The sequence below is a fragment of the Delphinus delphis genome, chromosome 5 (genome assembly GCF_949987515.2).
Source record: "Delphinus delphis chromosome 5, mDelDel1.2, whole genome shotgun sequence".
NCBI lineage: Eukaryota > Metazoa > Chordata > Mammalia > Artiodactyla > Delphinidae > Delphinus > Delphinus delphis.
The window spans coordinates 86,294,772-86,554,865 of NC_082687.1; the positions used below are offsets into that span (position 1 = coordinate 86,294,772).

Genomic DNA, 260,094 nt, shown 5'->3' on the forward strand with positions numbered 1-260,094 from the left:
GCCCGTATGCCACAACTATTGAGCCTGCGCTCTAGAGCCCGCGAGTCACAACTACTGAATCCCGTGCGCCTAAAGCCCGTGCTCCACAACAAGATAATCCACCGCTTGCTGCAACTAGAGAGAGCCCACGCACAGCAACGAAGACCCAAGGCAGCCAAAAATAAATAAATAAATTTATTTTAAAAAAAAAGAGGCAGTTTTTCAAGGGATCAATAAGTTTTGTTTGTTTGTTTAAGCAGGATATCGTTAGAAAAATCAATTGTGTAACCAAAGCTACGCATGAAGTATCAAATGAGAATAAATCTCATTTAATCAGGTATGATATGCCTCCCATTGAGGAACAGGAGTTGTACTTCATATGCGGAACAAAGGCTCACAAAGCCCTCCCAGGAGACCTGTCTAACACCTGTTTTGTGGATTTCTGGATCCTGGAATTTTAGATCATTTCCTGGCAGACCAGGTCCCTTAGTAGATTTGGAGAATTTCACAGTGAGAGAGAAATTCATTCACATTTACAGGTCCTCCAGGAAAAACTGATAGAAATGAATATCTTAGGTTTGGTTTTCTAGCTTCACATCATGAGTGCAAATAAAAGCAACAAAAACTCTTCTGGCCTATTGAAAAGACACTAGTAGATTCCATGTAATTTCTCCAGACAGAGGTTAATATTTTGGCCTTAGTCATTGCTTAAGTCCACATGGTGCTGGATTTGCTGACCATACTTCAAAGAAATTTATATTTAACTAACACTTTTTGCTGCACCAGTGTTAATGGATCAGAACAAGATAAAATAAAACTAGCTTTTGTGATCAAAAATAATCTTTAGGAATTATGATCACAAGGATGGCTTTTAGAAAAAGTGTCCAAAATCTGGAAAAAGACAAAGGGGTTTCTGCCTGTGTTTCAGTGTTGTGTTGGGTGTAGTCTAACAACCCGCCCAGAGTTATTCTGATTCTCTAGGAGTGTGTGCCTCTGCATGACTTGCTATTTACTATTCAGGATATTTTTCAACTCTGTAAGGGTAGATGTTAACTCACAGAAAACAGAGATGTAAATTATTCTTGTCCAATAGGAATGAAAATGAAATTTATCTCTGGAGAGATGCAAATGGAAATATTATAACCCAAAAGTTATGGCTTATTTTATATATAACTTAGCAATCTGATTCCAGCATCCTTTCAATGACTTTATATACCTAAGTCTCTCAAATTATCTTTGAACCAGCTTCACTATTCTGCTGAGTCTTCATTAATGAGTTTAATAAATTCTTGACACAGACTCACTTTTTAAAATTTTCGATATATAATCATTGACTACCTTCCTAGATGCCTGGGTAAAATATGAAAGCTAGAGAGAGTTAAGGATGTTTTTAAGATAATAAATATTTAAGTCTGTTTCTCAATGTAAAAAAAGGAAGCCATGAAAAGAGGACTATTAAAGATTCAGTCAAGAGGAGACAATTAATGAGTCAAATCCCAGAAAAGGAGCACAAAATTCAAAATGTGAATGGCTGGATGACTCTTGATTAGAAAAATGACCAACTTTTCCTCTGATGGTGAAGAAAGGAAGTATAGTTGTATACATAGATAACTTTGTAAGTTAAGAAGCAAGAAGTTGAAGATGTTCATACCACATAAGCTGTCTGTTGCTGAGACTGAGGGTTTGGTGGTGTGGTAGGTAATGGGAAGGCATGGTAAGGGTTTGAATGGTCACTGGTAGAAATGAGAAAGGGGGCCAATTTGAAACAACCTTGCTGAGGTGAAAAGGGAATGTGTTGGCTGTACTAATCTCAACGTGGGATTTTTGGTGAGAATCAGGGATGTGTTGGAGGAAGTTCCAGACGATTGCAGTGATGTATTGTGGAATTCAGGGAGGAGAACACAAGAGAGAAAGCCAAGATGTGGCTGATGGATGTGGAGGAGGTGGACGGTATGCAGAGACTGGGCCCCATGACAAGGTTGGCGAGGCACAATAGAGCAAAGGAGTCAGCAGCAAAGAGGCACAGGGTGAGGTTGGGGATGGAGGCTGCAGGTGGATGGTTCCAGATGGTGATGAGGTTTCATCTACCTCGTGGCGGTTGATATTCACGTTAAGTATGGGTCTCGGTCAACCTTTCAGAAGACATTAGGGTAGGGTGTAGGGACAGGCTGGTACATATGACTTCACTGAAAAATATATAGGTGACACTAGGCTCTCGCACACTGGTAAAAGAGTAAGAAGTTCTTTTTTCATAGGGCAACGCTTGACCTCTTCCAGATATTCTGTGTGATCCAGAGCCCGAAGACCACAAGGAAGGGGAGAAGAGTAGAGTAGAGATACCCATTGGGTACCCAGCACTGCGGCGGGCCCTTCACACACACCATCTCATTCAATACAGTAATAGTGAAGAAGGCATATTAGCATCCCAACTTCTTAGATGAGCTAATAGGCTCTGGGAGGATAAGCTATTTGCCCAGTATCGCAGGTAGGAAATGTCAGGGCTCATACCCAGAGCTATCAAGAGGCCAAAGTCCATTTTCATAATTACTACAGCACAGTCTCCAGGAAAATAAGGAAATAAGGGAACAGGATTCAGGAAGGGGAGAGAAGTGGGAAAAGCTACTTAATAATTTCTCAAGATGTACATTCAGGCACCTTGTTTTTTCCAAAGGGGGAGGAAGCACTAGGTACCCCTAGAATTGCCCTACACAGCACAACTGTACCTATCACTGTCCATATGAAGCAATTAAGATAAAAAATATTGAGAATCCATAAAGCAAACATATACTGGAAGTACAGAGAAGAACCCAGGGACTTTGTAGCTTTGTTCCTGGTTGCTCTGCCTCAGAGGCTCCTTTCAAGGTATTTACATACCAAGGTGTTTACGTACCTCGCTTCCTTCATGTCATTACTCATAACCAGCTTCGTAACACTGGTCTTCCTAAGGATCCAGCTGAAAATTACAACCCACACCTCAACCCTCACTACTTGGACACTCTGTTCATCTAAGATATCACATATTTCATTTGTTTATTGTATCCTCCACTAGAACGTAAACACCATGAGAGGGGGACTTTGTCTTTTTGCTTTTTGCTTTTTTTTTTTTTTTTTTTTTTTAACTATTGCATTCCCAGCATCTAGAATGGTTCCTGGCACATGGTAGAAGCTCAAATACTTTAAAATTTATCTCAAGGTCAGGCAAGTGCCCGATGACCTGTGGCAGACCTTCCTAATTCTTTACTTAAAATCCCCCTTCTTTCTTATCAGTAGAATTGTGTTTGAGGGCAGCAGCAGCATACCAAAAATAAATAAATAAATGCTAAACCATTCTATTTCCCAGCTTCTCTAGTTGACGATGGCTGTGAGCCATCGTCCTGGCTAATGAGCTGGAAAAGGAGGTTCCTGGGCGAGGCTTCCGGAAAAGCTCTTTACAAGGCAGTGGCATCAGCCTGCACACACCATTTTGCTTTTGCCCTTCTTGTCTGGCATGTGATGCCAGAGGCAGCACAGTTATCCTGGGCCATCAGGCAGCTCAGGATAGATAAAGTGGAAAGAGGGGAGGAGCCACTACCCTACCCTGGACCACCTTCCTCTGGACATCCAGTCCTATGAGAGAAAATAAAGCCCTAATTTTTTGAGTCATTGCTTGGCTGTGTTTTCTGTGACTTGCAGCTGAATGCAATCCTGTGTAAACCCCAGGGTCAGAATTGTGCTTCCCACTTTCCCCTCCTTCAAATCTAGTCCTTGCCATCCATGTGTGGGAAAGCTAGGTGTGATTGGCACCCGCTCAGCCAGCTATATGGAGATTATGGCTTGTTTAACAGTCCAGTCCATCGTGGCAGGACAAATAACACTGAGCACAAGAGAGTGAAAGGCTGGCTGCTTTTCCTGTGCAGACCTAGCAAATGTTGGGTTCTCTCAAATTTCTCTAATCAGGAAAAAAAATCTAGAGAAAGTAGAAGAGAGGATGAAATGCTTCCTAAACATGGAGAAGTCCCTTCGTTTACAGGCTAAGAATAAAATGCAGAGATATAGTCAATATTCCCTGATACAATCAGGATCATCCCCGGCAGATATTTTTAAAATGTAGATTGAGTCCCTAGCCTAGAATTAAATGAAATAGAAACACCCAAGACAGGTCTCCTAAACATCAATTTTGAGAGAGCTCCCCTAGTGCTACTGATTTACATGCTGGTTGAGAACCACTGCTTCAGCGGTTTCACACTATCAAACCTGTTATGGATTGAACTGTGTCCCCTTGAAATTCATATGTTGAAGGTCTAACCCCCAATGTGACTGCATTTGGAGACAGAGCCTACAAGGAGGTAATTAAGGTTCAATGAAATCACACAGTGGGTTCCTCATCCGATAGGACCTGAGCGTTCCCCGTCTTCCCCTCCGTCTCTCTGCCATGTGACGACACAGCAAGAAGACGGCTAGCTGTCTGCAAGCCAGGAAGAGGGCTCTCACTAGAATCTGACCATGCTGCCACCTTGATCTTGAACTTCCAGCTTCCAGAACTGTGAGAAAATAAGCTTCTGAGTTGAAGCCCCCCAGTCTACGGTATTCTGCCACAGCAGCCACAGCTAATACAAGCCTGTAACCGAAGGAGGTGACCACCCTACTTCCCCATGTTCTCTCTAGGGTCCTTACTAGTCTCCCAAAGTACCCTACTCATTCTCACCCTTATACTTGTCTCCCTCCATTTGGAAAACAAGTTGCTAAATATTTACTGAGTCTCTGATTTAGTGGCAGGTGCTAAGAGGGAACGTAAGGATATATAAACAAACGTGTTTACCCCTCGAGCCACCTGGAAGCAACAGAACTGTAAAATAAATTTAAGAAGAATCATTTTCCCATCTACAAAACAGAAACAGACTCACAGACATAGAGATCAGACTTGTGGTTGCCATGGGGTTGGGGAGCGGAGGGAGAAGGATGGACTGGGAGTTTGGGGTTGGTAGATGCAAACTATTACATTTAGACTGGATGAACAACGAGGTCCTACTGCACAGCACAGGGAACTATGTCCATTCTCCTGGGAAAAACCACAATGGAAAAGAATATAAAAAAAAAAGAATATCTATATGTGTAACTGAGTAACTTGGCTGTACAGCAGAGATTCACACACATTGTAAATCAACTATACTTCAATAAATTAAAAAAAAGAATAATTTTCCTCACACTTAACCCTTTCAGTTGTTTCCCACTGATCTCAGGACCGAGATGGCCTGCAAGGCCCTACACCACTGGGCCCCCTTTTCTCACTCCCTCCCTACAATCCAGCCTTCTTTCAGTTTCCTGAACCCACCGGATCCTTTTCCTCCTGGACTCTTTCTACACATGCTGTTACCACTGCCTGGGCCACTCAGAAACCTGCTCTCCTCCTCGTCTGTTTCCTACCAACTCTGCAGGGTTAAGCACAGATGTCACTTCCTCGGCAAGGCCCTTCCTGCCCTTCGAGTTAGATCTCCATTAAGCACTCGCAGAGCCGCCCCGTGACCTTTTTCTTCATAGCACTAATAACAGGCATGGTGATTTAAACAATTATTTACGGACTTGTTCAACAAGTGAGGTAAGGACAATGTTTATCTTAGTTATGGTTCTGTGCCCAGCACTCAGCATATTATAGCATATCCTTATTAAAAGAATAAGATCTAATAAGACAAGAAATCTCATTAATTATCAGATATGTAGAATAGTCATTAAAAGCTCAGGTCAGGATAGGGTGTAGAGCAGCAGAGTGGATAGGCTAAGCCACTGCACAGAGCAAACACCTCAACAGAGTCTGAAAGGAAAGAATCCAATCAATCTGACACCATTTCTGTTAGGCCTATTCAGACAGCACTCACCATTCAGAGTCCAGCTCTAAAAATACGTTTCACAAAGAAAACGGACTAGTTACTCCATGCCATCTTGATCTCTTCCTTCCTTGGAATCTATATTATAAGACAACAGAAACACAGCCATACAATGCTCATTTGTATTGGGTAATAGTCTTGAACTGTCTTCTAATCATTAAACTTGTGAATGCCCTTAACAGTCTGAAACTTGAAGGCAGCAATAACATGTTATTCATTTATTCATTCATCAGGCATGTAATGTATTCAGTGCCTGAAGTTCCAGTCCTCGGGACCTCAAAGCGAGATAAGGCAGAGTCCCTGCTCTTAAGCAGTTCAGTTTATTGGGCCAACAAGTAAACAGGTCCTTGTAATATGATGTGACAAGTGCTGTAATAAACACCAAGTTCTGGACATTCACAGAAGTGGTTTCTCACTCAGATCAGGGGCCTATATGGAAGGCTTCCTGGAGATACCTGAGCTGAGTTAAAGGTTTAGAGTTTGTGGCCCAAGACTTGAGAAGATATTCCAGGCAAAAGGAGCAGCCTGGCTTCTTCAGAAACCTGTATGAAGTTCTGTGCAACTGGTTAGGTTATGACCATAATGTGAAGCCATGAGGCTAGAGAAGTAAGCAGGCCCAGAACACCAACGTCTTTTGCTAGTTTATGTTTATATTTTATCCTACAGGCAATGGAAAGGCATAGAAAGATTTTAATCAGAGAAAATCCATCCTATGGCTTAGAAAGCTCACCTACAAGTAGACGAAAGATGGTAAGGCTGGGTTCAGTTAGCTCTTTAAAGTTAATGAGAAATGGAGAAGGCAAGGCCCAAAGGCAGTAGAGGCATTAGCTGAGATGTTCAGGGATTAAATGGATAAGATTTGGTGATGTGACAACAAATGCGCCTTTTCCCTCCCCTCCCCTTTTCCCTCCATTACACATCAAAGGCAACCTCTGGTTCACTGTTACACCCAGGCTTCATCACCCCCACCACCATCCAGCCCCCCTTTCTTTTAATTTCTTGTCATTGTACTTTTTGACTGCAGATGCACACCTCAAGTGTTAATAGAAAGCTTTTTAAAGGAGAAGCACTGAACTTGAACAGCCGGAATTTCAAAAACAAAAGAAAAAAGCCACATTCTTCTCCTAGAAACCTTTTCCAGTTCCTAAGTGGTGTTGCCCTTCAATCTCCCTCTGATCTGATGCCATCATATCCCAGGGACCAGAGGTCTGTGAGAGTATCTCAGAAGTTAACATTCTCACATGTGGGAAATCAGCCCACGCGGATATTTTAGAACTAAGATGCTGCAATTAAAGAGGCAGTACTTAAGGAAGGCACAAGGTATTCTTAACAGAACCACAATACTGGGATGGCTGCTATATTACACAACTATTTGAAACTAAAATGTGGCAGAGTCTGAAGCAAGAGATGAAGAACAAGTCTGACCCAGGTAAGACTTCTTAGAGGTCTGCCTTACAGGGAACTAGAACCTGCCAGGGCCAACTAGGCAAGATGTGGGAAGGGGAAGCAGCAGCTCTGCCTCTGCTTTAAGGACTGGGGATTTGGAGTGGCTGAGCCACTAGGACCCCCACTCCCCCCATTGCCCCCACTCCACACACTGCAGAACCGCTCTCACCCAGTGGAGGCCAACTGCCAGCCTTACCTGGAGCTCCCGCTTGCTCTCTCACTTCTGGAGGCTGATGAAGACACTGCAACATAAGCAGTAAACACTAGATCATCAGGATAATGGAGACCCTGGCAGTCATAACTCTAGCTCATGAAGGGATCCTGGGCACTGCCTCAATCCTTTCTTGCTGATAGGAAATCAAGATCTGGACTGAGGCCTCCCTACAATGTCCTATCTGGGCCTACAACAAACATCGCCATGGAGAGGACCCTTTGAGGCCACTCCAGAGACCTGTAGATAAACCTCAGAAAAGCCCAATCACGGGACTGAGGCAATATCTGAAAATTGGCCTGAAGCCCACTTGACACCAATTGAGAAATGCAAATCAAGACTACAATCACACCAGCCAGAATGGCCATCATCAAAAAGTCTACAAATAACAAATGCTGGAGAGGGTGTGGAGAAAAGGGAACCCTCGTATACTGTTGGTGGGAAGGTAAATTGGTGCAGCTGCTACAGAGAACAGTATGGAGGTTCCTCAAAAACCTAAAAATAGAGTTGCCACAAGATCAGATCAGGCTTACCTGAGTAAATCTGAAGGAGAGTGTCTTTCATCCTTTCATCCTGAAACAGACCATCCTGTTTCAGGGCTGGAGACGTGGGGAGGGAGTCTTTTATCAGTACTATCAGGGCTTATGTGGGGTTGCTCAAACACTGTTTCTCTCTGGTAAACAATTTACCCCCGAATGAGCACCCTCACAGCTGTTACAAAGTGTTTTGCTGGAACTCAGTAACTGCAAGCTCACCTGCTGGAACTAGACTACTAGTTAGGTGCAACTTGCCCTTGGACCTGTATGTTTCAGCCACACCAAGTGCTCTGCACATCCTCAGGAAATTAGCATCATTAAATTATCCTTGATTTAATAGATACCTTTGAGTTACATAATCTCTGTCTCCAACATTTGGTTTACATTTCTATTACTGCACTTATTTGAAGGGTTTATGACCTGTCTGCCCTATTAGATACCAAGTTCCTTTAGGGCAGGTACCTGTCACATTAGTCTCTATACCTCCAGAACTTATCGTGATGCTTGGTACGTGGTAAGCTATTTAATATTTGTTGAATGAATTAAGCAGATTCTGATTGTCTCTAACCTGTAATTGGGGGGCGGGAGGGGGAATCTACTCTCTCACTGAAGACCTAAAAACAGGAGAGGAGTAAGACTAAAATTTAAATGTAGGTTTTCTTCGGCTTACTTTTAAAAATAAACATGAAAAATACTATTTGATAAAAAATCAGTTTTAGTTAGTAAATGAAGAATACAAGAATAGCTACATTTGAAAGACTGTATGAAAGATTGAAAAATAACACTACGACCTTAAGAACTTAACAGGCAAAGGACATGGAGAGACAATTCACAGAAATGAAAAATACATGGCATAAAAAAGAAACTTTCCAACCATACCAGACATTATTTACCAATTAAAAAATACTTACTAAAATAGCAAAGTTTTAACCAAATGGTAATTCAGAAATGATGGTCTGAGGCAGAAAGTCACTTGTACCCTCAGGTATTGAGGGGAATACAAACATAGCTACGTGGAGAAAGAACTTTAAAAACAAGGTATATATGTGAGACTTTTTGTGTATACATACAAACATATGTGCATATACATAAAAATCTTGATGCTTTTCTAAAAATATATATTCTAAGGAATGAGAATGTTCACTAGAATTTATGCAGTATGACTTAAAAGTTAGCACGGTCTACCACTTATTAGCTATGTGATCTTCAGCAAATTATTAATTTTCTGGGCTCAGTTTCCTCATCAGTAAAATGGTGATTTTAAAAAAAGAAAAAAATACACCTACCTTACAAGGTTCAATGACAATATATAAAAAGTTTAGAACAGTGCCTGGTATATAGGGTGCTCAATAAATGCTAAATGCTATTATTCCTCATATTAGAAATTTGTAAACAGCCTAATGTTTAATAATAAAAGAATGATTAAAAAGATTATGGTTAATCAATACAATGGTATATCATAGAAACATTAAAATGTTGTTCGTGAAGAGTTTTTAATAATGGAGAAATGCTTATACTATATTAAGTGAAAAAGCATAATATAAAGCTATATAGTATGGTTTCAATTATGTAAAATATATATCAGTATATAGAAAATGATCTAGCAGAAAACATACCAAAATATTAAAAGTGATTACTGTGGGCAGTAGAATTTGATTGCTGTTGTTTCTCTTCTTCATACTTTTCTATCATGAATCGTTGTTTACAATAAGGAAGGTATTACTTTTAAAATCAGGAAAATACCATAGTTTTATAAGGTTAAAATAAGGTAAGAAATGGGTAATTTTAAAAATTTATATTAACGTCCAACTCTTCGTGTGTAAACGATGTGATACAGAAATTATTGTGGCTTTCCAAAACTCAATTATTTTCTGTTGAATTTACAAACACAGAGCATTATACTAATGCATGTAAATATTACAAGCAACATAAGGCAGCAAGTATCCCTTGGTTGAATTTGTTTATAACCGTGTGAAATTTAGAACAAACAATGCATCCCCTGACTTAAGATGGCCCACATTTTACTCAGGCCAGCCTCTCCCACTCCCAGGCACAAGTTCTAGCATCTAGGTGGTTCTGATCCAGGATCCCTTCTTACCCTGAACAAGTGGAAGCCTTGCTGGGCACTCCTAGAGATCCTCCTTCTCCCAGTCCCACTTCATGCTCTGTGGCTTTTACCTTCTCTATTCATCAAACTAAAAGGTTCTCATCCCTTTTGCAATTTTCAAAGGGAAGAACTCCTGCCTGGTTGTAAGAAGGAGAAAGAAGATTAGGTATTCCCTTCACTCTGAAGAAACTTTCCAGGGCGCTTTTCAATTCTTCATGCACAATTTTTCCCCTTCCTAAACAGCTTTAGGGTCTGTGTTCCTCAACTCTTGACCTTTCAGGTTAACTTACCTTATAATTAGTCCAAAACACTATGTTCATTTCAGTCAAACAATTTTTGCCCTCAAAGCACTGTCTATTAAATATATAAATATCTGCGTATATAAATATCATTCAAGACCTTAACAGTTTTTAACGACGGCACTGAAGTACATAAAATTTACAGGAAACTTCGGGAAACTGTTCATATTCTTAGTAAAGTATTTCTTTGGAGCAAATCTTGAATGATGATTGTTTATCAATCAGCATTTTCATCTAAACAGGACTGAGTTGGACATTATATATTTCAGCCACAAAGCTGAAAAACCATTCTAGCTAATATGCATCAGTTGTTCACCTAAATGTCCATCCACATTGCATTAACTAGATCATTCTGACTGAATTTTTAAAAGAAGCAGTTTAAGCAGAAACTCCCCAGATGTTAATGTACTTTGTTACTCATGTGACAATCTTCACAGTAAAAGTTACCTTTATAATAAGCTATCAGTTTAACAAACCCCAAACTTTATAAATACAATACAATCTAAATGCACCATAAATTTATATTTGTTAATCTTGATATTAGAACATTTAAACATTTCAAACTACATAAAAATATGACAAACAATATAAAATAGAAAGAAATTTGTTGACAACTTACTTCCAAAACATCACTATTTCTTATATTGCAGTTAAGCAAGAAGACAGCTTACACAGCTCTCCAAAAAACATATAGTGTTCTTAGTGGAGTGTTATCAACAAAAATCAGCACAGTCCCACAAAATAATGTCTTCGATTTATTATCTTTTCCACAGTACAAGTTTTTCACAAACCATAAATCTTTGCAGTTATTGAGTCTGTAAACAAGTGCCTGAATCCCCACATCCCCCTAGTTTAGTATATGCTTGTGAATGTTTTAAGTCCTTCAATCAAGTTTTAACTCTTCCACTTTGTGTAAGGAATCAAGAGCCTCTCTCTTTAAATTATTTATATTTTATCATACAGCCTGCAATGCAGAAAATCACAGTGAAAGCCCTGGGAAAAACAAAACAACATGGTCTTTACAGCAGGACTTGAAACTTTATAATGTTAAATGCATTTAAAGAAGCTTCCCATAATAAAAGCGTGGGTTTTCATTTCCAGAAATCAAGTTAATTAGAAACCCTATGTTCTACTTAAAAACCCATTTTGATCTAAAAGTGAAAACAGTCCCCTATCCATAGTCATTTTATAAACTCTATACAGTTTCACTTGCAGAGATATTTTTCCAGTCTGAGAAACAGTAGTGCAATTAGTTTTACTCCTTTTAAGTTATTTTAGTCCAGGATGTAAATAGCTCTGTGGAAAGATAAGAAGATGCTCTGGTAAACAAGAAATTTCTGCAAGCCCATGCTGGCTTACTAGTCCATTAAAGCTTGTTAAGTCCATAGTGGCTCTCAACAAAATGTTGTATATATATCACTAATAACAAAGCAGAAATAAATAGGCAAAAATGACTGTAAACTGTCTCATCTCTTAATGATTTTTCAGTAATAACTGGCTTGACAAATTGATTATATAGTCATTTAAATAAGCAGACAGTAGACAGTTGCTCTTAAGGACATTCCACTATGGCATCCACTCTGGAAAGCCCCAATGGAGTTACATTCCTAAAATTAAAACAAAAAAAGAGGAGTGAAGGATGGGAGATAAAAGTTTAAAGATGCCACTTGAATGGAATTCCACCAAGTCAGCCAGTTCACTTAGATTTCTTCTTAAAAAGGCTTTTAATTTTTGATGGCTTTTTGCTTTTCTCTCCATTATGGCAAAGGTCATGTGGGATGCTGCTTATCCTGGCAACACCTGGGGCTTCCTGAACTGGTTTGCTGTCGTTGCCAGCTGAGGAACATGATGTGTGGCGAGGTTTAGGTACCGGGATGCCACTGGAAAGCTGGTTCATGCTACAGGATTTCTCCAAGATGCCATTGTACACTTTGCTTGCAGGACTGAAGATCATGCTCTTAGTTTCTGTCAGACCTACACAATCAGGAGAACCCCGGGAGATATCTGCAGCTATGGGCGAATCTCCTCTGGATGAATCCTCTAGAGAGAGCTCATCTCTTGATATTTTTCGTGGAGACAATGTTTGGTATATCTCAAGGCTTGAAGGAGGAGACTGTTTCCTTCCAATGGAAGAATTTAAGGAGTCACATTCTGAAGCTGTGTCTGGTACTTCCCTGGATGAGATAGAGGCAAAGGTAAAATTTTAAATCAATATGTTTCTTAAGGGTACTGGCAGACATTCTAACTAATTCTAACCAAAACATCTTCCACTGTTTAAGCTATCAAAATATTAAAGGGAGAGATGTTAAAATTCTATACACATTTCAACAAAATTTAGAAAATTACTACTTTAAATAATATAACTTATCAAAATGTTTAATTTTTAACATGAACTATGATAATGATACCTTCCAATCTAGAAAATATTATAACTTAAAGTTACACCTTCTTCAATTGTCAGAGAAATGAAAATGTTTAAATTTTACAGGTTTTTATCATTTCAGCTACTTCTGTGTTTTGTTTCAACACTGAAAATTTTTCTTTCTAAATCACATAGTTGACATATAGTTGAAAAGATGAATTTTAGTCACCACCTTCTCCCTTTACTGTTTAGTCATTAAATTGATTAAATATAGCTTCCTAAGGAAGGAAGAAAAGAATATACTAAGCTAAAATATAAGCTCTCCCAAGTTTAAAACAGAAGGGAAGGGCTTCCCTGGTGGCGCAGTGGTTGAGAGTCCGCCTGCCAATGCAGGGGACACGGGTTCGTACCCCGGTCTGGGAAGATCCCACATGCCACGCAGTGGCTAGGCCTGTGAGCCATGGCCACTGAGCCTGCGCGTCCGGAGCCTGTGCTCTGCAACGGGAGAGGCCACAACAGTGAGAGGCCCGCGAACCCAAAAAAAAAAAAAAAAAAAAAAAAAAAAAAAAAAAAACAGAAGGGAAGGGAGGTGAGATACACTGGGGTGGGGAGTGGATGGCAGGTGAAAGGTAATGATATTGAGCTATTTTTTTTAAAGTAGACATTCAATAAATTATCACAAGTTTAGTCCTTTGTGATTTTTCCCTCTTTTCCACAGTGGCAAGAGAAATACAGAGGACTGGAAAAAATAAAGTTTACAACCCCAAAGCCAACGTACAGTAAATGCTATCAGCTATTCCTTCAAAATATACCTCAAACCCACCCTTTTCTTCCTGTCCCACTGCTACCATCCTTCTTCCTGCCCTACCAGTTACCTCAATGATAGCAATAGCTTCCTAATTCGTCTCCCTGCTTCCATTCTTGTTCTTCCCTCTGAGTTACTTCTCTGCACAGCCCTTAAAGTGGTTTTTAAAAACTCAATCAGAGCACAATAATCTCTTGCTCAAAACTTTCCAATGCTTCCTCACACACTTAGGCTAAACTCCAAAGTCCTTGCCAAAGGCCGCAAAGCCCTGCATGGTCAGGTCCATGGCTATCCCTCCAGCTGCACAGTGTACCATCTTCTGCCTCTTCCTTGTTCCTGCCACATGCCAATCTTGCGACTCCCTCAGGGCTGTTGCACTTGCTGTTCCCGCCGCCTCATCTTTTTTCCCCTCCATCTCCACATGACTCAAATGCTCTCTCTCCAGAGATGCTTCTCCTAACTACCCTATCCAAAGCAGCATTCTCTTTCCTTTTACCTGTCTTTGTTTAGCATCCCAGAACTTATCACTACCTAAAATATTTTATATTAACTTATTTATAGTCAGTTTCCCCAGAAGAAAGGAGACAATGAGGGCAGGAAGTCTTATTAACTTTTGTAGTCTCTGGAATAGTGACAAGCTCATAGTGGATATTTAGTAAGTATGGAAGGGAGGGAGGGAGGGAAGAAGGAAGGGAAAGAGGGAGGGAAGGAGGAAAGGAAGGAGGGAGGGAGTGAGGGAGGGAAAAGAAAGGAAGGGAGGGAGGAAGGAAAAAGAGAAGAAAAGATAAGAAGAGAAGAAAGAGGGGAAGGAAGGGAGGGAGGGAGGAAAATTCTGAAGAATAGGGATAACAATTTATTCATTTTTGAATGTACCATACCTGAGATGAATAGCGTTCACTCTATGAACAGAATGATTACGAAATGAAAAGTAGAGTCAAGGTAAAAAGTAACTGGCAAAAGAAATAAGGTGAGAGAAGGAAGAGAGCTGAAGACAGAAAGGCAGGAACACATATGATCATCATCTACCAGCTGGAACTAGGCCAGGACCTTGTCTCACCTGTCTTGGCAGCTCAAGTTATTAGCAAGTACACGGCACACAGCAAGGACTAAATTCATATTTATAGAGTAAATGAATTGAATGCTCTCTCACCTTGGATGACCTATGATTACTATCATTATTCATGTTATGATATGCATGTTTATTGATTTTTGACATGTATTTTGTTAATACCACACTTCAGTTACATATTAGACTGCTAAATGTATTTAGTCTTTTCTATGAACTTTACTCACACATGTATGTGAAGACTGTCTTTATTACACTACAAGCTTTCAGAAGGTATAAAATCTCCTGGGCAAATAAAGACTTAAATAATGCTTTCATTTTATACAGTTACATGTACTGTATAATTTTTCAAATGCTCTTACAATTGATAATGGATAGTGCTAACAGAGGGCAAGGGGCAGTTCAGATAGGAAGAAATGACTCAGAAATCAATCACTGGTAGGGAGTTTTCTGCAAGGCTTCTTTTTGGAGTAGATGTCCATTAATCAAACAGCATATATCACTGTTCCCTGGAGCTGTTCACTGTTCCTTCAGCTTCCAGAGCCAGAAGCTGATCTAGTCAAAATTTTATGAATTTACTTTCTATTCTGTTATGTGGTTTGGCTGCTTTGTGTGTGAAATTCTAAACTAGGTTAAAAATATTTTAAAAACTAGCTTCTAAAATCTAAATAATGTGTGAAAAGAATACAGACCTAGATTCCTGTCCTGGTCCTGCCATTAATTAGCTGTACAATCTTGGGCAAATCAATTAATTTAACCAGATCTCAATTTTCTTGTCTAGGTAAGAGTATTTGATCAATCTCTAATACTACTTTTAGTTCTAATATCCTAATTCCAAAACAAATAATAATCTGAAGTGTTGCTTCTTCTGCATAACTAGTCAGACTTGGAATACAGGTCTAGTACACCTTAAAATCTCCCATTTTTCCCAGAGCATATATTCTTCAGAATATTGAATTTAATTGTATGTACCATTTATGTCATTTTTCTACTTTTATTTTTTTCCCACAGTGACGTGTGGTTGAATTTATGTAAGTTTAATGCACGTATAACAAGACTTAACTCAAGGTAAGGTTTAAATGAGCGTATACGTGCAATAATGCATAGAACATAAAAGATTGGTAAATAGTAAATGTTTGTATTATTATTATTTTGTAAGGATTCTGGTGGTTCAACACTTAAAAGACTAAAATGGAGAGGAGGAAGTTGTCTGAATCCAAATTCTTCTCAAATTAATGAGCTAGCTGTGAATTTCTGACAGTGCTCTTTGAAATGAGGGCTGAACATTTCCATCAGTGCAAAAAATTCTACTGGACAGCAGAGCTCTAGAGTTTTCCTACTAATTTCCATAAGCCACACAAAATTAGTTTTGTCAGTAAAGCCATCTTACTGGTGACTACAGTTATACTGCAAAGGTTAGACAAAAAAGCTGGTCATAAAGTACTAACCAAGCAAAGGTGCCTCAGATTCTCCAGTTGCAATGACAACACAAAACTTGTACTATCTCCTTAGGAATATGCTATAATAATCACTTTCTAATCATAAAATTTACTTTCACTAGCAGATGAAACAATTATGTGTGAAGAATCACATGACAGAGAGCCACCAGGGCTTATGGCGAGTGTCCAGCCCATTCCTTCTGGTTTTGTTTTTCTAACAAGAACAGTAAAGACTTCATGGCCACATGGCTACTAAGTGGCAAACTCAGAAACCAATACCAGTTTTTCTGTCACTTAATACCGTACTGCTCCAAAAGAGGAATACGGTTTAGAGAGATCCCCAACAGCAACCGGTCTCATTGGACTAGAATACACTGCTGCTATATCTACTTTATAGAAAAAAAAAAAAAAAGTGTTATGAATATAATTTCCTCCTTTAAATTCCTGACATTTTCTTAAATCTTTTGCATCTGATACTGCTTGCTCACCAGCAAGTACTAGCACATAACAGAACAAATCATTAATTGGCAACAAATATTTTTAAACCTCAGTCAGTCATATTTAATGTTTCCTTGTGCTCAAGTATACTTAAGCTCATGCCTTTATATTTTACATATGAAACTGTTCGTTAGACAAGTTTATATTCTGAGACTTGAGTCAATTGTGTGCAATAGCCTCTAAGCAGTTATATCTCAAAATATCCTATGTGTGTGGTGGTCAGAATTCTAAGATGGTCCCCCAATTCCCAGCTCTGGTGTGCACACATCTTCTCCCAGTTAGTTATTTAATCAAACACTAACATAGGTGCTGCTATGAAGGGATTTTGCAGGTGTAATTAAGGCCCAAACTAGTAGATCTTAATATATAGAGAGATTATTATCCAGGTAAGCCTTTTAAATTTGGGTATAGAGATCAGAGATAAAGGAAAGCAGAGATTCAAAGCAAAGGAGGGATTTGAAAGAAGGGAAATTCTCTGTTGCTGGCTTTGAAGATAGAGGCCACACATGGCAAGGAAGAGCAGGCAGCCTCTAGAATCTGAGAGCAGCCCCCAGCTGAGAGCAAGCACGGAAACCAGGACCATGGTACTGTAACCATGAGGAACTGAATTCTGCCACAACCAAGTGAGCTTTGATGAGGCCCCCTAGCCCCAGATAAGAATAAAGCCCAGCCAACACTTTGATTTTAGATTTGTGAGACCCTGAGCAGAAAACCTAGCCACACCAAGCTTGGACTTTGGCATACAGAACTGAGAGCTAATAAATGGGTGTTGTTAGAAGCCACTAAAGTTTGTTGTAACCTGTTACGCAGCAGTAGAAAATTAACACAACATACCACTTCTACCCACCCAGCCCAACACATACTGTATTTCATTCATTGCCAATACCATTGCTTTTCAGCAGAGAAGTAAATGGCCTCCTCCTCCTCTTCATTTCGATAAAGAGCAGGGCAACTTGACACTGAGAGGATATCTGGATCAGGGGAAGGCAAGGAGTGCTGTGTGTGCTGGGGGTGGTGGGGATGCCGGGGGTGTGCCGGGTGAGCATGTGCAGGAAGCTGAGCTCGCTGAGACTGCGGCGAGGACGGAACGATGCTGCGGCGGGAGCGACACAAGCTGCTGCTTCTGGCCAGTGATCCGGCAGGTTTAGCCATGGTCCCTGAAAGCCAAGCGGAAATAAATGAAAACATTCATAAAATCCAATGCTCCTTTCATGCACACTACAGAGACACACCAAAGAGAACTGATGTGATTAATCTACCTTTGTCACCATTGAATCTACCTTTGTTGAAGTAACTGTACAATTATTACCATCCTCTACCACCTGTAAAGCTGCTTCTCAGGAAAGTTAATAAGTAAAAAAAAAGGTAACAAAAATAAAAACAGGTCTAAAAAATAAACAGAAGTGAACATATAAACACATGTGGTTTTAAATACAAAATCTGACATTACTAACCATAAAGGCTTAAACATTTACCCAAGATAACAAATTCTTATATTTAAAAATCAATAAAGCATATTTAAAAGGAATCTGTACTTTATTGCAAATATTTTAATGAATTTTAACATTGAAAGACGAGAAAACTATTCAGTAAAACAGGTTGGATTTTTCAACAAATATCTCTTGAGATAGCACAACTTGTTTGAACTTTGAGAAATTTTAAATCAAGGATCATTTAAATACTGTATATATAGTCTCACTATTTTTTAGGCAAAGGTCAGATAAAAACTTGTTTTTTGAACACTGACTATTGTGGAACTAACCAGAAGTCTTAGATTACCTTGTTTCTGCTCCCAGTCTCAGTCTAGACCCACACAGACAGTAGACAAACTTCCCCTATGTGCTTAAATCTTCATTGAATGGGCACTTCATATCTTTGCCTTAATGGAAACATAGCTCTCCTAAGAATACTGATCTCAAGCTGAAGCCGTTCATTCTTCATACCTCACATGCTGCAGCATCAGAACAACAGATTGATGGCCTTCTCACTCCCCAATATTGTTGTAAACCCTCACTCCCTTTACAAAAACATGTTCCTTTGACACTCACACTATTAAGCCACGTGAATCTCTCATCTCCACTTCACTAGTCACTTCCTGCTTAGTCTCTCTCTTACCAGTCCATCCAACCTCTCACCAGCTTGAGCCATCTCATCTGTAAGATGAACACCTTAACCAATCATGTTTTTCATCTCTTCTCACAAGACATTCACCTCTACTCTACTCCACCACCCACTCTCATGCCTTGGTCTTGTCATCATTCAGAATTACTTCATTTTTGAAATAATAAGCTTAAGACATCAGATAATTTAGATTCTAACATTCCTACCTTTCTAGTTCACACATTCTGTTCCTTCCACTATCTGTCCCATTCTCTACCCTAAACTCAAGGACCTTATCTACTGTTTATCCCTTTTGCTGCCTTTATTTTCATCTTCTCCTCTTCTATTTCCCATTGGCACTTAAAAATAAAAGTTAAAAAAACAGGGGGCTTCCCTGGTGGCGCAGTGGTTAAGAATCCGCCTGCCAATGCAGGGGACATGGGTTTGAGCCCTGGTCCGGGAAGATCCCACATGCTGCGGAGCAACTAAGCCTGAGCGCCACAACTACTGAGGCTGCGTGCCGCAACTACTGAAGCCCGTACACCTAGAGCCTGTGCTCTGCAACAAGAGAAGCCACCGCAATGAGAAGCCCACGCACCGCAAGGAAGAGTAGCCCCCGCTCGCCGCAACTAGAGAAAGTCCGCGTGCAGCAACGAAGACCCAACACAGCCAAAAATAAAAATAAAATAAAATAAAATAAAATAAATTTATTTTTTAAAAAAAGTTGAAAAAACAAACCTGAGAAACAAACAGATAAACAACAACAGCAACAAGAAAACCTCCTCTACCCTCAGACTGTTTTCAGCTGACATCTCTCTTCCCTTTTATGTAAATGATCTATGTTGCTTTCTACACTACTTTATCTTCACTCATTCATCAAAGAAATGGTAAAGTGCTTCCATACAATTTCCCTGCAACTATCATTAACAAAGTTATGATAAACTTCCTCATTGCTAAATTCAGTGAGTATCTCCATCCTTCCTTGACATTGGACCAGCACGTGACATTATTAGTTTATCCTTTCCTTGACCTCTCCAACCACATTCTCACCTCTTCCTTTACTGTTCCTTAATTGTTTGTCACCGAAGTTCTGTTCTCAGCCTTGTTATTCTTGTTCCACTTATTCTTCTCAAGAAATTTCATCCACTCCCATTACTCCAATTACCCTTTGCAGTCTATAGAAGTCCAAATCTGTGACTCCAGCTTTTAATCTTTTTCCTAAACTTTAGGACTTCACAATCAACTGCCTACTGGACATTTGGGTGTTCCACAGATACCCACACTGAATTCAACATTTTCCTCCCAAACCCACTCCTTCTTCTATGTTCCTTACACCTTGGTGTAAAAAAAAAAAAAAAAAAAACCCAAAAAAAACACCACCACTCACTTAGTTATCTGAATTGGAAACGCAGACATTCTTGACTCTTCTTCCTCCATCGTAAACCACATCTAGTTAATCATAAAGTGCTTCCAGTTCTACCTCCTGGGTATCTCTCACATCTCTCCACTTCCCCCTCAACAAATCACTGCTGTATTATGCTGGACTACTGCACCAGAATAACTACTGATCTTTCTCCTCCAACTTATTCTCCATACTGCAACCTGCATGATCATTTTAAAATGGAAAAGGAATATGACATTTTATTCGTTAAAACCCTTAAGTTGCTCCCATTACTTCTAGGATTAGGATGAAGTCAAACTCCTTAACATGGCTTAGAATGCCCTATTTATCTAGCCTCTAATTTGGAACTAGTGTCCCTCTTCTCTGTTATAGGAATACTAGGAACAATATACCTCACTCAGCTCCCAGAAGTATCAGAGTATCTCCATACCTTCTTTCCTCATCTCATCTCTCCCTTGACCTCCCATTTCACTTAAAGAGCAGTTCCTCCAGGAAGTTTCCCAACCCCTCCAAATTTAAGGTCAGTGTTTGCCCTCTTGTGCTCACATGGCAACACCAAAGTCTATTTCCCCATGACATAACTTAGTGCATTGCTCTTGTCTGTCCTCCATTAGACTGCATGTTTCATGAAGGAAATAACTGTGTACCATGTTCAACACTGAATCACAACTAGCACAATGCCAGACAAAAAGTAGATGTACAGGGACTTCCCTGGTGGCGCAGTGGTTAAGAATCCACCTGCCAATGCAGGGGATACAGGTTCAAGCCCTGGCCCAGGAAGATCCCACAAGCTGCAGAACAACTAAGCCCGTGCGCCACAACTACTGAGCCTGCGCTCTAGAGCCCGCAAGCCACAACTACTGAAGCCTGCGCACCTAGAGCCCGTGCTCCGCAATAAGAGAAGCCACTGCAATGAGAAGCCTATGCACCGCAACAAAGAGTAGCCCCCGCTCACCACAACGAGAGAAATCCCACACGCAGCAACTAAGACCCAATGCAGCCAAAAATAAAATACATAAATTTATTTTTTTTAAAAAGTAGATGTACAGTAAGTATTTACTGAGTGAATTAACAAACAATTCAAACAGAAACAGCCACTGAAATAACTTGACAGACTGGAAAAAAAGAAAATGGGTAAAATTAAAGGGAGTATTTTCAGAATATTTGACTACCTCCATAAATATCATACAAGGCTTTTTCCAAACACAAATTATATAATATGAAACTATTTATAATTTAGTAGACAAACATTAGAATTTTCCCTTACTTATTTATAATGATTCATAGATTACAGAACTGGAGGAAACCCTGGAAATCTTTAGTCCAATGTTCTCACTTTGTCAAAGAAGAAACAATATCCTACAAATACTAAAAGAATGTGTCCAGACTGACACAGATGATTAAGTTCTACAACTCTTAGCATATAATGCAGCCATTCTCATCAGTCACTGGTTACTTGGTATACACAGTAAAACATAGCCACATTCAGCCATGACTAGGTGTGATGCGAAGGGCTGAGAAGAATCAGGATTCCCTGCTTGGAAAAATTTTTTTTGTATTACTCACAAAGATGGAAAGATACCACATGAAGAAGGTTTAAAAACAAAGCAAATAGTTTATATGAGGAAAATTCTAAGTAATCCAATAAAGAATATAACATAAAGATGAGACTCATAAATGGGTCACATCTAGAAAATGTTTACAACTCTACAATCCTTTCAAAAAATTTTCTTCTTACATATTGCCAACACCACAAAACTCACGTAGGATTAAAAAGCAGTTCACTTTGACCTTGTAACAAGCTCTCCTATACAAAAGGTGAACATGTTTAATAGTACCTCCAGGCTATTATTAATTCTCAATGAAAGCCGACAGCCATCCCTACCTGTGATTTATAAGAGTAGCTAAATGAAACACTGAAGTTCACTGCACAGAAATTTATTTGAGGTGATTTTTCATTCTAATATCAATAATTATATACAGGAGCATAACAATTAAATAAGACACTATTTTGCAAACTGTATTTTCTTATGGCAAAGAAGATAAAATTTGGTTTTGAATAAGGGGGTCCTCCCCCACCACCAACAACCAAAAATAATAAGTAATATGGGAACTTCTGGTTCTAGCAATATGGCAGTCAAAGATAACCTGACCACCATTTCCAACCCCCAACCACACACTTTAAATAGCCTCAAGTACTTCAATATGCTGAATAAAATATAACAACAGTTTTAAATGCATAGCTGAGTTTGCAAGGAAGAAGAGAAAATTCTTGGATGCCAAAACACAAAGACTAAAAGTCAGAGCTAGTAGGCCTGTGAGTGATGTTGGAACTGCTGTGGGAGGTTCTCGGTCTCAGTAATTTAAGGGTTTGCGCTTTAATTTGGGGATATAAATGACATCTTAAGCCCACAGAAGGTGAGGAATAGGAATTGTGAGTGTTCTGGATAAAAGCCTGGGCCTAGATGGCTGCATTCCTCAGTGGGAGGGTGTACTGAAAAGAAATCTGACCAATGAACAAGGGAACTTCCTTCAATGAATGTTCTCTGGATACTGGAATTTAAAAAGGTTCTTATGAAAAACTCAATATGCTGGGTGTTCAATACTCAAACTCAATACAAACTAACTCATATTACCCTGGAGTTCAAGTTTATACTACCAGAAGGGTCTGTGAAACCCAAATCCGAAAGGTTAACAACAACAAAAAAAAAGATGGTCCTGAGTAGGTGAAGCCCTTGAAACTACTGCCAGAAGCAAGAGAAATCATATTGAGGAGCACTCCTACTCCTCACAAAGTGTTTCCCTGGAGGGAAGAAAAAAAGGAAGTTCCTTTAAGATAGTTCAGTAAAACACTATAAAACAGGAGAAGGCAATCTGCTCTGCAAACTCAAGAAACAGCTGCAATAATCAATCAAGAACATCAAATAATACAATTATCAAATAAAACTAAAATATAAGATGTTTAAGGGCATTAAATTATAAAATAAAAATGAAAAAAGGACAAGGCATTAAAAAACAAGTAGATTTTATGAAGAATCAAGGAGAACTAATAGAAATGAAAACAGTCACTGAAATTAAAAATTCAAAGAATGGGTTAAACAAAATTGGAGCTGAAGAAAGAGTAAGTAATCTCAAAGATGGATCTAAGGAAATTTTTCTGAATGCAGCACAATTAGATAAAAAGAAAGGTTAAGAGATGTGGAAGATAAAATAAGATCAAACATATAATTATAGGCTAATATTACTCTTATATTTCTATACAACTAATATTCCAGTAGGAGTGAAGAGAGAAAAGAAAAACAATATTAAAAGAGAAAACAACTAATAATTTTTCTGTAATTGAAAAAAGATAATCATCTTCAGATTCAAAAGCACACCAAGTATCAGGGAAAAAATTGTACACCTAATTATATTATAGTAAAAACGTGTAACAAAAGAAAATGATAACATTTTCTAAGTGATGAGAGAAATGAGAAATTACCTAAAAGGAAACTGGAACAATCTGCCTTACTAAAACTTCTCAACAGTAACAATAAGAGGCCTGAAAATAACAACAAATGTTTTCAAAATACTATGGGAAAAGTAATTGTTCATCTAGAATCTGATATCCAGTTAAACTATTATTCTCAAGTGAGAGTGAAAATAAAGACATTTTCAGGCAAAGACAGAGAATTTACTACTCCCAGTTGCTAACTGAAAGAATTTTTACCAAAGAACATATTTTCAAGGAAGCAAAAAAAAAGGAAAGAGTAAAAAACAAAATACAATGAAGAGCGAAACACATAAGTCTTTCTGAACAACGACTGAATAAAACAATAAAAAATGACTTTTGCAGGGTATTCAAAACAAAATACTAGACAACATTAATATATAAGATGCGGAGGGTAGTGTCTAAAATTAAAGCATCTGAAGATCCTTTAGGAGAATGACAGAGAAGCTGAAAAGAGGTATAGAAAAGAGAAACCACAAAATAATATGCCAGAGAGAAATCCAAACGGATCAGCAAGCATATTAAATGTAATTGGATTAAATTGGACTTCGCTGGCAACAGAGATCCTCAAATAGAAAGCAAAATAGTAAGTTATTACTATTTCTTATACAGACATATCTACAGCCTGATGATGGAAAAAATTTTAAGTAAAGAAAAAGTTACGCTGGCAAATATTAATCAAAAGAAAGCTCCTATAGCTATTTTAATATCAGATAATACAAACTTAAAGGCAGAAAGTACGGCTAGCTGTAAAGCAGTCTCCGCATAATCATAGAAGAATAGTTAATCTTTTAAAAAGATACATCTGGACTTATATTCACCGAATAACTTGGTTTAAACTATATAAAATAGAAATAAGCAGAATTACAAGAAGAAATTCAGAGAGATCTGAACAAACTTTTCTGCAACTGACAGAAAAGTAGACCAAAATGTAGGTATATAGAGATTTTTCATAACTAATACATGATTTAACCAACAATATAGTATCCTATAACTAACAATTAAGAAAATGTACTTTTCAGATATGTGTGGAAATTTTTAAATATTCGATCAAATAAATACTAGGTCATGAAGCAAGTCTCAGAAGATACCAAAGAATAAATGTTATATAGATGCTATTCTCTAAGCATAATACAACTAGAAATTGATAAGTAAAGATATTCTTTAAAAACTAATGACCAAATAAACAACAAAACAAACATACTACATTTGGAAACTTAAACATATACTTCCAGATAATTCATATTTCAAGGAAGAGACATATTAAAAGTTGGAAACATTTTAAAACTAGATGATAATCAAACTATATGTATCCAAACTTCAGGTAGATTCAGTTAAAGTCGTTCTTAGAGGGAAATTCGCAGCCATAAAAATCATACATTAAGGAAACAGGAGGACTGAAAATTCATGAGCTAGCTGTCTAAATATTAAAAACAAACAAATGAAGCAAATTCCAATAAAGAAAATAAAAGATAAGAGCAGAACTAAATGGAGAATATCAACAAAACCAACAGTTAGCTCTCTGAAGAATGACGGAGTGAAATAAAATAGACAAATCATGCCAGATTAATCAAGGAGGAGAAATGAAAAGAAAATTTAAAGATGTGAGATTTTTAAAATCATATAAAATACTATGGACAACTTTAAGCCACAAATTTTGTAACTCAGATAAAACAAACAATATTTTAGAAACATATAATTTAACAAATCTAGACTTATGACCATTATAAGAAACTGAATCAATAATTTAAAAATCTGTCTCCTTCCCTTCTGCCAACATACACACACACCAAACTCAAACTGCCTATAGGCAATTTCTTCAAAACCTTCATAGAATCATCTGTATCTTATATTTCAGAATACAGAATAAAATTCAAAACATTTACTGAGGATTATTATGGGCCAGGGTATGTTCTAATTGTTTTACAAATATTATTTAGTTTAAATTACAAAATAATCTCATAGGGTAGGTTACATTTTACAGACAAGGAAGCTTAGAGTCAGAGAGAGTACCTCCCACAAAGTTACACAAATAAAAAATAATGTCTTGGGCTTCTCTGGTGGCGCAGCGGTTGAGAGTCCGCCTGCCGATGCAGGGGACACGGGTTCGTGCCCTGGTCCAGGAAGATCCCACATGCCGCGGAGCGGCTGGGCCCGTGAGCCATGGCCACTAAGCCTGTGCCTGTGCTCCGCAACGGGAGAGGCCACAACAGTGAGAGGCCTGCGTACCGCAAAAAAAAAAAAATAAATAATAATAATAATGTTTTGCGGGACATTCAAAACAAAACAAAATACTAGACAACATTACATACATATAAGTTAAATGGAGGAGTAAGGATTCAAACTCTAGCAATCTTGTTCTAGAGACCAAATTCTTAACTACTACTATAAGAGTAAAAAAAAAAATGAAATGAAAGAAAAAGGGGATATTCTTTGCCTTATTTTATGATGCTAATATAACCTTGATACCAAAATCAGAGTGTCGAGAAGGAAAATTATTGACTAATCTATGATTAAAAACGTAAAAACCCTAAATAAAATAATATAGCAAACCAAATCTAATTATTATCAAAACAGAACATTGTGACTAAAAGTTTCACTGACATTTAAAGGAATTTATTTAAACAGATTAAAATTCAACGGAATAAAGAAAAATAAAACAAGCAATTACCTCAAATTATGCAGAAAAATAATTTGGTAAAATTTAACATCCATTGATTTAAAAGAAAAATCATTCTTAGCAAAACAGAAATAGAGATTAATTTCCTTAATTTAAAAATAATCCATCAGGGACTTCCCTGGCGGCCCAGCGGTTAAGACTCCGTGCTCCCAATGCAGGGGGGCATGGGTTCAATGCCTGGTCAGAGAACTAAGATCCTACGTGTCTTGTGGCTCAGCCAAAAAAAAATGTAACCCATCGAACACAGAGCAAAAAACAAAACAAATAAACCAAAAAACACACTTCATGATGAAATAAGCATTCTCTTTAAAGTTAGAAATGGAGATCACTATTTGTCTGCAATCACTTTCGCACTTTTATTCAACATTTTACTGGAGGTCTTAGACTGCCTTGGGAAAAAAGCACAAGGAATGGAAAGGGGGGAGAAGTCATTATTATTGTCCACAAAACAAAATCCAAAACACTCTTAGAGAAAAATTCAGTGTTTCTATATACAAAATCAGCATACCAAAATCAACAGCTTTTCCCTACATATCAGCAACAAGCAATATGAAGTATAACTTTTTAAAGAAAGGTAACACATGTAACTATTAAAAAAATCAAGCTAAAAATTAATCTTTAAATTCAAAGAAATTCCAATAAAAGCCCCATGGAAGTTTTCATGGCGTTTTGTAAGCTGATCCTAAAATTCATAAGAATAACTTGCCAAGAGTAGCAATTCTGAATTTAATAGAGGAAGATTAAACCCATCAAACATTAATACTTACTATAAAGCTACATATAGCAACTAAAGCAAAATGGGATCAATGGAACAAAAATAAAGAGCCTGGAAGCATTTATGTATCTATGGAGAGAAGTTGTATTACAAACCAGCAAGGATAGAGCAGGAATGAGACTAGGACAACTGTTTATCCATACATCAAGAGATATCTTTAGATTCCACTCACAATAGGAACAAAAATAACTTCCAGGTAGATGAAAAGACTAAATGATTAAAGTGAAAGTTAAAAACTTTTAGTAGAGCAAACAACAATCTATCGCCTTATGAAAAAGACATAAAAACACAAACCAGATTTGTAAATTTGTCATTAAAAATGTTTTTTGAAAAAAAACCATTTGATTAAAAAAAGAAAATAAGTTAACAAAGCACAGTAAAAAAGAAAAGCCAAGACCTAGGAAAAGACATCTGCAACCCTCAAATAACCAGAAAATAATAATAAAAATTCTTCCAGATAAGTATGGAATCTCGGAGGGACATTCCACAGCAGGAACAAGCAACTCAGAGAGGAAAAAATCTGAATGACAAACACCAATAAATATGAAATGGTAGTAGTAGTCTTTTTAGTCTTTAAAGACAACCTCAGTAGTCTTTAAAGAAATTACAATTTTAATAACACTAAGGTATCATATCACACGCATTCAAGTTACAAAACAAACCAGATCATTCCTAGTATGGTGAGGATACAGGCAGACAGGCATTCTTATAAACAGTGGGTATGTAAACAGATAGAACCACTTTGAAAGCAACTTGGCAACGACTAGTAAGAGGTGCCTTCCCAATGACTTAGCAATCCATTTCTAGGTGTCCACCCAGAGAAACTCTCAAAGTTAGAAATAAGGAGATAGAGATAAGGATGCTCATTTTTGCAAGGGCAAAAAAGTAGAAAGAACCTATCTCAGTAGAAAATTGGATAAACTGTGGTTTATTATTACAAAAGATAAATAGATATACTGTGGTTGACTCATATTAAACAGTTTTAGTGAATTTATCTGTATATAAACATGGAAATTTTCTAAAACATACTTTTGACCAAAAAGAGCTGCAAAATGATACCCACAGTTTGATACCATTTATGTACATTTTTAAACAAACAACAATTGTATCTATTGTTTATAGATATAGCTGCATGTAATACAAGTAAAACAGGCTTTAGAAGATATAAAACTTTAGTAGGAAGGGGAGGAGATGTGTTTTCTTTTTCAGAGAAAAAGAAAGATGAATAAAGCAAAATGTTAAAATCTGTTTATCTTTGTAGTAAATGAGCAATTTATTTTCAGTATTTTTAAGCATATCTGAAGAGCTTTATGATAAGAAATTTTAAATAAATTGCTACCACAATCCCACTATGAATATTTAGTAGATACTATAAAGGTACTGGGAAAACCCATACAGAGCTAACCTTTGATAATATCTTCTCTTTTTTATTTACACATAATTAAACATAGACAATATTATTCTGTATATGGTTTTATAATCTTTTACTTCGCTCTTAACATACCACAGGCAGGCTTCCTTGTCATTCCTTCACTCTTAGACAATTTACACATATCCATGGTGCAGATTTAAAACTGCTTAAAAGAGTATATAATGAAGAGCCTTCATCCTACCCTAGACCCTAGTACTACTGCCAAGAGTTTATTTGTCAGGTCCAGAAATTACGCTTTTATAACTAAACAGAGTGGAGTATTACTTTTGTGCCACTGGGTGGAGACAGAGCTCTCAAAGTGTAATCTTTGGCATAAGTTATTTTTCAGAGATAATAAACTTAAGCATTTCTAAAGCATCATACTGAATTTTAAAAAGTTCAAATTTCTCTGTGTATCACAATCACTAAAAAATTATTCACATTTAGTTATAAGTGTTTTAATGCACATGTGGATATCTTGCCCCATCAAAAAGTACTTTAAAAAAAAAGTAAAGAAAAAACTAGTTAATTTTAGGGAATACATATATGCACACTTCTGATATCGAATAATTATGGTTTCTAAGGAGGAACTGCAACTTTAAAAAGCTATCATTTTCAAACAAAATCATACACTTATGAATCAGTGCTGCATATATGGTAAGCTTAAGGGCACATAATTCAAATAAACTCAAGTTGACAGTATCCAAACAGCAGAGCTAGCCCATATCTAGATAAAACTTTTCAACCATCACTATCTTGCAGCATGGGGCAAGTGAAATGATTGAGGTCACATACTTCCCAGTATTCACTGCATTTACAATCTGTCCTCTCCCCCTTCCTCTTGTAAGAGTTTAGTGTCTCCCCAATCTGCTTGCATTATCTGTCTGCCGTTAAACCAGATAATTAAAATCACAGAAATGAACACAAGCACACAGTCACTGATTAATTATTTGCAAACTTAGGGCTTTATTTCATAAAATTGTTTTAACATTAGAACCTTTTCTAAATCATAACTTTAGGAAAGTTGTAACAATTGGACAGAAAATTTCAAACTGCAAAATGCTCATATATGATGATTTGTGTCTCAAAGACTCAAATTTCTGTGTGAGTTTTCAACTGATTAATGATTAAATTTTGCTCTCTATTCTTTGGAATCTTGTTCTAGCTATACTGTTTCAAAAAGGTTACAAAAATTGGGAAAATGAATCAGGCAAGCAGTAATAAGGATAAACAGTTTTTCAAATGATTTCTAATACAAGAAATACACCGCTTTAAATTTACACTCTCTATAACTTTGCAAAAATTCCAAATATTTATTAATAAATTCTACAATTTATTAATAAAATCTAAAATAGTAAAATTTCACCTTCCTACCAAAATGTATTCTTTACACTGTAAACATCTTCAAAGAATACAGCATAACAAAGCAATTATAATGAAAACTGTACATGTTAAAACCAACTTTGGGGGCTTCCCTGGTGGCGCAGTGGTTGAGAGTCCGCCTGCCGATGCAGGGGACACGGGTTCGTGCCCCGGTCCAAGAAGATCCCACATGCCGCGGAGCGGCTGGGCCCGTGAGCCATGGCCGCTGAGCCTGCAGGTCCGGAGCCTGTGCTCCGGGAGCACAGTGGGAGAGGCTACAACGGTGAGAGGCCCGGGTACCGCAAAAACAACAACAACAACAACAACAACAACAAAAAAACCACCTTTGGGAGAAGCTCCACTTTTTAGCAACAAAAAAATGTATGTTTTCTAAATATAAACGCAATTTAATTTTGTGTAAAGGTGAGTGGATTTAATGCTTTATGAGTTAAATATTAATTAATACTCTTTCAATAAAAGGATAGAATTGGAAAAGCAAAACAAAATACTATGAAACATGCCTACTGGGAAGGCAACTCAATTTAAAATAAATCGACTGGCTCAAAGTCACACAGTTGGTTAGTTAGTGGCAGAGCTAGGATTGCAACTCAGGTTTCCAAGGTCTTCCTCTAATTTTTAATTTCTACTATAGATTAAGCTTCCATATGAAAGGATGTTTTCCCTCAAAGCTCAGCACTTCATTCATACAGTGACTTAGCATGTATGTGTTATTATATATGTGTACATATATATATGTGTGTAACACACATAGCTCATATAGTATGTCAAACAGTAAACACAATGATCAAGAAAAAGAAAAAAGAGAAAATGAAGAATTAACACAAATTTTATCATAGATTTCAAAGCAAATGATTCATAAAAGGCATGGCAGAAAGTTACCTTTAAAACTGTACCAACTCTCTTTTTTGAACTCACCACTTACCGGGAAACTGTGACACTATTGGGGGTGTATCTTCATCTAAATCATCAACTCCTCCAGCAATGGGATAGGGTGGAATGGAAACTCTGGGCATCACCACCCAGCTGTGATCAGAATAAAGGGAAGAGGTGAGGCTGGGGAGTCCCGAGTTATGGGCTATCTGAAAGCCACAGATCTTCTCTATCTGTTGCCAGCGAAAAAGTCGTTCTCGTAAACAAGTTGTCAACTCAGAGAGAGCTTTCCTGGAAAAGCCAATATAGGAATTACTTGTTGCATCAAAGAGTCTTTAATACAGCACTGAAAAAAGTCAACTACATGAACAGACCAAGGCAATTAACCAATTTCAAGAAGAAATTACCCCTTTTTAGAATTAGTATAAATGATATAATAGTACATAATTAAATGACAAGTTAAAACATAAATTGCCTATAAATTACACATTTCAACACAATAAAAACAGACAGATAGTGACAGTAACATTCTTACTTTGCTTCCAGAATTTTGTGGTCTACCTCATCTAGGGAGGAGCTATGTGCAACATGCAGAGTCCCAAAGACTGTGCTTCTCTTCTTTTTAATTTTCTCTGCCTAGAAACCCAAAGAGAGAAAAATAAGGCTAGGTTTGGGATAAAATACACATATACGAATAAGGTTTATTTTATTTTGAATATATTAATAATTATAAAGTCAATGGGGAGTTATTAGCCAAGATATAGCCCTATTTTCCAAAAAAGAAAACAAATGAGGGAGAAAGCATGCTTTCCTAAGCCAAACTTTGTTCTGGAGAATTTTTTCCCTTATTTCTACGGATCAGAAAGACCTGAATCTTCTATTTAAAACTAGGAGAATAACATAAACTATATATCCTACTGCAATGGAGGTGTTAGTGAGTGCACCGAGTTTTTTGTTGTTGTTGTTTCACTAGAAATCAGATTAAGACTCAGTAATTTCACACAATTATTAAGAGTCAGACATTAATTTCTAGTAACTACTAACCTGAATCAGATATGAAGCAGCAACCCAGAGGAGAAAAGCTCCATATAAAACATTTATGATAATGATAGTAGGGATGATTTTTAAATGATACTAAGGTCATTCTGAAAGGTATGTACTTCTCTTAAATAAAGTGATTTCACTTTTATGAGAGTCAATCTATGCAATAAATTCCAATTCATAAAAATAATCTGCAATACTAAAAATTTTATTCAGATCTTTGTATACCAACTGGTTAATCCCTTTAGAAGCGTAGTACGTTTTGCAATATAATAGAGTACCTCATCCTTAGCAATAGCTAACTGCATTTCAGCATTCTGTCTTTTAATATTGTAGTACTGTACTTCTACTTCATGCGTCAGCTGAAGCCATTTTTGAAGTGCATCTGGAACAGACCAGCTGCTTCTGAGTTCAAATTCTTTTTCAGCCTTTTTTAGAGCCATTCGAACCTGGGAGGGAGGTAGGAAGGAAAAGGAGGAGTGGGAGAGAAGGAGAGAGAGGGAGGGAGAGAGGGAGGGAGGGAGAAAGAGGGGTAGAGGAAGGTGGTAGAGGTTAGAGAGAGAAAGAGAAATTTCTCTTTTTAAAAGATATTTAAACTAAGATTTTTTAGTACCAAAATTAAAAGAAAAGGCAATTTGAATTATGCTCTTTGTAAACATCTTTTTAAATCACAGTCTAAAACAATATTTCTAACATTAAAAACTAAAGCTGAAGTTTTTAAGTACCTCTTAAACTCACTAAGCAAGTTTGTAAAGCCAGAGGGTGAAAGGGAGCTTGCATATATCTTAGGTTGCAATACTGCATTTTTATATTTTATAATAGCCAGACTCACTGACAGACAAAAACCCAGGGCATGTACAAACTGAAATGGATTACATTTTTTGTATTTCTTTGTTTATGGACAGGATATGAAGAAGTATCCAAAATAGGGTGAATACCTGTTCTACTACCCCTTCTAGTGTTCCCCAAAGACCTTGCTGTAGCTACCTAACTATACACCCATTTTTTTAAAGTAATTATACCATTTTTAAAAAGTTTTTCAGACATCTTTATGGCTAGTTATTTCTCATTGTTATGAGCATATCTGCCTATTATAGTCTGTTTTATCACCTCTATTTAATTTTTTCCTGCTTCTCACATACCAAAAAGTTGATAAATTAGCATATGCAGACCAAGTGTAAATTTCGAGAAAACAGATTCTGAGTGAGAGTCTTCTTGATTTTTCCATGGGAAACTATGAATAGCTTCAGTGTCAGAATGTGGAAGTTTTTCTTCTAGCCTCCCTTTAGGGGAGCCAGACAATAAACAGAAAACTAAAATGCTTAGTGTATGAGGTGGTATTACGTGCTAAGGAAAAAACTCTTAAGGAAAGTCTCACTAAGAAAATGACACAGAATAAAGAGACAATCCATTGTAGGAATGATTCACTTAAAAACTAGCAAGAGCTCAAGCTAAGGATGTATAAAGATACATGACGGGGCTTCCCTGGTGGCGCAGTGGTTGAGAATCTGCCTGCTAATGCAGGGGACACGGGTTCGAGCCCTGGTCTGGGAGGATCCCACATGCCGCGGAGCAACTAGGCCCGTGAGCCACAACTACTGAGCCTGCGTGTCTGGAGCCTGTGCTCCGCAATAAGAGAGGCCGTGATAGTGAGAGGCCTGCGCACCGCAATGAAGAGTGGCCCCCGCTTGCCACAACTGGAGAAAGCCCTCGCACAGAAACGAAGACGCAACACAGCAAAAATAAATTAATTAATTAATAAACTCCTACCCCCAACATCTTCTTAAAAAAAAAAAGATACATGATGGAAAAAAAAAAAAGATACATGATGGAATTTATGAAATTACATACACACTCAAGACCTTCAGACAAAGTGACAAATGAACCATGGGGCATCCTGCTTCTGGAGCACCATAACCACAAATTAATTTTCCCCACAGTTAAGTAAAGTAACTAAAACTTCATTCCTAAACTAATGTGCAGAAGAACGTTGGATCTGATCAAACCCCATTTATTTAAATAAACTTTATCATGTGCCAGAATAAACTAAATTAGAGTACTAGACACAAATTTCTGATAAAGAGAACAGCTGCCAGATACTACAGGAAAAAAATGTAGAAAGGTATTTTTTAAAACTCTAAAACTTCTAAAAAGTTTTCTAAAAACTTTTTTTAAAACTCTAAAACCGTCAGACAGGAAGTAAACAATTCAAAATATTAACAGGAAGGGTAAAACAGGACTTACTCACTTGAGACAAATCGTAAGCAACACTTGCCTGACGCGACTCCCTGTGCAATGTGCTTGGGACAATACTGCACTTAATAAGACAGTTGGCAGAGCTGTGTGGCGTCCCTGCTAATCTCTCAAGAGAGAATTTGAACTCAGGCCCTGTGACATGGAGTTGTATATAACACTACAAAGTGTAGGTCACAGGCCCTTCTTCTCACAAGATTTTTTTTTTTTTTTTTTTTGCGGTACGCGGGCGTCTCACTGTTGTGGCCTCTCCCATTGCGGAGCACAGGCTCCGGACGCGCAGGCTCAGCGGCCATGGCTCACGGGGCCAGCCACTCCACGGCACGTGGGATCTTCCAGGACCGGGGCACGAACCCATGTCCCCTGCATCAGCAGGCGGACTCTCAACCACTGCGCCACCAGGGAAGCCCTCACAAGATTTTAAAGCTAAAATTTCTATACAGTTTTCATTGACAAAGATGTATACAGAGAATCTGAACAAATTCACTCGTGTTTTTCTCTTTAACCATAAAGATTTTCCTTAATGTTATATCCATAAATTTGTTTCCCCAAAACAAGCGCAATAAACACATTTAACACAGAATTGATATAGTTCTAGTATAAACTGAGGCTGACCAATGTTTTGATTGACTGTCAAATAATGTCTCAAAATTTTGGGAATTCTGACCTTCCAATAACAGCAACTATTTTCTCTGCCATTATTCTTATCACTTGATCTGAATTCCAACCCTCAGTCTAAATTAACATTGTTATTTACAGGGAAATAGATGCAGTGAAAATTGAGTAATTAATAGGTTTTACAAATGATGAATTATTAAGTTGTTTAAAAATACAATAATTATTTATATAAGTTTTGTGTCTTGGGAATAAAACAGCAACAAGTAAAAACATGACATCACAGAAGAAAGTCTAAATATCTGAAAACCTGGTTTCTGGACCAACTTTACAATTTATTACCTCTGTTTCCTTCAGCAAGTTCTTTACTTTCGGAGACTTACTGTTGCATGTACAACAGAGGTACTATGACTTGCCCTAACTTTAGGCTTCTTGAGACTTTAAGAACAAAATAATTTATGTGAAAAGTATTTAAACCACACAAAATATAAAGCAGTACTATTATTCACCCAAAAGCTTTTGTTTAACAGAAAATAACATTATACAAAATATGCACCAGATCTTCCTGCCTTCTAACTTTGAGAAGTTGATTACCCACTCGACAAGATACAATAATACTTCAAACTATGTGGAACTGTGGATTATGTGACATATGTAAATTAATTTCCCAGTTAAACTTACTTTTATAAACAAAGCTTTTAATAGCAGTATGGGAAAACGTGGACTTTGGAATAAAACACACATAATCTTGCCTTTGCCACATAATAGCTATGTGACCTAAGGCAAGTTATTTAACCTGTACACATCTCATCTACAAATGAGAATACTGTCTATGTATAGTGAGGATTAAAATTTTGCAATGATGTGCACAGCATAAAGTTCTGGCACAGAGTAAGCACTCATAAAATTGTGTTTCTTATTACTGTAATCATGTTGGACAGAGTTTTTTTAAATACCCAGTTCTCTCCTTTAAACCACCTCTTACTCAGGATCTCATTAGGATTATTATGTTTGTGCTGGGATGTAGTATCATAGTAATCTTAGGGTCTATTAAGGGATGCAAGGTCTCTATGTCCCAAACCCCAGACTAGAATATTTCTGATTTAGGGGTCCTTCTTTATATTGTGTCTTTTTCCCACACTGTGAGGCAGTTTCCTGTAAAATACTGCTACCAGTTTATGTCTCTATAGAAGAATCCCCACTATTGCTTTCTGATTTGTTCTTTCTCATCTGCAAAGTTCAGGAAAACAGCTAACAAGCTTTTTAGTTTATTTAGTACTGGGAACAACCAAGAGTTGAAGTCTGGGTGGGAACAGGCACAGAGTTCTCACAGGAGAAAAGGACATAGTATCTAATTCTTGGACACAGTATAATTTGGCTATGCCTTTTTTGGTAATTGGGTACGCCTTTTTGTTAACTCCCTGGTTCTTTACTACATTCTACATAGACAAGGTCTGTCAGGTAAATAGGACCAGACTGCAAAATAGGTCTAGGAGTCAACTTAAGAGAACAAACCCCTTACAGGGAAAAGACCCAAAAGACAGGTATCTGGGGTATGAGAGAAAGAACAGTTAACTGTTAACAAAAGAGATAGCTGCATTCAGTCAGACAAAATGACAATCTTGAAGGAATTAGTAATGTACCCTGAACATTTCCTCATGAGTTGAAACTGAAACTCATCCATTACATAATTCTTACTTAGCACTTGATTGAGAAGACAACAGTGCATAAAGCAAAGTGGGAGGCAGAATACCTAGGTTCCTGGCCCTGCTTTACAACCGAGTCACTCTCTAAACTTGAACAAGTTTTCTCGTCCTCATTTTGTTCCTCAACTTCTTTATCAGTAAAGAAAGGGTAAGAGTCAGAAGAAGGAGATGAGACCATGGAAGCAGAGGCTGGAGTGACATGCTTTGACGATGAAGGAAGGGGCCATGAGCCAAGAAATGTAGGCAGCCTCTAGAAGTTGGACAAGGCAAGGAAACAGATCCTCCCCTAGAGCCTCCAGAAGGAATGCAGCCCTGCAGACCTATTTTAGACTCTGACTTCAGTAACTCTAAGGTAATAAATGTGTGTTGTTTTAAGCCCCTAAGTTTGTGGTAATTTTTAACAGCAGAATTATAAAACTAATACATCTGCCTACAATTAAATTCTCCCAGGACCTCCCCACCTTTTCTGAAGGACTGTGCAATGCCTGAACTCCATCCTGAGTAAATGCATAGTAGAAGCAGATATTGAAAAGGACACCTTTTGAACAACTTCAGAATTTGTAGCAGATTATGTTCTAAAACCATTTAACAGGATTCAAATGGATGTTTAATAGAGATTCTTAACATTTGCAGAGAACTTTAACAGTAGATATACTTTACTAGGTTACAGTCAGAAACTGAAATATACTACAGTTGTTAAATAAACATCTTAGATTCACTCAAGACAATTAACATGGCATGGGATAGGACTTCATGAATGAGTGAACATGAGGGTAAATTTTTCTTTTAGTTGGTACTTTGTTTTTTGCTAATGAACTTTGACCAATGCTAACAATATAGACAGATGACTCTTTTATTAACTAAGGAAGAGTATATAATGGAACTAAATGTAGGAGATTGAATGAAACCCAAAAAACTCCTCAGGGTAGCAATACAAATATCCTCACAAATACTTTTTTAAAACATAAATACCTGTTCCAATTCCTGCTCTGCATACTGACGTCTACTCAATTCACATTCAGCTCCCTCCCTTAGCTCTCTCAGCCGACAAGCCTCTTCCTTTGCGTAATTGATTTCATCCATCATTTTGCGCTCTAGATTTTGCTTTTCTACAGCAACATTTCTGTTTTCTTCCTGTGCCTTTTCAAGCCTTACAGAACAATAAAAATGAAAATTCCTCACAAAAGTTTCCAAAATTTCATTATCTTAATGAACAATAAATACGTATCAAGCAATAAGATACATGTTTCAATCAGAATTCGCAGCATTTTCTATTAATCTTAAATTTGGACAACAAAAACATCAGGTAACCTACTATATAGCTATTTTGATTTATATTGAGCTAAAAATACAAGATATAGAAGGGAAATACTCTTCAGGAAGAAGCTTTTAAGAAATTCATAATTATTTAAATCATGTTAAAAATAAAATTTAACTTCACTTATAATTCTACCTATATTTGATTTATTTCCACTGGTCTTCTGCCCATTTATTCCCTAGTGCATACCTTTATAATAAATTTGTAATTATGACAATATGATACTTTTCTAAAAACATGAAATGAACTCCTGATGTATGTACCAACCTAAATATAAATGGTAAGCACATGCCCATATTACATATTCACAAACTGTATCTTCCCACAGTTTTATAGTCTTTTTTACCTACTCACCTCTCTTGTAAGTCCATGAGACTTTGCTCTGCGGTTTGTAAACTCTCTAAGTCTTTCATCATTTTTGCAACATGTTCTTTTGATGTCCTATTCTGCGTGTAAGCAAACCAGCACCCGCCAACACCAATTACTATAGAAACTGTGAGGATAAAATCCTTCATCCAGTTATGAGGAGGGCCTACGAAGACAATTACAGATGGTTAAGTTAATCTTTGAGTATCATAGAATCTCAGTACACAGAGCCACTTATTTTAAAAAATAGTAGGTATCTAAAAACAAAACAAAATATGAAGATGTCCCTCCCATATACAAGTTCTCCTCAAATAATCAATGTGCTTATTATAACTACCTGATATACTAGACCTACAGGAGGGCAGTGATAAACCCACATGGATACACCATGCCCCCTGCTGCTACAGGAGCTAGTGACAGAATTCCTGGGGAGCTCTGAAGAAGCAACAGTATCTCCAATCACATAGAGAGGATGGTCCTCTGTGGGGTGAAAGGAGTCATGGAGAGTAACACCATTACCAGCTCTCCTCCTTCAGACAAGTTAGGCAGCGGTCATGCTTTGATACACAAACTGAAATCTTAATCATTCACCAAAAAGCAATTTCCCAAGCACACAGCCATGTAACGAGATTAATTAGTGATTCTCAACCAAGAGTGATATTCCCTCCAGCAGACATCTGACAATTTTTGCTTGTCATAATTTGGAAGGTGGAAGTAAGGGTGTCTGTTATGGGTATCTAGTAGGTGGAGGCCAGGGATGTTCCCAAACATCCAATAATGCATAACACAGTCTCTTTTCCTGTCCCCAGTCTGGCGGTAACAAAGAAACATCTAGGAATTATCCAGCCCGGAATGTCAAAAGTGGCAAGGTTGAGAAACCATGGGTTAAATGATCATAACTAGTAACGTTTTAGGTGGTTATCTGCCAGAGAGATCTGGGTTACTAGAGGGAAACATCGGGATCGCCTTCCCCTGTGGCACAACAAGCGTGACAGTAACCCCTGACATTTTTTCTAAAGTCAGAAGCCAGGAGCCAGGCCTACTGTCCTCAGTAATACAAACCACAGCAACCGCTAGGCAAATAATTTCCTAGTTGATCTGAGTGTGGAGGCTCAGTGGGGGAAGACATGATAACTAATACAATATAATGTGTTATTTGTTGCAAAGAGATACAGTTTTTCAGTGAAAAACTGCCTAACTGCCCACACCTCCAGAAGTAAGGAGATATTCTGCATGTTTGATGAGATGAAGAGCTCTATAGAAATGAAAAGTTTTCATGCTTACAAGTCTAGCGTTCGTATACATTTACATTGTGTGATAAACAGCATGTTCTACGCCAGAGACTCTCAGTGTTTCATATTTCAAGAGTGCACGCCCTCACCTATAGTGAAAGAGATTCACTATTCACTCTTTGGCAGAAGGCTAAAGTCTCAAAAGGATTTATTTTTATTCTGCCTCAAACTGAGAGGTTCAGCTCAGGCTCTAGTCCAAATATAAGCCTTGTTTAGGCTGAACTATAATCACCAGGAATAACAATAAACAGATGGACAAGTCTCAAACTGTACAGTAAGTACCACAAACTGGAAAAGATTTCAGTGAAAACTCCTTTAAAATGTATTTCTGTTCACTTGACACTGCTAATTTTTTATAAATCTAATGTGGGTGTTCCAACTGTAGGGCTCATTCACTCAAATAATAATTCTAAGACAAACACATTAAAAAGGTAACGCATCATTAACTTCTAAACTGGTTTGTTATTAAAACATTTGTTTTCAACATTCTTTGAGACTAGTTTGGTTTCTTTTCAAATGATAATACTGTTTGGCTTAGAGAGTAGTTTGTTCTTGGATTAATAAAATATAAATATTCCTGACCAGTTTGTATATAGAGACAAATTCTATAGTCTAATTCCTATTTTCACCAATCATTCACATGAAAAAACTAGATCGAATCTCACAGAAGACAACCCCCAATAGATTCAGTTGAAAACTTAGGATAAGGAAAAGGTTAGAAAGGGTATCATCTTTATGGAATGCTTGGCATTTCAACAGTGTTCTATTTCATAGGGTTTGTAATTTCCACCAACTATCACAAAGGAGAGTTCCAGCTGTTTCACCAGCTGCCCTTTTAGCCTGAGCCAAAAAAGAACCACCCGTAAAGTCATGGAATACATCCAACCACTCCAGTAACCCTTTACTAGCAGGGGCACCCCCAACATGGTATTATAGAAACCTGCAAGTCTCTTAACTTCAAGAATTGAGGTAAAATTCGTTTCTTAATTTATAATTTGTGAAAGCCATTTTTCTTGGATTAATTTTGTTATCCCTTTTTAGCTTCTGAAAAATAAAATATAATTCCTCTAAAATGTGTACTCTTCAAACATTTTTCCCCCAAAGCTTTCTGAAATTTGAAATTAAATGAAGTAAACATATTAAACTTCCCTTCTGGGAAGAAAGTATTCCTCTCAAGGTAAAGAACAACAAGGCTCACTTTCCTTACAAATATGACAAAGCGATTTCTTAAATGTTCTTCTTTAGAACAATCAAATAACATTCTCCACCTTGTACTTCTGCCAGAATAGTCTGTTACTTTGTACAGTTTCAAGCAGGCCTCTAGGGCCTCTGTTTTTGATCTGTATCTTAAAAATCCTTTTCCTGGTAATTAATAAAGTCAGGTTAGGATTTATTACTTCTTGCTATCAAGATGGTTAGATTGCAACTTTTTTTTAAGGACTCTTCAGTGAATATCCAGCTATAATAACATCAACATTAAAACTGCTGTAAAGAGCTTTAAATCTAGAAATTTAATTCTAAATCATCAACTAACATATAGTTTTTACAACTTTCTACATCAGCAACCAGCTTTGAAAATTCCACACTCCGTATTTCCATGACAGAAAATCTCACCCTATAAATCTTTTAAGATAGTATTACATTTCTTTCATTGCTAACAGAGGATTCTTCTTGGCCTACCACATTTCTTACTTTTTCCTTCTTTAAACAACAATGGATGATCTGATTATTCTTTCACACCATATTTTGTGAGAGAGAATACTAACGCGTTAGAGGTCCGAACAAAACCACATCCAGCGCCTTGAGCTGAAGTTTCTGTCTGTGACTCCGATCACTGATTTTCAACTGAGAGATCATAAATGAAGGTTCATGCACTGCTATCCTGTTCATTTAAAAAATACATATATATTAAAAATATTACTCGTATGTAAATTTAAATATTTCAGCAACATACTTAACACTTTACATATTAGTGATGATTACTTTAAGAGCTCATCCTGTGCAATTTAACACTTTATTACATGTATCGAAAACCTTTTCAGTGAAAACTCAGCAGTGCAAACACTCCTGTATGTTAATAATTTAGTTGCTATATTGATGTTTTTGTTTTCTATGGTTACTTTATGCTATAACAATATGATTTAGAAATTTATCAAATTCAAAATATTTTATAAGCATTAATTACCTCTGGCATTTTACTATCATTTCATAAACAACACGAAAATTGTAAGTAATTTACTGAACATAGCAGACTTTCAAAAATCATCCTGAATTTAGATCATATTGCTTTTCTTTATAAATATCTTTTAAAACACCTATACCTTTACATTCTAATATTTAAACTATTTAAATGTTAAAGTCCACTGAAGTCATAAATGGAAAGTAAAAAGTCATCGCTGGCTGGGGGAGTAAACTGAGGGACTGATGCAGTAAGAAGTATTGAACCATTTCATTAGCAATGAAGAAAGTATGCAGGGTGCCGAAAGGCACAGGTGAAATAAGGAAATAAAATCACTCTGTTTTGGACTTCAAATCCAAGTATCCCAGTAGTTAAGATTTCTTATCAACCAACTATGATGCCAAGAAGAATCTTAGGTTACAAAGCGTAATAATAATAATAAAATTGTTAATAACAATGACGATTAAAACAAGCATGTACGGGCTTCCCTGGTGGCGCAGTGGTTAAGAGTCCGCCTGCAGATGCAGGGGACATGGGTTCGTGCCTGGTCCGGGAAGATCCCACATGCCGCGGAGCGGCTGGGCCCGTGAGCCATGGCCGCTGAGCCTGCGCGTCTGGAGCTTGTGTTCCGCAATGGGAGAGGCCACAACAGTGAGAGGCCCGATTACAGCAAAAAAAAAAAAAAAAAAAAAAAAAAAAAACAAGCATGTACTACGCGCTGGGTACTGTGCCAAGGGTTTTTAGAATTCAAAGAACATATAATATGTGTAAAATTGCCATTTTATAGATGAGGAAACTAAGGTACTGCGAGGCTGAGTAACTTGCCCAAGGTTACTAATTAGTTAGAAGTAAGGCAGGGATTCAAACCCAAATGTGTATGATCCCAATGACTGTACTCTGAACCACTACATTTTATTTAGGAAGATTTCAGGTTACAGAAATCCTATGAGGTTTCTACAAAACTTTAGAGAGTAAAGAACTCTAACTTGCCCTATAGAAAATGCCTTCCCTCATCATCTCTGCAGGTAAACTTTTGTGTATGCTCCTGTTACATCTTCAATATGACACTTATCAAAGTGCTTGAAGGCAAACTATGCCTCATCTCTTTATCCCCAAACCTAGCATAGTGCTTGGCAAAAGTAGATGCTTGATAAATGTTTATATAACAGATGAATGAATGCATGGATGGATGCATGAATGAATAGCAATACTATCGGTAGACTAAATTTAAAACAGACAATGAGATGTAGTAAAAAGGAAACTATAAAACAGAATTTTATGCAAAGTTCTATATCAGCCCAGAGGTGGAAGCAATTCTACCTGAGTGGGTGAGGATGTCAGGAAAGTTCACACAGGTCTGAAAGGAATGAGGAGGCATGTGTCAGGTGAAGAGAGCCTTAATATAAGCTCTGGTAACAAGAATTACAGAATATAGAAAATACAATAAAAGGCTTAAAGATAACCATGACATAAAACTAACATAATTTTACCTACCTACTGCAGATGTAACAATATATTTTAATGCCACAGAAAGGAAACAAAATAATGAATTATTGTAGGTATGTGTACATCTGGAATATGTAATACATTTTCTTAAACATTCTTATAAATAGCTCTTATATCTACAGTTACCCTACAAAAAAGTTTAAGTTTAAAAGTTGTGAAGTTAATTTCTATTACCATATAAAAGTTTTAAGCTTTTAAATGGACTCATCTAATTTCTATTACCATATGAAAGGGGCTTGATGAAGGCTATTCCAGTTTTCCTTTCCCCTCCATTCAAACAGCCTCCAGTGGGCTGACCTGAAAGCTGAACTTCCAAATTTATAAGCTTTTCTTCTGTAGTAATGTGTTCACTATTTTTAAAAAACTGATCTTTTGATTAAGTGTGTGATGTTATCTCAACAATTCTACCAGAATTTGAGGTAATCTCTGATAACCTTTACTTAAACAAAAGAAAAAAGTGGCTATAACATTTATGGTCAAAACATCAAGCAGCCTGGGACTTCCCTGGTGGCGCAGTGGTTAAGAATCTGCCTGCTAATGCAGGGGGCATGGGTTCTATCCCTGGTCCAGGAAGATCCCACATGCCACGGAGCAACTAAGCCTGTGCACCACAACTACTGAGCCTGCACTCTAGAGCTCACGAGCCACAACTGCTAAAGCCCGTGCACCTAGAGCCTGTGCTCCGTAACAAGAGAAGCCACCACAATGAGAAGCCCGCACACCTCAACAAAAAGTAGCCCCCGCTTGTCACAACTAGAGAAAGCCCGTGTGCAGCAACGAAGACCCAATGCAGCTCAAAAAAACAAAATCAAGCAGCCTATTTTATTTCATGTTGTTGTTATATAAAGAAACTTCCCAAAAGACAGGATAAGCAAAATTCTATACGTTCCAGGGTAACACAAACAACTTGAAAAACCCTAATCCCATCAATGCTCTACTATCCTGTTTTGTTTTAACTTAGAAACTTGTCTTATTTAAAAGCAAGAACTTTATTTTTTTTCCTTCTTTTCAGCATCTAGTTGCACCATGAACATAAAAGACACTCAATATGCACTTGCTGATTTGACTCTTAACTCCATAATTTCATCATTATAGTCATGTGCACAGTAAAATCAGAAATACTGATGTTGATTTTCAGAATACATTTAAGAAGATATGAAAACTTTAAACTTGATCCAAAATACAAACTTCAAAGCAACAAACGCCTCTTATTTAAATAGGATGTATAAGTAAATTGATTAGAAATATGATATGCATATAATAATTAGATAGCACTATGAGAGACTTTTTTGATACAAGAAACAATCTAGGTTGGAATGGAACATAAGAATCTCGTAAGGGTCAAGTTCCAGTGGAATTATGCAAATTTTAACATTTAAATCTTTAACGATTATTAGGTTAGCTAATGGAATTTTTAAAACATAATTTAGAAAAGTAGTGACAATTAATTCCAGACATCTAAGGAATAAATTGGCATCCTATACTTTGGTATCAGATCTATCTGTGTTCAAATGCTACCTTGGGCAAAATATTTAACTTCTCTCTGACTTGGTTTTTTCAATCTGTAAAATGGGGTAATAATACACTGTACTTCATTTTAACCATGAAGCTTATATGAGATAATATACAGTACCTCTATGTAATATACATTCAAAAATCGTTGTTATTACTTACAATTTATTTATTAAACTTCATTTTTTTGAGGTTTAACATATGGTCACTAAAATTAAGAGTTGTTATTAAAAGAATACCAATTAAGACTAAGGATCTGTACATTAATCCATTCAAATAGGTCTTTTCATAAAGGTGGATCCATATCAAATGAATAAGCTTTTGTTACATTTACAATGGGGTCAGAGGTTGGCCCTTTGTTTTTGGGGTTTTTTTTGGTTTTTTTGGCTGCATTGGGTCTTCGTTGCTGTGCACAGGCTTTCTCTAGTTGCAGTGACTGGGGGCTACTCTTCGTTGCAGTGCACGGGCTTCTCATCGCGGTGGCTTCTCTTGTTGTAGAACACGGGCTCTAGGTGTGTTGGCTTCAGTAGTTGCAGCACGCTGGCTCAGTAGTTGCAGATCGCAGGCTTAGCTGCTCCACAGAGGTTGGCCCTTTGATGTTATCTAAAAAAGATGTAGTTGACCTACCTTCTAATTTTCAAAATTACTTTCCTTAGGAATAATTTTTTTAAAAGGCCAGATTATTTAGGCAAGAAAAATTGGTTAAAGCTCGCAAATTCACACTGTACAGATATCAAAGAATGGATATATTTATAATATTTTCTTTGAGCACTTAGCCACAGAAGTAACTTGTAGATTTTGCTTTGAAAAGTAACATTATTCTCCAGAAGTACAAAAAATATATTTGAGTAATAAAGACCCACCTGGGAAGCGTTGTTCCTTTGACGTTATTGTCTCTAAAATTCTTCTCATATTGGGGTAGTTCAACAAATTCTATCAACCACTGAAGCGTGTCCTCAAGGGTCCAATTATGAACTGCAAAAGATGAAAAGAGAAGGAATATTTTAAACACATCTGCTTTCAGAATTTATATAAATTATATATATAAATTTATATACATACACATATGTATAACAATACTATAACTTCAGAGGAAATAAAGATGTTAAGACTGAATTTTCAATTCAATTCAATCAATAGTAAGTACTACAATAATATGTAGCATTCTATGGAAAGCTAAAAACAATGGAGACATACCTCCTACCCTTAAGGGCTTATAATCTACAACAGAGAAGACACATAAAGGAAAAGATAAAATATTAGCATGGTTAATTCTAAAACAAGCATCTATGCAAAGTTTGAACAGGACAAAATAATCCACTATTTCCCTGGTTGTAAACTTACCAGATATATATTTATTCTTTCATTTAGCCATCCATCCATATAATACTGTAAACCTGAGTATGAGGTTCCATTCTAAGCACTGGGAATACGGCAATAAAGAAGATGGATAAAGTCCTTGCTCTCATAAAACAAATTCTTTTGGGAGTGGGGAGGGGCACTTAACAAAAGGAGGAAGAAAAGAGGAGGAAATTTCAGATAGTGATCAGCTATTAAGAAAGAAAAGATGTCAGGGTAAAGTCTCTCTGAGGAGCTGTTACCTGAATTAAGACCTAAAAATAGCAAGGAGTCAACATTGTGATGATCTAGGAGAAAAAATAATCCAAACACAGGAGAAAGCTGGTGTAAAAACCTTAAGATAAGGAATGAACTAGCTGTGTTTGAGAGAAAGAAAGTAGTCAGAGGGGACAGGTCAAAAAATACTTTCAAAAATTCTGGATATTTTTCTAATTTCAAGAAGAAGGAGACGTAAATAATCTTATGTTTTTAAAATATCACTATCCAATGTGGAGAATGAATTGTGAGAGACAAGACTGAAAACAGAGAGGAATAAGGAGACCATTCCTTCCATAACTGTCCAAGCAAAAGGGGTTATATTCCCTTGGACTAAGGTGCTAGTAGAGGATATGGTGACAAGTCAGATTCAGGACATATTCTGGGGAAAATGCTTTCAGATGTTCTGATGAAATGGATGGGGTCTGATAGCTAGAGGAAAGTCAAAAAAAGTATGGAGAGTGCTGCCACTAACTGAGATAGGAAAGAATGAGGAGGAACAAACTGGGGAGGCAAGTAGGGGCAGGTGATAGAGGTCGAAAGTTCTATGTTTAGACATGTTATGTTTGAAGTATGTATTAGATATTTAAGTGCAGATATACGTAGCAGTCAGATATACAAATCTCAAGCTTGGGGAAGAGTGAGGTAAGGAACAGAGATATAAATTAGAAGTCATGAGCATACAGATGGTCTTTAGACTAAATGAAATCACCCAGAAGAGTTGAAGATAGCTGTTAATGGATTCTAGGAGATTGGTTCTAAATCATGAAGAAAAGAATAGCTAATGTCTCTTCTCCTAGACACTTTTTTTTTTTTTAAAGAAGATGTTGGGGGTAGGAGTTTATTAATTGATTTATTTATTTTTGCTGTGTTGGGTCTTCGTTTCTGTGCGAGGGCTTTCTCTAGTTGTGGCAAGCGGGGGCCACTCTTGGTCGCGGTGCACGGGCCTCTCACTATTGCGGCCTCTCTTGTTGCGGACCACAGGCTCCAGACGCGCCGGCTCAGTAGTTGTGGCTCACGGGCCTAGTTGCTCCATGGCATGTGGGATCCTCCCAGACCAGGGCTCGAACCTGTGTCCCCTGCATTAGCAGGCAGATTCTCAACCACTGTGCCACCAGGGAAGCCCTAGACACTTATTTTGAGTTAAGCCCTTTATATGCATTTTTCCCTTTAAACCTTAAAAAAAAAAAAAACTTATGAGGCACTAACATGATTATCTCCATTTTAGAGATAAGAAATTGAGAAGTTAAGGGGACCAAGATAGCAGTAGCTGAACTGGATCTGAACCGAGGCCAACTGACCTCAGGACCTGATTCTACACTACTCTAAGAGCAATAATATTAAATAATAGTAGAGATATAAGCAAGCAGTTAAACACTGGAAGCAACTCAGACATTTCCGTTGATACTTGAAGAGTAGGAAGAACAATGATAAGTTTATCCAAAGGAAAGGATGCAAATGTGCTTAAAAAAAGAGCTCCATATTCGCGTGCATTTCATCTGAGGGTGTGGAGAAACAAAATGCTTATAGATCACAGAATAGGCCAAAGGAGAGTGAAGAAAACAAATGAGCAATAAAAGCAGAGATGGGAATCCATCTGTAATAAATCTGAGATAAGATCTTTCTGATTATGAATTAACTTTTGCAAGCAAAGCTTGGGTGTTAGCAATCTGCCTTTTTCATTAAGTGTTCTTTAGAGGAAAAGCTTAATTAACTAAATCATAAACAAAAAATTAACAGAAATTAATTTTTAAATTACATATGGTATTTGATAATTTTATACTGAGACAAAGCTTTGACTATTTTTTTAATGATCTCTCTTTCATGTGTTCCTGCCATAAGCTTGGGCATGTGCCTGAGGCTGCTGTATCCATTTAGCCAAATAACTTAGAATAAATATCAGCCAAAGGTTCAGGCCCTGGGTGCTTTCCACTGAATTTAATACATGCAAAGTAGCCTTTTTATCTTAAGTTTCTTCCCATCCAAGATGAACTGCAGTGAGAATTGCCTTGCCTTGACTGCCAAGAAACCGACGGTGCAGCTGCACCTCACACACCCACACAAAAACCTCAGCCAAGAAAACAGGATAAGATTCTCTCTGTCACTTCTATGGCTGTTCAGCTGATCAAAAGCAAAAGTCCCTGATCTAAACACTCCAGTACATCAATTCCCAATGAACCAAGATAGAAAATAAGAAAAATCAAATGAAAAATAATACATGTTTAAAGTACACAAATCCTAGTATTACTCCATCTAATAAATAGAATATTACAGTGGTTCTAAAGTAATTTTCTTTTCAATGAATCTGTAAAATTCCAAAATTCTAACACAGAGCACACATTTTATTTTGGTGGGGGGGAGGTTTATTTCTTCTTCTTGTGCTATTTGGTTTCTTCGGTGATGCCTAGGAAATACCTTCACTTCTCATGAGCAGGAGCTGTATTTTATATTAGCTTTCTATGCTCCAATTACAGTAAATTGTCTTTCAATTCTTAGGACAGATAATACTATGTCCTTCCTCAGAGCCTTTGCTGTTTCTTCTTTCCTTTTCTCTATCCTTCTGACTCATCTTTGCCTACTTACTTTATGAAGCCTTCATATCTCAGTTAAAACTTTAATTCCTCAGGGGAGCCTCCTCAAACATTACTATATGATCATATATCACTCTGTACTTTTAGGCACAGCATTTAACTAATTATAATTATTTATTTGTATGATTATTGTTTCAACATCTGTTTATACCACTAAAGCATAAGTTTCTTGCTCACCATTCTAGCCCTAGCACTTGGTACACAAAAGGCACTAAACAAATTATCTATTGGATCCTCTTGAGTAAACAAAGTAGAGCGTGTTTAATTGAGAAGTATTATGAAAATCTATTTTCATATTTTAGAAAGGAGATTCAAACAGAAATAAGAATCTGTATGATAAATTTTTGATGGCAAAGGAATTATTCATTTAAGAATCATCCATAAATCAACTATACTTCAATTAAAAAAAGTAAATTTAAAAAACAGAATCATCCAGCTCCTTATTATCTGCCTCCCACTGCTCTTTCACGTGTGCTGTTGCTAAATACCATTCCCACCAGAGGGCAGGCAGAGAAGGATATGATACTCCTTTAAAAATACAGACTTTTTAAATCTATCTAAAGCTACAGAAATGTCAGTTTCTACATTGTTAACTTATATTGTTTCTGCTAGGAATTGTGGCCAGTGCCATAGGTTGGTGTCTTTGAGTGATTTTTGGCAACTTATTCCAAGACCAATAGAAAGAACTCTGGAATTCAAACAGACCTGACCCTAGTCCCAGCTGTGTCACTAACTCATTGTGATATCATAGCCAGATTATTTAACTGTGACTCAGTTTCTCAACACACACACAAAATAATGAAATTGAGCTAGACCATCTTTAAAATTCATTCAAATTCTGTTTTTATGATTTCGTTATAATGAACAAGAGATAACGTTTAAAATATTGCTAAACTGTTAACCTAGAACAGTAGATTATAGAATACTGAGAGGGAAAAAGTAACTTTAAGAACTTTTAGGACAGCAACAAAACCGTTCCTAACATTTACTACATGTTTATTAAACACCAGGAGATTTGCAAAACTTATTTCAAACCAGCAAAACTTATTTCAAACCACCATTGCAACAACCGTTTTGAAGTAGGTATTTTCATCATCATACTGAACCTATAAGTTCATGAAGGTGAAGTTTCTAATTAGATAAAACAGATTACTAAATGGTCAAACCAGGTTTCAGACCAAGTCCATTTCTAGAATTGTCTACCACTGTACAATAACATTACCTCTTTAGAGTTAGGTAAGTGGTCCTCATAATCAAATTAGGCACTACAAGTAGACGGTTTATGCTCCATACTTGAAACCATATATGAAGCTTTCTAAATCTGCCATGTTCCCCCATGCCACTCCTTCAACCTGGAATGGCTTTCCCTTCTTCCTTCTTTGCCAGGCTTGCTCTTCCTTAGCCTTCAGATCAGGAAGTCACTCCCCCACGAAGCTTTCCCCATCTATCCATTTCCAGATTATAGTTGCTCTTCCTTGCGCCCCTGATCACATGTACCTATATCTGCCAAAGGATTTATCACATACTCTAATGTAATTGTCCGTGCTTGTGTGGGCAGGAACTTGTTCTTTTACCTTAACACAGTGATTATTAACACCATAATGCCACATTCCTTTGATACAGGATTTTACATTTTACTACACACTTTCACATACATTCTAACACCTCCAAACCACATCTGAGAGACAGCTGTTACCTCTACAGTCTATAGAGATAACCTTAGCCAAGAGAGGCCATGTAATTACAATGTAGTTACACAGCTAGCATCTGAACTCAAATCTTCTGACTCCAAGTTCACTGCCAATATAGGTGGCTCCTGATTTAAAAGAAGAGCTCACTATTTAACATTAAAATTCAAAACACATTTTCTCATAGAAAAAAAGCTTCCAGACGTATAGTACTAATAGTAATTCAAGAGTTAAACATTACATATGAGCAATCTGCTGTGGGTAATTGCGTTAATGGATTCAGGATTCCACTAAAGGCATTAAGTAAGCATCATGGCCTACTGAAGGCCTGGAGTAGTAACACAATAGCCCAATGGAGCTACACCAGTTCTTCATCATGGGACTGACTCCTAGAACTTGAAAAGGGGGCTCTAATAGCCTGAAGGGTAAGATTTCAAAGAGTCAGGGGATTGAGAGCTGGAGCAGGGCTCTGGAGCCAAAGAAGTAGTGTGGGACAGGGGAGAGTGGGGACAGGATGGTGACTAGAACCAAATCTCCAGGAGATGAGGGGGTGTGGGATAATACATTTATGGATTTTTCACAGGAACAGAGGCACTATGAGGACTCTCCTTTCCATGCTCCCTTTGCTGCTATCTAAAGGGCTCTTTCTGTAATAGGGAATGAGAATCCTGATTCTACACCAAAACAGTTCCTCTTTCTTGCCCTTCCTACTTGCTATTGTCAATGCCACCTCCATATAATTAGTTTGGACCAACACTTTGAAAAGATGAAAAACAGTAACTGGGCCTCAGAGGAGACAGCAGTAGAAGCTATAGTAATGGGGAGAATGAAGAGTTAGTAAGGGGGCTTCCCTGATGGCGCAGTGGTTGAGAGTCCGCCTGCCGATGCATGGGACACAGGTTCGTGCCCCGGTCGGGGAAGATCCCACATGCCGTGGAGCGGCTGGGCCCGTGAGCCATGGCCGCTGAGCCTGCGCATCTGGAGCCTGTGTTCCGCAACGGGAGAGGCCACAACACTGAGAGGCCCACGTACCGCAAAAAAAAAAAAAAAAAAAAGAGAGATAGTAAGGGCTAGAAATACCCAGCAACAGAGAGGTAAAGAATCAAGCTTTCCTGTGGCCACCCAGCAAAAGCAGCCTTCTAAAAGAGACTCATGAGTCATGCATAGGTACATGCTCAGTTGTACAAACTAGGTTATAAGTAGAAGAAACACTCCAACTGAAAGTGATCTCTCCCTCCCCTGTATTTCTATAGTACTTACTATTTCTACCAAATGGCATATCATATGTGCTGCCTTATTTTGTAACAGTTTGCTTAATTACATCTTATGTTCCTACCATACTGTAAGCTTCCAGCAGCCCAGCATAAAGTTGCCATTTAAGTATTAGCTGAATATAACTTTTTTCTTCCTTAAAGAACCTGTTTTGTTTTTTGTGTCTACTTGCTATCCCATAGTGGAATGAAAGACAAACAATACTGTTTTCATGATATCCCATTTCAAAGAGAGAACCCTGACTCCAAAAGAGGATCACAGAGACTTACAATGGAGGTTAAGGTGCTAGTTTTATTGCCATGTGTTTGACAGCTGGATGAGATGAGAATTTGTGTGTTTCCAGTCCATCTCTGCCTTAAACAAATGTGACAGACATGAACAGTGTAAAAGAGAAACTTCAGAAGATTTAAATATATGTATTTACTTGCTCATTTCATCTGCAGAAGGCAATCTTATAAAACCAATGCACCCAGTGCACTTAGTCATATACTTGTATTAAGTTACAGGCCTAAAAATACAAAACAGCTTAGTGAAGTACCACGATGTGAGTTTTCATCTGTTGTATTTAATATTAAGTACATGCTGTCCTAAAAGCCTTCAAAGATGATTTGTGAAATCACCTAAATACTGTGAGGGAGAAAACGAATTTCTAATTATAAAGCATTAGTGTGCATGTACAGACATGTTAATAAAACAGTACCTAACATTTTGTGAGCACTTGGCAAGTTCCAGGAACTGTGCTAAATGCTTTACATGAATTATCTCATGAAATCCTTTCAACAACCCTATGAACTAGGTTTTAGGAGTAATATTATAATCTTGGTTTACAGATCAGGAAGCTGAGTCTCAGAGAGTATGAGTAACTTGTCTAAATTCACACACCAAGTAAGCAGTGGAGATAGGATTCAAAGCTACATCGACTTCAAAGCCCCAACTCTTAACCATTATGCACTTCCTCCTCCCCTCCTCTGCATACTGAGAAAATTTCAAAGCCACCATCAGCTGTGTCACACCTTGCATATAACAGACACACCATTTACATTTACTCTGCATTTCATTTCTTAATATCTCCTACTACTTTTTAAAAACTGCTATCTTCTAAATTTATGATAAAAACATTTGTCATGTTCTTTTTTTTTTTTGCGGTACGCGGGCGTCTCCCTGCTGTGCCCCCAGCCCCCACCACGGAGCACAGGCCCAGCGGCCATGGCTCACAGGCCCAGCCGCTCCACGGCATGTGGGATCCCCCCGGACTGGGGCACGAACCCGCGTCCCCTGCATCGGCAGGCGGACTCCCAACCACTGTGCCACCAGGGAAGCCCTGTAATGTTCTTAATGTTAGGAAAGCAACTAACATTGCTTTAACAGTTTCTTTTGGGAAACTAATGTATTTCAAAGAAATCAACTTGTGATATTCTAATACAGTACCATATAGCTACATACAGTACAGTTACTACACACTTACTACTTTCTATTGAAGTATGAAAACTTCTTTATAAGTAACAAAAGGTGTGGTAAGGGGGTCAGGAAGGAGAAAGAAGAAACATTGTTAACAAAAGTAACTATACTTAAAGTTGGCCATATGAAATGGTTAGTAAAACAAGTTCTATATTTTGAAGCTACTCTGATACACAAGCTAAAAATTATTTGCTGTTTGAAAAATATTTGAATTACTGGCATGTTTATGTGACGTTATAATTTCTAAAATATAGGTGCAGACCAGTATTCACAGCTTCTCTAAATTCAATTTCAACTAAGAATTTTAAGTTACAAAAGCCTCAGAAGTTCTTACAGCGACAGACAATTTATCTGGGGAAACTGCAACTAACCAAAGGTTCAACATAGCAGGACTTTGATGAAAAGCAATTTTAACTAAATGTAATATAAACATTAAAAAAAATAACTTCTTAAAATATAAAAAATGAAAATGTTTAAAGCTTTCCACACTTAATCTCAACTCAGGCGGTTTATAGACTTTTGGTATCCGTTCTGAGTGAGACTTCAGATGATCAGCTGCTCAGCATAGTCAAGAGAGGCTTATCTTTAGAACAGAACCAGCACGTGAGCGCCTCATCTGCACAGTGGTCAGTGGGGCATGTCTCTGTTAACAGGACTAAATTCCTGCACCATGCTATATTTGGACACCTAAAAGTCACACCCTGAACTTGGGAAGTCTAGATATTAGCAGATATTAGTAGGTGTATCAAAGAGAAATAAGTACACACTTTCTCTCATGAGCTCCTTACCTTTTACCATGCAAGAATTACATGTAATTTTTAGACACTCTATATAAATATTGGTAAATGTCTGAATGTTTAGAACTCAAAAATTACCAGGTGTTCTCTCTCCAACAGTGGTATAATGGACACTAAGGGAAGGCTTTAATATTTTTCCTGTTGTAAATTGCACTCTTATCATTTAAATGGAGTATACCATCAACACCTAGTTTCGTGAAGATGATGAAAGATAACAAAGACATATCTAAAAAATAGAAACTGGAGAAACATTGAGTCTCAAAGTTGTATGACTGTTCTGAAGATTAACGAACAAAATGTATGTGGAAATAACTCTTAGGAATGGTAAAACTGTTCCATAAATGTCAATTATTATAATATAATAAATATTGTTACTTATAATAAATAAGTAAATTCAAGGCATTTGCTTTCTTTAAAAGTACGTCCACAAAATCAGTGGACTCAACAGCTATAAGGGAATTAAATGTTTAATTAAGTTTTCCTAAACATCTCATTACAATGTCATCGAAGACATTAGGGACTGAGTGGCTGAATCTCTGGTTATGCATCTTCCACTTTACACTCAGCCCTCAACCTTCTTTTTTTTTAAAACACTGAACTGAGACTACAAAGAGTAGTTCACATCAAATGAAAATAAGTTAAGGGCAGACAATATCTCTTATTCATCTGTATATTCCCAACATGTTATATACAATGCCAAAAATACAGCAGGCACTAAACAAATGTGGAATGGCAGATGTTTCTTAGGAACTCAATTAATACTTGCTAGATGAGTGAATGAATTACAAAATGATTTATTAACCAAGCTGCCAGGAAAATGTCACCTTTGCATCCACTTTTAAAAAGAGTGGCATTTCTAGATAAAGCAACCAACTTTTTCAAAAGTCCGGCTAAGCTTCATAAAAAAGAAAGGATGCTACTTTTCAAAGAATATGTTGAACAACAATTCTATAATTATAATTATTATATTTACAAATGTCTGCATTAATTTTCTATTAAAATTTCAAAAATGCTCATTTTTTTTTCTCTTGGAATTTGGGAGTTTCTTCAAAAGACTATCTGCACAGGTGACCTGGGATTCTTATATTCAACAAATATTTACTGAGTGCACAGTAATTACTCCTGGGCACTAAATAAAATAAACGTAAAACATCAGAGTCAAGAAATTATTACCAAGACTAACGTAAAGCTCAATGTAAGAAAATGTATTGACTTTAAGAGGAAGTTCAACAAAAATGAACACAAAGCCCAGTTAATAAATACCTTATTTCTAAAGGGTATTAAATCAAAGGCCAGCTAAAAGTGGAGCTTTCACAGCTTCTTGTCACACATCTCCAGGTAAGAAGAGACATCACATGCTAAATGTGTTAATCCTTATTTCTCCTAGAATAGAAAAATTCACCAATTCCAACGGTAAAAGCATTTTCAAGATAATATTACCTAGGAACTTTGATATGACTTTTTCTAGTACATGTAGCATTTAAAATTCTAACAGTTCACAAATGCTATTAGCTGCATTTACTCGGTATATAGCATTTTCCAACTTAGGTTTCAACTACTATATAGAGTAGTGGTTTAACTCATTACTATTAATGCCAAAACAATTTAGGAAAAGTTCACTTGTTTTCTGAGTACTACTGACACAATGATTGAAACATTAAAATACTAAATAGCCTTCCCATTCACAGGGGACCTTTGTCAATAGCTAGAGTTATGTGATGAAGGAAAAATGTGAATAATGTGCTTCAGTGATAAAAATAAATTCATAAAGAAGAATTCCTTAATACAATGTCACTGTATAGTGCTCACTCGACTTCTCTCCAAAGTCTTTTTTAATTCTCAAATTGCCTAGCAGTAGCTGGGTTCCATGTGAGGATGGGAAGATAGGTAGTGGTGGGCAGAGTCTGCATAATGAGGACAATGGGAACACTAGGTCCCTACAAGGCAGGCTTCTGAGTGAGGGAGCAGCCCAAAGGTGTCAAGAGACTGAATATGTACAGGGGGACTCAGCAAATTAGAAAATATATTGAAGATAACAGAGCTAGGTGTTTCATAGTCGGTGAAATGAGATACAAATAGGGAAAGAAGTTAACTACAATTAACCAGCTAGAATTAATCCAGTAGTGTTAGACTGGTATCAATGTGAACTGGTATCAGGTATCAGTGAGAACTCGTGACTTTTAATATAGAGAGAGAAGTAAATAGAGATGTGTGTGTGTGTGTTTCTTAACTCTGTCCACTGAGAAGGCCTGGGAATAATACCTCAGTAGCAATGAGAACACCTAGTGTGCAAATCTTGGTTTCTAAATACCACCTCAACTAAAAGTAACCAGAACTCCTTGGAGAAATGGTTGTTTCCAGGGGCAGGGCTCAGAAATAACAAAATAAGCCTGGAACATCTTTTTGTGCCAGAATACAAGGAAAGCTCAAAAAATGATAGAGAAATACATGTGAAAGAATAGAAAAGCCAGCCTGAAAGGCTTCCCACTAGCCATAGTTGGGACAATTTAAGCATTAAAATAATGAGAGCAACAAATCCAGGAGTCCATGCTGATATAAATGAATAAATGCAGAAGATCAATCTTCAGAACAGTCATAAGATTTTGAGATTCACTATTTCCCCAATTTCTATTTTCAAGACATGTCTGTTATCTCCCACCATTTTCACAGGCCAAGATGTTGACAATACGCTGTTTAAATTTCTTCCTTAGAGTAAAATGCAACTAATAAATAGAAGGAATGATGGAATTTGAAAAATTACAATTTGGCAACCATCAGAGTAATAAATAATTCAGGCAAGAAGCATTCACAGATGCTGAAACTAGTGGGTGAAAGTGCTATGAGGAATGTGATGTTACAAAGTCTCCACACACACACACACACACACACACAAAAGGTATTAATTACAAAGGGGGAAAAAGTAACTTTACAGTTACAGAAACGGAGTAGACACTATCTTAATCAAGTGATCAAAGGTAACACTACATAAGACAAACTGACACCATGTGCCACTCAAAAGGATTTAATGAAAAGAATCATTTCTGTGACAGCCCAGCCCAAAATGCCTAACAGGGATCTAATCACATGAAAACATCAAACAAATCCTAATTTAGATACAATCTACAAAATGACACTTTTGACAATTACTGGCCAAAGACATGCAAGGCAAGGAAATACTATGGAATTGTTCCAGATTAAAAAAGACTACAAATTCAGGACAACTGGGTATAATGAACACTCTTGGATCCTTTGGCTATAAAGGTCATTATGAGGATAAAAGGCAAAATTGGAATGAGGGTCTCTGGACAAAGTGTATATGAGTTCTTTGTTCTGGTCCTGCAACTTTTCACTAAATTTGAAATTGCTTTCAATTAAAAAAACTGTATTAATAATCTTTCTTTTTCAATTATGCAGGCAGAAAGTTCTAATAATTGCTAACTTCTTCATTACTTTTGTATTTTATGGTTTTCTTCAAGAAAGTATGGTAATCTTTTAACACTAACAATGATAATAGCAAATATCAGGCCCTTATTAGCTGTCAAGTAATGTTCTAAGCTCTATATATTGATTAACTCATTTAATCCTCAACACAATCCTCTAAGGTGGGTACTATTACTACCTACATTTTACAGATGGGGAAAGTTAAAGACAAAGATTAAGGTACTTGCGCAAGGAGAAAAAAAATATACTAAGTGTTACACAAATAATTGAATCTAAGAAGTCAAGCTCCACACTTTCTATGGAATACTGTCTCTCTAGGAAAGGACAGCTGTACCTTGGAGTTTCTCAAGATACCAGTAACTAAAAGATGAGAGACCTCAGTGATTATAAAGCCTCAGAATCCATAAAACGTTTACTTGTTGTTCAACATTCATTTAGTAGCAGGTTGAAAAGATGTAAGATCCTAAGTTCATAATATTGGAAATTTCTAGTACAGATTTATGATGTTTATTTAGCAAAAAAACTAATAATAAACTACTACAAAAATATTTATGATACTTATGGGCTTCCCTGGTGGCGCAGTAGTTGAGAGTCCGCCTGCCGATGCAGGGGACACAGGTTCGTGCCCCGGTCCGGGAAGATCCCACATGCTGTGGAGCGGCTGGGCCCGTGAGCCATGGCTGCTGGGCCTGCGCGTCTGGAGCCTGTGCTCCGCAACGAGAGAGGCCACAACAGTGAGAGGCCCGCGTATAGCAAAAAAAATTAAAAATTTTTAAAAATTAAAAAAAAATATATTTATGATACTTTTGAAAACTAGACTTTAAAGAAGACCAATTCTTCTCTTAACTTTGGTTGCATTCAGGAATAACCTGAAATTTAAGTAGTTTTTTTTTTTTTAGGAACATTGTGACTACATTGGTTTAAAACACTAAAACATTTAAACTTTACTATTTCGCTACTGTAAAAGTAGAGCTGGAGTTGAAATAACCTTTTTTTTTTTTTTTGCCTTTTCTAATTGTCTATTCAATAATTCCCAGTTATATTTCTTTGTTCTCTTGAATTGACTTATTTCCCAGATCCAGAAGCGCTTTCCTGCTTTAACTTTTTTCTTTTTTCTTCAGGCCCCAGCTGTGTCAATGGGGAAGAAAGTAATTCTGCTTACTTTGGTGAAACAGTGCTGGAGACAAAACAATAAGTTATTTCCAAATAATTAAATTCAGAGTTCTTCTTAAATTATAAATTGCCCTCTTATTTCTAGTGAGTAATGATTATCTATTTTATTGTTTTTTTGTTTTTGGGGTTTTTTTTGCAGTATGCAGGCCTCTCACTGTTGTGGCCTCTCCTGTTGCGGAGCACAGGCTCCGAACGCGCAGGCTCAGCGGCCATGGCTCACGGGCCCAGCCGCTCCACGGCATATGGGATCTTCCCAGACCAGGGCACGAACCCGTGTCCTCTGCATCAGCAGGCGGACTCTCAACCACTGCGCCACCAGGGAAGCCCTGATTATCTCTTTTAATGGAAGTGTTGACAAACCAAAAACCATAGAAGTGACCTCTAAGTCCTGCCCAGCCAATTTACTTGCAAAATAAACAAATTCTTACATTCCAGAAGACAAATACCATATCTATTCGTAATTTATCCATGTCTTCAGTCTACACAAATGCTACTAATAAAAATATTACATCAATTTGGTATTTCAGAGAATTCTGCTCCTTGCTTCCTATTAAGAAAAATGAAAGACAATCACAATACCAAATTAATTTCTGAAAAAATATTATCCAAATTTTTCATTAAAAAATATAGAAGGTACTTCCCTGGTGGTCCAGTGGTTAAGACTCCGCGCTCCCAGTGCGGGGGGCCCCGGGTTCGATCCCTGGTCAGGGAATTGGATCCCGCATGCATTCTGCAACTAAAAGGTCCTATGAGCCACAACTAAGACCCAGGGTAGCCAAATAAATAAATAAATATTTTAAAAAGTATATATATATATATATATATATATATAGAAAATGAAGACAGCACCGTAAACTAAATAAAACTTCCATTTCTTATAGTAGCCTAAATCTCATAAAAGTATTGCTTTTCCTAGAACTGATAACAGCAAAGTACTGCCTATAGCTACTTATAATTTAATAACTCTTTTTATAATTTCATAAAAGCATATCTTCCTAGACAATTCTCTGGACGCCTTTAGAAACTTTATATTCATTGACTCTCTAATGTTATATTTGTTCTTTTCCCTACTGAGAAGACCTCACTTGGCAAAAATTCATGAGTAACTCAAAAGATAAGAACTCTAGGACATCATGAACACACAGTACTGCAAAAACCTTCTACATTCTTAGGCTCTTTATAGTAAAGTTACCAGTAGTTGCGAACAGTAGTTGGTATTCTTAGATATTACTTAAGTGTGATGAATACTATTTGCCTTTTGGGGGTGTTTAGGTCATGTGCCAAGAATCATATATTCCCTAAACTTAACATGTATCTGGAGGGCATCACTTTCTCAAGATTTCCAAACTAACTCAGAATGACAGCACCTAGTTTTTGCCTCCTCGAATTCACTTCTTTGATCCTCCAATGATGCTTTTAAAAACACCTATGTTTCCTCTTGCACAGTACAGACATGTCTGGTGATCTAGGTGAACAAAGTCAGGGTTTCACCCTGTCAAAGTGAAAAGGGCTGTGCAGAGGTGAAAATTTGTAACAGCGAGGAAGATTTTTTTTTTTTTTTTTCGGTACGCGGGCCTCTCAGTGTTGTGGTCTCTCCCGTTGCAGAGCACAGGCTCCAGATGCGCAGGCCCAGAGGCCATGGCTCACGGGCCCAGCCGCTCCGCGGCATGTGGGACCCTCCCGGACCGGGGCACGAACCCGTGCCCCCTGCATCGGCAGGTGGACTCCCAACCACTATGCCACCAGGGAAGCCAGCCCACGAGGAAGATTTTGGAAAGGGTAGAAGTAGAGCAAAATTTACTGATATAGTGTCCAGTGATGAGAGTTATATTAGCTCATTTAATTAAAATACCAAAATGGGATTTAATAAAGCATGTATATTTGGGAAATAATATACTCATCATAAAATTCAGAGTGGGGAAAAAAAGAGGTATATGAGAAAATCCATTTATAATCCAAAAATTTTGGCCTGAAAATGTCAAGAACATATCAGATTTTCTGAAGGAGTGGCTATATTTTACATCTTGGGACCCGTGCTGCCAGACCCCACACACCTACTTCTGGATCCAGAATAACCTTTTAAGCTTTTCTTCTACCTACTCTTGTCAAAGTCTAGTTTCTCTTGCTCATCAATCTGTTATAGCTGTTTGTCAACTAGGTACCCCTTTTCTCTCTGTCGTCTTCTGAGACAAGACTCATGATCACTAGGGAAAGGGGGTCAGAAAAGGAAGTAATCAGAGAATATTGCCACATGACCTAAGCCAGTTACTTCCTTAACTTTTTCGAACTAGAGCAGGCAGGAAAGACTCCTTTCTCTTTGGTCAAGATCCTGGGAAAAGGTAAGTTTACAACTGCCCACAGCCACAGAGTTTAGCCCCTAGGAAATGCAGTAGGAGAAAATAAAAGCAAAATCCAGAAAGAAACAGAGAAATGCAGATAACCAGGGTAGATTAAGCCCCTGACTACATAACTACACTTTCCTTAAGTTAAATATAGTTTTTAATTAATATAGATTGATTTTCTCCTACATCAATTTTTTCTCAACTGGGTCATTCCATTAAAAAACACACTTTTATATATTTCCACCTTTTAAAAAATAAAAAAAAAACTGCCTTCATATCATATTTATCTTCAGGTTATCACAGTCCCACTTCTCTTCTCCTTTTGAAAAGTCAACAATATTTACTGTCTGCACTTCCTCTTTTATCCACTCCGATCCGACGTTCACTTCCACCACTACAGTGCAACTGCTTTGTCCAGATCACCAGCAACCTCAGCCTCTACTTTGCCGATCCAATGGTGGGTCTCTGTCGTGAGCTTACTCAAACTTCTGGAGCATCTGACACTGACTATGCCTTCTTTCTTAAAATATTTCCTTCATATACTTCAGCACTCTAGATTCTCCCGGTTCCCCTCATACCTCACTGGTCACGTCTTCTCTTTCTTCTTTCCAGGATCCTTCTCCTCTCAGCATTCAGTCCTTCACTTCTTTGCATCGTGATCTCCATGTTTGTCAACGTTTTTTTTTTTTTTTTTCCCATTATTGATCAGGCCCAACTGAGCCTGTTTCAACTTCTTTTTCCCCTACTTGCCTCCATCTCCAAGAAATTTTAGTACCACAGATAATACATAAAACCTAGGCACCGTCCTTAATTCCCGTCCCCACCCCGATCAACTTCCTAAATCTAATCCAACAGCAAATCCTGCCAGCTATTCGTTCAAACTATATCTCAAATCAGACCTCTCTGCTACCTCCCTCTACCAGCTCACTGCAAGACCCTCAACAGGCCTTTTACTTCTACTCCTGCCTCTTTTCTGCAGAGTCTAATATCCACGCAGTAGCTACATAATCTTTTCAAAAGATAGACCACACATCCTTACTTAGCTCGAAACTCCTAAATGGAGCTAGACTTTCAGTAAGTATACTGACATTATACTTAAAATAAATCCCACATTCTTCATTAGGCCCTTCAAGGCTTATGAGATCTGACCCCTGTTTATCCCAGTGACCTTGCTTGTCTCCTACCACTCTCCCCATTCCTAATGACCATCTAGCTACACTAGCCTTCCATAGTCCCCTAAATACTTTGAAGTCATTTCAGCCTCAGAGCCTTAGCCTGGTTGATCTCTAAACCTGGAATATACTTCATCCAGACCTTCCCGTGACTCACTCTCTCTCATCACTCAGGTCTATAATCAAATATCACTTCTTTGGGAAGTTCCTCATTGACTACGTTACTTAAATAGCCCCCACCCTACCTAGTCACCGACCATGTATTACCCTGCTTTACTTGTATCATATCACTAATCTGTTCCAGCAGTCCTGTGAGTGTGTATATATCTACACACACACACACACGCAGACTTGTTCATTATCTGTCTTCCTAAAAGAGTTCTAACTTCATGAAGGTAGGATATCTATTTTGCTCAAGGCTCTAACCCCAAAACCCAGAATAATGCCAGTGAGTCACTTGCAATTAATAAAATCATTGATGACAGAGTATCCTTGCAACAAATTTCCCATTACTTGAAGTAATTTGAGTCTCTCTCTTTATCTTCTGCCACTAAAAAAAGACTTATTAAGACATACAAACTGCTCAAACTTTAAAATAAAGCTCTGTAGTAAAAAAAAAAAAAGAAGACATAGTATACTGTAATTTCAAGCCAATCAACAAAGCATGTTGAACAATCAGTTATGCACAGTAACTTATTAAGTGTTTAGTTTTGTGATAAATTCAGCCTCCAGTACTTAATATAGTGCAGGTTCCATTAGAAACTAGAGTGATTACTTTTGGGGCATTACTGAAAAACACTCAAAGAATCTAGACACAGTCCTAAAACATATATCCACTAACTTAAAACTTAAGCTTCCCTTTTTTTTCAAAAGCTTCCAATAACACATCTAAAAGAGAATGCAGTGTAAAGTCATGGTCAGATTCATGCAATTGAGCATGCTCATTAAAAACAGATGAGAGAAATTTAAACAACTACCAAAGCAGATCAATCTTCAACTATCTCACACTGCAATCTGGGATATGCTTACCTTTGCTAAGGTCACAGGCTCTGGATCAGTGGGTATGCAGCTAGCACACAGAAACCTATTATTATTCATTGTAGTAGAGCTGTAGCACTATCGTTAAAATTCTGCCACAAAATATTTGGTACTGGTCAAAACATGGAAAATAAGGATGTTAGAATTCTATATTCTTACAAGATATAATTCAGAAACCAAATAAGCATATGTAAAGGGTAAAGAATTTCTTGGGCCTCCCCTTTCTCATTACTCACCCTCCCATTTCCCCTTTTCCTAGGCCACCTCTATCCCCTTCCAAAAAGTTCAAGGCAAAGAACTGTCACTCAAGTTCTTCACGAGAAGTGAATTCTGCAAAGGATTTGAAAATGGCTAGTGATAGTGCCATCTAGCAATGAAGAATTATTCTGTCAACTAGTTTCTTGCCTGTCTTAAATTCATTTTTTATTAACCTAACAATATCTTTTCAATCCATAACCAACATAATTATCCATAAAGAAAATAAATACTGACATTTATTACATTAAGATGTAATAAGATGTAATCCCAACTTCCAACTCTTATACATAGTGGTAGTACTTTTTGAACAAAATCCTTGCTGAAATGAAAATTTTTTTAAATGTTCAACTTTTTAAAATGTCAGTAGAGTACTTCCCTTTTTCTTTAAGCATAATCAGATCTACCAGTTCTTAAGAAAACCCTTTACTTGATCATACTACCTATTTGTAACTACCATTCAATTTCCTCCATTTTCTTGCCTACTCCTTAAATGGGGGTTACCCATATATCTACTTCCTATCTACTCATTCTCTTAAATCATTTTTAATTGTGGCAAAATACGCATAACATAAAATTTACCATCTTAACCATTTTTAAGTGTATAGTTCAATGGTATTAAGTATTCATATTGTTGTGTAACCATCACCACCATCCAACTCTACAACTCTCTTCATCTTGCAAAATGGACACTCTGTACCAATTAACCAATAACTCCCCATTCCCCTCCCCCTAGCCCCCAGCAACCACTACTCTACTGTCTCTATGATTTTGACTATTCTAGGTATCTCATATAAGCAGAATCATACTGTATTTGCCTTTTTGTGACTGACTTATTTCACTTAGCATAATGTCTTCAAGGTTCATCCATGTCGTAACATATGGAAGAATTTCCTTACTTTTTAAGACTGAATAATACTCCATTGTATACCACGTTTTGTTTATCCATTTATCTGTTGATGGACATGTGGGTTGCTTCCACTTAAATCTTTTTAAAGATATATTCCGTGTGTATATGTGAGTCAATTCCCCATACCAATGTTTAAAGTGATATCCTGTAGGTCAATGATTTTCTTCTTGTCATATCTAATGGCTTTTTTCCAATACACTGTATTTCTCTATTTAGCACTACTGGCCACTTTTCATCTCTCCTCTCTCTATCCCCCAGTGAGAGAGACACAGAGAGAGAAGAAATGACTTACAAAGATTCATATAATATAAAGAGAATTAAACATGAAGGATGTCAATGAACCAGAGAAATAAAATCAAACTAAAAGCATGCACAAAATATAAATGAGGTCCTTAATAAAAGCTACAAAAAGTAGACAAAGAAGGAAATAAAATCAGTCACAAATCATCCCCTCAGGAATACAACTATTCTTATTACAGAGAACTAAAAAAAGATTCTTCATGAGGGCTCTCAGCAGATACTTTGCAATATGGTGGACTACGCCCTCAACTATACAACCATCCGTCACTTCCTGAAAACTCTCCTCTACAGACTTTCAAGAAAGTGCACCTCCCTGATTCACCTCCCATGTCTCTGATGGCCATTATTTATTTCATTAGCTAATCCTTCGCTTTTGTCTTATTAGCAGTATTCCCAAGGGGTTATTCTCTTTCCTTTTCCTTCTCTTAGTGAACTCTTAATTCATATAACTCTAACTATGTTACCTTTATATGAGGGAATCACAACTCTATATTGTTATTTCTGTTTTAGAACATAGCCTTTAAGCAGCCATAAGTTCCTAGTGATAAACACCTGTTTTATACTTTTTTTTTTTAGCTATTACCTGGTAAGGAAAGAAAATTGATGATGGAAATAGAAACTTAATTTCCTTCAATGCAACTGACATTTGCTGTTTCATTTTGTTAGACTGATCTAGACTCTTAGTTTTAAACTAATAACTTAAGTAAGCAGCTGATTTTAAACATTTTGAATCAAAACTATCTAAATGTCTACCACTTTCAACACCTCGGAAGAACTCACACTGATGCAAAGCGAAAGAGAAACAGAAGACTGGCCAAATGTTAGAGGAATGCTTATTAAGGACCTCTTATTTAAGAGCACCTTAACCAGATGAGAAAGTTAGACAATAAACATTATTTGTACTTTGTACCCTACCTGAATACATAATCATCCACAGAGTGAAAAGATTTTTAAGACATAATATAAACGCTATGTGATTTATCCTATGTTTTAATCATACATTCCCTCTGAGACATATTTATATATGTAATATAACAGATTATGTGTATACATATGTTTCAGAATTATAGAAATGAATTTTTAGAAATATGTCATATTCAAATCAAAATGGTTATCTAGTATCTGTGAAATCTTTATTTTCATTGTAATTTGCATTATTTCTATTACAGTTGCTTCTAAATTGCTAAGTAATATTCAGTGGAACTGAAAAAAAGACCCAAGTAAGCATAAAATTTGTTTGAGAAAAGATTTTTGTAAAACTGACCATCTTTGAAGAGGAAAATATTATTACCAACGAACAAGTTCTTCATCCAAAAGAGCAGGAACAAAGTATTTGTTCCACCTAAAGCAGAATTTGATATAGTGAATCTCCCACAATAACATATATTTTAACAACCAGAACTTGAACCAGAGTTCTCCTACCCACCCCCTTGCCAAACCAAGGATTGTAAAGCAAAATTTAACACACATCCATGTGGAACTGGTTCCCAGTTGGTGGGGTAAGGGAGGAAAGAACAATAAGATGTTCAAGAAAGCCTATTGTTTTCTAGATAGTCCATCACAGTGAAAAGTGGACAGCCCTCATTTTTACCTTCTGCAGAAGGTTCTGTTACTGTACTCCAAACTTGAGGTATCCCTTGAGTCTGTGAACACAGCAGAGGAGAAATGTAGAATAATTCAGGTATACAGAAAACCATAAGGCAAATTCACAATTTTAGAATAGTACTTCCTTAAATTATAAGAAAAGTGTCATCATATGATGAATATATAAAAGTTGGGTTTTTGTTATTTGAGAAAAAATGAAGTCTCACAATGTGTCTAATTCATGTGTCCACACAGAATAGAAATTGTCAAGTTTTCTAAAGCCCAAAGTACAGAGAGATGTAATAGGCAGTCGGTCGCTGCATCCTATTCTGAGAGGTGGTCTCTATTTCAGAACAAAAACAAGAAAGAACTATAAAGGAAGACAGAGCTATCTCAAAGTCAAGTATCTTCTAGAGATTAAAAAGTCATAATTAATCCCAGAAAATCAGTACATGCAATGACCCTAAGTCTCCAAAAGTCAAGTATCCTGAAGTAAAACAGGAAGAGTGCCAACAATAAAAGAGAAGGAGAAAGAGAGAGAAAAGAAAACTAAAAAACCCATATTAATACACTTAAATGTTGGTTGATAGAATAAATGAACAATACGTTCATGTCGACTACTCTCTACATAAAAGAAACTTTGACAACAAAAGACTTTTGTTAGTGGTGCAAATAATGACATCTGTCATTCTGAAACCAGACTCTACCTCAAGGACAGGCCTTCCCTTGTATAAACCACTTTCTGTGGACAATGAAAACCCAGCACCTCTATAGATGGCTAACAACTGCTTCTACTAGAACTAAAAGTATTGTATAAAAGTTGAAAAGTGTTAAACATCTGGGCTAATAAAACAGCATAAGCATTTGAAGCATATTAAGTGCCTTGTGTTTTTAAAATGTGCTATATTAATTACAAATATCCTGAAAGCTATTAATCCAGTAGAGTCCTTCCCAGGGAAGGGTGACAAAAGGTGAAAAAAGTAAATGTCCCTTTATACACAACTAACTCCTCTGGCCTTACCTGACTTCTGCAGGCAGACTAATATACTTCTTTTTCTATTAACCCACAGTGCCTACTACCTATCTTGATTACAGATAGTATCACATCCTTTAATTACTTGTCAACAGAACTTTCTCCAATGATAGACTACAGTCAGGTGGAGGACCGAAAACATATTCTTCAGCTGTGTATCTTCAGTATCTGTGTATTTTCATTCTTCCCACTCAAATCCACATTACATTAAACTCACAGCTGATTTTCCTGCCTATAGTGAATTCATCATCCTATAACTCTTCCATATTATATGACTTTCTAAAACAAGAAGCTGTAATAGCTCCTAATATTTAGTGCGATGATAAAAATGTTAAAATACACTACACCACCTCCCACATACGTAGTAAATATTGCCAACCAGTAATTTCTACGGTAATATCCTTCTTTGCTATTGAGACCAGGCACAGATCAAGCATCCTTAATACAGTCCTCCAGGCAATCACTATCATTTGGTAAGCACTGGTGTATCAGTGGAATCTTACTTGTCATTCTTAAAGCAGTTCATCAGACTTAAACATCAAGGATCACTAGTCTGGTCTCCCTGTCTAACTAACCCTATTTTCTACTATTCCCCAACTCAGAAATATTAGTCTCCAACATCCCCACCATGTGCCACCTTCACACCTGCCTTACAAAAATAGTAACAACGGACAGTCATTGAGCACTTGCTATGTAGTAGGCACTAGTCTAAGCACTTTACATGTACAAATTCATGTCATCCTCAACACTTTGATGCAATAGATAACCTTTACCCCTAACAGATGACAAAACCAAGACACAGAAAGGTTAAGCACTACATGTTAATAGCAAAAGACAAATATTAAAACAATGATTTATTCTTGTGTCGTACACTAAAAAATTACATTTCTGGGCTTCCCTGGTGGCGCAGTGGTTGAGAGTCCGCCTGCCGATGCAGGGGACACGGGTTCGTGCCCCGGTTCGGGAAGATCCCACATGCCGCGGAGCGGCTGGGCCCGTGAGCCATGGCCGCTGAGCCTGCACGTCCGGAGCCTGTGCTCCGCAACGGGAGAGGCCACAACAGTGAGAGGCCCGCGTACGGCCAAAAAGAAAACAAAAAAAATTACATTTCTGACTTATAAACTGTGCTTATTTGAGGGATTTAGGACTAAAGTCTGGAATTACACCTATTCATTTACTCATTTTAATGTGCTAACCTGTATGTATATCCCTCTCTCTTTCTCACTTCTAAGAAAATTTTCTCTTTCAAAATCTTGCTGAAAATTCACCTCCCTAATGAAGACTTCCTCATAATAAATCTATTCATTCTCTTAAACTCCCACAATAGAACCACTGACCCAGTATTTAATCAAACCTTCCTGTACTGTTATTTAACATTTCATCTGTGCACATGTAACAATATCGTAAACTCCTGGAAAAACAAGGCCTTATCTTATACTTACTTGTATAAGTGAATATCAGTCACCATAGTGACTGCTATGTCTACTACTGTAAACATACAATATTGTGTTGATGGACGCCACAAAGATAATGGCTACCTTATTATCTATAATGGTCTACATTTTGAGTTACTCTGCTGATAATGTCAAGCAATGTGCACTGATCCTTTTACATTTTTTTTCATTCCAGTCTCATTGTAACCAACAACATACACATGAAAAAGCAGATAGATTTTATCAACATTTAGAGATCCATTTATACTTTCACACCCAGAAGAAAATCCTTATGAATATCAAGGATCTATACAAAGGAGATAGTTATAATCTTCCTTACTTTTAGAAATTTAACACCCATAGTCAGGAATTCTTTTCGTTTATATATCCTTTATGTAACATTTACATTTTTGCTTTCCTATACAGAAAGAAAACACTCTTAGTCATTTATCTCTAGCTAGGCTTTATATACACTTCAAAACATCCATCATTAAAGGCCGACATCTTTCATTCTCTCAGACAATTTCAGTTCCTTTAAATTTCTAATCAATAAACAATAATAATAATAATAAACCTTCAGCAAATTTTCCAGATGTCTATTCAATCTGTAAAGCCCAAAATTACACAATGACCTTAGGTAAGATAAGACCTGTGCTGAACAGTATGGAAAGATTACCTCATGAGTGTCACATGTTAAAATAACTATTTAACCTAATGAGTTATCATTTTTAAAAACAGTACATTACTTAATCAGTTTTTTAATCTACTATGGTCCCTAGATCTTATACATAACCAATAATTTTCTATCTATATTTTCCTTCATGAGGTAGCTGGCTACTATTTAACTGCTCATTCATTAATTTTAACAACTGATCCAGTTTATCAAAATCTGTCTGAAATCTAATACTAGTTTTTTAAATAGCTTTCATTTGTATTGGACTGTTGCCATATGCAAATTAACCAAGCATTCTCTACACACACACACAAAAAGTACATTCAGGTCATGCTGAAATTTTTCTATATGAGATCAGTATCAATTTTTGAGGAACACAACTTTACTTTTTCCCCACTGACAATATTCCATAAAGATCTCAGGTACATTTTACCAACCAGAGAATTGCACACTACAATGGTGAGTATGTAGTCTAATATATCTATTCATTTTATTGATGAATATTAAGAGACTGAATCAAAAACCTTACAAAACTTTAAATAGAGCTGAACATTTTAGTTCGTTCAGCATTATTACAAAGGTAAGTAAGTCAACACTTACTTAGTGCCTATCGAGTGTTGCCAGGAATTATGCCAGGCACTTTTACTACACTACTCATTTAAATCACACAAGAATTGCATTTTACAAGTGAATTTTTAAATGTGCCAAATGTCTTAATGTTCATAAACAGAAGGGCCAGGATTTAAATTTGTACAGCTTGAAAGTCCACATGTCTCCTTTAGTATGCTACCTACACTTCCATTTCTAGCAAATTTTCAGGTAACTGAAGGAGGAGCTATATGGGGGCTACCATTTATGGTCTACCTCATTATCCCCTTCCAGAACTCCTGGTCAACACTCACAGCCTACCACAAACACCACCTTCTGTGTATGATCCTATCAGAGAGTTCATTAGTCCTTCCATACCAGAACAACAAAGCTATGAACATGATGTCTGCTCACCATTCCTTCTTCCTTTTAGCTCAATCTGGCCACAGGCTCTTAGAAATGCTTGTTGCTCAGTTCTCATCTTTGTGCACATTGCCCTTGTCTCCATAATTTAGCAACTTCAACCCTACCTAATACCTCCTTTTAATAAGTTATCTTTAATTATTTTTTAAGGTAAAGTCCTATATCTACTACAGTATTTACTGATTAGGGATTTAACATGCCTTTTTTACCTGTAGTTTTATTAGTACTGTTAGTGCTCTGATTACAACATTGCACAGGTTTTCAGTAGTCTGCTCCAACCCCGATTTTTCCCATAAATTCTAATTTTTAAGTTCATAATTTTGCAACGCATAAGTTTTCCAGGAGTGCATATATTTCATTATGGCAGAAATGCCTGTACTCAAAGTATGAACTGAATTACTGAGAATGCAATGCTCATGGGGCACTATACACTCATTCATTCAATTCATTAGACAAATCTTTACTGAAAATCAAAGTAAATAAGGCACTGTTCCAGGCACTGAAGACACAACAATGACGGGCAAAGTATGACTGTATGTTTGTGTGTGTATGCATGTGTGTGCATAAGTATGTATGTACCTATATTCATATTCAACTAAACAACCTTAAATTACATATTATTGCATTCTAATCTCTTTATCAACAATTTCCAAACCTTTTCAGAAGAATTACTTTTTGTTTCTCAAGAGAAATCTTAAACAGAAACAGAATATACCAGATAAAAGCAGAACTCTACCCATTTATCCCTGTCCCTGAGATACCTCCAGGAAACCCAGGGCTTGTCAGGCTATGATTTAAAAACCACTGATCTAACAACAATGCTCTGCCTTTTTACATGAAGCCTGTAATAAATTAAAAGACTATGTATGACATGGTAAAATCAATTGAGAAAAATGACACTGAGAAAATCAATCAGGTCACCATAAAGCTTCTAGTAGAGGTTTATTTCACTCAACTCCTCTCTCTTCCCTCCCATGCAGCTGTTTTAGTAGGAGCCCTAAGATACTTCCTCCCAAGCCCTAATCCCCTAAGAAGGTTATGTGCGAGACTGGGGTTTGGAGAAAAGGAAGCATAAAGCAGATAATTTAGGCCAACTCTTTGAAGGCTTAGGGGGAAATCGTCTCATCACCATAATGGTAAAATCTTAGGGGGTGGAAATTAAGGTGAAAGCCTAGGAAAAAAGAGACTTAAGAAGCTATTTAACTTGAAAAGACCTTAAGCTGATAACAAACATACATTTTCATAAATCACAAAAGATCCCACAAAACTTACCAGGGTGGGAAATCAAAATGGGGTTTAAGTACAGAAACCCCTTGAATTTGGGACACAGTAATAAACAAAATAGACAAAGACCTCCCCCCACCCCGCTTTCTGAGGCTAACATTTTCAGGGGTAAGGGACAGAAGGGAGACAAACATAACAAATAAGTCAATTATATTATAACTTAGAAGCTGATTCCTGACATGGGGTAAAGAAAGTGTGAAGCTAAGTAAGAGGGATCAACAAGGGTGCCAAATGACCAAGAGGGGGGCAGGGGGACATGGTTTGCAATTTGCAATTTTAAATAGAGTGGTCAGGGTAGGCCTCAAGGAGAGAAGAGCCCGAAAAAGAGATAACGAATTAGCCAGGAGGACATCTGCATTCCTGCAGCAAGGATTCCATCTGGGCAGAGCACACTGAGTGAGAGAAATGGAAAAGACAGAAAACGGAAGAGAGGAGGGTGCAGGAGAGGACAGATCATGTAGAGCCTTACAGATCTTTGTAAAGATTTTAACTTTTACTCTGAGCCATTACAGGGTATTGAGCAAATTTGATTTATATCTTAAATAGATTACTCTGCTAAGTGAAGAACAAATTTCAAAAGAGCACAAGTATACAGAAGGAGACCCTCAGGCAGCTACCACAATTATCCAGGAAAGGGATGAGGGCTGAACCAGGGTGGTAGCACAACAGGTGGTGAGAAGTGGTCAAATCTTTTTTTTTCCTTCATTCAAACGTAGTTAGTTTTGTGGGCTCCATTCAGCTTACCACAAACTCCAAATCTAGAATATACTAGTGGCAACAGACTCCATTGGATCTCCAAGTCCTTTACTAATATCTACATATTGCTGAGATATCTCATATAAATAGTCTTACTGAGTTTTTGACCATTCTAGCACTTTCCCCCATGAAACTTATACTCATTTATTTATTAAATAAATAAGTATATTATACTTATTAAATAAATAAGTATACTCATTATTTATTTCTATTCCTACCCAAGTTCATATTACTTCAAAATAATATGGGGAAAGGAAATGGAGAGGTTTTTTTTAAGTCTATGTATCTTTCATTAAAGTCAGTGGTATTTTTTTCCTTCTTTCTTTTTCTTCTTCCCGGAGTATTTCATCAGATGCCTCTTTTAGAAAGTGAAAACAAAACCATAAGAACACCTTTTTTAAAAAAAATGTTTATTGAAGTATAGTTGATTTACAATGTTGTGTTAGTTTCACGTGTAGAGCAAAGTGAATCAGTTTTCATATACATATATCCACTCTTTTTTTGGATTCTTCTCCCATATAGGTCATTACAGAGTACTGAGTAGAGTTCCCTGTGCTATACAGTAGGTCCTTATTAGTTATCTATTTTATACACAGTAGTGTGTATATGTCAATCCCAATTTCCCAATTTATCCCTCCCCTCCCAAGCAAACCTTCTTCTATATTAATAATAATACTGAGTTGATGGAATAGTTTCCTGTATTTTCTCATTTCCAAATGTTACCACTGACAGTCTAGTAAACTTTGTTATTTTTTCATAACTCCTACTTGGTAATCTGTCCCACATTCTTTTTAATTTCATTTCGCTCTTCAAACTGGCAGAGAAAAACATATGCTACAATATAATTGCTTGACTTTGACAAAAGAATAGAAACATTAGGAAAAAGACATTTTGTTTGACACTGTCACTAAAAAAAGAAAAAGAAAAAAAACTTAACAGACTTTTTTTTTATGTAGCTTTCTACAATTGGGGATCAAGTTGAGGTTTTAGGCCATACACTTTTCCTGCCCTAAAAAATTACTATCCGTAAGACAGCTTGAGGACTTAAGGGTAGAAAAAGGAATAAAATATAAATTACACAACTGTATCATGCAGTCTTTATCATCAGCAGACTTTGCCTTCTAAAGACTTTAGGAACTGTTCTCCGTAATTAAAAAAAAACTTCGGTGGGGCCTCCTTGGTGGCACAATGGTTAAGAATCCGCCTGCCAATGCAGAGGACACGGGTTTGAGCCCTGGTCTGGGAAGATCCCACATGCCACAGAGCAACTAAGCCGTGCACCACAACTACTGAGCCCACGTGCCACAACTACTGAAGCCCGTGCGCCTAGAGCCCGTGCTCCACAACAAGATAAACCACCGCAGTGAGAAGCCCGCACACCACAACGAAGAGTAGCCCCTGCTTGCCGCAACTAGAAAAAGCCCACACACAGCAACGAAGACCCAACACAGCCAAAAATTAATTAATTAAATAAATTTTTAAAAAAATTAAACTTTGGGATCCACATTAAATAAATTTTTAAAAAAATTAAACTTTGGGATCCACTTTTTATCCACAAATAAGTTTTTAAAAAAATTAAACTTTGGGATCCACATGTTTATTTGACAAACCTTTTATAATAATGCCATTTAACAGATGAAACAATGCTCTACAACTTTAAGCTCTCAGACATGCGTTACCTTATTTATTCTAGTATAAGGTATCAAATTATCTGAAAACAGGCTGACCTTTAATAAATCCTAAGAAAAATTAAAATCATATTTCAAAATAAAAAATGGAACAATTATTTACTAAAATATAAATATCCTCACAGAAATGTTATTTTGATTTGTTTGTAAATCATATGCAATTAGTGACCTGAGAAAAGCAGCTCAGGGATTCAGATCACTAAAACAGTCTTACCTTCTGATGTTTTCCATCGTTTCCATAAATCCTCAACAGTTATATGCTTGTCTTCTCTGTGCAGATGGCTGTGTTTATTAGTAGCATCTTTATATTTCATATCTTCTCTGATAAACTATAAAAGAGAAAACACTAAGTTAAGTATACTTAAATTCATTATTTTATTCTCTACAAACAGAAGAAAGTAAAATGTGAAAAACAGCAGCTGGTAATTTTCTGATCATAACTGGTGCATGTTTGGTATTTTATACTCACATTCTTAAATGTTTATAAAATTTATTTAATGAGATGTCTTCTAATCATAACAGCAGCAGTAAAAGTACTTATTTAACTCATTATTTATCAGGCCCTATTGCACATTATATAATAAATACGTCATATCTACACACACACACAGTCATTTAACTTCATGACAGTTCTATAAGGAAAGTATTATGTATTGCCATTTTATAGATAAGAAAACCAAGGCCCAAAGAGGTTAAGTAATTTGCCTAAGGTTGAAAAAATAATGAATGTCAGAGCTGAGATTCCAACCCAAGCAGTTTGGTTACACTCAACAGCATAATGTACTGCCTCAATTATTATACATTTTTACCAAATACTTAATGACAGGGGTATTTCAGAACATACTAAATACTAACCTCAATTACTGCATCGTATTTCTGTTCTTCTACCTTTTAAGTCATTACTTATAGTTGAAAGACATGATTACAGTGTTTAGAACTAAAGTATTTTACAAAACTGAAGTAGATCCTCTATTAATCTTACTTTAAAGTATATACAGAGAGAAAACACTAAAAATTTTCTTTGCTAAAAACCAATCTACTCCGTATTGCTTCATTATATAAAATTCTCCAACTGCCCTTCACTGTCTAGCAAATAAAAAGCTAACTTTTTAAGAATTACATACCATTTCCCAATCTTGTCCCTGACAATCTTTTAGGCTTTAACTATTGACACTTTCCCCAAATCAACCCAATACTCTAATTATATAAAACTAATAGTTTTTATAAATTATTATGCTTTTTCTACCTCAATATTTCTGATCTTTCTTGCTTTGGTATTGTTTTATTTGGTATCTTTATTAATTTTTTTTTCAGATTCCAAAATTATAAGATCATACAAAAGCTTATTTCAGAAATCCATAATGCAGAAAGTAGAAATCTCTTAGAGCTCCAAACCCTAGAGGCATATTTTTCTGACTTTTATATACTGACAATGAACATCACCCTCAAACAAAAGACCAAATTTTACTTTTGAGTAGAGCTGTTCTCTACTGAAACTGAAAAAGAAAACTTTAATAGCTGTAGAGAAATATAGAGAAAATCATTTCACTTTTCTAAGCTAAATAACCTTGGGTACAAATGAAGAAACAAAGTTTTAGGAAAAACCACTACTCTGCATGTGGTCAGCAGACTAGTGTCAATCAGCAAACTGACACTGGTGTAGAATATACACAGAAATGAAGAAATTTCAGAATTTAGAAACCTTTATAGCAATTAGACAATGCTTTCAAGGAATCTGACCCCAAGCATGAGGTAAATTTACTTGCCATGTAGGTCCTATCCATAATGAACTGGTAACAAAATATCTGGTTCTTCACCATAGAGGTAATCTGGAAAGCACTAATCTAGAAGGCCCACTTTAGCACTTGTATATTATATTGTTCTAAACAATGCCTTACTCTTTTTTTTCCTAAATGGCCCCCTTTTTTTTAAAATTTATTTATTTTTGGCTGTGTTGGGTCTTCGCTGCTGTGCGCTGGCTTTCTCTAGTTGCGGCGAGCGGGGGTTACTCTTCGCTGTGGTGCACAGGCTTCTCATTTCGGTGGCTTCTCTTGTTGTGAAGCACTGGCTCTAGGCGTGCGGGCTTCAGTAGTTGTTGCTCGTGGGCTCTAGAGCACAGGCTCAGCAGTTGTGGCGCACGGGTTTCGTTGCTCCGCAGCATGTGGGATCTTCCTGGACCAGCGCTCGAACCCGTGTCCCCTGCACTGGCAGGCAGATTCTCAACCACTGCGCCACCAGGGAAGCCCCTAAATGTCCTTTTTTAAAGTTATTTTTAAAGGGACCTGCCTCACTGCCTCCACTCCTCCTGTCTATTTCTATTTCCCAGTTTCTATTTCCCTATTTCTGCCCATCCCTCTTCCTCTTCTGACTGACAATTTTTGAAATCTGTAGATAATACCTGGAAAATATCTGCCACTGAGATGCTCAGAAACTGCCCCTATCTTGGAAGAGATCCAAGAGTTAGAGAGAAATTCTAGAATGAAAAACATGATGATTGACAGAGCAGAGAGGAAGCCTGTCTTGGAAATGGTCCAGTCAGTTGGAACAAATGGCAACTGTTTCATTTATGTGACACATTAAAAAAACAATGTCCTAGGAAATTCTTTTTACCACGTGAACACAAAGAGCCCAGAAGTAGAGTTCTGTGGCTTTAGGATCAACATATTTCAGAAAATAAAGCTAATTACCATATATAAACTAGGTGTGGCTTTCTAGCTACTGAATTACTCTAGAAAGCCTAGAATGAGTGTATAGATATCTATCAAAATATGTGCTTAACAAAATAATTAAGATATAAAAAAGACAATTTAAAAAGCTTATAAAGATATCTATAGTACATCTGCTATAAAAGAACTGACTCCTAAGAAAGTTGAGCATAAACTGAATAAATACACTGAATTATGTTTTCTCTGGAATTATCATTCAAAAATTAATACATACTTCTGTTTTAAAATATGACCCTCGAGGGCTTCCCTGGTGGCGCAGTGGTTGAGAGTCCGCCTGCCGATGCAGGGGACACGGGTTCGTGCCCCAGTCTGGGAAGATCCCACATGCCGCGGAGTGGCTAGGCCCGTGAGCCATGGCCGCTGAGCCTGCGCGTCCGGAGCCTGTGCTCCGCAACGGGAGAGGCCCCAACAGTGAGAGGCCCGCATAGCACAAAAAAAATAAATAAATAAAATAAAATAAAATATGACCCTCAAAATAAAACAAAAGTATATTCATATAACAAAAGTATACTCTATATCTAATATATCTTCAACATTTTGATCATAAAATATGACTAGAAAGCACCATAATTAGAATTACTTTATGTTGACACTGAGTTGGAAAATACTTAAACCAAATACAATACAAACCATTAGCTTCCATTAAACCATTTTCCAAATATCCTACAAAGGAGCAGACAATTCTGACTGCTCACACTTTATAACTTCACAGGAAACTGCAGATTTTAGAATGGGGGAAGCTAGTAGAGAAATTTTAAAAAGAGTCACCAATAACTGAAAATGCATGAGCAAATTATAAATATTTCTTATTCATTAAAATCTGTGAATTAAGAAATCTGAAAATAGAATCTGAAATCCCATGAAGTAAATCTTCAAATAACGTACAGCAAACAATGTAGAGTTCCTTAGTAAACATATCCAATTATGCAAACCTACTGCAGGAAAGTCTGCACTGACAATACAAATAAAGGAATGCTCAATAAATAAATGACTGTTGAATATTCTTTTCAAAAACATTTACCCAGAGGATTCTTTTATATAAATTCTTCTGGTACCATTAAAGAAATTACATATCCAGTTTAAAGAAGTTACAGGTTTTTTTTCTTTTTTACTTTTTATTTTGAAATATTTTCAAAGGTTGCAGAATAAACAAAAAGCTTTTTCCCCCCAGCTGAATCACTTGGGAATAAGTTGCAGGCATGTTGTCCCATTATCAATGAATAATTCAGCATGTTTTCCTATAAACATGATGTCATCCTATATAGTGATGGTATGACCACAAAAATTAGGAAATTAACACTGATACTCTATATTCCCTACTATTTAATCCACAGAACACATTCCATATGTGCAGTTGCCCCAATGATATTCTTTGTAGCAAAAGGATTCAATCTAGGACCATGTGTTAAATTTAGTCCGCATGTCCCTTTAGTCTCCTTCAATTGAGAACAGTTCATCAGTCTTTCCTTGACTGTCACAACCTTACAGGAAGTCACCTTTTGAAAGATTGATTTCAGTTCCTTGTACCTGTAACATATATATTATTTTGTATTTTATATTTGTATTTATATTTTGTATTTGTGCATTATTTTGTTGTATTTACTTTTATTGTTTTATTTTTATGCTATTTATTGCATTTGTATTGATATTTGTATTGTGTATTTTTATGATACTGCTTAATAAAATCTGATACATATTAATATAGACATATTTTGGGACTCTATTCAGCCTCTACCTCTTTCCCTGAGAACTACCTACCAACATTAGTGTAGATCCCTGAATGTGTCCCCTCCCTCAACCTATCACCCCCGCCACAGCTATGTGACCAAAGGACAGACACTCGACCCAGAAGAAAATAATCCAGAGCCTGACCAGGATGACAAAATTCTATCTCACAGGAAACTACAAATCAGATCATGAAAAGCTGCATCACTTGGCCAAGGTTCTGGATTTTTAAGGTAGTAAAGACACTTGTGTTGAAGGTACCATTTTATGAGCAGTCAAGGTGGGCCAGGTGGTGAGGAGAACGGAGGAAGCCAATATGCAGAAAGAGAAAATAATAAAAGAGATAGGAGTGAGCACACAGAAAGATACAGCAACAGAACTGCCTCGGTTCCCAATAACTTTCCAGTCTCAGTTACTCTGGAGGCCTGGGCTATACAATTCTTGTCCTGATTGCCATGATGTAACAATGATAAATCTGTCTTTCCTCTTTTATTTTTAAATACACAATTTTAAGACTTCAAAACCCAGGAGAGGTGATTTATCATCACAGTTAAGCACTCAGACTCTGGAAGCGACAGACTGTATTCAAAATCTGACTTCACTACTTACGTTCTCTCTAGCCTCCTATTTCTCCTCTGTACAGTGAGGGAAATAAAATTGCCCATTACATATGGTTATGAAAAAGTTTAAATTAAAAATGCGTTCATAGTGCACAGAAGTATTAGACAATAAAAATGTTTGGAACCAAAATAATTGGTTTTTATATATCAATGTTATTACTGTTGAAGTTTAAAGCCTAAATAAATGAGTTTCACCCCAACTATATTGGTAGGTTTAATACACATTTTGGGGAACTTAGACATTTATGAAGAAAAGATTGCCCAATACTCTTAAAGTACCATTTCACATATTCTGAAACAAAATACGTAACACAGAGATGGAGAGGAAAACCACAGTCTTTTCACTGACAATGTAAGCAGAGATTTTCCCAAAGGACACCTGTCATCAAAACAACACCTATCATCCAAGGTCTAATATGTGAGTCAGTCAAAGCAGATGCATTCCTTGAAAACAATTCCAGGGTCTTCCTGTCTTGAAAATAATACTAAAATAGCTTAGCATAATGCTTCAGAGGGGAAAGAATGCATAACAAGAAAGGTAACTACTGTTAATCTCAACTTTTAAAAATGAAAAAGCTAAGGCAATGAGAGGGTTAACAATTTATTCTATTTTGTATATAGCTATTTAGAAGACCTAATAGTGAAAGTAAATTCTAAATAATTCTAAAACGTAAGTTCTTCATCATCATCCTAACCTGGATATTCTGTAAAAGTTGATTCCCAAACTCTCAGAAATGATAACATTAACAATTAAGCATGAGCTGCCTATGTTTCTCTCTTCATCCCAAAATTGTTAAAACAAACAGCACAGTGACTGAGAGCACAGACTCAGTCTCCAGACCACACAGATATCCCAAATCTATTTGTCAAATGACCTTAAGTAAATTACTTTATGCTCTGTGCTCCTGTTGTCTCATCAGCAAAATGGTAATAAAAGTCATACATCAAAGGGTTGTGAAAATTAATTTATTTCATATGATGTGTAAAGAACAGTGCCCGGTATATAGTAAACACTCAAAAGTGTGAGCTACTTCTAGTATACTAACACATTCCTTGTTTTAATAACTTTGATCTTATCATCTAAGATGGATGATGACAAAAACACAAGAGAACACAGGCAAACTGGTATATGTTTTCATGAAAGTTAAGAATGAAAAAAAACAGTATAATTATTTAACATCTGAAAAAATTTTCTTCAGATCCTAAATTCAAACATCTAAATTATACGCTAATGAAAAATTCAGGCTGATTTGGATAGTTTCTCCATTTTAATACAAGCATAACTTTACATTTCTGCTCCACCTCCCACCAGGGTAACTCCTTGCAGCGTTGCCATAGTACCATTTCAGCCCTTAATCCCATTCCCTGAGCTTCCAACATCAAAAAACCACCAGTCAATCCCCAGTTTACCTGCAATAATAAATCCAATGATGACCTCCTTAGGATCCTGTTCTCTGAACAGCTCAGGGTTCAACCGGTTCCACAATTACTGTCAACACCATTTAAGCTAGACCATAGCCTTTTTTAAGCTAATTGTAGAACTTAACCATTATTTATGACACTGGTGAAATTGATGGATCAGTTAATAGACAGAGAGATGACCCATGGTCAGAGTCAAACAACTAATTTACAAAGAAACTTGTAAAACACAATGTTTTTATCAACTGAAGTCGGCCTGCCATTTGTTTTACAGAAACCAATGCATGACCTATATCATGGTTATTCTTCAAAATTATTATTGATCATAATCCAAAAATCTCTAACAAAATTACCCATGATTCCATCAGTCTGCCCACTAGTTTAAAAAAGAAAAATAGCACTGTACTGTCATTAAAAAGAACACAAAAGAGTCAAAATGACTTACCTTCTGTGTTCTCATTTGGAAAATAAAAGGTAAAAGATATCTCACAAAGTTATAATGATAAAAAAGAGAGCATAGCTTTACAAATATATGGTGAAAATATATACTAGAGTTAAAACAGGTAGGTACTGTGCCAACTAGAGATAGACCAAAGTCAAGTTTTGGCCTTAGTTTCCTCTGCCAAAACCTACCATTAGGATTTGGTCTCAGATTCCAGAACTCTGAACACCCAAATACCTACATACATGTCTTTCTGCTATCCATGAATTTGTGTGTGATCAATACTCGTAAGATCACATAAATTAAACTTATATCCAATCAGCATAACATCAGTAATATATATAAAGTAAGTCACTCAAATTTAACACAAATATGTGAATTTCACTTTAAGTAGTGATAAGCATTCAAGACATAACAAACAAAAAATCTCCTTCTGTTTTTTTTGGCGAAAATTTAGTAAGTCAGAACTTACATTTCCAGCCACAGATGAAATTATAGAGACCAGATGTACCATCCTCCCCCAAAACAACTGAAAACCCATACAAAATATAAGGAACACCAGCTTTCAAGACATTGAACACTAGGCAACAAATTACAGTGATCTCTGAGAGACAAGAAAAAAACAAAGTATGCCCTATGGCTGCCCTAAATTAGTTCCTGGAGAGAACTTCCAGAACAAGGTGCAGGAAGAGAGAACCCAGGCAGAGACTGGCAGTCCTGAGTTGAAGAGATGGAACTGAAAGGCTGAGGAGACTAAGGGAGGGTAGAGAATACAGGACTAAGTACCAGAGAACAGTAAGCTGCACAGAGGGAGAAGCCTGGATATCTAGAAAGAATGCCTTGAGTCTTTGGCTGACTACCGATCAGCTCATGCACGCAAGGAAGCTACAGCAAGCCAAAGAAAAAAGACATGCAAAAGAATTAGTGAAAACAATCCCTGAAGATTTCACAGGGCAGGGAATGGTGCTTATTCCTACAAGACAGAGTAGAAAACCATAATTTGTGTGTCACCCGGTAGAACACTAAAAAGGGTTTTGCCTCAGTACTAGGGAATATTAACCTTAGACTAAGCTCCACATTGGTCTTGCCTAAAAAGCTTATAAGTACCAGCCAAAGGGATTAAACTGTTCCCAAGTAACTTAAACCTGTCCTAGAACAAAGCTTAAGAACATTTATAGGAATAACTAGAAATACCCACACCCAACAAGGTAAAATCTACGATGTCTGGCACCCACTGAAAAATTACCAGACATGCAAAGATACAGAGAAATACAACCTCAAATTAGGATAAAAATCAATTAAAACCAGTCCAAAAATGGCACAGATGAGAGAATTAGTAAATAAACATATTAAAATAACTACTGCAATTATATTCTAGATATTTAAGTTAGGGTAAATATTAAGCATGTTAATTGAGACATGTTTAAAGTTCTTTTCTAAAGACCCAAATCAAAATTCTAAACATGAAAACTACAATGAATGAGATGAAAAATACACTAAATGAGATTAATGACAGATTAAACATGGCAGACTAATATTAGCAAACTTAAATACAATAAGCATTAGAAACTATCCAGGGACTTTCCTGGTGGCACAGTGGTTAAGAATCAGCCTGCCAATGCAGGGGACACGGGTTCAAGCCCTGGTCCAGGAAGATCCCACACACCACAGAGCAACAAAGCCCGTGCGCCACAACTACTGAGCCTGCGCTCTAGAGCCAGTGAGACACAACTACTGAGCCCACATGCCACAACTACTGAAGCCCGCATGTCTAGAGCCTGTCCTCTGCAACAAGAGAAGCCACCACGATGAGAAGCCCGCACACCATAACAAAGAGTAGCCCCTGCTCGCCACAATGAGAGAAAGCCTGCGCACAGCAACGAAGACCCAACGCAGCCAAAAAACTCTATTTAAAAAAAAAAAAAAACTATCCAAATTGGATAATGAGCCGTGGGTCTACTTCAAGCAGCCTAACACAGTTGTAATTGGAGTCCCTGAGGAACCAAGAAAAAGTGACAAAAAATCTTATTGGAAGAAATGATGGCTATAATTTTTCCAAATTTTATTAAAACTATGAACCCTATAGATTCCATAAGATCAATAAACCTCAAGACAAGAGACACAAACTACACCAATCCACATGACAGTCAAACAGCTTTAAATGAGGGATAAACAGAGTATCTTAAAAGCATCCAGAAGAGGGGAAAAAAGGCACATTAAGTATAGGGGAAAGAAAAGGAGGACAGCAGACTTTTCATCATATACAATACAACCCAAGGAATACTTCAGCAGCATATTTAAAGTATGGGAAAAAAACAAACAACTTGTTAACCTACAATTCTTACCTAGCAAAAGCACCTTTCAAAAATGAAGGCAAAATAAAAACTTTTTCATATATACAAACACCAGAAGAGTTTGTTCAGACAAGAAGTCCTGTACCACTAGAAATGTTTTTAAAGCCCTATAAGCAGGGCTTCCCTGGTGGCGCAGTGGTTGAGAGTCCGCCTGCCGACGCAGGGGACGCGGGTTCGTGCCCTGGTCCAGGAGGATCCCACATGCCGCGGAGCGGCTGGGCCCGTGGGCCATGGCCGCTGGGCCTGCGTGTCCAGAGCCTGTGCTCCGCGACGGGAGAGGCCACAACAGTGAGAGGCCCGTGTACCGCAAAAAAAAAAAACAAGCCCTATAAGCAGAAGAAAGATTGCTGGAAATGTAACTACATGGGAAAAATATATGCAATTTATTGTAAGTCAATTATACCTCAAGCTGGTGGAAAAAAACACAAAGCCTGTACAGGATGTGTAGGAAATGGCACATTCATACCTCTGTGGGAGTACAAACTAGCACAACACTTTTGGAGGATAATTTTAGCAAATCAATTAAAATGTTAAATGCTCATTGCTTTTACCTCAGAATTTCCACTTTTCAGAATTTATCCTACAGCAACACTCCCAAAACTATAAAAAAGGTCAAGAACTTTCACTGCAATATCGTTTAACCAACAATAAAAATTTGAGAACACCCAAACTGCCAATAATTAGGAGAATTATTAAACAAATTATGGGACTACCATGGTAAAATTTAAAATAAGGTCTATTTATCCTTAAAAAAAGAGCTTACATTTAATAAATCTGATACTTAATAAAATTATGTTCACTGAGTATGATTACCTTGTATATTTTTTCATGCTGACTAGAAGCTCTGTTACATGCCTAATACATTAAAAAACAAAATTATAACAAATCAATCAGAGCTTCTGATGTACATTTTCATACTATCTGTTAACTCCTATCCTAATGCAGGAAGGTGTTAGCTAGATTCATCAAGGCACTGTCTGATAATTTCCAAGAACAACACAGAATTAAATCAGGCATTCCCAGAGCCTTAGTGAGATTAAAATTCTCATATATGTTTACTAACCATCTGTATTTCTTTTATGAAATATTACATACTTAATTTACATCTGGGAATATGTGTTGGACTCCTCTCTGATAAAGAAAGAGAGACTGAGATAAAGGCAAAACAACAGCCCTCCAATCTCCTCACTCTTGATGTTATCATGCGAGGATATACAAAACTTGGAGCTTTGTAGCATGAGCAGAAAGCCAAGAAAATGAAAAAAAGCTAACACAGAGTCTACACATCACTGAGCTTCTGAACTAACCTTGAAACCATTTGGTCACAGACTTATGGTAATTTCTTTTCAAATGCTAAACTCCTACTTGTAAAGCTACTTTAATTCAGATATTATATAACTTGCAGCCAAAATCATCCTAAAATATACAATCCTCAAGTAACAAAACTTCTGTAGCTTGCCAGTCCCCATCCGGCACTCATTACCCAAAGTCTACACTCATTTAATGACCAGTAATAAGCAAAGATGACTTTTGACATAGGGAAATAAAGCAAGAGAAAAATAGGGAATTAGAAATATAAGGAACCACAAAATCAAACTGTAAATTGACTTTATAAACTAATTATCCAACTGCATATTATTGTCTATATATTCTTTTAATCAAAACTAAAGGATATGAAGCCATCCAAAATTTGTTTCAGCTTTGGGGGAACTCAAGGAAAGGCATACTTCCATATTAGAGTTAGATAAAGGAAAAAGAAGAGTGCAGAGAAGTGCAAATACACAGAAGTGTGCATACACACACACACACACACACACACACACACACACACACACACAAGTCTGCCAGGCAATCACAGCAGTAAACAGTGAGAGACCTTCCTAAGGAGAGAAAAAATATCTAGAGATAAAAGCCAGAGCTATAATTGAACAGTTCCTTCCATCTGATATTCTTTTTGCCTTGCCAATATTAAGAACCAAGTTTTAATCAGACTAATTAAGGGAACTGACAGGTTCTTAGTCATAAGTTCTAGTAATTTTTAATAAGTATTCACCTATATTTTCTTTTAACTCCTGAATGGTTTCACTTTTATTAAATTTTTTAATCTGATTTATTTTTGATGTAAGGTGAAAGGTTAGAATCTGATTTTATTTTTCTTCAAATCTTAGTTATCCAAGTATTATTTATTGAAATAACTTTAAAATCTCCAATGACCTACAATATACCTTTATATAATTAAACATGGTCGAATATCAGTATTTTTACACTGTTCAACCTAATCATACACATAGACAGTTCTATTTACGGGATACTTGTTCTATTAAATGCATTTACTTGTTTCACTTTAATACTAATTTTAGAAAAATGATTTTTGCATGTGCAACTTAAAATAATGACATCACAGACAAATACAACAATTTTATACATGGCTCCTGGCACAAAACTAAATGATATCACTTTAACTTTGTAAATCTGCCATGGATTCCAATTCAAATAGTATTAGTAGTACTAATAGTACTAAAATAGTACATGATTTTTTTTAGACTTTATTTTTTGGAACAGTTTTATGTTCACAGGCAAATTTAGCAGAAAAGTAGAGTTCCCATATATCCTCTGCCCCCACAGTACATGCTTTTTTTCATTTAAACATTCTCCATACACTGTTAGATTTAAAATCTATACTGAGCCATATTCACAAACCAGTTCATATGTACACATATGCACAGACTTAACAGACACAGAGTTTGGGGAAATATTATTTGGGTAATCAATGAGAAAAACACATTCAGTGATTGTTAACTTACAAAGAATGTTCTGTTACTTTCATTAAGAAACTGTTTTCACTAGTTACTGGGAAAGATTATTACACAACAGTAAAAATAAACTTTAGAATACTAATTTGAGCTCTTCAGCATATTATCACTCTTAAATGAAGTATAAAGTAATGCATTCTATTTTTTTAACATCTTTATTGGAGTATAATTGCTTTACAATGTTGTGTTAGTTTCTGCTGTATAACAAAGTGAATCAGCTATATGTATATATATATATATATATATCCCCATATTCCCTCCCTCTCTCATCTCCCTCCAACCCTCCCTATCCCGCCCCTCTGGGTGGTCACAAAGCACTGAGCTGATCTCCCTGTGTGATGCAGCTGCTTCCCACTAGCTATCTATTTTACATTGGGTAGTGTATATATGTAAATGCTACTCTCTCACTTCATCCCAGATTACCCTTCCCCCTCCCCGTGTCCTCAAGTCCATTCTCTACATCTGCGTCTTTATTCCTGTCCTGCCCATAGGTTCGTCAGAACCTTTTTTTTTTTTTTTTTTTTTTTTAGATTCCATATATATGTGTTAGCATACAGTATTTGTTTCTCTCTTTCTGACTTACTTCACTCTGCATGACAGACTCTAGGTCCATCCACCTCACTACAAATAATTCAATTTCGTTTCTTTTTATGGCTGATTAATATTCCATTTGTATGTACGTGCCACATCTTCTTTATCCATTCATCTGTCAATGGACACTTAGGTTGCTTCAATGTCCTGGCTATTGTAAAGTGGTGTAATGGACAGTGTGGTACATGACTCTCTTTGAATTATGGTTTTCTTGGGGTATATGCCCAGGAGTGGGATTGCTGGATCATGCAGTAGTTCTATTTTTAGTTTTTGAAGGAACCTCCATACTGTTCTCCATAGTGGCTGTATCAATTTACATTCCCACCAACAGTGCAAGAGGGTTCCCTTTTCTCCACACCCTCTCCAGCATTTACTGTTTGTAGATTTTTTGATGATGGCCATTCTGACCGGTGTGAGATGATACCTCATTGTAGTTTTGATTTGCATTTCTCTAATGATTAATGATGTTGACCATCCCTTCATGTGTTTGTTGGCAATCTGTATATCTTCTTTGGAGAAATGTCTATTTAGGTCTTCTGCCCATTTTTGGATTGGGCTGTTTGCTTTTTAGATATTGAGCTGCATGACCTGCTTGTGTACTTTGGAGACTAACCCTGTGTCGGTTGCTTTGTTTGCAAATATTTTCTCCCATTCTGAGGGTTGTCTTTTCGTCTTATTTATGGTTTCCTTTGCTGTGCAAAAGCTTTTAAGTATCATTAGGTCCCATTTATTTTTGTTTTTATTTCCATTTCTCTAGGAAGTGGATCAAAAAGGATCTTGCGGGGCTTCCCTGGTGGCGCAGTGGTTGAGAGTCCGCCTGCCGATGAAGGGGACACGGGTTTGTGCCCCGGTCTGGGAAGATCCCACATGCCGCGGAGCGGCTAGGCCCGTGAGCCATGGCCTCTGAGCCTGCGCGTCCGGAGCCTGTGCTCCAACAACGGGAGAGGTCACAACAGTGAGAGGCCCACGTACCGCAAAAAAAAATTAAAAATAAACTTTAAAAATTTAAAAAAGGGGCTTCCCTGGTGGCGCAGTGGTTGGGAGTCCGCTTGCCGATGCAGGGGACACGGGCTCGTGTCCCGGTCCGGGAAGATCCCACATGCTACAGAGCAGCTAGGCCCGTGAGCCATGGCCACTGAGCCTGCGCGTCCGGAGCCTGTGCTCAGCAGCGGGAGAGGCCACAGCAGTGAGAGGCCCGCGTACCGCAAAAAAAAAAAATTAAAAGAAAAATAAAAAGGATATTGCTGTGATTTATGTCATAGAATGTTCTGCCCATGTTTTCCTCTAAGAGTTTTATAGTGTCTGGCCTTACATTTAGGTCTTTAATCCACTTTGACTTTATTTTTGTATATGGTGTTAGGAAGTGTTCTAATTTCATTCTTTTACATGGAGCTGTCCAGTTTTCCCAGCACCACTTATTGAAGAGGCTGTCTTTTCTCTGTTGTATATTCTTGCCTTCTTTATCAAAGATAAGGTGACCATATGTGCATGGGTTTATCTCTGGGCTTTCTATCCTGTTCCATTGATCTATATTTCTGTTTTTGTGCAAGTACCATACTGGTTTGATAACTGTAGCTTTGTAAAATAGTCTGAAGTCAGGGGTCCTGATTCCTCCAGTTCCGTTTTTCTTTCTCAAGATTGCTTTGGCTATTCACGGTCTTTTGTGTTTCCACACAAATTGTGAACTTTTTTGTTCTAGTTCAGTGAAAAATGCCATTGGTAGCTTGACCGGGATTGCACTGAATCTGTAGATTGCTTTGGGTAGTATAGTCATTTTCACAATGTTGATTCTTCCAATCTAAGAACATGGTACATCTCTCCATCTGTTTGTATAATCTTTAATTTCTTTCATCAGTGTCTTATAGTTTTCTGCATACAGGTCTTTTGTCTCCTTAGGTAGGTTTATTCCTAGGTATTTTATTCTTTTTGTTGCAATGGTAAATGGGACTGTTTCCTTAATTTCTCCTTCAGATGTTTCATCATTAGTCTATAGGAATGCAAGAGATTTCTGTGCATTCATTTTGTATCCTGCTACTTTACCAAATTCATTGATTGGCTCTAGTAGTTTACTGGTAGCATCTTTAGGATTCTCTATGTATAGTATCATGTCATCTGCAAACAGTGACAGTTTTACTTCTTCTTTTCCAACTTGGATTCCTTTATTTCTTTTTCTTCTCTGATTGCCATGGCTAAACTTCCAAAACTATGTTGAATAATAGTGGTAAGAATGGACATCCTTGTCTTGTTCCTGATCTTAGAGGAAATGGTTTCAGTTTTTCACCACTGAGAATGATGCTGGCTGTGGGTTTGTCATATATGGCCTTAAGATATTATGTTGAGGTAAGTTCCTTGTATCCCTACTTTCTGGAGTGTTTTTATCATAAATGGGTATTGAATTTTGTCAAAAGCTTTTTCTGCATCTATTGAGATTATCGTATGGTTTTTATCCTTCAATTTGTTAATATGGTGTATCACATTGATTGATTTGCATATACTGAAGAATCCTAATGCATTATATTTTAATAAACAGAAATTTTAAATTGCATTAAGAGAAAACACAATGAAAGCACAATGCACCAATTATTCATATAAATACTTAATGAGTATCTATTATGAACTAGACTTTGTTCTGAGTTGTGAGAATATACAGTATGAAACAAACAAGGGACTTCCCTGGTGGCGCAGTGGTTAAGAATCCACCTGCCAATGCAGGGGACACAAGTTCGAGCCCTGGTCCGGGAAGATCCCACATGCCGCGGAGCAGCTAAGCCTGTGCGCCACAACTACTGAGCCCACATGCCACAACTACTGAAGCCCACGCCTAGAGCCTGTGCTCTGCAAAAAGAGAAGCCACCACAATGAGAAGCCAACGCACTGCAACAAACATAGCCCCCACTCGCCGAAACTAGAGAAAGCCCTCATGCAGCAACGAACACCCAACGTAGCCAAACATAAATAAAGAAATTTATTTATTTAAAAAAAAAAATTCCTACCCTCAAAGAATATACTTCCTAGCATGGGGAACCCAGAAATTAATAAGTAAAATTAAAAGTATATTGTTACTTGAAACAAGGTTGATTTTTTAAGAAGATAATAGAAATATGTAAATATTTGCTTATTATTTTAAAAAAATTAAAGGACAGGTAAACCATAAAGCCGGGGGTGGGGCGCGGGGGGGGAAGGTTTCCTTTAAAGGAAATGGAAGAAATATGATCTATGACACAGAGACAGAAGCTATACTTTTTGCATATACTTTGTTTTACAGATAGAATTGTGGAATCATATAAATGTCTTTTATAATTATTGAAAAAATGAATTTTTAAATGTAACCCCTAAGAATCACAAGTAAAATAAAACAAATGAACCTAACTGTATATCCAGTTAGTAGTATAACAACATAATTAGGAACCATCTTCCAATGATTTTAATCATATATCCCTAGTAGGATATACCCTGTGAACAAAAACAAGAACTAAAAGAAAAAAGGCTTAAACTATTTTTAGTGACCATACCTTGGACTTAATATTAGTATTGTTATCCTGAGACTGTTGGGTACATACTGTGGGATAATTCTAATGAGTAATTATGCTGGTATTGTTAAGCACCAAGAGTATCCTGTGACTGTAGGGGTGAGATCAATAAAGTTAAAAACCCTGTAGTACTAAATTTGAATCTTAAGTATCAAGCTGAATTCATAGTGGGTATCATCTTTAGGGAAAAAAAAAACAACAGTAACAATAAAATGTTTCTTGGCTCTGTCCACTGAAAAGACATAGAAACAATGACTAACTCAGCACTGCTAGCATCTTGATTATGGTCTGTCAGATACTGTTTTCCAATAAAAGCAATCAAGTCTTCTAAAAGAAATGGCTAAAGAAAATGGAACTCTGGGGCCAGCTATGTACAAACAGAGCCTGGTACATCTTATTACAGTAGAAAGCAAGAAACCTATCAAAGACTACTCAAGTTGGGTCAAAAGGATCCAATGAAAGCTTAAATAAGCTTCCACTGGCCAAATATGGGACAATTTAAACAACAAAATAGATTAAAAACAACAATAATAGCCTGAAATTCATTTAGATCCATAAGTTCATGATACTACACACACACAGACACACACACACACACACACACACACATACATATATTCTTCTATCTCCTTTGGTAAATCCTTGGAAACCACCTAGTTATTTTGAAAACCTATAAATAAGGGGAAAGAATCAAGGATTTATCCTGCCTTTCCCATAGAAACAGGAAACCCAATAACAGATATACTGAAATTTTTCACTAAAGAAGTATTCCAACTAGTAAGAAAGAAGAATGGCATTAAAATATCGACATTTTGCAGCTCTAATAGATTAATGGATCTCAGATATGATTAGCAACAGTGGATAAAATCACAAAACATTAGAGATGATGCAAATTTTGGGGGGGGGGGCCACTCAAGGTTTGTTATATATACTGTTTAAACAGTAATTTCATTGCTAGAAATGAAGATAACTGAGAAGAGATTTGAGTCAAGCAGAAAATTAGGGCTAAATTTTGAACAACTTAAATCTAAGTTTACTATTAAACATCCAAATAAAGATGCTGATGCAGTTGGATATATAAAACCAGAGCTCAGGACTCCAATCAGAAAAAGATATTAGAAAGCCTTGAGATTAGATGAGATCACTAAGGCAGTATAAATAGGCAAAAGGTGTAAAGACTAAGTTCAGGAGCACTTCAACATTAGGAGGGCAGGGAGATGAAGAGGAAATCAGCAAAGAAAGTGAAAAGAAGCAACTAATACAGAAGGAAATAAAGAAAGTGTGGGGAGGAAAAAAAAAAGAAAGAAAGTGTGGTTTCCTGGAAGCAACTGAAAAACATCATGTTTAAAAATAAAGCATGTTTAGGGCTTCCCTGGTGGCGCAGTGGTTGAGAGTCCGCCTGCTGATGCAGGGGACACGGGTTCGTGCCCCGGTCCGGGAAGATCCCACATGTCACGGAGCGGCTGGGCCCATGAGCCATGGCCGCTGAGCCTGAGCATCCGGAGCCTGTGCTCCACAACGGGAGAGGCCACAGCAGTGAGAGGCCCGCGTACCACAAAAAAAATAAAATAAAATAAAAATAAAGCATGTTTAACTTTATCATGATACTGATAAGTGATATAAAGCTTGATAACTGACCACTGCATAGCAACATGAACATCTCTAGTGGGTAAGAGGTAAAAGCTTAAGTGAGTTAAAGAAAGAACAAGATGAGAGAAATAGTACACAAGTCCTTTTGTGGGATCTTGTTGTAAAGGAAGGAGAACGGAATTGGGCAATAACCAAAGGGAAAAGTAGAATCAAGAGAAGTTTTTATTCTCTTGTGTTTATAAGGTGGGAAAGTAACTGCAGGTTTGAGTCAGATGAGAAAAATCCAGTAGAAAAGTGGAAAATATGGTTGTTGAAGAAGAGAGGAAAATTGCTAAAGAGTGGCCAAGAGGAGATGAGATTGAGTGCACAGGTGGAGGAATTCAATTTCTGCAAAGAGCACAAACAGTCAACGCACAGTAATAGGAAAGATATAGAGCTTATGGACATGAATAGAGGTGGATGAGCCCCCAGATGTTATGTGGCTCTGACAATGAGAGAGGAAAAAACTTCCCTACCCCAATCCTAGTATCTTTGGTTAGTTATTCAATCACTGGAATAAGATTTTAAACATACCACAAAGTATGGGAAATAAACTAGCAATGGGAAGTTAAAGGAAAATTACTGACCAATTACACTTAGTAGATTTAAAGCAGCACAAAGATTTCTCTTCATCGTCTTCTACAAAAGAAAGTGGGAGTTTCAAAATCTGAGAAGCAAAATGTTCTGTATCTCAAATGGGGTGGTAAATACATGGGTGTACACATTTGTCAAAATCCATCAAACTGATAGCTAAAATCTCTGCATTAAAACGAATGTAAAACACACCTCAAATATTTAAACCAACAAGAATGTTAGAAAACTCATTGTCTTTTATAGGCACAATTTTATTCACTAAAAATGTACTTACTTTAAACGTACTGCTCATATCTCAGGATCATTAAGAAAGCCAACCTTTAAGAGATTCCATTAATTTGTCATATACTGTAATTTTTAAATGTCCTTTTCTATCATTTGTTGATTTTTAATTGTTGAAAAGAGAATAGAAGAGGAGCTTAAAATACTTCCATCAGTGAGACTCAGGGTAGTAACTGTAATCCATTTCTTTGAATAAGATAATCCTATACTGGTACTCAAGGAATATTGGCTTGTTAGGCCTCCTTGTTATAGCCTACAGAAGGAGCTTAATTTCCTTCAATCAACACACATATGCTAATGTGGGATAGGGAAAACATAAAGAGTTGGTTGAAAGAAGGAAATAAAATGAAATAAGGGTCAAGCTAAACTATAAGCCAACAAATACCAGAAGGGAAAAACACAGTGCAATGTAAGGGATTACTCTGGCTTAAAAGGATAGAAAAAAATACCAACAAAACCAGGGAAGACTTATATGGACGAAATCATATACACATATCTATTTATTTTTTTATTTTAATTTTTTTATCTTTTTATTTTTTATTTTTATTTATTTATTTATCTTTTTTTTATTGATTGATCGATTGATTGATTGATTGCTGTGTTGGGTCTTTGTTGCTGCACACGGGCTCTTCTCTAGTTGTGCCCAGCGGGAGCTACTCTTCATTGTGGTGCACAAGCTTCTCACTGAGGTGGCTTCTCTTGTTGCGGAGCACGGGCTCTAGGTGCACCACCTTCAGTAGTTGTGGCTCGCGGGCTCTAGAGTACAGGCTCAGTAGTTGTGGCGCACGGGCTTAGTTGTTCCGCAGCACGTGCCGACGCAGGGGACACGGGTTCGTGCCCCAGTCCGGGAAGATCCCACATGCCGCAGAGTGGCTGGGCCCGTGAGCCATGGCCGCTGAGCCTGTGCGTCCAGAGCCTGTGCTCCGCAACGGGAGAGACCACAACAGTGAGAGGCCCGCATACCGCACAAAAAAAAAAAAAAAAAAAAAAAGAAGGAGAATGGCATAACCCCGAGCGTGACACTTGAGATCCTCAATCTTCAACTTGGTCTTCTCCCTTAGGGAACAGGAAAAGCTCACAAAATAGCAACCGATCTTTTCAAAGCTATTCCTAGTCTTCCCTGCCTGCACTGAATGGTCATTTATAAAAGAAAGATGAATCTGTGGCAGACTTACAGCCCATCTGGAACCTCTCTTCTTACAGCATTCTAGGTTCCATACAAAAAATGATGTCACCTGACCTGCTCTAGCTGCGCTATTTGTAAATGGATTATCTCCTGAGATTAGTGGATTAAAAGGCAGAAAATAGGATGGGAAGCCACAGGTCTGATCTGACTGAACTCATGACCACAGCCGAGACCTTGAAAGGAACTTTGGGATAAGACTGTAAACAAAAGTCCGCCAAGCTATGAGCCTTACAGCTACAACAGTTCCGAGGCCAGAAACCAGAAACAATACCTGGGCCTCCCCCACTGTACCCTCCTAGGGGTTCATCATCAAAATGCAGGCCCAGGAATCAGTGTTTCATTTGTAACCAACCGGTACACCAGAAAAAAGATTGTCCTCAAAGGTTTTATGCAAATTCTTCATCACCAGCTTCAATGCCCCCATGCGTACTCCAGAAGGAAGGCCCCCTATGGACCCCTCCTAGAACTGACAAGACTCTGGAATTCTCCAGTAAACTGCTACCAGTAATTCCTGTAGACAGCTGAGAAAAAACTAAAATTAAAATAGATGGAAAACCTTGCCAAATTCTGGTAGATACTGGAGCTACACTCTCTACTTTAAACCCTAGTCTCATAGAACAACAAATAACTCAGAGTGAAAAAGAAGTTTCTACAGTGGGTGTATCTAATAAAACCCAAAGAGAGTTACTCTCAATCAGTACAGACGCCTCTGGGACCTTTCCCTGAAAAACATTCCTTTTTTTGCTATGTGATACAGCTCCAATTAATCTATTCAGTAAAAACTCCCTTTCTAAATTAAAAGGGCTAATACGTTTTGCCTCCAATGGAGACCTCACCTTAGAATTTCCTGACAAATCTGCACCTGATCTTTTATGTTCCTTACTATCTGTCCTTGATACGGAAGAGAAAGAATTCCAGCAAAAAGCCCTAAGTTAATCAAGGTTAACAAAAAAATCTGTGGGCTACCTCCAATACTGACACTAGAAGAATAAAAGTGTAGAACCTATAAAAATTCAGATACACATATATCTAAATCTCTTTCCAAATTGCCTCAATATCCATTAAAGCCCAAGGCCATACAAGGCCTCACACCAATAATAGAAGACCCAACCACTCCAGGGCTAATCATTCCCTGAACCAGCCCCTGTAACACACAGATCTTGCCAGTCTGTAAAACTAACAGGCAGGGATGGTTATAAGCCCATGACTTGACAGCTATTAATAAGAAAGCTATTCCCCATTTCCCAGTTGTTCCAAACTCAAACACCCTTTTGTCACAAGTTCCACCTGACTCAAAATCGTTGACTGTTGAGAACCTACGTTCACCCTTCTTCAGCACCCCTGTAGACTCCACTCTAACAGTCAATAACTATTTGCCTTCACTTGGAACAATCAACAATATACCTGGACAGTCATACCTCAAGGATTCACTAAGGTCCCTTCTCATTTCTCCCAAGTGCCCCACCAAAATTTAAGTACCCTCCAGTTCACCAGGAAATCAACCCTTCTACAGTATGTAGATGACCTCTTTTTATGTTCAGTCACCAAAGAGGCATCCATAAAGGATTCCATGAATTTGCTGCAACAGCTGAAAACAAAGTCTCTGAGGAAAAATTACAATTATCTTTAGACACTGTTCATCACCTAGGTCATAATCTAAGCACTAAAGGAATCTAGCTATCTCCAAAAAGAATTAAATTAATCCAAGAATTTCCTAGGCCCACAGCTAAGCAACAGCTTCATGGATTCCAAGGTCTGTCCAGCTAATGTAGACTATGGGTTCCTAATTCTTCTCTATCAGCTTCTCCACTCTATGAACTTACTAAAAATTCAGCTCCTGAACCCCTTCTTTGGGAAGATAACAAGAACAGGCCTTCTTAAGACTTAAACAAGGGCTGCAAGAGCTACCTGCCCTAAGGCTATCAGACTGTTCAAAGCCTTTCAACTTATTTGTGCATGAACAATATAACCAAGCCCTGGGATGCTCATGGGAGACCACAGCAATAAACACAGGCCTATTGCCTATTATAGCATAGAACTCGATTCAGCTGTTTGTGCCTATCCCAGCTGCCTTAAGGCTACAGGCTACAGCTGCAGCTGCAAAGTTAGTAGAAGCCTCAGAAGCCTAGGAAATGATATTTACTTACAAACTCCACATGCTGTCCAAAGTCTTCTTAATTCTGAATTGACTAAGCATTTCTCTGCAAGCAGTCTAACCTCTTATGAGAGTCTTCTGCTTTCATCACCTAATGTGTTTCTTAAACGTTGCAATGTTCCTTAATTCTGCTTCATTACTACCCCGCCTGATCAGAGTGAATCCCATGACTGTGAGATAATAACATCCCATCTCATGACACCAATTTATGAGATGCCCCTTTGACTAATCCTCATCTAATTTTGTTTGTTGATAGGTCATACTGTAGAAATGAAAATGGGAATTTCCCAGCTGGCTCTGCTGTTACTACTTGACATGAGCTACTTGAGAGGCGAAACCTCCCACAAGCTAAATCAGCCCAACAAGCAGAGCTCCATGCCCTTACCAGAGAATGCCAATTATCAGAAGGACAAATTGTTAATATTTATACTGACAGCTGATGTGCTTGGGGTCATCTATGATTTGGGGATGTCATGGAAATAAAGGGGCTTTCTTACATCTACTGAGACTCCAATCAAAAATGGACAATACATGGACTTCCCTGGTGGCGCAGTGGTTAAGAATCCGCCTGCCAATGCAGGGGACACGGGTTCGAGCCCTGCTCCGGGAAGATCCCACCTGCCGCGGAGCAACTAAGCCCCTGTGCCACAACTACTGAAGCCCGTGCACCTAGAGCCCGTGCTCCGCAACAAGAGAAGCCACCGACTGCAATGAGAAGCCCGCGCACCACAACGAAGTGTAACCCCCCTGCTCACGGCAACTAGAGAAAGCCCGCGCGCAGCAGTGAAGACCCAACTCAGCCAAAAATAAATAAATAAATAAATTTACTTTTTTTAAAAAAGGACAACACGTAAATGTCCTTCTTACTACCATTCTCTTACTTTCTGAAACTGTATCAGAACTGAGGCTCACACCAAAACGACTGAACCTGGCTATCAGGGAAATGCCCTGGCTGACCTTCCTGCACAGACAGCAGCAACGGAATCTACAGACTGCAGCACATGTGGATAAAGTCCATTCTGCTTCTGCAAAAGCTGACCCCTTGCTGCCATACTTCTGCCATCCTGATGTCATTGCAACATGGCAACAATCTGCTCCTGAATCAGAGAAACCACAATGGGCAAATAATGGTTGCAAATTAAATGACTAGTTGGGGCTATGGAAACCCAAGATGGCCGCTTGGTTCTTCTGGCTCCCTGGCAAACCCCATCTTTCAGTTTTTACATTCCTTTACCCACCACGGTGCAATTAAGATGACTCAAATTATGAATAAACATGAGTGAGGACAATTCTGTAAAACTATGAAAACAGTTTACCACAAAGGTCTGACCTGTCAGATCTGCATCCTGGGAAAACTATTTTTGTTTCCAGAGGCTTCAAACCTCATCCCTCTGGACCCTTGGAGCACCTGCAACTGGACTTCATTCAACTGCACCTCGAATGAGTTATCAATATGTTCTTGTTATTTTATGTATGTTTTCTGACTGGCTTGAAGTCTTCCTTTGCCACACGGCTAATGCCCTCACAGTGGCAAAGAAACTGTTAGAAAACGTGTCTCGCATTTGGGTATACCTTCCACAACCTCCAGTAATTAGGGAACCCACTTCACTGGGCAAATCATACAAGCCTTAATGAAAACATTGCAAAACTTGCTGAAACTACTGGTCTCCCTTGGCCTAAGGTACTGCCTCGTGGTCTTGCTGACTGTTTGCAGTACTCCTTTTAGGAAACAACCTCACTCCACATGAGCTACTGGTATACAACTTTTTGATCCCTTGTTATCACATGCTAATATGACTACCTAATGTAAGTCTTTAATGTCTTATGCTAAAGCCTGTTATCAACAGGTTAAAAAAGCTTTCCCAGATCCCAATTCAAAGGATCCTGTTGGTCACAGTCTGAAGCCTGGTGATCGGGTATTCTGGAAATGTCATCAACCCTTGAGCCCCATTGGAATGGATCTTACCAAGTGCTTCTGACCACTAACATTACTATGAAACTAGAAGGCATTAAAACTTGGGTACACATTTCACAGCTGAAGAAGGCTCCACTGGACATCTGGTCCTGTACAAACACTAGAAACCTCCAAATCAAACTGACTAGGAAGAGAAGTAGCCAACATCGAAGTAGACTGCTTCCACCCAAGATGCTGGGTCAAGACTTCATGCTTTAGCTAAACATAAAACACTTTCTTCTTCTCTTTCTTTCCTTTACTCTGGCATTGGCCTGGGAAGATAATGTCTCATCTGTATCTCCCAAGCCACTGCTAAGAGAGGTAACCTTTCAAACTGCTAGATTTCTTATCAAATACTCCAATTTATCCATGATGCTAGAGACCCCCTGGTCCTCCCTGTGACCAATTTTTCTTCTATTCCCAATGTCACCATAAACTATAAAAAAGGAAGGAAGGAAGGGAGGGAGGGAAGAACGAACAAACAAATGAACTACAGTCAAACTCCGTTGGAAGTCACTTACAGAGTCCCGACTTTTATAGCAAGAACATCCATTGCCTTGTTTTAACCTTTCTCCAATTATAACTGTACTTTCCCAATTAGACACAAATGCCTACATAAATCATGGTACATTTGTACCTCACATTCTTATGATTATATCTAAATTGGATCTGCCCCCAATCATGAAAAGATCTCACCAGCAGCACCCATCTTTGCAAGGAATTTATAACTTTTTTTTTTTTTTTAATTTCAGGCTAGGAGATTTACTTTCCAAATGCACTGAAAACCTAACTGACCCATGGCTTGGAAAAGGCAAATCCAACCATCCCTGTGAATGAACCCACTAACAGTACCAGCTTAGCGGGAATAGTTTGTGCCCTGACAGGATTTATCTTTGTCTATGGTGGTTATCATTCTCCTTGGACCTATTTATGCCTAGATGGCTGGCACATAACTGAGCAATGCCTCTTAGGTGATCTAACTGTATTCCTAACTGCCCACAAAGTGAGACACCTCATTGGTCAACTCCTCTGAATTTATATCAGCAAGTTAGAAGGGACCTAACAGGAGGCATTCATGATTCAGGATTTGCTTCCTTTGGCAGGTCCCTACTTCCCTGGTTAGGAGTAGAGCCCATAAGCCCAGGTACTCAAGTAAACAAATGAGGTTAAGATCAGGAATCCCTCCTTAATTCTTGAAGATATTACAGAATCTGCTGCAAAAGCAATAGTTGTCCAACAAAAATCCTCAACTCTCTGGCCAAAGTTGTTCTTGGTAATGGGATAGCCCTTGATTATCTTTTAGCTGAGCAAGAAGGTGCCTGTGCTGTGGCCAACACCACCTGCTGCACCTGGATTAACACTTCTGAGGAAGCTGAAACTCAGTTATGTAAGATCACTGAACAAGCCACTTGGCTTGAGAAAGTGACTCCTTCAACAGGGTCTTTCTTTGACTTTGAGTGGTTTTGGTCTTGGGGACCATGGCTCCAAAAGGCACTCCAGGTATTAAGAATTTTCCTGCTTATAATAACCACAATAGTCTCCCTGGTATGCTGTATTCTCTCAAAAGCTTTAAGTGCATGTTTGCAGCCCCTAACCACCAAACAAATGATCTCCCTAAGACTGGAATATCAGAAAGGAATGAAGAGAATGACCAGCTTAAAAAACGTGAACCTGAAGTCATGACCTGTGAATACCACACAGAGGATCAGTAAAAACTGCAAGAACTTCAGAGCAGTAGCTGGCAGTGGCACTAATGCCTTAAATTTTGATCATACCTCTCAGGCTGAGAGTCATGATCAAAAGGGGGGAACTGTTAAAAACAGGACAACAGGCCCATAATGGAGTCACTTACGGTAAGCCCCACGTCACCAAACCAAGACAATACTTAATTTAATTACAGTTTTGGCCTCTCCCAAGAATGGAACCTTAAACCAGTCAATCAGAAATCACTTGGTCAGCACTACTGAGGTAAGCTGCCCGACAGACCCACAACTGTCCCCTAAAGGAAGGTTACCTTGACACAACCAATCCGCTTCTTTCTTCTGCTCCCTTCTGCCTAGCAGGCTGAACACTGAACAGGTCCATAGGAAAAGTCAGACTAAATTCTTCAGATATGAAAATTAGGGAAAGCCAGAAAACTTACTTCTAAAAAAAAGTAATTGTAAAGATCAATGAAAGGGTCAATGAGTATTATTTTAAGTTAATAAAGAAATACTGTTAAGTTATAGTATTTCTAAAGAAAAGAGAGACAAGACAAAATCACTTAACTCTAAGACAAAGGAAGAGAAAAATGCCCGAATCTCTGTCATGTTACTAGAAAACAAACTATACCATGTAAAAAGACTAAGACGATAAACTAAACTGAAATAGATCCAGCCGAGCTTTACTAACAGAACAAACCTTGGCATAAACTTAGATCAATTTAATAACAACTTAGTAAAGGAGCAAAACAAAGATAAAGATAAGCAGTACAATAGAAAGCAGACTGAGATAAGACACATAGTAAGGTAATTATACAGCCCCATTTGCCAGGGTTACTCCTCATTTACACCTGTTGTCCTGGTATAATTACTAATAGCACCCTCTTTCACTCTCAAAAGTATTCCTGTTTGGATGATGAATTATATGGTCATCCTATCTATAATAACAATATAAGGCAGATGGAGTTAATGTTATAGTGAAGGTACAATTTTATTTTCATTTGTGAAATGGGAATAAATACGTTCTGTACCCAACCAAACTCAGAGACCTTTTACAATATGAAACAATATGTTAAGTGTGCTAAACTCTCAAAAAAAAAAAAGAATTACATAAATGCAATGCCATGCTGTGATCCTAAAAATGCCCAGGAAAGGAGGGGGAGGAAAGGGCAGGACTGGCAGTCCGGTCGGGCTGGAACCGAAGGAGTACACATGCAGGTCCTGATGCACACTCCCATGTTTCTGCTCCCTTCCAGCCTATAACGGTATTTAATACGAAACTCTTTGTAAGGTAAATTAAAAATTAATGGAACAGGAATGGGAAATGGTATTTTTTAATGATTATTATTTGGTATGACTAAGAAAAGCAGATATAATTTGGAGGAAGGGGCTAAAATATGTACCAGTTGAAGCAGGGGTTGTGGTAATTCCCAGAAAGAGGCAAAAGGTCCTGGGTTGAATGTTTCATGGCCATAAAATAACTCAGAAGTTTTTGGCTCTTTATAGACAGAACTCATAACCATAGACTATTCATTCCCAGTTAAGCCAGTTGCGTTTAAGAGCATTATTTGCTATTTGAAACACATCTTTCTACAGAAATTGTTGTATTTAAGTTCCTATAACAAAAGCCTAATATTTAATCTATATATAACTGAACTATATAGTACCAACGGTGCTCTCGAATGACCTGTGACTAAGGAATCATCAAGAAGAGATTGAAGAGGTAGAGGTGAGACAGTCTGGATGGTAAGAAAAGAGAAAGTCTTCTGGTTTCTACGGTGGTTGCTTTGAAGGAGACAGAGGTATATGAATTGAAATACTCTAGAATTAGTTCTTATCAAATATCTATAAAGAGAAAGATAACAACAGCAGGTGGTAAATGAATTGGAAAAGAAAGAGATAGAGGAGGAAGTCTAGTAAATAGGTACTATAATTGTCAAGGGAAGACATAAGAGCCCAGGTACTCAAGTAAATAAATGCTGAGGCAGGATAGAAAATCTAGAACTTAAGAAATATTCTAGTTATGCTTATATAACTATAAAATGAGATATTTTCTTAAGATACATCCCATTAATTCATACAGTAGTTCTTAACCATTCTAGGCTACAGAACCATCTTACTTTAACAAAAGCAAAGAATCTTCTATCCAGAAAAATACACATATAGCCCTGCTTTATAGTAACTCCAAGTCCATGACCTCTTTAAGGTGGAACTTGGCCACTGTGAAATCACAAAGTACAGGGGCAGGAAAAAATGTCTTTTGCAAGACCATCACAATAGCCAAATATAATGCCTGAGATTATAAAAACTGTTACAAAAGTATAGCGCAAAAACAGCTGTTAAAATTTATTAAAGTACAAAGCAGGCATCAGAATCATGGAAGGACTTGTTAAAACAGATTTCTGGGCCCCACCCCCAAGTTTCTGATTTAGTAGGGCTGAGAGGGGGCCTAACGATTCTAACAAGTTGCTGCTTGTCCCAGAAGCACACTTTGATTTATTCCTTAGAGCAATCTTTCAAAACTATACCAACTTCTTTTTCTTCCACTTCTCTCCCTTGAGGCCCAAAGATTTGGCTGCAGTAATCCACTTTGTCTTACGCGTTCACTGCCTTTCTTTTCTCATTCTGTAGGCTAAATGCGAACAAAGTATTGAATGGAAGAGTGCCCCAACCTTATTTCTGCCTTACTTCCAAAACATGTATACAGCCTCCACGTTATTTTGAATAGCTCCAGCCATAGTTAAGAACATGCAAACAGAGAAGAGGTAATAAGCAAAGTGACAAACAGATATAAGCAAAGTGACAAACAGATATTAACAGATTTTGATCAAAATACTGTACACAAACCCCAGGAGATGACTTCCTCCTAGGTAAAAGAAGGATGTTTCTTTTCTTTTCTTTTTTTAATTTTGGCTGCGTTGGGTCTTCGTTGCTGCACGCGGGCTTTCTCTAGCTGCAGCGAGCGGGGGCTACTCTTCGTGCGCAGGTTTCTCATTGCAGTGGCTTCTCTTGTTACAGAGCATGGGCTCTAGGCATGCACGTTTCAGTAGTTGTGGCTCATGGGCTCTAGAGCGCAGGCTCAGTAGTTGTGGCGCACGGGCTTAGTTGCTCCGCGGCGTGCGGGATCTTCCCGGACCAGGGCTCGAACCCGTGTCCCCTGCGCATTGGCAGGCAGATTCTTAACCACTGTGCCACCAGGGAAGCCCGAGAAGGATGTTTCTTGCACAGACTCCTATTTAAAGGTGTTCAAAATCATTACTTCTTTTATGAGCTCTACAGATCAATAATTAGACACATTCCAAATAAAAATTAAATTTTTTAATTTAGAATTTGCAGCTAAAATAAAAAATCATAGGCAAATGTACAGAAAAAGGTATTTTTCAAACAAAGGAAATAAAGTGTAGATTTTAATCATTTCTTCTCTCATCAAAATGATACCTAAATTTTCTGCCTCAGTCATTCCCTACCTTTTTTTCTAAATTAGTATAAATGAGTGTGACTTTTCCTCTATTCTTACAATATCATTTCTTCTAGATATCACAGTATCAGAGCTAATGTCAGTCATGAAAGGCAGAGTGGTCATCATAAGAATATCAGTAATTGATGTGCCGTATAGTAGAGACCTGTATACAATAAATGTGGAAATTAGAGAAGAATATTAACATTATCAGTGTTTCTGGAAATTGCTTTTTTGAAAAATTCTCACAGTTGCCTGTTCTTATAAAAATGGAATGAAGCCTATGTGTCTAATAACAGACCTTGCTTTACAATTCATTACAGCGGTGGTCTCCAAATTCGGTTGCCCAGACCCCATAGGGATGTACAGTCTAATCCACTTTAGAGGGAAAAACATTAGAACTTCCATTTATATTTAATTTTATCTCATTTTTAATTTATATTTTCATGAACATTTTAAAAAGACATAACACTGGTATAACAGAATGTATATATAATAAAAATATTTTTATATACACATACTACTTATATACAACTATTTATTTATAAATTGTATCGGGGAGGGCATAATGATGGAGATTAATGATATATATTAACATAGAAAAGCAACACAGACTAGAAATCAAGACCATGGGTTCAGTCTGTTCTATCATTTATAAGCTGGTGACCCTGGGCATTTGCCTCATCTCTCTAAGCCTATTCCTTATCTGCAAATAGATAATTATGGTATATTCTTAGTTCACAGGGTTGCTATGAGGAGTCCATTCCATAGTGTATGCAAAGTGCTTACAGTGTGGAACAAACAGTAAATGCTAAATAAATGTTTTCTGTTATTTTAGTATATAAATCCATAAATACAAGTTTGAGAAGTCCTCCAGTAACAAAACTAAATTAATTCATCATTTCCCAGTTTTGGCCACTAACCCTTTTTTCTATGGAATAACTATCAACATTCTCTGCTATTCTAGTTGTATGCTTATTGCTATTATTTTCCAGAAAGAATTAAAGCCTGCTTTTACGGCATCAAGTTTTTAACTAATTAAACTATGAAAATTTCAGTATACAGGAAAATACCTCAATAATTATAATTTAACAGCAAGAATTCTTTAGCACCTACTCTCTTCACCTTACCTTTGCCCTGCCTGTCCTTTCAGGTGAACGCCAAGTGATCCTTCAGTCAAATAAGTTGTACCGGTACATTTGTGCATGTAAAGTACTACTCAGTAGATAACTTTAATCAAATTTAACATGCTTTAAAATGTTAGACATATCCTAATACAAAGATAAACATGAAAAGTCTTATTGTGGGTCACTTCCAAAGCAAAGCCTTTTGAAGGAAGTCATATAACTTTACTGCTTTTATACTTTATAATTCCATGGCTTGAGAATTTCCCATCAAATCTCTCTAGCAGAGTACAAAAACAAACCACGATAAGCAGCCTCTAAAATGGCTCATAGGAAGAGTTCTAAAAGGTAAATAAAATGAGATAACAAGACAAAAATAAACAAATAAAATAAAATGGCTCATAATGATCCCCACATCCTCTTATTTGTGCTCCTGTGTTAACTGCCTCCCCTTGAGTATCAGCTGGACCTAGCAACTCACTTCCAACAAACAGAATATGGCAAAAAGTGATGAAACAGGACTCCCAAGATGAGGTTACAAAAAGACTTTGACTTCCATGTTGTCCTTTCCCTCTCTCTCTCTCTCTCTCTCTCTCCCTCCCTCCCTCCCTCCCCCGACTTTCTCTCTCCCACCCCCATGCTCCCCCCACCCCCTTCAGCCCCTCTCAGTCAGGGAAGACCACTGCCCTATGGACAGGGGCATGTGGCAGGGGACCGACATCTGCAACCAGCAACCAGTGAGGACCTGTGGAGCCAACAGCCACATGAGTAGGCCTTGAAGTGAATCCTCCCCAAATCAGGCCTTGAGATGACTGCAATACCAGTTGACATCTTAACCGCAGCTAGTGAGAGGCCCAGAGTTGCAAGAGTCAGCTAAGCTGCTCCTGGATTTCGAACCCACGGAAACCATGAGATGATAAAACCGTTGAGTGGCTTAGTAAACCACTAAGTTGGGAAGAATTTGTTACACAATAATTGATAACTAATATCTAAGTTGAAATTTTAACTTAGAAAACTTCAGTAAAGAACAGACGCAGTTATTCCTTTAGAAACAATACTCCACGTAATTCAAAACTCAGCGATCCTTTTTTAAAATGTATTTTCTCCTATTTTTTTCTAACCCTACTTTTGCCTATTTTCTTAAGTGACTCTCCTTGTTTCAGACAGATTCATCTGTGTGGTTAAAACTAAGTTTTCTGAGAAGTGTACCGAGAAATGATGACAAAGGTGTTTTTCAGGCAGAATAGCTAATATAAGAAAACAAATACCAGGTACAACCAGATTTTTCACATAAGTTGGCCTTAAAGTTGGTTTTATATACATATGTATACAAAACCAACTGATAACAAACACTCTAAAACTATTTGGAATCACATAAATGAACGGGAAGAATGGATAAAAAGGGGGAAAAAGTAGAAAAAGGGGAAGAAACCTTTTAAAATATAAAAGAAAAAGGGGGGAAAATAAAAACAGAAAACAAGGTTCATACACACTAGGAACTATAATAAAACTTCCAGTCATGAAGTAGGCAATAACAATGTCAGTTCTCACTGCCTCCTACTGCTGTGCTCAGGGCCACAAAACCATTCAATACTCTCATTTAAATTATTGGCTAATCAAGTACCTACACTGTCCAAAATATCTTCAATATTGACAGAACAGGCAAACTTAACTGTAATCAATAACTCAATCTAAGGAGGTCACAAATTCAGCATACACTGACATCTAATCTTCTAGATCTTGCGTCAGAAGACAATGACCTAGAGAGCAAAAGCTGCATATCCTGTTCCTAATCTGAAACACCCCTAGGCCTCCAATTTCAATTGTAGAATAGCTCTGGAAAATTGCCAGATATTTATTCTCTTACTTGTCCAAGCACTGCAAACAGTACACACTTTGTTACCTTCTTAATGAGGCCTGCCATGACCATCCTATTTAAAATTACAGCCATCCATTATCTACATGTCCTGATCCCCCTTCCCCTGCTTATTTAGTTTTTTGTTTAGTCTTGCTTTGTTTAGTCTTGTTTTGTTTAGTCTTGTTTAGTTTTGTTTTGTTTAGTCACAAGCCCCATCAGAATGTTAGCCTAAGGGCTTCAAGATTTATATGCAATTTTGTCTGTTTTTTTCCTGATATATTTCAAGATCTATTTGAGTATCTGGCATGGAATAGATCCTCAAATATTAGCTCAATATCAAATGAATGAATAAACTAGAAAAGTAAATGCTTTCTCATATGACCAAAAGCAATAGGTACTAAAGAGAAAAAAATTAAGCTTCCAACCAGCATTTTCAAATGCTAAATATTTTGCTAAAATTTTTAAAAAGCAATATTTCCATTCAAAAATCACAAGAAATTAAGTATTTTTAAATTTCTAAGGTTTCCTATTAAATTCATGAAGTTTCCTAATGATGGCTACTAGAGACCTATAACAGTATTAATATTCACTTCTTTAAAAAAAAGACACTTTAACAAGAAATACAAATCAAGATGTAGCAATAATGAACTGAAGGCACCAAACTGGTCCAAAAACTACAGAATTAAAAACCCATTCTCTTGGGCTTCCCTGGTGGCGCAGTGGCTGGGAGTCTGCCTGCCGATGCAGGGGACGCAGGTTCGTGCCCCGGTCCAGGAAGATCCCACATGCCGCGGAGCGGCTGGGCCCGTGAGCCATGGCCAATGAGCCTGCGCGTCCGGAGCCTGTGCTCCGCAACGGGAGAGGCCACAACAGTGAGAGGCCCGCATACCACAAAAAAAAAAAAAAAAAAGAAAAAACCCATTCTCTTAAAGCCTGCAACACACTATAGTCTCTAAGATCAGTCCTGTCCAATATAAATAGTGATCTACATATGTGATTAAAAATTTCCTAGGAGTCACATTAAAAAGTAAAAACAAGTGAAATTAATTTTATATTATATTTCATGTAACCCAGTATGCCCATAATATAATCATTTCCAACATGTAATCAATATTTCAATATTTATGTAAATCTTCAAAATTTGAAGTGCATTTTACACATATAACACACCTCAATTTTAAGTGCTCAATAGACAAATATAGCTAGTAGCTACCATACTGTACAATGGATTTCTAGATTTTTGGGGGTACTAATAAAACACAGAAGCATACTATATTTGTTTTTAAATATTCATATTAAAAGAAATACAGAGAGAAAGATATCTTCTGTTTTTAAACATTCAAGTTCACCTATTATACTGATAGAATTCTAAGTTCTTTTAACATAAGTTTTACTTTTTAACAAAGTTATTATTTTTTATTACAAAATATTTGGAATTCCACTAAAATTTAAGACTCAATAAGAATTCCATTGAAGTATAAATTATACAGCCATGCGTGATTACTTTGTTTGGCACAGTGATAATGATAATATTTCACACATCTGAGCATTTACTATCTGATGATGAGATAAAAAGATTAAAATAACTTGTAATTCTAGGAATTATTATGCAATCAAATACATTCAAATCGGCTGTCAAATATCTGCATAAGCTTACTTAATACCTCTCTGTCTATATATTATACACAATTGCAACAGATCCTTCTCTTGAAGGTATTTTTAATAATTAAAAAATATGAATTTTTGCTATTTTTCCATATTTAAATATTTTTTAAATTGTGATATAATAAGAAATATATTTGGTCTTTATCCCTGGTTCCTAGAACAGAGCTCTTAAAAGTCTTAGAATTTCCTCAGTGATAGTGTCCTTTCCTCCTTTAATCACCCCTGAGTTCATGCTAATGAGATGACTAAGGGAGGGGCCCCTAAATAGCCTCAGGATGGGGCTGATCATGAGAAAGACCAAGTGATCAGAGAACGGGAAATTTCAGTCCCAGCTACCTGACCTCTGGGAAAACTGAGCTCTGTAAAAACTCTTGAACTTAGAGATTCAGAAAGCTTCCAGGTTGGTGAATATATCAAGGTGTGGGAGGTGCTGGGAGGGCGGCATGCCCAGAGAGGGCATGGAAGCTCCATGCGCCTTCTACCATACCTTGTCCTATACATATACAGCACTTGGCTGTTCCAGAGTTATATCCTTTTTAATAAACCAGTAAACATAAGTAAAGTGTCCTCCTGAGTTCTGTGAGCCATTCCAGCAAATTTTCCTTTTTTTTAACTGAAGTACAGTTGATGTACAATATTATATAAGTTACAGGTGTACAATATGGTGATTTGTAAAGGTTATACTCTATAATTAGTATGAAATATTGGCTATATTCCCTGTGTTGTACAGTAGCTTATTTATTTTATATATAATAGCTTGTACCTCTTAATCTCCTACCCCTATATTGCCCCTCCCCTCTTCCCTCTCCCCACTGGTAACCACTAGTTTGTTCTCTATATCTGTGAGTCTGCTTCTTTTTTGTATTATTCACTAGTTTATTTTTTAGATTCCACATATAAGTGCTATCAAACAGTATTTTTCTTTCTCTGTTTGGCTTATTTCACTTAGCCTAACACTCCTCCAAGTCTATCCATGTTGCTACAAATGGCAAAATTTCATTCTTTTTATGGCTGAGTAGTATTCCACTGTATTTATGTACCACATCTTCTTTACCCACTCATCTGCTGATGGATGCTTAGGTTGCTTCCATATCTTGGCAATTGTAAACAATGCTGCTATGAACACTGGGGTGCATGTATCTTTTTGAATTCGTGTTTTTTTGTTTTTTTCAGATACATACCCAGCAAATGTTCAAACCTGAGGAAGGAGCCATGGGAACCCCAGATTTATCGCCAGTCAGTCAGAAGTTCAAAAACATAACCAGAGACTTGTGACTGGGATCTGAGGTAAGGGCAGTATTATGAGACTGAGCCCTTTAACTTGTGGGATCAGGGAGAGAGCGTCAGAATTGAATTGAATTGTTGGAAATGCAGTTGGTGTTGGAAAACTGAAGAACTGGTTGGTGTCAGAAAACACCCCAGAGTAGTAATATTTATAACTTGATATATCAATTAATAACAAAAGTAATTTTATTAAGTAGATTTTTAATATTTGATAATCAAAATCTTAAGCAACTATATTAGCAACTAAGTAAACAATTTAGACAATCTTGGGAGGATTAGAAAGAACAATTCATCACTAATAATTCAGAGTATTACTTCTAAAAAGTAGTTTTATAGCTTGATTTTATTGTGTGTATGTGTGTGTTTGTACTGGAAGAAAGAGAAGGAATGGTGATGATGTTGAGAGAATGAATTACTCAGTATAATAAAGTGACCCTCAATAAATGACAACTACTTTGTTATATTCCAGCAAGTAAAATTCCTAATAATCATCAACTTCATTTCATTTACTCTACTTTACGACCAACAGAATATATTTACATACTTCAAATACTTTTTAAGTTGGAAACAATGTAAAATAGGACTATCCTGTCATCTGCAGTTCCAAAAATGAAAGAAATAAATTTGACTACTTTGAACTGAAAGCCATGATTTTGGTATTAATAGAACTGAACTCTAATTAAAATGATTTAACCACAATGAGAAGAGATTATCTCTCAGTAAGCATGAATCAGCTGATGCAGAGATAGTAAAAAAAAAAAAAGACTAAAGAGTTAATATCTGATCTAATAAGTACTAAGAAATCACTGTTAAATTTCTTAGCTAGAGAAAGACACTCTCAAAAGTGATATGCATGATGATTAGAGAGGAAAAAATTAGAGGTAATAATCTAGGCATAAGATAATAAATACCTAGATTAAAATGGAATAAGTAAATAACTAAAACAGGTAAATGAAAAAGGACTAAATTCTAAGAACACAAAATTTTATTTATAGCAGGGGTTGGCACACTACAGACTGATGGCTGTCTTTGCAAACAAAGTTTTATTGGAACACAGCCATGACCATTAGTTCATATACTGTCTAAGGCTGCTGGGCACTACAATGGGAGAGTTAAGTAGATCCAACAGAGATCATGCAGCTCATACAAATCTAAACTATTTGCTAGCTGGCCTATATTCATTTCCTACGGCTGCTGTAACAAAGTACCATAAACTGAGTGGCTTAAAATAACAGAAATTTATTCTTTCACGGTCTGGAGGCTATAAATCTAAATAAAGTGTCAGCAGGGCCATGCTCTCTGAAAGGCTCTAAGGGAGAATCTGTTTCATGCCTTTCTCTTGGCTTTTGGTGTCACCAGCAATCCTTGTCATTCCTTGACTTGTAGCTGCATAACTCCAATCTCTGCATCCACTGTCACATGATCATCTTCTCCCCTGTGTCTGTCTGTCCACATGGTGTTCTCCTCTCTTACAAGGACACCAGTCATATTGGATTAAGAGCCCATGTTACTCCAATATACACTCCTCTTAAATAACTACATCTGAAATGAACCTATTTCCAAATAAGGTCACATTATGAGGTACTGGGGGTTAGGACTTCAAAATATTTTTTGGGGGGGGGGACATATTTCAACGCATAATTTGGCCCTTTACAGAAAAAGTCTGCCAACTCCTAATTTAAAAGAGTAAAAACTGGTACTTCCTTAGTGGCACAGCAGTTAAGAATCCACCTGCCAACGCAAGGGACACAGTTCAAGCCCTGGTCCAGGAAGATACCACATGCCACAGAGCAACGAAGTCCATGCACCACAACCACTAAGCCTGCGCTCTAGAGCCCGTGAGCCGCGAGCCACAACTACTGAGCCCATGTGCCACAACTACTGAAGCCCGCGCACCTAGAGCCCGTGCTCTGCAACAACAGAAGCCACCGCAATGAGAAGCCCGTGCACTGCAATGAAGAGTAGCCCCCACTCGCCACAACTAGAGAAAGCCTGCACATAGCAACAAAGACCCAAAGCAGCCAAAAATTTAAAATAAATAAAATAAACTTTAAAAAAATTAAATAAAAGAGTAAAAACTGAGGAGAAGTAGGTCCACAATTGCCATTGAACAGTGAGGGATTTCAAAGAGAGATCTGGGATTTTGCTTTAGATAAACTAAGCTGAAAACAAGAGCCCTCAAAAGATGTCAGGCAGAAAGCAATATATGTACGTCAGAATCTGGACTGGCTTAGAGATGGAGGCATCAGGAGTAACCTGAAAGTGGATGAGCATTCTCAAGGTAAATGTTTTATACAGCAGGTCAAAAATCGATCTTTAGAGAATGTTTCTGTTACATAACAATGTGATTAGACAAAAATGTGATGAGAGGATGTCACTGTTATACAACATTAGATAATAATGTAGAAAATAGTGTAATTTAGTATCATGTAAACTAAAAGAGAAGCATCTCAACAGTGACAAATACAACAAAAAGAGTGAAAAGAACTAAAAACTGACTGGGGAATTTGGTTAGAATGAGACCAGAATCAAATAAAGAAAACAACCTCTAAGAAGAAAACTGAAAGGGACAATAGACGGGGGTAAGATGAGAATGCTTAAGAAATAAAGTACTATTTATTTGTACGGTGAGTACAGTAGATTAGGACATTGGTGACCCCCAGTAAACCACATCTCCTGGTATTCATATCCTTGTATAATCCTTTCCAACACAGACTCTGAGTTCAGCCAAATAACTTGCTTTAAGACAATTTGATATTAACAGGCATTGGCAAGCAGGGGCATGATAAGCACTTTCACATGGGAACTTGTTCTCTTGGAACACTGCCACCTGGAAGCTGGCTGCCATGCTGTAAGGAAGCTTGAGCTAGACTCCTGAATGATGAGAGACTGGATGGAGAGAGACTCTGATGGAAAAGAGGTCATCTGAGATATTCCAGCCCAGCAGAGCTGGCAACTGAATGCAACTGCCACAGTGACCTCAGGCCATAACTACGGGAACAGAAAAAGTGCTCAGCAAAGCCCAGTCAACCCAGAGAATCAGGAGAAATAACAAAATGTTGTTTTAGGCCACTAAATTTTGTGGTGGTTTGTAAAGCAGCAATAGATAACTGACATAGTCAGAATAGGATATATGTTTGAGAAACCCAAGTACACAGAGTGGGAATTCTTATAAAACTGAGAAGACCTGTATAGATGTGAAAAAAAAGAAAAAAGAAAAACCATGTAAATACAAAGGGTAAAATTAAAATGTGAAGAGAAAAACTAAAGATGATGAAGATGAAGGAGTTCAGTCATACAAGGAATAATGGGAAAATTTAAGACTAAAAACTTGGTCATTCTGTTTTAAGAGAATACCAGGGAAAAAGGGTTTCCACCTACTTCATCACTTTCATCTACTTCAATTCCACCATCTTTGTCATCATCCATTTGTTTATGTATTGTTTGAAGAGCTTCCAGACTAAATCTATCTTCTTCTGTGAAGCATGGTGGACTCAGTGACATGCAGGGATCTGAAATAGAACAAAGGGCAATTACTAACTTGCAATCCCCAAACACAAGCTATAGTCAAGAGAATGTAATTTAAAACAAAACCAACAAATTAAATTTCAGACTAAGTCAAACTAAGAGGCTTTAAGAAGTCTAGTAGGGTATTCTTCACATCAAAAGTATAATATATGAACACACTGACTAAAAATAAATAATTCAATTTAATTGATATTAGTCAACTAAAACCAGTACTAAATTCAGGTTGTCTACATTCTTCTTATCCAGATCATTATATTTATAAATTATTCCTCCCCCAAAACAGATAAACTCTCTCCTTTAAAAAAAGGAAAAAAAAACTAAACATCACAGAGTACAAGGTGCTATTTTTATATAGTCCAGTTTAAAATGTAAGTCCTAGGGAAACATCACAAAGAATACAAGAAAAAGAAATGCAGACTATTCACATGATCCTTAGACATTTTTTAATCATTTTTCTATCTAACAGAATCCAAGAGTCCACTGTATGACTTTTAAAATAAAATGTATAACTTCTTAGATTCAACAAAGAAAAACTGAATTTTTAAAAATCTTGTTCTTCATGTTTTTCTTAACATATGTTTATTGGCTAAACCTTTTCCTATGGAAAATGAGTGAATCCTCACATCTAGGTTGTCAAAACTAACAATTTAAAGAGAATGTGGGGCTTTTCATGGCTTAAAATGAGATTAGTAAAAATTACCTCCTGTTGACTCAATTAGTAAACAGTCTACATACCAAAATGGAAAAGTACTGCCAAAACTTCACTCACACCCAATCTGGCTGACTGCTGGATTGACAAATTCCAGGAACTGACTTCTACCAGGTCACTAAAATAATATCCTTTTAAAACATCATCAGATCCACATGTATTTCTAGGAACAGTATGGTCTTAAAGTTTAAAGTGGTTATTAGCATAACAGAAGGGTTAGCCACAGTTTGGCCATCTCCTCAACAATAGTTAAAAATCTAGTTTATCATCTGGTCCTGTTATGAATTAACTGACTGTGGACAAATCACTTGTCCTTGTATCTTAGTTACCTCTCTAAAATAAAGCAAGTAGACTAGATGTTTACTAAGCTCTATTGCAGCCACAACGGCCTAAGAATATCTAATTCTGCATTTAGGAAAAAAAAATTACAAGAAAAGAAGCCAGTCCTGGAGACAAACTAATAATTTTCTAAAAAAAAAACCAATTTAAGCCTATATTACCTGCATGTTCTACTTATAGAACATTTTGGCAATTTAACATTTAATAGTTTTAAGTTTTTAATCTGAAACTTAATTTTGATTCCTTTAATCTTAGAAGGGAAGGAAACAGAAAAGGAAACTCTCTAAAAATGAAATTATAAGTTATGTGACATAAATATGTGTATAAATATTCAAAACTCTGATTAAGATTTGCTAAAATCTAAGAACTTACAGGCATAATGGTCAATTACGATCCCTAATTCACAAGACATCCAGAACCCTCATATGCCCACAAGTTATTCTGAATGGATGCAAAATAAAATATAAGCTCTCAGGTATCACAACAACACATGGTGTGAAGAAGATGTGTATACAACATGCTACTGCCTCCAGCAGACATATTTTTAACACGTATTTATTTTGCTAACAAACATATGAAGTGAAAGTTATTACAACTAGTACAATAAGGAAAGTCTCAGCATCACTCACTCTGATTAAATAGGCTTTGTTGTCAAACTCTCTAAGCGAAGTCAACAGTGAGGACGGCAGAAACATTAAAAAGCTTAAGCTTTTTATACAATATGATTTTATACAATTTTATACATTTATACATTTATGCATTTTATACAATATGATATAAAAGAACTGTACATATAATGAATCAGGTATAATGGTTTCAAAGACAACTGCTAAAATACCAAAATCAGTCTCCTTTGCCAACATCTTACAGACATCTACCTTAGCTACCCAAAATGCACTATGTACTCCATAGCCAGAACAGGTTTCTCATCTAAACAGAATCACTTGTTCATTTAAACATGATATGGAGTGCCTGTCATGTGCCAGGCCCTGTACTTGGTGCTGGACACCCAACTAAGGCAAATTTCCTCCCCTTGGTGCCCTCACCTTGTGTTAAATGCAATGTGGTGTGATATATCTTTCTAGCATTATTATGCTGAGCATTCCTTTCTTTCCTCTGGATCAAGACCAGCACATTCCACTGAGAAAAAAAGGAATCAGCTGAAACAGAGTAAGACTTAACCAAAGTCAGCAATCAACACCATTGTTAAATTCCACCTTGTTTTCCTCTACCCAAAGCCAAACAAACGCTCAATCTGATTCTGCAGAAACAGAGTTACTGAATTAAAATTATTTCACCTAATAAGAAACATCTGATATATTCTAGAAGCCAATGCTCTTTCATGTACATAATGTACAACCTACAACCCTGTGTGAGGAACATATTATCTCCATTTTTCAGATGAGGAAATGAGACTAATGAGTTACTTTCTTAAGATCACACCCCTAGAAATCACAGACCTGGGATTCCCACCAGTCTTCAAGACTCCAATTCATGTTCGAATGTCAGTATAATGAACATAAATGCGTCAGTGTCACCAGTGTCAGAGAAGAATAAAGGATTGCTATCATAGATACTGCCAGAACCTGGCTGAGAAGCAGAGAGAACCAAGAAGCATAAATGTGTCCCAAGGAAGGGGATCACTAGATACCTCATAAATGACAGACATAATCTGAAATACAGACCTACACTTCTTAGATTACTTCTCCTTTTGAGAATAACGTACCTTTAATTCACACTCCCCTTGAAAAAACCTTTACAATAAGTATACTACCACAGTAACAGACATATGTTGAAAGTTTAAACAAATATAAATATTAGAAGCCAACTAAATAAACTTCTTAATTTGTTACTTATCTAGCAAAATACATAAATGCCAGACTTCAGGTTAGAAGCCAGGTATACAAAGGGTAAAAGCAAAGTTAAATATGGCAAGTACAATGACAGACATGTAATAAATATATAATGGCAGTAAAACTAAGGGAGTAGTCCTGTATAGCAAGAAGATTTGAGGAGAAAGTGATATTTACACATTGATTCTTAAAAGATGAGCAAGTGTTCTCTAGGAAGACATGAATGGGCAAGAACATAAGCTGCTAATAGTTATACTAACAAAATAATGATGACAATAACTATCAATTACAGAGTGTCTATAACGTATTACATAAATTTATATATAAATTATATATTTCACTTTGTTTATAAAATAGGCATTATTATTACCATTTGACTAGGTAATTGAGAAAAGACTGACAATATCATTGAGGGTCAGACTATAGAGGGATCTACAGATTATTCTAAAGTGACAATAAAAGGGAAAACGTGTTAATAAATTACTCACTGAAACCCTCTACTTGCAGTTTCCTTGGCCTGCAAAGCTCTTTCTCCCAAGTACACCCACTGTTGGTTCATTCCAGCACACATGTTTCTCCTCAGAGGTCATCTTATTTCCCTATCTAAAATAGCCTTCTCCTTTTCTATTTGTTATATTTTTCTTCACAGCACTTAATCACAGTGCATATATTATGTATTTACTTTCTTACTGTCCAATCCTCCACTATAATGCAATCATGAGATGAAAGGCTTTGTTCTGATTGTTGCTCTTTGCTGAGTGCCTAGAAGTGTCTGGCACATAGTAAGCGCTCAAAAAATATGTTTACTGCATTACTTACCTAACTGGTTTCCAATATAAATGTTTGGAAGAGAAAAACTTTTCACAAAATTACTTGGCTGATTAGAAAACTAACATGTAGAAAGTGACAGTAAAACCCCTCACCTCTTTATAGTACTAAAGTTAACTCTAAGTGTTAGTAGAAATCTACTAATATTACTCCTGCTCCAATTAAAAGTATTCAGTGGCCCTCAAGAGCCTAAAGTATAAAGTCTATTTTTCCACTGTCAAATACTGCTGTTTAAATACTTAATGAACAAAATATACAACACATTATAAAAAAATAATGGAGGGGAACTTTAAAATATTTAAGATTCAAGGCCCTTATACTTTAGCAGCAAAGATAAAATTTCATGAAGGCAAGGACTAAGCTTGTTTTATTCATGACTATATATTATTACTATTATTATATATGTTATAATATATGTACATTATTATTATACAGTACTACTCCTAATAAATAATTATGGCTGACTGGCTTTTACATGCAAGCAATTGCATTTTTGGTGGTATTAGGAAAGAGAAATTGGATTTTAATAAGTGGGGTTAGAAAAAGAGAAAACAAGAACAAACCCAAAGAGGAAATAAGACGATATCTGGGACCCACAAAGAGCAGTCTGGCTAGCAGACTGGCTCTCTACTGAGAGTGCTACTCAGGGCTCCTCGCTGCTCACCTCTCCTCCATCTGCTGCTGTAGGCCTTCAGCGGAGGGCTGGGGAGGCCAGTCCCACATAACAAGGAACTGTCCTCTGCCAGCTAACAGTACTGCCCAGAGGGAGGAAGAAAACACTAGCAAGCATGGGTGGAGGAGCAGCAGGATGTGAATCTGGAAAGATGGCTTGGGGTTATCCGTCAGTGAACGGCAATGAACCAAGAAAGAAGAGACTAAAAGAAGCCACTGATCATTTTTAAGTGAACTGTGACTTGATGGCAAATATAACAGAAATCACAACTTATATTTTGTGTAGTGCTTTCAAGTTCAAAAAATGTTTTCCCATATAGTCAGTTTTATTTTAATCTAGAGAAAAAACTATAGTCTCAGTTTACATGCTTGTTACCAGCGAATGCCTATTCCAACAGTACAGGCAGGAAGTAACAACATAAACTACAACCACAGCAGTGAGGATAGATGGAAGAGGTCAGACTGAAGTGACAACTGAGTGTACTGAGAGAAAGGAGACAAATATGACTGACATTTTTAGAATGAACTAATAAAAGTCTAGGTAAAACAAAGGTAACTTCTATTTGGATGAGTGAAACCAAACAACACAGAGTTACAAACTGCGCCAAATGTGACTCCATTAAGCCTTTACTAGAGGCACAAATATTTATGCCATATTCTATATTTTGTTGTCCCAGTCAATTGATATAGGCAAGGAATATAGTTCAGAAATGTAAGAAAATAAGAGCTTAAGAAATAAATGAAACTGAAAAAGTAAATCCAGTCTTTAAAGCTAGTTTCCCTCCTATAATACCTTTGAGGTCAGCAAATTTCATGCAGAAGAGAACTAAGAAGGAGAGCCAGCCGACTTTTCATCACAAACCAATGACTGTAGCCCATTAACAATGTGCAACATCATATACTGCCAAGAACATGGCTTACCACGCTGGCAACTTTTATGAGTCTCATGATTAGGATTTTCTTAATTACTACCACTGAGAGAAAAATTTTAAACAAATATTGTTCATACTTGGTGCTTCCACTAATAGTTCAAGCATTTATCAAATCAAACACTTCAATCTGAATATTTTGAGAGCAAATCTTCTCTAAAATCTTCAGAGATAACCGTTTGGTGTCATTTTTCAATAAACCAACAATCTGATTCAAACTCAAAAAGAAAGTGAATAATGTCTTCTTTCTTTTTTGATATCCTCTTTAAGGCAGAGTCTGCCTTATTTCTCTTATTATCCCAATGTCTAGCATATCACCAACACCTGGCATACAGGAGGATTAATGGATGTTTCTCAAAAAGTCTAATAAATAAATAATAAAGGCTGCCACATACTTTTTTAAAGAGAAGTTTCAACCCATAATCTATTATATTTCCCGGTATATGGTACCAGGAAATATAATTTCATAGATATTCAAACTATGCTAATATTTACTGAAAGTATATTACATGCCAGAACAACAAATGAGAAAAGGAAAATTGTAACTCGTATACACGACGCTATACCAGGAGGCTATAAAAATGCAGGTGGATTCTGAATCTCAAATGTTTAACTCAGATTTTTGAAAAGTTCAACAAAGGAGACAGACCTCACCAACAACAGGGCTGAGAAACCACTGCTGATATATCAAATTATGGCTTAAGTATTATAGTGAAAAGAAAATAAAGAGCCTTTATTTTGAAACCCTTTCTGATTAATGACTGCCTCTTGGAGCTCTGAATCACTGACTTCGTTTACAAAGTCCTCATTAATTAGTCTGACTCTTGTAAAAAGAAAGAACTTTCCCCTCATCTGTTAGCTAAAAATTTCCCTTAAAAATTGCTAAGTTCAATTATACCTTCCAAATGTTTTAAACAGACTATCTGAAACAAACTCAGTTACTTAGGTCCTTTCCCACTTTCCAGGGATATTTTTCAACTTACCATCTTCTGATTATTTCACTCCCACTTATTCCCCCACCCTCACAAAGCATCTTGTCCTTGCCACCTCAAAAAGTTCCCACTAATCTTCTCAAAGAGCCTCTCTAAAGGTAGGAGACAAGGTGATGCCTCTGCCTCAAAACTATCTTAATATGCAATTCATTTACCAACACATTCCTCAACCCAAAAATATCTACACTTACATTTGTGGTTAACCAATATGTTCATTTAATGTATGTAAATAAATGAGAAATATTTATGCAGCTGTATTTATCTCTAGATTCATTGACAGCTGCCTAATTTTTCCCACTGTGTTTTATACTATAACTTCCTAGAAAGCAATACTATATCTGAGTATAACTTTGCTGTATCTGTCATATGCAGGAAAATATTGTTGACTAGGTGCAAAAAACAAAAGTAAACAGATGCATGCATACACTTATTTACTGACTCCTAATTTCCCAGGATGCTATAAACACTAACTTTATTTATTTATCTATCTATTTATTTATTTATGGCTGCATTGGGTCTTCATTGCTGTGAACGGGCTTTCTCTAGTAGCAGCGAGTGGGGGCTACTCTTTGTTGCGGTACGTGGGCTTCTCATTGCGGTGGTTTCTCTTGTTGCAGAGCACAGGCTCTAGGCACGTGGGCTTCAGTAATTGTGGCACGTGGGCTCAGTAGTTGTGTCTTGCAAGCTCTAGAGCACAGGCTCAGTAGTTGTGGCATGCAGCCTTAGTTGCTCCATGGCATGTGGGATCTTCCCAGCCCAGGGCTCGAACCCATGTCCCCTCATTGGCAGGCGGATTCTTAACCACTGCGCCACCAGGGAAGCCCTAAACTCTAACATTTTGATTAGCAACATTATGTGCACAGAGTAGTGAAATAGCTTTGCTTATTTTTATTTGTTTTGGAGGGAAGAAAATGATAATTCAAAGTTACAACCAGAACACTGTGCATGTACTTAATGGCACTGAATTATATACTTAAAATGGTTTAAATGGTAAATTTTATGTTATATATATTTTACCACAATTTTTTAAAAAGCTATAAGCAAAACATAAGCTATGGAGAACAAAGACCATTAAAACCATTCTACCTATATCAACACCTCAGGAAATAAAGAGAACGTTGCTGTTACTGACAGGCATTGATCCAACTGTTTCACTTCTCTGTTTCACTTCTCTCTCAGTGCGAGAACTTAACAACAGTCAAAAATAAAATCACTATCCCAATTTTTCAGATGAGAAATGTTGAGCACTCTGTAGGAGGAAAAAGAACTTTTAATTCATTCTCATTCTGCCTCTTATTATATAACCTCAGGAAAGTTATTTAACTTATTTGCCTTAACTTCTTCATCTGTAAAATGGGAATAATAGTAAATTTGCGGGCTTCCCTGGTGGCGCAGTGGTTGAGAGTCTGCCTGCTGATGCAGGGGACATGGGTTCGTGCCCCGATCCGGGAAGATCCCACGTGCCGCAGAGCAGCTAGGCCCATGAGCCATGGCCGCTGAGCCTGCGCGTCCGGAGCCTGTGCTCCGCAACGGAAGAGGCCACAACAGTGAGGCCCGTGTACCACAAAAAAAAAAAAAGAAAAAAAAGAATCTACCTGCCAATGCAGGGACACAGGTTCGATCCCTACTCCAGGAAGATCCCACATGCCGCGGAGTAAGTAAGCCCGTGCGCCACAACTACTGAGCCTGCGCTCTAGAGCCCGCAAGCCACAACTACTGAGCCCACGTGCCACAACTACTGAAGCCCACGTGCCCAGAGCCCGTGCTCTGCAGCAAGAGAAGCCACTGCAATGAGAAGCCCGCGCACCACAACAAAGAGTAGCCCCCGCTCGCTGCAACTGGAGAAAGCCCGTGCACAGCAACGAAGACCCAACGCAGCCAAAAATAAATAAATAAAAAATAAATTAATTTTAAAAAAAATACACTCCAGCCAAAACAATCTTGAGAAAGAACAGAGCTGGAGGAATCACGCTTCCTGACTTCAGACTATACTACAAAGCTACAGTAATCAAAACAATGGGGTAATGGCACAAAAACAGACAAAGATCAATGGAACATAATAGAGATCCCAGAAATAAACCCACACACTTACGGTCAATTGATCTATAAGAAACAAAGTAAGAATATACAATGCAGAAGACAGTCTCTCCAATAAGTGGTTCTGGGAAAACTGGACAGCTACATGTAAAGGAATGAAATTAGAACATTCTCTAAGCCATATACAAAAATAAACTCAAAATGGACTAAACACCCAAATGTAAGACCAGATACTCTAAAACTCCTAGAGGAAAACATAGGTGGAACACTCTTTTACATATATCACAGCAATATTTTTTTGGCTCTGCCTCCTAAAGTAAAGGAAATAAAAGCAAAAATAATCAAATGGGACCTACCTAAACTTAAAAGCTTTTGCACAGCAAGGGAAACCATCAACAAAAAGACAACCTGATGAATGGGAGAAAATATTTGCAAATGATATGACCGATAAGGGATTAATATCCAACATATATAAATAGCTCATATAACTCAACATCAAAAAACAAACCACTTGGGCTTCCCTGGTGGCGCAGTGGTTAAGAATCCACCTGCCAATGCAGGGGATACGGGTTTGAGCCCTGGTCAAGGAATACCCCACATGCCATGAAGCAACTAAGCCCATGTGCCACAACTGCTGAGCCTGCGCTCTAGAGCCCGTGAGCCACAACTACTGAGTGTGCGTGCCACAATTACTGAAGCCTGCGCACCTAGAGCCCATGCTCCACAACAAAAGAAGCCACTGCAATGGGAAGCCCACATACCACAACAAAGAGCAGCCCTTGCTCACTGCAACTAGAGAAAGCCCGCACGCAGCAACGAAAACCCAAAGCAGCCAAAAATCAATAAAATTTTTTTTAAAAAGGTGATTTTAAAAAAAAACTCAATTAAAAAATGTGCAGAATGACTGAATAGACATTTTTCCAAAGAGGAAATGCAGATAGCCAAAGGGCACATGAAAAAAATTCTCACCATCAGTAATCATCAGAGAAATGCAAATCAAATCCACGAGATTATCATCTCACACTTGTGAGAATGGCTATCATCAAAAAGAACACAAATAAAAAATGTTGGCGAGGATATGGAGAAAAGGGAACCCTTGTACACCGTTGGTGGGAATGTAAATTGGTGCAGCCACTGTGGAAAACAGTACACAGGTTTCTCAAAACACTAAAAACAGAACTATCATTTGGCCCAGCAATTCCACTCCTGGGTAGATATCCAAAAAAAAAAAATCAGAACACTAATTCAAAAAGATGCATGCACTCCAATGTTCATAGCAGTATTATTTACAATCGTCAAGATATGGAAGCAACCAAAGTGTCCACCAACAGATGAATGGATAAAGAAAATGTGGTATATAAATAAAAAGGAATACTACTCAGCTATAAAAAAAGAATGAAATTTTGCCATTTTCAGCAACATGAATAGATTTGGAAGGTATTATGCTGAGTGAAATCAGTGAGACAGAGAATGACAAATACTGTATGCTATCACTTATTTGTGGAATCTAAAAAATAAAACAAGCTAGTGAATATAACAAGACAGACAGACTCAGATATAAAGTCTGCTCTATAGTGCCTGGGCGGGGTGGGGGCAATATATGGGTGGGGAAGTGAGAACTACAAACTACTGGGTGTAAGATAGGTTCAAGGATGTACTGTGCAACACAGGAAACACAGCTAATATTTTATAATAATGGTAAATGGAAAGTAACCTTTAAAAATTGTATAAAAGGGACTTCCCTGGTGGCACTGTGGTTAAGAATCCACCTGCCAATGCAGGGGACACGGGTTCAATCCCTGGTCCAGGAAGATCCCACATGCCGTGGAGCAACTAAGGCCATGCACCACAACTACTGAGCCTGCACTCTAGAGCCCGCGAGCCACAACTACTGAAGCCCACGTGCTACAACTACTGAAGCCTGTGCATCTAGAGCCTGTGCTCTGCAACAAGAGAAGCCACCGCAATGAGAAGCCCATGCACTGCAATGAAGAGTATCCCCTGCTCGCCACAACTAGAGAAAGCCCACGAGCAGCAATGAAGACCCAATGCAGCCAAAAATAAAATAAATAATTTTTTTTAAAAAAGGAATTATGAAGATGGTTGACAGAGATCTGTGCCGCTTTCTTATTTACTATCAGTTATGTGTCCTATTTTCTATCTTTTCATAATTTTATACCCATCTCAATTAACATCAATCTATATCAGGTATTTTAATAAATACTATCAACAAGTTATTAAGTAAATAAGTAAACAGTACTTAAAGCATAAAAAGAAATGAATGCATTGAAATATTTTACAGAAGTCAAGTATGTGTGTGGGTGTGTGGGTGTCAAATTGTCGGAGCTACCAAGACTTCATGGAAATTAAATATTCAAGGAGCCACTCTGGTTATGCCACAAATTCAAGCATTTAGCAGAACTCACTAGCAACAACAGACTCATGGATACATGGGTGGGATGGTGTGAGATTTGTGTTTCCTATAGAATATTCAGGTAGCTGCAGAGTGTGGATTCGAGGACAACAGACTGAAGGCAGAGAGACAAGTTATTTTATTATGCCAAGCCACAAGGTCCGAACTAAGATTGTGCTAATAAGGTGATATAGAATGGGGCAGATTACAAAAATATTTACAAGGTAAGTTTTACTAATTTCTAGAACTCTCATTCATTCCACTATAGTATGCAGTCTCCATCAAATAGATATGCTATCAATCAGAAAAAGACCTCATTGATTATCAAGCATAAATATAACTATGCATCATTTTCCTTTGTGTTTCATAATTTTAGAGAAAGATATATAAACTAAATCTCTGAATGATTAGGTACTAAAAACTAAATTCATATTATTATGAGTTTGGCCCAATTAGCAATAGGAAGACTGTTCTTACAGACAATCCAAGAAAACTCCACCTACCACATGACGGATGGGAACATTGCAACAGGTCTCTTCCGTTTCAGGATATGAGGAAAGGACAAGATACAGGGTGGCATCAAATAGGTAGAATCTGGCCTAGAAGGACATGATATCAAAGAGACTGACAATTACAGCATTCTTCCTGCCTACAGAACTCAATCAGAAATTTCTAAGAAATGATTTATAATGATCTAAAATGGAATGAAAGAAGTCATTCATAAAATAGTACTGATCATTTTAAGTAATGTTAGCTTTGCTTCCTGAAATGATGTGACTGTGTAGATCCTATATTGAAAAGTCTTATTTACACTATTACCATAATCCAGGCATAAATTTAGCTTCCATCCAAAGAAAGAGCTTTGTCACTAAAAGACATGATTTCTATCCTAAATGTAGCTATACCCTTAACAATTAAGAGCAAAGCTCTTTGCAGATCAGCAACCTGAAGATGATCAGAACTGGGTCAGTTTTCTAAACGCAAACTTTTAGCTCTTTTTCTGATGGGGTGGGGTGGGTGGGGGGTGGAAGAAGTGAGAACAACATTTGTATGTTGTCTGACTATTAAAAGCTCAAATCCAGTTCCCTCCTCTCCTCCTCTCCACCGCTGCCATCAGAGATAACCTCATCACTTCCCCCACAGCTTTCCTGTAATGGTCTCCCCATCTCTAGTACTACCATGCTACAAATGTATCCCCTTTTACGGCCACCATATCTTTAGAATATGAAGATGGTCACATCACCCCTCCTGCTGAAATCCTTCAGTACTTCCCAATCCCCCAAAGAATAAAGCCCATTCAACCCAGCATGAAATACAAAGCACATTCTGATCCCTGAAGAATCACTTCACTAGTGATTAACCCCCTCTATAAAGCCTTCCTGACTGCTTAACAGATATTTCCTATTCTCCACTTTCACAGCATTTTATGCATAACTATTATAATCACATGTAACTGTCTACCTATCAGCTCATATATTCCCTAAATAATCATAATACCATCAACTCTGGCAACAGACATGAGCTCTAATCTCAATTTCACTGCAGTAACCATGTAACCTTCAGCAAACCTCTTAACATCTTTGGTTCTTAACGTCCTCACCTGCAAAATTAGCATAAAATATTCACCCTCATAACTTCTTATGAGTAGCATTGAAAAATATAAGTAAAAAATAATACATGGTTTTGGTAAACCTGGAGAACTATAGTGCAGCTAACAACACCCATAAAACCTAAAAAGAACTAACATGTATTATACAAAGGAACTAAACCTTCTCTATGGAAGGTATATGCCCTACTTTTGTGATGAGGATATATGTAATGAGTTTTATTTAAGTAAAATGTCCTGCTTTTCAGAGCAAAGAAGTAACAAGCCATGTTAAATGTGACCTTCAACTTTAAATCAACAAAATTACAATTAATTTTATATAAATGCTTATTAAATCTTCAGAGAAATTAGTATTCAAACAAAAACAACACAGCCTCAGTTCCTAGAAACTTTATTTAAAATAACTACTGACAAATCTAGCATGTAACAGCATTACCTTTAAAAATATGCAAGCGTGATGAAAATGACTTAAGTAAAATTTTTAAAAATTCATTTAAAATATGGGACACATATTTTCTACAAAGACATTTGGTATTTTAAAGTTGCCTCAGCAAACCTGGCCTCCTCCCTTTTAATATGTCCTTTTAATATGTCCCTGTGTGTCTCATCATTTCATAAGGAATAAACTTCCTGGGAAAGGAAGGGTAAGAAAGGAAGGAAAGAGGAAATTCTTAAATGAGAGCAGACAACAGGAACTGGAGATAGGGATTAGCAACTGAAATAGGTGCTGTTCTAACGAAGAAGAAGGGGGAGAGAAGGCTAAGCTGGAGCGAAGGAGAGCAGCAGTCTGGGGTCTCCAGTTACAGCAGCAGTGAGAGAGAGGGAGGTAAAAGCCCGTCCCGGGGATAAGACACCACAAATACAAGACAATATATTTAAACCTATTACAGTACAGTACAGTACCATATAGCCGATTGTGTTAGTTGGGTACCTAGGTTAACTTTGTTGGACTTCCGAACAGAACTCTCGGACAGAACTCATTCGTATGTAGGGGACTTACTGTATACTGAATCTTCAAAGCTCAAATAAAAACAACCCTTCCCACTATGAGTATGAACTTAAATCTGAAGGAAACAATTTTCTTCAAGACTATATTTAGTGACAATAAGGAATTAAGCAGACAAATTAGATTTCAAGGAACTAACTCTTACAAATACAATTGGTTTGAAAGTTTTCATGTTAAATATAAGGTAAAATTTTACTAAAATTATACTGAAGTAATTTTTTTAAGTAAAATTTCAACTGAATTTCAAGTACAAAGTTATGCAGCAACTACACAGAGCCTTACTTCTTACTGCATTACATGAATTTTAATCCCTGAAAAGTATAACAAGGTTCTCTTTGTTTAAACTCTGGTGGAAAAAAAAAAAAACCAATAACTACTTTGACAGCACTTTTAATTACTGGTAACTTAAGAAACTAAAGTCTTAAAATTCCTTTTTCTCCCTAATATCACATGTACTTTTCTACCTAACCTCTTGGGAATGACACACTCAACTATGTGCCTAAAGAAGTCAAAGTTTCTCTCAAGCATCCAGTGTTTAATTTGAAGGAAGACAAACTAGGAAAAACAAACGATTTGGAAAACAGGAAGCCTAGGTTGTGCAGACAGCTCTATACATACACTAGTAGCTTCTATTTCCTATAAACCAGAGGGACTCAAACAGATCTCAAAGGTTACTTCTAAGCAAAATCACACAAAGATACCACAAAAAAAGAAAATTACAGGCCAATATCACTGATGAACATAGATGCAAAAATCCTCAACAAAATACTAGCAAACCGAACCCAACAACACATTAAAAGGATCATACACTGTTATCAAGTGGGATTTATCCCAGAGATGCAAGGATTTTTCAATATCTGCAAATAATCAATGTGATACACCACATTAACAAACTGAATAAAAACCACATGATCATCTCAATAGACACAGAAAAGGCTTTTGACAAAATTCAACATTCATTTACACAGAAACTGTCCAGGAAGTAGGCACAGAAGGAACATACCTCACCATAATCAAAGCCATATATGACAAACTCACAGCTAACATCATACTCAATGGTGAAAAGCTGAAAACATTTCCTCTAAGACTGGAAACAAGACAAGGATGCCCACTCTCATCACTTTTATTCAACATAATACTGGAAGTCCTAGCCACAGCAGTCAGACAAGAAAAAGAAATAAAAGGAATCCAAATTAGAAAGAAGTAAAATTGTCACTGTGTGCAGATGACACGATACTACAAAGAGAAAATCCTAAAGATGCCACCAGAAACTACCAGAGCTCTTCAATGAATTTAGTAAAGTGGCAGGGTACAAAATTAATACACAGAAATCTGTTACATTTCAAAACCCTCACAAAACAGTATAAGAGAAATTAAGGAAACAATTCCATTTACCATCACATCAAAAAAAAATCTACGAATAAACCTACCTAAGGAATTTGTAAAAGACTTGTACTCAGAAAACTGTAAGACACTGATGAAAGAAATTGCAAACAACACAAACAGAAGGAAAAACATATCGTGTTCATGGACTGAAAGAATTAATGTTGTTGAAATGACAATACTATCCAAGATAATCTACAGATTCAATGTAATCCCTATCAAAATAACAAGGGTGGACTTCCCTGGTGGCACAGTGGTTAAGAATCTGCCTGCCAATGCAGGGGACACAGGTTCAAGTCCTGGTCCGGGAAGATTCCACATGCCACGGAGTCACTAAGACTGTGTGCCAGCACTACTGAGCCTGCACTCTAGAGACCGCGAGCCATAACTACTAAAGCCCGCACGCCTAGAGCCTGTGCTCCACAACAAGAGAAGCCACCACAATGAGAAGCCCGTGCACCACAACAAAGAGTAGCCCCTGCTCGCCTCAACTAGAGAAAGCCCACGTGCAGCAACAAAGACCCAACACAGCCAAAAGTAAATTAATTAAATTTTTAAAATAAATAAAAATTTTAAAATTACAAGGGCATTTTTCACAGAACTAGAACAAATAACTTTAAAATCTATGTGGACACACAAAAGACCCCAAATAGCCAAAACAATCTTGAGAAAGAAGAAGAGACCTGGAGAAATCACGCTCCCTTACTCAGACTATACTACAAAGCTACAATAATCAAAGCAGTATGGTAATGACAGAAAAACAGACACATAGCCGATCAGTGGAACAGAATAGAGAGCCCAGAACCCACACACTTATGGTCAATTAATCTACAACAAAGGAGGCAAGAATATACAATGGAGAAAAGACAGTTTCTCCAGTAAGTGGTGCTAGGAAAACTAGACAGCTACATGTAAAAGAATGAAATTAGAACATTCTCTAACACCATATACAAAAATAAGTTCAAAATGGATTAAAGACCTACGTGTAAGACCAGAAACCATAAAACTCCTAGAAGAAAACACAGGAGAAACACTCTTGACATAAATCAAAGCAATAATTTTTGGCTCTGTCACCTAAAGCAAAAGAAATAGAACCAAAAATAATCAAATGGGACCTAATTAAACTTAAAAGCTTTTGCCCAGCAAGGGAAAGCATTGACAAAACAAAAAGACAACCTACTGAACGGGAGAAAATATTTGCAAATGATATTACCAGTAAGTGGTTAATAGTCAAAATGTATGAACAGCTCATACAACTCAACATCAAAAAAACAAACAACCCAATTGAAAAATGGCAGAAGAACTGAATAGACATTCTTCCAAAGAGGAAATGAAGATGGCCAACAAGCACATGATAAGATGTTCACCATCATTAATCATCAGAGAAATGCAAATTAAAACCATAATGAGTTACCATCTCGCACCTGTCAGAAAGCTATCATTAAAAAGAACAAACAAAATAACAAACATTGATGAGGATGTGGAGAAAAGGGAACCCTCCTACGTTGTTGGTGGGAATGTAAACTGGAGCAGCCACTGTGGAAAACACTATGGAGGCTTCTCAAAAAACTAAAAATAGAACTACCATTTGACCCAGCAATTCCACTCCTGTGTATATATCCAGAAACAAACAAAAAACTGAGAACACTAATTCAAAAAGATACATGCACCCCAATGTTCATAGCAGCATTATTTACAATTGCCAAGATATGGAAGTAACCTAAGTGTCCATCAACGGATGAAGATTATGGTATATATATTCAATGGAATACTACTCAGCTATATTTTTAAAAGAATGAAATTTTGCCATTTGCAACAACATGGATGGACTTGGAGAGTATTAAGCTGAGTGAACTTAAGTTGGACAGAGAAAGACAAATACTGTATGATATCACTTATATGTGGAATCTAAAAAATACAACAAACTAGTAAATACAACAAAAAAGAAACAAACTCACAAACAACAAACTAGTGGTTACCAGTGGGGAGAGGAAGGGGGTAAGGGCACAATAGGGGTAGGGGATTAAGAAGTACAAACTATTATGTATAAAATAAATAAGCTATAAGGATCTACTGTACAACACAGGGAATATAGATAATATTTTATAATAACTATAAATGGACTATAACCTTTAAAAATTGTGAATCACTATGTTACATACCTATAACTTATGTAATATTGTTTCCTTCTAACCTCTTTCTTTCTTGGAACATTTTATCTATATTCACTACCTTTAGAACCTTTCATTTATATATAGTTTATGGTTATAAAGCACTTCACAGTTTATCCTCATGAAAACTATGTGAAGTAGATATGTGTTTTACAAATGAGGAATCTGAAGCCCAAAAAGTAAGAGATATACTCATGATAGTAACTGGCAGAGCAAGAAGCTGAACTTAGGTATCTAGATCAAAGTCCTCTAAAGATTCCTTAAAGATTCGTTATTTAGAAACCTTACAAACTTAAGAAGCTTAAAACACAAATCTAAACTGTAGTAAAGCAATATAGTAGATAACCTATTTTTTAATGTAATTGTATTTAATATAAGAGTTACTTACAGACAAAAAGCATGTAGGCAATACCTCAACAAACGGAGACAAAATTGCTCAACTCAAACCATTCAGTAAAAAATATTAATCAAAGAATGTGGAATCTAAAAAAAAAATCTTCAAAAAATCTTAAAAAAAAGAAACAAATGAACTTATTTACAAAACAAATAGACCCACATATATAGAAAACAAACTTATAGGTATCAAAGGGGAAAGCAGGGAGGAATAAATTAGGAGTCTGAGATTAACATATACACATTACTATACATAAAATAGATAACCATCAAGGACCTACTGTATAGCACAGGGAACTATAATCAATATTCTGTAATAACCTATAAGGGCAAAGAATCTGGAAAAGTACATATATATATAACTATATATATATAACTATATATATATATATATATATATGAAACAATCACTTTGCTCTACACCTGAAACTAACAAACACTGTAAATCAACTATACTTCAATTTAAATAAATACACACATACATAAATTGAAAACTAAGAACTCCTGTGAACTTTATTTTTAATTTTTTTAAAGGTTTACAGGATCCTAAAAAAATAAAAAAATGAATTTTTCACTTATAACTCCTAGTTTGTCACCACAGGAAGATACTACTTTTACCTTATATTCTTCAAAGAACTAAAAACTAAACCACCTGGAAATTTTTCCCACAAAGAAAATTCCAAGCCCAGATGTTTTCATCTGTGAGCTCTAACAATAATCAAGGAAAAGGGAATTCTACCTTTGACACAAAGAGAATAGAAACTTCCTTAACTCATTTTATGAGGATAGCTTAACAGCAGTACCAAACCAAGAAAGAAGTACTAAAAATGAAAATTACAAATCCAGCCTCACTTGTGAACATAAATGTAAAAATCTGAAAATATTAGCAAATTAAATTTAACAAACTACAAAAAGGATAATAATACGTCATGATAAAGCTGAGTTTATCCCAGGGATGAAAGATTGGTTTAACATTAGAAAATCAATTAACATAATTCACATTAACAGATTAAAGGCAGAGAACTCATATAATCATAGAAACAGATACAGGAAAGCATTTCATAAAATTAGACATCCATACATGATAAAATGTATAGGTATATAAGGGAACATCCTTAATCAGATAAAGAACCTAGAGTAAAACACATTATTAATAATGAAATATTGATAGTGTTGCCCCTGAGGTAAGGAATAACAAAAGGATTGCATTATCCATTTCTATTCGAATAATATTCGAGTACTGTACTACCACAGTAAGGAACAAAGAAAGAATGAAAGGTATAAAGACTTGAAAAGCAGAATAAAAAACTGCCATCTGCAATGATAAAAATCTAAAAATAAATTTAAATGAACAAGAATTTAACGGTTGATGGATTAAAAAGATCAATGTACAAATCAATTATACTTCTAAACACCTATGGTTAGAAAGTGAAATTTTAAAAGCATCCAATACCTTTTTTAAAAATTTTGTCATTGAAAAGCATCAAATACCTTTTTAAAAAATCTACAAATTCAAAATAATACACAGAGAAAATGGTGGGGGAAAAACACCTCATTGGTGTCTTCTGTAGATGACCTGGGCAGCAAGTCATTACTCTGAGAACTGATAATTAAAGGGGAGTGGGGGGAATTGAGCATTTTTTCCTACCTTTCCTGTATGAGTGTATTTAATGAAAACCAAAAAGTTGATGAAAGTTCTCAACAGTCCAGCAAATAAATGCAGAAATAACTAAATTGGAAAATCATCACTCTGCAACCCCAAATGAAATACTGGACCTAGGCAACAATCATCAATAGAAGCCATAACCATTAGGTGAAAGATGAATGAAAAACGCGTAAATGTAGAGATGGGGCTGACAATACCTGAACAAACTGATTGAACTTAGTAGTCCAAAAAGCAGAACAAATCAAACATCATGTGCCTCATGATGTGATGCAACAGGGAGTATAGAGTACCCCTGTGAAGTACTCTTGTCTAAAAATTTGAACCCATATCTAACTGAGCCACTAAATCTTTCTATTAGTTTAGAGGAAAGAGGGCATAGAACAAGTTAACTGACACAAAGAGAAAGGAATCAGCCAAATCCAAATTTGTCTAGAAGACCAATGACCCAATTTCTCCAATGAAATCAACTGCCTGAGCGGAAAAATAAAGGAGGGAGCGCTATGAAAAAAGAATACATAAGTAAGTGGTCTTATTTGAATTCTGATTCAGACCAACCGCTTTTAAAAATACATGTTTAAAACAGAAAAATATAAACATGGACCAAGTATTAGCTATTAGATGTCTATTATCTATTAGTGACATATCCTAAGGATATACTAGCTACTAACATATACTAGTACTAATATATACTAAGTATATACTAATACCATTAGGTATTAGTATTAGATATTAAGGAATTATCATTAAATTAAGTACTTACAAGTGAAATGTCATGAAGTCTATGTATCTGATTTGCTTTGAAATATTCAAAACAAACAAAAGGGTAAAATGTAACTGCTGAAACTTGATAATAGGGGTTCATTATACCACAGTCTCAACTTTAATATTTATTTGAAAATGGCCACAGTAAAAACTAATCAAAATCCAATTAGAAAATGGGCAAAGGCATGAACAGAAGATATAGAGATGGCAGATAAACACATAAAAAGATGCTGAATACCGCTAGCAGTTAGAAAAATTCAAATTAAAATCATAATGAGATACTACCACACCATCTATTAGGAGAGTCAAAATAAAAAGTACCAATAGAACCAAATTCTGGCAAGGATGCAGAGAAACTGTATCACTCATCCTTTGCTGATGAGAATGTAAAATTGTACACCCACTCTGGAAATCAGTCTGGCTGTTTCTTAAAAAGTTAAACACACACTTGCCATATGGCCCGTCAATTACATTCCTGGACACTTTCTCTAGAAAAAGAAAAACACATTCACACAAAATTCTGAACAGAAATACTTGCAGGAACTTTGTTAACAGGCCCAAACTGGAGACAACCCAAATTTCCTTCAGTGGGTGAATGGCTAAACAAACTGTGGTACATCCATACAATGGAATACTACTCAGCAATAAAAAGAAACCAACTACTGACACATTCAGTAATTTGAATGAATTTTAAGGACATTATGCTGAGTGAAAAGGGTCAATCTCAGAACGTTACATAATCTAAAATTCCATTTATATAACATTCTTGTAATGACAAAAGTATAGAAGTGGAGAATAGAACAGTGGTTCCCAGGGATTCAGAAGTAGGGTGTTACTATATGGGGGGAGCACAAGGAAATTTCTTTGTGATGACGGAGCAGTTCTGTGTCTTGAATGTGGAGGTTATATGAATCTACACATAGAATTATACACAGAGACATACCAAAATTTAAAAATTAATGATACAAAACTGGTGAAACTGGAGTAAAGTGTGTAGTCTACTTAATCATGGTATGCTGATATCAATTTCCTGGTTTTGATAATGTACTATATTTATGTACGATGTCACCATTAGGGAAAACTTCCAATTTTTAGATTGGAAATTCAGTATCAGGGTGGATATATAGAATTTCTCTGTAAAAGTTTTGCAACTTCTTGAGTCTACAATTAGTTCAAAATAAAAGCAATCCAGGTGTGAAGAAGAATCAAGGTATCATTTGATATGAGAAACTGGAATTTTCACGTATGGATCAGAGTGTGATAGGCAGAATTCTAAGATGTCTCCCAAGATTCCTGCTCCCTGGTGTATACATCCTGTACAATTCACTTCTCTTGAATGTGAGGAGTTGTGAATATAATAGGATATCACTATTGTGATTATGTTATATTACATGGCAGAAAAGACTTTGTAGATGTCATTAAGGTTACGTCAATCAGTTGACTCTGACTTCACTTCAAAAGAGAATTTATCCTGGGTGGGAATACCTCATCCATTAAAAAGGCCAATAAAAAAGGTCAAAGAGACACAACATGTAAGAGAGATTCACCTGCTGGCCTAGAAGTAGCAAACCATCATGCTGTGAAGAAAGCAACTGGCCAAAAGACTTCAAGAGATCAAGGTCCTTGGTACTATAACCACAAGGAACTGAATTCTGCCAACACTCTGAACGAGCTTGGAAGAGGACTCTACGCTCCAGATGAGAATGTGGCCCAACCAACACCTTGACTTCAGCCTTGAGAGACTTCGAGCAGAGACCCCAGTTAAGCCACGCCAAGACGCCTGATCAACAGAAACTCCAAGATAAAATACATTCACGTTGTTTTAAGCAGCTGAGTTTGTGGTAATGTATTATGCAGCAATACAGATAACTAATACACTGAGTCTGACAATTATTCCTCAAACATGCAAAGACTATGACTTTGAAGACTGGATAAAGCCAAAAATAGATTCATTTACTTTTTCAAACTAATTCAAAATTTGTCTGAACCTTAGGCCCTCATGTTCTGGCTGAAAGTTTCATATGAACAAACTATCCAAAGAGTTCCATGGTTGTGATTACAACTCATAAACAACGGAGCAAGACGGAGACTTACAACTGATGAAATTTGGTTAGACCCAAATTCCTGTTTTTCACATTTCTCATCCATAGAGGGTTTCCAAAACCCAACTTAAGCCCCAACTCCTGCCTTTCCCTACCCATGCTAAAAAATTTCAGGAAAAGAGAATATTTACAAGTTCATGTTTCTTGAAGTACAAAGACAATCAAGACAATCATGAATCTATAATACTTGTTATCCTAAAGCGTAAGAACTGATAATCCCATTTTTAAAATAAAGATACTATTTTTTCAGACAGAAGGGGAGATCGAAACATAAAGTACCTAGGAATAAATACAACAATGTGTAAGACCTCTAAGGAAAGAAATTATAAAACTTTATGAGAGTCATTAAAATAAATTTAAACCGGGCTTCCCTGGTGGCGCAGTGGTTGAGAGTCTGCCTGCTGATGCTGGGGACACGGGTTGTGCCCCGGTCCAGGAAGATCCCACATGCAGCGGAGCGGCTAGGCCCATGAGCCATGGCCGCTGAGCCTGCACGTCCGGAGCCTGTGCTCCGCAATGGGAGAGGCCACAACAGTGAGAGGCCCGCGTACCGCAAAAAAGAAAAAATAAATAAATAAATTTAAACCAATAGAGATATACACCAAATTTTTAGACTGAAAGATTCAATGTTATAAAGATGTCAACTGTCTCCAAATCAATTTGAAAGAATCAATGCAATTTCAGTCAAAACCCAATAGGTTTCTTTTCCCCTAGAGCTGGACAAACTGATTATAAAATGTACATGAATATGCAAAGGGCAAAGAACAGCCAGACAGTTTTGAAAAAAACGAGAAATCCTTCTATACCAAATATTAAGTCTTATAAGACAACAGTAACTTTAAAAATTCTGAGTATTGTCAAAGTAACAGACAAATCAGTGGAAGAAATAAAGAACTCAAAAACAGATCCACACATATACAGACACTTGATATATGACAGAATGAGCAATGCAAATTGGTGAGGAAAATTCACTTATAAAATAAATGGTTCTGGAACTCGCTGAGCATCCACATATAGAAAAAAAAAATGGAAATCAGACCCGATTCTCACAAAACACACAAAAATCAATTACTAGCAAGTTAAAAACTTAAATTTGAAATACAAATTTCACCGCTTTAAGATAATGTACGACAATATCATCAGGGTATGAAAGAATTTCTTAACTAAGACACCAAAAGCATTTAACGATAAAAAGCCCAGTTAATTTGATAATACTAACATTAACACACCATAAAGTAAATAAAGAGACAAGCCATAAATTGAAAAAAGATATGGCAACTGTAACCAAAGGATAGAAATATAAAGAATTCCAAAAATACTTTGTAACGAAGAATAGAAATATAAAGAATTCCAAAAACACTATAAGGAAAAAAAAAAACAACTAACCCAATAGAAAAATGGACAGAAGACCTGAAAGACAATCTCCAAAAGAAGAAACCCAGATAACCAGTAATATGAAATAATGCTCAATTTCAATAGTAAAGAGCAAATTAAACGCACAAAAAAATACCATTTTCACATCCACCACAGAAATTTTTTTTAATGTATAATACCAATATTGGTGATACTGGAAAATAAACTGATACACCTCTTTTGGCAAATAATTAGGCATTACTAAGTAAAGATGATATCATCTGACCCAGCAACCTCCTTGATTACATCCCCTTGATAAACTCACATAAATGTACAATAAGAGGATATTCACAGAAGCATTATTCACAAAAGGCCAAAACTAGAAACAATTTTAAAAAATGTATTAAACTGTGGAGTATTCAAAACTGGAATATAATACAGCAATAAAATGAAGTTACATACAATAAAATGAACAAAACTCATACTTTTCTTGAGCATAAGTGAGAGAGAAAAGTACATACAAGGATTCTATTAATATACACTTCAAGACAAAACTAAGCAATATTGTTTAGGTATACATATACAAATGGTAAAAGTAAAAACAAAAGGAAGAAAATTATTACCACAGAAGTAATGTGTACATCTGTGTGCACATATATACTTGTTCTGTTTCTCTGAAGAACCCTGACTGATATTGACTTGGATATTAAGAGTAGTTCTAGAGGAAAAGAAACGTATGGATGAGTTTTCTGAATTGGTTCTGGGGTTTATGAAATTGGTTCTCTACTGTGAGTACATTTAAAGGCACTGGTGACTCCATTTCCACTAAAGAGGCAAAGTAGGCACTGGTGATCCATGGCATGATACAGCAAAAGAGATATACAAACTATAACCACTGGATACTCCTAATCAAATACTTACAAAAACCAAGGCTCTAGGTGAACGTGTAATTGACACCTTAGATGTTTGACATCTGTCAAACATCTGTCAAATTATTAATTACAATAAGATTAGCTGGTGACTCCTAACTGTGCTGGGTAAAGTGGGGAAGTAAAAGTATAAGCTCAGCACCTTCATACGCCTAGCTCAAATGCTATGCAAATGACCTGAAAGCTTTTGTCTTGCCTGAGAGAAACCCTTATCTCCTGAAGCCTCAGAGCTGAGATTTCTGAAAACCAAACCCAGAGTGTCATCCTGTGAGTGGCTGAATTCCAACACACACTGAATTCCCGACCTCACAAGATACTGTCTGTTAAAGTAAGGGTACTGATTAGGAAGAAATGGGATCCTGCAAACTGGAATGGGCACATGTGGGCAGATCTCAATGAAGCTGGGGACACTGAAGCCTTACATTTTGCTGGGTCTTCTTTGCTAGGAGAAGCAGACCTTCTACCCTTGACAGAGGTGAACTATGCTATGCATGAAGAATCTATAATGACCCCCCCTTAGGTAGTTGCCTTGCCAGACACAGCTGATTATCCTCAGGACCCACACCGACCCTTTGCTTCTAGAGCTACAACTAGACTCAAGTCCCACTGGCCCCGAAAGGTGCGATACAAAGTGTGACCTCTAGGAGATGTACTACAACTCAAAAGAGCAGCACGATTTTTCCAATTTATATAGATACAAACCTGAGGAATATGTGTGGGATTTAATATTATGGATGTGGGATAATATGGACAAAACATAAAGTTGGATGAGGCCGAATTTATTTTTATGAGACTAATTAAACAGATATTCTAGAGTCAATGTTGCAGCTCAAGGGGTTAGAAAAGGCTCTAGCAGTTTGGTGAGTTGCATAAAACATGCCCCAAAAGGTGGCCTACATTAAATGAACTTGAAATACCAGGACTGCCTTGGTATAATGTAGAAGGTGGTATCCAAATGCTTTGAGAAAATGAAACGTCAAAAACGGTTTTATCATGTAAAACCTGCTCACCCACACCAGAATGGTCCAGAAGACCTACCTGTCACCACAACTGCCAGAAATAAACGTGTGAGGTGAGTCAGCATCGCTGAAGAACTCCATGGTTGCTCTTCTCTGCAGATCAGAAATTACAGTGGGAAATGATACCAGTGAACTGGGATACTTAAATGCAATGGGGAAAACTGCATCATGGGAGGTAAGGGCCAAGTGCCAGTATTTAATCACCAAATACAAAGTGGACTTTGTTACCACAATGGACAGCAGGGTAAAAATGGATATCAGAAAAGTCTGACTCAGAGACCTGTGTGTGGCTTTCTATAGTTGATCATGGTACCTCTAAAAGAAACAGATCAGCTGTCTACTAAATTCTTATTTGATCTATATGGGCAAAAGAGTTCTAGGTCAAGTGAACACAAGACTAACTTGAAAAACCAAAACACAGTCAAGGTCCTCCCAAACTTAAGCCAGTTTACAGACTCAGAACTCCTTGGGTGAAGGGGGGAATAGGCCCCCTTGAGGAAAGACCCTCCTACACAGCAAAAATTTCATTTTGTTAATCTTTGTCCCAGCCTTTCCCAAGAGGATCTACAGCCTTTTACCAAGGTGACTATGCACTGGGAAAAATAAATAATTAGACTTTTCAGGGACAATTGGACACTAGATCTGAACTGACACTAATTCCAAGAGACCCAAAATGTCACTGTGTCCATGTGTCACAGTAGGCGACTATGGAGGCCAGGTAATTGATGGAGTTTTAGCTCAGGTCCATATTACAATAGATCCATTAGGTCCCCTGAATCCTCCTGTGGTTATTTCCCCAGTTCCAAAATTCATAACTAGAAAAGACATACTCAGCAACTAGCAGAATCCCCACACTGGTTCCCAGACTTGCGGAGTAAGGGCTATTAGGATAGGAAAGGGCATGTGGAAGCCACTAGAACTGCCTCTATCTAGGAAAATATTAAGCCAAAAGCAATACAGCATTCATGGAGGGACTACACAGATTTGTGCCACCACCAAGGACTTAAAGGCAGGGCTGGTGATTCTCAACACATCACCATTCAACTCACCTATTTGGCCTATGCAGAAAAAAGATGGAGAACGACAGTGGATTATCATAAACTTAACCAGGTGGTGACTCCAACAGTAGCTGCTATTCCAGATGTGGTTTCACTGTGAGAGGAAATTAACATATCTCTTGGTACCTAGTATACAGATATAGATCGGCAAATGCTTTCTTTGCAATACTTATTAATAAAGACTACCAGATACTGGCACAAAAACAGAAATACAGATCATCTGTTTATGTCTTCTTCAGTTTCTTTTATCACTATTGGTGGGAATGTAAATTGATACAGCCACTATGGAGAACAGTATGGAGGTTTCTTAAAAAACTAAAATTAGAACTACCATATGACCCAGCAATCCCACTACTGGGCACATACCCTGAGAAAACCATAACTCAACAAGAATAATGTACCACAATATTCATTGTAGCACTATTTACAATAGCCAGGACATGGAAGCAACCTAAGTGTCCATCAGCGGATGAATGGATAAAGATGTGGCACATATATACAATGGAGTATTACTCAGCCATAAAAACAAATGAAACTGAGTTATCTGTAGTGAGGCAGATGGACCTAGAGTCTATCATACAGAGTGAAGTAAGTCAGAAAGAGAAAAACAAATACTATATGCTAACACATATATATGGAATCTAAAAAAAAAAAAAATGGTTCTGAAGAACCTAGGGGCAGGACAGGAATAAAGACACAGACATAAAGAATGGACTTGAGGACATGGGAAGGGGGAAGGGTAAGCTGAGATGAAGTGAGAGAGTGGCATTGACATATATACACTACCAAATGTAAAATCGATAGCTAGTGGGAAGCAGCCGCATAGCACAGGGAGATCAGCTCAGTGCTCTGTGTCCACGTAGAAGGGTGGGATAGGGAGGGTGGGAGGGAGACGCAAGAGGGAGGGTATATGGGGGTATAAGTATATGTATAGCTGATTCACTTTGTTATACAGTAGAAACTAACACAACAATGTAAAGCAATTATACTCCAATAAAGATGTTAAAAAATAAAATAAGATAAAAACTAAAATAAAATATAGAAATGCAAAAAAAATAAAAAAGACTACCAGAAGCAGTTTGTTTTCAGCTGGCAAGTCCAACACTACATCTTCACTCAGGGGTATATTGACTCTCCAGCCCTTTGATGGGGGTCATAACTTAGTTCTCAGGGATCTTGACGGCCTTTCTCTTAGACAAGATATCACATCTATTACATTCATGATAGTCTACAAATTGGACCTAGTGAGCAAGAAGTTGCAACTACTCTAGACTTATTGGTAAAGACAACTGCATGTCAGAGGGTGGGAAATAAATTGGACAAATATTCAGGGGCCTTCCACCTAAGTAAAATTTCTAGAAGTCCAGTGGTATGGGGCATGTCAAGATATCCCTTCTAAGGTAAAGGATAAGTTGCATCTGGTCCCTCCTACAAACACACAAAAAAAAAAACACCTAGTGGGCCTCTTTGGATTTGAGAGGCAACATACTCCTCATTTGGGTGTATTACTCCAGCCCATTAACCAAGTGCATCAGTCAGGGTTTTCCAAATATACAGAAGCAATGGGAGATATAAACATGTATATACTCATGCACGCACACACACACACACACACACACGCACACACACACAGAGCGAGAAAGAGAGAGAATACACACTGAGAAGACACACTTATTTTAAGGAACGGGCTCAAACGATTGTGGGGTCTGGCAAACTTGAAGTCTGTAGTATGGACCATTCGGCAAGAAACTCAGACAGGAGTCGATGTTACAGTCTTGAGTCCAAACTCTGTAGAGCAGGCCAGCAGACCAGAAGCTCAGGCAAGATTTCTAGATACAATCTAGAGGTGCAATTTCTTCTTTTCTGGGAAATCTCAGTTTTTGCTCTTAAGGCCTTCAGCTGATTGAATAAGGCCCACCCGCATTATCAAAGAATCTCCTTTACTTAGGGAGTCAACTGATTGTAAATGTTAATCACATCTACACATTACCTTCACAGCAACATCTACAGCAGTGTTTGATGAAACAACTGGGCACCACAGCCTAGCCAAGCTGACACATAAAACTTATCCAACATACCAAGTAACCTAAAAAGCTACTAGTTTTGAGTATTGCCCAGAAGAAAAGGCGGCTCTGGGACAATTCAGCCTGCCCTGCAAGCTTCTGGACGATGTGATCTAACACATCTAATGATGCCTGAAGTGTCAGAGCAGACAGAGATGCTGTTTAGAGCCTCTAACAGGCCTATATATGTTAAACACAGTACAGACCCTTAGGGTTTTGGAGCAAAGCCCTGCCACCCTCTGCAAATAACTACTCTCCTTATAATAAACAGATTCTGGCATGCTACTGGGCCTTCAGCAGAGACTGATGCTTAACAATGGGCCACCAAGTTACCATGCGAACTGAGCTGCCCATCATGAACTGGGTATTATCTGACCCATCAAGCCATAAGATTAGGCATGCACATCGGTACTCCAGCATCAAATGGAAGTAAACAGTAGATACAAGATGGAGATTACACATACACAAGTAAGATATGAAGAGGTGACGCAAATGCCCATGGTCTCCATTCCTGCTACATTATTTTCTCTCTCCCAACCTACATTGATGACCTCATGCGACATTTCCTACCATCAGTTGAATGAAGAAGAGAAAACTTGGGCCTCATTTACAAATGATTCTGTAAAATATGCAGGCACCACCCAAAAGCGGATGGCTGCAGCACTGCAGCCCCTTTCCAGGACATCCCTAAAGGACAGTGGTAAAGGAAATCCTCCCAGTGGACAGAACTTAGAGCAGTGCATGTGGTTGATCATTTTGCTTAGCAGAAATGGCCAGAGGTGCCACTGCATACCAGTTCATAGGACGTAGCAAATGGTTTATCTAGATGATCAGGGACCTGGAAGGACATGACTGGGAAACTGGTGACAAGGTGGTCTGGAGAGGAGACATAAGGATAAACCTCTCTGAATGGACAAAAAACATGAAAATGTCTGTGTCCATGTGAATATTCACCAAAGGGTCACTTCAGCAGAGGATGATTTTAATAATCAAGTGGATAAGATGACCTGTTCTGTATATACAAGTCAGCCTCTCTTCCCAGCCACTATTATCATTGCCCAACGGACTCATGAACCAAGTAGTCATGGGAGGAAGGAAGGTTACGTGTGGGCTCAGCAACATGAGCTTCAACCCATGATGACTGACCTGGCTAGAGTCACTGCTGAATGCCCAATATGCCAACAGCAGAGATCAACACTGAGTCCCAAATATGGCACCATGCCCCAGGGTGATCAGCCAGCTAGCTGGTGGCAGGTTGATTACACTGGACTGCTTCCATCACAGAAGGGGAAGTTTTGTCCTTACTGAACCAGACATTCTGGATACAGATTTGCCTTCACTGCATCTAATGTTTCTGCTAAACCTACCATCCATGGACTTACAGAAGGCTTATCCACCATCACGATATTAGAAACAAAATTACCTCTGATCAAGGAACTCACTTCACAGCAGAAGAAATGCAGCAACGGGCTCATGCTCATGGAATTCACTTGGTAAGAGCACTTGTCTTACCATGTTCCCCATCATCCTAAGCAGCTGGCTGACAGAACAACAGAATGGCCTTTTGAAGACTCAGTTACGGTGCTACTTAGGCAGCAATATCTTGCAGGGTTGGGGCAATGTCCTCCACGAGGTTGTATATGTTCTAAATCAGCATCCAATATATAGTGCCCTTTCTCCCAAGGCTAGCATTCACAGATCCTAAGAGCAGACATGAGAGTGGCACCACTCACTGCTGCCCCTAGAGATCCACTAGCAAAATTTTTGCTTCCTGTCCCCATTACTTTATGTTCTGATTGTCTAGAGGTCTTAGTTCCAAAGGGAAGAGGCTGCCACTGGGAGACACAACGATTACATTGAACTGGAAGTTAAAACTGCCACCGGCCACTTTAGGTGCTTCCTCCCTGTACATCAACAGGCAAAGAAGAGAGCTGCTTTACTGACTGGTGTGAGGAATCCTGATTACCAAGAGGAGACTGGATTGGTACTAAACAAGGACGGTAAAAAAGAATAAGTCTGAAATATAGGCAATCCCTTAAGGTAACTCATAGTACTACCATGCCCTGTGATTAAAGTCAATAGAAAACTACAACAACCCAATCCAGGCAGGACTACTAATGGCCCAGATCCTTCAGGAATAAAGTTTTGGGTCACCTCACCAAGCAAAGAACCACAACCAGCTAAGGTGCTGAGAACAAACAGAATACGGAATGGGTAGTAGAAGAAGGTAGCAGAAATACCAACTACGACCACGTGACCAGTTACAGAAAAACTGGAATTGTTACAAGTAGTTCCCTGAAATTAATCTATTTCAATATGTATATAGTTTTGTGGTTTTTTTTTTTTTTTTTCTTTTGCAGTACACGGGCCTCTCACTGTTGTGGCCTCTCCCGTTGCGAAGCACAGGCTCCGGACGCACAGGCTCAGCGGCCATGGCTCACGGGCCCAGCCGCTCCGTGGCACGTGGGATCCTCCCAGACCAGGGCATGAACCAGTGTCCCCTGCATCGGCAGGCGGACTCTCAACCACTGCGCCACCAGGGGAGCCCCTATAGTTATTTTTTAATATTTAAATTTAAAATAATTAATTAAAATGCAAGTAACACTGAACCTCACATTTTGAGTTTCTCTGCTCCTAAACTCCTTAGTCTGATAATCAGAGTTAAACTCAGATAAACTTCATTTATCTGAAAGCTCCTTCTGACTTCACCTAGGCAGAACACAGATAAACCTGAAAAACCACAAATACATCCTCAGAAATGAAAAAGATATCACAAATATCACACATAAAAACTCTACATGCTTTACTCAAAGGAGGACCCCTTACACTACCAATAGGTATGACAACTCAAGCCTTGACACCCATCTTCCAGCCTTAGCAGATACCAAAAAATTTTTTTAAAATACAGCTGTCTGATGAATAAACTGTGATGTAATCATATGTTGATGATTCTACATTTATATTACATTCAAAAACAGGAAAGCGATCCTACAGTATTTGAAGTATGGACGGTAGCGGTTAACCCTGCGCAGACGCAGGCAGTGATTATAAGGGGGCAGGAGGGACATCAGGGGTGAGGGCAATATTATGTTTCTTGAGCTGGGTGCTGGTAATATGGGAGCATTCACTTTGTGAAAAACAGCTGAGCTGTCTAAAGATTTCATGCCATTTTCTGTACTGTTCTACTTAAGTAAAAAGTTTATGAAGAAATAAATACTACAGCTGTTCAAGGCCATGAGAGATAAGGTTGAACAACTCTACATGAATCAACAGTCCTGAAAAATACCTGTGCTTTTGCATGAGCACCAGCAGTAACAATGTGCCTGTTAACTTGCACTCAGTACCAGGCAGGGAAGTAAGTAACAAATTTTAGAAATAATTTGATTCCAAAATGTTTAAAATAAAAGAAGTTTATAATTCAAAAGAGTTAAGCTGCAATTATTCAAGAATCAAAAGAGTACTGGTTAAGGATACGAGAGCTGTTGGTAGAATCCCGCCTCTACCGCTTGCCAGCTCTGTTAATGTATTCTTAACTTCTCTGGGCCACCATTACCTCACCTGTGAAATGGAGATCTACCTCATAAGCCTGTGGTGAGGACCAAATGAATTACTCTGTGTACAGCATTTAGAACTGCATCTGACACAAAGTAAGTATTCAGGTAAGTGCTGGCTTTTCACTCACATGACAAACTTTATCTCCCAATGATGCTAAATAAACAGGGTGGGGTGTTTCCACCATAGCCAACTGACAGATGGGCACCAGAATGCAACAAAAAGCCCCTTCTTAAAATAACATGTACCACACTCTTTCTATAAAACAGGATCATTAACTATTAGCTTTCCTCATATTTGAATTACCCAAAGAAGTTGGGATAGTAGCAACAAATCATACTGCAGTCCCATTCTGGGTCTTTTTTAATCCTTTACTCCAAGTAGCTTTAAGAATTAAATAACCGCTTAGAGCACTGCATCATCACAGAAAGAAACTGTAAGAATTTAAAGTAATACTAGTACTTAACACTTTGTTAAGAGTTACTATGTGGCAAATATTGTGCCAAACATTTTTCCTATACTGGTCTTATTTATTCACAACAACCCTATTAAATAGGTATTATATAGTGTTCACCCTAACTAAAATGGCATAAGTCCATTTTACTTCAGAGCCCACTTTCTTACATTTATCTCCTTCACCTTATTCTCTCACAACTTTTTTCTCTCAGTCTTTATGTAAACCTCAGTTATCACAGTGTTCTGTAGTTATACCTGCTCTTCCTCCCTAGGTTATAAATACCTCAACTCCTCTTTCCCAGAACTGGTAGAGAGTACAGCACAAAGAAGGGACTCAGGAATGTTCTCCAGGAACTGGCTCATTAAAAAGTTGTAACTCTTGGGACTTCCCTGGTGGTCCAGTGGTTAAGACTCTGCGCTCCCAATGCAGGGGGCCTGAGTTCCACCCCTGGTCAGGGAACTAGATCCCACATGCCGCAACTAAAAGATCCTGCACGCTGCCGCAACGAAGATCCTGCGTGCTGCAACTAAAACCCAGCACAGCCAAATAAATAAATATTAGGAAAAAAAAAAAGTTGTAACTCTTAAGCCCAGCTGCGTTTGAGTGAATTCTAGAGCAAGCATCTTCTAACTTCCAGAAGAGGAATGTAAAGAACTCAAGCATCTAATCCCATTATGCCAGTACCATTTGAGGTAACTTGCTTGGTTTGCTGAGACGGTTATCCATTTGCCAGGTGTTAATCCAGGGGATATTTTGATAATCATATTTCATCAATACTTTGCAGAGAATAAGATAAATGCTGAGGATCCACTGGATGGGCATCTAATATGAAATTAAGTTATCAACATCCTATCAAAAGACACAATCTTGCAGATTTACATGCCTCACAGTACAGCAACAGTACTCCAGTATCCTACATGCTGCTTTTTTCCTTCAATTACCAAAGAAGCATTATTTGATACAGCATTAAGTCTCCTTCCAAAAAATTAATAAATGTAGCAGGAAGTTTTCATTTTTAATTAAACTTCAAAGAGTTTTTTCATACTTTAATTATACAATTCTATTTCCACTACAGCTTGGTTACAGAGAACGAATCTGTTGAAGTGTTTTGCTCACCACAACGTAACTTACTGTATATGTTCGGCATCTCAGACAATGTCCTAACATATGCTCGTACAACTCACACCTGTGTTTATACAATATGGTCCTCCCAGACATTGTGACAATCCCTCTATTTCTAAAGGGAAAAAACAGCTATTTACTGAACACCATATAATATATTACACAGCACAGGTATATACATACTATGTGTGTGTATAATTCGATCCTTACTGTGACCTTGAAAGATAGGAATTATCATCTCCTTTTTTCCCCAGGAAAGAAACTGAGGCACAGAAACTTTAAGTTAGTAAATGATACACAATTAAAGCAGGTTTACATTATTCTAAAGCCTAGTTTTTCAACTCTAAAGCCTAGTTTTTCCTTTATTCCAAGCCTATCTTTACTCCCTACCCTTCTTTTTTCTCACTCTGCAGTTTTCTCTGATCACCAGTCCCCATGGTGGAAGAGACACACAGTTAGTTCCTAGACTTACATATTATAGTTCAAGTCATAAAAAGAGATGAATAACACAAACTTCAGACTAACTATGCAATTAGGTATCATGGACATCACCATTTAGAAAGTAGTGAATAGTCAAGAGGAACTTACAACAGAAAATAAAGGCAACCAACATTTGTAATATTCATGGTAACTTACTGGTCAGAAATGTGAGTTGCTAAATTCAAGAAATTCAAGAAACTAGGTTCCGGATTAAATCAGAATTAAAAGGAGGGGGGGAAACTATCAATAGCTAAAACTTTAACAAAATTGGAAAAAATGGAAGCATAAATAATCTATCAGAAAGTGCAACCCTTTTAATATCACACTTCTACAAGAGTCACAATAATGGAATGTCAGGAAAGAATCAGGCTTCATCCTCTCATTAGTTTAAGAGATCTGTTGTCAGGACCACTGATCACACGGGATGATGTATTTAACAATACACAAAGGGGAAAACATTCCAACTATAATAATTAAAGAAATGAAACATGATATTTCACCCAAAATAGCAAAGATTCTTTTTCAATGAAAACACCAATGGGCACTCAAAAACACAATCCTTCCAGAAAGCAATTTGGCAGTAATATATGAATTAAGCAAAAATATACATATACTGCCAGTAATACATATTTTTTAAATCTTAAAATATTCATACCCTTGGGGCTTCCCTGGTGGCGCAGTGGCTGAGAGTCCGCCTGCTGATGCAGGGAACACAGGTTCATGCCCCGGTCCAGGAGGATCCCACATGCCGCAGAGCGGCTGGTCCCGTGAGCCGCGGCCGCTGAGCCTGCGCGTCCAGAGCCTGTGCTCCGCAACGGGAGAGGCCACAGCAGTGAGACGCCCGCGTACCGCAAAACAAAACAAAACAAAACAACAAAAAACAAACAAACAAAAATATTCATATCCTTTAATCTAATAGTATGCTTTTGGGAACGTACCCTTAAAATCCAAAATGCCAGAAAGGTTTCTGCGCATAAATGTTTACAACAATATTTTTAGTGGAAAAACTGAAGATGATCTATTTAACAGTGGGAATTTATCCAACAATAAGAACAAGTAAATATGTCTTTTATTCCATTTAACAGTTAGGAGAAAGCTCAGAATGTTAGATTTTTAAAAGCAAGATGCAAAACTGCATCTAAGAGGACTGCAACTATATACATACAGTAATACTGTATATAAAAAAGAACAATACCAAAGTGGTTCTGAGGGTGAAGTTTTGTTTTATTCTTTTTGCTACAATTGTCTGTATTTTCCAAGTTCATAATAAAAGAAGAATGAAAATTGAGATGGCCCAGCACTCATTTTAAATATCATAAGATCTAAATAAAAAGAGAAGAAATCATTTCTGAAATGTTTAAATTACCACATATGGTTAAAAATACAGTAAACATTTCCCTTAGCTTAATTCTACTTTGGCTTTCTAGCTTCAGGGGAGAAAAGATCAAAATACAGAAAAAGGCTTATGCACAAAAGGCATGAATCAAGACATTCATCATCCAAAAAGTTTCATGGATTACCTATGACATATTAGACACTATTTAGGTAATATACAAACAAGGCAGACAGGGGTCCAATTTTTAGGAGCTTACATTTCTATGGGCAAGTACAGATAGCAAGTTAATAAATATATCAAAATATAATTTCTAGTTATAAGTGTATCTAAGTATTAAAAGTGACTTATGAATTTATTGAAGATAGGAAGGAGACTGCCCCTATAGGTGATCACCAAAAAACATCTTTCTGAAAAAGATGCAAAACCAAACACTAAAGTCAGTCATGCAAAAAAGTTGATGAGGAACAGAGGAACAGTAAACAAAGAAAACCTCAAGTGCTAAGACTTAGAAACAGGGAAAGAGTGTGGCATATTCTAGCAGCAGAAAGGAACTCAGTGTGGGATAAAACGGCAAAAAGAGATGTGGAGAGGTAGGTAGGGGCCAGAACAAGCAGGGATTTGCAGATCAGGGTAAAAAGTTGCTATTTTATTATACTTACAAAGTAAAGCCACTGAATGGGGAAGAAAATGATCTCATGTGCATTTTTAGAGGCTTCTGAGAGGACAGACTGTCAAATGTCAAGAGCAATAACAAGAAGTTAGGAAGCTACTGCAGGAATCTCAGTTGGGGGTAATGGTGGCCTGGACTAGAGTGATGGCAATGGGAATAGAGAAAAGTAGAGAAACTCAAAACATATGTGGGTAGTTAGAACCCATAGTATTTACTGACAGATGGTCAGAATGTGGGAAATGAGAACTCAGAACAATCAAGTATAGCTCCTAGGAGTCTGGCTGAATCATTACTTACAAAACTTAAAGTGTGTTTCTAACAGAGGAGGAGTTAAGTATATTATGAACTATCCATCAGATAAACATTACTAATGTTTGTGGAAGGTTTGCTTCTCTTACTATCTAGAGGCAGCGGACATGATTCTTAACTATTCAGGCCTTCAGTTTCCTAAAATAATTACTCAATATTTCCTCATATAATTACTACAAAACAAAACAAAAACAAAAACACCTACTGCTCTTACAGAGCTGTTGGAAGAATTAAATGTGAACCTATGAAAAACACTTATTTAACATAATGACTGTGCTCAATAAATTAAATCTGCCAGAAGTCATAGTAATGACTCTGCAACCAGAATAGAAAAGTTAGTCAATAAATATTTTATGGATAAATAGGCAGATAAAAGAAATGGTGAAACAGGAGTTTAAACCCAGGTCATCTGACTCAATCTCTACAAAACCATACACTCTACACCACAGGTGAACAATGAAGAATAAAAACTGTAACAACTGTTAGACTGTGAAATCAACCAAGGAGAAGATGGAATCCTCATTAGAAACTTTTTGGTACAAATTACACAACAATCCAAAGTCCAGAGGGTTAAGTATAATATACACAGTCAAGTAGATTAACTAGAATAATTGGCAATTTCTGAATCACAGAATTAACTGAAAACCTTATTGTCTTTTCAGTAAGTACCCTACTTCAGTAATGTTGAGGACTCAACCTGAACAGAATGCAGAGGGAGCACAAGACTAGAATTTAGTTAGACCATGGGGGTCTGGGCAGCAGAGAATTATCAACAGGAAGTCAAGACCTAGACAGGGAATACAAGTGAGTACCAGGATAAGAGAACAGAATCCAAAACCTGGAAGGAAAGCATTAGCAAAGAGACGTATACCAAAAACCAGTATTAGAGTCTGAGAGAGAAGCACAGACCAGAAGAAGCAGGTATTTACCTCTGGGATAGAGTTAAAAAATTCTCCTACCCCCAGGGCCCAGGCAAAGATCCACTGCTCCTAAAGGAGAGGCAGAAGTAAAATCCCACTGCCTCAGGAGAAAGACAAGAAACCCACTTGGCCCAGGATCCCACACCGCAGCTAAGCAGTTAGCTACCCCTGGGCAAAAGACAGGAAACTCTCTCAAGTCTAAGTCCTCCATCAGATACAAGGCAGAGTCTAGCTGCCCAACTGCCAAGGTCCAAGCTCAAAAGCTCTACCTAAAGCTGAAGGCAAATCAGGAGAACCAAGAACTCCTCCACTCCCACAGTAGCACACACAAAGAGGGCCCCTCTGTAGCACAGCCATGCTGTGGATAGCTGCCAGTGGAGCAGGAACAATACTCAGGCCACACAAAACACCAAGTAAAAGCAATACTCCACTGGGGAAATTTCAGGTCTGTGGTGCACTGAACCACAATACTATGACAATAGTAACAACAGAGCCATACCCAGCTCAACTAAGTGACAAAACTAACTCAAACTACCATACTAATTGTCTAATAGAAGAAACATACCCCTTTCTGGACATATGCAACATTTATGTCCTCAGTCTCAACTGTTCTGTCATCCAATCAAAAATTATGAGACACATAAAAAAGGAAAAACAAATTCATTGTCAAGAGATAAAGCAAACAACAGAACCAAACACAGAGATGACCCTGATGTTAGAACTGTCAGACAGGGATGCCAGAATAACTATGATTAACATGTTAAAAGACCCAGAGGAAAAGATTAGTATGTAAAAGGATCTGGATAATATGTATGAACAGACGGGGGATTTCAACAGAGACATGGAAACTGTAGGTGAAACAAAGAGAGAAAACAAGGGTGTTTAAAAAACTAAAAAGAAACCAGAAGGAAGCACCCAATGATTGTGGGACAATATCAAATGGTCTAACATACACTTAATTGGAGTCCCAATGAAGAAAAACAGAACAGAATTATCTCAAAAGATAACAGTTGACATTTTCCAAAATTAAATAAAGACAACAAATCACAGACCCAAGGAGGTCAGTAAACTCTTAAAATTGTGAAGTTATCATTATTTTATATCAAGCAAGTTTAAAATAAAAGGTTTCAATAAAGATATAGCTTGAAAAAATTAGCTACTGAGGAGTATGTATTTAGCAGGTATTGTAAAATTATTTTCTATTACCCATAAAAATACGACATATTATTTACTATCTCCACATAAAAATGAACTAGAGGAGTTCCCTGGTGGCACAGTGGTTAAGAATCCTCCTGCCAATGCAGGGGACACAGGTTCAAGCTCTGGCCAGGGAAGATCCCACATGCCGCGGAGCAACTAAGCCCGTGCACCACAACTACTGAGCCTGCTCTCTACAGCCTGTGAGCCACAACTACTAAGCCCACGTGCCACAACTACTGAAGCCTGTGTGCCTAAAACCCGTGCTCCGCAACAAGAGAAGCCACCGCAATGAGAAGCCCATGCACCGCAACAAAGAGTAGCCCCCACTCTCTGCAACTAGAGAAAGCCCACGCGCAGCCGCAAAGACCCAACGCAGCCATAAATAAATAAATAAATTTATTTTTAAAAAATAGACTTTCATGTGTCTGTTGATCCTCACTTCAAAGCCCATTTTTCCCACAGGATCTTAGTTCTTCAATTCCAAATTGTGGTAGGGTTAAGATTTTTCAGGAACATCTTCAGCATGATTAGAAAGGAATTATCTATAAACATACCATGTCTTGCTTTGGAATTTGTATTTAACAAGTACAGCTGCTGTTTATCTAGAAATGTGGAAAAAATGACTGAATACAAAAAAAGACTTATTATCGTTTATTTCCTAAGCAGAGTCTATTCCATGTTGTTTCATTATAAATTAGAGATCCTAGAATATCATAGCAATTTTTTACTCCTTTACTAACCTAGAATATGAAAAACAACAGTTCTAATTATTAACAGTTCAGTATTCAAGGCTTATAATGAATATGTCATGACTATCACCATGTACCTGAAAACAAATTTTTATAGACTTCAGAATGTAAACCTAAATTTTCAGTACACCATAAAAACTAGTTGATAATTTTATAAACAAGTTTAAACAATTTATCAGAAATTTTCATATGTGTTGTGACTAAATTCAGAGGGCTAACATATCTGCATGTTTCTATGGCATTTTAAAATAAACCCCCAAAAAGTCAAAAGGTAAAAACAGTAAAATTTTTAAAATATATGTTAAGACACAAAATATGAACTTTGGTTTCTTTTTAAGATTCTACAAATGGTAACAAACATATGACTATAGAAAAATTTTTTGAATAAAAGCTAAAAAAAGATACATAAGTAAACTCCAAGAGCTGCAAATAAAAGTATAAAAATTGACAAAGATACAGGCTCAGAAAAATGGATACCCTAATGCTTGCACACACCCGCACTACCCAGAAAGAGGCTTCCAAGGAGACATCAAACGTGAAGCTAACCACACACCTTTAACAAGGCAGAAGCATGAGCTGAGGGCAGAAGCACACATTAGGAGGAGAGCAGATGGGGGCATGTCAGGCAGAGGCAGCTGCATCAAGCTATGGGTGGACTGTGGGAGGAGGAAGCAGTGGGGGGCAGGGGAGGGATGGAGGGATTGGGGGAGGGACAGTGAGAAAAAAATAGGTCCCATAAAGAAATATTATATAGCATATGGCAAAAACAACACAGGACCAGGAGTTAATAAATTCTGGATTCTAGTTCGAGGTCTACCATATTGTACTAAAGTTGGGTTCAGAAAACATGTATTTGTATGTGCTTTGTATAAAACTCAGAGATTTATCGTGACTTGTATAAATCTTTTTATATATTATAAATGAGTAAAAAGATTGATAAATAAAATCAATGTGCCACTTAGCTTCAACTACAAAGGAGTCTGGGAACTAGTGAACACTGGGATCAGTAGCAACCATAAAATGAGGAAGTTGTCAATTTGTTCAAAGATCAGATACCGGGATCATTAGCAACCATAAAATGAGGAAGTTGTCAATTTGTTCAAAGATCAGATACTGTATATAGCAAAAGTACAACTGCATGACAAGTAACCAGAACATTAAAAGTGAAATGAGAGCAGAGACTTCATTTGTTTAGTTCTCTATATTTCTCCAGCACCTAAAAAGTGTCTAGTAGTTTGAAGTAGGCATTCAAACATCTGTTGAATATACTCCCCAACTAAATAACACACTGTAATCTCACAGTCCCTGCCTAATACTTACTGATTCTACTACTCTTAATTTCACATTAATCAGCACTTTTTAAATGTTTTTAAAGTCTGTAAGATTACAGGTTGAATAAAATTCCATCCTTTTTAATAATCACATCATTTTAAATTTCCCTAAACTCTTTCAAAAAGATGTGAAAAAGATGTGAAATTATCAATTAGAGTTCATGACTTAAGCCAACTGAGTAATATATTAATTATAACTGCTCAGTCTATAAAAGTGAAAAACAAAGTTAATCCTGTAACATTTTTCCATTAGAAGTTAGCAGTCACAGACGAAGATGTGCTACAGTTCTTCCCAAAAATACCTAACACACAAAATTTTTCAGTACCAACAAAGACATATTAGATCAGAACAGATGCCAATGATTAAATCATGCAATATTCCAGACTAACTTACTTTAAAGTCCTGGACACACTGTATCAAAGTGATATTTGTAAATGATTAATCACTATACAAATGTAAGGTATCATCAACTATAACAGATTACAATCAAAGACAAAGCTTCAAGTCAAAAAGTATCTACAAGACTATGGTACAACTTTTAAGAGAAAGATACCCTAATTGAGTAAAAAATAAAGAAGAACCACTATAATACAACATAAGTAGACAGATATTGCCTGTCAGAATTGTAGTAAGAAGGGTATAAAAAGTCCATTAAGAAAGTTCCAAGGTGGAAGAAGTCATGCCCTCAAATTAAAGATGACTCTGGAAAGACTTTATGACAACAGAAACACGGAAGAGCAGGAGCCATCTCAATTTTTGCCAACTATGACATCTCCAACTCTTACAACAGTGCACTGAACACAGAATATTATCAATATTTACTGACTGAATAAACAAACATTTAGAATGGACCCTGAGAGATTGAGAGGACACTCTAGCATGAGGGAAACACATAAGGAAAAGAATAAAGGAGGAAATAAGGTGTGTTCAAAGAACACGGAGTAGCCTAATTTTGCTGGAGTATATTTATAACATGCAGAAGATCAGCAGGAGTTTGTGTCCACTATGAACTTCATAACACGTTTAAATTTAATTTGGTATAAGTGGAAAATAATAAAAGCTTTATTAATGAAACTAGAATAGAATGCAAGATGAGTTATAAGATTTTTGCCTCCTCTAACACAAATTTAGTTATTTGTGATTTAGTTCAGAACAAATATGGCAGCAATAAGAATGATTTAGTTCAGAACAAATATGGCAGCAATGGGGAAAAGGTCAAATACAATTCCAAGACTGTGAGTTTGGTTGATCAGAAAACAGTGGCATAATTAAAAGAAATACAAAGTCAAAAAAAGATGGGGTGGAGGGAGAATGACGTAAAGAAAATGACATTTGTTGAGCGTTTATTCCTTCCTAAGCATTTCAAATACACTATTTTATTTAGTCTTCACAACAACTCTGTGAGATAGTTATACTCCCATTTTACAAATGAAGCAAAGAAGTCAAGATGCTTCCCCAAAGCTCACAAAGTTAATTAGTTATGTGTCACTCTCTCTATTCTTCCTTCCTAAGGGAACCTCCATTTTGTTCAAATATGGGCCAGCAATGTGCTCAGGAAGGTGGGCCACTCCCCTAGGCCTGGACAATGAAACTTGATTGTTCTAAACAAGGGGAATCTATTTCCATTATCCAATAACCCAGGCCTGACCTATGAGACATGAGAAGAAATATGTTGAGGGCTCCGGGAAACTTTCTTACCTGCATTAGCATCATGGATGTCATTAGGAACCTTGAAACCACCAATCTAAGAATTACCCTTGATTCCTCCCTTTCCTTCACTCTTGTTTCCCAATCCATCAGCAAGTCAAATTGATTCTATTCAATAATTCCAAAACACCTTGCTAACCCTTCCTCTTCTCCTATCATCCTAATCGAAGCCATTATTAACTCTCAACTGGACTCTTAACAATTACTCTCCTAGGCAATCTCCCTGTGGTCACTCTTGCTCCCAACAATTCATTCCCCAAACAGCAGCCAAAGAAATCTTTAAAATATATATCATGGAGCAATTAGAACCCTTGTGTTCTGTTGGTGGGACTGTAAAATGGTATGACCACCATGGAAAACAGTACAGAGTTTTCTTAAAAAAAAAAAAAAAAAAAGCTACCATATGCTCCAGCAACCCCACCACTGAGTATATATATACCAAAAAATTGAAAGCAGAGTCTCAAAGAGATATTTGCACACTCACGTTCATAGCAGCACTATTCACTAGAGCCAAGAGGTAAAAAAGCAACTCAAGTGTCCTTCTACAGATGGATATAAAAAATGCGGTATAAACATAAAATGGAATATTATTCAGCCTTAAGATAGAAGGAAATCCTGTCATATACAACAAGGATGAACTTTGAGGACCTTATGCTAAGTGACATAAGCTAGTCACAGTAAGACAAATACTGAATAATTCCACTTATATGAAGTATCTAAAATAGTCAAATTCATAGGAACAGAAAGTAGATAGTAGTGAATATACTTAACACTACTGAACTGTACACTTAAAAATGGTTAAGATGGTAAATTTTATGTTATATTTTTTTCATAACATACATACACAGCAGGCCAAAGGAAAAAAAAAAAAAAAGTAAATCATATCACTTCATTCCCCTCCTTAAGATGCTTCAGCTGCTTCCCATCACCCACTGATAAACTCCAAACAAGGTCCATGAGGCTCTGAACCATCTGGTCCTTCCTGCCTGTACAGCCAAATCACATGCTACTCTCCTCCTTCAAGATGCTCAGTCAAAATGATACTCTCTCACTTCCTCAAAAAATTCAAATTACTTCTTGCCTCAAGGTCTTTGTCCATTCTATCACCCCTGTGTGGAATGCTCATCCCTAATTCTTCACAGACTTGGCTCTTTATTATCCTTCAGATGTCACCTTAAATGTGACCTCAGAAGCCTTCCCTAACCAGGCTACCTAAACTAATAGGTGTCCCCACACCATCCACATTCTTTTCTATCTTATGTCTCTTCTGTTCCTTGGTAGCATTTCTCACAAATTAAAATATTATTCTTTTCCCCTATCTTCCCAAACAAAATGCAAGCTTCACAGGGACAAGGACCTCACCAATCCTGTTCATCATTATGTCCCGAATACTTATCATTATGCTTGTTATATACTTAACATTCAAATATTTATTGAGTAATTTCACATTAAGAAAAAATCATTCTATAAGCCTGTTATTAAATATATATAAATATACACACAGTTCTTTAAAACACTAACTGATGTGACAACTATTATTTCTAGTTATTGAGGTAGACATGTTGACTTTATACTTTTCGATATGCTCTAACTTTCCTATAATAAATCTTTATACTCAGAAATTAAAGATTTTTAAGACTGATATTTCAACTTCTAAATGCTTCAGATCTTTTAATTATATAAAATAATAAAGGTACAAAACAAGATAGTGATACAACCAACTTTTTAAATACACCACAGTACTCCTCAATCTCTGCCTATACTTAACTTTTGTATTTCTACAAAGTTTTAACTAATATCAGACCATTAATGGTTGTTTAGATCACAGAAGTGACTCAAACTATGCCTACTTACTTTTCTAAATGCATATAAAACATTTTAATAATACTCAACATATCACAGCACATTTCTACAACTTTCCTACATCTATATCTACAGATTTAAAAAAAAGTCAACGGTAATTGAACACTTACACTTGCCATACTCTAAGCACTTTACATAGATTAACTCATTTTTACTTTAAACCCATTTTAGAGAGAAGGAAATTTAGGTGCTAATAGGTTAAATTACCAACCCTAAATTACAAAAGCACTGCCAGACTGGGCCTCAAGCCCAGGAAATTGTGCTCTAGTTGAGAGGCTATGCTCTTAACCACACTAGTTGGAACAGACTTATGGCCCAAATAAAAATTCAAGATATAAAGTGCTATGTTTCTTAAAAGTTATATTCCAGGGCTTCCCTGGTGGCACAGTGGTTGAGAGTCCACCTGCCGATGCAGGGTACACGGGTTCGTGCCCTGGTCCAGGAAGATCCCACATGCTGCGGAGCAGCTAGGCCCGTGAGCCATGGCCGCTGAGCCTGCGCGTCCGGAGCCTGTGCTCCGCAACAGGAGAGGCCACAACAGTGAGAGGCCCGTGTACCGCAAAAAAAAAAAAAATTACATTCCATCCTTAAGGAATATTCATGAAAACAAAGCACAAGTAGGAATTACCCACTTATTGAGAATACCAATTTTTATTAAAAAGCCCTTTGTCTTAAGCCCCAGAAATCATACATTTTAAATGTGTATTTTTTAAGAGTTCAGAATATTTAATAGCAAAATTTTAAAAAATGAAAAACTCGTTATTTACCAAAGATAAATGAAGAAAGAACTCATAAAGTTCCTTGGACAATAAAGATCTAGAATTTAACATTAATCAAAAAGTTTAATTCTGCTACTTCTCCAGCCTCATTTCCTAATTCACTTCTAATCACACCCTGGGCTTTGTCGTAACACTCCTTGGCACTGGAGGATTTTTAAGGCATAAACTATTTGAAAGCAATCCTAAATCTCCATTATACGGAATAATTTATCATGGAGATGACAATTTCACAAGGCTTCTATAAGGATTAAATAAGATAAAACATACAAATGCCAGGCATACATTTGAATCCCACACACAAATGTTCGTAAACTACAAGCAGGCTGACCACTGACTCTGCCATCCTGGGTATTTGGTAATTCACAATCACCATCCAGCATTCTCAAATGCCAATGTGTATGATCAATGTCATTCCCCACTCAGCTTACTCCTCTGATACCATTATAATTTCCCCTATCTGACAAACTCTTATATAGTCTCAGTGAATACCCCTACTGTGAGGAAGGGGGGACATCTTCATTAATAACCCACCTCCTCACATCAAAGTTAGGGACTTCCAACTTTGTATTCAATTGTACTAAATACAGCACATGCCCTAATGTCCATATACCCTCATCACAATGTATCATCATCCTTTAAGTGGTTATATCTCCTCCTGGAAAACAAAGCACAGTCAATAGCTTATTAATCCTGGAATCCCAAACATCTGATTTGGTGACTGGCATATAAAAGTCACTGAAGATTTTTGTTTGTTTGCTTGTAGTTTTTGGTTTCTTTGTAAATGAAGAATAAAAGTAATACAAAGGGGTGAACAAAAAAGAATGTTTGTTTACATTATACTTTTTTCCAAAGAAAAGGAGAAGACTTATTTTCAATACTGTAAACGTATAACAAGCACTTGTAATAAAAATCCTAAAAGATATTTTTAGTAAATGCAGGAACACTCCTAGATAAGTTACCATAGTCATTTCCTTTTAAAAAGCAAATACACAGAAATTTGTTGCATTTCTATAGACTAACAACAAACTATCAGAAAGAGAAATTAAGGAAGCATTTCCATTTACAATTGCATCAAAAAGAATAAAATATCTAGGAATAAATCTACCTAAGAAGGTAAAAGACTTGTACTAGAAAAACTGTAAGACACTGATGAAAGAAACTGAAGACAATAGAAACGGATGGAAAGGTATACTGTGTTCATGGCCTGGAAGAATTAATATTGTTAAAATGACCATACTACCCAAGGCAATCTACAGATTCATTGCAATCTCTATCAAAACCAACAGCATTTTTCACAGAATTAAAACAAATAGTTTTAATATGTGTATGGAGGGACTTCCCTGGTGGTCCAGTGGTTGGAAATCCGCCCTCCAAGGCAGGGGACACAGGTTTGACACCTGGTGAGGGAACTATGATCCCACGTGCCACGAGGCAACTAAGCCCATGCACCACAACTACTGAGCCCACGCGCTCTAGAGCCTGCACGCCACAACTAGAGAGCCCGTGCGCCACAACGAAGAGCCCATGCGCCACAATGAAAGATCCCATGTGCCACAACTAAGACCCAACGCAGCAAAATAAATTTTTAAAATATATATATCTTTTAAAATGTGTATGGAAACACACAAAGCCAAAACAATCTTGAGAAAGAACAGAGCTGGAGGAATCATGCTCCCTGACTTCAAACTCTACTACAAAGCTACAGTAATTAAAACAGTATGGTACTGGCATAAGAACAGACACATAGATCAATGGAACAGAACAGAGAGCCTGGAAATAAATCCACGTACTTATGGTCAATTAATCTACGACAAAGGAGGCAAGAACATGCAATGGAGAAAAGACAGTCTCTCCAATAACTGGTTAAACTAGACAGCTACATGTAAAAGAATGAAATTAGAACATTCTCTAACACCACATACAAAAATAAGTTCAAAATGGATTAAAGACCTAAGTGTAAGACCAGAAACCACAAAAATTCTAGAAGAAAACATAGGTAGGAAACTCTTTGACATAAATCGTAGCAATAATTTTTGGCTCTGTCTCCTAAAGCAAAGGAAATAAAACCAAAAATAATCAAATGGGACCAAATCAAACTTAAAACCTTTTGCCCAGCAAAGGAAAGCACTGACAAAACAAAAAAAAACCTACTGAATGGGAGAAAATATTTGCAAATGGTATGACCAATAAGCGGTTAATACCCAACATATATTAACAGCTCATACAATTCAACATCAAAAAAGCAAATAGCCCAATTAAAAAATGGGCAGAAGACCTGAACAGACATTTTTCCAGAGAAGACATGCAAATGGGCAACAGGCATATGAAAAGATGCTCAACATCATGAACCATCAGAGAAATGCAAATTAAAACTATAATGAGCTGCAGCACCCGAGGCTCAGGATCACTCGGTGAAGCTGAGCTTAGAGAAACTGGAAAGAGCCCGAGGGGCGCCGTCCACACTGCCCAGGAGTGAGCGGGTTGCGGAACCCACTTCCAGAATTTTCGGCCTAGGTCTCCACCATTATCCCGCACATCTCCTGGCACCACCGCGCCCACAGTGTCCTATGTCAACCAACGCGGTGCAGGAGCCGGCCCTGAGTCCATGGCTTTTCATTGGCTGAGTCCTTTCCAGGAAAGGAGTCTTCATCCTTTTCGATTCCGTTATTGTTTCAGGTTCCCATGGTAGTAGCAGCATTTATGGTCCCTGAACAGGGCCATGTGATCTTTGAGGATGTGGCTGTGTCCTTCTCCCAGGAGGAGTGGGGTCTCCTTAACGATGCTCAGAGACTCCTGTACTGTGACGTGATGCTGGAGAACCTGTCACTTATAGTCTCCCTGGGCTGTTGGCATGGAGTAGAAGCTGAGGAGGCCGTTTCTGAACAATGTGTTTCTGTAGAACAAGTGACAGAAGACTGGAATCCAAAGCTGAAACCATCTATCCTGAAGCCTCTGACTTCCAATACGAGTGTCCTGGCGGAGAAAGATGTTTTGTACTTGGCTGACAATATGTTCACGTGCGGAGAGGTTGAGAAGGCTTTCCTAGGCAGCCTGGGCTTTCCCCAGCACCAGCCCTCCCACGATGGAGAGCATCCACGTAGAAGCAGGCAGAGCAGGGAGGTCTCTCACCCTGGGCAAGGGCATCACAAGTGCAGCGAATGTGGCAAAGCCTTCCGTAAAAAGTTTAAATTCACAGAGCACCTGAGAGTTCACACTGGAAAAAAACCTTATGAGTGCAGTGACTGCGGGAAGTTCTTTAGACACATCTCCAGTCTTATTCATCATCAGAAAGTTCACACAGGAGAAAGGCCTTATGAGTGCTGTAACTGTGGGAAAGTCTTTGCCCACAAATATAAACTTTTGGAGCACCAGAGAATCCACACTGGAAAAAGACCATATGAGTGTAATGAATGTGGGAAGGCCTTCCTTCCCAAGGATTCACTTGTTCAGCACCAAAAAATCCACACTGGAGAAAATCCTCATAAGTGCGGTGAATGTGGAAAGTGCTTCCTGTACAAAAATAACCTTCTTGTACACCAGAGGATCCACAGTGGAGAAAGGCCTTATGGGTGTAGCAAATGTGGGAAGTCCTTTGTCTTCCAAAAAAGGCTTCTTTATCACCAGCGAATCCACACTGGAGAAAGGCCTTACATGTGCAGTGAATGTGGGAAAGCCCATGTCTACAAAGGAAGTCTTATTGTGCATAAGAAAATTCACACTTTAGAAAAGGCTTATGGGTGTAACAAATGTGGGAAATTCTTTACAAGCAGTTTTGCCCTCAATAGACATGAGAATGTTCACACTGCACGAAGGCGTTATGAGTGCAGCGAATGTGGGGAAGCTCTCAACGGCAAAGTTAACCTTGCTGAGCACCAGAGAATCCATACTGGAGAAAGACCTTATAAGCATAATGAATGTGAGAAAGCCTTCATGCGCAAGTATACACTTGTTCAGCACCAAAAAGTCCACACTGGAGTAAAGCCTTTTAAATGCAGCAAATGTGGGAAGCCCTTCACTTACAAAACAAGTCTTGCTGTTGACCAGAGAATCCACACTGGAGAAAGGCCTTATATGTGCAGTGAATGTGGGGAAGTCTTTGTCTACAGAAGTCGTTTTTTTGTCCATCAGAGAATCCACACTAGAAAAAAGCCTTAAGAATGCAGTTCTTTGTAGGTAGCTCCAAGCTCATAAAAAACAAAGTTCACACTGGGGCAATGCCTTCTGCACTTATGCTTTCCTTCACTTAATATCTAGCAGCACAATTCCTATGTAGTAGAGTAGGTGAATGTATACCTTATATGTGGCCAGTCAAACTTTTCTAAAATGGTAGTATCTTTTTATAGTCTCACGAGAAGCAGCAGAACATGAGTTCCTGTTTTTTACATTTTTGCCAACACTTGGTATGTTCAGCCTTTGTAATTTGTGATGTCATAGGTGTATCTAGTGATTTTAACTAACATTTCCCTGTTGACACAATGTGAGTGGTTTTCCATGTGTTAATTTCCAACCATATTTCTTTTTTTTTTAATTTTTATTGGAGTATAGTCAATTTATAATGTTGTGTTTCAGGTGTACAGCAAAGTGAATCAGACAGCCATATTTCTTTTTTGAAATTTCTGTTCATATAATTTTGTCATCTTAATTACTGAGTTTTAATGTTTCTTCATGGATTACTGATTAAGGTCCTCTAATGGAAATATTTACCAATATTCTTCCAGACTTGTTCTGCTCATTTTAGTCGCTTTTCCAGAGAAAGACTTTATTTATTTTTTGTGGTGGCTTTTTTTGGCCATGCTGTGGCATGCAGGATCTTACTTCCCCGACCAGGGATTGAACCCGTGCCCCCTGCAGTGGAAGCACAGAGTCCTAACCACTGGATCTCCAGGGAATTCCTCAATATGAAGCTGAGAATCCACTTTTCAATTTGTGCATCACAAAAACATCCTACTAGAATTCTGACTGGGATTGCACTTAAGCTTCAATTTAGAAAGAAATACTGAGTGTCCCAATCTATAAACTCGACAGATCTCCTTTTATTTAGATCTTGCTTAATTTTTGTTAGCAGTCTTTTTTAGTTTTCTGTTTGTAGGTCTTAAACATCTCCAGGTAACTTAAACATCTCCAGGTATTTTCTACATCTTATGATATTGTAAAAGGGAATTTAAAAAATTCTTCAATTTATGAACTGTTCATACCTATTACACTTAGAGAGATATAAGACTAAGGACAGAAAAAAAAAACTATAATGAGATATCACCTCATTATAAATGAGTATCTATTTAGAATGGCTATCATCTGCGGCTAACAGAGCGGACTACAGAGACGAGCATGAGACACTAAGGCTGCTGCTGCTGCCACCAAGAAGCCTGTGCGAGCACAGGTCACTATCTACACCACCCCTCCCGGGAGCCTGTGCAGCCTGCCACTGCCAGGGTCCCAGGATCCAGGGACAACTTCCCCGGGAGAACGCAGGGCACGCCTCAGGCTGGAGCAACGCCACGCCGGCCTCTGCCGCTGCAGGCTCATCCCGCACTCCGTACCCCTCCCTCCCACTGGCCTGAGTGAGCCAGAGCCCCCGAATCAGCGGCTCCTTTAAGTCCATCCTGTCTGAGCGAAGAACAGACGCCCTCCGGCAACCTACACGCAGAGGCAGGGCCAAAGCTGAGCCCCGGGAGCTGTGTGAACAAAGAAGAGAAAGGGAAATCTCTCCCAGAAGCTTCAGGAGCATCTGATTAAATCTCCACAATCAACGTGATGTACCTGCATCCGTGGAATTACCTGAATAGAGAATGAATCATCCCAAATTCAGGAGGTGGACTTAGACAGCAAGATTTATTATTTTTTCCCCTTTTCCTCTTTTTGTGAGTGTGTATGTGTATGCTTCTGTGTGAGATTTTGTCTGTATAGCTTTGCTTTCACCATCTGTCCTAGGGTTCTATCCGTCCGTTTTTGGTTTTGTTTTTGTTTTACATTTTAAAAAAAATTTTTTCTTAATAATTATTTTTTATTTTAATAACTTTATTTTATTTTATATTTCTTTATTTTCTTTTCTTTTATCCTCTTTCTTTCTACTTTTTCTCCCTTTTATTCTGAGACATGTGAATGAAAGGATCTTGGTGCTGCAGCCAGGAGTCAGTGCTGTGCCTCTGAGGTGGGAGAGCCAACTTCAGGACACTGGTCCACAAGAGACCTCCCAGCTCCATGTAATACCAAATGGCGAAAATCTCTCAGAGATCTCCATCTCAACACCAACACCCAGCTTCACTCAACGACCAACAAGCTACAGTGCTGGACACTCTATGCCAAACAACTAGCAAGACAGGAACACAACCCCACCCATTAGCAGAGAGGCTGCCCAAAATCATAATAAGTCCACAGACACCCCAAAACACACCACCAGACGTAGACCTGCCTACCAGAAAGATCCAGCCTCATCCACCAGAACACAGGCACTAGTCCCCTCCACCAGGAAGCCTACACAACCCACTGAACTAACTTTAGCCACTGGGGACAGACACCAAAAACAACGGGAACTACGAACCTACAGCCTGCAAAAAGGAGACCCCAAACACAGTAAGATAAGTAAAATGAGAAGACAGAAAAACACACAGCAGATGAAGGAGCAAGATAAAAACCCACCAGACCTAACAAATGAAGAGGAAATAGGCAATCTACCTGAAAAGGAATTCAGAATAATGATAGTAAAGATGATCCAAAAATCTTGGAAATAGAATAGACAAAATGCGAGAAACATTTAACAAGGACCTACAAGAACTAAAGATGAAACAAGCAACGATGAACAACACAATAAATTAAATTAAAAAAACTCTAGAAGGGATCAACAGCAGAATAACTGATGCAGAAGAACGGATAAGTGACCTGGAAGATAAAATAGTGGAAGTAACTACTGCAGAGCAGAATAAAGAAAAAAGAAAGAAAAGAACTGAGGACAGTCTCAGAGACCCCTGGGACAATATTAAATGCACCAACATTTGAATTATAGGGGTTCCAGAAGAACAACAGAAAAAGAAAGGGACTGAGAAAATATTTGAAGAGATTATAGTTGAAAACTTCCCTAATATGGGAAAGGAAATAGTTCATCAAGTCCAGGAAGCACAGAGAGTCCCATACAGGATAAATCCAAGGAGAAACACGTCAAGACACATATTAATCAAACTGTCAAAAATTAAATACAAAGAAAACATATTAAAAGCAGCAAGGGAAAAACACCAAATAACACACAAGGAATACCCATAAGATTAACAGCTTATCTTTCAGCAGAAACTCTGCAAGCCAGAAGGGACGGGCAGGACATATTTAAAGTGATGAAGGAGAGAAACCTACAACCAAGATTTACTCTACCCAGCAAGGATCTCATTCAGATTTGATGGAGACATTAAAACCTTTACAGACAAGCAAAAGCTGAGAGAGTTCAGCACCACCAAACCAGCTTTACAACAAATGCTAAAGGAACTTCTCTAGGCAAGAAACACAAGAGAAGGAAAAGACCTACAATAACGAACCCAAAACAATTAAGAAAATGGGAATAGGAACATACATATCGATAATTACCTTAAATGTAAATGGACTAAATGCTCCGACCAAAAGACACAGATTAGCTGAACGGATACAAAAACAAGACCCACATATATGCTGTCTACAAGAGACCTACATCAGACCTAGAGACACATACAGACTGAAAGTGAGGGGATGGAAAAAGGTATTTCATGCAAATGAACCCAAAAGAAAGCTGGAGTAGCAATTCTCATATAAGACAAAATAGACTTTAAACTAAACACTATTAGAAGAGACAAAGGAGGACACTACATGATGATCAAGGGATCCATCCAGGAAGAAGATATAACAATTGTAAGTATTTATGCACCCAACATAGGAGCACCTCAATACATAAGGCAAATACTAACAGCCATAAAAGGGAAATCGACAGTAACACATTCATAGTAGGGGACTTTAACACCCCACTTTCACCAATGGACAGATCATCCAAAATGAAAATAAATAAGGAAACACAAGCTTTAAATGATACATTAAACGAGATGGACTTAATTGATATTTATAGGACACTCCATCCAAAAACAACAGAATACACATTCTTCTCAAGTGCTCATGGAACATTCTCCGGGATAGATCATATCTTGGGTTACAAATCAAGCCCTGGTAAATTTAAGAAAATTGAAATTGTAGCAAGTATCTTTTCCAACCACAACGCTATGAGACTAGATATCAATTACAGGAAAATATCTGTAAAAAATACAAACACATGGAGGCTAAACAATACACTACTTAATAACGAAGTAATCACTAAGAAATCACAGAGGAAATCAAAACATACCTAGAAACAAATGACAATGGAGACACGACGACCCAAAACCTACAGGATTTAGCAAAAGCAGTTCTAAGAGGGAATTTTATAGCAATACAATCCTACCTTAAGAAACAGGAAACATCTCGAATAAACAACCTAACTTGCACCTAAACCAATTAGAGAAAGAAGAACCAAAAAAACCCAAAGTTAGCAGAAGGAAAGAATCATAAAGATCAGATCAAAAATAAATGAAAAAGAAATGAAGAAAAGGATAACAAAGATCAATAAAACTAAAAGCTGGTTCTTTGAGAAGATAAACAAAATTGATAAACCATTAGCCAGACTCAACAAGAAAAAAAGGGAGAAGACTCAAATCAATAGAATTAGAAATGAAAAAGGAGAAGTAACAACTGACACTGCAGAAATACAAAAGATCATGAGAGATTCCTACAAGCAACTCTATGCCAATAAAATGGACAACCTGGAAGAAATGGACAAATTCTTAGAAATGCAGAACCTGCCAAGACTGAATCAGGAAGAAACAGAAAATATGAAGAGACCAATCACAAGCACTGAAATTGAAACTGTGATTAAAAATCTTCCAACAAACAAAAGCCCAGGACCAGATGGCTTCACAGGCGAATTCACAAGCAAACATTTAGAGAAGAGCTAACACCTATCCTTCTCAAACTCTTCCAAAATATAGCAGAGGGAGGAACACTCCCAAACTAATTCTACGAGGCCACCATCACCCTGACACCAAAACCAGACAAGGATGTCATAAAGAAAGAAAACTACAGACCAATATCACTGATAAACATAGATGCAAAAATCCTCAACAAAATACTAGCAAGCAGAATCCAACAGCACATTAAAAGGATCATAAACCATGATCAAGTGGGGTTTATTCCAGGACTGCAAGGATTCTTCAATATACGCAAATCAATCAATGTGATAAACCATATTAACAAATTGAAGGAGAAAAACCATATGGTCATCTCAATAGATTCAGAGAAAGCTTTCGACAAAATTTAGCACCCATTTATGATAAAAACCCTCCAGAAAGTAGGCACAGAGGGAACTTTCCTCAACATAATAAAGGCCATATACGACAAACCCACAGCCAACATCGTCCTCAGTGGTGAAAAACTGAAAGCATTTCCACTAAGATCAGGAACAAGACAAGGCTGCCCACTCTCACCACTCTTATTCAACACAGTTTTGGAAGTTTTAGCCACAGCAATCAGAAAAGAAAAGGAAATAAAAGAAATCCAAATCGGAAAAGAAGAAGTAAAGCTGTCACTGTTTCCAGATGACATGATACTATACAGAGAGAATCCTAAAGATGCTACCAGAAAACTACTAGAGCTAATCAATGAATTTGGTAAAGTAGCAGGATACAAAATTAATGCACAGAAATCTCTAGCATTCCTATATGCTAATGATGAAAAATCTGAAAGTGAAATCAAGAAAACATTCCCATTTACCACTGCAACAAAAAGAATAAAATATCTAGGAATAAACCTACCTAAGGAGACAAAAGACCTGTATGCAGAATTTTATAAGACACTGATGAAAGAAATTAGAGATGATACAAATAGGGCTTCCCTGGTGGCGCAGTGGTTAAGAGTCCGCCTGCCGATGCAGGAGACACAGGTTCGTGCCTCGGTCCGGGAATATCCCACATGCCGCGGAGCAGCTGGGCCAGTGAGCCATGGCCGCTCGGCCTGTGCGTCTGGAGCCTGTGCTCCGCAACGGGAGAGGCCACAACAGTGAGAGACCCGCGTACTGCAAAAAAAAAAAAAAGTTGATACAAATAGATGGAGAGATATACCATGTTCTTGGATTGGAAGAATCAACATTGTGAAAATGACTCTACTAACCAAAGCAATCTACAGATTCAATGCAATCTCTATCAAACTACCACTGGCATTTTTCACAGAACTAGAACAAAAAATTTCACAATTTGTATGGAAACACAAAAGACCCCGAATAGCCAAAGCAATCTTGAGAACGAAAAACGGAGCTGGAGGAAGCAGGCTCCCGGACTTCAGACTATACTACAAAGCTACAGTAATCAAGACAGTATGGTACTGGCACAAAAACAGAAATATAAATCAATGGAACAGGATAGAAAGCCCAGAGATAAACCCACGCACATATGGTCACCTTATGTTTGATAAAGGAGACAGGAACGTACAGTGGAGAAAGGACAGCCTCTTCAATAAGTGGTGCTGGGAAAACTGGACAGGTACATGTAAAAGTATGAAATTAGAACACTCCCTAACACCATACACAAAAATAAGCTTAAAATGGATTAAAGACCTAAATGTAAGGCCAGAAACTATCAAACTGTTAGAGGAAAACATAGGCAGAACACTCTATGACATAAATCACAGCAAGATCCTTTTTGTCCCACCTACAGAAATGGAAATAAAAACAAAAATAAACAAATGGGACCTAATGAAACTTCAAAGCTTTGGCACAGCAAAGGAAACCATAAAGAAGACCAAAAGACAACCCTCAGAATGGGAGAAAATATTTGCAAATGATGCAACTGACAAAGGATTAATCTCCAAAATTTACAAGCAGCTCATGCAGCTCAATAACAAAAAAACAAACAAACCAATCCAAAAATGGGCAGAAGACCTAAATAGACATTTCTCCAAAGAAGATATACAGACTGCCAGCAAACACAAGAAAGAATGCTCAACATCATTAATCATTAGAGAAATGCAAATCAAAACTACAATGAGATATCATCTCACACCAGTCAGAATGGCCATCATTAAAAAATCTAGAAACATGGGTCTTCCCTGGTGGCGCAGTGGTTGACAGTCCGTCTGCCGATGCAGGGGACATGAGTTCGTGCCCCGGTCCGGGAAGATCCCACAGGCCGCGGAGCGGCTAGGCCCGTGAGCCATGGCCGCTGAGCCTGCACGTTCGGAGGCTGTGCTCCACAACGGGAGAGGCCACAACAGTGAGAAGCCCGTGTACCACAAAAAAAAAAAAAAAATCTAGAAACAATAAATGGAGAGGGTGTGGAGAAAAATCTAGAAACAATAAATGGAGAGGGTGTGGAGAAAAGGGAACACTCTTGCACTGCTGGTGGGAATGTGAATTGGTACAGCCACTATGGAGAACAGTATGGAGGTTCCTTAAAAAACTACAAATAGAACTACCATATGAACCAGCAATCCCACTACTGGGCATATACCCTGAGAAAACCATAATTCAAAAAGAGTCATGTACCAAAATGTTCATTGCAGCTCTATTTACAATAGCAGGAGATGGGTACAACCTAAGTGTCCATCATCGGATGAATGGATAAAGAAGATGTGGCACATATATGCAATGGAATATTACTCAGCCATAAAAAGAAACAAAATTGAGTTATTTGTAGTGAGGTGGATGGACCTAGAGTCTGTCATATAGAGTGAAGTAAGTCAGAAAGAGAAAAACAAATATCGTATGCTAACACATATATCTGGAATCTAAGGAAAAAAATGTCATGACGAACCTAGGAGTAAGACAGGAATAAAGACACAGACCTACTAGAGAATGGACTTGAGGATATGGGGAGGGGAAAGGGTAAGGTGGGACAAAGTGAGAGAGTGGCATGAACATATATACACTACCAAACGTAAAATAGATAGCTAGTGGGAAGCAGCTGCACAGCACAGGGAGATCAGCTCAGTGCTTTGTGAACACCTAGAGGGGTGGGATAGGGAGGGTGGGAGGGAGGGAGACGCAAGAGGGAAGAGATATGGGAACATATGTATATGTATAACTGATTCACTGTGTTATAATGCAGAAACTAACACACCATTGTAAAGCAATTATACTCCAATAAAGATTAAAAAAAAAGAATGGCTATCATCAAAAAGAACACAAATAACAAATGTTGGTGAGGACACAGAGAAAAGGGAACATTCGCACACTGTTGGTAGGAATGCAAACTGATGCAGCCACTGTGGACAACAGTATGGAGATTTCTCAAAGAACTAAAAACGGAACTACCGTATGACCCAGAAATTCCACTCCTGGGTATATATCCAAAAAAAAGAACACTAGTTTGAAAAGGTACATGCGCCCCAATGTTCACAGCAGCATTATTTACAATTGCCAAGATATGGAAGGAATCTAAGTGTCCATCAACAGATGAATGGATAAAGAAGATGTGGTGTGTATGTATGCGTGTGTACACATACACACACACAAACACACACACAATGGAATACCACTCAGCCATAAAAAAAGAATGAAATTTTCCCATTTGTAACAACATGCATGGACTTGGAGGGTATTATGCTAAGTGAGATAAGTCAGAGAAAGACAAATACTGTATGATATCACTTATATGTGGAATTATAAAAAACAAAATTAGTGAATATAACAAAACAAGAAAGACTAACAGATATATAGCACTAGTGGTTACCAGTGGGGAGACGGAACGGGGAAGGGGCAAGATAGGGGTGGGGAATTAAGAGGTACAAACTATTATGTATAAAATAAGCTACAAGGATACACAGGGAATACAGCCACTATTTTATAACAACTATAAATGGAGTATAACCTTTGAAAATTGTGAATCACTGTTGTACACCTGAAACATATATAATATTGTATATCATCTATACCTCAATTTTTTTAAATGATATTTATACATTTTTAAAATTATACAATCCACTCTATAGCAATTTTCAAGTTTATATTGTTCTTGCAACAATAAAAATGTTCAATTTTTATATTCCCAGTTCTTTGCATCATTCTGACACAAAACAGTCACTAAAAAATGTTCAAAACTATATGCGTACACACACATTCACTGAAGTCTGACTTTCTCACTTTTAGCCTCTGGGTTTTTTAGGATCCATTTCGACCGACCTAGAACCAAATACTGGATGCACCCTGCAAGGTATATTTAAAAAAGCAAATTCAAGAAACAGCAAAGGATACCTGTACCACAGCTGGACAAAGATCTGGAGAAGCTTTTTTTTTAATTTGGTACACAGCAATACAGAAGAAAGAAATATCAAGGATTAACACAGTCTGAATGTTTGTGACAAAGTAGAAAGAACAGATGAAGATGACAGAGCAGGAAAAGAGGAAAAATTACATACTTGTCATTAATGGAAAAATTAAAAGATTTATTGCTGGAGACTAGGAGTAAAGAAGAAGGGGAACTAAGATTATCTATTACTCAATATCACATATTTTTGAAAGGAAAGAAAAACAATAGTGCAAAGAAAACGTGAGTGCAATAACATCGACCCGTACACTGTGCTGAATAGCAGGAAAAAATTTCAAGTAAGGATTTTAAAACCTTTTTCACTTATTGAGACTCACTTAAGAAACAATTACGAATCACTTTCATTACTCTGGGGGTTTGTGATGAGGTTTCTTACTATTTTTTAATTACCTAAATAAGATACTCACTTCAAATATTTTCAAAATTTAAAAACCAGTTTTTACTTAATTCACTAAAATCTTCTTTGACATTTTCAGTTCCATATAATGTCAAGTTTAGGAAAATCAAAGAGAGAGGTAGAGAAAGTGAAAATGACTAGAGGAAAAAGAGTAAGTTACAGATGCCAAGAGATGCAGGCACACAAAAAGATAAATTCGTTTGCAAGAACACTGGGACAGATACAGGCACTTGAGTTCTGAAATGAACTAGTCCAAGTAAACTGTGTTTGTCATACTCTGGTTTCCTGGTCCTGGGGTTGGGGGGGGGAGGCGGTTACCACTATCTTAAGAAAACACTGAAAAGTCACTATTAAACATTCTAAAACTAATCTTAGCCTTAATCCTAAAGTTGTTTCACTTTAGACGAGATGGCTGATAAAGCCTAACAGAAAGGAAATTACTCTCAGGACTGCAGCCATGATGGTTGTGCAGTATCACCTCAAGGGCCAAATGAAATAAAGCCAAAAGTCAAATCAATCATTGGCTTGGGGTTCCCCACCCCCAATTTAGAACTTTCCTAGTAATGAAGTTCTCTGAGGAGGAAATGTTCAGGTAGACTAGAGGAACACAGACTGAGGACACAGGCTTAGGGGAGAACCAACCTCAAATCTGCAACAATGAAACCAGTCAAGGAGAATCGTTACTGACGGTAGGATTAGAAAGTGTCAAGACGGATTGAATATCTAATACCTACTAATATAAAGATCTAGAATGATAAGGAAAGGAACAAATCATGTAGATTTGGCATTTGAAATCATCTACAGATCAAGTGTGAAATTCACACAATGAAATTCAAAAGTTAATTTTGAAACAAATAATATATCAGTACTCTGAGACACTGTTACTCAAATGGCAGCTGGGGGGGAGTTCAACCCTGACGCATTGTAATGTTAGTTCAATCTGGAAACAGTTATCCTTTGTTAAGGAATAAACATGCATTTTTAAATATGGAATACTAAAAAGTTTCATATAAACAGTTTGTAAATCATCACATAAGTCCAATCATATAAAAACACAGTAATTTTTTAATTAAATAGGCACATTTGAAATAAAGACGCTCTACAACAAAGTGTTCCTTCTTGCCTATTTTCAAGGACTTGTACCAATTTAAGTCATTTTACAAGCTCTAGGAGTTTAAAAGTTTAAAGGTAATTTTTATTTCTTAGACTTTATATAAATAGATTCCTTTCTAATCTAACCATAAAGGAAATTTTATAAAATTTCCTCTAAACATTTTCATAGCCACTGTATCTTTTAAACTTTCAAGACCTCCACTTCTATATAGCTTACTAATTGGCCTCTTTATTTATCTCTCTTATCTCCTCACTTCCATCCACCTAGACTTAGCTTTTCAAACACTGAGGTCATGTCACTCCCATGTTTAAAAACCACAGGGCTTCTCAACCCCTGACAGGATAATAGATTTAGAACTCTAAGTTCATGAAAAAAACATTCTGAAAGGTCAAAATACCCTTTTAAGCCTTTCATTTGACCTTAAAATTTAAAATAAACTTACATTTTCCATAACTTGTGCATGTTTAGTATTGTTAAATGTTTTAAATTACTATCTATTAAATATTTAATGTTTGCTTTCAAAATAATCTAGTAAAATGAATATGCCAAGAAAATGTATCACAACTTTCCTGTGGCTTTCCATACTCCCCAGCACATGGCTGAGTACCCCAGTTTTAGATGTGCTGACATTTTGATACACAGGGAATAAACTAAGGAATATTAAAGCTCTTGATAATTTGGCCAAACCCTTCTCCTTGCATTTCTGCCACTCTACATACAACCTATGCTTAACTCTAAAGAAAGCTATTAACTTATTCCTTATTCTTGCATACGCTTCCTCCTTGAAAGCCTTTTCACTCATCTCCACAACAAGCCCTATCTATACATCAAGGTCCAGCTCAAAACCAACCCTCCTCCAAGTAATAGTCTCTAGTAGCCTTTCTTTCTCCAACATTTTTAGGTCTGTTATTGTTAATCACAGTCTATCTCATTATCATGTCTAGTTGTGTGTATAAGGAAGCATACAACATACCAGCTAAGAATCAAAGCTTTGGAATCAGAGAAACACAGGTCAACATCTGACTCTGCTACTTACTAAATGTAACCTTGGACAAGTTACTTAAGATCATCCTGCATCAGTTTCCTCGTCTCTTACATGAAAAAAGCAACTATCTAACAGAAAATTAATCTCACAATCAAAAACAGTGATGTATATAAAGCACTTAGCACAATACTGACTGCCAGTGATAGTTTAATAAATATACCTATTATTCCCAATAGGCAGACCCATGTCTTAGTCTCTTTTGTATTTTATCCCATTCGTACTACATGGTATTAGGCATAGGCATATGCTTAATAATTGCTTGGTTGATGAAATCTGATTAATTCAGAAGTAATCTCCTAGGTAGGTCTTAATAAGGTAAGGTCCAAATTCTGGTGAATATCAAAAATGGCTTGCTAATCATATTATTAGGTGTTAATTTTAACATTAGCTTAATGAGTTCAATCTTTAGCTACCCTATACACAAATATAGATCTCCATGCATCATTCCAAAAATGTTCCACACTGCATTATTATCAATGAGTAGGGCAATATCCAAAATACTTGATACAGTTACTCAAAAGTCTAAATTAATCTAAAAACATTAGAATGTATCCAATCACAAAGCAAGCCTTTAGCAAATTAAAGAATTCCTGTGTGGATCCTATTGTTTAAATTAAACTAAATCCTGAACCCACTTTTCCAGCTGGCCCTCTGAGTTTTTCCTGTGTCAGGGGATTCCCAACAGAGACCACTCAGTTCTGCCATAGCATTCTCAAAAAGAGTACCAAGGGATGCAATGTTTCCAGACCAGTAAGATTACTACCAATTCTTAAATGGTCAGAATAGACTAGATCAAAAGGGATACGAGTATGTTCTTTAATTCTGTAGTCAGCAACAGGAAAAAGAAAAAAACAACCTAGAGCAATGACCAAAGACTAGTTAAAAAAGGGACTGGTATGGGACTTCCCAGTCGGTCCAGTGGTTAAGACTTTGCTTTCCAATACGGGGGTACAGATTCGATCCCTGGTCAGGGAGCTAAAATCCCACATGCCTCGTGGCCAAAAAACCAAAACATAAAACAGAAGCAACGGCTTTCCTGGTGGTGCAGTGGTTGGGAGTCCGCCTGCCGATGCAGGGGACATGGGTTCGTGCCCTGGTCTGGGAGGATCCCACATGCCGCGGAGCGGCTGGGCCCGTGAGCCATGGCCGCTGACAATGTTGTAACAAATTCAATAAAGATTTTCAAAATGGTCCACATCAAAAAAAAAAAATTTTTTTTTTTTTAAAAATGAAAGGGACTGGTAAATGATAACTGTGGGAAAGGAAAAAAAAAGGATACAGCAGAAGACCTAGCCATCAAAAGGCAGCTTCAGGAAATCCTAAGCTAAATTCAAAAAGAGTAACTTCACAAAAGGAGGAAAAACATTTTCTAACACTATGTGAAGTACACTATGAATTTATTGTCACAATGAAAACATTAACACGTGCAAATTCACAAAATATTACTCAAAGTAACATGTATATGTATATATATAACATATATATGACAAAATATACATATTTTGTCAGAATAAATAATTGTGTTCTATAAACATGCGATATATTTATGTATGTGTGTATGTCTATTGTATACGTGTGTGCCCTTTCATAAGCTATTTCTCAGGGACCATATCTGGATGAGATCAATCACTGCCTACTGGGATCAATTCATTGACTCTGAATCTGTTAGGCAAAAAAGAAAAAAGAAAGTGATGTTTTGAATTATTCAAACACTGCTTTAGATTATAATCAACAAGCACTCAATCACCAATCCCTAACTTGCTTTAAATTTCAATCACTTTGAAAGTAAGAACCCTAAATATAAATGTATTGTTATTATTAAATTATTATTAAAATTTTATATATCAATATATACACACACATATATATATATATAACTTAAGCCGTTACTACACAGCACTGTAAATAGTTAATGGTTTCACCTTATCAAAACATTTGCACACACTGAATCCTGAAAAGGTAATATAAAAAAAGAAAAGGAAATATAAACCAATATTCTTATGACAACGGGCCTGTTTATTTTGATGTGACATAGTCTCTCTCTTTAAAAGAACACCTGCTTGCTCAAAACTAAGCATGCAATAGATGATTTAAAGGCAATTTATTCTTAAAATACACTAAACCTCTAAAGTAAAACCCTTGAGAGGCAAACTTCAGTGGAAAAGACTGTTTTCTAGATTTTATTAGTAAGAGGCAAACTCTTATGAAGTTCCTCAAGGTAAGTATTTAAAATACTAATCTGAAGAGAAAAAGAGAAGATAAAGTGACTTTGGTTGTCATTTTCAGAGCTATTAAGAATTCACAGTTAAATGACATCTTTAATATAGAGCCAGAGATAGCAATTCTCTCAAAATTCTTACAAGAATTTTCAACATTTACATGAAGCTCAGTTTCATTACTTAAGCTCTCTATTCCATTTCTATCCATTAACACTGCCTAGATTATGATAACACAGTATTTTTTAAGTTCAGTCTATGGTTCTACTTCCTGAAGTGTACAACAGCAATAATTAATTATGTTCTGGGTTTAGCACAACATTTACAAATGGAAACCACAAAAGAAAGCACTATTCATACAATCAGAATAGGAAGGAGCCCCATACTGACCATATAATTCAAAGAAATTTTCAGTATGCTCTAACTTTGTGAACTGTATTTACATAAACTTATTAAAATGACCCAATTTAATTTGTATACTGTGTAATTTGATTATCTTAAATTTCAAGTGATTTACATGATTCAAAAAATCAATATTCAGGCTTCCCTGGTGGCGCAGTGGTTAAGAGTCCGCCTGCCAATGCAAGGGACACGGGTTCGAGCCCTGGTCCAGGAAGATCCCACATGCCACGGAGCAACTAAGCCCGTGCGCCACAACTACTGAGCCTGTGCTCTAGAGCCCACGAGCCACAACTACTGAAGACCGTGCACCTAGAGCCCGTGCTCCACAACAAGTGAAGCCACCACAATGAGAAGCCCGCACACGGCAACTCACCGCAACTAGAGAAAGGCCCGTGAGCACAAAGAAGACCCAACGCAGCCAAAAATAAAAATAAATAAATTTATTTTTAAAAATCAATATTCTAACAACGGGAAAGAATATTAAGAATATTAAAAATAAATTCCAGGGTCAATATTATTTTAGTAAACTTATTTTAAAGCACTACAGCACAAACTAATTTTGTGTGATATATCAGACTTTTCATTCAATAAGAATCACCTTTCCTTTTTCACAATACCATAAATAACTCAGAGGAATTTAAATCTTCAAAAGGAAGGATTATAAACAGCTTATTAAAATAAAATTCGATCTTAAGTAATTTTCTTGACCTAATCTACACGATATACAACATACTGTTAGTGGTTAATACTACATTTTCCGAATCATGTGCCCTTTTAGCAACTACATATTGATAAAACACTAGCCAATTATTTATTAACCAAACTTTTCTGCTCAAGAAACCAAGAGCCACACTCCTATAGCTTCTAGAAACCCAAGTAATTCTGCTTCCCTTCGTGCATGAGGCATTAAACCTTCACATTATAGTTTTATCTTGCTACTTTCCCAATAATCACTATAAGACTACTGAAGCATAAAACTATCCAATCTAACCTCTCACTCAAACTCTGTTACACTCCTAATACTGATCATTCTGTAATCGTTTCATCAAAATTACCCAGCTATAAGTCTGATGTTTCAATTTCCACTTAAAGGGCTTAATATACTTCAGGGTAAAGCAAGCTAAATATTCCTATCATTATGTTCCATACACTACAACTTCCAAAGAGCTTGGAAAGTTTACCAACACCCTCCTCTCTAGAATAGTAAACATCCTGTCATTGAACCCAGTGAATAGCTGCTTTGCTCTAAAGAATAGACCTCCTGAGCTCCACTCACAGCAGCTGTTAGTAACTTTCAAACGCCTCTTGGACTATCACTTTGGTTAAATTAATGATGGGTCATCTTGTTCCACTTTACTTTTTCCTTTTTAGTCTTGCAATTATGCAGAAAACCTACAAAGTACTTTTAAAAATAAAGTACAAAAAAAAAGCTTACTTTAAACTCCACTACTTTTCCAAAAGAAATCATTTCAAGATCCTTACATCATTACTTAAACCACAACCTATCAGTAGTACATGACAATGGAAAGCTTTAAAAGGATTCAATTTTCTACCTCACCTTACCACATATGTTCGCCAGTTTTCAATAATTTCAAGAACGTTCCATATTTTTAAAAAGTGCTGTTGCAGTCTATCAGAACTGTGCTGCTCAAATACGAGCACCGAATATCCTGCACTTGGTAAATTTTCGGTATATTCCTGGTAACCTGCTCAGCTTTCTGCGCCTTTGCACCCAGTGATGCTCCCACCAACAAATACTATCTATCCATCCTTTATAACGGTCTTCTCCCCACTCCTCAAAAAGTCCATATTAGACTTAGAGGTTTCCGCAAACTAATAAGGAACCACTAAATACCACTAGGTATTATGACTCTCAAAGAATCCTCTCCAGCAGCCTCCCCTGGGACATTGTGCTCAGCGGGTCTCTGAACCTGTGAGACTCGGGGCCAGCTGCCTTTGCAACAGCAGCACCAAAGGCGGACTCAATACCGCATTGCTGCTGCTGACTTCTTCTAGCAGCTTCAAAAAAAAAAAAAACATCAGTCCAGTACCCTGCAGACCCTGCTGGCTCTTCTGCAGCACGGAAGAGAAACCACCGCATTGCTCAGCGTGGAACACCGGAGAGCAGACTTAAGGGCGGGGAAGCGACTGCCGTCGAGAGGCTTTGACGAGGGCGGGGTATCAAGGGGGAGAGGGAAGGCGTCCGGAGTGCAGCGCCCAAGCAGCTGCCAGGGCGCTGGCGTCTGGGCACCCGGCTGGGCATCGCGCACTGACGAGGGCCGTCGAATAGCAGGCGCCGGGCAGGGGGCGCGGGCCCCTCCCAGGGATGGGGGTCCCGCAGTGCCCGGCCGAGCCCCGCCCGCCGCCCTCCCGGCCCTCACCTGTCATGAGCGCCGGGCTGTCGCCCCCCGCCGCGGCGGGAGAAGAGGCGGCAGAGCCCGCCGTCCGCCGTCCGCGGAGGTGCCTGGGCACCAGCTCGCATCCGTCCGCCGCGCCTGCCACCAGCAGCCCGAGGACCAGCAGCGCAGTCCAGCGCCGCCGCCGCAGCCAACCCGAGGCCGGGCCGGGCGTCGTGGCGGGATGAGGACGCGGAGGAAGAGCGGGGGGAAAGCGCGGCGGCGCCCCGGCCGCCAGCCACTCGCCCGCTTCGCGAGGCGCCGCCGCCTCCTGCGACTCCTCGGGCCGCCCCCGCCGCCTCAGACGCGAGCTCCTGTCGGGCTCCAGCCTGGTCTCGTCGGCACCGGCGGCCTCTGGAGCTCGGGTCCCGGCTGCGTTCATTGGTTTCGGTTATTTTAAAAAAAAGGTGAGGAGCAAAAAGGTACGTCGTCTTCAGGCCGCGCGCGACACTCGCGCTGCTGCGGCAGCAAGACTGGGATCCGCTGCTCTGGCGCCTCCAAACACCAGTCCCAGCGTCCGCGCCGCCGCCGCCGCTGCCGCCGCCGCCGCCGCCGCCGCGGCGCATCCCCCCGCCCCCTCCGGCCCGCGCCCGTCGTAGTACCACGCTCGGCCCGGACGCCTCCTCCCCTCACACATTCGCTCGCATACCAATCCCCCGCCTCCTTCAGCCCCTCCACTGCGCAGGCGCGACGGGGCAGCATTGGGCCTGCGCGGCACCCGAGCCCCGCCTCCGGGGGCGTTCCGGGTAGGACGAGAGCCGTGGGGTGGTTTTCAAGGCTTTCGCTGAGCGGCGAAGATAGGGGGTGGGGAGGAAGGCGGACATGACCCCTTCCCCCATTCACGTCCCCCTCCCCCATTCACTCCCCCACCGCGTTTGAGGCGGCGGGGGCGGGGGAGCGGGAAGCGGAACCAAGGGGACGGGGAGAAGAGTACGGACATCCGAAATCGTTTGGGCGACTTTTAACCGTACAGATGGCAGCAAAAATAATTGCATGGGTCAGAAAACCTTGTAATCGGAAACAGCGGCGTCTCCAGAATTTCGGTATAGGTGGGGCTTACAAGAGGCTAGCAGTATGGAAGTGGAGGTCATAGCGTTTTACTTACTTACCAAAGACTTAAAGCTCTTGCTAAGTGCTAGTGTGCCAGGCAATGTCCTAAGTGCTTTACAGATTTACACATTGTGACTCTAAAAGTTAGGTGGTGATATCGTTTTCATCCCCATTTTACAAAAGAGGAAACTAAGGCTGAGAAACGTTATTTGCCCCCAGTTTCCACAGCTAAAAAATGGGAGACCGTGCCAGATTTAGCGCCACTGAATGTAAATATTGAAAAGGATTTGGTCTAGCCTTTACTCTCCTATGTTCAGACATTACCTGAACTCATCACCTCCCTAACCGCACCCCACCCTAAGGAGTCTTTGCTGTCAGCTGAATAGGTTGACAGAAAAACGGTGTTTCAGATTTCATTTGGCTTCACGTACCTCAAAAGAAGCACGCGCACACACACACACACACATTCTGTCTCCGGAGGCACAAAGTTGTTTTGCAGATAGAGTTCTTAAGCACAAAGGTCCTGTTTGTTATTGGGTTTCTGTTGTTGGGTTAGGGTTTTGATTTGGTTTTTTATTGGTTTGTCTTCTCAAGTCAAGAAGATACTCAAATTACACAATCTCCCGAATAATTTCTTAGGCAGTCTGACCAACATAACCATGAATGTCACTGACTGTGGAAAGACAGATGCACACTTCAGAAAAGAACTAAGAATTTCTTTGAGGCTAATCAATCTATCAACAATGAATTCTTGACAGACTTCTTGGGGACACGGTGTTTAGGTGGCAATTCTTTATAAGGCATCAGGGAGATTATATTTCCCCTGCTGAAAGGCACAGCAATCAAGTCACATATTTGCTGAATGTCCTCCAAAAGGAGATAATTGTACTAGAGGGCCAGAAAAATATAAAGAAATAGCAGGCTTGTTTTCTGCTCTCCAGAAGGCAACATTTCATTCAACATTAACTGAGTGCCTAGCATGTGCCAGGCAGAGTACTTAGTAGTGGGGATTCAAGGGGGTATAAGAGAGACACTTGGAAAAGTCAAGTCAGTTCAGAGATATAAGACGGAGAACACCGTCCCTGCGTGGGGAATCTTACAATCTTGCTTAGCAGATAAAATTTACACCCATTAAACAATTAGAGGCTAATACAAGGTAGTAGTTAATCAGTTGTTAAATTGGGCAGAGCAAGCTGTTACTGCTGTTTCAATAGCAGTATGAAACCACGAACAAATGAACAAATCACTGGGTCCAAGCTTCTTTCAACAAAGATGATATGGGCTTTTTTTCTTTCTTTCTTTTAAAGATAGATGTTGGCACTGAGATGGTACTGGATTGGGGCTTATGATTGTTTATTTTTCTCACTACTGGAGCCACAAAGGAGTTACACAGGTAGAAGAACCTGCAAGCACTAAAGAGACCTCTCTCAGGCAGGCCAGGGTTCAGCAAAACATCCTCCATCTCGTATCATCTTTGTCACGGGTACCAAAGTTTCCGGCTGTTAAACGGGTGGCCAGAATGCATCTTCTTGCTGAACAGAGGAATAGTTATCACTGTGCATCGAGCAGAAATCTAGGTGCAGAAAAGAGAAAGTCCATTGCTTTGGAAGACAAGCCTATCTCTAGAATTACAGATGCTACAATTTGCAAGCCAAACGTAAAGACAAGGCTCCAGTTGAAGCAATCGCTTCCTTTTCTTCTCAGGTTTCCTGTTCCACCTCCAAGCCTTTCCTTTCCCTTTTCTTACCTCCAGCCAAATCCTATTCAAAATCCACTTTGACCCCTTTTCCCTGACACCTACCTACTCCTATAGCCTGATTTATACCTTTTAACGTCCAAACCTCACGATTTACCATTTATTTACATAATGTCTGTGTCTAATTTTCACCCATTCATGACTTGAAGCTTCTGACAGGCAGCAGTGAGCTTTGGAATCAGACAAACCTGGTGGCAAGAGCAACTCCACGGTATTTCAGCTGCGCGACCTGTAGACAAGATAATCGGTTCTGGGTTTCCAAAGGGGAAACTGGGGACCACGTAATAAACCCGCCTCACAGGGTTGTTGGTGGCGGCGGGAGACTGAAATAACAGGTCAGCCATTGCTTGGTGCCCGGCACACAGATACGTAGTCATCCCAGGGGAGAACTGGCCCCAGGCTCTGGGCGTGTATTCTAAGCGTGTTCCTGGCTTAGGAAAATTGCATTGCACTTTGCGCGGTGGATTAATTTCATCTTCCGACAAATCCCTAACTCTGTGGGGCGCCCAGCACAGACGCACACTAGGATTCGTCCACCCGGGCCCTCTCCATCCCAGAAGCAAATCCGCCCTTCTGAAGAGTCTGCCTCCTTCCGCATCACCTTTTTCCCCCCTTCTCCCCAGCAGCCAGGACAACCCACGACATCCCACCCGCTCCAATCCGGAGAACCGGATCTGGTCCCTCGAGTGAGGCCAGCAGCGCGCCTGCGCCGCCCGGCAGCCTCGCGCATGCCCACTGTCTCCTGCCGCTTTTCCCCAGGTGCGCGAGCTCTCAGACTCCCGCGGTTCCGGGACGCCGAGCGCGGTTGCCCTCCCGGCTTCCGGCTCCCCCTCCGTGGGCGGCGCGTCCTTGCACCCGGCAGCCAGGCGATGACGTTGTGACGCGGGCGGGCCGTGGGTGGGCGTGGAGCGAGAGCAGGGATGGGGGTGGAGAAGTGGGCAGCTCCAGCCTGTGGTTAACCGAGAGGGGCTTTGTCTTGCTACTCGCACCGCCCACGGAATTTCTCTGGTCCGCCTGTGACCTGGAGGGCGGTTGCAAGTAGGATTTCTCACCTTCGACTTCGTGTTCCTGGAATGTCGGGGGCTGACTGAACATCATCCGAGAGCCCGCTTCATTTGCTCATCCTGGTTAAGCCCCTTGGAGAAATGCAAAGAGCTCCCTTTGGTGGAAGCACCGTTGCGTACCAACCCTTCTATGTGTTCCCACTGACTCCCCACACTAGTTTGCAAGGGAATCAAGGCCCCGAGAACTTTGGAAACACGTCCAAAGTGATACTGCTTATATGATGGTTCCAGTATCTGATCAGTGAAGCCTCCGCATATAAATATGGCCCTCAAATTGTTGAATAAATTAAAACACTAAAAAAAAAGAGACACATTGGGAGTAACTCATTAGCAAGATTCCTTCTCCGTAAAGCCAATAAGGCATGGAATATTACCTAATCCAGGGAAGGTGGTAGACCTCATACCATCTTTCTGCTTGAGTGGAGAAAGGAAGTCTCCTAAAAGGTGTCGTGCATCCAGAGTAGGAAATAAAAAACTAAGAATTTTTAATGTATTAACATAACTTTTTTTAAAAGCCACCCATCAGAGCAAAAGCAAGTCAACTCTGCCCACCAAAGCTATGGGAGTCAGCAGGCTCTGGGGTCATTTCTATTATTAAAGATGTTGGCTTTGGTACTGCTTAATCTGAGGTGTTACATGAATAATAATGATCATGTAGTATCTGATAAGTGCAAAAGCAGTAGGAGTTGACAGTTCCTGTAAAAAAAGTGGAATTGTGATGGAGATAAAAGAAGAGATATTCATAATTGAAAATGATGAGAGAATGAGAATTGCTTCATTTGTACACAGATGACTTCCTTGGATAGTACTGACGATTCTGAAGATAAAAAGGCAAATTATGCAACAGGTAAAACATGATACACCTATGCTCTTGACAGCAAGAGACTGGAAAAGTGATTGATAGAATGGGAAAACCTTGGAGTATGATGCAAGAGATAGGCTTCTAAGTCAGATGCCTACTAACCTAATCTGAAGTCAGTTAAGACCAAGTATTTGTTCTAGAACTAAAGCTTAGGATGGTAAATTTTTTGTTTCCGGCAAAGTGTGGTTCCATGGGCTCAAAGCACTAATCAAATGTTCATAACACCTGTGAGTTACAGGGCACAAAGCTGCTAAAGTGTTCCTTTCAATACTTGAAGAGATTATCTAGGAGGAAATTACCTACACTCAATTTCAAAGTACAGTAAGTCCCCTACATATGAGCCTTCAAGTTGCGAACTTTCGATGATGCGAACGCACGTTCCATCAATGTCAAGCGTGAGTGAAATTGCAGCTTGCCCTCCATCTCCTATTGCTGATGATCTTTCAGCTCTACCATCTCCCACTTCCTCTCCTTCCGCCAGTCAGTAACTCTTCTTTCCTGTTCACTCAATGCCAGCCCCTGTATGCCATTGGTTGTACTGTACTACCGTACTTTTCAAGGTACTGTAGGATTTTAAATGTTTTCTTTATTTTTGTGTTTGTTTATGTATTATTTGTGTGAAAAGTATTATAAACCTATTACAGTACAGTACTATATAGTTGATTGTGTTAATTGGGTACCTAGGCTAATTCTGTTGGACTTAACAAACAAATTGGGCTTATGAACGCGCTCTCAGAATGGAACTCGTTCATATGAAGGGGACTTACTATATACAAAACATATCTATTTTAGGAAAAGATGCCATACAACATATATGAGCAAGGACATTTCAAAGGGTTTTAAAGTTTTAAAGTTTCAAAGGGTTTCCCATCTCCCTTTCCTTTTGTGGAAAATTCATCTGGAGACTGCAAATTTAAACCCCTTCTCATTAAGTTTGAATGAATAAAAACATGGCCATAAGTACAGCCATTTGGAATCTAAACGCTTTGTAAGGAGAGACACTCCTGTATCTTGGTTCCAGGAAAGCCAGGTCCTTGCTGGAGGCTTATTTGAGCTATGATGTCTTTAAGAATATGGATTCTGGGGCTTCCCTGGTGGCACAGTGGTTGAGAATCTGCCTGCCAGTGCAGGGGACATGGGTTTGCACCCTGGTCTGGGAAGATCCCACATGCTGCAGAGCAACTAAGCACGTGTGCCACACGACTGAGCCTGCACTCTAGAGCCCACGAGCCACAGCTACTGAGCCTGCCTGCCACAACTACTGAAACCCACCCGTCTAGAGCCTATGCTCTGCAACAAGAGAAGCCACTGCAATAAGAAGCCTGTGCACCGCAATAAAGAGTAGTCTACGCTCGCCGCAACTAGGAAAGCCCGCACACAGCAACGAAGACCCAACGCAGCCAAAAATAAATAAATAAATAAATTTATTAAAAAAAAAAAAAAAAAAGGTTTCCCTGGTAGCACAGTGGTTAAGAATCCGTCTGCCAGCGCAGGGGACACGGATTCGAGCCCTGGTCCGGGAAAGATCCCACATGCCACGGAGCAACTAATCCCGTGCGCCCCAACTGCTGAGCCTGCGCTCTAGAGCCCACGAGCCACAACTACTGAAGGCGGCGCACCTAGAGCCCGTGCTCCGCAACAAGAGAAGCCACCGCAGTGAGAAGCCCGCGCACCGCAACGAAGAGTAGCCCCCGCTCACCGCAACTAGAGAAAGCCCGCGCGTAGCAACGAAGACCCAACGCAGCCCAAAATAAATAAAAATAAAATAAATAAATTTAAAAAAGAGAAGAATATGGATTCTGGAGTTCACATAGCCATTTACTAACTGTGTGACTTTGGCCAAGTCACTAAACATTTTAACTTCAGTTTCTTCTGTAAAAAGTTCATAATAATAGTACCTAGACAGGGTTGTTGTGAGGTAAAAGTGGTTGTAAAGGTACCTGGTGCATAAATAGCTGTTAGTATCTAAGCTCATAAGGGTGTTAAGGACAAGAGCTTGTTTTCACTTAAATTGTGCAAAAGAGGAACATGGAAAGAAAGAACACAAGAAAAAGATAAGAGCACATACCACAAAAGTAAGCGCATAAAAATCTTTACAGGGCCTATGCCTGAGGGGATGATCAATGATGGTATTTGAATCCCAGTTCTCTAGAAAACAGAATCTGAGGTAAAGGCTTATATAACAACAATTCCTTGGGGAGTGCAATGCCAGGGAAGCAAGAGTGAGGGAAAAGGAGAAATGAGGCAGGGAAGGAAGTAGAAAAAAATCAAGGGGATGAACTCCTGAACTGGCTGCTGGGTCTTGTGTGATTTCTCCGTAGCAGACTTGGGAGACCACAGTGTTTTGGAACAGAGGAAGGTAGAACAATGGAGCTCCAGGCTCCCTTCAGGCAAAGGTTCCTGCAGGAGCTGTGAGCCCCCCGTACTTCTGAATCAAGGCTCCTGCCTCCTCAGGCAGCTGCCAGGGAAGCCACACTCTCAGCAGCAGTGGCATTATCCATGCATGAGCTGAGGCGGCAAGTGAATGGGAGCCAACAGCACTCCCCAACTGTCCACCCGCAGCCTGCAGCTTCCAGCAGTGCCTACCACCTCTGCAGCAACAGAAAGCCTCCAGGAAAAAAAGGCTGGGGATTCAAGGCATTAAGCAAAACATTACTAAGTCATGCCCTAAAGCAGCATGAGGGATCTGAGCAAGCAGAGCATCACAATGTCTTGGCCACTATCACCAAGATATCACCACAGATTTCAACAAGCCTCCTTCCAAGGAAGATTGAAGCATCCTTTCTGCAACCTAGAAGGGTGCTGTTGCAGTGCAGTAATGCTCCAGGATGGCAAATGTAGCATCAAACAGAAGACTATGACCAAGCAAACTCAGGGAGATACATAACTTGGATTCGACATAACAGTAATGGCAGAGACATAGGAGGACCAAGGCATAAAGGGCATTATGAACTAAGAGAAGCCCTTCATGATTCATGCATCAAACGTTGAATTTAAGTGTCAGGTAATATATTAGGTGCTAGGATCAAAGATGAAAAAAACAATCCTTACGTTCAGGACTTAAGGAGCTCACAGTCACATAACAGCAATAAAAAAAATAGATATTTCATTCATTTATTCGTGCTTTGTTTAATAGTATCTGCCATCATTAAATGATTGTTTTACAATCTCTGGTGTGGATAAAACTTCTAAGAAAACAGTTCATTTTTCAAGTTCTTCCCTCAAAAAATTAATATCAAATGAGTTTATGAATGATCTCATACTTCACATAATGCAGCTGCCAGGAACTGGAAAATTAGGCATTTGTCTGAATGTTTTAATATTTACACAAAGGTGTTCCAGAATATGTTTGGAGGAGTGGAATGATTAAAGGCTTGTTTGGGAACAAGCTTTCTGACATGGAAAAGAAGGAAAACAGCCTGGAGACGTGGAGGTTCAGATTATGGAGGAGCACATTCTTGTAGCATTACTGCAAATCCAGAAGGAAGAAGATGACAGTTCAGTGTTCTCTCTCTAAGCAGGACAAATTAGTGCTATTTGTCCAAAATTTATTGGGCCCTTGACTATGGGGAAATATAAAAAGAAAAGAAAAACACACCTCATGGGAATTACGTTCTAGCTGGGAAAGCTGACAATATGTAAGATAAATATGTGTCAAGTGTCAGATGCTGATAAGTAATAAAGGAGGAAAAGAAGCAAGGTGAAGGAAGGTGATTTTTGAGTAAAGACTTGAACAGGGTGAGATGATCACGCAGCTATCTGGGGAGAGAGGATCTCAGAAGCAGGAAGATTTGGGGGAAACAAAAGTATGGCCTGTTCCAGGAATAACAAGGAGGTAAGTATGGCTAGAGTCGACATAGGGAGAGAATAGTAGATGTAATAGGAGCCTAGAAATAGGAGCCAGAAAGTGCAGGGTCTCCCAGGTCATAGTAAGAATTTTAGCTTTTTCTTCTAAATGAGGTCAGAAACTAGTGGAAGGGGACTTCCCTGGAAGTCCAGTGGTTACACCTTTGCCTTCCGATGCAGCAGGTGCAGGTTCGATCCCTGGTCAGGGAGCTAAGATCCCACATGCCTCGCGGCCAAAAAACCAAAACATAGAACAGGATCAGTGTTGTAACAAATTCAATAAAGACTTTAAAAATGGGCCACATAAAAAAAAAAATCTTAAAAAAAAGAAAAAAAAAAGCAGTGGAAGGTTTTGAATAGCACGATGAGATCTGACGTACGTTTTTATAGGATCACTCCAGTTGCTTCAGGGCAGGAGCAGGGACAATAGTTTGGAGTCTCCTGTAACAACCAAGACAAGAGGTGATGGCAGTTTGGACCAGAATAGAGGCAGAAGTGATGGTAAAAATAGTAAAATTCTTGGTGAATTTTGAAAGTAGAATCAACTGGCTTTATTGAGCCAACTGAAAACAACGTGTGAGAACAAAGTCAAGGATAGCACTGACATTTTTGCCTTAAGCAACTGTAAGAGTGAAGTTGTCATCAACTAAGACAGCAAAGACTATGAGAAGAGCAGGGCAGGGGTAGGGGTGGGTGGTGGAGAAGATTAAAAGCCTGTTTTGGGGGCTTCCTTGGTGGCGCAGTGGTTGAGAGTCCGCCTGCCGATGCAGGGGATACGGGTTCGTGCCCCAGTCCAGGAAGATCCCACATGCCGCGGAGCAGCTGGGCCCGTGAGCCATGGCCTCTGAGACTGCGCGTCCAGAGGCTGTGCTCCGCAACAGGAGAGGCCACAACAGTGAGAGGCCCGCGTACTGCAAAAAAAAAAAAAAGCCTGTTTTGGATAGGTTCAATCTGAGATGCTATTAGCCATCTGAGTGGAAACATCAATGAGCAGTTGGATATACAGGTCTAGAGTTCAGAGGAAAAGCCCAGGCTGGAGGTATACATGTAGAAGTCATCAGCATATAGATTGACTATAAAACCATGAGATTATCCACACTTTACCAAAATGTACCCATCCTATCTTGTCCTTTGTGCACTAAACAGGTGCAAATAAAAGAAAAAGTACTTATTACAGCAAGGAACTCATTTATAGACTGTACTAACCTTAGAAGTAGTAAAAAATAAATATTTAAATAACTGCAAAGCCTTTGCTAAATTAATGGCCAAATGATCCAAAGTGAGTTTATTAAAGAAAATTCAGTAGCTTAGGTTTATATTCTTGTACCCCTCACCCAAAGTTTGAAATGTCAAGGAGTGTATTTCACAATACAACAAAAAAGTCTGTGACACCAATCAACCCTGGGATCAGCCTACTCTGTTTGTCATTGAGAAAATTAATACATGTCTGTATTCATTTGCTTGGGCTACCATGACAAAGTACCACAAACCGGCTTAAACAACAGAAACGTATTTTCTCACAGTTCTGGATACTAGAAGTCCAAAACCAAGGTGTCAGCAGGGCTGGTTCATTCTGAGGGCCGTGAGAGAAAGATCTGACTAGGCTTCTCTCCTTGGCTTGTAGATGGCCATCTTCTCCCTGTGTCTCTTCACATTCCCGTCTGTCTACGCACGTCTGTCTCTAAATTTTCTCATTTTATGAGGACTAATCATATTGGATTAGAGCCCACCCTAATGACCTCACTTTAACTTGATGACCTCTGCAAAGACTTTATCTCCAAATTAGGTCACATTCTCAGGTACTAGGGGTTAGGAATTCAACATATGAATTAGGAAGAGGACACAATTCAACCCAATGCAGTGCCTATGAAAATAATAAACCTAGGTTTCAAGACTATCCTGAAGCTTAAATAAGTCCAGTATCTAATACAGTACCTGGCATATAGTAGGCAATCAGATTTTGTAGGGTAACAGAAAATACGGTTTGGCAAACAATAGGGATCTAAGTATAATCCCTTAAAAAAACCTTCTATTAACATGGTACCAGACATGAGCTGGCTGTAAAAATAATGAAAATGTCACTCTCCCTCAGAGCCAACCAAAAGTTGCATATAATAGTGTATTGGGTTATTCTAAAACTTGGAAAATAATTTAGAAATTAAAGTTAATGTGATGTGGATTAGAAGCTCACCCAACAACAAGAGAACCTTGATTTTCTGTGTTCATTAAAGCTCTTTCATTTGCAAAGGGCATTAATTTTTTCACCATATATGTATCAATTGATTACTAATGCCAGTCACTGTGCTACTTACTGAGCATCAGAAGTTAAAAAGATAGATTGCCTGCTCCCAAGAAACTCTACCTAGTGATGGAGACATATGAATGAGGATTTACAGTAAAAATGTCATAATGGGATAAAAATATAGTAATAAGGGTAAAAAGAGAATGCTGTATAACCACAGTCCTACCAGGGCGCTAGGGAGGACGATAGAGGAGAAAATTGTCTTAGAGAAGACAACAATTAAGATGGCTTTGAAGGTTAGGAAGCTGTTACCAGTTAAAGGGTAACAAGACAAAGAGAAAGGGGAAGATAGTCTAGTCGGAAGTACTAGCAGCTGAAAAAAGAAAGTAGAAACTGTCTTATAGGGCTTCCCTGGTGGCACAGTGGTTAAGAATCCACCTGCCAATGCAGGGGACACGGATTCAAGCCCTGGTCCGGGAAGATTGCACATGTTGTGGAGCAACTAAGCCCGTGCACCACAACTGCTGAGCACGTGTGCCACAACTACTGAAGCCCATGCGCCTAGAGCCTGTGCTCCATAACAAGAGAAGCCACTGCAATGAGAAGCCCGCACACCACAACGAAAGTAGCCCCCTCTTGCTGCAACTAGAGAAAGCCCGCGCACACCAACGAAGAACCAAAGAAGCCAAAAGTAAATAAATAAATTTTTTTTTAAAACCAACTTTCTTACAAAAATGTAAATATGCACTCTTTGGAGAACCATATTTCACTAAACATTAGCATGTAGATAATTGAATAATAGATCTTGACATCATGAGGCCTCAAATTCATGATGGTGTGTGTGTGTTTGTGTGTGTGTGTGCATGCACATTTCAACACTGAACTATTTGGGAAGTTCTTAGAATACTACATTATGAGTTGAAAGAGCTAAACCTAAAAGCTTATTTCTACCTAATAAACAATATGGTGGGACAGATGGAAGAAAACCACAGTCGTGTACACCCACTGGAGCAGAAATGGGTGGGAGAAGATCTTTAGAAAAGCTAGTGGTTTATCATTACAAAGTAAAAGAAAGATGTAATAATGGTAATAAGCCTTCTGAGAATTTGATGAGCAATATTCATTCTTTAGCTTCCAGAAAGCTCAAAGCTAAATTTGCTCTGAGATTTCAATAATCATATAAGAGCTTAAACCTATATAAGAGCTTACTCTTTCCTCTCAGTTTTTATTCCTCTGTTCTATCAAAATGGTGGTTTTATACATATACAGAGTGCCCAGAACTCAGTGTGTAGAACTCTTCTCTAGCTACACTCATTCTCTGATAATTTCAGCCAATCTCATAGCTTTAAATGCCGTCATAGTTTAATGACCTCCAAATTAACTTCTCCAGCTCTGAGCTGTCTTGTGAACTCCAGACTCACACTGACATCTCCACTTGGATATCTAATTAGCATCTCCAGTTCACATGTTCAAAACCCATATTCCTGATATTCTCCCCAAACCTGCTTCTCTCTACTCCCCAACTCAGTCAGTGACTGAGATCCTTCCTCACACTCCCGCATGTAATCGCTCAGCAAATCCTGTTGACTCTACCCATTTCTCATAGCCTCTACAGCTAGCACTTTGGTCCAAGCAACAATCACCTCTTGCCTGGATTATTGCAAGCACCTCTTAACTGGTTTCCCTGTTTTGCCCATGCTCTCCCAAAGGCTATTCTCGGCACATCTGCCAGAGATCATTTTATTTCCCTCCTTAAAACTCTCGAACAGCCCATTTTGCTTGAGGTAAAGGCAATAAATGGCTGATCTGGCCCCAGTTGCATCTCTGACCACATTTCCTATTGCTCTCCTCCTGATTCAATCTGCATAAGCCTTTCAGTTCCCTCACTCCTTCTGGAAGAAACTGGGTACAACATTGCCTCAGGCTTTTGCTTTTGGTTTTCCTTCTCCTGGTATGTTCTTCTAACAGATGTTCACAATGGTTGTTCCCTCATCTATCTATCTCCTTCAGCTCTTTGCATAAATGTCCCCTTCTCAGCAGGCCTTCCTGGACCACTCAATTTAAAATTGCACCCTCTTATCCATCCATAGATACTTTTTAACTTCCTTGCCTGCATTACTTCTCTATAGCCCTTAAATACTATATATTGTATGTACTTAGAATATTGTCAGTCTCCCTCATGTAAGTTCCATGAGAGTAGGCATTTTATCTCCTGAGCCTAAAAAAGTGCCTGGTAGAGTAAATGTTCACGTAATATTTGGTGAATATTAAATGAATTAATGACTGAACATATAGATCCAGGTAGGATTTTCTGCCAAAGATTAAAAGAAGGGGGGAGGGTGTCAGTCACATATAGGTCCAAGGGGCTGATTAGTCAGAGAGTATGTACAACATGAGAAGAATAAATGATTGAAATCAATTTTAGGAACAAGTAGAAAAATAGGGGCAAGAAAAGAGACTGAAAACCAATAGCAAGAATATGGAAGAACCAGGAAAGAGTGAGCAACAAAATTGTAGACATACTTCCAGAAAGAGTGGTTAGGAGCCAATGCAGCAGAAAGATTAAGACTGGCAATAAAAAGTGTCCCTAAAAATTGCTTAGATCATCTTGCACCAACATATCCAATTCCAGATGGATAAAGTGTTGAGTGAAAAGAATCAGTGAAGAAATATGCTCTTGATGGGAAAGACTTCTCTAAGCTTAAAATAAATTATATAATTTACAAATGCACTAAATGATAAATTTGACTCCATTAAAATGAAAAATATTCTCTGCATCGAAAAGAAGCCTAATCAAAACTAAAGGCTAAAATAAACTGGGAATACATGTGCAGTAAATTTGACAATGGGGAAATATTTTTAAATTGAAAAAACTCTTACAATAAGAAAAATCTTAAGACTAATATATATAGGGATGAGAAACATGAACAGACATTTCACAAAAGTGGAAATATAAACAGTTAAAAATGATCTACTTGACTAAAAAGTGGAGAAATATCAATTAAAACAATGCTAAGATTTTTTTCTCCTATTAATTAACAAAGTTTAAAAATTTTATGGGAAATAAACTATGAAAAAAAGTACTTATATACTGTCAGGAGACCTAAGCGGGTACAATTTATTTCAGAAAGAAATTTAAAAATAGAATGAGATATTCACAATAGCCAAAAGGTGGAAACAATCCAAATGTCCATCAACAGATGGAGGAATAAACAAAATATGGTATATACACACAATAAAATATTATTTAGCCTTAGAAAGGAATGAAATTTGATACATGCTACATTGTGAATGAACTTTGAAAACATTATGCGAAGTGAAATAAGCTAGACACGAAAGGGTAAATATTGTGTGATTCCACTTGTATGAGGTACCTAGAATAGTCAGATCCATAGAAAAAGAAAGCAGAATGGAGGTTACCAGGGTGTGGAGAGGGAGGAGTGGAAGGTTATCGTTTCATGGGTGGAGTTTCAATTTGGGATATTGAAAAGCTCTGGAGATGGTTATTGATGATGGTTGTACAACATTGTGAGTATATCTAATGCCACTGAATTGCACATATAAAAATAGTTAAAATGGGGGCTTCCCTGGTGGCACAGTGGTTAAGAATCCGCCTGTCAATGCAGGGAACATGGGTTCGAGCCCTGGTCCAGGAAGATGCCACATGCCACGGAGCAGCTGAGCCCGTGAGCCACAACTACTGAGCCCGTGAGCCACAACTACTAAAGCCTGCGTACCTAGAGCCCGGGCTCCGCCATGAGAGAAGCCACCACAATGAGAAGCCTGCGCACTGCAGCAAAGAGTAGCCCCCACTTGCCACAACTTGAGAAAGCCCGTGCACAGCAATGAAGACCCAACTCAGGCAAAATTAAATAAATAAATTTATTTATTTAAAAAAATAGTTAAAATGGTAAGTTTTACTTATATGTATTTTACCACAAACTTAAAATATATATATATACACATTTATATGTATATATATATGTGTGTATATATGTTAAGAGCCTTAAAATGACCCAGTGATTTCACTTTTAGAAATTATTCATGTGGAAATAAACTCAAATTTAAGCAAAATGTTTATCAGAATGTTATTTATAATTGTAAAACAATTCTTTGGAAACAAAATAATGGTAAAGTAAATAATGGCACATTCCTAGTAAAGTGGAAGTGCAGAACAGTGGGAACCATGTCTGTTATTGATCTTCATCTCCACCCTCCTTCCTTGGCACCTAGAAGCTACCCAACACAGTTCCACTGAATTAATTAGTATGATGAAATGTTACGTATAAGAATATTTATTAAGGATTTTAATGAAATAGGAAATGGTTTGATATAATAAGTGAAAAAAGCAGAATAAAACTTGTATATACAATTTGATTTCGACTCCTATGCAAAAACAAGGATTCTTGTTATGTGAGATAATGAAATCCTTTATTATTTAAGCCAGTCTGACTTGGGGCTCTTTATGACACCTGAAAGCATTCCAACAGATCCTTACACCCACACAAGAACTTTCTCATCTAGAATTCCTCATGCTTTCCCAGAGCTTATTAAAAAGAAATGTGGAAAGTACAAAAAGTAATGGTGCCATTAATAAAAGTTACCTACCAGCAAGGGAGAAAGGAAAATAATCTAAACAAAACACAAAAAAGCAGCTATAGTACCATAAAAACACAGCTGGCAGTAGAATTTAGGGTAGGATCAGACAGTTTTATAGACTTCGTAACTTTTTAAGCTGTTCCTATAATAATGGATATTTGTAATAATGATCCTGAGTCACCCATAACGATGCCCAATGAGTGTAATATATTCTGTTTGAGAAGGTGGTGCATTATGTAACACACTTTAGAAGGATTTTCATTAAAATGTTTAAAACACTGAGAAGTTCCAGGACTTCCAAGGGTAAACTGAAATTAAATTCTTCTGGGAAACTCACTTAGCTGGAACTCCTCATTTTCCCAATATTGTTAAAGAGAAATTAAAAGTTATTTTATTTGACAATCTAAAATTCTTGTGTTTATATTGGAAATTGGGTTTTCCTAAAATCTGGAGTGCCTAATGATCACTTGGGATGGGGTGGAGGGCTTATTAAAAATGCAGTGTCGGGCTTCCCTGGTGGCGCAGTGGTTGACAGTCCGCCTGCCGATTCAAGGGACACGGGTTCGTGCCCTGGTCCGGGAAGATCCCACATGCCATGGAGCGGCTAGGCCTGTGAGCCATGGCCGCTGAGCCTGTGCCTCCGGAGCCTGTGCTCCGCAACGGGAGAGGCCACAACAGTGAGAGGCCCGCGTACCGCAAAAAAAAAAAAAAAAAAAAAAAAAAAAAATGCAGTGTCCTCAGTCCTTCCTCAAAAGATCCTAATTTAGTAGGTCTGGGATGGCGCTTAAGTACTGGCATTTTTAACAAACACCCCAGATGATGTGTTCTGGACATTCTGAAACAGTGGGAGCAAGCTATGAAGACGTAATTTAGGAATTATATTCCCTGTGTTGTACAAAATATTCTTGTAGCTTATTTTATACATGATAGTTTGTACTTCTTAATCCCCTACTCTATATTGCCCTACCCCTATATTGCCCTTCCCCCCGCCCCTCTCCCCACTGGTAACTACTAATTTGTTCTCTATATCTGTGAGTCTTCTTTTTGTGTTTTATTCTCTAGTTTGTTGTATTTTTTAGATTCTACATATAAGTGATGTCATACAGTATTTGTCTTTCTCTGACTTATTTCACTTAGGATAACACCTTCCAAGTGCATGCATGTTGCTGCAAATGGCAAAATTTCCTTCTTTTTTATGGCTAAGTAGTATTCCATTATATATATATATATATATATATATATATATATACCCCACATCTTCTTTAGCCATTCATCAATTGATGGACACTAAGGTTGCTTCCTATCTTGACCACTGTAAATAATGCTGCTGTGAACATTAATGTACATGTATCTTTTTGAATTAGTGTTTTTTTTTTTTTTTCAAATATATACTCAGGAATGGAATTCCTGGGTCAAACGGTAGTTCTATTTTTGTTTTTTTGAGAAACCTCCATACTGCTTTCCACGGTAGCTGCACCAATTTACATTCCCACCAACAGTGTGAGAGGGTTCCCTTTTCTCCACACCCTCGCCAAAATTTGTTATTTGTGTTCTTTTTGGTGATAGCCACTCTGACAGGTGTGAGGTAATATCTCATTGTGGTTTTGATTTGCATTTCCCTGATGATTAGGGATGTTGAGCATATGATTTTCTTTTTAACTTTATTTATTTATTTTTAAAATAAATTTATTTATTTTATTTATTTATTTTTGGCATCATTGGGTCTTTGTTGCCATGCGTGGGCTTTCTCTAGTTGCAGTGAGCAGGGGCTACTCTTCGTTGCAGTGTGCAGGCTTCTCATTGCAGTGGCTTCTCTCGTGGAGCACGGGCTATAGGTGCACAGGCTTCAGTGGTTGTGGCACACGGGCTCAGTAGTTGGGGCTCACGGGCTCTAGAGTGCAGGCTCAGCGGTTGTGGTGCACGGGCTTAGTTGCTCCGTGGCATGTGGGATCTTCCCAGACCAGGGCTCGAACCCGTGTCCCCTGCATTAGCAGGCGATTCTTAACCACTGCGCCACGAGGGAAGCCCTCTTTTTAACTTTAAAGAACTCTCTCTCTGCTATTACTAAAGCTTAAAGTTTGGGTTACAATAGACCTTGTCCTGAAGTTCTTAGTTAATGTTGATAAAAATGTAATATATGTAATTAATGGTCTTTGGGGTCAGTAGAACATTTTATCATAGTGTTTTCACCAGAGTGCTTTGGCACCATATCGACTTTCTCTGATTCCTTAAGATGTTTAATCCTAACATCTGGTATCTGGATTTGTAAGACACTGGGGGAAAACATGTAATGAACATAGAGAATTCTTGATCAAATGTACGTTATGACTAAAAAGTCTGGGGAGACATGAATTTACTTGGACATGGCCTTGATAGTTTTTCCTTGGGTGGACTTTAAATAAGTGTGAAGCTTTAAGTGTCATGATACCAGTTACAAGATGATTATAAAATAGTCAGACTCTTGGAAAGAAAGAGTAGAATGAAGGTTGCCAGAGAAACAGGGAGGTATTAGCCAAAGGGTATAAAGTTTAGTCATACAAGATGAATAAGTCCTAGAGATCTGCTGTACAGCACAGTGCCTGTGGTTAACAGTACTATATTGAATACTTAAAACTTTGCTGAGGAGATAGATCTTATGTGAAGTGTTCTTATCACATAATAGTAGCAATAATAACAACAACAATAATAATAAATACGAGGTTGGGAGAAAACTTTCGGAGGTAATGGACGAGTTTATGGCACAGGTCACAGTGATGGTTTCACAGATATATACTTATCTACAAATCCATCAAGTTGTATACATTAATTATGTATAGCTTTTTGTATGTCAAAACATTTCTTTAAATAAAAAGTGTCATGTTAATAGCTTTCCAAAAAAATAATAGAGGAATTATTTCATTACTCATTAATTTCCATTATATAATGTTTTTGCAAGTGGCAAAAAAATTTTTTTCCTGCTTCTCTTTCTATGTTTCTTCTTCATGATATGTCTGTGCTTGAAATGAACCTTTAGCTACACAGATGTGGGGTCTGCCTCCATTTTCGGTCCCCCTGGGCCCAGGTATTCCTAGAAAATAGGTTTATTCTGTATAAGATTCTGCTTTTTCTGGTGCCCGTAAATTCTGTCTTATTTTCCCTGCACCATCTAATCATTTACTGAGAGTCTCCAGTATACTATGCCAGACATAAAAAATATAGAGATAAATAAATATACCCTGCCTTTGATTTGCTCCCAGGCTAGTAAGGGAGACAGACATATAAACGAATAATCACAGTAAAGCATAATAAATGTAAAAGCAGGCTATAGGATCACAGAAAAAGGAATGACTAATTCTTCCTGGGCAATTATGAAAAGGCTTCTTAGACAAGGTAGTATGTGATCTGGGGTTTTTTTGTTTTTTTTTTTTTTCTGTGGTACGCAGGCCTCTCACTGTCGTGGCCTCTCCCGCCGCGGAGCACAGGCTCCGGACGCGCAGGCCCAGCGGCCACGCCCCACGGGCCCAGCCGCTCCGAGGCATGTGGGATCCTCCCGGACCGGGGCACGAACCCGCGTCCCCCACATCAGCAGGTGGACTCCCAACCACTGCGCAACCAGGGAAGCCCTGATCTGGGTTTTGAGTGGGCATTAAAGGGGTATTGTAGGCAGCATGCATCATATATAGGCATAGAGATAGGAGAGGGTATGAAATATTTGGTAGAACTGACAGAACCTGATGACCAATTGGATGTTGGAAACTGAGAGAAAGGAGAGAATTGAAAACGCTTCTAAGATTTTACTCATTCATTTAACAATTTTATTACCTACTCTGCTACAAAAGAGTGAGTGGATGACATTCCAATGACAGAAAAAGGAAATATAAGGGCAGAAGCAGTTTAGGGGGGTGAGATCAGATGTTGAATTTGAGCTGCCTGCAAAGCCTCCAGGTGCACTGGTCCAGTGTGCCCGCAGAAATGTGGGTCTGAGAGGAGGAGGGAGGTCCCGACTGAAGAAAAAGGGTGGGGGCCATCAGCAAATGATGGCCTGGACAGGACCAGACACACAATTTGTGGGGCCTGGTGAAAAAGAAAATGTGGTTCCCCTTGTTCACAAAGCAGGAATAGGGTGCCATTAAAGTTATTAAATAAACTTGTCCTAAAATACAAAGCATTTTCCTTCCTTCCACAGTCTCTCAGCGTGTCATGGTGGTTTTTATTTGCTATTTAATGTTCTTCTAAGTAAATAAAAATATTAAATTATTGGCATGAATTTTACCATTCATCTTTATATTGTGCAATGCCAGTTCTAAATGTAGATATCCGTTCAACTGTTCTGTGTACATGGAATCACTCAAATTATGCAATTCATATTTCTGGATGGACTCTGGAAGGTGCCTCAAAGCTGCTCAGACGAAAAGAATCCTAGCCAGATTCAGAGAAGTTAGGAGGAAGAAAAGGTTTCCCCAGGCACGGTATGGGCCCAAAGGATCTGGGGATACTTGCAGGGTAAGTTCAGAGCCTTGAAGGTGCTGGGGATTCCGCCTTGGGACTGGCAAGATCTGCATGCACTTGGACGTGATAGATGCTGTGTTCCCCTCCCACCAGCCCCCAGACCAATGTGCCGTGCCTCAAGAGGGAGCTGGGAAGTCAAGTCAGGCATCTCCCATTTCCATCTGTCCCAACCTACAGCAGATAGGCGACCCCAAGGGTACCACAACCTCTGTGCCAGGATGTGCCGGGTATTTGGATCAAAGAGAGGTTGGGCCCAGCCAATCGCCCACTGAAGGAGCTGCAGTGTTGCCAGCCTGGGGTGGGGACAGCCACCACTGCCGGGCCTTGCCCTTGAGATGCCACTGGTTGTGACCCCAAACCTCCTCACACTGCACTTAGATCCTTGCCAGGGCAGAGGGCGGCAGCAGTTTGGGGAGAGGGGGAGTAAGGGAGAGCAGGCAGGACCCAGGGCGCAAGGGTCAGAGAGCTGGTGGCCAAGAACACTTCCCAGGGAGGCACAGGAGGAAAGATAGCACGTACACTGAGATGCCAAGCCCTCAGCACATGCTCCTGCTGGCCATCAAGCTTCACTCCCGAATACAAATTCAAGGACAGCATAAGAATCTCAGGACAGCAGCATGAAACCCCAAGCGTGGGACTCTTTGCGACTGTACTAATCGCAAACACATGCAACCAGCCCTAGGCCTGTGACATTGCCCAAGAGGATAAGAAAATAGATGAGGGCCAAGAAGGAAGACTGGGGAGCTCCAACATGAGAGAGGTAGATGGAAGAAAAAAAAAAAGCAAGAACAAAAATAAGGCAGACTTGGGACTTCCCTGGTGGCGCAGTGGTTAAGAATCTGCCTGCCAATGCAGGGGACATGGGTTCAAGCCCTGGTCCAGGAAGATTCCACATGCCATGGAGCAACTAAGCCCGTGCGCCGCAACTACTGAGCCTGTGCTCTAGAGCCCTTGAGCCACAACAACTGAGCCCACGTGCCGCAACTACTGAAGCCCGTGCGCCTAGAGCCCGTACTCCGCAACAAAGAGTAGCCCCCAGCTCACTGCAACTAGAGAAAGCCCGCGAGCAGCAATGAAGACCCAGTGCAGCCAAAAATAACTATAATAAATTAATAAATTTAAAAAAAAATAATAAGGCAGATTTGAGGACACGGGGAGGGGGTAGTGTAAGCTGGGACAAAGTCAGAGAGTGGCATGGACTTATATATACTACCAAATATAAAATAGATAGCTAGTGGGAAGCAGCCGCATAGCGCAGGGAGATCAGCTTGGTGCTTTGTGACCACCTAGAGGGGTGGGATAGGGAGGGTGGGAGGGAGGGAGACCCAAGAGGGAGGAGATATGGGAACATATGTATATGTATAACTGATTCACTTTGTTATACAGCAGAAACTAACACACCATTGTAAAGCAATTATACTCCAATAAAGATGTTTAAAAATAAATAAGGCAGAGATGAACAGGGAGAGAGAGGTAAGTGCAGAAGCCAAGAGAAGGGGAGGACCACCTCCAGCCGAGGCTTCTCCTGGGAGCTCTACAGATATGGTTACTTGTTCCACAAGCATTTTAAAAATTTGAGCCAATATTTAGAAATGAGAAGGATTCTCATTAAAAAAGCTTTTCTTTAAAAAATTAAGAGATTTAACAACACCGTGTCTACACTCTGCCATGGCGAAAATCAACCAAAGTTGAGCAGCCGCTGCCCCCCTGCAAGGGCTGCATCGCTGCTGCTGGACCAGCCTCCCAGGACTCACTGGGCTCTGCCTGTGCAGCCACCCGGGCCCCGCTTCCCCCAAGCCGATTACTGTGGGCGCCGAGATCAGAAACTTGGGTCCCACAGCCTGTCCAAGGCTGCAGGAAGGTCAAGTAGAAGGGGGCCTAAAAATAGGTCATTGGATTCGGCAAGTAGGAAAACACTGTTGACATCTTCGTTAGAACAGTCTGAATGGAGCAAATGGGATGGGAGCCAGATGGCAGTGGGCTGTGAAGTGAATGGGAGGTGATGAAGTTGAGGCAGCAAAGGTAAAGACTCATTTTTCACGCATTTTTCTTTTTTTTTGTCATAAAGGAGGGTGATGGAAAAGTAGTTTGAACCCACCCAGCTATCCCTATTCCTCCCTCTTTCTCCTTCCCACACACCCTCTATAACTAAATAAAGAAAGAAAGCAAGATGACATAAAGCAACATCTCTGCTTGAAATTTTTACACTTTGGGAAAAAAAAAATTAGTTCAAGACCAGAAGTGGAAATTAACTGAGATTTTCCTGCTCCGTGTTAAAGTGTCATCCTCAAAGATACCAATCATGAGTATTTATTGCTTCTTATTGGCAGTTAGAAAAAATAAAATTAGAGACTAATTCATTTGAGACTAATTCAGAGTTGTTTATTTTTTACAGTTACTTTAAAATATTTAACCTGTTTATTTTTTGTTTTTTTCTTTTAATATAGCAGCACAACACAGAGTTAAACATTTAGGCTCTGCTTTGAAAATCTCAAAAACTATCTGATAGCCCTGTATTTTTAAAAAATAACAGGTAAACTACTCAGATCCTAAGCTGTTGTGTAGACTAAGCAACATTCTCCCTTTCAATTGTTGAATAAACTAATCTTAAAATAAATGGTGACATCTGTTTCCACCTACTGCACCATTGTTTGGATGTTTCGCAGGCTTGTTTTTCCATACAGAATGTGATTTAGAGGCTGATAGTTGATCATGAACTAGTTAGCTCTGGATTTAGTAGGTTCTACATTTTATGAAAGGTCTGACTTGGGCAAGTATACCCTACCCCCAAAGTGGAACTTACCAGAATTGTGAGGACTGAATGCCTCTTGCTCGGTGCTACTGGAGATGCTCTGATTTGTTAACAGACTTCTGCGAGGTGATTTAGGTCAAGTTTTGGAATCCTTGCAAAGTAATCAGATTTTAACCTTGGCTTCCGCTAGTCTATCAAAATACAGGAAGCCTGCTCACTCCCTCTGTGGCCTCCCCTCACCAACTGTTTAGAATGTGGTCTGCAGAGTTCACCAGGGTCTTGTAAGATATGCAGCTTTCAACACAATGATGTGTGTTGATGAGATTTTGTGACTTTGAGTGGATGTCAAGTACATGAGACAAGCTACACTTTATTTAAAAAAAGGAGGGGAGGGGAGAACTGTATAATTTTTATATGTTTGTTTTTAATGAAGTCGTAGATAGCAACCAGCCTTTATTTAATAAATTGCTAGACATCTTTAAGGAAAACTGAAAGCATAATGTTAAGGGCATTTAGTCTGCAACTTTGAGCACCATTCTTTGATGCTATTGAATAGCTTGAGCCTCTACAATAAGCTGATACTCTCTACCTGAAGTCCAAAGCTGCAAGTCAGCGAGCTGGCTTTGTATACATAATTCCAACAGTTGACCCATCCTAGACTTGGATGAAGGCGGTGTGGGGAGCTGTGGGTAAGGGGCTAAGGGTGTGGGGAGGGAAGGGCTTTGTGGTAGGCAGAGAAAATGGGTGCAGAAGGGGCCAAGAGGCCATTCTCACTGTCTTACTTCCTCATTATCCAACCACTCTAGCCATTAGAAATCTCAATTCTGTGCCTGCTACATCACTAAGACTGACATGTGCAAACCCCACGGATTTTTCTTCAACTTTTATTCTTTTTAACGCTTTGCAGGAAGTGACAGTCTTGGCAAGTCCCATTTTTCATCAAGTCTTCTTCTTCCTTGACTTCTGTGGCACAGAACTGTCTTGGTCCTCCTGCCACCTACATTCCCACTACTTCTCCATGTCCTTTCTCTCATCTCCAGCACTTCATCCTCCCACCCACCTCCCACGTGCATCCTTGTGGGACTGGCTTCTCTACTCTCGCCCTTAGTGATGTCATCCAGCATTATGTTTTTGATTCTCACTTCTGTGCCGATGACTACCAAATCATGTCACATAAACCCAACATCTTTGTCAAGTTGTAGACCAAGGTCCACAAGCAGTACAGTGGGAAAGCTAGCCTATTATGCCTCTGTGGCTTTTCTTTCTGCCACTCTCCTATTCAATCACTACATCCCAGCCAAACTGGACTGTTTTCTGCTCTCCAGAAGTCCCTCCAAACTCTTCAAGCTCTGGACTTTTGCTCATGGCGGTCTCTCCCTTTCTCTCTTTACCCCCATCCTGATTTCAAGGCAGTATTGGTCTGGGTCCAGGCAGGAGAATGGAAACCACTCTAGGCGTTTCAAACACAGGGAATTTAATACAGGGAATTGGTTGCAAAGATGCTGGAAGTGTTGGAATAGCAAAAGGTGAGGCGGGGGAAGCTGAAGGAGTAAGAGAAGGCACAGCTAAGCACCCTTGGTCTGAAGCCTCTCAGTCCACACCTACTACTGTGCTGCTTGTCAGTTCTGGATGTGCCAAAGGGGTGCTGCCTGGACCAGGCTGGAACTGCTGAAATGATGCTGCCATGGCCTGGGCTGCTAAAGTCTGGATCCCCGCCCCTGCTGCAGCTCCAGCAGCCACCTCACTCTCAGAGCCAGAGCAAGACTCCTCTCTCTGCTGCCTTTGGATTCCCTTCTGGGCCCAGCACATAAGAGGGTCTAGTAATGTAGTTTTCAGACACTCAGCCTTACCTCTTCGAGACATAGCACAGAATGGCAGGTGGGGCTGTGAGACAACAGGCATTAACTGGACAAGAGCCCCATTCAAATAGCATGCATTTCCTAAAGGAGTTCTTGATTCCTTACCTCCCGGCCCCTCCACCACCCCTAGCTAAAAGAAACGCTCCCTCTTCTGAATTTTGTCTAAATTTTGTTTGTCCGTTTGACTCAATTTAAAATATATTTATTGAGAATCCACTTGGTACCAGGCACCGTGCTAGGTGCTGAAAATACAACTATGAGTGCGACAGGCTAGGCTTCTGTTCCCCTGGACAGAATTCCTTCATGGAATTCAAGGTCTCATTGGGGAAACACACCGTTAAACCTGCAATTACAATGTAGCTTGACGAGCACTAAGATAGGGGAAGTACATGTGTGGGAGTCCACACAAGAATGGTGTTTAAAGCAAACTGGGAGGGTCAGGAAGTGCTTCTAGAGGAAGCCAAAGTCTGAAACCAAAGAGGTAGGGGTCATGGGAAAATGCACTTGATAGAAAGAAACCCACGTACAAAGGCCCAGAGGTGAAAGAGAATGCACTTCAGGAAGATAAACCAGGCGTGGGCGGAGTGGCAGGCACAGAAATTCTGAAATGGAGAATGGAGAAGAGGAGAATGAGGAGAGATGGGGCTGGAGGAGGCAAAAGACATCATATCAAGAAAGGCCTGGTCTTCCCTGGTGGCGCAGTGGTTGGGAGTCTGCCTGCTAAGGCAGGGGACACGGGTTCGAGCCCTGGTCTGGGAGGATCCTACATGCCGCGGAGCGACTGGGCCCGTGAGCCACAACTACTGAGCCTGCTCGTCTGGAGCTTGTGCTCCGCAACAAGAGAGGCCGCGATAGTGAGAGGCCCGCGCACCACGATGAAGAGTGGCCCCCGCTCGCCACAACTAGAGAAAGCCCTCGCACAGAAATGAAGACCTAACACAGCCAAAAATAAATTAATAAATTAATGAACTCCTACCCCCGACATCTTCTTTAAAAACAAAAAAGAAAGGCCTGGCGAGCCAACATGAAACAGTTTGGATTTTATCCTAAAGACAATGGGAACCCATTGAAGGTTTCCAGTAGGGATGTGGCATGCTCAGGTATTCATTTTAGGAAGTTTGTGTGGAAATAACATACCTGCAGAAGTTCCACTATCCATGGCAGTTTTTATAGCACAGGCCACCTTTACCAACTGCCTCATCTGTCTTAAGATGCTCTAGAGACATTTGATCTCTAAAGCACTCCTCTTTGCTTGAGATTAAAATCCCACTTTTTCTGCTACCCACTGTATAATTTCATTTATCTGATATTCTGGAAAAGGCAAAGACAGAAATATACATGTGGGGACACAAATCAAATCAGTGGTTGGGAGGGGCTGGGATTTGCCAGAGGGGTTGACTACAAAGGGGGACAAGGGAATTTTTTTGTGGTGATGGAAATATTTTTTCATGATTGTATGTGTTTGTCAAAACTCATAGAACTATACACTCAAGAGGGTGATTTAACTGCTTGTAAATTATGCTTCAATAAGCTTAACTTTAAAAAAAAATCTTTTCTTCCTACTGACTCTTGCACCTGCATTGCACCCCTGATTTCTCTCTTGTACCACCTCCTACCTTGGCATGTATGAAGTCTGGCTACTCGTGTCGACTTAAATCTGTTACCGGCAGTGTAAAATCTTTCCTGGTTTGTCTCTCTGTGTTTTTTCAACTGCTGTTTGCTCCTGTGGACAGTGGGCAGAGCTTACATACATTTTGATTGTTTTTCCTGTAGGTAAGTCAGCACTCAGCACTCACTCATTCTGAGGGTGTCTATTTTCCAGAGGAGTGATTTCAATTTTGATGGGCTCTTTGATCATCTTTCGACTGACTTGCCTCTGGTTCATAGGGTGCCGATTCCAGCCCTTTCCCTTTTCCTCTTAGTTCATTTGTTCAAACCTCGCGATCTGATGCTGTGCGGATATGAAGGTTCTAACCAGACAGCATGCAAAGCTAAATATTAAACAGGAAGATAAAATGACTCTTATTTTGAATGCGGAAAGTAAAAAGAAGACCAGAGTTTCTCTATTCTTCCTTGGAAATGAAGGAAACTGCAGACTTTGGAAGCATCACAAAGATGACTTTTTCTCCCCAGTTGGACAAGAAGCAGCCTGAAGCCTGGCAGGTACTGCCTGCTTGTGTTTGCACTGCCAAAAGCCTGTGATTCTAAAGCATATCAGGTTTCTAGAAAAAAAAAGAAGTCTACCTGTGGAGGATCGGGAGGGATTTCCCACCCGGAGTGAGGCCTGAGGGTAAAAGGATTATTTTATCATTGTCATTTGCCAAAAATATGATTTCCTTGAGTTGCATGGAGACAAATCGGTTTAAAGAATCTGGTTTTGTTTTTGTCTTATGCCCTGGAAAAATCTGACATGTGGAGTTCTTTTTTAAAGCTATGTCTTTTACTTATTTTATTTAATTTTTTTACTGAAGTATAGTTGAGGTACAATATTATATTAGTTTCAGGTGTCCAACATGGTAATTCAATAGTTTTATAGATTCTACTCCATTTAAAGTTTTCTTTTTTAATATAAATGTATTTATTTATTTTTGGCTGCTTTGGATCTTCGTTGCGGTGTGCGGGCCTTGTCAAGGCATTTTGGTGCCTTATCTTTGTTGTGGAGCACGGGCTCTAGGCACGTGGGCTCAGTAGTTGTGGCACGTGGGCTCTAGAGTGCAGGCTCAGTAGCTGTGGCACACGGGCTTAGTTGCTCCATGGCACGTGGGATCTTCCCAGACTAGGGCTTGAACTCATGTGCCTTGTGCTGGCAGGTGGATTCTTAACCACTGCGTCACCAGGGAAGTCCCATTTAAAGTTTTAATAAAATATTGGCTCTATTTCCTGTACCACACATATATCCTTGTAGCTTATTTATTTTACACACAGTAGTTTGTACCTTTTAATACCCTACTCCTATCTTGCCCCTTCCCCCTTCCCACTACCCACTCACTGGTAACCATTAGTTTGTTTTCTATATCTGGAAGTCTGTTTCTGTTTTGTTATATTCATTCATTTCTTTTATTTGTTAGATTCCACACATAGGTGATATCATACAGTATTTGTCTTTCTCTGTCTGACTTATTTCACTTAGCATAGTACCCTCCAGGTCCATCTGTGTTGTTGCAAATGGCAAAATTTCATTCTTTTTTCTGTCTGAGTAATATTCCATTGTGTGTGTATGTATGTATATCCTCTTTATCCCTTCATCTGTTGATGGACACTTAGGTTGCTTCCATATCTTGGCAATTGTAAATAATGCTATGAACATTGGGGTGCATGTATCTTTTTGAATTAGTGTTTTTGTTTTCTTTGGATATATACCTAGGAGTGGGATTGTTGGGTCATATTCTAGTTCTATTTTTAGTTTTTTGAGGAACTTCCATACTGTTTTCCACAGTGGCTGCACCAGTTTACATTCCCACCAACAGTGTATGAGGGTTCTCTTTTCTCTACATCCTCACCAACATTTGTTATTTGTGGTTTTTTTGGTGATAGCCATTCTGGCAGGTGTGAGGTGATATCTCACTGTGGTTTTGATTTGCATTTCTCTGATGATTAATGATGTTGAGCAACTTTTCATGTGCCTGTGCCATCTGCATTTCTTCTTTGGAAAAATGTCTATTCAGGTCTTTTGATCTTTTTTTTAAAAAATTATTGATTTTTTAATTTAAATTTTTGGCTGTGTTGGGTCTTCGTTGCTGTGTGCGGGCTTTCTCTAGTTGCGGCAAGCGGAGGCTACTCTTGGCTGTGGTGCAGTGGCTTCTCCTGTTGCGGAGCATGGGCTCTAGGCACATGGGCTTCAGTAGTTGTGGCACGTGGGCTCAGTAGTTGTGGCTCGCAGGCTCAGTGGTTGTGGCACAAAGGCTTAGTTGCCCCATGGCACGTGGGATCTTCCTGGACCAGGGCTCGAAACCGTGTCCCCTGCACTGGCAAGTGGATTCTTAACCACTGTGCTACCAGGGAAGCCCATTTTGCACATTTTTTAATCGTTGTTTTTTTTTATATTGAGCTGTATGAATTGTTTATATATTTTGGATATTAACCCATTATTGGTCATATCATTTGCAAATATTTTCTCCCATTCAGTAGGTTTTCTTTTCGTTTTGTTGATGGTGGCACGTGGAGTTATTGATTTTAATTGTCAGGTGTTTAATGTCACCCATGGCTCGCCCAGCCTGTAGAATAACTTGCTGAAATTATTAAATGCTTTCATTCCAACACAACAATCAATAGAATAATATAATCCGGCATTTCGTATTTTGCAAAGTAGATTGAAGTTGGTATGCATCATAAACCTGGCAAATATGTGAGCCTTGTTATTTTCATTCAATAGCATCTTTAAACATTTAAGATGGGTGCAAACTGCTGTTATGGGACAATCTGGCCTGCCACTTGTTTTTGTAAATAAAGTTTTATTGAAACATCACCACTTCCATTTGTTTACATATTGTCTATGGCTGCTTTCCACACAACAGCAGAACTGTGAAGTTGCAGCAGAGACCACATGGCCCAAAAAGCTCAAAATATTTACTACCGGCTGTTTACAGAAGTTTGACCATCTCTCCTCTAAGAGGTAACATCTTCCATAGTCAGTTTCAGAATCCCCATTAGTCCTGCACTCGGGCCTTACTTTTGAATTGAAGAATGAAAAGGTAGCAAGTGTGTTGTGAATATCTCTCTCAAGAGTACAGATATTTTAAAAAAAAAAAAGTACAGATATTTTGTTTTGAATAAAGAATAGGAAGAAAGCTAATAAAATTATTGTTTGTTTTCCTAGAAAATATCTTAGGCAAAGTTTCCAGCTGGCTCTCTTTGTGACATAAAATTTATGGTCATGTGTTTATGTGTTTTCAGGCACATTCAATAGTAAATAACTTAAAACATCTTATGAGAAAAAGCAATCATTCTTAAACTTTTGGTGGTTACCGACTCTTTTGGTTACCAGCAAAGGCCTAAAGAGCCTCCCTTAGGGCTAAAAATGGGCAAATGCACTCAAACTCTGTGCATAACCTCAAGCGTTCACAGAGGTCTGAAGCCTACCTGTACAGTCCAGGTAAATTACTCTTTTACTGACTGATGAGTCTCTACAGGCAGAACTCCAGGCACGAGCTGGTCCGAGGAGGGGGATGCGGAGGGTCCCAGCATGCACAGAAAATCACACCTCAGAAGCAGCCTCTTTGTTTTATAAAAGTAAAGCCTTAAACGGTATTTAGGCTGCAGACACTAGTGTTTGGATGCTGGCTCTACATGATCTGAGGTACAAACAAAAACCTTTGTGAGGGCTTCCCTGGTGGCGCAGTGGTTGAGAGTCCGCCTGCCGATGCAGGGGACGCGGGTTCGTGCCCCGGTCCGAGAAGATCCCACATGCCGCGGAGCGGCTGGACCCGTGAGCCATGGCCGCTGAGCCTGCGCGTCCGGAGCCTGTGCTCCGCAACGGGAGAGGCCGCGACAGGGAGAGGCCCGCGTACCAAAAAAAAACCTTTGTGAGCCTCTGAATTGCAGAAGCTGCAATCTGGTGGTTAGGGAATCTCCAGTAATAGAAGGCAACTGCAGAGGTCAGGTGATAAACGTCCCAGAAATATGCAAACACTGCACAGCTCTGAGAGTTCCGTATGGGCCCCACACTTAATTGCAAGGACTTATCTCTTAAGTCTTTCAGTTTTTTCTACCCATTAGTGTGCAGTGCAAGTCAGGTTTGCAGAAATATCTATGCAGAGGTAGGATGTCACATACATTTAAAGCAACTGGAATAGGGGCTTCCCTGGTGGTGCACTGGTTAAGAATCCGCCTGCCAATTCAGGGGACACAGGTTCGAGCCCTGGTCCAGGAAGATCCCACATGCCGCGGAGCAACTACGCCCGTGCACCACAACTACGGAGCCTGTGCTCTAGAGCCCTCGAGCCACGACTACTGAGCCCTCGTGCCGCAACTACTGAAGCCCACGCGCCTAGAGCCCATGCTCCACAACGAGAGAAGCCACCGTGATGAGAAGCCCGCACACCGCAACCAAGAGTAGCCCCCGCTCGCCGCAACTAGAGAAAGCCCACGCACAGCAACAAAGATCCAACACGGCCAAAAATAAAAACGTTAAAAATTTTTAAAAAAAGTAACTGGAATAACTAAATGATAACCCACCAAGTTAAAGATGGGAGACAGGAACCCTCCGATGAAGTCTCCACTGGCATGCCAACCCACACTGCTCAGGAGTCCCCGCCAAAACTGGTGTTCATCATTTGCATATAAGCTTTGTTTATTCACCAACGGAAGAGAGCGGGTCATTTGCAAGTACCTTCTAAGTTGAGTAAACAGTTATGTGTTCTTCCCTCCAAATTCAATATGTGCGATTGGGTGCTCCTCTGGTAGGGTCCACTTCTTACAGAAATCTATTTTGTGGACGGTGGGCACCCTAGACTGGGGAGCCATAACTTCCTTGGGATGGAGTGGCCCACATCACAGAGTACCTGTTCCCCAAGCCCAGCTCCTGGATGGTTCCTGTATGGTTTTATGGGTGTGGAAGGGGTGCAGAAGGAATTGCCAAAGATAAACTATAACCACCCGGAGAGCCCTGTCACACCCGTGTCAGGTTACATTGTTTGCTAGAATATTCCGGGAGAGCAAAGCCTCACCACCTGGGTAGTTAGCCACGCTGTTTGTCTGCAGGCATCACAAAATGCTGCCCAGATCCAACATAGCAACAGGTTTTAGTCCTGAAGAAGTAAAAATAAACAGGAAAGGTAGTAAACTTTCGCCTTGAATGTTTGGTGATTCATTGCTTAGCCTTGATATTTTCTCTGCTAAATTATAATTGTTTCTACAGGTATGTGATCAGTTTATTCTTTTTTCAGTGTGAAAGGGAAAAAACTGGGGCACTCCCCATCTGCAAGTAGCAGGGTCCTTTCCCCTCTGGCCCTCCCTCTTTCCTTCCCTCTCCCTCTCTCTCTAAGATTGGGGACAGGTTAGTAGCAAGGGGCTGGACTAAGAGTTAAAGAAACTGGGGGTCGACTTTAGCTTCAAGGTTGCTGAGTTGCCTCAGGCAAATCCTTTAACCCTATTGGGTTTGTTTCTTCAGCTGTAAAAAGAAAGCTTAGGAGGAGATGGTTTCTAAATCCCCTTCTAGCTCTGAAATGTGATTTTGTGATTGCTTTGGAATACCTTGGGACATTCAAAGAATCTTTGACTCCCACAGAGGGAACAGAGTTCCAGGAGGGACATGGCCTGTATATTATTTAAACAATGGAATTTCAATAAGGCTTCTCCCATTAAGGCATTTGGTGCAGGCAAGCTATTTTATAATAAACTTCCCATGAGCTCATTTAAAGTGCCATTAAAGAACAAACATATTTTGGGACTTCCCTGGTGGCCCAGTGGTTGAGAATCCACCTGCCAATGCAGGGGACGTGGGTTTGAGCCCTGGTCCAGGAAGATCCCACGTGCCACGGAGCAACTAAGCCTGTGCACCACAACTACTGAGCCTGCGTTCTAGAGCCCACGAGTCACAACTACTGAGCCTGCATTCTAGAGCCCACGAGTCACAACTACTGAGCCTGCGTGCCACAACTACTGAGCCTGCGAGCCACAACTACTGAGCCTGCATGCCACAACTACTGAAGCCTGTGCACCTAGAGCCCGTGCTCCGCAAGAAACCACCGCAATAAGAAGCCCGCGCACCGCAAGGAAGGGTAGCCCTCCACTCACCGCAACTAGAGAAAGCCTGCGTGCAGCAAGGAAGACTCAACATAGCCATAAATAAATACATAAATACAAAAATAAATAAATACATAAATAAATTTATTAAAAAACAAACATTTTTTAGAGTGAGCTCCTTCTAATTACCCACTATTAGAGCTTCATGTTTCCTTCCAATCTTGAGTTCTGGGCATCTGCAGATGCCCAGGAAATTGTAGCTCTCAAGAAAGATAATTGGTTTGATAAACACTGTAGATACAATGACTAAAGCATATAAACCAATGGATTTGTCCTAATCTCCCTTCCTGAGTTCTTCCCACTCTCCTGCATTACAGCCTCTATCATTTAAAACAGTAATGTAAAAGGTAACATTTACCCAGTGCCTAATTACCAGACACTGTTCTAAGGGCTAACACTAAGCATAGCGCTCACAATATTCCAAGTCTTACATTTGTTAATTTAGCAAGTTCTCCCTGCAGTCCTATAAGGTAGGTACTTTTATTATCTCTATTTAACAACGAGGAAACTAAAGCACAGACAGCTTAAGTAACTTGTCCAAGGTCACACAGCTAAAAAGTGGCAAAAGCAAAATGTGAAGGTGGTAGGGCTCCAGAGCTCAGACTCGCAACCATTTTACCATAGGGCATTAGACTCGGCATGCATGAATTCAGGAAGCAATGTTATAACAGAAGTTTTAAAAATGTCATTTCATCTAGTATTTTATCATCCAAGCAAAGGCTAATCTAGAGATGATTTGGAATGACAAAATGATTTCCTTCTAATAATCTTTCCATTTAGTAATCTTTTTATTTATTTATTTTTTTGCGGTATGCGGGCCTCTCACTGTTGTGGCCTCTCCCGTTGCGGAGCACAGGCTCCGGACGCGCAGGCTCAGCAGCCATGGCTCACGGGCCCAGCCGCTCCGCGGCATCTGGGATCTTCCCAGACCGGGGCACAAACCCGTGTCCCCTGCATTGGCAGGCGGACTCTCAACCACTGCGACACCAGGGAAGCCCTAGTAATCTTTTATGCCGATAATAATCAGCATAAAAGCAACACCTCCAAGATTTTATGGACCAGCCAGAGATGTTTCAGTACTTTCTTTTTATCTCTGCTCCCATAGTGTATTTCTGAAAAAACTGCCAGAAGGAGTCTATTTTAAACCAAGTTAGGGAGCCTCAGCCTTAGCCTCTCAGGCTCCGCCCGGGACCTGCAGCCCGAAGCTGCGGAGCCGCGGCCCCAGGCGCTGCGGTCTCAGGTTTCTTTACCTCCGGAAAGAAAACAACTGACACCTTGCATCCTGGAAGTTCATTAAGAGACTGAAATTAGAGACTTCTTTCAAATTTGGACATGGCTAATCGAGGAGCAACAAGACCTAACAGGCCAAATACTGGAAATAAAATACGCCAGTTCAAACTAGTACTTCTGGGAGAGTCTGCTTTTGTCAAATGGAGCCTAGTGCTTTGTTTTGTGAACGGCCACTTTCATGAATTTCAAGAGAGTACCATGGGGGCTGCTTTTCTAGCCCACACTGTGTGTCTTGATGACACAACAGTAAAGTTTGAAATGTGGGATACAGCTGGTGAAGAACAATACCATAGCCTAGCACCCATGTACTACAGACGAGCGCAAGCGGCCATAGTTGTATATGATGACACAAACGAGGAGTCCTTTGTCAGAGCCAAAAACTGGGTTACAAAACTTCAGAGGCAAGCCAGTCCTAACATTGTAATAGCTTTATCAGGAAACAAGGCTGACCTCGCCAATAAAACAGCTGTCAATTTCCAGGAAGCACAGTCCTATGCAGATGACAACAGTTTATTATTTCTGGAGAAATCAGCTAAAACATCAATGACTGTAAATGAAATATTCATGGCAATAGCTAAAAAGTTGCCAAAGAATGAACCACAGAATCCAGGAGCATATTCTGCCAGAGGAAGAGAAGTAGACCTTACTGAACCCACGCAGCCAACCAGGAGTCAGTGCTGTAGTAACTAAACCTCCAGTTTAAACTAACTGGAATGTTCTTCTGCTTCCTAATTGTTAATAACAGTGGAATTGGAGCATTTAACCAGCCCAGTATGACTTCCAAAAAGAAGAGACTTACAATAGGCAAGTTTCTAATACAGAATTATTTTAAGTGTTTTGAACTTAATTTTTAATAACATACATGTGACCCTCTGACTAATGTTTTAGCAGTGGAAGGGGGAAATGAGAGCTGGGTGTACCCTTGTTTCCTTGGAAGGTTAGCGGGACTCATTTCTCTTCACCAGTGATATAAACAAATGATTCTGAACCCACAGTTAACCAACCAGTTCTGTGAAAAAGATTTGGAACTTACTCATTTGGACTTTTCCAAAAAAATTCTTTCTTTGGAAGGAGGTTCTAAAGATATTTATGCTTAGCTACCATATTCAGGCAACCTGTAATTTCTCTTAGTATCCTTATTTAAAGTATACATTCCACATTTTAACAAATTAGCCACAAGGAAACAGTCCCACATCTTCAAGGGGAAAAAAATGAACATTAGTGGCATCTAAATTATAGCTAGTCCTGTTATTTTTTAAATGGGGTAAAAAAAAATCAAATGTAACCCCGTCTTATTTTAGGAGCATGAAAACTAATAAAATGCATCTTAAAGGATAGTGTTCCCTTCAAACATGTAAATTCATCAACAAAAGTGAAACAAACCAGGTGTCTGTGATTTCTGTTTAATCACTGCTGGCCATTACATAGCTTTTGTTGTTTGGGAGTAGGGAGGGGGCTTTTGTGCCCTTTGGACATAAACATAGTCAACACACTAACAATTATGTGCATTCAAACTTGATTATTTTAAATTCGATCTTCAGCTGTACTGTAAATAGGGTACTGCATTGCAGTCTCCATATATGTTTATTACTTTTCTATAATATTTAAGAGTTGCCTAAAAGTATACCAAATGTACAGTTACTAAAACAGCTACTTTTTTCCTTCTCTCCTCCTTTGAAAGGAAGGGACTTCAATTGTTCCTACCTGGCTAGAACCATAATAAACAATGTACCAGTAATTTGTAACATAAGTATTGGATATGTTAGTAACAATCTTGCAGCCTTGTTTTCCAAAGTTCATTTTATTTTGATCAGGTCAGTATATTTGCACTAATTGTTTTAGGTATTTTCATTATATGAAATCTACCATGTGTCAGAGATGATTTAATCTATTTAAGTGTTGAACTGCTAGCAGAACTTGTACATTCACAGTAATTCAAAATTAGTAAGGAAAACATTTCACCAGGGTTTAGTTTTATATTGAGGTACTCAGGTTGGGATACAGTGGTATAAAAAACAGAAAAATTTTTTTAATTAGAAAAAATAAACCAAGTTAGGGTTCACAGGTCAGGTCCTTCCATTTAAGGCAGTTGAAGCTACAGCCTTGGAGGCTGACGTTAATTTCCCCAGGTGACGTACATTAGGTCTACCCAGAAGTAATAATCATAACGGGCATCCCTTGTGTTCACACATGTAGCCCATGGATCCTCTGACAAGCTTATTTTAGAGAAGAGGAGACTGAGGCTCAGAGTACTTGACATTTCTCCTGGGACAGCACACAATGAGAGCCAGAGCTGAGGTATTCGGACTTGCAGCGCTGGGCAATTTCCATCCCACCCTTTAGACATATAGGCATCAAAACATCTGCCAAACTCGTTCTTGGAGGAACCATTTCAAAGTTCTTTGTTTTAAGAATCTTCGATATGGATTTGTTGAATGGCCTCTAACCATCTCAAAGCCCAGTGAAATGGTCCCTTCCTCGAAAACATTTGCTTGGATTTAGGGCTGGGTAGGTGGGTGCCAGCCTAATGTTTTTGATCCAAATGATGGATTTGGTGACTGAGATGAGAGATCATTTAAATAGCAATACATTTAAAGCTGAGTATTTCAATCAAGTGAAAGGGAAAACAAAGCGTTTTCAATCTTTGTATTTATCATTTATTGTGATGGAATTTGTGATGAGTCAAAGAAAGGTTATGGAACAGCAGCCTGCATTTGTTCACCAGACTTAGCATGGGAAGGTCAAGCCATCCTGGTTAAAGTTAAAAATTAGTTACCTTTCCCCATGATACGATTGAATAAGCACATTAACAGTTTATAAAAGAGGTTGTGAAACCTCCTAAGGGGAAAAAGAAATATTATGTAACCAGTTTAGGGGAGAGACTTGCCTGATTCCACCTCGCAGTAGGGGGTTGAACTGCCTGACTGGGAGGTTCATTCCTATTTCAAAAGTATTATTATTTCTCCGGAAGTGTTTATCTTTTATTGCTAATAACACTTTACTCTCCACTTTCTTTGCTCTGTCCTCTCAATCTACGTCACCACCCACACCCTGAACCAATATAAACATCTACCCAACATCGGAGCACTAATCTTTATTAAGTAAAAGCAGCACCGTCTTTTCTGCTTACCAACAGGGTTATAATCCTTGAACTGTCATTGGGCCAAGCTTTATTGGACTTGTGGTTAGGGTGCTTGAATATCTATTTAAATCCAAACTGACAAAATACATGTGGACGTCAATTAAAACAATGACACCCAAAGGTATATTGAAGAGCCACAAGAAGTGTTTAGGATTGTAACAGCCCTGCTACCTTAATAAGGAGAGTCTGTTAAGCATTTATACATGGTTAGTAGTAATGTCATTCATATATTTTTTTCTAAAACAAAGTTCATCTACTATAACCAGACAGTAAGGGAACTGATGTATAGATCAACTTTAAGTTGTTTAAAAATATCCTGCCTTGAGGGCTTCCCTGGTGGCGCAGTGGTTTAGAGTCCGCCTGCCGATGCAGGGGACACGGGTTCGTGCCCCGGTCCGGGAGGATCCCACATGCCGGGAGCGGCTCGGCCCGTGAGCCGTGGCTGCTGGGCCTGCGCGTCCGGAGCCTGTGCTCCGCAACGGGAGAGGCCACAATGGTGAGAGGCCTGCGTACCGCAAATAAATAAATAAATAAATATATCTTGCCTTGGGCTTACCTGGTGGCGCAGTGGTTGAGAGTCCGCCTGCCGGCCGGTCCGGGAGGATCCCACATGCCGCGGAGAGGCTGGGCCCGTGAGCCATGGCCGCTGAGCCTGCGCATCCGGGGCCTGTGCTCCGCAACGGGAGAGGCCATAACAGTGAGAGGCCCCCGTACCGAAAAAAAAAAAAAATACATATCCTGCCTTTTGTGATACTTGTCATCATTAAATATGTATTAGGTTGCTGGGTAAAAATGCTCTAATGCTAGATTTGTGGTAGGAGACAGAATGTGAAGTTCTACCTACAGTGGGAATTCAATTAAACTTTTTAAACAAAATTATGGCCTTCAAATACATGAAAAGATGCTCAACATCACTAATCACTAGAGAAATGCAAATCAAAACCACAATGAGGTATCACCTCATGCTGGTCAGAATGGCCATCATCAAAAGATCTACAAACAAACAATAAATGCTGGAGAGGGTGTGGAGAAAAGGGAACCCTCTTGCACTGTTGGTGGGAATATAAATTAATACAGCCACCATGGAGAACAGTATGGAGGTTCCTTAAAAAACTAAAAATAGGGGGCTTCCCTGGTGGCGCAGTGGTTGAGAGTCCGCCTGCCGATGCAGGGGACGCGGGTTCGTGCCCCGGTCTGGGAAGATCCCACATGCTGCGGAGCGGCTAGGCCGTGAGCCATGGCCGCTGAGCCTGCACGTCCCGAGCCTGTGCTCCGCAACAGGAGAGGCCACAACAGTGAGAGACCCGCGTACCGCAAAAAAAAAAAAAAAAAAAAAAAAAAAAACTAAAAATAGAACTACCATATGACCCAGCAATCCCACTACTGGGCATATACCCAGAGAAAACTATAATTCAAAAAGAGTCATGTACCACAATGTTCATTACAGCTCTATTTACAATAGCCAGGACATGGAAGCAACCGAAGTGTCCATCGACAGATGAATGGATAAAGAAGATGTGGCACATATGTACAATGGAATATTACTCAGCCATAAAAAGAAACGAAACTGAGTTATTTGTAGTGAGGTGGTTGGACCTAGAGTCTGTCATGCAGAGTAAAGTAAGTTAGAAAGAGAAAAACAAATACCGTATGCTAACACATATATATGGATTCTAAAACAAAAATGATTCTCATGAACCTAGAGGCAGGACAGGAATAAAGACACAGACGTAGAGAATGGACTTGAGGACATGGGGAGGGGGAAGGGTAAGCTGGGACAAAATGAGAGAGTAGCACTGACATATATACACTAACAAATGTAAAATAGATAGCTAGTGGGAAGCAGCTGCATAGCACAGGGAGATCAGCTCAGTGCTTTGTGACCACCTAGAGGGGTGGGATAGGGAGGGTGGGAGGGAGATGCAAGAGGGAGGGGATATTTGTTATACAGCAGAAACTAATACAACATAAAGCAGTTATAGTCCAAAAAAGATGTTAAAATAAAAAAAACAATTTTTAAATGTGAACAATCTGTCTTCTATATTCTTCCAGAGGCAATATAGATGGACTTTAGTCCCAGTTCCACATATTAACAAGGAGATTTTGGCTAAGTTAGTTAACCCCTCTGTATCTTAGTTCATTTATAAAATGAACATAACAAAAGAAGTTGATTCAGAGAGTTGATGAAGATCAAGTGGGATGTTTTTGTCTTTTGTATCTCAGTGAACATTCAATATGGTTTAGCTATTTTATATTCCATTACTAATAGTTAATGCTATTGATGGCTGAACTTGTACCAGGAAGCTTTGTTACAAGTACTTTACTCATCTTACCTTAATGATATAACAATCTTTTGAAGTAGGTAGTTTTATCCTGGTTTTATAGATAAGGAAATTGTGGCACAAAGATTTTGAGCAATGTTTCCAATGTCACAAAATCACTAAGTAAGAGGGCTAGGATTTGAACCCAGAAAGTCTGGCTCTAAATCTCTTTTACGTAAGTAGTGTGACTAGACAATAGTAATTCTCAAGTCATTGTACTTAACTCATGGCAGGTCAGTGATACTGAAAATTGTCAGCAAAAATTTGAAGCCATGGGCAATGGGTGTGTCTAACCAAAATACATCCATTAGAGCCTAAAGGGTTTTTTGTTTTTTGTTTTTTGTTTTTGTTTCTCTCACCTACAGAAAATGTCATTGGAAAAATAACTAAAATAACTGAAAATGAGGTGTTGCCTTATCTACCCATCACTCCTGAAAGAAAAGTAAAAGAATTCCAAGTTTTGGGTTTTGAAGAGGCAAGTCAATACATGAACATCAATACACGAACTTATTTACAAAACAAACAGACTCACAGACTTAGAGAGCGAACTTATAATTACCAGGGTGGGAAGGGTCGGTGGCGAGGAATAGATTGGGAGTTTGGGACTGACATGTACACACTGCTATATTTAAAATGGATAACCAACAAGGACCTACTGTATAGCACAGGAAACTCTGCTCAGTTATACATGAATCATTTTCCTGTACACCCAAAACTAACACAACATTGTTAATCAACTATACTCCAATATAAAATAAAAAGTTAAAAAAAAATCAATACAAATAGCCAAACGACGTATGAAGAAAATGTTCATCTTGATAGTAATGTGGTAATAGTAACACGCAGTGTGTGTAATCATGGGGAGGAGCAGCAGAGGTTCAGGGTCAAATGACCTTCCACAGGGCAGTTTGACAGAGTATCAAAAACCTTCAGCAAGGCGACTTCCCTGGTGGTGCAGTGGTTAAGAATCTGCCTGCCAATGCAGGGAACACGGGTTCGATCCCTGGTCCAGGAAGATCCCACCTGCTGCGGAGCAACTAAGCCCATGCACCACAACTACTGAGCCCGCATGCCACAACTACTGAAGCCCGCGCTCCTATAGCCCATGCTCTGCAGAAAGAGAAGCCACTACAATGAGAAGCACACACACTGCAACGAAGATTAGCCCCAGCTCTCCACAACTAGAGAAAGCCCGCACAGTAACAAACACCCAACATAGCCAAAAAGAAATAAATAAAATAAATTTAAAAAAATTTTTAAAAACCTTCAACAAGCATGCCCTCTACCTGGCCATTCCACTTTTAGGAATTAATTCTATACAAAAGAATGCATAAATGTGTTTATTTAAACATTATTTATAATAAAAACTTGGGAGCAACCTCATGCGAAATTTATTATGCATATGGCAATTCGATTTTTTTCTAAGGAAATGGACATGGATGTGAGCAAAGATTTACCAAAACAGATATTCATGCTAGTAAATAGTAAATGATAGGAAAAAGAAAGAAAAAGAAAAGAAAGAAGGAAAGAAAATGACTTCATTTGTTAAAAAGGAGAAATTAAAGAAATTACAATGCACCTGCATAATTTGGAAATTATATTGTAGACGTCCATAAATATGCACATGAAAAAGACTCAAAGAACATACACTAAGAGGTTAGCAGTCATAACATCAGAGTTGTAGTACTAAAAGTAAATTTTGCTATATTTTCTTTGTGTTTTCCAGATTTTCTTCATTAATCATGTATTACTTTTGTACTAGGGGAAAATAAGCATATTATAATAAATAAAAATATTTATTTTAATGTGGAAAAATTTCAGGTCTATATTAATCAAGATGCTAAACTTTGAGTGACAGAAAACCCAGCTCAAATTGTCTCAACAAGAAGGAAGTTATTCCTGAACATGCCCCAGGCATGGTTGGACCAGGTCTCAGACCTCTCATCATCTCTTTATCTCTTGTCTTTCTTTTCTTTCTATTGCTTCGTTTTTAGGAATGTTCTCTCCATGTGGTGGTACACGTGTTCACAAATCTATTTATATCCTCCTCTCTCAGCAAATCCACCAATTGCCTTTTCAATAAGACTTAAAAGTCCTGAATCTTATTTTCATTGGCCGTCTGAGGATAGTGTACCCATCTGTGATCCTATCAGCTCTGTGAATGGAATGCCATGATTGGTTATGCCTGGGTCACATGCCCAGTGCTGGAGCCAGAAGGCGTGGTTAGCTAGGATGGCTGGAGTGAGAGTTGGGGAAGGTGTTTTCCCTAAGAGACAGTGGGGTTGGTTCCATGTGAAAAAAGAAGAGTGGAATACGTGGTGAGGTAAAAGCCACAAAAACAAAGACACCTTCACCACAAGATTGCAGTTTCTTTAGAGGCTGGCTAGACATGGCTAGGAGTAGCATTAGCAGCCTTGGATCATTTAGATTTCTTGTGGTTGCAAGTGGCAGAGAATTCACTTAGATTTGGATTAAACAACAAAGAGAATTTATTGGTTTACATAACTGAAAAATCTGGGCTGGCTTCAGTAAGGCTAAGCTACCCAAGGATATGGCTCTTTCAGTGTCTCCAGTGGTGACAGTTTCAGCTCCAGATTCTACACAAAGGCTCCTGGCAACTCTGGGCTCTCTCTCCAGGGTAGCGAATTGCTCATCCTCACCACCCACCAGGTGTGATCTAGGGACAGAGAATCTCTTTTAGTATTTTTCAAGCAAGTCCTGTGATTGTCACCTCTCTCACTGGCCCAAATGGAAAGAGTTTGAGAAGGATTAGTATTCATTCTTCTCTAAATGTTTGGTAGAATTCACCAATGAAGTCATTTGGTCCTGGACTTTTTTTGTTGTGGAGTTTTTGATTACTGATTCAAGCTCCTTACTAGTAATCAGTCTGTTCAGATTTTCTATTACTTCATGATTCACCTTTGGTGGGTTTTATGCTTAAGGAATTTATCCATTTCTTCTAGGTTGTCCAATTTTTTGGCATATGATTATTCACAGTAGTCTGTTATAATCCTTTGTATTTCTGTGGTATTACTTGTAATGTTTCCTCTTTCACATTTTTTTTTTAATTTAAAAATTTTTAATTTTTATTGGAATCCTCTTTCACGTCGAATTTTATTTGAGTCCTCCCTCTTTTTTTCTTGGTAAGTCTAGTTAAAGGTTTGTCTATTTTGTTTATCTTTTCAAAAAAACAGCTCTTAGTTTCATTGATGTTTTCTATTGTCTTTTTTTTCTATTGCCTTTTTAGTCTCTATTTCATTGAAAATTTCTGCTCTGATCTTTGTTATTTCCCTTTTCCTACTAACTTGGGCTTAGTTTGTTCTCCTTTTTCTGGTACCTTGAGTTGTAAAGTTTGGTTGTTTATTTGCGCTCTTTCTTTTTTCTTAATGTAGGTGTTTATCGCTATGAATCATTGGCCTAAATTGAATCATGAACTCATCCCCGACCAATCCATATGGCCTGAGGAATGGGATACATTGATTGGCTTGAGCCAATTATAGTTCATTCCTGAAGCTGGGGCCAAGGTCAATCCCATCTGGACCACCAGTGAGGGTGGAAGAGTTGTGTATTCCCAAGGAATGTCAACATGGGAAAGGGAAGAATTCATGCTGGAGGGGTGACTAGCAAATGTCTATAACAACTCTTTAGAAGTCTGATGTGTTTAAACACTGTCTAGATGTCCATTTCTAAACAGGAAGTATTTATTAAAACTATATCTTGCCTGCGGCTTAGTTGCAGAATATTGCTAACTTACATGGCTAAATGAAGAAGCATACACATATCACAGGTCTTCAACCATATCTCCATTTTAAGCCTTTCCAACATGCCTCCTGTTTACCAAGAGAGGTGGAGGCCATCAGAGCACCCTGTAAACTGCCCTACACAGCCACAGGCAGGCAGTGTCACTCCTCTTGGGTTGTAATAACCTAAAAAACATTGTATTATTATTGAATACATATTTTCATGAAACTTTGTTTAGGGAAACATATGGGGCTTTGAAATGTCAGCACACTGGGAGGAAAGCAGGAAGTGTAAGGAGTTTTGTGCTCCTGTCTCTTTTATTTACAGAGTGGGTTCAAAGTCGTGCAGGGTTAGCAAGAAAAACAAGCAAAATGATCCATGCCTGCTTTGGATGACATCTGTCCCCTAGGACAGTCACTAGCTTTGGGTTTGGAAAGGTTTTCAGTGGATGGCACAGGCTAGGAATGAGATGTTTTCTTTTCAGCTCCAGAAGGAAGCTTGCATGGGTCCTTTCAGAGCGAGGCTCTTCTGTGATAGATATATGTGCCTCTGCCAGAGAGAGCAGCAAGAAAAGCTCAGCCACTGACAGCTTAAGTTGGGGAAGAAATTCACCCAGGCTAATGTCATTGTAGCTGAGGGACAGCTTTGAAAGTTACATGATTAAAAATGCTCTGCATAGACAGCAGCGGGACTTGGCGTATGATATGACTAACGGATCTGTTTTCCCAGGTGGCAACTGCTGCAGGAAAATCCCCCATCTTGTCTCGCATGAGTCAATGGAATTCTGCAAAAGTGTCATAAAATGTCAGTGAAAACATTTCCTTCACTAGGGCCTACGAGATGATGAAGGTCACGAAGGGGAGTGGTATGCCTGACCACCAGAGGTCTACCACACATCAAGAATGGGTACCCAGCTCATTCATGCTGGCAGCCTAGGACAGAGACTCATAGCCCAACCACAGCGAGTCCCGCCACATTTCCGGGCTCCCCACCACACTCATGGAACATCTCTCATTGCCAAGGACCTACATTATCAGGCAGTAAAGGGACACTTCCATTTTCTAATCTCTGACTTCTGCCATGCCTATTTTATCCATTGGATTTTCTAGGTCCAAGACCTGGTGCAATGAGATTCCAGGGGCCCATAAACATGGCTGAGTCCCTGAGTAAGAAAACAATGATCAGTCCTCATACACACAAGGAGCATTGCAAAACCCGAATTCACAGGTGCTTACATAAATGCCCACAAAGCACAGCATTATCCCCATTTTATTAACTGTTGAATTGATTATTCAGAAAAATTTCATTACATTTGGAGACTATTTGAAAGTTAGATTTGGTTTCACTTCAAAAGAAATCCCAAGAACATGACTGCTGAAAGTCAGAGCCGGTTGTAAATTAACTTTGTCACTCATTGCCAAATGATTTCAAAAGCAAAATTATAACAGTCCTTTAAAAAAAGTTAAGCTAAAATTATGTTTAATGTGAAAGGTAGGTGTGTTTAAATAGATTTTCTAAGATGTAAGGATTTTCCAAGATGTGGGATCTTCAAGAGCAAGGGTGGCTAGGACTTGAAGACCTTTCAGACAGTCTGAAGTTGCTGAGTATTTAGTCACATGCATGCTTAAGTCCAAAGGTCCTCTTTCCATGCATCACGTTAGGACCCATGCATCCCTACACCAAATTCAGCACGAGAGTCAGGGCATACGAAAGCCTGAGTAGAGTGATTCCTGTCCGTTTAGTAACCAGTCAACAGACGTTTATGTGCTATATTCTACTATATTCCAGGAGATGTTCTGGGCTCTCAGAATACAGCCATGAAAACAAGTCCCTGTACTGATGGAACTTTCAGTCTAATGGGGCCAAAGACTATCACCACATAAGTTAAAGGTATAATATGTTCGGTGGCAGTAAGTGCTCAGGAGAAAGTAAAGCAGAGGAAGTGCACTGAAGGTTGCAGTTCTAGATAGACATAGTGGCAACAGAAGACCTCATTGGGAAGGGGTTATCTGAGCAAAGAGCTGAAATGTGTGAAGAAGAGTCAGGCAGGAAGGAAAAGCATTCCAGGCTGAGGGAGGGGCAAGCACAGGTGCCCAGAGGCATGAACTGTTTGGGTAGCTTGAGGAAGAGCAGAAGGTCAGCACAGTTACAGAGAAGTAATTAAGGCAGGGACTAGTAGTTGATAGGGTCAGAGAGGCATCTGAGTACCAGACTGGGAAGGGCCTCATGAGTCATCGTAAGGAGTTTAGACTTTATTCTGAGTGAGATGGGAAGCCACTGGAGGAAACAATCTGATTTACATAGTATTGACAAGATGATCATGGCTGCAGTGTTGAGCACAGACTGAAAGTGACTAAAGCAGAAGCAGGGCGATCAGGAGTTTTGCTGTTGCTATGGCCAAGTCTATGGTTCTCACAGTCATCTAGATGAGAGACGTGGGCGGCTTGGACCAGTGTGTGTGTGATGGAAATTATGAGAAATGATAAGACGTTGGATCCATTTAGACTTTATATTTGTCCTTTTTCTCTGTGTGGGTGCTTCCCTCCTCTCTCCAGCATTCCCTACTCTGTTCAGGGTAAATAGAAGCAAAACAGAGCAGGAATAGGTGACCCAGAAGACCCAACACCCCTTCCATTCCAGTCATTCTCAGTGACAGAGATTCCATCCCAGGCACCTCGATCTCCATGCACCATCTCTGGTTCCTAGAACCTCGCGGGCGGCTACACTGGGAGAGAATACAGATGCCCAAGTTTAGAACAAGTTGCTCACAAACACTAAAGAAAAAAAATCTAGTTACTCTTTTCTTCTAGGAACCAGTTAGTCGCTGGGAATTTCTTTTATCCTTGTTCCCAGCAGCTGCCCTGGGAGGTCACAGCCTGCCTTTGTTGGGCGTTGGCCTCCCTGGCATCCATTTCTTCGGAGATGCCACAGCTGCTGTTTCCAGAAGCTCAGATGAGTTTTCTACATATGAGCTAGCCTCTGGGCTTACCTTAAGCGTGGCATCTGGAAAGACTCACTTTTACAGGATGGCCTCACAGCTCTCTGCTTCCCCTGGGGCCTGGGTCTCAGCTGCCAGTAACGGGCTGGTCTTGAGTCCAGTAGCTGACAGGTGGCCGTGGGGTTTGATAAGAGGACTGGCATCCCGGCAGGGGTGAAAAATAAATTTTAAAAGTATAAAAGTGGTATATGCCTGTTTAAAGATAGTCACACAATACAATCTTTTTAAAAGTAAACAATAAAAATTCTTACTCTCTAGGTGAAACCATTGGAAACTGCTAGATTGGAGGCCTTCCAGATTCTAGGAGCTTGTTGGAAAGGCAGCTTCGTGGGTCCCCACCTCTTTAGTAGAAGCAGAGCGTGCTGCTACATACATTTTAACAAGTTCATCAGGCGGTTCTTACCGACTCTAAAATTTGAGAAGTCGATTGTCCTTGACCTTTCTATTAACACAAAATGTGCGTGTGTACATATAGTTTTACACAAACACACACACACACACACGCAGATTAAACACATACCTGCCTGCACAAAGGGATTCATATATCACAAAGTGAATGTGGCCGGGCTAGTTTCACTCAATAACACTGTATCAGTATATGTAGCAATAACCCATATTTTTAAACAGCCACTTCCTATTCCCCAGTAGGGATCAGCGTACAGTGTTTAACTGCCACCCCCACTCTCCCACCCCCACTGTGAGGCACTTGTGTTGTCTTTCATTATTTGGACCTGATTTTGGATCCCTCCTTGGCCACTTGTAGCTGTGTTCCATTAATCAAGTTCCCTTCGTCTGTAGAATGAGGTTTCTAACAGTCTCCCCCAAGGTTGTTCTGCAGACTGAGAGAGTGTACCTGAAAGAAAGTCTGTAACATTGTGCTCAGCATAGAATCGATGATGAAACAATAACTGACTTTCAGTTATTTTCTGACTCGCCTCTAACCCTTGGGTCTAAAAGCAGGGTATCTAACACGGGCTTCCAGTGATCCAGCTGGTGTGCTGCAGGGCTTCCCCTCCCCTGAAGTCAAGGGGGCCGCTCTTTGAGTAACACCGCACAACCCAGAGACTCAGATCACTGTGGTTCCTATGTTGGGCCACTGTACTTATTACTATGACACCAAAGACACATTTGAATCTACCGAGGAGGACATTTCTTCAAACTGAGTTGGACTTTATTTCCTTTCAACTTTTTTATTTTGCTATAATTTCAGACATCGAAAAGTGGCAAGAATAGTACAAAGGTTCTTCACTCACATCCCCCAAATGTTAACATTTACCACATTTTTCTTACATATGTACATACACACAGACACATACACATAGACACAACCAGACACCAAGACACACACACATACACATTTTTGTTCTGAACCTTTTGAGAGTCAATTGCAGCTGGGGTGACCAAATCCTCCCAACTTGCCTGGGCCTTTGCTGATTTTAATATTAAAAGTCCTACATCTGAGAGCTCCTTCTGTACCAGGCAAACTGGGACAACTGATCACTCTAGTTGCAGCTGTGATGCCCTTTTACCTGTAAATACTTCAGCGTGTATTTACGAAAATCAAAGACATAACCACTGTACAATTATCAAAATCTGGAAATCAATTTTGATGCAAAATACTATTCAATCTGCAGACCTTTTTCAGATTTTGTCAATCTTCCCAATAATGCCCGATTTTTCTTTATAAAAAGAAAATCCTGGATCATATGGTGCCTTCACTTGTCATGTTTCTTTTCGATTCTTCAATCTGGACCAGTCCTCAGTCTTTGTCTTTCGTGGCGCTGATATTTAGAAGAGTATAGTCCAAATATTGTGCAGAATGTCCCTCAGTATGGGTTTCTTTGATGTTTTCACACAACTGGACTTGGATTATTTATTTTTGGCAGGAATCCCACAGAAGTGGGACGTATGGTGTTGATTTACCCCATGACAAGGTATCGTAACTTTGATCACTTGATTGAGGGGGTTTCTGCTCAGTTTCTCTGCTGTAAAATTACTATTTTCTCCTTTGTAATTAATAAGTATGTTGTGGAGAGATACTTAGAGACTATGTAAATATCTTGTTTCTCATTAAACTCTCTCACTCGTTTTAGTATCCACTGACGACTCTTGCCTGAATCAATTACTTTTATGATGGGTTGCCCAATAGTTGGTCTTTATTTTTGAAAATGTTTAACAGGGGAGAATCTGCATTAGAAGTGCATGGGTTTATGGAGGAGACAGACAAGTTTCAGGAAATTACAGCACAATATAGCAAATGCTCTGAGGTAAAGTAAAGCGGGGGATGGCAAGCTACAAGCCCCTGGGTCAAATCTAGCCGAACACCTATTTTTGTAAATAAAGTTTTATTGGAACACAGCTATACCCATTTGCTTGCCTATTATTTCTGACTATTTTCACACTGTAACGGCAGAATTGACAAGATGCAGCAGAGACCGCATAGCCCTCAAAGCCTATCATATTTACTACCTGGCCCTTATAGAAAAAGTTTGCTGACCCTTGATAAAAAAGGCCCGTGGGGAGAGCTCTGCTGAACTGGACTTCTGTTTAAGTCATACATAGGCAACATTCATCTACTCTGTAGGCCCTGAGGGGTACAGCAGGTGTGGGGGGATCAGGGCATTCCTGCCCCAGAACCTAGGAGTGTGTAGGGCTTCCCCATTTGGGCTACCACACACACTACAGAGGTATCATGCAATGTCTTACCTAAAAGAGAGTAATTCTGGTTTTTTGTTTGTTTTTTGAGTATAATTATAAATTATCAAGAAGGAAAATTATACCAAGTCACAGCAATTAAATACAATTATCATAATTAGCATGATCAAAATCTTTGCATCTCAAAGTATTGCCAAGTCCTGTAAGAATGTCCTCTTTATTTCTAGCAAATATTTGGTACAACAAAACTCCAGGGATCAAACGAATTTGAACAATTCTCAAAGCTGTTTTGGCAGTAGATTTGGTAAAGATAAATAATAAGGGTTATTGGGAGGTTAAAAGTATTAACTGGTCGTTTACATGTGAAGTCCCTTTTATTTCCAGAATGCATCTTCTTTGCTAAAGTTCCAGGCAGAATTAGGCAAAATTTAATGTGCTGCTCAGGCTACATTTCGTGATAGGAAGAGGAAGTTCTGGCAAACCAATTAAGAACTCAAAGTAACTTAATCTTGTTGATTGTTCCCTTTTATGGGGAACACCCATGTAGTGTTGGAATGACCAGCTACTGGAAAAGATCAAATTTTTAGGCCACGTCTATACGATTAAAGTCAAATAGAGAGTAGAATAACTTTCTGTTGAATTTTGGCCACACAAGAAAACTGATCTAGATTTTTCTAAAGCCAAAGCAACAATTTCTTATTGATAAAAACCATCCACAGGAGATTCTTGTCTGAGATAGTGTTGGCTTGAGGCAGTGAAGAGAATTTCAGTGAATGATAGAGTCCTTACTAAAAATTATTACTTTACACTCTACGGAAATATGTGACTTTAAAGCAGATAGAGAAGCCCTCAAAACAGGACAGAATATTGAAGATCATAAAAATGGAGCCCAAACGATTACAAAATGGGAGAAGATGGAAAAGAAAATGTAGATTGAGCCCTGTCAGGTTAAAACACACAAGCTTCTGGCTAAGACACTCACTGAAGTTGGGTGACAAAAATTAAGTTCAGGCTGCAAAGAAGGTGGACACCTAGGAAAGAGAGAGGGAAGGCTGGGGGCTTTCCTTTTTCTAGTCACCTCTGGTCTCAGCATAGGTATACTTTGCTTTAACAAAGTGTCATGAACTAAATGTTTGAGTCCCCCCAAAATTTATATTTTGAAGCCCTAACCCCAGTGGGATGATAGTGGGTGGTGGGGCCTTGGAGGATGGTTGGAGTAAGATGAGATCATGAGGGAGGGGCCCTCATGATGGGATTAATGCCTTTATGGAAAGAGGAGGAGACATGGGATCTCTCTTCCACCAGGTGGGGATACAAGGAGAAGACGGCTATCTCCATCTGCAAACCAGGAAGGGCCTCCTCACCAGACACTGCCTGAGACTTGATATTGGACGTCCCAAGATGTTTGCTGGTTAAGCCACCCATGTTGCTTTTGTTATAGCAGCCTGAACTGACTAAGACACAAAGCAAACGTTCTTCTCCAGAAGATTTGGGAGAATAGGCTATTCGGAATAATTGAATATTCCAGTTTTCTAAGCGTTCTCGAATTCTTAGTTTTCTGTAGTTTCCTGGACATTTCTACATACATTGATTTGTTTTATTATCAAGGCACACTCTGAAATAGGTATATCAGCCCCCTTTTAAGGTAGGAAAACTAAGGAGGAGAAGAGTGAAGTGACTCTTCACTCTTCAGCAAAATCAGCCAATCCTGAAACTCAAGCCTCTTGATTCAAGCTCAGTGCATTTTACAGGGCATTACAGGGACTCTCTGATTTGTCAGCGTATTGGTTGGGGTACAGCAGGAAACAGCATTCACTCCAGATGGTTCAAATGGAGAAACTCTAACAAACGAGCCGCTTATGAGGTGTGGGCAGGATACAGAGAACAAACACGGAGGTGGGTACATCTACCTCCTGCAAGACTGGGGAGCAGATACTACCCTTAAGAGTTGAAGGAGGGAGGGATTTAGTGGTTGGAGCTGTGAATGGGAATTGGGCTACCTGGCAGGAGCTGACATGGGGAGGGAGGCAGGTAGTGCCAGCAACGGGCACTGAAGCAGGGTGCAGTGGGGAGGAGACACCCCAACTTCCCTCTCATCTGGTTCTCCAGCCAGCGCCTGACACTGGCCACCCAGAGGGTCAGCCAGAATGAGGCCGTCCATGTCGGTGACCACCTGGGACAGAGAGCCGGGCGTGAAGTATGGATCCAGGAGGCGACAGGAGGGCGGCAGGCAATGAAAAGGGAATAGCAAGCACTTCAACGTCACAACGTTGAAATACCCTAAAAAATGTCTAATGTCAACGAAAAACATATTCACAGCCTAACAGTTGAGAATTATGTTTTATTTGGCAGGAGTTTTTAGGACTTCAAGTCCGGGAGGCAGCATCTCAAGTAACTCTAGGACATCTGCTAGGAGGAGGTGAGGGAGGAAGCCAGGTTATATAGAAGTTTTGCAACAAAGGGCAGGTATTCTGAATGTCAAAGGAGTATTGTTAATTAAAGAAAACCAGATATCCCAAGTTAAGGAATTTAGTGCTTTTCTATGTATGGGAAGATGAAAGAGTCTGGGCTCACTGAAATCGGTCCTTTGATATGCACCTCACCTATCTGGGGCCAGTATCCTGTGTTTTCACATCCTGAGTTTCCTCAGGGCTCACTGTAGGGAGTGGCTGCAATCTGATGGCTGCTAGATGGCAGGTATTCTTTCCTTCCTGAGTTCCCTCAGGGCTCACCAGCTCACCACCGGCTGCAATTGCTGATGACTGTGACATCCTTTGTTTACTGATATGGCAGGAAATATTCCATTTCTCACTAACACTAAAATAAAGATGAATACAATTTACATGAGCTCAGGCTCATAATCCCTTATCTGGAACCCTTTGGGCCAGAGGTGTTCCGGAATTGAGAATATTTTTACTCTCATGAACTATATATTATATAATGCCCCCAGCGGGGTCTAGGGCAGCACCCTGTAATAAAATATATTCATGTATCTGAAGCAAAAGGCATGAATATTTACTTTAAGTGAGATAAATGAATATAAATAACTTCTCATTAGTTCGGGTCAATTTTTGCTATCCAATGATTTTTGGAACTGTGGGTAAGAAATTATTAACCAGCAGTTAAATTTTCAGAAGTCATCCTAGGAGTTGGTAGCATTTTGTCATTATTATGAATGCTGATTGACTGTCCTTTATAGTCTTTCTGTTACTGTGTAGTTATTTATATATACATATATTGTCTGGACTCTAGAAAAATGGAAATTTACCTGATATAGGTTTTTCAAATTATTAATTAAAAAATAGAAGAGAATGGTGATCCACTTCACAAGAGAGTCTCTGTCCTGGAAATGAGTCACAGCAGGATTCCCTTAAATAGCAAGAATCCTGGTCATTACAAATTGGCTTTGTGGCAAGAAGCGGAGCGGTGCAGGACTCTTCCTGAGTGCCCTTGAATACTCTGTCAAGGAGGGGACCCCACAGTGAGGAGAACAGCTTATCCCCCTCGATGGCTGGCACTCCCTGAAGTGCCCAGGTTAGCAGGGTGAGGCATCATTTCTTGGAATTCAGTGGGGATCTTTAGTGGTAATGTTGCTGGCAGGCATTCCTGGTCTCTGAAGCTCTGAAAACCACAGTTCTCAGAACAACTTAACAGGAAGCCTCACCCACTAACAGAGGAAGCTAAGGAAGGAAGGAAAGATGGCAGTGCCGGGGGAGGGTCAGTATATGAAACAATAAGTAAAATCACACGTTTTGCGATGGTGTCTACATGGTCAGAGGAAGCACCACCATCGGCCCCTTCCTCACCGCCTCCCCCCAAAAGCTCTCCTGGGTGCTCTGCACTCTGCTGGCCTGGATCATTCCTCAGGACATTTGTGCTCACCGTTCTCTCTCTCTAGAACACCTCCTCTTCAATTCCGGCGCCCAACTATCACCATCCTTGATGACTTTCAAAGCCAAAGTGCATCTCTTTTACAAGGAAGTCATGGCTGCCTTGTCTCTACACTGGCTGCCCACAAAGTGGTTTAGACTTTCCTCATGACTCTCACCATATCCCACCTTGTATTGGAAGAACTGTCTTATTCCCTTTTCAAAATTAAAAGCTTTGTTCATTTAGTACTTCCCCCCACCCCCCATTAAGCCATCAAGCATTTTTTCAAAACCTATTCTGCCTAGGTATGGTGCTAGGCTTGAGAAGTTGGAGATACATAAGATAGAGTTCCTGCGTGCTGGAGCTTACAGTCTAGTGAAAGAAAACAGGCAGTACGAGGACGGAGTGGTCTGGGAGCACAGAAGAGGGACAGGTCACCCAGCTTGGGTGCTTGCTTGTCGGGGTGGCCAAGGAAGCCGGCAACCTCGCAGCCAAGTGGGAGGGAGACAAATAAACGGTAGCGAAGGACGTGCCTGGCAGAGAGACCAGCATGGCACCGGGCCAGAGGCTTGAGGATTGGAATATATTCCAAGAGCCCCACATAACTGACAGGTAGCTGGTATGTGGGAGTCACCAGGAGGGTGGGGTGGAGAAAGGATTGGGGAAAGGTGAAGCTGGGGTCTGATCGAGAGGATCTTAGCAACCTCGCTATGGAATTTAGACAGTTCCGTCCATAGTGGCTGGTAAGTGACCTGGGTAGAGAAGGCTCTCGATGATGCCAGAGGTCAGGATTAATCAGGACCCCTGATTACCTGGGGTCCTAGGTTGAGTTCTCACAGAAGCAGACTCTGAGGCAAAGGTTCAAGTGCCAGCAGCTTCGCTGGGCGACGATCCCAAGAGTCTGTTAAAGGTTGGGAAAGTGGGCCGGGAAAGGGAAGGCGGCCCCAATGAGCAGTTACTGCCCTGATCAGCCCGGCTCAGACCCCTGGAAAACTGCAGAGCGTGCTTCGGAGTTATTCCACTCGAGGGGCGAGGACGCCGGGGTGGGGTGGGGGGGCACTGTCCATCGGCTCCCGCGTCGTTGCTGGAGGGCAGCTCCCAGGGGCTTTGGCTCGCGACACTGTGGGTCCCGGTGCGAGCGCCAGCGGAGCCTGCAGCCCGAGAAGCCCGCAGGCAGAGCCGCAGGCGTGCGAAGAAGCTGTCCTCGGAACCTGAGGGATCCGAGCATCCGCGCCCTCTGGTTATGCAGATAGAACGAGTTGGAAAAACATGGCGAGTTTTGGAGTCAGGCAGGGAAGAGAAGGCACGCCCAGGGGGTGAGCGAAGAGAACTGCATGGAAGGACGATGGGGGCGGAGGTGTGGGCAGGCGAGGCCGGCGTCCGTGCGCAGCCGCTTAGCGCTCCGGGACCGGAAGGGGGACCCTGGCCTCCCCACCCTTCAGGCGGGACAACGTGGAGGTGCCTAGACACTGTTTCGCCGAGGTCTGAGCCGAGCAGCTCAGTAGTGCTCCCTGTATCGCCGCCTTCCCTTTCCTGGCGCATCTCCCTACTCCCCTAAACAGTCCTTCTTAACCCAAGAATCTTCTTGGTGGGAGACATGGAGAGCTAGAGCCCAGGGAAGGTGGTTGTCCAAGGGGAGTGTGGTCTTCCGTAGAGAATTGCAGCCCTGCCCTGCTTGCTAGGCAGGGAGCTGAAGACCGAAGCTCCGTGTCCCCTCTCTCGCCCAGTCCCCCAGCCAGAGGACAAGGAAGCCCCAGTGATGTGGTAGGTCCCAGAGGAAGGGTCTCCAGGGGCACAGAGCAAGGAGAAGAGTGGAGAGCACAGTCCGCGTGCGGGGCAAATAGAGAACATCCAGCACACCTGTATCCCACCAGGGTGTAGCACGTAACCTGCACTGTTCAGAATGGCATCCATGCTGCTGGAAAACTCACCATTTCATGACAAACACAGCTTTACCCAACAATGCCTTATATTTGTGAGCTCTTTATAGTTACAGTTACTTTACATTGACCCCAGATTCCTTTTGCCTCAAAATAACTGGGTCAGCGAGGCAGAGCAGGTATCAACACTCATTCCCTATTGAGCCAGGAATCTAAATCTTCTCTTTTGCTTCAAAGTCCAGCATTCATCCCAGTACACTATGTCCTCCCAGAAAATAAGGTTATTGGTGCTCAGCAATGACCATATTCTGAGTGTTTACTAAACACTTCTATAATTGTTTAGCTGGTGCTCAGAATCAGTAACCAAACTTCTTGATTCCTGGAGGTCCCTTTTAGCTTCAAATATCTTAGTTTAATAATGATCTCGCTTAGATTAGATGTGACCTAAGGTAGTTCTATAGATGGGATGTTTGCATCCCCCCACAAAATTCATGTGCTGAAATTCTAACCCTTAAGGAGATGGTGTTAGGAGGTGGGGCTTCTGGGAGGTGATTAGGTCATGAGGGCAGAGCCCTCAAGAATGGGAATAGTGCCCTTATAAGGGTCTGAAGAGACTGGGGTTCTCCCTTCTGCCGTGTGAGGATACAGGGCCAGGAAGCAGCCTCACACTAGACACCCAATCTGCCGGCACCTTGATCATGAACTTCCCAGCCTCCTGTGAGAAATATCTTTCTGCTGTTATTAAGCCACTCAGTCTATGGTATTCTGTTATAGAGGCTGGAAAGGACTAAGACAGTGGGTATATCGTACCTCCTTAACTGTGGAATTTCATGTAAAATCTACTTAGGCAGAGGGAGCTGACAGAACTAAAATGCTGAATACCTACCATGTGCCAGGCAACTTGTAAATGCCATCACTTTACAGGTGGAGAAACCAGGATCCAGAGAGACTGAGTAACTTGCTCAAGGTTACATATCTAGTGAGGCCAGAGGCAGGAATGAAGTCTATGTCTCACTGACTCCAAATTCGATATTCTTCTATGTTTCAATAAAGGTTTCTAGTGGATTATTGCTAAGAAAGTCGATACTGGTTATTTTTAGAAACACAAACAAGGTAAGTCCTCAGAGAAATCATTTTTGGGTCCTCAATGATAGCATAATATGCTTCTTGCAAAAATGGGTCCTTCAGCTCTGCTATCAGCAGTGGCTGGGAGCCTGGGCTCTGGGGCCAGACCACCATCATCACACTCTGGCTTGTCACTTGTCCCTTATTCACTGTGTAACTCTGGATAAGTTATTCAACCTCCTCATGCCTCAATTTCCCCATCACCAAAGCAGGGTTAATAGTAGTCCTTACCCCTGTGGGGTGTGATGAACATTAAATAGAGTTCACGGTGCCTGGTACAGAGTAAGCCCTCAGTAGGACCGGCTGTCATTATTTTAATTAGTCTCCATTGTCCTATCAACCTGATATAGTCTGTAGTTATGTCTCAACCTATGACCTGGCCTAGAGAATATAGGGATTGACCTTAAAAGGCCAAAGATCCAGAGAGAGAGAAACCGACCGGGGCTATGTGCTGTGTCCTGGGCGAACTGATAATGTCCCCCGTGGATGGGAGAGAATGAACTCAACCCGCAAGTGGCACATTGATGGGTGGGCGGTTCTCATCAGAAACGTATTTTGGTCTGTGGTTTTGCCGAGCCATTTTTATCTTTGCCAAATGACCCCCTTGGGAAAATGAGGCAGCTCAGTGTATATAAATAGTCAAGATTCAGAGAGGAAGTGAGAGGTTTCCCAAGAGAGGGCAGAGCAGTGGTTGTGGGAGCCCAGAGTCAGGCTCAGTACCTGGCACGCGTCGGTGGGTGGGTACGCACTCGGTGTCGCCGAACCAATGGATGGGTTTTAGCCGCTTTTGCCGTGGAAGACCTTCCTCCCACCTTGAACAGAGGCCATTGTCTTGATGACAGATGGCGGCTTGGTTTATGTTGGGCTGACCTTGGCTGATGCAAGCCCGTTACTGGTCTCCCTACCTCCAAATCGAAGGTGGGAAGGACTCTGGGTCCCCACCTGTATATCCCAAGGGGACCCTGTCTGCCAGCACCCCGAAGAGCTCCCTGGTAATGTTAGCGGGAAAAGGAGAAGAGTAGTGTTTGCCTTCTCTTGGGAGTCAGTGTGCTGGGAGAATCTGAACAGTGTGTCTTTGAATTATTCTCTCTCTCTGACAGCAGCTACTGGCTGTTGTATTCATTTGTACTTTGCCATAACAAAGTACAAATTGGGTGGCTTAAAACAACAGAAATTTCTCTCACAATTCCGGAAGACAGAAGTCCGAAATCCAGGTGTCAGCAGGGCCACGCTCTCTCCAACGGCTCTGGGGGACGATCCTTCCTTGCCTCTTCCTGGTTTCCGGAACTTGCTGGCAATCTCTGGTGTTCCTTGGCTTCAAGTTGCATCAGTCCAACCTCTGCCTCTGTCATCACATGGCTTTCTTCCCTCTGTGTCTGTGTCTGTGTCTGTGCCTGTATGTATCTTCACATGGCCTCTTATAAGGACCATGTGAACTTATACGTCATTGGCTTTAGGGCCTGCCCTAATCCAGTATGACCTCACCTAATTGCACCTGCAAAGACTGTTTCCAAATAAGGTCATGTTCTGAGGTTCTGTGTGGACATGAATTTTGGGGTCTATTATTCAACCCAGTAGAGATATCTTCTTTATGCCAGACACCCTGCCAGTTGGCCTGAATATTAAGATGAGTAAGATCCCCCATATTCTCACAATCTGCAGATGAAATAGGCACATAAGTAAATTATTGTAATTCAATGAGACAAATATGATCTAACACCTTGAGCACTAAATGCCTGGCACTGTTTTAAACAATGTACATTTTCCATAGATGGATGAATAGATAAAGAAAATGTAAGATATATAATATTTATTTATTTATATAACATATTTCTATAAAATATTATATATTATTTTATTTATTTCTATAAAATATTATATTATTATATATAATATTATTGAGCCATAAAAAAGAGGAGAATCCTGTCATTTGTGACAACATGGATGGAACTTGAAGGCATTATGCTAAATGAAATGTCAGACAGAGACAGACAAATACTGTATGATCTCACTTATATGTGGAATCTAAAAAATAGTACAAATGAACTTATTTACAAGACAGAAAGAGGTTCACAGACATAGAAAATAATTATGGTTACCAAAAGGGAAGCAGGGGAGGGGTAGAGGAGGGATAAATTGGGAGTATGGGATTAACAGATGCACACCACTATATATAAAATAAATATAAAATAAAAAAGGATTTCTCTACTATGTATAGCACAGGGAACTGTATTCAATATCTTGCAATAAAGTATAATGGAAAAGAATTTTTTAAAAGAATATAGATACGTACAGTATAGATATGTACATGTATATGTATAACTGGATCATTCCGCTGTACACCTGAAACTAACACAATATTGTAAATCAACTATACATCAATATAAATAAATAAATAAATAGCTACAGAGAACAGATTGGTGGTTGCCAGCAGTGGGGTGTGCGGGAGTGGAGGGAATGGGTAAAGGTGGTCAAAAGGTATAAAATTCCAGTTATAAGATAAATAAGTTCTGGGGACGGAATATACAGCAAGGTGACTATAGTTAACAACACTGTATTGTACATTTGAAAGTTGCTGAGAGAGTAAAAGTTCTTATCACAAGAAAAAAATTGTAACAATGTGAGGTGACGGATGTGAACTAAACTTACTGTGGTAAACACTTTGTAATAGATACATATATCAAATCATTATGTTGTACACCTTAAACTAATACCATGTTATATGTCAACTATATCTTAATAAAACAGGAAAAAAAATTAATTAATTTTACATTTAAACTCATAGAATCTTCATAGCAACCCTAAGGGGCAGGTGCTAATATTATCCCCATTTTACAGATGAGGAAACTGAGTTCCAGAAAAGCTGAGTGACCTGCCAAACCTCACAGAGTTAGTCCCTTTGCTGTGACGGTCAGAGCAAACCTCTCTGAAGAGATGGCCTGCAAGCAGAGACTTGGATGAGGAGAAAGCAGCTGCGGGAAGGCCGGGGGTGAGTGGCAGGGAGCACAGGTTCCAGGCACAGGTAAGAGCCAGTGCCAAGGCCGGGAGTGAGGCACAAGTTTAGCATGTGCACAGGAGAGAGGGGTGGCTGTGGCTGAAGTCTAGAGCAGGGCAGCAAGGAGAGAGGAGAGAGGCAGGCCTTGGGAGCAGGGGGCCCGGGGACCTGATTTAATCTTTATAGAGCTCTCTCTGCCTGTGCATGGGCGTCAGCAGTGGAGCACAAGGGAAAGACGGGAGACAGATCAGGTAAGGGGGAGGTCAGGAGGAGAGGCTGTGATGGGACTTGTTGGGGTAGGAGGCGGGGAAGGGGAGAGAGAGCACAAGCTGGAGGCCTGAGCGACTGTGTGGATAAGGCTGTGATCTGGGAGGTGTGGGCGAGGTAGGAGCAGTTCGAGGGGAATTACGCAGCTCTGTACTTCTGTTAGGCATCCATTGGTCTGTTAGGCATCTCATCCGATTCCTAATGAGGACCTCTGGGTTGAGAATATTACTGGCGTCCACTGTAGGGGCTGGGGACACTTCTGCATGAGGTCGTGAGACCCTGGTCTCCAAACCTGGCTGCCCAGCAGAAACCCTTGGAGAGCATATTCAAAATACAGATTCCTGGGCCTTTCCTCAGACCCATGAGTCTTCATATAAGAGGGTCCAGGAAACTGTAGTTTCCTAGGCCTAACGTAGAGTTAGGGAATAATAGCTCACTTTTATTAAGCACTTCCTATATGCCAGCACTTTACATTCCCTTTTTTTTTAATCTCATAAGAGCTCTATGAGCTAGGTATTTTCCCCTCCAACTATAACAGACGCAAACACCAGGGCTGAGAGCAGCTAAGTAATTCGCCCAGAGTCTCATGGCAAGTCCAATGAAGCATTTGTGCGATGAGGGGCTGGGCCACGTGACCTCAAACTGTAAACTGATTTCCTGACTCTCCTGAATCTTCACACCCTCTTTCTTTCAACCAGGGGGTTTCTCTGTGGCCGGTGGCTGACTGCAGAAAGGCAATCTTCAGCTTCTCCTCCTGAGTCTAGGTTAGAATGTTTCAGCTGTCCGCCTCCCTGAGTAAATATATAAATCAGGTTTAAATTTTTCCTCTTCAATGTTTCTAAATAAAAATAAACCTTGCCCTCTGGACTGTGTCTGCTGCTTCCCGTTTAAGAGCTCCATTTATTGCACATGGCGCAAGTGCTAGTGAAGTGGATGGCTGCGCGCACGGAAGGGGAGAGGGGCCCTCAAGCCTGGGCTGGCCTCTCCTGCAGCTGCTCAGGCAAAGCCGGTTCAGTCCTGCGGCCGTGCCTGGTCGTCTTGGCCCATCAGAGCCAGCCCCGCTTTTACTGGGATGAGGTTGCTTCCCTGCTCTTTCAGGGTTTAGCTGAGGTCCGCCAACTGCCCCCCGCCCCAGGTGAAAGGCTGGGGAGGGAGTCACGTCCCAGGTACACTTTCAGATGCCAGGGTAAATGCCCATGATCTGCTGGCAGAGATAACCAGTTGTCAACTTTTTAATAACCCAGAAAAAGGCAGCTAGCTACTTGTTTTTGTTTTGTTTTTTTGTAGGAGTTAGATCCCTGGGCGCTCTGAGACAAGTCCACTGGAAGAGAAATTGAGGCTGCCCATTGAATTCCATCTGAATTCATTTGAATCCATTGAATTCCGGAAAATTCACCCTTCCTAAATCAACTCCCCTCTTCCCCTTTATTTATAATGTAGCTGCAGTTTATTGAGGGCATGCAAGCAGTAAAAATTCTTGTTCAGAGGGCCCTGCAAAATCAAAAATGAAAGAAACATTTCCATCTCCTCCTTTCCCCAGCCTCTCTCACTCCCCGCTGTTCTGCCAGAACCCCCTCCAGCTTGCCAAGAGCCACCCAGGAACAGATTTCCTCTCTGATCTGTTGCATCTGTTCACCCACTCCTACTCCCTGTTAATCCCTCCAGATGCACCGTTTGCCACAAATGGGCTGGAGACAACTGGCAGCGGGGCCACAGAGCTGACTCGTGCGGCTCCAGCCACAACCGCATTTGTTCTGTTTCTTTCGGAAACACACAGAGGCAAGCCACTTTCACCTCCACCCCGCGAAGCGACACTGGATACTCTCTGAAGTCGCGGGGCCAATTCCAAACTCCCAGGCTGTGAAGCCAAGCCTTTGTCATTTATATGCTTGTGTTCATCGATTTCATGCTAATGACTTGGTTATATTTATCTGGGAATAGTTCCGATTCAAGCCATGGGAAAGTCAGGAGGCTTGGGTGGTATTTATGGTTCAGTAATTGCCTTGCTGTGAGGCCCTGGCTCAGGAAATAATCCTCTCTGAGCCAGCCTTTCTCCATGTTGAAAACAGGGAGAAACCTTACGGGCTGCAACTATTAGTCAGGTGCCCTGAAATCTGTTGGAACAAGATAAATCTTTATTTTAACAGATAAACCTTGTGATTTATTTTCTTCTTTTTCCATTCTTCTCTTTTTCAGTTGTACTGTAGCACCCCCAGTGCATTGTTGGTACCCCAGGCAACCTGTATAGACCACTTAGGACATATCTGTATGGACTGGATGTGTCTGTCCCTCCAAATCCATATGTTGAAGTCCTAACTCCGAATGCGATGGTATTACGAGGTGGAGTCTTTGGGAGGTAATTAGGGTGAGATGAGGGCACTTACCAAGAACTGAATTTCTTGATACCTTGATCTTGGACTTTAGCCTTTAGGACTGTAAGAAGTAAATGTCTGATAATTAAGCTATGGTATTTTGTTACAGCAGCCCTAGCTGAATAAGACCTTATCCTTCCGTTATTTTTTCTCCATGTTCATATAATCATTGCTTTTTTTAAAAAAATCTCTAACACCTCATGGAATCTCTCTTAATTCACTCAGTTTAGCTCCAACTTCTTCTTTTTTTTTTTTTGCGGTAATTGGGCCTCTCACTGTTGCTGCCTCTCCCGTTGCGGAGCACGGGCTCCGGACGTGCAGGCTCAGTGGCCATGGCTCACGGGCCCAGCTGCTCCGCGGCATGTGGGATCTTCCCAGACCGGGGCACGAACCCGCGTCCCCTGCATCGGCAGGCAGACTCTCAACCACTGCGCCACCAGGGAAGCCCCAACTTATTCTTTTTAATGACCACATATAACTTTATGGGGGTGACAGAACTATAATTTATTCAACCATTCCCATATGGACGATACTCACTTTGTTTCCAGTTTTCGGTTTTTGTTTGTTTGTTTTTATCATATGCAGTCCACTTCCATGTAAATATGTCCTTCAGTTTGGAAGCTTTCATTCCTAAGAGACAGATTCCCAGGAGTGGATTTTCTGGTCAAAGATGAATGTATTTTTAATCATAACAGATGTTGCCATATTGCTTTCCAAAAAGACTGCATTAATACATATTTCCAACCAGAAATGTACTACGAAAGTCCCCATATCCCCTTTGGCAATAAGGATTGCTGCTGTCTAATTTTTCCATCTGACCCGTGCAAACTGATGTCTCATTGTGGCTTTATTCACATCTCCTTGAGTGCGTGTGAGTTTGAGCCTCTTTTCATGTATTTGTTGGCTACCTGGAATTGCTTTTTTGTGAATTGCCTATTCATATTCTTGGCTCAATTTTCTGTTGTGGTGTTTATCCCTGTCTTATTTATTTGTTTTGTAAGAGTTCTTTGTATATTATAGCCATTTACCCTCTGTCTGATCTCTGAGTTGACAGTCCTCCCCTGCTCCCCAATCTAGTGTTTATCTGTTGACTTAGTTCATGGTATCTTTTCCAAATATTTCTGATTTTCATTTTATCAAATATGTATATATGTCCTTTGATAGCTTCCGAGTTTCCAGTCTTGATTAAAAAGCTTTCACCCATCCTTGATTTTACGTGTGATGTTCTAGTATTATTTATCCTATTTAATTTTTTACATTTAGGGCTTTAATCCACCCAGAATTTATTTTTGCATATGGGATAAAAGAGGGGTTCATTTTTATTTTCTTCTGGCTGGAGAGTCAGTTGTTTTAGCAATCTTATTTAATATCTAATCCTTCCCTACTGGATTGAAAAATGACTTTTAAAAACAGCTTTACTGAGGTATAATTTACACACCATATAAAATAAACCCGTCATTAAGTGATTTTTAGTAAGTTTAGAGAGTTTGGCAACCATCATCACAATCTAGTTTCAGAATATTTCCATCACCCCGACAAGTTTTCTTAATGCCTGTTTACCCTCCAGCCTAGGCAACCACAGATCTGCTTTCTGTGTTTATAAATTTGCCTTTTCTATAGGTGAAAACTCACTTTGGTCCTACCAGAAACTATAAGTATGTGGTTAGATCCATTCAGGACACTGCTTTGTTCTACCGATTTATTTGTCTCTCATTCAACCCAGTAGAAATATGAGCAAAGGATACGACGAGTTTTTGTAAAGAAAATACAAATATCTTTTAAAAGATGCTCAATCTCACTCCTAATGTACTGTGCCAAGATACCATTTTTACCCCTTAAACTGGCAATAATCCAAAAGTTTGCTGTGTTGGTGAGGCTATGGGCAAACATATTCTTATTCATTTCTGATAAGAGCATAACCCCTAGGTAAGGCAATCGGGCGATATGTCAAATGCATCTTCCCGGCAACTGTGCTTTTGGGAAATTATTCTACAGATACATTTTCATTAAGGAGAAAAGGTGTGACACACACAGTTGCAACATTGTTTGTAGTAACAAAATATTAGAAACAACATCAACTTTCAATAGCAGAGGATAGTTACATAATTAAGGTATATTTATGCAACAGAACATGAAGAGCTATATAGTAAAGGACAGAAAAGCTCTTTTTATACTACAAATACCTTGGAGACTTAATAAACAGAAAAACAAGATTCAGAATGAATAATATGCAACGCTTTATGTAAAAAGTGTGGAAAAAACAAGATTCTGTATTTGTATCTGCTTTTACCTATACAAAGAAATTCTGGAAGGATATGGGTGGGGGGGACCTGGGCAGATGTGGGACAAGGATGGAAAAAAGTTTTCACTGTATAATTTTTCCCTTAACTTTAATTAATATTTTTGCCTATTCAAAATTTTCTGTTAATTATTCTCAGCCACTTATCCTTCCGTACAAATTTTAAGATAATTTTAGCCATTCCTCACCTTCCTAACACTGCTGGCATTCCAACTGTAATCACATTAGACTTATATCTTAATTTTGGGAGACTGGATTTTTATGTTTAATACAGTGTTTCACCAGACATATAATTCCTTCCTCCAAATTTATCAGTCCTTTAGAAGAAAAGGAGGGCTGATTTTTCTATTTTCACTAATAGAAATTTAGGGCGATAAAAATGTGTGCTCTTAGATTAAGGCTGATTCCTGCATTGCTGATTGATGGCTGTGGGCCTGGCTGGGCTGGGTTTATATAGATGTTTCTTTCTTCTTTTTTTTTTTTTTTAAGAATTTTATTTATTTATTTTACATCTTTATTGGAGTATAATTGCTTTACAATGGTGTGTTAGTTTCTGCTGTATAACAAAGTGAATCAGCTATACATATACATATATTCCCATATCTCTTCCATCTTACATCTCCCTCCCATCCTCCGTATCCCACCCCTCTAGGTGGTCACAAAGCGCCAAGCTGATCTCCCTGTGCTATGCAGCTGCTTCCCAGTAGCTATCTGTTTTACATTTGGTAGTGTGTATATGTCCATGCCACTCTCTCATTTCATCCCAGCTTATCCTTCCCCCTCCCCGTGTCCTCAAGTCCATTCTCTACGTCTGCATCTTTATTCCTGTGGGAGAGTGGATTTTTAAGTTACATTGTCCTCTCAACTAAGACTATGAAATATTTTTCTATTTGTTAAGATTTTGGCTTAGATACTTTGATTTGTGGTTGTGTCCTTGTTATTAATTTATTTCTAGAAAAGTTTTGACTTTATTGTGAATGAAACAGTTTTCCCCATTTTGTTTTTCAAGTGCTTATTGCCCAAAGAAAGAACACATTAGTTTTGTTTTTAATGTTTAAATTTAATTTTATTTGTTTTTTTATACAGCAGGTTCCTGTTAGTCATCAATTTTATACACATCTGTGTATACATGTCAATCCCAATCTCCCAATTCATCACACACCCACACACCCCCACCATGGCTTTCCCCCGTTGGTGTCCATACGTTTGTTCTCTACATCTGTGTCTCAATTTCTGCCCTGCAAACCGGTTCATCTGTACCATTTTTCTAGGTTCCACATATACGCGTTAATATACGATATTTGTTTTTCTCTTTCTGACTTACTTCACTCTGTATGACAATCTCTAGATCCATCCACGTCTCAACAAATGACCCAATTTCATTCCTTTTTATGGCTCAGTAATATTCCATTGAATATATGTACCACATCTTCTTTTTTTTTTTCGGTACGCGGGCCTCTCACTGTTGTGGCCTCTCCTGTTGCAGAGCACAGGCTCCGGATGCGCAGGCTCAGCGGCCATGGCTCACCGGCCCAGCCGCTCCGCGGCATGTGGGATCTTCCCGGACCGGGGCACGAACCTGCGTCCCCTGCATCGGCAGGCAGAGTCTCAACCGCTGCGCCACGAGGGAAGCCCTGTACCACATCTTCTTTATCCATTCATCTGTCGATGGGCATTTAGGTTGCTTCCATGACCTGGCTATTGCAAATAGTGTTGCAATGAACATTGGGGTGCATGTGTCTTTTTGAATTATGGTTTTCTCTGGGTACATGCCTAGTAGTGGGATTGCTGGATCATATGGTAATTCTATTTTTAGTTTTTTAAGGAACCTCCACACTGTTCTCCATAGTGGATGTATCAATTTACATTCCCACCAGCAGTGCAAGAGGGTTCCCTTTTCTCCACACCCTCTCCAGCATTTGTTGTTTGTAGATTTTCTGATGATGCCCATTCTAACTGGTGTGAGGTGATACCTCATTGTAGTTTTTTTTTTATTAATTCTTGTAGCATTTTATAAGATCATCTTGGGTTTTCTAGATATATAACCATATCATCAGCAAACAGAGATCTTTTAGACTCTTTCAACATTTATACCAGTTATTTCATATTCTTGTCTGAATGCATTTTTTAGAACCCAAGACATTGTTAAATAATGATGATTATAGTTTTCCTTCCAAGTTCCTTTTTTTAATGGAAATAGTTTCAGCACTTTGCAGTTAGGTCAATATTAGGTTGAACCATATGCGATTGTTTTATAGGTCTAAAAGAGATGAACATTGGTGATTTCACATGATTCAATAGAAATGTTTGTTCTTGGTTTCTATACCTCTTTTACCTAGTTTTTTATTAGAAATGGCTGCTAATTTTATCAAATTTGTTTTGGTACTCGTTGGTAGGGTCCTATGATTTTTCTCTTTTAATATTGTGGTCAACTGTTACATTGGTGACCCCGATGAATACCCTTCCCAGTATTCCCACCCCTGTGTGACTTCAGCCAATTGCTGCAATCAGAGCTTGATAAGCACTTGCACAATGGAAGTGGTCCTCTTGGAACACTCCCCCTTAGAAGCCAGGCGCTATGCTGTAACAAAGCTTAGGCTAAACTGAGTGATGAGAGTCCATCTTGGATGCTCCGGGCCCAGCTGAACTCCCAGTCAGAGACAATCACATGAGGGACCCAACAACATCATGTGGAACACAGCTGCCCTGCTGAGCCCAGCCACACTACAGAATCACAGGCAATACTACATGGTCATTTACTGAAGCCACAGGTTTTGAGGTCATTTGTTAAGTATTAATAGATAATTGGGAAAATGTTGTAGTAATGAATTATGTTGACAGATTTTCTGAAACTAAACTAACCTTGAATTATTGGAATAAAAACTCAATCATGAAGCTATTATTCTTCTGATTCATTGCTGGATTGTATTAACTGATTTGTTTTCAAGTTTTACATTTATGTTTAATTGATTAGTTTATTTTATCTTTTAAATGAATTACAGAACTTTTTACAGTTTTCTATGGCTTAGAATTATTTAAGTAACATTTAATTATCCATTTTTAAAAGTTGAAATTCAACTGTGATGCCATCAGATACTAATGTCTGTTTCAATGGTGGTTTTAAAGTCACATTTTCCATCTCCTCTGTGGTAATTAATATTTGACTTTTCTAGTTATTTTATGATTAATTTTGATACTTTGTATTTTGTTTTAAAAGTCATACATTTCCTTGATGTTTTCCATTGTACATCCATTTGTGACTTTTAATCTCTTCTGTATATGTGGTTGTGTTTCCTTTTTACTTATAAATGTACATTTTTCTCTCTTTTATCCTTAATAAAGCTCATAAAATCTGTTTATTAGTCTTTCCAAGTAATTCAACTTTGGATTTATTTATCCTTTAATTATTTTATTGATTTCTGTTTCAATAATGTTAGATTTTTGTCTCATTAATTTCATCTTCCTAGTTCATTTGGCTTATTTTCTTATTTAGAAAAATTAATTTTAAGCTCCAAGGCATTAACAAAGTAGGCTGGAAAATGTGAATAGTTAAGTGACAATAATTCTTGACTAAATTAGGATTTTTTTCCTTCAAAAATAAATTGAAATTAGTAGTGTAGAATTAACATCAATATTTCTTTTTGCTCCTGTAATATGCATCCCCCTTCTTTTTGGCAACAGAACATCAATTTTCTTTTAGGGACAATGTCTCCCTTATCCTTAGGCAATGAGATCTCGCTGCCAAGCTCGAGGATGGAGGCAAATGACTCAGACCTAGCTATTCAGAGCTCTGCATCTACCTGGCCACATGATTGGTCCAGGAATGTGCTCAGGACCCAAGATGAGCCAATCAGATCTCTTCCCAGGGCTTGCTAGAACTGTTGGGAAAGAGAGAGACTGTCCTTCTGAGATTTCAGATGCTATGAAGCAAGACTCTGGAGCTGCTGGTGGCTGTCTTTGTTGCCACTAGAAAGAGCCTGAGACTGAAGTCAACACAGAAACAAAGCAATGGATTCTTAATGACATCATGTCATGCCTGAGCTGATTCACCTCCTTTGAACATTCTAGTAATATAAGCAAGTAAATTATCACTTTTGTCTAGTGAGTTTGAATTGGACTTCTGACACACACCATACGAGGAATCCTAATAGACACAGATTGCGTGGTCACCGCACATCTCTTGGTAGAGAGGGGTCAAGTCACCACTGGCAGAGTCACCCCCTATACTTTAGGCTTTCTTCGTCACATCCCTCTTGGCCCACTTCGTAGGTCTCTTCAGTGTGCAACTTCTACGTTATTTGGTTCCCCAAGTCTTATGGTTGTCTGTTAAATGTTGGTGTTTTTTTAAGGGTAACAGGAAAGAAAAACCCTTTATTTCAAAGCTGGCTAGGAGTTTGAATGTTTTGACTTGGGAGAAAGGCAGAATTGTTTAACTTTTTGGTCACAGAACTACCTCCTTAAGGGACCCATTTGCCTGGAAAGGCAGGAAGGCTGCAGACAGGGTGTGTGTGTTGGTGCAGAGAGATAGGGAGGCCAGGAAAGGAGCTGTGTTCAGGGTATAGAGGGCATGGAAAGCCAAGCTAAACAGACAGACCTTGATCTGAACTCAGCTTCTCAGAATGGGGCATGTATATATTTTGAGTACTTGCAGGGAAAGAGGACAAATATAACTTTTTTTTTTTTTTTTTTTTGGGAGGGTCAATTTTACTCAAAGATTTTGGGAAGATAAGTTGCTTGTAAATTAATACATATTCTTCAGAATAAAAGGGAAAATTGATCTGAATCTTTAAGACGTCAAAGAAGTTTTATGCTTATGACAGGCTGCTTCAGCCAATGAACCCCCAATTTTCTGGTGACATACAATTATGATGCAATTTCTCCCAGCTTCAGGAAAGCCCTCTCCTGACCCCATATTCTCCTCCAGCTCTAGCCCCTTTAATTGGCTTCCTTAATAGCAAAACTCATTCAAAGGGCTATGTCTAAATTTACTGTCTGTCCTTCTCCTCATCTTGGTCTCTCTTGAACCTACCCTACCAGTGCTTTGCTCCCACTTTGATATTTCAAGTCCCTAGTAGCTTCCATGTTGCTAAATCCAGTGGTCAATTATCTGCCCTCAGCTTCTGTGACCCCTGCAGAATCTGATGTAGTTTACCAGCCTCTCTTCCCGGAAGCACTCTCTGCAGTTGGCTCCCAGGACCCCACATTCCCCTAGGGTCTCTTTTCTCACAGTGGCTACTCCTTTTCCATCTCCTTTGCTGGCTCTTATTTCCCAGACCACTTTGCATGGAGGTGGGGGGAGGCAAGGGGGTGGAGCATTCTGGGTCTCAGCCCTTTGCTGCCTGTTCTATTCACATGTCTGGTGTGGCGATCTCGGCCAGTCTCACAGCTTTAAATACCGTCTACATGCTGACAACTTCCAAACTGCTGTCTCCAGCCTGGACCTTTCCCCTGAATTCCAACTGCATAGTTGACATCCCTACTTGTGTCTAATATACATCTCATACTTAACACACCCAAAAAGGAAACTTTTGGTCTTCCCACAGTAAACCTGTTCTTCTCACATCTCATTAAATGACAACTCCATCTTTGATACTTTTAGGCTTCAAACAATGGAGTCATGATTGATTCCTCTCTTATACCCCACTTGCAATCAATCAGAAAATTGTCTTGGCTCTATGTTCAAACTATATCCAGAAGTTCTACCGGTGCCACCCTGGTCTAAGCTGCAATGATCAATCATCTCTTGCTCATGTTCTCTTCAGCTCCTTACTCATCTCCTGGCTTCCGCCTTTGCCCACGTTAGGGTATTTTTCACCTAGCAACCAGAGCTATCATTTTAGTACAGAAGTCAGACCATGCCATTCATTCCTGTTGAACCCTCCGATGGCTTCCCAGCTCACTCAGGGGAAAAGCCAAACTCCTGATGGTTTTCAAGTCTTCACTTGATCTAGCGCCTTTTCTCCTGACTCATTCCATGCCAGTCCTGCTGGATTCCTTGCTGCTCCTCAAACACACCAGGACTGCTCTTGGCTCAAATTTCTTTCTTCTGGAACGCTCTTCCTCAGCTCTGCACATTCCTTGCTCCCTCATGTTCTCAGGGCTTGACTTCAATATCACTTTTCAGTGAGTCCTTCCCTGATCACCTATTTAAAATAGGTGCTATTTAAAATAGCATCCTCCTACACCCACACCTGGTACCTACTATTACTCACCCCTAATTAACTATTTTCCTTCTGCTTATCACCATTTAATGTACTGTGATTTAACTTATTTATTCATTTATCCTCTATCTTTCTGCACTCTAGTGTAAGCTCCACGAGGGCAGAGATTTTTTGGCCTGTTTTTTCACTACCCCTGGTTCATAACAGGTGCTCAAAAATGTTATTGGAATGAACTGAATCAATGATTAAAGAATCGGTGACAGAGTTTGTTCTCTTATTCCATTACGGCTCTTCTCTAGAACAGTTTGAGCTTCTCTGTGGGAAGCAGCCAAGAGCCATGCAGGGTTTAGAGCAGGAGAGAGAGAAGGGACAAAGGAGAATCTGGGGGCAACTGTCTTGGGGAGAGTGTGATGGATGGCTGTGGGGTTGGGCGGGGGGGCATGGGGAGGAAACTGGGGGTAGGTTGGCCAGCAGGAGGCCATTTTTATAGTCAAGAAAAGAACTAATGATGACTTTGGGGTTTAAGCCTTTGTGACTGGGGCAGAAAGACAGCACTGCAAGGGAAAACTCAACATCTGGAGAGGGAGATTCCTCTGAGGCACGTTCAGTTATGACCTTCTTTCTTTTTCTTCTTATTTCCCATTAAGCAAATGATTATAATGATTATTTGAGTGGAAAAGTGAAAATATTTTTTTTCATAAACACCATATTTGATTGGAAAAGAATTTAATTGTCTCATCCATACTACATCTCTCTGAGGAAAGTGGCAGACTTTTGTTTTTATTCAAGAAACATAGGAATGTACTAATAAATGCTTCAATGTATTTTTCTACAATGCTATCTTTTGCCCCCAAAATGCAAACTCTACAGCTGTACAGTAAAAATATATTTTTAATATTATCTTGGCAACAATCTAAGAAATAAGACTCTGGCCTAAGTGAAATAAGGTAGATAGAGAAAGACAAATACTGTACGATCTCACCTATATGAAGCATCTACCACAAAACAAAACAAAAAACAAAAATGAACCAAACTTATAGAAAAAGAATCAGATTTGTGGTTACCAGAGGGGAAGGAGGGGGAGGGGGAATTGGATGAAGGTGGTCAGAAGGTACAAACTTCCAGTTATAAGGTAGATAAGCCCTAGGGATGTAATGTACAACATGACGACTATATTTAGTACTGATGTATGGCATATTTTAAAACTGTTAACAGAGTAGGTCCCAAGAGTTCTCCTAAAAAGGGAAAACAATTTTTTTCTTTTTCTTTTTTTTATATCGAGATGAGGTGATGGATGTTAACTAAACTTATCATAGTAATCATTTCACAATATATGTAAGTCAAACCATTATGCTGTAGACCTTAAACTTATACAGTGCTGTGTGTCAATTATATCTCATAAAACTGGGAAAAGACTCTGGGGCCAATACCTTTGCAATCCTTAAAGGTAATTCTCTCGGTCTCTCACTTTCTCTCTCTCAGTACCTAGTTATCCATCCATCCATCCTCCTATCATGATAATAGCAATCATGTATGTAGTTCATTTATATATATATTCCAGGCACTGTTTTGAGCTTTGCGTATGTTACTTCATTTAATTATTACAACTGCCTTATGAAGTAGGCTAACTGCTGTAGAAACCCACTCTAGATTCTTAGCACAATAAAAGTTTGTTTTGGGCTTCCCTGGTGGTGCAGTGGTTAAGAATCTGCCTGCCAATGCAGGGGACATGGGTTTGAGCCCTGTCTGGGAAGATCCCATATGCCGCGTAGCAACTAAGCCCATGTGCCTCAACTACTGAGCCTGAGCTCTAGAGCCCGCAAGCCACAACTACTGAAGCCCGTGTACCACAACTACTGAAGCCTGTGTGCCTAGAGCCGGTGCTCTACAACAAGAGAAGCCACTGCTGTGAGAAGCTCGTGCACTGCAATGAAGAGTAGCCCCCGCTCGCTGCAACTAGAAAAAGGCCGCATGCAGCAACGAAGACCCAATGCAGCCAAAAATAATAAAAATTTTTAAAAAGTTTGTTTTTCACTCAAGTAATAATTCATGCAGGTGTTTGGCAGGCAGCCTTCTGCATGGTGACTCAGGGGCCCAGACTCCTTCCATCTGGTGGCTCCCTCACCCGCAAGGCCTCAGAGTTCTCTTAGGCACCCTAGGCTAGCAGATGGGTTAAGTGAGAATGTGAGGATCACTCAGGAAGTTTCCATGAGCCAGGCCTGGAATCAGTGCACATCACTCCCCTCTCATTCCATGCGCTGGATTCCATTCGCTGGAGAATTCAGTCCCATAGCAGACCTACCAGCAAGGGAGGCTGGGCTGGGAAGAACAGTCTGGCTGTGTGTGAACAGTGGGCACATATCTGTCTTTGCTAAAGGCGGGCACTAGTATATTGTTTTACATATGAGAAGACCAAGGGCTAGAAGGTTAAGAAATTTCCCAAGGTTTTATCAGTAAAAAGCGATGGAGCCAGGATGCAAACCCAAGCTGTCAGTGCCCAGAGTACAGGCTCTTTATCACTACAACTGTGATGATGTCCCATGGAGGTTAGGGCAAAGTGATGACCAGCCACCCCAATAAATGAAAAAAAAAGCAACAATGACTCCTAGACCCCCAGAGTGCTCCCATGTTTCTGCTTACTCTCAATCTGCTGTTTCCCCTGAGGGTACAGCCCAGAGGGCCATAAACTCAGCAACAATCCCATGCCCATCCCCCGCCCCCAGGTGCTTGATAATCAGGGAGCCAGCCTCAGCAATCCTCCCGTCACAAATGCCTGTCATTCTCTTAACGGGAAGCCAGCCTGGCAGGTGGGTGGGCTGTGGGGGAGGGCTTCACCGGAAGGCATAGAGGGGCTGAGGGATCGAGACTTCCACAGTAGTCCATCTGACAGGTCTAATTTCTGTCTAGGGGGCCCTGTTCAGAACATCATGGGCTGTCGTCTTATTTTAGGCTCTCTTGTGGGGCCAGGGCAGTGGAAAGGGCCCTGGAGACCTCACTTTCTCTCTCGTCTCTGCTGCCCACTGGTGGAGTAGCTTTGGGAAGTCACTCACTCATGCTCTCTGGGCAAAGTGAGGAGTTGAGATGTGATCAAGACATCCAGGGGGGTTTTAAAACCAAAAGTATCTAAAACTAGGGGTCCTCTCCCCACAAAATGCACATAGCCCGCTGACTTTGCAGGACTGTCTGACTTCCTGAAGGCTATCCCTGAGGCTCTCGTTCAGATCAGCTGACTCTGGTTACTTTTTAGCTTGAATGCTCTTGCTTTCCAAAAGCAGTGAAGAGCCGCGCCCCCTGCTTTTGCTGCCTCCTATGGAAGGAAACCTCCCGGCACCTTCTGGGTTCCGGGGTCAGCCTCCAGGAGGTCCGCTTGGCTGTGCTAAGCACAGCCGCACCCCACCAGCCAAGGCCTCTGGTTGCTTGGCACCGCGCCCCCAGATCTGCTGGCAGACCGCCTTCTCCACCAGCCTTGTGAAAGTGTGAGTCATGGCAGAAGCTCTTCTGATTCACAGGGAGCATTTGTTTGACAAAGGAGGTTTAAGGGGCCTTGTTTCCCTTTGTGACAGCTAATCTTTTTTTTTTTTTTTTTTTTTTTTTTTGCTGTATGTGGGCCTCTCACTGTTGTGGCCTCTCCCGTTGCGGAGCACAGGCTCCGGACGTGCAGGCTCAGCGGCCATGGCTCACGGGCCCAACCGTTCCGCGGCATGTGGGATCCTCCCGGACCGGGGCACGAACCCGTGTCCCCTGCATCGGCAGGCGGACTCTCAACCGCTGCGCCACCAGGGAAACCCCATGACAGCTAACCTTTAAAAAGCATTTGCTTCTTCACCGTCAGAGGAGGGTTTCTGTAATGGAGGAAAGGCAGGCTGCCACAGTCCTGCAGCTGTCCTGGGCACAGGAAGTCCAGGGGCTACTTGTAAAAGGTAAGGGGAACTAGAAATACTGTAAAAAATGAGAGCCTCCAAGTTCATAGGAAGTCCGGATGTTGTCAAGGTCGGGCTGAGGAAGAAAGGGGGCCCAGAGGGAACCTTTCTGCTTCCTCTGAACCTTCGGTATTCCCTGCTGACCTCTAGGGAAAAGCCGGACGGAACTCCTTAGCATTTCAAGTCCTCTAAGCTCAGGCCTCAATTCGCCTTTGCCACCTCAGGAAGCTATGGCTCCAGGTAGCCCCCCTTAGTGACACCGAATGTGCTTCCAGCTTTTCTCGGCACACGCTCTCATCATGCTGTTCTTCTGCCAGAGGACCCTCTCCCTGCTTTCCATTCATCTCAATCCCATCCTTTCTCCAGGCCTGACTTTAATTCACGTCCACCTGGAAACTTTTCTAGACCATTACGAATATAAATAAGTCATTCTTTATTGAGTGCCTACCATATAAGAGGTGTTTTACAAACCTTATCACACTTGATTCTCTCAGCAATCTTGCAAGGCAAGTGTTATCATCTTATTTTATAGGTGAAGAAACTGGGTTTGAAGGAGTTATGTAAATCTCCTGAGGTCATGTCACTAGTAAATGACAGACCGGCAACTCTTGCCCAGTTGGCTTGAAAACCACTGTGGGACTTCCCTGGTGGTCCAGTGGTTAAGAATTGCCTTCCAATGCAGGGGACGTGGAAACAAAGATCCCACATGCCACGGGGCAACTAAACCTGCACAACACAACTGGAGAAAAGCCCACAACGAAGAGCCCGCACGCTGCAACGAAGACCCAGTGTAGCCAAAACACGAAAACGAAAACCAAAAACCAAAAAAAGAAAAAGCCACTGAGTTACACCACAGCACCCACGCACGTGTGCAGGCACCCATCTGTCCGCCCACCCCTCTACCCTCTCATCTATCCATTCAGCTGACCATCTACCACCCTCTTGTTCCTTCCCCAAATACCTACATACAGCAAAGCAGTTCTCTTCCACTTCCAATGTCCTGTGACGCTCAGTATCTGTAAGCCTCCTGTGGTAGCCCAGTGTGGTACTAATTCTTTCCTAGTGTAGACATTACTGTTCTAGCCAGATCGGAATCACCAAGGACAGGGATCAGGTGTCCCTCATGAAGCCTACCATGGCACTTTGGGCATTTTGGATACTTATTGACAACTGGTTAATGACTGAATATTTACCCTGCTTTTTATGGGCAGGCTGAGACAATAAAAACCATGTTCCCAGATGACCAGGAAGCAGGAGGCCAAGTCTTTAGGCGACCAGGGCCAGGGAAGGCCATTCAAGACAGGTCAACAGACAAAGGGTCTCTGGCCAGAGTCCTGAGCCAGCGTCTCCTGGAGCCCCAAAGAACCTGAGTTTTATATTCTTTCAAAACCTTTTGACAGGTACGCAATGCTGTCAAGAAACTTCTGCAGTGAGCATTGAACTTTAGCCTTGAGATTGTAATCACAGGAAACAGTGCTCCGTTTCCTAAACAACCATAATTCTTTCTCTTTCCATCCTGCATGCCCCTTTATATTACAATGAAAGCTCTGATGACTGGAATACAAATCCAATCTAGTCTTCAACAGCAACCAAAGTGGTATTTTAAAAAGCTCCTGGAGATCCTGGTCCTGTGTAGCACAAGGAAAAGGAAATGAATAAAGCAGCAGTTGTCTGAACCCAACTCTGTTCCTGTTTACACAGCAGATGGACAAACAAGCGGTTGTCAGCCACCCATGCACATCCACGCAGCACTTCTGTGTGTTGACTGAATGATGTGGTCCCCACCCGCTCCCCTGCCCCCAGTCTCGGTAGAGTTCTCCTATCTAAAGTCCTGATCACACTTCATGCAATATTCTCACAGCACTGTATTATGATCACCTGTTTACTTGAATGTTCCCTCCCCTAGGCTGTGAACTCCTGGAGGGCAATAGCCATGTCGTCATCACCATCATCAACACATTAACATCTTTCAGTGCAAACTGTGTGACAGACATGTGTTAACCACTCTGCATACATTATTGGAATTATTGATGATCAGCATAGAAGCTGGGGGGAAGCTTCCTGGAGATGGCAATCACCAGAAGACGTTGTGCTCCAGGAACATTTCTGCCACGGCTGAACCATACCTATTAGGGGAACTATGAGGAACGCCCATTTCTCTAAATTAAAAACCGTGAAGAGCATTCCTTCTCAATTGTTCACCCCGCCTGCATCCTCCTATCTTATATCTCCCCCATCTAGCTATCATTTTGACATTGTATTGTCAATCTTTACACTTTAGCTCAAAAGGCATACCTTATTTCTCGGGATGACAAGTTCTTTTGCATTAAAGGGAAAAAAATAGGATTGGCTAAGGTTTCTACCAAATAGCTTCTTCTTCTTCTTTTTTTTTTTTTGTGGTACGCGGGCCTCTCACTGTTGTGGCCTCTCCCGTTGAGGGGTACAGGCTCCGGACGCGCAGGCTCAGCAGCCATGGCTCACGGGCCCAGCCACTCCGCGGAATATGGGATCCTCCCGGACCGGGGCACGAACCCGCGTCCCCTGCATCGGCAGGCGGACTCTCAACCACTGCGCCACCAGGGAAGCCCAAATAGCTTCTTTTTTTAAAAAGTGATTTTTAATCTTGGAATAAGATATTCTAATTTGTTCTGCTCTTCTGGTCTATTCAAATTGTCTTTCAGTAGACCTTCAATCAGAAACCAGATTTTGTTTCCCTCATACATTTCAACGGAAGGTGCTTCTCTAACACACGGCGAGTCATCTTCTCTGATCAACATCTAGAATCAATCACTCCTCATGCCCTTAATTAAATCTTCAAGTTGGAACCTACGTAGTAAGATTCTTTATTCAAAAATACCAAGAGAAACATAAGCAGGCTTCATTTCTTGTTGAAACAATGCCAGTTTTCCATAATCTGACCTTCAATTGACATCAGTGGACCAGAACCTTTCTTCAAAGCAGTGCATATATTTTTATAACCTAGATGCACAACATGACAGAGGATTATCTTCAGTCATTTAAGATGTTGGAACATTCTTTATTACAGTTGGAAAAAATAGCCCTGAGGTTAGTTATAATTCCTGTTTGAAGCTGACTTGAGTTGTCTTTTGTTGTCACAAGGTGTGGACTCCAACTGTAGGATTGTAAATACTTACATTCTTTAGGACCAATATTTAGAAGCAGATTAGATATGTGACTCACACATTCTGTAGAATGTAGAATGTGTGATCATAAAAAATGCAAATATACTCACAGACAGGAAAACTATTTGTATTCTCTTCCCTGAGCAATCTGTATTTATTTTCAAGGAAAACTTATTAATGCCTTGTTCTCAGAATATATGCTATGTTTTATTCTGCCATGATTTGCTGTTGTTTCAATTTGCATTTTATTTTATTTATTTTTAATTAGTTTATTTTTTAATTGAAGTATAGTTGATTTACAATCTTGTGTTAGTTTCAGGTGTACAGCAAAGTGAGTCAGTTATATATATATGTATATATATTCTTTTTCAGATTCTTTTCCCATATAGGTTATTACACAATATTGAGTATAGTTCCCTGTGCTATACAGTAGGTCCTTGTTGTGTATCTATTTTATATATAGTAGTGTGTGTATGCTCCATGATTTTTAAAAATTTGTTTTATAAGAAAAAAAATCAATGTTGTTTTTTAACCTACACATCCTTCCATAATATGAATAAATAAATGATCAGTTACAGGGAAAACAGGCATTGCCACAAGACACCAATGTCAAAAGAAATTAAATTTGACAATAAAGCTTTTGGTCACCATTAACCGTAGTACAACACGCAATGCTAAATTTAAGACAAAGATGCAAAACTGTGCAAGTAATGGAGTCTAACTCCAGTTTTGAGGTTTGTCTGCCGACAACCTTCAAGCCCCTCTCCCTTTCCCTGTCTGGCCCACGGCTGGGCAAGCTGAGGAGCCCGCCCAGGTGCAACCTCCTTTGGCACCAGCAGGAAGTTCCAACCATGCAAGGCTCCAGTCCCCGTGCAGGAACCCTCACCCAGCCCCCGCTTCTAACCACACTAAAACCCCCAAGCCAGTCTCCTTTCTCTGCTCTTTCGAGCCATTTTTGGACCTTCTTTGAAGTCTGCCCTGCATTCCCCAGAATACCTCATAATGTGAGTAATAAACCTTTTCATATCCTGCTGGTGCATGTGTGGCATCATCAGTTTTGACATTGAACCAAATTTTGAGTTGAGGTGATCACAACAATACAGTGAGCTCCTATGAAAAAGTTTTTCTATATGTACACATATTAGTAGTTACACCTGTGAGCAGAAAACCAAACCACAGAGAAATATACTGAAACCTTAACAGTACTTGAGTGACAATCTCTAAGCAGTAGGATATGGGTGTTTTCTTTTCTCTTCATAGTTCTCTGTATTTTCTAAAATTCTTGCTATAAAGATATACTTTTTAATATATAAGAAAAAAACAATGTAGCATGCAATATAGAATCAAAAGTGTTGTGCCTTAAGAAGGAAAACGCTCACATTGTTTTGATTAGTGTGTTAACCTTGCCTGATCCTGAATTATATATACGAAAAGCCCAGATTATGCTTCCTCTCTCTCTTAAAAAGGAAAAAAAAAAAACAAACCAGATGTAGAGGACTAATGTATGGACACCAAGCGGGGAAAGTGGCGGGGTTGGTGGTGTGATGAATTGGGAGATTGGGATTGACGTGTACACACTAATATGTATAAAATGGATAGCTAATAAGAACCTGCTGTATAAAAAAAATAAAGAAAAAAAGAAGAAGAAGAAAAAAAGGAAGTGGATATTTGGACACACAAAGAGAAACCTGGGATGCACACACAGAAGGAAGACCATGTGACGAGGCAGCAAGTGGGCAGCCGTTTGCAAGCCAAGGAGAGAGACTTCAGAAGGAACCTGCCAACACCATGATCTTGGACTTCTGGCCTCCAGAACTGTGAGAAGATTAAATTCTGTTGTCTAAGCTGCCCAACCTGGTATTTTGTTATGGCAGTCCTAGCAAACCAATACAGTGAATGACTAGGTATCACGGTTATGGGCACAGTCTTGCTTCAGGGACATCATTGCCCACCTGTGCTCCTTGACATCTCAGCCCCAAATGGGACATTTGTTATGTGTTTTTACCTTTCACTCTCCTGTGTTCTATTCAATCAGGAAGTGAAGTTGAGAGTTGATCAACTCCATCATTCTGAAAAGTTATTAAATGAAAGAGGTGCATGACTGCAGCGTTACATAGAGATTATGGAAAGTACTTTGGTGATACATGTATATGAAAATCCTTGAGAGAGTTCATATTCTTTGGCCCAAGATTACATTCCGATAAATATATCTTTAAAATTAAAAAAAAAAAAAAAGGGAAGCACCATTGCATGAAGTTAAGTTTCACTTTTTAGGAAAGTTTTAATTTAATATTTGAAACTATTTGGATGAAAGTCAGCATGAGGAAATATATTTCTGCTAAAAGAAAAAAATCCTTATCGTCAGGATTCAAAGGCTGAACTGAACTCTTAAACCTAGAACCATTAAAAAATGTTAATTAAAACATATTAACATTAGCATCCTATACATGTGTGGCCATTTCCTGTCTTGCAGATTTTCACTCTAAGGACAGTAGGTCTTGTTCTGTAAATTTCCTATCAGAAACAGTGGAGTGGGAAAGAGACAGAAACTGTTACATGCTCATGACCTCCTGTGGAAGAGGTGTTATTTCCCCCATCTTAGAGCCGAGGGAACCAATTTGCAAGGTCACATGACTAGGAAGTTGCAGAGCTAATATTCAGAACCTGACAATCTAACTTGCAAGCCCCACTTTGTGACCCAAAGTCACATCCATTACCTCTGGATGCTCCCAAGGCAGCCTGATTTCAGGGGGCTGAAAAAACGATGAGCAGTAGTGCTCGTACTTGAGCCTGTGCCAGAATCACCTGGAGGGCTTGTTAAGTCACAGATTGCTGGATCCCACCACCAGAGATTTGAACTCAGCGGGTCTGGTACGGTGCCTGAAAATGTGCATTTCTAACGAATTCCCAGGTGATGGGGATGCTGCTTCTTAGCAACCGCACTGAGAACAAGTGGGTGAGAGCAGGACCTTAGCTCTGGGGCTTTCCAAGGCAGACAGTTCAAGGCCTGGGTCTTAGAGCCCTTAAGAAGTTCCTCTAATTTATTGGATGCTTAGGGCTGTCAGAGGGCCCCAGTGGCCAGGCTGAAACTTCCAGTCCCATAAACAGACAATCTCCACACACTGGGCTGTTTCTCCACTTGTCGGGTACTTCCCTCCAGAGTTGCTTCCACCTCTGCTCTCTACTGGTTAACTAGCTACCGCCAGGTGAAGTTTCACTAGGCCAATTACTCATTCGCCAGGAAGTAATCTCTTCTTTTGTTTCCACCCTCAAACGCCTACATTTAAATAGTGCCCCCAGGGGGTGTTATTAGGCTTGGGGAAGTGAAGACAGGAAACTAAATCTACCTAGACCTGTCATGGGAGACCAGAGGCCCTTCTGAGAGGCTGGGTCCAACCCACTGATTGTGCTGCGGGTACTTGGCCACTTAGTAGCTGGGACCAGAGCCTCTGGGAGGTTGTTGAACACCCGCATCTGGGAAATGAAGCATTCCCTTGGCTATCCTTTGGGGAACAATAAGGATTAATTATGCTATCAGTAGAGAGGAGAAACTTGCTCAGCCTTTGAGCTACATTAACTCTTTTAGTTCCCAGAGTGGCTTTCTCTAAATCCTTGGCAGGAAATTAAAGAGAGTCTCAAGAATCTGGAGGGCGGGAGGGGCGGGGGATGGGCAGGTGTTATTGCAGAGGGTAAACAGGTTGTGCTCTGATGGCCAGTTTTATGTGGCACGTGGTAAAATGCCTTGTAAGTAGGGCTTAGAAACATCAGTGAACAAGCCCCAAATAAAAAACATGGGATAATCCCAGTTAGAAAGAATCCCCTACTTGGTGGCCTGTGCACTAGACATCTTAAGTTCTCAGTTTTCCCTTCCCTTCCCATTTTTCTTTTTCTTTTCTGCCAACCCTAGAGAAAAGTGAATTAGTTTGCTCTGTTGTATAAGTTAATTTTGGGCCCACTGGAATTTTGGGTAAGTGTCCTGCCTTCTTAGAAACAGGGCCAGGGGGCTTCCTCAGCCTCAGTGTGTCCAGAGGGACCCCTTACTCAGCCTTCACGTCACAAACAACCAACCCAGCCCTGCCTGCTGGAGGCCAGGGGATCTGAGTCAAAACTCTGGACCCAACACAGGCCCACCTCGCACTCGGCAGGTCCCACGCAACTTGCTGATGACAGTTGCTTGGGTCTTGCCAAGGGAGAAAAATATGTAAATTAGAAGCTGGAGTGAGCACAGTGTGTGTTAAGTCCTGCCAAGCTCCAGTCGTCAGACTGAATCTTGCCTGCCATGCATGGAGCCGGGATGAACAACAAATCGAGTTCCGTCACGCCGGGTCTCTTGGTCGCTCATCCTGTGGCCCTTATTCTCCTGGCTTGAGTTCCTCAGTGTTATGGCCTGAACTTTTGCAGTTTTGTCTTAGCCCGAGTAAGCACACACGGGGCTGAGCAGGTGCCCCAGGGCCTGCTGGTAAGCCTAGACGCAGGGCCCCAGGGAGAAGTGAGAGGATAACTAGGGGAGGAAAAGGTAGACGGCCCATGAAGGCACAGGCAGCCGGAAAGGAGAAGCGCGTACTTGCAAGAGCTCTGCCCTGGGGCCCCAGTGCTGCAGCCCGATGCTGGCTGGCCCACCAGCCCAGGCTTGGTGTGGTTGCCCAGCCCAGCACCAGGTGTGAAGCAAGCGGGAAGGCCACGGAAGAGCCTGAAGCACCCGATCCCTTCTCCCAGAGCTCCTTATTGTATCTCACTCAGAGATGAGCGGGCCAGGACTGTGCCTTAGATAAGCTTACCTTGATTCTGTGCTATTTGCATTTATTGGTATTGTTGAAAGAAACCCCAGGGAGTTTCATTTTGCTCCAGAAACTCCTCGGACCAGTAGCATCTGTCATCTGGGAACTTGTTAGAAATGCAGAATCTCAGGACCCGCCCCAGATCCACTAAATCAGTATCTGTCGTTTAAGATGCTCCCGGGTGATTCCTAGGAACATTAAGGACTAAAAAGCTCTTCCTTAAGCACTGGTGTCAAAACTTGGCTGTACTTTTGGGGAGTTTTAAACTATACTGATGCATGGGCTCCATCCCAAGAGATTCTGACTTACTTGGTAGGAATTGTGGCCTGGGAATCAGGATTTTTAAATGATTCCAAGGTGATTCGTTTAACGGGCAGTAAAAGTTTGAGAACCGCTGCATGAAGCGCCTTCAGATATTTCTCCTAGAGCAGCGCTTCTCAAGTTTTAACGGCACAGGAATCACCAGGGCACCTTGTAAAAATTCGGATTCTCATTCAGAAATCCTAAAGCAAGGGAGATTCTGCAGTTCTAA

General features: G+C 39.2%; 1 protein-coding gene and 2 pseudogenes across 2 annotated transcripts; 2 read left to right on the top strand and 1 right to left on the bottom strand.

The window, feature by feature from the left end:
* Positions 1–10,603: 10,603 nt before the first annotated feature.
* On the bottom strand, positions 10,604–178,846 carry STIM2 (stromal interaction molecule 2). 2 transcript variants are annotated; one of them, XM_060012728.1, is made up of 12 exons: positions 178,330–178,846; positions 112,511–112,641; positions 74,236–74,350; positions 45,372–45,483; positions 41,078–41,193; positions 38,008–38,185; positions 37,308–37,485; positions 32,043–32,210; positions 31,256–31,356; positions 30,773–31,011; positions 17,496–17,766; positions 10,604–12,613 (listed from the first exon to the last, which is right to left on the bottom strand). In XM_060012728.1, the coding sequence occupies exons 1-12, from the start codon at positions 178,724–178,726 to the stop codon at positions 12,136–12,138; spliced, it is 2,484 nt and encodes an 827-aa protein (XP_059868711.1). In that variant the 5' UTR covers positions 178,727–178,846; the 3' UTR covers positions 10,604–12,135. The 2 variants fall into 2 exon arrangements, with proteins under 2 accessions (XP_059868711.1, XP_059868712.1); XM_060012729.1 differs by lacking the exon at positions 178,330–178,846 and adding an exon at positions 137,839–138,032.
* Positions 160,022–161,642, top strand: LOC138414074 (zinc finger protein 17 pseudogene; annotated as a pseudogene).
* Positions 178,847–211,937: 33,091 nt separating the features above from the next.
* On the top strand, positions 211,938–212,682 carry LOC132425495 (ras-related protein Rab-5A pseudogene; annotated as a pseudogene).
* Positions 212,683–260,094: the final 47,412 nt, after the last annotated feature.

Bases quoted from the DNA above. Each gene is read 5' to 3' on its own strand.
- STIM2 (XM_060012728.1), bottom strand. From the start codon at position 178,726: ATGAACGCAGCCGGGACCCGAGCTCCAGAGGCCGCCGGTGCCGACGAG. The intron at 74,351-112,510 runs GTAGGTGGAAAC...TCTCTTTTATAG, and splicing joins AAGTAGATGAAAGTGATGAA to TTTATCAGAGAAGATATGAA. The intron at 31,357-32,042 runs GTACTCTATTAT...TTGGGTTTCTAG, and splicing joins TAGCTATTGCTAAGGATGAG to GCAGAGAAAATTAAAAAGAA.